Below are 288,358 nucleotides of genomic sequence, written 5' to 3'. Positions count from 1 at the left end.
ATAAAATTCCATCTATCTATGTAATGAATATGAAGTTCAGAAATCTAGGAATAGAAGTTTCTCAATCTAATAAAACTGTCTTTTTAAAAATATCCAACATCCGATACAATATTGATGATGAATTATTGAAAATGTTTTACCTGAGATTAGGAAGAAAACACAAATTCCTGTTTTCACTATGACTATTTATATTGTAGTAGAGGCCATAGCTTTTGCAAAACAGCAAGAAAAATGTAAAAATTTAGAAATAAGAAATGAAAATATCATCATTCCCACAACACGATCACAGCATAACCTCATATGTAAAACTCCTAAGAACTTGCAGTTAGACTATTGAATAAGTTTAGCAACATCATTGTTTATAAGATCAATGGAGAAAAATCAATAGTATTTCTTATGAGCAATTAGAAAGTGATTTTTTTAAAAAAACAGCATTCACAAACAAAAAAATAATATAGGAATAATCCCAAAGAAAATGTCTACACAGAAACTACAAAACATTGTTAATATTATTACTATTGTATTATTCACCTGAAATCATTAATAAGTAAAGAGAGATTTCAAATGCAAGGATGGAAAAAAAATCAATATTATATCGATGTCAATTATCTCCAGATTGATCTATACATTTAATCTAATCCCAATAAAAATCATAGTAACATTTTTATTCCTAGAAATCAAAGAATTATTCTAAAATTAATATAGAAAAACAGAGGGGAAAAAAACAAGACCTTTTTTGTAGAAGAAATCAGATAATTAAATGTTGTTTTTACATAGTCATTCTTTCCTTAGGTTTATTTACATGTTTAAGTTTTTAGTTTTTTCTCAGTTCATTTCTTCTCTTCCTGAATTATATCCTTTAAAATTACTGGTCAATGTCTACCTAGTAAACATCTCAAGCTAGTTCTATAATTCTTTAAAGCTATCTTAATGTTGTCTTTCTTTGGTTTTGAAAAATCAACTGTAAATCTCACTGTATTCCCTTATAGGTAAGTTATTTTTTTTTTTTCAAATCTTCTTTTTGTCTTGCACATGTGTGAGACAATACAAGAATGTTTCAATGGTGACAAGATAAGATTATGAGCGCTTTAACCTAATGGGTGGACTAATCACTGATATGGATTAACTGGGTGGTAACTGATATCAGACAGTGTGTGGCCAGTGGAGGTCAGTCACTGGAGGTAAGCGTTTGGGGTTTATGTATTGTCCCTGGTGAGCATTCTCTCTGCTTCCTGATTGACATGTTCTGAGTTGCTTTCAACCGCCACACCCTTCTGCCATAATGTTCTACCTCATCTGGGGCTCAGAACAGTGAAGCCAGCCGTCTGTGGACTGAAACCTCTGAAACTGTAGCCAAAAATAAACCCTTCCTCCTCTACATTGTTCTTGTCGGGGCTTTGATCACAGCTATGGAAATGCTGACTTAAACACTTGGAGTCCAAAGATAAGATATTTTTTCTTCATCCTGCCTGGAATACAGTGAGCTTGCTGAATCTGATAACTCACATCTTTCATCATTTGGGTAAAATAATTGCCTGTCAATCTCTCCAGTCTCTCCTTTTGATTAAACCCGTGTAAAGCCTTTTCAACTTCCCCTCTGAATCTCTTAATTCACCCCTTTCTCTCTCGGCAGTGCTCTCAGTAATGTTTCATCATCTGTTCCAGCTGCCTATTTAACCCAACCATTTGAGTTCCTAATCCCAATTCTTGCTTCTTTATATCCAGAATATAAAAAAGTCTGGTCCTTGGTGATAGTGTCTTGCTCCTTAGTTTTATTCTAATACTCTCTCTTATTTCATTAAATGTACAAAATACCTATTTCTCCTTGCTGATTCCAGCACCTGGAATACATATCCCAACGTGGTCACACTGGATCCAGATTCTAGACCCATATGAAGAGCAGGGTTGAAATTAGAAATCTAGAGTTTCTTTTCCCCTGTAGTCAGGGTCAAGATTAAGACAACTGAGATTCTCCATGTGTCACCTTTCTCTGGAGACAGGCTTCCTTCTTCGTTGCCTGCTGCTGAGGGTCTTGACTTTCTTTGGGGAAGGTCCCAGGTTTGGTGGGGGTACACACATATTGGCTGCAGCACCCATCTGCCCTTCCATATCCACGTTCAACCTTGAAGGGTTTCCATCATTTACTGCTAGGTCACCCATGCATTTATTTTTCTCCAAGTTTTCCAGTATTTTACAGAAAAAAAAATATTTTCTCTAGACAGCAAGGTCACCAATTTTCTAGATAAAGAAGTCAAGACTTACGGGTTTCTATTTGATAAATGAGGATTTGCCATTGTTGAGTTGGATGAATTCCTTAAGGTCAGACAATGTGACTTGCCAAGAAGTGGGTAATAAATAAATGCAAGAGGGCACGTGACTGGGTGGGGACATTCCTGTGAAACTGGGCATACACAGTCCTGGCAATGGAGTTAGGAATGAAATCAACACCTCCCGATTTCCAAGGATGGTCCTTAGTCTAGGCTTCCTGACAGCCCTTGCTTCAGAAAACAAAAGTAGAATACTGTTCACAAGAGAAGTCAACACTAGAGCCATCACAATCAAGAGCCTACTGAACAGGGAGGTGTTCAGAGAAACCCAGAACTGGGTTGTGTCAAGAATTCTCAAACCTCTGCATTCAGCAAAACAGGAAAATGTATGTGGGAAGTTAATCAGACACATATCCTCTTCCAGGAACTTCATTACCAGACTCAATTAAGTCGATTCTCTGCTTCCAGACAGGTGGCCCTACGGTGAAATACTGTGTGGTCTTCTTTGAGTCAATTTCTGCAATAAAGCCAACTGCTCCTACTGAAGTCAAAGCTCTCTCCATCTGCACGGCATGGCAGAAGCCCAGCTCCTAGGGCCTCTGCCACCAGACCCCAACTTGTCCCCCTGACTTCCCAGTGGTTCCTCTGCCTCACACCCTGCTCTCCATCCTTCCTTTCCTTTCTCCCCACCAAACTGCCCCTCAGACCTTCTCTCTCATAGCTTTCTTCTCCATGGTCTTGTGAACGTACTAGTTTGTTCCTGATTTTTCGCTGTCATAAAATGCTATAAATGTTCCTGTGCCCAGGAAACATGCCTGAGTGTGGAACCGGTGGGCCACAGGTTTCACATATTGTTCATTTTGCTAGATGTCTCCAGAGTAGCTGACTACCAATTGCAAGGTGTGAGCGAATCCCGGTGTTCCACATCCCCGCTGAAAGGTGGTATCTTCAGACTCCAATTCTTAAAGACCTTTTCTCTATAAGACAATCCAGTGAGTGCTGATGGATAATGGGTAACACATTTGTGTTGTTCTGGGTTCTTGTGGATATTAGATTTTAGAGCACTCTTGAAAAATAAATGGATGTCTCTTAATTCCTCCCAGCAGCTGATTGGTAGAACGGAAAGTGGAGACTAATTTTATGTGCCAACTTGCCCACATAGCTGGCTAACCATTATTTCTGGGTATGTGTATGAAGATGTTCTCAGAGATAATTTAGTATTTAAGTTAGTAGTCTGAGTAAAGGAGATGGCCTTCCCCAATTTGAATGGACATCATCCAACCTGTTGAGTGCCTGGCTAGAAGAAAAAGAGGAATGTTGAGTTAACCATGCCTGATCATTTGAGCTAAATGTCAATCATCTGCCCTCTGTGCTCCTGATTCTCATGCCTTGAGACTCGGGCTGGAATTGATACCTTTGTCTGTCTAGTCCTTGGGCTTTTGAGCTGCACCAACAGTTTTTCTGTGTCTCCAGCTTACAAATAGCTGATGGTGGGACTCCTCAGCCTCCGTTATCACGTAAGTCAATGCCTTATAACAAAAATATTCATAGATAGAGATATCGATAGATAGATGACAGAGATAGATGATTGATAGAGGTAGATATAGATAAATAATAGAGATGATACACAGAGATGATAGATGATGATAGATAAACATGATGATGGTGATGAAGATAGATAGATAGACAGACAGACAGACAGTACAAATACACCCTGGTGGTTCTGTTTCTCTGGAGAACCCTAACACTGGGTGGGGGGGAGTTTGACTCTATCTTACTTTGATAAGAGCCCAGGGCAGTGAGAGGGGAAGAAGACTGGGGCATAGAAGTCAGGGGGTCTGTAACCAGCCCCCTACACTGCCCACCTGAGTCGTAGAGCAGAGTCTGGCCATGGCCCTGACCTTGTGCCAGTGAAAAGAGCCCCCTGCTGCCCCTGGCATGTGTTCTAATAAACTAATGCCTGGATAAGGGGAATCTGGGACCTTGATGACGGATGGCAGTTCACGGCAGGTGTAGAAGCAGGAACGATGGAAGAGAATGTCCCAGAACTCTGGGCACACCTTCACCCGAGACAGTGCACTTGTTGGGGTCTAAAGGTGGCCCAGGCAGCCAGGTGATCAAGCAGGAGCCCACAGGGTGGCTAAGGTGGGTGCACAGTCCATGATCGTAGGCAGACTACTTAACCTCTCTGTGCCTCAGTTTCTGTAAAGTGAGAATATTCATATATATTTGTAAAGTTGCCATGAAAATAAAAGATGATATCAGTAAGCGTTTAGCAAGGGTCTCATGAACAGTGAGGCCTCAGCAAACCGTAGTTGTTCTTGTCACTATTGCTTTGCTTATGACCAGCTCCGTTGGAGAAAACTGTGATATCAGGTCCGGCACCTTGCACATCCACTCTGGTTGATTGCTTGGTTGGTTGATTGATAATGGCTGCTCATTAAAAAGAATTCTAAGATCAACCTTGGGCTCATCTCAAGGGAGCAGTGAGCTGTGATCATTTGGCCATGTCTGCCCTGGCTCCAGATGGGACGCGGTAGCAGACACACCGTGCACTCATCTCCCTGTGATCTGCATTTCACAACTTCCCTGGCAGGAAATACTGATTGGGGGATCTTGCCATTTTGACTTTGTATGAAAGCACCTATAAACAGACCCCCTCAAAGGTCTGTTTGTTAAATGAGATCGGCTGCATATGGCTCCTTTTAAAATATATTGAAATCAGGTACTGCCTCCTTTTTTGTTGAGATTTGCAGAGAATTAATATTTTCTCACTCCCGGCTGCTCCAATGCATGGAGGCTTGCAACGGCAGCCAATCCTCAGGTGAACTAACTCCTCACAAGCAGAGCTGACGCTCCGCTCTCCATGGCTGGCACTGCTAAAGCAAGGGTCCTGTGGTGCAAAGAGATTCACCGATTAGCATGGGCCGTGAAAAAGCCTGGGAGTCCACTGGCCTGGACTCCCAAAGCAGATTATGTGGGAAGGTGACTTCTCAGAGACTTAGTTTCCTCTCTTTAAGAAACAAGCAAACTGTCTGCAAGATCCTGCCAGCATCTCTTGTCATGACTGTATTTTTGAAGGAGGGAGAAATTTCCAAAGATGTATGCTTTAGTTGATCCTTGACCTTCTCAAAGGACTTGCTGGCAAATTCTTCTAGATAGTCAAAGGGTGAAATAGCAGTCCAATTGAAATTTCTCCTGGGATGAGTTTTTCACGATGGAAATAAAAACGGTTTATCAATACAACAGATGATGTTGTGTGAAAGTAATGATTAGGGAACAAGGTTCGGGGAGAGGATCTGCTTTTGTCCCCTCCCACCCCGCCACACACACACAAGCTTACATGTGCCAGCTTCTCGGCTCACTGAACCAACGTCAGACTTCAGCATCATTATAAATTAATACATGCTGTGGACCTCTGATACTGAAACTACACTGTTAAATTCACCACCATGAAGGGTCACCAAATACACATAGATGAAGAATCCAGACAACCACTGCTAGTACATTTTAGTAACACGGCACCAAGAAAAATTAAATAGTACAATGTGCAGATTCTTTTGCCAACAGCAAAATACTGAAAACATCATGATAATTCCCCAAAACCACAATTAAGTTACACCTGTCTTTTTCTCATATGCAATAACTATAGTATATAATAATATATTAGTACAAACTCATGAAAGTGACCTTTAAAATTTTTTTATTTGTTCTTTTTACTTATACATGACAGTAGAATGTGTTTTGACATGTCATATTTACATGGAGTATAACTTCCTATTTTTGTGGTTGTGTGTGAGATGGAGTTACTCTGGTCATGTATTCATATATGAACATAGGAATGTTGTGTCTAATTCATTCCACTGTCTTTCCCATTCCCATCCCCTCCTCCCTCTCCCACTCAGCCTACTGTGAGCCCACATCCTCATATCAGAGAGAACATTCAGCCTTTGATTTTGGGGGAATGGCTTATTTCACTTAGCAATGATATTCTCCAGTTTCATCCATTCCCAAGCAAATGCCATAATTTCATCTTCTTTATGGCTAATATTCAATCGTGTACGTACCACATTTTCTTTATCCATTCATCTGCTGAAAGGCACCTAGTCTGGTTCCAGAGCTTAGCTATTGTGCATTGATGTGGCTGTGTCCCTGTGGTATGCTGATTTTAAGTCCTTTGGATATATGCCAAGGAGTAGGATAACTGGGTCAAATGGTGATTCCACTCCAAGTTTTCTGAGAAACTTCCATACTGCTTTTTATAGTGATTGCACCAATTTGCAGCAACATATGAGTTCCACCTTTTCCCCCATAACCTCACCAAAATTTATTGTTACTTGTATTCTTGATAATTGCCATTCTGACTAGAGTGAGATGAAATCTCAGTGTAGTTTTAATTTGCGTTTCTCTAATTGCTAATGATGTTGAACATTTTTTTCATATATTTTCTGACTGATCATATGTCTTCTGTGAAATGTCTGTTCAGTTCCTTTGCCTATTTGTTGACTGGATTATTTGGTGCGTTTTTTTGTTTGTTTGTTTGTTTGTTTGTTTTTGGTGTTAAGCTTTTTGAGTTCTTTATATATTCTGGAGAATAATTCTCTATCTGAGGTGCGGGTTGCGGGTGGCAAAGATTTTCTCCCATTCTGTAGGCTCTCCCTTCATATTATTGATTGTTTCCTTTGCTGTGAAGAAGCCTTTTGATTTGAATCCATCCCATTTATTGATTCTTGATTTTACTTCTTTGATTTTCAGGAGTTTGGTTGGCTCCTAAGCCAACCTGATGGAGATCTGGGCCTACTTCTTCTTCTAGAAGGCTCAGGGTCTCTGGTCGAATGCCCAGGTTCTTGATCCACTTTGAGCTGAGTTTTATGCAGGGGAGAGCTAGGGATCTGATTTCATTTTGCTACATATGGATTTCCAGTTTTCACAGCACCATTGGTTGGAGAGGCTATCTTTTCTCCAAAGTATGTGTATGATGAAGTTCAGTGTGAGATAACTGTTTATGTGGGTTTGTCTCTGTGTCCTCTATTCTGTACCATTGGTCTTCATGCCTCTTTTGAAGTCAATGTGATACAGTTTTTGTAACTATAGCTCCACAGTATGATTTATGGTCTGGTATGGTGATGCCTCCTGCTTCGCGTTTCTCACTGAGGATTGCTTTGGCTATTCTGGGTCTCTTATTTATGAAAGTGACATTTAACGACTGTCCAGATCCTCTAAGGTGAGAAGTCCTTCTCCAAATGCCCTCTTTGGGCATGGCTGTCTTTGTGGTAGGTTAGTCACTCTGGGCCTTTCTCATTAGAACCCTGCCTTCAGAGCCAGTTGAGGGATCTCTGAAGGAAATGAGCCCCAACTGCTGGCACATCGTGTTTCAATGCAAAACAACATTTTCAGGTCCATGACAAGTACACAAGGTAAACGAGGTATGGAAACTTCCAAATTGCTTTTTGCTGCTTTCCCAAACCCCTCTCCACCACCTACAGCAGAACACTCACCACTATTACGGATCTTAGACAGAGTACACCCCAGGACCTGAAGGCAGCCCCCAGGAACAGCATCAAAATGTGTTGCCCTGGGGAAACAGACACAGAATAAGCCGGTAACACCCTTGAAAGGACTGCGGTTCCGGGGAAGAGTCTCATTTGGAGTTGCCAAACTACCAAGCCCTACGAACACCAGGCATTTCAGATTGGACCCCTGAACTCCCTCTCTGTCTACATTCCTTTAACCTCCCTTTCTCCCATACCCCTATCAAAATGGTTGGGGCACAATAGCCACTTCAGGAGGCCCCAGCATCACAGCTGCCACAAGGGAATGTCTGGGATTCCACCGGCTTTCATCATCCTGGCTCAAGACATTCTGCAGATTCTGAGATTGTCTCCAGACATGATCTGCTTGTTTAAACGCCTGCTCGCGGAACAAAACTGCGAGGCAGGATGCTTTCACAGGCATCATCAGGGGAAGCTAACAAACTGGAATTTTATTTCCATACTGAGAGGATAAAAGAGGAAATGACAAATAAAATACCCAAATGTCATCTTCTTACTCATAACTCTGAAACCAGGCCGAACAGAATTTGCCAAATCTAGGTTACATGGGCTCCTCTTTAGGAAATAGGACATTTGGAATCTTCTCTCCATCTCTGTTCTTGCCTTGACTGTGGAAAGATCACCAAAGACATCCCAATGACCACGCTGAATGGTTTCCAATCTGTCTCTATCCAGCCTGATAGCCATGGCAGAGGGACACCCACCAGCCTCCTTCTGGTAACTGGGTCCCTTTGGTCTACGTGATCCTTTCTCTCCCACCTCCCAGCCCATAGGACTATCGGGTGGGTGTCCCACTTTGACTGCAAATTCAATGACTATGAATACAAGCTTATCCTGGTCCCCTGACAGTGGGTGGCCTCCACTCGCCCTTCATTTGCTATTCCTGGAGCATCATCCTCCCAGTCCTCTGGGCACAAATGCTCCTCTTGGTTACTCCCTCTCCTTGTCCCCCACAAGCAGCCAGTAAGCCCCCTAAATTCCACCTCTTCCTGTGGCTCTCAGGTTTCCGCAGCTGAGTCCCAGCACCTGACACCTTTTTTCCTATGGCCTCTTCTTCTGGAAAATCCATTCTACACGCGAACGGTAGCCTCATGTCCCCCAGAAGATGCCCATAGGATATAACCAGTCCTCCCTTGTCAGTACAGGGACCCTTTATTTGGTTCCCCTTGAACCCGGCCAGTTCAGATAGGCCTATTTGGTATTCCCTGGACTCCTTATTGGAGGAGATCCTGGCTTCCTTACAAGTGGTTTCCAGTGGGGGCAGTTTCTCTAAGCATCCTGACCCCTCTGCCCTCACTCTTCCCCAGGAGTGCTCAGCTGACTGGTCGGCTGGGGAGAAGGTCAGCCCCCCGCCCAGTGCAGCATCTTTCTCTTTACAGTTCATCTTGGGGCCGGGTTGCCATGGGGATCCCTGTGTTCAGAGGTAGCTGGACCCACAGGGAGCCCGTGAAGGCATTAGGAAGCCCCTTACCCACACACTCCATGGGGAGGTGGGCTCCCATCTGCCCTATTCTTTTTTTTTTTTTTTTTTTACTTCTCAGTTAGTGCAGAACTCCAAGGAAAAAGGGAAATCTTGACTGGGTCCATTTTACCCCCAAAGTACTAGAACTTTGCTGCCTCTGGGTCTTTCTCCTATCACAGTCCCTTCTGGAACTCCTGCCACTCCTCCCCCTTCAAGACCCTCCTAGGGTCCCCCATCATCATGGACCCTTCAAACTCCCCTCCTTCTGACCTCATTGTTCCGTTTGTCTCTGTCATTGAGCCATGATATGTTGCCACGTCGGATTCCTGGTAACCCCGACGTGCATTCTGGTTGAAATGCTCAGCCGTACGTGTTTGGCCTTCCCGGTAAATCATACCTGAAGGCTGATCCATTCCCTTCAGCCTCACTGTCCTTCACGCGCCTACCCAGGGTCTTGCTGAAGGCAAGCCCTGGTGGCTGGGGTGTCTCATGCAGCCTCTAACAGTGTACAGACAGCTTCCCATCCCGTCTCCACTCCCAATGCTGTGGCCATCCAAGCCGTGGCTTCAAGGAAACACAGGCCAGGTTCTTTTACCTCGGACACTTTGACTGCAGTCTTGGACAGTCACTGCATCTGAATGAGGAAATGGTTACAATCACAGGAGATCCTCAGAGCCTCTTTTCTCTGACAACATGTCTACTCTGTATCAAATAACTTTGCCTTGAATACTGAGCACACTGCAAGATACCAAGCACAGAACACAGGCATCTTGCTTCACATCCCACGAACATACAGATATCTTACGGACAGCCCTGATGTTCCTTGGGTCTGCCTAGTAGTACTGGTTGTCAAAGGGAGGGACTCAGGAAAACCTTGTTAGCTCAATTTCTGTTTTAATAATGAGAACAATTTGCAAACACTGACTTTAGGGTTGTGCTTGTTTTTGTTTATGTAATACAGGTGTTCCTCAATTTATGGTGGGGATATATCCTAACAAACCCACCAAAGTTGAAAATGCTTTTTTTTAGGGGGTGGGTACTGAGGTTTGAACTCAGGCATTCAACCTCTGAGCCACATCCCCAGCCCTATTTTGCATTTTATTTAGAGACAGGTCTCTCTGAGTTGCTTAGCACTTCGCCATTGCTGAGCCTGGCTTTGAACTCGCCATCCTCCTGCCTCAGCCTCCTGAGCCACCAGGATTACAGGCTGCACCACCACACCCACCTGAAAATACTTTTAGTGTAGCTGACCTACCCAACATCATAGCTGAGCAACATGGGACACTGTAGAGTGTCAGTCATTTGTCATCATGATCTCATGGCTAACTTGGAACAGTGGCTCACTGCTGCTGCCCAACATCTAGAAAGAGAACCGTACTGCACAGTGTTATCCCCAGAGGAGATGAAAGTTCATCAGAGGTACATTTTCTATGGAAGACATATTGCTTTCAGGCCATTAAAACATCAAAATATTGTGAGTCAAACCATCGTAAGTCAGCTGGGGCAGTCTGTACAGTATATTGTCACTGGGGGTTGAACTTTATGCTTTATTTGCTGATAAAGAAGAAGAGTGGGGGGCTGGGGTTGTAGCTCAGCAGTAGAGTTCTTGCCTAGCTTATGTGAGGCACTGGGTTCAATTCTCAGCACCACATATAAAAAGGTAAATAAAATAAATGTTTATCAACAACTAAAAAATATTTAAAAAAAAAAGAAGGAAAAAGAAGAAGTGTGGTGCATATAAAACTAACTTGGGGCATGTATATATGGGTGGGAAGGAGAGAAAGAAAGAGAGATTGATTAAGGGCAATAAGGCCAGTCTTCAAACAAAATACCATTCACACGAGCAAATCAGTTCTCCCTTTGGTCCTTTTATAGCCCCCGAGCCTCTAGGAGGACTGAATGAACTGAAATACCTCTTTGATTCAAGGCAACCGTTGATGAAACAAACCATGCCTTCCTGCGTGGTGTTGGGGCTTCAGAGAAAGCCCATTCTAACCAAGAACAAAGGCTTTGAGGAAAGCAGTTCCATGCACAATGCAGTAGAATGATTGACAGGCTGGTTATCAGGCTGAGTTAGCCTCATCTGGCCTTTTTTAAGTGCAATATGGTATGCATAACATGACATATGAATTCTAAACTCCTGGCAGGTCCTGGGAAGGAGACAATGCAGCTGGCAGCCTGATACCACAGCAGCTGGGAGGGGAAGGCTTGGTTTCTGCACATGAACACATTTGACATTTGGTTTCTAAAGGGAAGAGCTAATAAATAACCCACCAATGATGACACTCTGTAATGACAGCTTTTGTTACCAGCCAGTTAATCCTCCACTCCAGCTCTGTCCTTTCAGGCCATCTGGGGTTGAATTTTTTTTATTTACTTATTTTTATTTTCCTGGGGCTTGAACTTGGAATATTGTCTCCCGCCAGTGTCATATTTTGAAGTTGATTCAAAGGCTGGGACCGTGGCAGGATGGTCGTAGGGGATTCAGCACAAAGGTCTGTAGAAAATGGGAGTGAGCAAAAATTTTAGCAAGTGATCTTTGGTTTGGGGTTCTTCTGCATGAAGCCAGTTAAGGTTCCCAAGGTGTTGGGTCTCAAGGAGTGGGGAAATCTGCCTATGATGGTTATCTCCTCTAAGAACCCATATGTGCAATTTCTGCCTCAACTGGATCCAACACACATTTATCGAGCATCATCCACTAAGCAATAAAACATATTCTGGGGACATAAATATAAGACTATTTATCTGTACCTTTAAGGTCAAAACTGACAGGTCAGAAGAGAAGGCCCTCATATACTAAATCTCAGTAATGGGATATGAGCTATAATACAAATAAGCATAAAGTTCTATGGGGTCAGAGGTGAAGAGTTAATTTCTTCTTGCCCTAAGGATTTCAATCATTTTTCCCAAACTATAAAAGATATGAGTTCTAACCCGATTTTTAAGCAGGTTAGACAGCATTGTGGACTAAATGTTTATTTCTTCCAGAATTCATATGTTGAAACCCCAACCCTAGTGTGATGATATTTGAAAATTGTGCCTTGGGAGGTAATAAGGTTTAGAACAGACCATGAGGGTGGGTCCCTATGATGGGATTAGTGTCCCTTATAATAAGAGACCAGAGAGTTTACTCTCCCTTTCCCCAATCATGTGAGGACAAAGCAAGAATGTGCCTGTCTGCAAGTCAGGAAGAGAGCCCTTACCAGAATCCAATCATGCTGGCACCTCCAAAACTGTGACAAATAAATGCCTGTTCTATAAGCCACATGCTCTATTGCATTGTGTTGTAGCAGCCCAAACTGATTAATACAGCTGGCCACAGTTTGATGGACACTGGCAGAAGAAACAAAATACTTTGATTGAAGACAAAGTGCCTTATTACTCACCCCAATAGTAGTAGGCAGAGTATCAGCTTTTGTGCAGCTTCTCCAAACCTAATTCCCAGATTGAGACATAAGTCATATGACACCTATATACAGAGTTAAATTACAAGAGTGGAATCTTGAGACTAGGGAAACCGAGTCTTTTACAGTAGGCAGTAAACTTGTCTCCCCTTGTCTCTGGAGGAAGACACTAACTCTACCTTCCAAAGCTGTTCATTGGGAAAAATAAAACAACAAAACAAAATGAAAACAGCCTTGAAACCGATTTTGGTAAAAGGAAGTAAGTGCCTCTATTCAGAGACGTATGCAAGAGACTCCTGTAGAATTCCCTCCCAACAAAGGTCACCAAACCATCAGATATGAACTCACCATCAAAGAATTGTCTACAACACAACACACACGCGGAGAAGGAAGCAGAAACGTCTTGGGGTCGTGTTCTCTGTTTGGACCATCTACAGAGAAATACAATCCATGGGGGTGCTTCCTGGATACACCCCCCAGCTGTGACCTCATGGAAGAGTGGAAAGGAAGCCCTGTGCAGAAAGCCTCCGTGGCTATGTGCACACTCCCAGCTCCGGGTCTGGCGACTCCCCGCGTCATGCTTCAGACTCCACCGTGGGCTCCTATCCACACCTTGCTCCTGATCTCATCCCTTTACCTCTTACCATTCAGTCCTCTGTCTTTCACACCCCAAAACTTGGTTCACTCAACTCCCCCTCATCTTTTAGACCTGATTTAAATACGGGGCTCCACAGGCAGCCCCCCTAGATCCTCTCAGCCCGAGTGAGGTGCCTTTCCCTGTGCTTCCTGGAATCTTCTCTGTCCACCTCCGTCACTGCCCTTCTGCACTGCCCTTAGTCACCTGCATGTGTTTTCCTCCCCACTGGGATGGCTGCAGCCATGACCCTTCCTCTGTGGGCTCCCATTATAGCATCCAGCTCTGAGAAGTCATCCAACGCTCACTCACTAGCTGGATGACTCTCACTTTCTGTGCCCTGGGCACCAGGAGTCTGAGTCTACAAAGCTTTAAAGACCCGTTGACAAAAATGAAAATTATAAGAAAACTCAGAGGTGTGCCACTGAACACACTGACATTGTCAAATAGCTCCCAGGGGACGAGGACGTAGTAAATCTTAGTTATTTTCCCCACTGTTTTTGTTCTGTTATTTCTGCCTTCTCCCTTTCCTGGGATGCGGTCAGCAGCTGCAGCATCACCTCACGCTCTCCGTCTCTCTTCTTCTCTTTTCCCTGTTTCCCTGCTGTGGTGTGATCCTGCCGGTTGCATGCAACAGTATTGTATAATCCTCCCAGTGCCTCCAACACCCACCTCTGTTCTACAGAGAGAAATGAGAAATGGAAGGTGTCCAGTTATCAGGGCTTCCAAACCTTTGTTTTCATTTTGAGAGTCAGTGGTGAGCATCCCTGATAGACATCTCCCCCATTTATAGACCCACTTACCACCCCCCCCAAATGTGCATACAGTTGCTAGGGGGGATAGAAGCCTCCAATCCCCAGCTCTAAATGTGAATTTAAAAATCACTAAACAAGGCACCCACACGGTGTCCCTTTACTGCTTTAATTTCCTGTGTCCTCAGCCTCCATAGTGACAGCGCACAGTCTCTCAGAAGTCAGCTCAGCTCCTGCAGCTCTTTGTCAAGTGAGCCGACCATAAGATATGACAAAGGGGACCGAGGAGCAGATGGTGTGTGACTATTTGGCGACTTTGGCCTCACTGCATGTGGGCGATAAATAGAGAAGCCATGAAAATAGTTTTCAACAACCCCTAGACCTGCAAAAGTTCAACTTGACCTAGAGAGTCTGTGTCCACTCATTGTCAATTCTCTGGCTCCTGGCTACTGCCAGCCTTATTAAACCTGCAAATTGAGTCACATGTGCCAAAGATATATTGCCTCTGTTGGGTCATCCTGAGGTAGATAGATTCCCCTGAAAACAAAAGTCACATAGAAAGAAGGAATAAGGAAGATTATACTTGGGATTCAGAATGTGAGTTCAACCACAGGTACCTGTAAACCCCATCAGGTTAGGTGCTCTTTGAGAGTAGAAACCATATCTCGTTCCTGACTGGCCGTCCACATCTAGCGTATAATAAGTGCTCAATGAACAAATGTGTGAATGGACATTTAGAACCTGAAGTTTACTATAAATATCTGGGGTCCCCACAAGGTCTTTACAAAGGTGCTGTAGTCTACTGTGTCTCACAGCCAAAAATCCACCTAAAAATTTAGCATGATATTCATGCTCACCCCTTTTCCTTTCCCCAACGCCCTCTTTCCTCTATCCAGGGTAATACAAATGTTTAGAGACCAGAACAAAATAAAGCTTATCCAGAGGAAGTATAGCTACTCCCCAAAAAGCTGATGCCCTGGGTCATGGTGTCAATTGAATGGAGTTTCTATCGCACTCTGGCTTTGGTGGACTCCTGAACTCAGACCCAACCCACTCATTGCCCGTGGACACCCTGTTCCTGGACACCCTCAGGACAGGATGGGCAATCTTGAACCCCTTACCCCGACGGGAGTCTTATGCAAATGCAGTCATTGTGATCCTGATTCTAAACCCCAGAGCCTGACTGCAGGACAGTATCTCCCACCCCAACGCCACCTAGGGTCCCCCCAGGGTGACTGCCCCTCTGCTCAGGAACATGTCTCCACCCTGGTCTCCACATTGGACCTCCTTTACGTCCAACCACAGGAGCTTGGCCAGTTCTGCTGAGGGTCTCAGACCCCAGGACACAACATCCATGCTGAAGTTGTAGGGGGAGGACAGAGACCAGCCCCTCCACCAATTCCGTCACCTCCTGTGCCAGACTCAAGTGATCCTCCATATGTTCACCACCCTCAGCCTCTTGCCCCGGCCTCACCCTCTAAGAAGTGTTTCTATCACCCATCAGCAGGCAGGGGATGCCTGCCCCGAATCCCCAGCCTTCCTCTCCTCCCCAGGCAGCTGCGAGCCCTCCTTCCTCTTTCAGTCCAGACACAGTTTCCACTGGATGACCCCCTGCAGGTCAGCCCCTGGGAGGTAGCAGCAGTCCCCCACTCTACCCACTTAAGGGCTCAGGGGTCTTGGTAGGGTCACTTGTAGGAGCTATGAGAACCACAGAGCTGAAATCCTCATCCTACTTCCTGATTAGCCCTGTCCCCTATCTCATCTGCCTGGTTAATACCAACAACAAAGGCTGCCTGTGGGCATGGGAGGAAATAACAAGGGTCACGTTATACTTTCATGACGTGAAAAATCAGGGAAGACAGCACAGGTTCCATGTCCCAAACCTGCCTCTGAATTCTGGTTTGTTTTATCTTGTTTTGTTTTCAGATGAGCTGAAGCAGTTTGCCCCTTGAGCCACTACCAATAAATACACAAGGAGAATACAGGACAGGGCCAGTCCTATGGCTCTGTGTACTCACCTTAAGAGCCGGGAGCGAAGGTCTTCCGAATCCTGAGGCGTTCATGGGCAAAGGCCTGTGTTAGTGATACTTCCCACCACAGCACGCTGGAGTCATAAGTCCTCAGCCAGGTGCTGCCCCAGTAACGTAAATAGGAACTCATGTTTGGGCACAGAGAGGAATTCTCGTTTCATTTTACCAAGGTTCAAGCAGTTGTTCTTGACATGACAGATTGATGATTGATGATAGGTAGACGATAGGGACAGAGAGAGCTGATAGTAAATGAGAGAGATGATCAAGGTAGATAATAGGTATATGACAGACAGGTGATTGTTTTAGTCAGCTTTTTTGCTGCTGTGACTAAAGGACCCAACCAGAACAACTGTAAAGGAGGAAAGGTTTATTTGTGGGCTTATGGTTTCAGAGGTTTTAGTCCATAGACGGCTGGCTCCATTCCTCAGGGCTCGAGGTGAGGCAGAACATTATGGCGGGAAAGTGAGGCAGAGGAAGTGGCTCACATGATGACCAGGAAGCAGAGAGAGAGTCCACTGGCCAGATGCAAATATATCCCCCAAAGCCACGACCCCAGTCCCCACCTCCTATGGCCACACCCCACCACTTCAGTTACCACTCAGTTAATCCCTATCAGGGGATTAAGTCACTGATTGGGTTAAGACCCTCACAATCCAATCATTTCTCCTCTGAACCTTCTTGCATTGTCTCACATGTGAGCTTTTGGGGGACACCTCACATCCAAACCATAACAATGATATATACATAGATGATAGATAGATAGACAGACAGACAGGGAAAGCCAACCTAAACAAGAACAGAGAGAATGGCTCTTGGGAAAAAAGAATTTATTCTGGAATGAGTGACAGGGAATTGCAATCCAGCATGAATGGGCTATAACAAGGCACAGGGACATCTGGACGTTTGAGGTAAAGGGAAGCTTTTAAAGGTAGAAAAGAGAAGTGCACATAATTTGTTCTGATACAAGAGAACATTGGTTGGCGGGCTTATCGTGGAAGTTGATGCAAGTTCACCCGTGGAGACAATATGTCGAACAATTGTTTCCCATAACCAGCCCGCAGTCCTGGTGTGACTCATGGAACAAGCTGCAGTTTGGAAAAAAAAAAAAAAAAAATCCTTTGACAGTTCCTGACCAGGCAAATCATGCTTGAGAGCCCTCCCTCCGTGGCCTCCCAGTTCTCACTCCCTGCCAGCTCCATTTTGTCAGAGTTTGACACAAGTGACTCCATTTTGATTCTGACAACTCACGATAGATAAATCAGATCGAGAGACCCCTGGTCAGGCTGGCACCCCGACAAGCCTGGAATTGGCTGCACTGCTTCAAGAACACAAATCAGGAGGAAAAAAATGGTCTCCGTTTCACTTTTGCCCTCAATCAGTGGTTATTCTTTCTCTAAGAAATGTATTTAGGAGGGCCACTACTTTCAACCATCACCTGTTAAACTGATCCTTTTTGGGGACAGCAGATTTGTCACTGCTGTGATTCTGTTTTTGTTTTTCTGATGTTCTAGCATGTGCTTATGCAAATGGCAAGGAACAAACTGAGAAAGACTTGGTGACGATTTTGACATCCAGCTTTGAATTGGCCTCTCAACATTGTCTCTATGGATATTTGGCATCTGCTGTGGGGGCTTGTCCTGTGCACTCTAGGTTGTTTATCAACAGCCCTCACCTCTACTCCTCGAGGCCAGTGGCACCTGATTGCCACTTGTGACGACCAAAAATGCCCCAGACCTTGTCAAATGTTGTCTGGGAGGCAAAAATCACTGGAGTTAGGGGCCATTATTCTGAAATGATAAGGCTATAGCAGAGGGAATCTCAGTCACCCACACTGGCACATGAGTATTTTTAAACTGTGTTAGTCATCTTTTCATTGCTGTGACCGAAATACCTGACACAAACAACTTAGAGGAGGAATGATTTATTGGAGCTCACAGTTTCAGAGGTTTCAGTCCATGGTTGTCTGGCGCCATTACTCTGGGCCTGAGTGAGGCAAAACATCATGGCGGAAGGGTGAGGTAGAGGAAAGCTGCTTATCTCATGGCGGCCAGAAAGAAGAGAGGAAGGGACCCAGGACAAGGACACGCACCCACTCACTTTTTTCCTCCAACCCTGCTCCATCTGCCTACAGTTCCCACCATCTCTTATAGTCCAGCTGCCAATGGATTAATCCACTGATGAGATCAGAGTCCTCATGATCCAATCGTTTCTCCCCAAGCCCCAGCTCTAAACTTCGGGGACAAAGCTTCAACACTTGAGCCGATAGTGGGCATACCACATCTGAGCCACAACAATATCCAGAGCAGATGTTGGAGGAGCACACCTGGCCTTCTCATTGCTAGTCCCTCTACCTGTGTAGGAGGAAATGGGAAACAACCATTTGTTTGTAAGTAGCTTCAAAATAAAGGAATCAAGAAGGAGAAACCTTTTAGGAAAATAAGAAATCAAAAATGTAAGTTCTTATGCCTTCAGTGTAGTGTATAAATCAGTGGAGAACTAACTGTGATCTTGAGTCTTAGGGTCTTAAGGTCTGGAGCCTTCTGCTCTCTACCCTGAGGTGAAGAGGAAGGCCATCCTCCCACACTTCTGCTGTTTTCCCTCCCCCAACAGCATCAATTCTTGGGAGGCACTTAAATGTCTTAAGGTAAAGTCCTCCCCTGCTGACAGTATTTGACTTTTCTGTCCACACCCAGAGTTTGAGGGAAGCTCATCCATTCAGCAACTGTAGGGATCTACCTCTGAACAGGTAGGGACAAACCAATGAGAAAGCACTGTGTCCTGGCCACAGGTGCAGAGGCAGCTCCTTTCCGGTGTGTCCACAAGTCCTCCTGGTAAGGGCTGAATTCCCCTCCATCCTGCATGACTCAGTCTCTGGCAGGGACCCCTCCGGTGCTATGACAAAGTCTAAAGACCTTCCTCAGTCCAGTGTTTTAAAATTCACATTGTAAAGTGTATAAGGTTAACAAGAGTTGAATCTGTGATATAGTCATACCCTATAAGTTCTTTGTGGAAGCATCAATTCACAAGGCCTGGGGGGCAGGCCTCATAATTATGTGTTTCAAAGGGGTGATGAGCACAAGTGATGTACTGAGATGTTTGTCTTATCTGTGACACAAAAAATGTGTCTTTGATTTCTATTAGTTTCAGAGTCACAGTCACTCTTCATACTACTGAAGTTTGTGGCCTTCATGTCACTAAAGAAAATACCCAATTCAGTCATAAGAGAGTTGAAATAGCAATGCAAGTTCTCCGACTAACTTCTCCGACCTCTTGAATTCAGAAATCTGTGGGTTCCATGTCCCAAGGCAGGAGCTCTGCCTCCCTCGCCACAGGAGCTGGCTGGTGTCCCAAGCTGGCCACTCACAAGTCCCCTTCCTAGAGACTCAGTGAGTTGTTCAGAAGTGGTCACTTGACCCACCCCAGGCCAATCACTATCCTTTCTGGAACTTCCTAACAAAGGTGTCGTGATTGATTCTGTCTTTACATAGAATATGTGTGAGAGTATTTGTTTATTTTGTTATGAACTCTGTGCTCCAGAGAAGCCTGGAGGGACAGAGGGGAGTGGGTATTTCAAAACTCCAGTTGGTCTGTGATGGTTACTCTCATGGGTCAACTTGAGTGGACCCCACACAGGTTGCTCAGGTGTTTGGTTAAACAGTGTCCTGGGTTCGTCTGTGAGGGTGTTTTACAGCATGATTGACCTCTGACTCATAGACTGAGGAAGGCCAGGAGTCCTCCCCGTGTTGGTGGGCCTCATCCGAACTCCTGAAGGACTGAAGGGAAAAGGCTTGAGTAGGACCATATTCTCTCTCTCTGCCCTGCTGTCTTTGTTATGGGCTTCAGTCTTCTCCTATCTGTGGACTTGGGCTCCGACTGGAACCCTTACCATTGGCGCTCCTGCTTCTCAGGTCTGTAGACTTGAATTGGAACTCAGCTCTCCTGGGATTCCAGCTTGATAACTCCAGATCTTGGGGCTTCTCAGCCTCCATAATTGCATGATCCAATGCCTTAATACCTTATGAGAGATAGATGATAGATAGATAGATAGATAGATAGATAGATAGATAGATTCATTCTGATCTGTTTCTCCAGAGAACATTAATTTACCATCTAAGCTTGAAAAGTTCATGGTGCACATGCATTTGCATAAGTGCAGTGCAGACGGAGCCTGCAGTTTCCACTTCCAACTGCAGAGATCTGTCATTAACCCCAGGGCAATGGGATTTTCAAAAATGACCCACTGAGAATAATCAAACCCACCCTATGGAACAGACTCAAATGGGTGTACTCTTATTTGGCACAACATACTCTTGCAAACTGAGAATAACCTATCAAGTGTTTCTGGGGTAAAGTTCTGCTCCTTCAGGATAGCTTTTGCAAAGAAGAATTTTGAAGCTTCACAATGTCTGTTCTTATTCGTCCAAAAAGACTTTACCCTATGGTGGTTCCTCATGTCACACTATCAAATTGATCCTTCTAGCTACGGCCCTCTGAGATTTGGCTGCCTCTTCCCTACCCTCCCAGTGTGGTTGACATTTAGGCATTGGCTGCCCATCTACAGGTCTTGCATGATTCATGGGTTTGAATTTCCACATCTGTCTATCAATTCCAGTCACTGCCAAACAGATAATAAGCCCAAGGACCCAAGGAAAAAAAAAAAAAAAGATTTTTAAATGGATTCAATACTTCAGGTTCACTTGAAGCATCCGGGAAAAGGTCTCAGGATCCCTAAGGCTGAAACTGAAGAGTTGGAGCAAGTTTGCACTAATGAAATAATCAAATCAAAATTAGAAATATTTAGATGATTTCTGTAGAGACTGCTATCTGATTAAAGCACGGCAGAGGGGAAGGTTCTTGTAACTTCCTCCCTTTTCATTCTGGGGGTGGGAAACACATTTCCTTGGAACTGTATGGAAATCAAGGAGAGGAATACAGCCCATGGCTGAACTCTGGAGGCAAATTCCAGACGCTGAGCTGTCCTCCCCACCAGCACCTCGGGCTTGGCCCAAACCAGCCTTCAGTTGTTTTTAGTCGGTGTTGTGCTTCTAATTCCAAAGAAACGACTATTTTATTTGGCTTTCAGTCTATTACTCATGCAGTGCAACATGTCTGTGCTGCCTCATGGCCAAGAAAGTGAAACAGAAGAGATTAAAAACAGAGCTGTCTAGTGAACAGGTGTCGCGCATTATCTAATAGCAAACTAAATATAAAAAGGGAGACTAATTAGAGTGCTGGCATCTTTCCTGCTCTTGGCCTCACAGCTCTTTAACTCTTGCGGTTGCCTGTCAGAAAACAAGAGCTCACTGAAAAGCGGAGACTGTGAGCGCCGGATGTGGTGGCGCACACCTATAATCCCTGCGACTCGGGAGGCTGAGGCCGGAGGATCACAAGTTTGAGACCAGCTTCTGCAATTTAGTGAGGGCCTCAATAACTTAGCAAGTTCATCTCTAAATGAAAAATAAAAAAGGGCTGGGGGTGTAGGTCAGTGGTGAAGCACCCCTGGGTGCAATCCCCAGTACCAAAGCAGAGGCTCTGATTCCAGCCTCTATGTTTAGGGGTGGTATAGCCGGGTGTATAAGGGAAGGCAGGGTCCAGAAGGGGCAGTTTTGCCTGGTAGTGCCAAACAATGAGCAACATTGATAAGGTTTCTTGTCCTCGTGATAAAAATCTAGCCTTCCAGAACCGTGTTCTTCAAAGTGGTCCTCAGACTGGCTGCCTCAGCATGCCCTGGCAGCTCCTTAAAAACACAGTCTTGGACCCCATCATGGAGGAAGTTAATCAGACTTGCATTTCTAACAATGGATTGTGAGTAATTCCTCGCAAAGCCAAATAAAATAGTCATTTCTTTGGAATTAGAAGCACAACACCAAAATCTCAGAAGTGCCACTCCAGGAATTGGATGGAAGGGAATGGAACTTCTAGTGAGGTGGAGATGGAACAGGAATGAAGGAGGCATTTCCTGAAGAGGCAGATTTGGATGGGATTTTCTTTTCTTTTATTATTATTATTTTTTTGTATGAAACATTGAATCCAGGGGTGCTTAACCACTGAGGCACATCCCCAGCCCATTTTTTGGTATTTTATTTAGAGACAGGGTCTTGCTGAGTTGCTTAGGGCCTTGCTAAGTGGCTGAGGCTGGCTTGGAACTAAGGATCCTCCTGCGTCAGCCTCCCGTGCCACTGGGATGCACACCATGCTTAGCCTTAGGGATATTTGGTAATTTCCTAAATCAGGGATCAGCATACTTTTCCAATAAAAGTCCAGACAGTAAATATTTAGGCTTTGCAGCCCATCCAACCTCAAATAGCCAACTCTATCACTGCAGTACAAAAGCAGCCATAGACATTATGTAAACAAATGGGCATGGCTGTGGTCTGGTAAAACTTCATTTATAAAAGCAGGTGTTTGCCCAACATGACTCATGAGCAATAGTTTGCTGACCACTGGTCCAAAGGAACAAGTATGTCTTCAAACAACTTGGAATATCCCAGACAACTCATGATTTGATTCCATCTGATTCCAACATTCAAGGACTCAGAAGCTTCTGAATCCAACCCTGTCAATAGACAGAATGCTTTAAATCAGAGACTTTTTTTTTTCTCTTAAAAATTAGGCATATGGGACTGAAGTTGTAGCTCAGCGGCAGAGCACCTACCTAGCTTGTATGAGGCACTGGGTTTAATCCTTAGCACCACATAAAAATGAAACAAATAAAATAAAGGCATGCTGTCCATCTATAACTACAAAAAAAAAATTTAAATTAGGCATAGGTGACTCAGCTCTATTCCTGAAGCACACTTCTTATTTTGAAAAATGTTTAAAGCCCAGGTTATTGCACATTTAGGTCATTCCTATTATTTACCACTTATCCTGATAACTCTCAGAAGATATGAGAACCCGAGGATAAAGAAGTCAACCCGTCCATGGTAAAGCACACACAGTCCACCAGAGACTAGAAACAGCAGACCGGGGCTCGCCATCCTCCCCTCTCAGTTTTCTATCTTGGCTTCTGTAATAGCCCCCATTGGCCTAGCCACCGATCTGGACCTTACACCAATGCCTCTTTCTCAATCTGTTACGTGGGGGATCAAGATCACAGAAAAGTTGTTGGGGAGTAAAAGAATCACACACACACACACACACACACACACACACACACAAGATTGACAGTCAGAAGTCTTGCAATGCTGGTTTAGCAGGAACCATTGCCTGAGATTGCAGAGACAGGCTCAGCAAAGGGCACCAAGTCCATCTGGTGCTACGTAGCTTTTGTGACCCCACAACAATGCTTGGTAACAGTCCATTATCTTTGTTCAGGTGCCCAGAAGCAAACCCTGAGACAGGTACTTTAGTGCAGAGGTGACTCCATAGCCCTGGTAAGATCATGGGGACGTGAGACAGAGACAAGGAAGAAAAGCAGTCAAGTACGTACTGTCAAAGCAGCTACTGGCATGTGAATGTGTGAATTCTGCCTCAGAATCATCTCGCCAGGGAGGCAAGGGAGCCGGGGTACTTTCATTCCCACTCCATCAGTCATGGGCTGAGGGATGTTCCCAGCTGGTGGAAGAGAGGGACACTAACTCCCTGGAACTTCTTTCTAGCTTGTCCCATCTATGTAGCAGAGCAGAAGCCAGCGGCTGACGGATGCCCCCAGCCAAGTTATAGGTGTGGGCAGAAGGAAGTCAGGCTGGCATCAGGGCCGTGCAAACACCGACGGATCGTGGTCAGGGCACCAGCAGCATCTGCGATGTCCTCAAAGACATAAGCCTCTACAGCCACCCCCTCCGAACATGTAATTGAGTAGACTCAGAACAGACCAAGGAAATCTGTGTCAGCGTGGGTTGCTTTCAGTTGCAAGAAATTGAAAATGTGACTAAATCGTGCTTTAAATACATTAAAGGTTTTGTTTTCTCATAGAAAAAAAAAAATCAGAGAGAAGCAGACAAGGTCTGACATGGTGGCCCCCAGTGCCAGCACAGAGCCCACCTCCTTCTGTCACAGCCGACTTTCTCCCATGGCCTTGGTCCTCAAGCTCATCCACCAATGGTCACGTCATGGCTACCCCAGCCCTGACGCCTCGTCCTTGGGCTAGGCAAGAATACAGTGAAGGGCAAAGTCCAAATTATTTGTGCCTGGGGAATGAGCCCGTCCAAAACAAGGCATTGTTGGGAGGTCACAAAAGCTCCACGGTGTACCCTCTGCGTCTGCCGAGCCAGTCTCTGCAGTGCAACCTCAGGCAAAGGTCCCTGTTAAACCAGCTTTCCCAGAAGTCCCACCCAGAACCTTCAGCTCCCATTTCATTGCTCAGGATTTTCTCACGGGGCTTATCTATAAAGAAAGCTGGAAAATGGAGATTTAATTTTAAATTTGGGCACATTGCTGCCCTTAACAGAATTAAGGTTCTGTTGGTAAAAAAAGAAAAAAGAAAAAAGAAAGAAATTGAGGACAGATGTTGGATAGGATGTGAACCCTTTCTGTTACATAATGTTTCCCAGACATACACTGCGATATTGACAAACTATCAACTTGAGCAAACGGTATAGTTGACTGTATCTTAGAAAACACTGGAGAACTACAGAAGTTTGGGACCGAGGAGAAAGAGAAGGGAACTTTATCTAAGCAAGACAACATTTTTTCAGGGCTGACCACAAACTAGGGGTGGGAGGCAGATGGGGAACTGGGTTGAAAATGAAAATCTATTTGAAATGGTGGAGTCCTTGCCCTCTCCCTCCACTCATTCCCAGACCCTTGGAAGACAGTTTAATTATTCCCTTCAGATTCTGAAAAGCCAGACAATTAAGTCCTCCAGATGGGGACATTTTGGAATCCCCAACAGAAAAGATCTTCTCACTGTCGCTCAACCCCGCATGACCTCTACCTATCAAGAAATCCTTCCCAGCACAGAGAATTCCTATGCAACTTCGTATCACTTTGCTCAACTGTGAATAGAAAGATGAGTAGTATCGGATATTTGAGGATAATCCTTAGTTAAACACAAATACCAAAATAAACAAACTAAGGAGAAAGAGACCCTGAGTTCTAGATACAGTATTGAAAACAGAAGAATGCATTTTTAAAAATAAACTTTAAAGGAAAAAAAATCATCCTTAAAAAAAAAAAGAGAGAAGATTTAAAATTCATTAAATAAGCACAAGAGGCTGAGAAAATGGAGAATAGGAAAGTGCTCTTGGAAATTTTTAAAAATTGTGTCTAAGTGTGTATGACAAAATTTACCACCTTGACCATTTCAAGCCGTAGTTCAGTGGTGTTAAGCACCTTCACAGGGCTGGCTGGCCATCACCACAGTCTGTCTCCAGAACTCTTTGTACCCATTAAATGACAATGCTGCCTTCCCTCCCCCCAGCAACCCCCATTCAACTCTCTGTGTCTGTGAATTCCATTGCTCTAGGAGCTTCATGTAAGTAGAATCAGAGAGCATTTGTCTTTTTGGGACTGGTTTAATACGCTTAGCAGTGTCCTACGCGTTGGAAGTTTCTTCCTTTTTCATGCTGAATGCTATTTCCTTGTATCTATATATCACATTTTGTCTACCCATTCATCTGTGGATGGACGTTCGGGTTGCTTCCACCTTTCAGCTACTGTGAATAATGCTGCTATGAACATGGGATACACATATGTCTCTGAGTCCTTGATCTTAATTCTTTGGGGCATCGACCCAGAAATGGAATTGCTGGATAATATGGTAGCTTATTTTCAATATTTGGAGAACTTGCTGTACTGTTTTCTTAGGTAAAAAAATATATCTATGTAATAGAAAGATTTAAAAGTATAGACTCTTTTTATAGACCAGATGGTAGCCATGGTAGGATGCAGTTATTAGATTTCAAGTCCTGCTCAGAGACCTCATGCCTCACCTTGGAATGTGCAACCCATCAGCATCTGTCTTAGAGTTTCAGCCTAAACGGAGGGGGGAAAAGAACTCCTATTTTAATATCCTATTACATGCAATACACACTTTGGCTCAGCACTAAACAGTTATACAGTCATAATCATGTGAGCTCTGAAGAACAATTTAATCACAATTAATTATGAGGTGGGGTGAAGGACAAGAGAGCCACAGCTTTGTCTACCAAATGTGAAGGGTAACATTCAAGTCACAAACAACCAACTGCACCTTGGCCTGTTAAAGCAGGAAATAAAGTTGCTAAAGTGTACCATGGAGCTCTCCAGAGTCTCAGGGAGCAATGCCAGTCACGCTGCAGGCTGCGCTGGTGCAGACCCCACCCTCTCTAGTGCCTACTGCAGCTGACACCACACCACTGACATCTGGACCGGGACTGGAGGCTTTGCCCCTTCATCCTCGCAGAGCCAGACCACACCCCAGCAAGGTCACCAGGACTCCCTGCTCAGCATGCCCCTTCCTCAGGAGCTCACTTTGGAATCAAAATCTCCAAATGTTGCTTCTGATTGGTGAGGCCTAAGTCACATTCCTGCACCACAGCCGTCAGGGAGAACAGGGAGGCAAATATCATGACTTCTGTCTTGGGAACTGCACAGGAAATGACCGAAATACGAGGCATGTTCAAAAACTATTGAGTTTCTACAAATAACAAAATGTCCACTGCAAGGAAGTCAACCCTAATGAAAATTGACAAATCCGAAAATTAGAGATTAGCATCTCATCTAGAAAGACCATAGAGACTCCTGGAGAGTTGAAAGAGCTGGAGGAAAGCAGGAAGGTGGTAGGTGAGGGCAGCTGCTTTTCCTATGAGTTGGTGGGAAATGCTCCTCTTTAACAACTCCATATAAAGGGATACATCTTTCTATGCCATCCAATCTTGTGGTGGTAGCTGACACATAAATCACAGCTGCATCAAGTGTTCATGGTGTGACAGAGCTGTGAGCTTGTGTTCCTCATCACCTAGTATCCCTTGCAATGGAGGAGACCATACCAAGCAATTAGCAAATATCTTTCATTAAAAGTGGTTAGGAGAGGCTGAGGCTGTGGCTCAGGGGTACAGCGCCCGCCTAGTGCATGTGAGGCCCTGGTTGGATCCTCAGCACCACAAAAAAATAAATAAGTAAAATAAAGGTATTGGTCCAATTACAACTAAAAAAATAAATATTTTTTAAAAAGTGGTTAGGAATGGCCCAGCTGCCAGTCAGATTCTCTTCTTAGACCAGAGAGTAGGTGTGCTAGGTCTCCATCTAGAAGGAGACATGTTTTTTATGTGGGCAATGCATCTAAAAGAAAACTAATTTAATTTAGTATCATTTTAAGGGCTACTTTCAGTAGAATCCTCTAGATGTTAATAAATTCTGAAAAATTAGACTTGCAGCATGTTAAAGCCAAATGCATTCTTAGAAATGGATGAAAATGGCGCACAAAAAAAGCTTAGTGTGTGTGTGTGTGTGTGTGTGTGTGTGAAAGCATTTTTAGGAACAATTTGCCAAAGTTTATTTATTCTTATAGTTTTGACAGGTTAAATGGACGCTTTGAGATCTTTTTGCTTCCAACACACAGGTTCACTTGCTTAAGGAACAGAGTCGCAGAAAAGCAAGGGACTGAGTCTCGGCTCCAGCAGGATGCCTAGGATGCTTAGGTTGAGTGTTAGTGGTGAGTTTCCATAGGCCCAGATTATTACATTTAATCTTTTCAGTTCTCTTCAAAATAAGTCACGTCATCCTCATTGTTCAGGTAAGAAATAATAAAATTTCAGAGTAGTTGCACGACATGCCCAAGGCCATAGGATGGGGAGGGAGGACACAGGGCTGTTGGACTTTAAATCTAATGCTGCTGTCACTACCTTCCCAAAATGGGTTCTCTACAAAGACTCAGCCAGGTGACTCTACGGGCTCTGTTAGAAAGCCATGTGATGTGGACAAGTCACCTGTTTCTTCACACTTACGGTAGGATCAGTGATAACGGAATAAATACCTTATAGAATTATGAGAATTTGGGCTGAGGTTGTGGCTCAGCGGTAAAGCACTCGTCTAGCACGTGCGAGGCCCTGGGTTCGATCCTCAGCACCACATAAAAATAAATAAATAAAGGTATTGTGTCCAACTACAACTAAAACAATAAATAAATACTTAGAAGAAATACATTCTGTACATATGTAAGCAAATATACATATATAAACACATTAAAAAAGAATTAGGAGAATTAAATGCATTGTTATGTGTAAGAATAACAAATTTTTAAAAAGACCTGCCGCATAGCATGCACGATAGTGCTCATTGTTATTATTCTTCATATCTCATCAATATTGGAAATTACTTAGCTTCTAATATATACGAGACAAAAAGGCCACACCTTGGTGGTGTTCAGTTTGCATGCTCCGATACCTAAAGAGCATAAACTCTTCTTCTCTTTTAGTCATTGATACTTATTCCGTCAGTTTCCTCACTGTGTCCTCATGCATTTGCACACTAGAGCCAAGAAAGGCTTCAGCCTGGCATTGCCCTTGGTTGGAATCCATATATATTAAAGGGCCCTGTTTACTTCCTGTTTACACAGCACAGAGGCCCCTTGAAAATTAAATTCACTGCTCATTTGGAGCAATGTGCAGGAAGCAGAGATGTTTGGGCTGATAACTCAGAGAATTAACAGCTTCATGACTGTTGGGAAGAACAATATGACCCACTCGTTCTTAATAGAAACATTGAAAGGTAGGTCTGTTGTTATTCTTCTAAATCTGACTTTTCAATTTATATGCAATCTGCTACCATCTTGCCACATCACCAATTCTGCCTCCCTTCTCTCCAGACCTTGAGTGTGGAAAGTATTCTCACCTCCTACTTGTCCTTCTTCCCTTCCAGTAATCAAAGGAATCCGAAGAGGAAAATCTTTCCTATGTCTTCCTCCCAAATAGCTCTCTGGGCATCTTGATACCTCTTTGTCCAGTCAGTCAGGAGGTCTGCCAGCCAACCAGTAGGTGGTATTTTTAACTGGAGAAATAGGGGAAAGGAAAAATGTAACTCTCCCACCAAGTCCCACATCTTTTCTCAGTCTCAATCAGGAAATCATATGCACTCCCCTCAGCTGACTTCTTTCACTGACACCTGAGATAATGGCAGGATCTGTTCCTGGCAATGAGTAGAAGCACCTCCTTATGACCCAGTATGCATGGTGCCCAAGAGACAGGTAAGCTCAGCATTCTCCCCACCACCTTTGAGTTACAAGCTACGGGAAACCCTAGGCAGGCAAGCCATAATGGAAGTCTGAGGACGGGCTCTGTTTTGGACTGGAGACTAGAAACATCTCATTGCTAGTTTCCAGTTCCTCTTGCTAACCACTAGGCCAGACATTTCTATGATGGGCTTCATAACATGCCAGATGCAACAGCCAAAAATAGAAGAAAAGAAAATGACCAGGACACTCTGGACTAAGGGCATAGCCCGATGACGTGATTTCATCCTCATATGTGTTGAGGCAATAGCTTTAAAATCTCTGGAGTCTAAATGTCTGATAAGACCCAACACTCCATTTCCCCTTCTCCCAGGCCTCTCCACCTCAACCCCCACAGGGAGACTCCCTGGGCTCACACTCCGTCTCTCCCCTCACGTGTTTATTTTAGCATAATGACTACATTTGAGGAACTACAGATCCTCCTGACTCAATCTGGGGTTATGTCCCAATAATTCAATCATAAATTGAAAATGCATTTAATCACATCATCTACTGCACATAGTCACTTAGCAGCACAGCACACTAGCACACGAGGTTACCCCTACGGTACGATTTCAACTGAATGATATCGCTTTGCACCATCACAAAGTTGAAAAATCACTAAGTCAAATTATCATAAATTAGGAACCATCAGCACAGACGGAGCAAATTGGTGTTTGAGAAATAAACCTGCTAGAAAGAGGCGGGACAGAGGCGAATTCAGTCAGAAAGGAAAGGCTAACGTCGAAACAGCCTAGTACATTTTTTATTTGAGTAACTGGATGACTTCCCCTTACATAAAGTTGTTATTCAGATTACCAGGAAAGATGTGATGAGTGTCAAGTGCACAGCGATCAAATGGTGTGACCGTAATGTGTCCTGAAAACGCAGTCATGCCTCCTTCCTCCTGCTTCTCGGGGTAGGCAGGTTCGTTTAGCAGCTCACGGCTGCTGTCCTCTCCCTGGATGCCCCGGACTTTGCCTTCTTCGTTGCAAGGCCCTGCGCTGCATCCAGCCATGAGGATGCTGTTAAAGAAGGAGCTGGAGAAGTCACACTGTCACCACTGACCCTCCAGGAGGGCGAGGGCCAAGGGAGAAGTCTCAGCTGCACAGTGGACAAGACAGAGGACAGGAGGCCTTCTGGGCATCATCTCCAGCCTGTGCTCTTAGAGAGGAGGTAGAGGAGATTGGGTCTGATAACTACGTAGCCAGAGACTGGGAAACAGACACCCCAACATTGCTGATGGAGTGTGAATTGGCACAATCTCTAAGGGGGCTACTCAATTACCTCAGAGGTCATAAAAAGACACACAGGCCCTTCTGCATAGCCATCTCCCTTCTAGAGTTTCATCTAGTAGATATGTGTGTGTGTGTGTGTGTGTGTGTGTGTGTGTGTATATATACACACACACATATATATACACAAATATATGTATATGCAAAAAATGTACATATTACTAGGATATAACTGAAATATTGTTTGAGAAAGAGAATGGAAACAACCCAATGTCCATCACTAAGTGAATGATTGTACAAATGATGACAGCTTCACTATTTAAAAAAAAGAATCAGCCTTGAGTATTCTGACATAAAATTGGTTCCCTGATAATACGAAGTTAAAAGAGGAAGTGCACAATACTATGTATAATGTTCTACTTTTTGCACAAAGTATATACTTATGTACAGGTATGCTTCTGAATGTACAGAATAGCTCTTGGGAATACCACAGGAAACTGGTTAACTGCAGCTCCTTCCAGGAAAAAAAAAAAAAGAAGAAGAAGATTGTGGCTGGGAAATGGGAAAAGAGAGTCTTTGAATTACAAAGACTTTTTGGGGTTAGTCATCTTCCTGTCACTGTGACAAAACATCTGAGGCAAATCAATACAGGGAAATGTTTATTTTGGCTTACTATTTCATGGGTTTCAGTCCATGGTTGGTTGGCCAGGTTGCTTTTGGGCCTGTGATGAGGCAGAACATGATGGCAGTGAGTTCATGGCAGAGGACATCTGTTCACTTCATGATGTCCAGGAGACAGAGAAGAAGAAGGGGCCGGGGTGCTAATATCCCCTTTGGAGGTGAGTTCCCAGTGACCTCACTTCCTCCCACTGAACCCACCACCAGGTTCTACTATCCTCCACCAGTATCACAGGCTGATGACCAAGACATGGCTTCTGGGGACATTTAAGATTTAAATCAAAACAATTTTCTATCTTTCAAAGTGTGGACCATATTCGAAGGTTAATTTTTTTTTTTTTAATGGGAAAAAAAGCTAGAAATAGCATCATGAAGATGATTAGGAATTCTTCTAATATTCCCAGGATCATAAGTCTAAACTTGGATACAGAAGAAATAAAAGTAATGACAGCAACAATATCATTTGGCCCCTCCGTGTCTGTGGGTTCCATGTTCTTGGATTCAGCCAACGATGGATTGAAGATATTCAGGGGAAAACAATCACATCTGTACTGAGCACATACAGACTTTTTTCCTTGTCATTATTTGCTAAACAACACAGCATAACAACTATTTATATAACATTTACAGTGTACTAGGTAGTATAAATCATCTAAAGATGATTTAAAGTATATAGGAGGATTTATGTGGGTTATATGCAAATATGATGCCATTGTACATAAAGGACAGAAGCATCTATGTGTTTTGATATCCCCTGTGGTTCTAGAACCAATCCCCCAAGATACCTAGGGACAGTGTCTTAGCCATATGCAGGAAGCACTGGGCTGAGTCAGAATGCCCACAGTCTAGTCCCTGCTCTGCCATTCACAGGCTGTGCCAAGCCAGGAAGCTGCTCACCTGACCAGGGACGCTGGTTCCTCCTCAGTAACACAGGCCCCTCCCAGAGCGAGATTCAGAACACAGTATTTTTAAAGTTTCCCAGGTGACTCTTATGGGAGGCCAGGGTTGAAACCACGGGTTGGACAGGGTCTAGCTTTCCCTGGGAACACCCCAGACCATGTCTGGTAGCTGAGTCCTGAGAGCCAGGGGGACACGCCTGGGATTCTTGAGAAGGGGGTAGCTGGGGATGGTGGGTGAAGCAGGCGGATGGGGAGGGCAAGGGAGATAACTAAGAGCTGTAAACAGCAACTCTCCAGGGGCTGGGGAGGCCAAGCAGAGGAGTCCTTGGCCCTTCTGGCATTGCTCATCAAGTCAGTGACAGCAGAGCCTAATGTGACTTGAAAGAGACATTGCAAATCAGGGTCACAGCAGGGGCCTGTCAGCAGTCTGCTGCCCAAGCTGGCCACCATGTCCCTCCCGCCCCTTTCTTTCCCCTGCATTCACCTTGCATGAGCCAAAACATTTTTTGCATCAAAACTTCCAGGAGCAACATTGTGGAACAATATTCAGTAGAAGGTAAAGAGACCTTCACATACACTGCTAATGAGAAAGGAAATTACTATGCATCTTTTGTAGTCTCTATCAGAATTCAAATGCTGCATCTACTTATCTGTAATTCCACTTATGGAAATACATCCTTTACAAACAGTCATATATGAGTGATGCAAAGTGATGCAGGTATGCCCATTTTGTAGCATTACTTACAATAAATATCAATTCAAACAATCAACAACAAAGAAAAAGGAGAAACAGCCTAGATATCCACATATAGGTAAATGAATAAACAATCTATAGCTCATTCTGATTACCCGGTAGCATGTAGTCAATATTTATTAACACTCAATATATTCCACACACTGAGTTAGGTGCTTTGCACATCTTTTAATGCTTTATTTCCTCCCAGATCCTAAGAAACAGGCACTCCTATCATTCCAAATTTACAGATAAAAACATTAAAGTTTAGCAAAGTTAACTAACTTACCAGATCCCACAGTTAGTAAGTGGTAGAGCTGGAATTTGAATCCAGCCATCTGATGGCAAAGCTGAAGCTATGGGTTGCTAACTGTGATCACCATTACAGTACTGACTGTGATATTTTGTTAAGTGAGTTGAAGAACAACGCATGTCCAATAATCCCATTTAGTGAAGAAGATTTGTTTTTATATGTGTGTTTGTTGTGGTGGTGTGTTTTATGTGGGTGTGGTTGTTTTATATTAACATGTTAGTTTTACATATTCATAGAGTTCAATGATGTATCCTGCATACACTGATCAAACGTGACTCAGAGCCTCTGCTGGGCAAATAGCCTTTTCTTCAGAGGACATTTGTCAAAAACAATCAGAGACTGTGGTTTAACATCATGACTGCCCGAGGCAGCAGATAACAGTGGAAGCAAACAATGGGCCAGCCAAAATGTTTAAAAGGAAATGCTGGGGAATGAGATGTTGATCCGGAACTCTGAAAAGCCCTGACATTTTCCTGGGAACCTAAAATGCCACACATGTACAGGACTGTGGGTATGCCCCACGTGAGTCATGGTCAGGGAAGATTCCCTGGTGGGTTCTTAACCCTCACCTTCAAAGATTTTAAGCTTATGGATAAGAAGTGAAGGCAAAAGTTCTAAAAACTGAGCAAACATCTCAAGCTGTTGACTCTCACTGCGTGTAGAAGGTATGTCCCAATACACATATGGAAGCCCTCAGCAGAGACTGAAAGACTTATTGGTTCCAGACACTTCAGAAATCTCTTCCTAATCACTAGCATACCTCTAAACCACGTGAGCAGAGGCATCATTGAACACCAAAGACAAAGAACACAGACTTTGCAGAACTAATTCAGAAAAGCCACTAGCCCAACAACAAAAATAATAGAGAGCAGCCACAAAAAAAATCCTAAAAAGGGATAAAAATATGATTTACAGGGTGGCCACGTTATATTATTTTAAAAGCTCAATTTTTTAATAACAAAAATTAGGAGACATGTGAAAAACAATAAATTATAATAAAGCATTCACTGAAGGGTGAATCAATCCACAAAAAAAGTCCCTAAGGAATACCAGATGTTGGACTTACTAGATAAGGAGTTTTTTTTTTTTTAAATAGCTATTTGAAGATGTTCTAAAAAATGGACAAACATCTCAAGAAGTACAGGAAAGTATAAAAATAATATCTTACCATATAGAGAATACCAACAAAGAAATAAAACGTATAAAAAAAGAACCAAAGAGAAATTCTGGAGCTGAAAAGAACAAAACTAAGATTTAAAAAATTCACTCAACATCAGATTTCAGCTGGCAGAAGAAATAACATAGTTGAAAATAGGCCAATTTAGATTACTCAGTCTGACAGAAAGAAAAGGTAATGAAGAAAAATAATAGAACATAGAGCCAACATACACATAATGGAAATTCGAGAATAAAGGAGAGAGAATGAATTAAAAATAATAGTTGAAAAAAAATGACTAAAATCTTCCCAAATCTGATAAAAGACATTAATCCACTCATCTAAGAAGCTCAACAAACTTCAAAGAGGATAAATTCAAGGAGACCCACATGTAAACTTATCAGAATCAAACTATCTAGAGAATTGAGATGTTAAATGAAATTCCCAGCTAAGGAAAAAAAGACAAAAAACAATCTGTCAAACCTGAAATAGGCAGTAATCGAAGAATAGAAAAACCAAAAAGATATACACAAAACAAATATCAAAATGGCAGACATAAAATTTACCCAAACAGTAATTTAATAAATTATTGTTAATAAATAAATTAACACTCCAATCAAAAGACACAGATTTGCAGAATGGATTTTTAAAAAACTATATTCTGTCTACAAAAGACACGACTTAGGCTCAAAGACATAACTACTTTGAAAATTATAGAATGGAGAAAGATATACTAGTAACATGAAAGACAGTACATCTATAATATATCAGATGAAATAGACTTTATGCAAAAATTGTTTCTAGAGACAGAGCCTTTTGTAAAATTTGTATCTTTTTTAAATATAAGAGTGTCAAATCCATTAAAAGACATAAAGACTACACATACAAATGCACCTAAAAACAAGACTCCAAAATTCATGAAATAAAAACTGATAAAATGAAAAAAATGAAAGAAAAAACACACAAGTCACCAATAACAACTCAAGACTTCAAATTCAACTTTCAATAATACATAGAACTAGATCAAAGGTCAACAAGGAAATAGAATACTGAACAGCACTATAAACCAACTACACCTAATAAACATCTGTAGAACATTCCACAATACACATTCTTCATGAGCACACATGAAAGATTCTCTAGAATAGACCATATGTTAAGTCATGAGACAAGTCTCAATAAATTTCAATTGGTAGAAACCATATGAATATGTTCTCCAACTACAATGAAGTGAAATTAGAAATTGATAACAGAAGGAAATTCAGAAAATACAAATACATAGGAATTGGATAACATAGTCTTAAAAAAAATTAACGAGTCAGAAATCCTCAGAAAGGGAAATGAAGAAAACTATCCCATTTACAATAGCCTCAAAAATAAAATAAAATAAAATACTTGGGAATCAACTTAACGAAAGAGGTGAAAAATCTATATAATGAAAACTACAGAACCCTAAAGAAAGAAATCAAAGAAGACCTTAGAAGATGGAAAGATCTCCCTTGTTCTTGGATTGGCAGAATTAATATTATCAAAATATCATACTACCAAAAGCACTATACAGATTTAATGTAATTTCAATCAAAGTCCCAATGGCATTCCTCATAGAAATAGAAAAAGCAATCATGAAATTCATCTGGAAAAATAAGAGACCCAGAATAGCTGAAGCAATCCTTAGCAGGAAGAGTGAGGCAGGTGGCATCACTGTACCAGACCTTAAACTATACTACAGAGCAATAGTAACCAAAACAGCATAGTGCTAGCACTGAAACAGACTGGTAAATCAGTGGTACAGAATAGAGAACACAGAGACTAATCCACAAAATTACAATTATCTTATATTAGACAAAGGTGTCAAAAACATGCATTGGAGAAAAGATAGTCTCTTCAACAAATGGTGCTGGGAAAACTGGAAATCCATATGCAACAAAATGAAATTAAACCCCTCTCTCTCACCATGCACAAAACTCAACTCAAAATGGATCAAGGACTTAGGAATAAAACCAGAGACCCTGTGTTTAATACAAGAAAAAGTAGGCCCTAATCTCCATCATGTGGGATTAGGCCCCAACTTCCTTAATAAGACTCCTTTGGCACAAGAATTAAAATCAAGAATCAATAAATGGTATGGACTCAAACTAAAAAGTCTCTTCTCAGCAAAAGGAACAAACTGTGAGGTGAATAGAGAGCCTACATCTTGGGAGCAAATCTTTACCCCTCACACATCAGATAGAGCACTAATCTCTAGGGTACATAAAGAACTCAAAAAGCTAAGCACCAAAAAAAAGCCAAATAACCCAATCAATAAATGGGCCAAGGACTTGAACAGATACTTTTCAGAAGATGATATACAATCAATCAACAAATACATGAAAAAATGTTTATAATCTCTAGCAATTAGAGAAATATAAATAAAAACCTCTCTAAGATTTCATCTCACTCCAGTCAGAATGGCAGCTATTATGAAGACAAACAAAAATAAGTGTTGGCAAGGATATGGGGGGAAAGGTGCATTCATACATTGCTGCAAACTGGTGCAGCCAATATGGAAAGCAGTATGGAAATTTCTTGGACAACTGGGAATAGAACCACCATTTGGCCCAGCTATCCCACCTGGGTCTATACCCAAAGGACTTAAAAACAGCATACTACAGGGACACAGTCACATCAATGTTTATAGCAGCACAATTCACAATAGCTAAACTGTGGAAGCAACCTAGATGTCCTTCAATAGATGAATGGATAAAAAAAAAAAAAAAAACCTGTGGCATATATACACACAATGGAATATTATTCAGCAATAAAAGAGAATAAAATCATGGCATTTGCAGGTATATGGATGGCGTTGGAGAAGATAATGCTAAGTGAAGTTAGCCAATCCCAAAAAACCAAATGCCAAATGTTTTCTCTGATATAAGGAGACTGATTCATGGTGGAGTAGGGAGAAATTGATAACTCTAGATAGGGCAGAGGGGTGGGAGGGGAAGGGAGGAGGCATGGGGTTAGAAGTGATGGTGGCATGTGACGATCATTATTATCCAAGTACGTGTATAAAAACATGAATTGGTATGAATATACTTTGAATACAACCAGAGAGACATGAAAAGCTGTGCTCTATATATGGAATAAAAATTATAATGCAAAAAAATTATAATGCATTCCACTGTCATATGTAAATTTTAAAAATTATTTAAAAGAATTAATGGGTCAGAACCAAAGTTACAAGTGAATTTGAAATGAGATGAATGAAAACAAAACCACAAACCATGTAAGCATTGCTTGTGTGGGAAATTATGATTATACATGCCTATATTAAAAATAAGAAAAATAAAATCTCGTAAGTTAAGTTCATGTAAGAGAATCTGGCTAACATAAAAAGTATTAATGCCTACTGTATGTGCAACAAAGTTCTGTTGAATTAATGAATTTTTTAAATCTCAAAATAATAACCATTTTCTACCTAAAGAAACTAGGAAAATAAAAGCAAGCTGAACCCAAAGCAAGAGGAGGAAATAAATAATATACTGACCAATGAAATAAGTAAAATAAAGAATAGACAGATAGTAGGAAAACTAGTAAAACCAAAAAGGTGGCATTTGAGAACAAAATGAGGAATGAAGCAGGAGACATTGCTACTTTCCTTAGAGAAACGAACATGATTAGAAGGGGAACACTGGACTATTTTATGTCAACATTAGATAACCCAGATGAAAAGGGCATCTTAGAAAAAAAAAAAAAAAAAACTACTCAAACTGACTCAAGAAGCAGCAGAAAACCTGAACAGAGTTTCAGTAACACAGAGATTAAATTAGTAAGCAAAAAACTTACCTTGAAGAAAAGGACAAGACCAGAGAGCTTTACTGGTGAATTCTGCAAAAGTTCTTTAAAGTTTTAACATCAGCCCTGAACAAATTCTTCGAAAAAAGAAGAAGAAAAAGAAAAACACTCCCTAAAGCTTCTATGAGGTCAGTATTACTCCCATACCAAAATCAAAGGCATCATAAGAAAATTATTTACCAATTCCTGTTATGCAGACAAATTCTAACTTCTCAACAGATTACTAGTAAAATAAATCCACAACGTATAAAAAGGTATGTGTATCATGATCCAATGAGATTTATTCCGGGCATGCACTATGAATTCAACATACAAAATTGATTGGTGCAACACAACTTATTAATAGAATAAAGGACAAAAATGATTTCATATCAAAAACAAAATATAAGGCCAGTATATCAGTCTGAGAAAGCATGGGTCCGGGGAAGAATAGCACCACTCGCTGCTCAAGAGGCTTGAGAACAACTGACGGTTGAAGCCGGGGAAGCCTGGTGAGGATATTTCTAGAACAAAATTGAAATTGATAGAATAACATCTTGTGAAAAAATGCTATTTGTATGGATCTTACAGATTCCTTGTTAAATTTAGAAAGGATGTAGAAAACAGCAAACATTTTCATTTTATAACTATTTCCTGATTTTCAGAAACATTATACAAATTTATATTCCCACCAATAGTATATTAGAGAACCTGTTTCTCTATCCTTTAAATAAAATAGTATATTAGAGAACCTGTTTCTCTATCCTTTAGTCAAAAATGTGATTAACAATTTTTGTCTTTTTCATTTTAAGCTGAATAGAATGTCATTATTATGTTAATCCCATTTGAAATTGAGGCAAAGAATCTTTTCTAATGCTTATAAGCTACAGTATTTCTTTTTTTATATTTAATGTATTCCCTTATTTTGTATTTGTTTATGAATCTTTTTTATGAAATTATAAGACTTCTCCATAGGTCACAAAATCAGTACCTTTTGTAAAAATAAAATAAAGAACAAAACCACATGTTCATCTCAATAGACATAGAAAGAAAGTAGCTGGCAGAATCGACACCCATTCATGATAACAACACTCAGCAAAATAGGAATCTAAGAGAACTTCTTCAACCCACTAAAGAAATAGTTAGCATCATCTGTAGTAGTAAAAGACAAACCAGCTTCTCCCTATGGTCAGGAATAAGACAAGCATGTGCCCCCTCCCCATTTCTATTCAACATTTTATTAGAAGCTTTAGTGAGGGCAATTAGGCAAGAAAAAGAAGCTGAAGACATACAGATTGGAAAGGAAGAAGTAGAACTATATTAACAAATGACATGATTTTGTGCATAGAAAATCCTAGGAATTTATACATAATGACAACCTATTAGCTCTAATAAATGAGATCAGTAAGATTGCAAGACACAATATCAATAAGCAAAAATCAATTATTTTAATGCACTTTAATTTCAATCTGAGAATGAAATAAAATATAATTCCCACTAGAAGAGAAAATACTCAAATGAGAAATAGAAAAAAAATCAAACATTATCAATAAGTAAAGCACTAAACCAGGAGGAGGAGGAGGAGAAGGAGGAGGAGGAGGAGGAGGAGGAGGAGGAGAGGGAGGGAGGGAGGGAGGGAGAGAGAGAGAGAGAGAAAGAAAGAAAGAAAGAAAGAAAGAAAGAAAGAAAGAAAGAAAGAAAGAATATTCAAAACAACTAGAAGAAAATCAACAAAATTACAGGTATAAATATACACCTTTCCATGGTAATTCTAAATGAAAATGAACTTAGTTCCCCAATAAAATAAAAAATAAATATTTTTTAAAAATACAGACTAGATAAATGCATTAAAAACAAGACCCAACAATATGCTGCCTACAAGAAACTCACCTCAACAATAAAAACACAGAGACTGAAATTGGAAGGATGGAAAATGGAATCCTAAAGCAAAAAGGAGAAGCTATACTTACATCTGACATAATAGAGTTAAAGACAAAAAATCAGTAAGAACAGACAAATAAGGTCAATATATAATGATCAAGGGATCAATTCATCAAGAAGATAAAATGACAGTAAATCTATGTCCCCAACATCAAAGTACATAATCTCATAAAACAAACACTATTAGACCTAAAGGGAGAGACAATCTCCAATACAATAATGGTAGGTGGTTTCAAATCCCACTCTTGCCAATGGAGAGATCATTCAGAATTTTTAAAAAATCAAAAAAGAAATGTAAAAGACAAACTATACTGCAGATCAAACGGACCTAGCAGACATTTATAAAATATTCCATGCCACAGCTACAGAATACAAATTCTTTTCATCAGCACATGGAACTTACTCTAGTATTGACCATATATTAGACACAAACAAGTGTGAACAAGTTCAAAAAATTGATATCATCTCTTGAATTTTTTCTGGTCACAATGGAATAAAACTATACATCAATAACCAGAGAAATTTTAGAAATTATAAATACATAAAGACTGAATGACACACTTGAGAAAGTCAGAAGGGAAATATCTAAATTCCTTGAAACAATTGAAAGTGGAAACATACCAAAACCCTTATGATTCAGCAGCAAATGGTGTATTAAAGGAAAGTTTATAGCAATGAATGCTATATTTTAAAAAAATTGAAAAAGAAAAAAAAAAGGAAGGCAAAAATGAAAAGAAAAAAAAACAGAAAGAAAAGGAAACAAACAAAGATTCAAATAAACAACCTAATGGTGCTTCTAAAGGCTCCATAAAAGCAAAAAAAATTAAAAAAAATAAAAAAATAAAAAACCAAACCCAAAATAAGTAGAAGGAAAGAAGTAATAAATATCAAAGCTGGAATAGAATACAGAAAACTCCTAAGATCACTGAAATAAAGAGTGGCTCTTCAAAAAGAGTTTTTTTAATTGACTAATTTAACTCGACTAATGAGAGAGAGAGAGGCCAAGTCGATAAAATTCGAGGTGAAAAGGAGACATGACAACTGACACCACAGAGACTTAAGTATAGATCATTTTGAAAAACTATATGCTAATAAATTGTAAAATGTGGAAGAAATGGACAAGTTTCTAGATACATATAACCTACCAAAGCTGAGCCAAGAGGATATAGAAAATTCGAAATTTTTATGAGATTGAATGAGAAATAAAAAGTCTCCCAACAAAGAAAAGCCCCAGTGCCAGTGGCTTCTCTGCTGAATTTCACCAAACTTCTAAAGAACTAACACTGATGCTCCTCCAACCATAGAATTGAAAGGGAAGGAACTCTCCAAGCTCATTCTAAGGGTCCAGCTTTACTCTGATACCAAAACCTGACAAGGACACAACAACAACAAAGAAAACTGTAGACTAATATCCCTGGTGATGAAAATTCCTTAATAAAATGCTAGCAAATTGAATTCCACAGAACATCAAGCACATCACATACCATTATTAAGTTGGTTTTGTTCCAGGGATGAAAGGATGCTTCAATATATGTCAATCAATCCATGTAATCATGCATCACAGAAATAGAACAAAGGAAAAAACGCATTCTCTCAATAAATGCAGGCAAGCCATTTAATATACTTCAACATCCCTTCCCGATACAAGCTCTAAACAAATTAGACATAGAAGGTTCATATTTCAACACAATGAAGGCTGTTCAGGACAAATCTATAGCCCACATCATACTGAATCAGTAAAGTTGAAATAATTTCCTCTAAGATCAGGAACAAGACAAGGGTGTCTGCTCTCACTACTGTTATCCAGTACAGTACTAGAAAATTCAGCCAGAACAATTAGGCAAGAAAAAGAAATAAAGGGCATACAAATAGGAAAGGAAGAAGTCAAACAAGCTCTGTTTGCAGATGACATGATTCTATGCATAGAAAAACCCGAGGACTCCATCAAAAGACTATTAGAAATAATAAACAAATTCAGTAAGTCTCAGGATACAAAATTACATGCAAAAAGCTGTAGCTTTTTACACACCAAAAATGAATTTGCAGAAAAAGAAATCGTGAAAGTGATCTCATCAAAACAGCTACACACATATGAAACAAAGCAAAACAAAACAAAACAAAAAAACAGAAGTAGGAATAAATTTAACTAAGGAAGTTAAAGACCTCTACAATGAAAATTATATAACACTGGTGAAAGAAGTTGAAGAACGCACTAAAAGGTGTAAACATCTCCATGTTCAAAGACTGGAAGAATTCATATTTTTACAATATGCATACTACCCAAAGCAATCTTCAGATTCAAGGTAAGGCCCATAAAAAAATTCCAACCCCAGTATTCATAATGGAAGTACAAAAGACCCCAAATAGCCAAATCAACCCCTAGGTAAAGAAAACAAAGCTGGAGGCATCACGACACTTGATTTCAAGACCTACAGCAGAGTCATAGTAACCAAAACAGCATGGCATTGGCATAACCACAGGTCAAGGGAACAGAAGAGAGAACTCAGACAAACCAACTCATCCACAGCCAACTGATTTTCAACAAAGGTGCCAAAAACATACATTGGGGAAAGGAGAGCCTCTTCAACAAATGCTGCTGGGAAAACTGAGTATCCACGTGCAGAAGATTGAAACATGACCCCAAATCTCACCTTATACAAAAATCAACTCAAAACTGATTGATGACTTCATTGTAATTACCTGAAACAGTTCAAGATATTGGTACAGGCAACAATTTTCTGTGTTAAGACTCCAAAAGCACAGGAAACAAAAGCAAAAATTGATGAACAAGATTCTATCAAACTAAAGAGATTGTACACAGCAAAGGAAGCAATCAACACAATGAAGAGACAATCTACGGAATGGGAGAATACATCTGCCAACAATTAATCTCACAGAGAATACAGAAAGAACTCAGAAGAGGGCTGGGGACGTGGCTCAAGTGGTAGCGCGCTCGCCTGGCATGCGTGCGGCCCGGGTTCGGTCCTCAGCACCACGTACAAACAAAGATGTTGTGTCCGCCAAGTACTAAAAAATAAATGTTAAAAAGTTCTCTCTCTCTCCCTCTCTCTCTCACTCTTTCTAAAAAAAAAAAAAAAAAAAAAAAAAAGAACTCAGAAGACCTCGCAATATAAAATAAGTAATTCAATTTTGAAATGAGTAATGATCTGAATAAGCACCTATCAAAATAAGAAATATGAGTATCCAATAAACATGGAAAAATGTCCCATATTATTAGCTATCAGGGAAATGCAAATCAAGACTACAACCTGTACCATCTCACCCAAGTTGGAACAGCTATTATCAAAAAACAAAATATAAACAAATACTGACGAGAATGTGGAGAAAAGAACTCTCATACATTGTTGGTAAAAATGTAAATTAATATAGCCACTATAGAAACAGTATGGAGAGGTAACTCAAAAAACTGAAATTAAAACCACCGTATGATCCAGCTATCCCACTCCTAGATGATGTCCAAAGATATATGTACCACTGACATGTGCTCCTAAAAATAGACATGAAGAAAGCAGAAGGACAAGTTTTGTGACTTTCGATCAGCAATAATTTCTTAGATGTGACATCAAGCATAAGCAACAAAATAAAAATAAATAAATACGAAACATTTTGTGCTCTAAAAGACTCCATGAAGAGTGAAACAATAATCCACAGAACAGGGCAAAGGTTTTGGCAATCAAATATCTCATAAGAGACGTGTATATAGACTATAAGAAGCATTCTTACAACTCAATGACGAAAAGACAAGATGGGAAAAGGATCTAAACAAATATACCAAGAAGATATACAAATGGCTATTGAGCGCTTGAAGAGATGCCCATCAGAAGTCATCTTAGAGAAGCAAATTAAAAGCACAGTGAGATTCCACTTCACCCCCACTGCATGGCCAGAATCCAAAAGGCAGGTAACAAGAATGTGAAGAGATTAGAACCCTCAGGCCCTGCTGGTGGGAATGTAAACTGGTGCAATCACTTTGGACAAGTCCAAAGTTGCTCAAAATGTTAAACAGAGTTGCCACTGGACTCGGGCACCCTCTGGTAGGGATATACCCAAAGGAACTGAAATCAGTACTTCACAGAGATCCCTGACTCCCCTATTCACACCTGGCCCGGTATGACCACAATCTGTCTGTCCACGGATGAACGGATGAAGAAATTGTGAAATGCAAAAGTGTTAGCCAGCTTTCCATCACTGGAAAATACCAGACAAGAACAACTTAGTGGAGGAGAAGTTTATATTTTGGCTCACAAATTCAAAGGTTCAGCCCACAGCTGGCTGAGTCCATGGCGCTGGACCAAGATGAAGCAGCAAGTCACAGTGGAAGGTCCTGGAAGAGCACTACTCCATACATGGTGACCAGGAAGCAGAGAGAGGGAGAAGAGGAAGGGGTCACAGGGAAGATGCACTCCTCCAGGGCACATCCCCACCCCCGGGACCACCTCCTCCAGCCAAGCCCCACCTGCCTGTAGTTACCACCCAGTCAGTCCATGCAAATTGGGATGGACTGATTAGGTTACAGCTCTCACAATCCTATCATTTCACCTCTGAACATTCCTGCGTTACACAGGAGTTCTGAGGGACACCTCATATCCAAATATAGTAAAATAATAATAATAATAATAATAATAATAATAATAATAAAATAAATAACAGCTTTAAAAAGAAGAAGAGTCTTGCCATTTGCAGCAACATGGATTAATCTGAAGGATATTTTGCTATGTGAAATAAATCAAGCAGAAAAAAACTGCTACACGATCTCATTTATATGTAAAACTTTTTCTTTTTTTAAAAAAAAGGTCAAATATATACAAACAGTGAATTTAAAGTGGTTTTAAAGATGGAGGTAGGAGGGAGAAAAAAGAGGAAATGTAAGTTAAAGGTACAAAGTTCTGGAAATGTAGTGTGAATCATTCTAGAGATCTAATGTGTGACATGAAAATGATAATTATTATATTGCATACTGGAAATCACCTAAGAGAGTAGGTTTCAGGTGTTTTTACTAATACACAAAATAAAGATAACTTAGTAAAATGATGGATAGGTTAATTTACTACAGTTATCATTTTACAATATGTGTCAAAACATGTCATACACCTTAAATATATACAATTTTAAAAAATCACGTTCAGGGATGGGGACATACCTCAGTTGGTAGAGTGCTTGCTTCATAGCACAAGGCCCTGGGTTCAATCCCCAGCACCACATACAAAAAAAAAAAAAAAAATCATGTTCAAAGAAAAAAAACATGTTCACACAAAAACACACACATTAATGTCCCTAATAGCATCATTCACTAAGGCCCAAAATTAGGAGGGGGTGGCAAATGTCCATTGTTGATGAAAGGATAAATAAAATGTAGTACCAGTAATACCCCCTCATCCATGGGGGATATATTTCTCTTTTTTATTTGTTATTTTTAGTCATACATGACAGTAGAGTATATTTTGACATATTTATATAAACATGGAGAACATCTTATTCTAATTGGGATCCCATTCTTGTGCTTGTATATGATGTAGAAATTCACTGTGGCATATTCAAAGATGTACATAGGACAGTTATGTCAGATTCAGTCCACTGACTTTCCTATTCCTGCCCTGCCTTCACTTCATTTCTCTTTGTCTAATCTACTGAACTTCTATTTTTCCGCTCTCACCTCCTCATTGTGTGTTAGTACCCACATATTAGAGAGAATATTCAACCTTTGGTTTGGGAGGATTCACTTATTTTATTTAGCATGATAGTCTCTCGTTCCATCCATTTGCCTACAAATGCCATAATTTCATTCTTTTTTTATGACCGAGTCATATTCCATTGTGTAAATATACCACATTTTTTCTATCCATTTATCTGTTGAAGGGCACCTAGGTTGGTTCCATAGCTTAGCTATTGTGAATTGAGCTGCTATAAAAGTTGATGTGGCTGCATCACTGCAGTATGCTGATTTTAACTCCTTTGGATATATACTGAGGAGTGGTATAACTGGGTCAAAGGGTGGTTCCATTCCTAGTTTTCTGAGGAATCTCTGTACTGCTTTTCAGAGTGGTTGCACCAATTTGCAGTCCCACCAGCAATGTGTGAGTGCTCCCTTTTCCCCACATCCTCACCAACATTTATTGTTACTTGTATTCTTGATTCTTGTCATTCTAATTGGAGTGAGATAAAATCCCAGTGTAGTTTTGATTTGTATTTCTCTAATTGCTAGTGATGTTGAACATCTTTTTCATATATTTGTTGACCATTCACATTTCTTCTTCGAAGTCATGTGCCCATCTTCGAATAATATCAAACCCTATATATATTATGTTTTTTCTTATTTGTTCTTATTATAAATATTACCAGTCTCAGCAATTTTTTTTTCTTACTAAGTTAAGAACTTTCCTCTTTTCACTTCAAGGAAGCACATTTTAGCTTCTCTTTGGCGTTTCTGAACTGATGGAATCACTACTCTTATGCTTAGGGGCCATTTTTAAATGAAATAAGAGAGACATGAACACAAGTCTCTAAATGACTAATGAGTGGGTAGCATATACACTACGGATACCCTGAACAAAGATAAGCTTACATCAGAGCAAGACAGAGCAGGATGGCATGAGATTTCATCACACTGCACAGAACAGTACAGTTCACCATTTAAACTGTATGAATTGTTTATTTCTGAAATTTTTCATTTAAATTTTTGGGATGTGGTTAACCACAAATAACTAAAACTGGGAACCTTAGACAGGGAGATCTACCATATTTGCCTGCCTTGACACAATATTTGGCAATAAGAAGGAATGAAGTTCTGAAACATGTTATAACACACAGATGAACCTCAAAATCATTGTGCTGAGTGAAAGAAGCTAGCATAGATGACCACATTTGCATGAAATGTCCAGAATAGGTGAATCTGCAGAAAGCAGATTGGTGGTGAGGGGCTGGGTTGAGCAGGGCTTGGGGAAGTGAAGAGTGACTGCTAAAGAGTGTGAGACTCTTGTCAAGCACGTGACAAGAATATTCTAAAATTGATTGTGGTGATGGTTTCACAACTCTGCCAACGAAGTCAAAACCACCAGATGAGCAAATTCTAAGGTTTGTGAGCTGTATTTCAATAACTCTATGACCAAAATAAAAATTGTGGCCTAAAATGTTTGCCTCTCTCCCGCCTTCTCTACAGGGTCTTAGAGCAGAGAGGTGAGGAATCACTGGGAACCTGATTTTTTATCTTGTCCAGCTTTGACACATCCAGTGAAATCATTTCTGATTGAAAATATGATGGGGCCACAGAGCGGCAGCAGTATAAGCTCACTTAACCTCTCTACCCTATGTAATGGTCCAGTTTACAAAAGAGTAACAGGTTACTGTCAGTAGGTCAGAGTTTAATTGCTTTCCTGGATGAATTCTTTGTTTTCTAAATAAAGGCATGAGTCAATGAGCTCACCGAGTTTAGCTCAGTTCAGTGAACACTCCAGTTCTCTGCTGTGTAAATGACCTATTTAGAAATGAATCAAGTATCTGAATTTCCCTCTGCAGTTGCTCTTCACCAAGGATCTTGCACATTAATTGTTCTATAATCTTCAGGGTGGAGGCAGGGGAAGATACAAAAGAAATAATTAATCATATCTTATAATTGGTAGGAAACCATAATTTGAGGCTGTGCCATTTTGTTAATGGGAAAAAAAAATTGCTACGCTCAGTGATACTGCAATCAAAATGACTAGGAATAGAGAAGGAGTTTCAGACACGTTGGTTTGTTTCAAGACTTGGCACAGAAAATAGTCTACAGCAGTGACATCTTTGACTCTGGCCAGAGCCACTTGGGTTTCTTCTCTCTAATTGCTTAACCTCAGCCATCAATTCTGTGCAGCTTCTTATTTTACCATTTGGGTCATATGGAATGATTCTCCTGGGATTTGTAACCCAGGTCACCTAATTTTGCAGAGAGGGGACCCTTATTTGATCGCCAAGGTGGCAGACACTAAATGGAAGGACTGGGGTTTGCAGTGACCTCTGGTGGATTTGTTTAGTCGGGACCTGGCCCCTGGCCATGGCCAATGGACCCAAGGAGAAACACGCCAAACTCAAACTGGGCCAAAATAGAAAGGCAACTCCAAGTTAGGGACATTCTACAGATGTCTACAATACTCCTTGAAACTGTCAAGGTCACGAAAAACACAGACAGTCCGAGATCCTCGGGCCAGAGAAGCCTAAAGACACACAATGAGGAAATGTAATGCAGGGACCAGGTAGGATCCCAGGACAGAAGGACATTAAGTAAAAACTAAGGAAATCTGAATACACTATGGCGTTTAATCCATAATAATGTGCCAACATGGATTTATTAGTTGTGATAAATGCAACATAGTAGTGTTAACAATGAGAGAAGCTCAGTGTAGGGAATCTTTCCAATATTCTTGCACCTTTTCAGTAATTCTGAAACTATTCTAAAATAAATGCTGGATTCAAAAGAGAGGGAGGGACAGAAACATAAGGACACACAGACAGCCGGAGCCGAGAGTTGGTTCTGCTGCCGAGATTTCTGCGGTAGCCCTGGTGATCTTCCTTTGATTCTGTGGGCTTTACCGACTTCCTTCCCATCACATTAATGTGCTGAAGCTACCCAGGGATGAATTCTGTTGCTTGCAACCAAAGGATCTTGCCATCAGATTCAGCTTCTGAGTGCTCAAGAAAGAGGTAATGCTAACTCTCAATTTATAAGGCCATGGTTGGGCCAGAGCACAGATCTTATTCTACAAATTGCAGACTCTTCCTAAGCAAATTTTTTACCGGTGCCATTGACATGGAGCAGTTATTTAGGAGCAGGACCTCCCTTGGCCCTCTTCTTCTCATAGCATGAGTCTCCAGAGTTGGCGCTCATGCCCAGGGCAGACCTTACCAATGGATCCCAACACTCACACCCTGAGCATGAATGCAGAGGAATCCATTGCAAGCTCAGGCTTGCAAAGCTCCATCCTTCTCAACACTGTGGCCCCTGCAGCCAGTACCAATATATAAGAGTTGACACATGATATGAAACCTCTTTGACATCTGTACTGGAAAAATACTAACAAATAGGAGACGTCATGTCAGCTCAGAAGGAAACATCAACAGAGAAGCTAGAAGCCTCAATGGCTGACCAATCTAACCAGCGGCCTCTGCAAAGACCAAAGAGTATGTACAGCTTGGCGGGTGAGCAGCCTGTGAGTTCCCTGTTGGGACACAGGGTCCAAGCATGGTGTTGAGACCCATCCTTCCACCAGCCACCACTGGGCTGCCCAGCCCTCAGCACCATTCAGAACACACTTTTTTATACGAATCATGAAACTGGAAATGGTCAAGTTAAAGGAGTGTAGCCCTGACTTCCAGAAGCGAGGATGTGTGATCCTGGAAGGTGTTTTCCCCTCTCTCTAGCCGAGTGTGTGGCTGAAGGAGCAGGTGCTCTATGTAAAGAGCAGCTGACAAGTGGCTTCAGGGAACAATCTCACAGTTGGGCATCTTTACTACTAAATATAGCCTCGCTTTTTCCCCCTGCTATTGTTCAATGCCACCTGAGTTTTTTATTTTTGTTTTTTAAAGAGTGTGTTTCAACAGGAAATGTGCAGGATTGATGAAGTAGAAACTCAAAATAACAGTGGCCAAAAAAATCAAAATCTATTGTTCAGGTTATCTCACAGCAGGGGGTGAGGCAGGTGGAGGGTCACACGCTGGCTCTCCTTTACTTCAGTCGGGAACTGACTTGCGTTCCTTCTATCCACTTTAATTATAAGTTGTCCCATGACCCTGCCTTGCCGCGAGCAAGTTAGAAGAGGTGCCGTCAGGTGAAGCCCCCAAATGTCTGCGACTCAGGCCCTCCCCTTAACCACCTCGTCTTCAGTCAACCCCCGAAACCAGCACTTGTGTGCCTGCTACAGTTTGAGTCTGAAATGTCCCCCCAAAACCTACATGTTGAAGACTTGGTCCTCAGCAAGCCCTCAAGGGAGATTTGGAGACCGGTGAGAGTCCCTCCCACCCGTCTCTCTCTCTCTCCTGGCTGCTATGAGGGGAACAATCCTCATGTGCCATGTGCCAGACTCACACCATGCTGTTCTGCCTCACCACAGTCCCAAAGCAACCAACAACCATGAAATAGAAACTTCTATTCTATTCTGTTGGCCAAACAACCATGGACTGATACTTCTAAAATGATGAGCCAAAATAAACCTTCCCCCTTGAAGTTCTGCCAGGTGTTCTGTCACAGTGGAAAGCTGACTGTTTTTCTAGCCCACGTCAGCAATCTGTGAATCCCAAGCCCTTCTTGCATCTCAGGGACTGCACCACCTCCAGTGCCTTCTGTGAATCGGGGGTCCTTTCCTGTGCAAGTGGATGCTGTAGAGAAGAGGGAGGGTTGGGTTTTGGGAAATGTGCATACAGCAAGGAAATGAGCGGTCCCTCATTTCAAGGTTTGGTTTGACTTTTCTCCGTGTCTCCGCATGATCATTCCAGCCTCACACTGTCAAGATTAGCCCTGGAGGTGGGGGCGGGGGCCAGTAGATTCCTCCTGTTAGTATGATGTCGACTTATGGGGGAAAGATCACAAATGTGCACCCGAAAGAAATCTTAGCAAAATATCAACAGTGCTTACAGCTGAGCCATGAGAGCATGAGTCGTTTCCATTTTCTTCATTCTGTATAAACATGATCCTTCAACAACAGAGCATGGGAGGGAGGGTCTCTTTCAAAGAAGTTAAACTTTTCCATCCCAAGGGATCACTGCTCTACACTCGCTTTCCAGCCAACCTTGAGAACTTAATTTCCAGCACAAATATCAAGTATTATTATTACTAGGGGTTTGTTTTCTGATGAGGAGGCAGGATCCTAGGACCAGGGAAAGGACCCTTTACCTGAACTCAAAGTTGAAACCATTTCTGGGGTTTTCCGTTCCCAAAAACTATGTTCTAGTTGGCCTAAAACTTCTTCAGAGGTTAGCTGATACTGATGAGGTCGAACGAAAAACAAAATCCCAATCATTTCCAGGCAGCAATGTTGAGAAGAAAGCCAAGGAGTCGGGGGCGGTGGGTGGGGGAGCATGGGAGGGATGGAGGAACTTTGGATAGGGTAAAGGGGAGGGAGGGGAAAGGAAGGGGCATGGGGGCAGGAAAGACAGTGGAATGGGATGGACACCATTACCCCAAGTGCATGTATGAAGACACGATCGGTGTGACTCTACTTTGTGCACAACCAGAGACATGGAAAATTGTGCTCTCTATGTGTGCTATGAATTGGAATGTATTCTGCTGTCATGTATAAAAATTAGAATAAATAAATATTTAAAAAAAAAAAAAAAAAGTCAAGGAGTCAGGCGCAGTGGCGCACACCTGTAGTCCCAGCCACTGGGGAGGCTGAGGTGGGAGGATCCCAAGAGGCCCCTGAGTTGCAGACCAGCCTGGGCAGCATGACCAGACCCCTGCTCAAAAACAAAACAAAACAAAAAATCTGCAGGAGGAAAAGATCTTCTTGAGCCCCTCTCTGTGTTATTTATGAGGCTCTGAGAATGAAAAGTTTCCCGGGGAAGGGGCTGTCCCAGCCGGAGCCTGTGGAGCAGTCTCCACAGAGAAATGAGACGTTTGACTGACAGAGCCAGGGCAGGATTTTAGAACGTTCTGGCCCCAGAAGAGTCACAACAAAGAAAACAGAACGGTGGAAGGACTCTGCTTGAGTCCTGCCCTTAGGTTTGGTATCTGCTGTGGCTGCTTTTGAACAAAGGAGGCTGGCACTCCATCCAGCCTTCTGTGGGGGGAAGGCTGTGGGATCGGCATGTTAATGACAGCCCAGGGCACTTTCCTAGGGGAAAATCCTCAGTGGTTTCAAAGAGAAATACAGTGATTTGACCAAAGGGCCTCCTGAGTCATTCCCAGTTATATTTTCTGAACCACAGACTTCTGGGTTTTTTTGGTTTTTTTTTTATTGGTACTGTGGAAACAAAGGAAGTTCTAACTAAAGAAATAGACATCTCTCTCTCTCTCTCTTTTTTTTTTTTTTTTTTTTTTGGTTAAGATTGTAATTTAGTTGCTGGGAATCACGTAGAAATGATAGGTCTCTGTCTGTGGGAAACACGTCGTGACATCAATGTCACCAAGCTGAAACAACACTGGCCACTTACATGACAGCATTGGACTGAAGTCTGTGTCCCCCAAAATTCATAGGCTGAAAACTAAACCCCCCAGCATGATGGTATGAAGAGGTGCGGCTGTGGGCAGTGATTGGGTCATGAAAGTGGAGCCCTCTGCAATGGATCAGTGCCCAAGAGGAGTAGAAGGGACAAGAGTTCAATCCTTCCACCATGTGGAGGACACAGGGACAAGGCACCTCTGTGAACCAGGAAGTGAGCCCTCCCAGACACCAAATCCATCAGCACCTTGACCTTGGACTTCTCAACCTTCAGTACTGTGAGAACTAGGTTTCTTTTGTGTATAAGCCACTCCATCGTGGCATTTTGTTATAGCAGCCTAAATGGACTGAGACAGTGACTTTGGACAAAATCACGGGATTGGTTTCTCCATCTGTAAGATGAGGATCATGATTGCCCACATCATTGTCAGGATGAAGGAAGATGCGAGTGTCCAATCAATGGTGGCCCCTGTCCCCTGGGCTTCACTACACACTCCCATCCATAGATGGGCAACTTGTCTCCATACACAAACCTGAGTGGAGGGAACCAACCTCCGCAAACTCTGATGCCTAAAAACTCTGGGTTTTCTCTTTGTTGGTTGCTTGCTCAAGAAATTCTGTCCAGCATTCACTTCTCAGGAAGCTGTTCCTATGGAGTGTATTTACATCCTTCCTCCCTGGATTCATTTATCTGCAGTTTATTTTTCTAACATCCAGTACAATCCCCATAAAATGGAAAATCTCATTCATGGCTCACTTCTGGGAGACTTGACAGATGCTGGTGAAATATTTAGAAGTTTTTATTTAAAGAAAAGAGCAGAAACTGAGGTCTGCCACGCTGCGAAAATGTGGTTCAGTCCCTCAAAATCACGCTTCACTGTCACCAGGTCTTATTTGGCTTTTGGTATTTTTCTAGAAAGACTGTAATGACTGTATTTTTATTCAACGTCAATGTAGATGGCACTTACCTTCCCATCGCTTTCATGCACAATTTCATGACTCTGAAAATTAAACATATAACTATTTGCTTTCAGGGTCAAGTCATTCATTTGGTGAGGTTATTTTAAAAGCAGATGTTCAAATTCTTCACCTTTCAGAGAAAACGCAATGAAAATGCAGGCAAGATTCCAGTGGCATGATGGTTTACTTGAAGGAGTAAACTGTCTAGTGGACAATCCAACACTCAAAGGGGTGGGAGGGCCAGCTGTCATAGATAGTCACCGAATAGCAACTTAATCATTTCTAATTCTCTGTCAGCGAAGAAGGTGTGCTCAGACATGAGCTGTGTCCTGAGTACAGTCTTGCACCAGGTAATGACATTTCCATCAAAGAGGGACTGCATGTGTGATGGGTGTCCAGTAAGATGACCTCAGCTGGTGATGTCATGACTGGCTTGTTGGTGAGCACACTCCGTGACGCTCACACCATGATGAAATTGCCTGTCAGCACATTTCTCAGAACAGGTCCCTGTTGTGGAGCAACACATCACTCCATTTTCCTTTCTTTAAAAGGAAGGAACATGGAGACCCTTGGGCCCTTAGTCTCAAAGCCAGCTTTGCCAGCCTTGCTGTCTGCCCACTACCCAGACCATCTGAAAAAGAGATGTGAGAAACAACATCAGAGAAGGGACTGGGGATTCTCAGGCTGGCTTCCTGACACTCTTCCCTGGCAGGGGTAGGAGAGACGCACGCACGTGTCAGCCCTCAACAGCTCAGTGGCATCACAGGTAAAATTTCATCATGAGGCCGGGGACATAGCTTGGCGGTCGAGTGCCTGCCTAGCAACGTGTGAGTCCCTGGCTTCAATCCCCAGCTCCATAAAGAAAAACAAATTCACTATAAACAGCACTATGATGAAGAACCGCCTTCTCAAGCCATGTCCAGGTGAAACTCTGCAGGACTCATCTCTTAACAATTAGTTCCTCACCAGAGAGACTCTCCACAGCAGCGAGAAGAGGCCTAAACTCACCGAGTTTCCAGCACAAGTCAGAATCCACCTCAGGATGGGGGATGATAAGGTTATCCTCTGGCCCGTCCCCTTCTCAGAGATGCCTGGAAACGGAAGCAATGCCGGTCGCGTCCTTCACTCTCTTTTATTGAATGAAATAGGCGATCTTGAGTGTGAAACTATATCATGTCTTCCTGTGGGACTCAACACATTATCTCCTGTTGATGGAGTGGGAAAATGTCAAAACCCAAAAGTATATTTTCTTCACCTGATTATACCTTGCTAAAAGAAAAGGAAATCTCCCCACCTCTGCAGCACAGCAAAGTCTCGCGGCTTCTCAGCTGTGAACCAGTCACTGTGAACCAAGAGCCTTCATCTTGTGGTCTGTTCTCCTGAATGTAGGCAGAATTCAGCAAGTGGATGACTGGCTCTTTCAGCCCACAAATCCTGAGCACCCCTACGTGGCAGGCCCCACTCTGCGATCACAAGAAGGAATGTCCCCTTCCCTCTGCTGTCCGACCAGGAGAGATGTACAGGGGCAGCAAAGAGCCAAAAGGGGGAGGCCAGCGTGGCCTGGTATTGCTTTAAAACACTTCCTCTGATAAAAGTGCGAGCTGAGGCCCAGGGCGGGAGCTCTTTATCCCGGACAGTATCAGCAGAGCAAAATGGGAACCCAGAAGCAGACCCTTGTGAGCATGATCAGCTGGTTTTTAACAAAGGTGCAAAAGCAATTCAACGGAAGAAGAGTGGTGTTTTCAACAAATGGTGCAGAGAACTGGACATCCGTGGGCGCTTCTACTAATAATAATGAATAATAAATTCCACAAAAACCTCACACCTTCTAGTAAGAGAAACTAAAGTAGACCATAAACCTAAATGAAAAATACAAGACTTTTTAAACGTTTTAGAAGAAAATCTTTGTGATCCGGGGCTAGGCAAAGCATTCTGAGATACAACACCAAAAGAGATTAAATTGTTAAACTGGACTTCATCATCATCATCAAAACGTTTTACTCTGTGAAAGTTAAGAAAATGAAAAGACAAGCTAAAGAGGGGGGGAAATGAAGGTTGGGCATCTGAATTCAAAACAACAAAGTCTGAAGGGTTCCAAAATCTGAAAACTTTTAAATGCCAACGTGACATCACAAATACAAAATTCCACACAAGACCTCCCATGATAGGTTACGTCAAAATGCAGGCGTACTAAGAATACGGTCAAACCCTTGCACAGACACTTTGTCAAAGATATGTCTAGGTAAAAGTCCAAGAAAAGAGGCTATCACTAGTCACTAAGCAATTGCAGATTAAAACGGCCATGAGATACCACCACGTAGCTAAAAGTCAAAGTCCCACAATAACAAGTGTTGCTGAGGATGCAGAGAAACTGGAACATCAAAATTATTTCTTATAAAGGTATAAACTTATCATATGTGCTCACAATACCAAGAGAAATGTAAGCCTATGTCCATGCAAAAATCTGTAAGCTAACGTTTGTTAGAAGTTTAAATGATAATGGTCAAAAACTGGAGACCACCCCAATGTCCATCACTGGGTGAATGAGTAAACAAATTGCAGTCTATCCACCCAGTGGACCACCACCAGCAATAAAAAGGAACAATGTTTATTCCTAAAACAACATGAATCACTTCAAAAACACTGAGCTAAGAAAAGTCAGGCAAAAAAAGACTATACACTGTGTGAGTTCCTTATAACATTCTAGAAAAGGAGAAAACCACAGCCACAGGAGAAAGAGCCGGTTTCCTGGGGCCAGGATTGGGAACTGGGTTAAGTCCAAAAGAGCAAGAAGGAATCTGGGGTGGGGTGGGGAGGTTGATATGGGCTATATTGTAATTATAAAGGTGGTGACATAACCACATTCTTGTGTCAAACTCAAAATTGTATACTACTTACATTCTTCGCTAATTTTATTGTATATAGATGAAGCCTCAAAAAAGGTTGACTTCTTTAAAAAAACAAAAAGGATGAGCAATAGAATTCCATATACAAAACTAAGAATGCTTTACAACGGACACAATAATAGACGTGTTTGCTCTAGGAGCTATCAAAACACACCATAGAGTCACCATGATTTTAAAAACATGCTGTTGGTGCATCAGTAGAAAAATAGATCCATGGACATAAAACAGAGCCCAGAACCAGAGCAAAGTACATATTTAGTGCAAAGTTAAATCAGCAACTTAAATGAGTGGAAAAAGAAGAGCCTATTCAATAATCAGACTTGAAATCTGGATTCCATTTAGAAAAAGAACCAAGTTCGTTCTTTCATGCACATTATTCTCAAAAGTGAAGTCTTAATAGATTGATTGACCTGTGAAGGCTCACACTACTAATTTCATGACCCTGTTCAATGCCTAGGAGGCCACTTTTTGCCCTATGGTGGAGTCTTGCTATAAATGAACATGGTGCTGAACACCCAGACTGAGCTCTGTCTACCTTCCGATGGAAAGTGGCGTCATTATCACCGTGGGAAGTTCCCTCCACCTACCCAGAGGAGAGAGATTGGGAACTCTGAAATGTCTGCATCCCTACTGGCTCTTCTGAGCTGCCAGGGGGTGAAACCCAAAGTAAAAGGATGAAGGTGTGTTGATCAGACTCCTCTATCGTCCCCCAGTCATCCAATGCAAGGGTGCAGGGTGGACGCTGACTCCTAAGAGGACTTGTTCAGGAGAAATCCATGCCAGAAGGAGAGCTCCATCAACACAAGAGGAAGCTGCAGCCTGGGAGGGAGGAGACCAGGGAGGAATTCGGGTGGCAGGTGGCCACAGAGGAATGACAAGATCAGATGGTGGCTCACCAGAGGTCATTGGTGTGAACTTCCCCTCTCTGACCACAGCTGCAGAAAAGATTTCTCACAACGGGATACCTTAGGTTTGTTTTTTTTTTTTCCTTTACTTATTTATTTATTTCAATTTTTTAATTTGTTCTAATTGGTTATACATGACAGTAGAATGCATGTTGACACATTGTACACAAATAGGGCACAACTTCTCATTCCTCTGGCTGTACGTGGTGCAGAGTCACTCCAGTGTGTAATCATCCATGTCTATAGGATAATAATGCTGTTTCATTCTATTGTCCTTCCCATCCCCACAACCCCACCCCTCCCTTCACTCCCCTCTGCACAATCCAAAGTTCCTTCATTCTTCCCTACCCCCAGTCCCAACTATGGATTTGCTCCACTTACCAGAGAAAACATTCAGCCTTTGGTATTTGGGGATTGGCTTATTTCACTTAGCATGATATTCTTTAGTTCCATCCATTTATCTACAAATGCCATAATTTCATTCTTCTTTAAGGCTGAGTAATATTCCATGGTGTATATGTACCACATTTTCTTTATCCATTCATCTGTTGAAGGGTATCTAGTTTGTTTCCATAGTTTAGCTATTGTGAATTGAGCTGCTATAAACATGGATGTGGCTGCATCATTCTGGAAGGCTGATTTTAAGTCCTTTGGGTACAAACTGAGGAATGGGATAGCTGGATCAAATGGTGGTTCCATTCCAGATTTTCTGAGGAATCTCCATGCTGCTTTCCAGAGTGGTTTCTCCAATTTGCAGTCCCACCATCAATGTTTTCTCACCAACACTTATTATTGTTGGTATTCTTGATAGTTACTGTTCTGAATGGAGTGACATAAAATCTTAGAGTAGTTTTGATTTGCATTTCTCTAATTGCTAGAGATGATGAACATTTTTTCATATGTTTGTTGATCAGTTATATTTCTTTTTCTATGAAGTGTCTGTTCGGTTCCTTAGCTCATTTATTCATTTGGGGTTTTTTTGTGTTACGTTTTTTGAGTTCTTTATATATCTTGGAGATTAGTGCTCTATCTGAGGTGCGTGTGATAAAGATGTTTTCCCATTCTGTAGGCTCTCTTTTTGCATTATTGTTGTTTCCTTTGCTGAGAAGAAGCTTTTTAGTTTCAATCCATCCCATTTATTGATTCTTAATTTTATTTCTTGCTCTTTAGGAGTCTTGTTAAGGAAGTCAGGTCTTAAGACAACAAGATGAAGATTTGGGCCTACTTTTCCTTTTATTAGGCACAGGGTCTGTTCTAGTGCTTAAGTCTTTGATCCACTTTGAGTTGAGTTGCAAGGTGAGAGATAGAGGTTTAATTTCATTTTGCTACATATAGATTCCCAGTTTTCCCAGCACCATTTGTTGAATAGGCTATCTTTTCTCCAATATATGTCTTTGGAAACTTTGTCTAGTATGAGATAACCGTATTTATGTGGGTTTGTCTCTGTGTCTTTATTCTGTACCATTGGTGCCAATACCATGCCGTTTTTGTTACTATTGCTCTGTAGTATAGTTTAAGGTCTGGTATTGTGAGGCCACCTGCTTAACTCTTCTTGCTAAGGATTGCTTTGGCTATTCTGGGTCTTTTATTTTTCCAAGTGAGTTTCATGATTGCTTTTTCTAGTTCTATGAAGAATGTCATTGGGATTTTAATAGGAATTGCATTAAACCCGTGTAAACACTTTTGGTAGCCTGGCCATTTTGACAATATTAATTCTGCCTATCCAAGAGCATGGGAGATTTTTCCATCTTCTAAGGTCTTCTTTAATCTTTTTCTTTAGTGTTCTATAGTTTTCATTGTAGAGGTCTTTCAACTCTTTTGTTAGATTGATTCTCAAGTTTTTTGTTTGTTTGTTTTTGTTTTGTTTTGTTTTGTTTTTTGAAGCTATTGTGAATGGGATAGTTTAACCTAATTTCTCTTTCAGTGGATTCATTGCTTATGTATAGAAACGAATTTGATATATGGGTATTGATTTTATATCCTGCTACTTTGCTGAATTCATTCATAAGTTCTAGAAGTTTTCTGGTAGAATTTTTTAGATTTTCTAAATATGGGATCATGTCATTGGCAAATAGTGATAGTTTGAGTTCTTCTTTTTCTATTCCTATCCTTTTAATTTTGTTCATCTGAGAATTCATTGGGTCCTAGGCTTTTCTTGGCTTTTGATACTGTCCTCTATTTTATTGCTTGATATTGATCTGTTTAATTGTGTATGACTTCCTGATTCAGTTTGTGTAGATCATATGTCTCTAGAAATTTGTGAATGCCTTTGAGACTTTCCATTTTATTGGAGTATAAATTTTCAAAATAGTTTCAATTATCTTCTGTATTTTAGTAGTGTTCATCGTGATATTTCCTTTTTCATCATGGATTTTTGTAATTTGAATTTTCTGTTTCTTTCTCTTCATTAGTGTAGCTAAGGGTTTATTAATTTAATTTATTCTTTCAAAGAACCAACCTTTTGTTTTATCAACTTTTTGAATTGTCTCTTTTGTTTCAATTTTATTGATTCAGCTCTGATTTTAATCATTTCCTGTTTCTACTGATTTGGTGTTGATTTGTTCTTCTTTTTCTAGGGCATTGAGATATAATGTCAGGTCATCTATTTGTTGACTTTTATTCTTTTAATGTATGAGCTCAATGCAATGAACTTCCTCTTAGCACCGCCTTCATAGTGTCCCAGAGATTTTGATATTCACAACTGAATATCTTGATGAATGGTTTTGAGGAAAAGAAGAGTGTAAAGGGGAACTTTTCTTCCCTATTCCTAACCTTTTCTTGATGGAGAAGAACATACATAAGCCTAACACTCAGGCCTCTATCTGCTCCTTTGCCACTATATTTTTCTATTTCCCATATCTATAACAAAACACCCGAGGACAGGAAAGGTTATTTTTAAGAAGCTTATTTTACTTAAGGTTCTAGAAGTCCAAGAACATGATACCAGCTTCTGTTTGGCTCTGGTGAGGGCCTTCTGATGGATAGATACGGTCACAATGATGGGATCAGGTGCAGAAGAGAACCCATGATAACACAGGAAGCCAGAAGGATTCAGGGATTAGTTCACTCTTCTCCAAACAGCCGATTATGGAAACTAACTCATTCCACAAGACCAGCCTTAAACTGTTCTGAAGGTGCATTAGTCAGGGTTCTCTAAAGGAATGGAACTGACAGGAAGTGTGACTATAAAAATAGGATTTATTAGATTGGCTTAGAAGACCAGAAGCTGGGTAGTCCACAGTGGCCATCTGCAAGCTGGAGAGCTGGAGGAACCAGTAGCTGCACAGTCCAAGAGGCTGAAGCCCCAGAACAAGGGGGATCAATGGTGCCACTCCAGTCTGAGGCCAAAGGCTTCTGGAAACTTCCTGGAGAATCACTGGCAGCGTCTGCTTTTGGAAGAGTGAAGGAGCTGTAGTCTGATGTCCTCAGGTGATCCCAACAGCAATCAAGAACCAGTTCGAGAAGAATAGAGCTGGGCCGGTGGCCCATGCCTGTAAACCCAGCATCTCCAGAGACTGAGGCAGGAGGATCTCAATTTTAAAGCCAGCCTCAGCAATGGTGAGGCACTAAGCAACTCAGTGAGACCCTGTCTCCAAATGAAATACTTTTATTCCATTCAAGCCTCCCAGTCTATTGGATGGTGCTGCCCACACTTAGGGAGGGTCTCCACTTCAATTCGCTATCCCACATGCCGATCATTAATAGACACATCCTCATCGACACTCCCAGAAGGCTATTCATCTTTGGCATCTCTTAATCCAATCAAGCCAGTAATTTAAATTGAACTAGTACAGAGAGGATGCGCCTGATGACCTAATGACTTCCCACCAGTCCCCACCTCTTAAAGGCTCACCAGCTCTTAGGACCAAGCCTCCACCACATGAACCTCTGGGGGACCAACCCCATTCCAGCCACAGCAGCCACCCCTTTCTCATTTGTTGGGAAGAGCAGCTGAGCCAACATAGCTTGGCCCCCTGTCCCCACACTTGCCTTTAAATCTAACCAGATCCAGATCTGAGACCATGCCCTCTGGATCGTCCCTTCTTACCACCAGTTTTACAAGCCTCTGTCCATCTATGGTTTCCATTAGGAAACTCCTGACTAGGCCCCTGCGGACAGTTTCGTTCCCTTTGGTCTTATCTTTCAGTTGGTTTAAATGCCGGCTAGGAGGAGAGGAGGTCACTTATTGAGCCTTTCATCCCACAATAAGATGTTCCATACATAAAATATGAGTCTCAAGATTCATCCACATAAACAGTGAACGAAGGGCCGTGTCCGCGTGGCTACTCCCAGAGAAACGTCCACGCCACAGCTCAGCTGAAGAGAGCTCCCTCCTCGACTCTCTGGCTCTGGTTCTAAGTCCTTCCCTCCATTACCAGAGTCCTCCTGGGCCCTTTCCTGTGACTTCTTTCCCAGAAACTGGCCTTCAGAATGCCAAGGGCCCCAGCAGGATCTGTGTGTCTTCTGGGGCTGGACCCAGGAAGGAGCAGGAAGTGCTTCCTCTGAGGCTTCCCCCCAGAAACGTGCTACTTTGGCTCCAAAGGGTAGAACTTTCTTTTTTTCTCCCCAGAAGAAAAAAAAAAAAGATGAGTTGCTTTTGACCATAACAAAAGCCAGTCAGTCATGGAAGATGACCGGCTCCAGACAGAGATTAGGGGAAACACTCCATCTGAGCAGACACAGAACCTCTCACAGTGACGCTATCCAACGCTGGTGACGTGCCCCTCACCCTGGTGCTCGGCCCTTAACAGATGCAGGCTTGCGATCCCAGACACCAGTTCCTCTCATCCCTTCCCGCATAGCCCACTTCACATGAGAAACGGCCTCAAGAGGTGGCCTTTCTTACTCCTTGGGAAGCCATGGTGACTCAGGCCAGAACCTCAAACTCCTGAGTCCTCAGTCTGCACCCTTCCCCTGGCTCAGGACTTGGTCCAGATCCTAGGCATCTTCTCCCTGGTAGGAGGCTGAGTTCCTGCAGGCAGAGAGCTGGCGTTCTACCAGTGAAGTGCCGCAGACTGGCTGGGCACAATTCAGGAGCCACTTGTCAAAAGTAACTAACTTTATTTTTAGAACCACACATGCCAAACAAAACAGCTCCTCAGGAAAAAACCCTCAGAGCCCAACTGCCACCACCGGCTTCCCACAAGCCACCTACCCCAACCCAGCCTCCTCCTCCCACAATCCTCCTGCTCTTGAGGCCGATTGGCTGGGTCGCATGGGCGGAGCCAAAAAAGTCCCCCAATGAGCAGCTCCGTGGCCTGAAAGGGCAGGGAAACAGCCCAAAGAGCATCACCGCAGAGGAGCCAATCAGCTAGATGTTGCTGGGGCCGCTGTGAGCCAATCATCAGCCGGCAGTCTGGAAGTTTGCTGGCAGCTGGAAGTTTGCTGGGGCCCCTTCGGCTGTGGCTCTCAACATGAAGAACCAAAGGGACCAACATTTGAAAAAAGCCAGCTATGTTTCTGTCACTGGGTTAGGGACATTACCGGAGTGGACGCCTTTGGGAAGGTCCTTCCAACAAAAGTCTTTGTCGGACGTTACTGTTACAGGCTGAACTGTGGGCTGTGAGGAATTGGTGGGTTGAAATCCTAGCCACTGGTGTCTCAGAAGGCAACCATATTGGGGGAGAGGGTCTTGAAACAGACAATTAAGTGAAAATGAGGTCTTTAAGGTAGGCCCTGATGGTCTATGAAGAAAAGCCAAGACACACCTGTACACGGAGGGAAGAAATGTGAGGAACCTGGAGAAGCTGCCATGCACGGGCCAAGGTGAGATCTTGGACGGCAGGCCTCCAGGGCTGTGAGTACAGGGGCTTCTGATGTGTAGGCCGCCCAGCGTGTGGCATCTGACATGTGGCTTCCAGACTGGGGCCTGGCCTGTGGTCAGAGAAAACCCACCCAAACAAGAGCTAGAACTGAGAGTCCCAGAGGCCAGCACCGAGAGTCGCCTTGTTATTGGGGACTTTGAGGCAAGGACACCCCCTGGTCCCTGCTCTCCATGTTTCCAGGCTAAACCTTTTAGTGAATCCCAAGAGAGATCCCCACATCCTTCCAAGAAATTCTCTTTCCTGGTTAAACTCGTTTGGAGTGAGTTTTTGTTTTTCTTTAGCCCAAAGAACTTTCACCGCAACAGTTATGTGTGTTATCTCATGCAGCTTAATTTTTCCCTACGAAATTACCGCTATGTATTGCAGACCAGAGAACTGAGAATCAACAGCAGTAGGCAACTGGCTGAAGGTTGCAGGGTGGTAGAACTATAGATTCGTATACATGCCCTTTCCTCTTTCCATACTATCCTTGATGCTGCACCTTTTGGTGTTCCCTGGCTAGAATCCAGCTAGAATCCAGGCATATAGTAGGTGTTCAATAAAAGCTTAGTAAATCAAACTTAGCACACGGATATATGTTCCATTTATAGACCAAAACATAGATAAATATGCCGCTGGTTCAAACTATTGCAGCAGAAAGGAAAGAAAAGCCGTGCTAGGAATCCCTTCATCCTGCTACCCTACTCCATTCCGCTCTAATGAGGCCAGAGACATTGACCCAGGCTTTCACACAACTCTAGTTCACACCGTTCTGCCCCCACTGGATTCCCAAGGCCTCTCTCACTCCTCCCGTCTGTGCGATATTGGTTTAACCCACAACCAGGGCAGCTGCTTGCCCACAGAACTTCCTATTCTCCAGAAAGGAAGGTCTGAACCCTGCACCTCTCTTCCTTCCTCTCCTGCCCCCTTGGCCCTGTGGTGAAAGAACATAAGAAGCCTTTGTCAGGAGCAGTGCCTTGGCCTTCTCCCACTGAGGAAGTGACAGGAGTCAAGAAACCAGAAAAATGATGGCAACGTGTTTCTGGGCATTTTTCTCTTCTTTGTAAAAATAAAATTACTTTTGTCCTCCTTGCTTTGGAAAGACCCCAAAATAAACCCAAGATCACTGATTCAGCTGTCATTAAGCCTCCCAGACTGACCAAGGCTCCGAGGTTCACTGGCTGCTACGACCTGCCATCTTGTATTTCAGCGTGGCTGCCCCCAGGGTGGGAGCAGAACCTCATCTCAGCCCAACCGCAGAGCCCGGAGGGAGCAGCGCGTTATTCTCTGACATTTTACAGACGAGGAGGGATGCCCAAGGAGGGACCCAGCCACACCGTCCTCTATCCAGGCGCTCAGTACAGAGACGTGGCCTCAGCCTCTGAGCTGGGATTTCAGGGGATGGAAGAGAGCGTGGGTGCAATAGGAAACGCCCACTGAGCAGCCTGGGCAGTATTTGTCTCTGTTCTACGCAAGTTGTGATTAGGGGTGAAGACCAGAGGAAGGAAGCGCAGATATCCCATGCACATTGGGGGGAATATCACACCAATTTTCTGCACAGTTCTCCAAACGTCTAACCACCAACCTTCACATGGCAATTCTCAAAGCAATTTTTATGGAGGGTTTTCATGGAAGCCTTTCAACTGCAAGGAGGAGATTCTTGGTACCGCAATTCACAGAGGAGAAAAGCCGAGAGTCAGGAGACAGCCTCCTCCTGACAGGTAGGAGCAGGACAGAGAGAGAAACCCCTCCTCTGGACTTGAGACTTGACCTTTCTTCCCTTGCATCGCGGCTGCCTGTGCGCTGGCCATCAGCATGTCTTTCCAGCCCCCAACACTCCAACCTAGGGAACCTTGAATCTGGCCCCAATTTTTTTTCCCAAAATAGAAATATCTGTATTGCATTAAAAAAAAAAAAAAGAAAAAGAAAACACATCCTTGTAAAAGAAAGCTTTTCATAATACAGAAATTCGAACCTTTTCTGTCCCCTTAACAAAGCCCTCGAGATCCCAGTTCTGTTTGTAGACACTAGACATAACAAGCACGTTCTGTTTTCCCTTTTGACCAGTTGGGATCCAAGCAAGGGCCCCTTTACCCGGGGATCCAAATGGCCGGGATCCTGAGCCCTCTCCCTCTTGAGGACAGGACCTCCATCTCGCGGTCCCCTAGTCGGTTCCCGCAGTTCCCCAGGTCGCTCACCCACAGGCCCCTCTGACCAGGGGCACCTCTTGTTTCTCCTCCAGCTCTGGTTCCCCGCAGCTTCCGGAGGAGCCTCACTCTACCGCTCCCAGGTGGACGGGACACACAGCTGTCAAGCCCACTGCTCTCCCCGTCCTGCCTCCTCTTCCTCAGTACGAGAAATCCCAACCCAACTCTGCGCCTTGTGATCAGGGGTGAAGACCAGAGGAAGGGAGCGCGGAGATCCCACCCACCGTAGGGGAATATCACAGCGATTTTCTGCTCGGTTCTCCAAACGTCTAACCACCCCATAAAGGGAAAGACGGGTTTTGAAGAGAGTCCTCGAAGGCTGTCAGCCCTCTGCCTGCTTGAAAAACGCCTTGAGAAAGCAGTGTGGCTCTAAGATGCACCAGTTCCACTCACACTCCTCCCCTCCTTTCCATTCCCCCCTTCCTTCTCTCTCCCTCCCCCTCTGGCCTCCTGTCTCCCCCACCAGCTGACCCCAAATCCTTAGACACTCAGCAACACTTCCCCTAAGGAACTGGTGTGCCCTTGCACACCCCCTACCCAGGGCCCCTAAAGCCAGAGTTTAGGAAGATCAAAGCAGAGGCATGCTCTCCCCCGGGCTCCAAATCACGATTTTGCAGACCTTTTCTTGAATTTGCCCGGTAAGAGAATAAAGTCAAATTAAACCTGCCCCTCCATCTGCACGGTCAACAAACAGAAAGACAAAACCAGGGAACAGAAGTAGGAAGTAGATATTTGATCTAGTGACTCCAAACTGGTCTCTTTTTCAGATCTGTTTACTAAGGTGGAAGACCGTTTCTGAGGGCGCGAGGGATTAATTACTCTCAGAAACGTTCATGTTTTTCTAGTTATGGTCCATCATAAGATACTGCCCTTTATAGTGATGAGACTCGATGGACCTTGTTTTGAACTTTAATTGCAACTGAAATAAAAATCAGTTCCACTAGGAGGACTCCCCATCAGGACTTTGGTCAGTGTGGTTTTAAAAATCTGCGGAAAGGTATTGGTGCATTACTTGGTCAGCGTTACACAGCACACTTAAAATAGTCCAAGATCTTTAAATAACCGCAAGGGCGACAGCTACAGCAAAGTAAAGAAAGATCTTTTATCAAGCCTAGCATTTGTCCCTCTCTGCTCCAGCAAAATGAGTGTCCTTTTGCCCCTTCACCATGAAATTCCAAAAATACCCTTTCCTTTCTCCCTAACTTAACTAAATTGATCTCCTATCACACTGAGCTCAAGTTTTGAGGACTATTCAGGAAAGAAAAATAAGTTAGCTGTCTAATGCTCCAAGGTGCTCCGTACGTTTGGACTTACCTATTTCCTTCTAACCCAAGATGTCCTCCTACATGGGCAGGAATAAAACTTAGTTTACTTAGGGACCCTGAGGGATGACTGTGAAATTCCTGCAAGCTGCGTGGCTGGTGGCCTTCCCTCCATGCTGGCCACCCATGCTGGTCACTCTTACCTTTGGTGGGAGAACAGTGAGCCTGGATCTCCCCTGGGCAGAGGGGCATCCTCAGGGTCCCTCGTGGGGAGGAAGGTGGCCATTCCAACAGAACCCCACCTGGTGCCCTGTCGCAGGACACGGCATGGGTCACCCATCTGACTGCCAGCACCCAAGTTGAGCACTGATGACCTGCGACTAGCTCTAGACTGCTCGGTGTGTGGTCCCTGGCGTCCCCACCCTGCTGCTGATGGGCAGGTACATGGAGTTTCCAACAGGGGGAGTGACCCTGTGTTAACCCAGGCTGCAAGTTCTTCATTCACCCCCTCAGGCCCTCTCCTAAGAGTGGCTGGAATTCCCAGGATTCTTTATTAAACTGTTTTCCCAGACTCCCCTTCCAACAGAGATTTTTATCTCTGACAGCAGGCTGGCCTCTGTCTCTGGAGCTGGACAGCTTCACACCCGAATCACACTCCAGTGTCTAAGCAGCCCTTCCCACAGACTCCCTGCTCCTGGGATCCCAGGGGAGGGGAGGGAGTGACGGGGTGAGTCGGGGAGCCCCTGGGCCCCACCAGCCTCTCACAGCAAGGGACACTGCCACCTCCCAGAAGGGGACCTTTGGCACGCCGGTTGCTCCCACTGCCTTTGACTCGTGACAATTCAGAGGGCAGGCAGGTGTCTGGCCCCAAGCACTTCTAGTAGCTTCTCCCTGGAAATGCCCATTTAAGCGTCTTAGCTTCCAAATCATCCAACATTTATTGGTGGGTTTCTAAAAATTAATTTTCCCCTGGAAAATGTCAAAAAGAAAATGGGAAAGCGTTTTAATTTTTAAGAGAAATTTTCAAAACAGCATTTTGAAAAGGAAATAATCAATCTATAGAAGTAAATTGCTTTATAACTTTAAATGACTTTTCCCACTCTCCCCTTCTCTAACCCTTTCAGTAATACAGTTCAAAGGGCAGGTTTCATTACTTTCCTCTGATTTTTGTAACGTGAGTACAAATAAGAAGAGGAGCACAGAGAGTTTCAGTGATGTGCTCGAGGCTACAAGACGGGGTGGCAACAAGAACCTGTTGGCTCTTTCAGCCTTATTATGTGTTCCTTCTGCCGGATCCCAGATATCCTGCCAAACTCACATGATCCATATTCGTCCATTCTGTGTGCACAAAGGTTTCACTAGAAGACGTCCACCACCACATTGTTTATATGGTACCAAAAGACTGGGAACAACCCCATACCCAGCCAGGAGTTGGGTTAAATGAACTATTCAATACTGCGGAATAGCATACAGTTATGAAAGTATATTTGCTGACCTGGAACATGGTTCATGACATGATATTTTAGAACAGGCACAGTCAGCTGTCGTTTTTGTAATTATGTACATGAATTAAAAGCCTAGGAAATGGTGTGGAAGGATATTTACCAAAATAGTTAATAGTGGTTGTTTATAGCTACCTGGATTACAGGGGATTCTATTGTTTTCTTTAGCTGTATCTTCTAGTTTTTCTACAGCAAAAGTACATCTCTTGTCTACTTTTTTAAGGTTTTAAGAATACTTCACCAGGAAACTTCATTCAGTCAGAGGACAAACACCGTGGCTACCTACACCTAGGCTCAGTGTATATCAGTGTGAAAAGACAGCTCTTGCCATTTATTTAATCCTACCCTTAACTGGCTATGGATGGTAAGCTCAGTTTATTAATAAACATGTCTCGCCAACTTACTGGTGTTTAATTTCAATGAATTTCTTATGGAAATACAAAGTGAATCATAAACACAAACATGTTTTCATGTTTACTGTATCAGGATTGTTTTTCCCAGAAACCTCTGAGGCAGTGCTAGCAAAATGACTGTATTCTTTCCCCAAGGGTTGTCTTCTTTAGATGAGGAAGTTGAAAACCGCTGACCAGGCCAGCCTCAGAGGCAGCATCCCTTTTGTTCCTCTCTGTTGGATTCCCCAGGCTCAGGAGTCTCTCTGGACCTCTATTCCCAGCCCACCTGATGGGCTGAATTGGACTCTGAGTGTCCAGTGGTTTTTAAACTCTGATTGCAAAAGAAGCCTTTGCCAGAAAGACTTACCATGAGGCTGGATGACCTGGGACAGCTTACGGCTCTCATTCCAGCTCCATTATGAAAAATTCCCTCTTCCACTCCTGCCGATTTGTACTTTATAGACATGCTAACGATGAGAAGAGCATTGGAGACGGGAGCTGTTCTGGTTGGGGACTATGCTTGTCTGTATCTTGGCTCACGCTAATCTTACATTTAGTGACAAATGTTTATTGTTTCTCTGAGAAACCTGACTTGGTGGTACTGGGGAGTGAAGCCAGGTGCATCCTATCTCTGAGTTATATTCTCAGCTCTTTTTATTTTGAGACAGGGTTTCACCAAGTTGCCCGGCTGGCCTCCAACCTGCCATCCTCTCAAGTAGCTGAGATGTCCGGCATGCGCCATGACACCCAACCTGACTCTGTTATTTCTTAATCAGGACGATCACCCAGGGCTTTTCAGACTGGTGGTCTGTGTATCTTTTGACGGTGCTTTTAACTGTCCATCTCAAACAGTTTAATCCAAATGTTCATTTCAGAGCGAAAGACAAAATAAATGTGAATGAGATTCATCCTCACCAAGAAAGAAACAAAACCAGGCTCGAAGCAAAGTCTCCTCATTCACAGATGGTTTCCCCCACACTGGCTCTCTTAAGAGCCACATCAGGACTGGATTCTCCTAGGTTTTCCTTCTGAGAGAAAGACGGCAGCCGTTGCCTTGGAAACCCTGCCCAGCGGGCTGGCATCACGGGACTTTGCTGGTCCTGCTCCGTGGCTGACATCCAACGCTGACTAATTCAAGTTTGGTTTGGTTGTGGCTTTGCTCAGGGGATACAGAGAGGGGGGAGAGAACAGAACTTGAGCGAGTGAACCGAGTACAGCAGGCCCGCATTCTCATTGAGAGCAACACAAGCGATGACAAAAGAAATTACCCGTGCATCTCCATAATGAAGATGCTTGTGAAATGCCGCTGACCAGAGATGCTGTTAAATAAAGTGCTCACGTGCCCATGTTTTCATTCTGTTCAGAATTCCATGAGCCAATGCAAGTATTGTCTTCAAGACATGCCACCTGCCTGCCACCCACGACTGTTAATCAGGCGGCAGCGGCAAGTGTGGGTGGAACTTCTATTCTAAGCCTCTTTTGTGGTCTTCATGCTCTAAAGGGCGAGGTTCTGCTGCTGTCCCTCGGGTTACACATGCTTCGTGTGATCAGCTACTGACCACGGTCTCCATTTCAGATCAGCACCGGTTGAGTATCCCTTAGCTGAAATGCTTGGAACTAGAAGTGTTTCAGATTTCAGATGTTTTCAGGTTTGGGGATATTTGCATACACATAATGAGGTATCTTCAGGATTGGACCCGAGTCTAAACATGAAATGCATTGATGTCCCATGTACATGTTAGACACCTAGCCTGGAGGTGATTTTATACAATATGTTGAGTGGCCAGCATCTTGACTGTGACTCCTCACATATAGTTGGGTGTGGAATTTTCCACTCATGATGTTACATCATTATGACTCTTGCAGATTTTGGAGCATTTCAGATTTGGGATTTTCAGATTCGAGATACCCAACATCGACTTAAGTAAAATGAACAAAATACTTCAGATTGCTTTTATAGATCGATTTGAAAACCTCCTCAATATATAGTTGAGGGGAATGAGACTGGGAAATGGGAAACCAAGGATTCAAAATGCCCCAACAGTGAGAGGCACAGCAGGATCCAGACCCCAAGGCTCCAGGCTTCCCAGTCCGGTGGGACTTCGCAGATCCACCTCTCAGCCTGTGCTACATTCTAATGAATATAATAATTTAATGCATGAGTAATCTAATACAGAAGTATTAAAAAAATCTATTTCAGCAAATGAAAGTCTGACATAAAATGTACAGTCATTCCCCAGGATCTACAGAGGATTGGATTCTGCACCCACAAGGATATAAAAATGGGTTCAAGTGCTTTGTATAAAATGACATTGTTTGCATATAATCTACACACATCCTCCCGTACATTACATCATTTTTTGATTACTTATAATATTTAATATAAGGTAAATGCTATGCAAAGTTCAGGGAATAGTGGCAAACAAAAAAGATGTTCACTCAGAGGCAATTTCTTAAAATATATTTGATTCATGACTGGTTGACTCTGTTAATGTGGAACCTATGGATAGGGAGGGCCAACTGTAATTTTCTTAATTTACTAAGTTTTGGAAAATGTTCTAATGTAAATAATGTGCTTTGGATGCCTTGTTCCGTAAGGAGATAAAGCTGCTCCTTGATCTTTCCAAAGGAGTTGATGGCCCTGATACAAGCCATGCAGGATTCCTGGGATGTCTCTTGAGTCAGACACATCAGCAAGGTGATCAAAAGTGTGTATGTTCTGGAAGTCTGACACTTTTCAGTTGGTAATTTCAAACCAAGCTGGAAAATACAGCATTAAAGGATTGAATTCAGAAAGCATGGGGGGCGCGGGAGGGTGGGGGGACGGGTTTGGTAATGAACCTGAGTCATGGAAACATAAGAAATGACTGAAAGAGAAACCATAATTAACTTCCTGTGTAAAATCTGAGTCTCTTGGGGGAAACACTGCAGGAGCGTAGGTGTCAACAATTTTAGGAATGAATAACCTAAACTGTTGGCAATCGGTTGGGGGGGGGCTGGCTATTAATTTAATTAAGGAGCTTGGTTACAAGAGTGGATGGATAAGCTCCCGGTTGCGATGAGGCACCTACCTATCGGAAGGGGCTCTTGCAGCCCTCAGTGTGGCTGTGGACAGGCTGGACAGGATGAATATTTATGTGGTGAAATGCGGCCCCTTGTGGTCTGAGTTAGGAAAAAAAAACCTCAGTCTTGGTCTAGGTCTGAGAGTAGCACCAACCTAGGGCACTAGCTGTCAGATGTGGTACTAGAAAAATGACTATGTATTGGGGCAAATTAACAGTGGTGCCAGAGTGGATGAGCCTACGGAAGGACATCTGACTCATGAAAGCGGGGCAGCACTGCCCCTCAGCTCACCCGTGTCACACTTGTAATGTGATGGGACACTTAGAGTCTGAACTCCCAAGTTCCAGTGCAGCAGCCTGGATGAGGCCTGAAGGTCTGCTGTCCACCTCGGACACCTTCCTGGCCACCCACAACCTTCCCATAGAGGAGCAGCTATTTCGGGTTGGCATCTGACTGCACTTAGGGATACTGCATTAATACACGCCATGTTCTTCTTTCCTGGTGTTTTTGGTCACTGAATGTGGTACACTCTAGGACAACTTATCTCCAAGTCTCATTTTGTGATTTGCACTTTGCAAGGGGCCCATGTGTGTATCTATCTGCTGGGCTTCTCGCTCCCTCAGCACACGCAGAGGCCCACTGTAAGCATCTTGTTTCAAATAGAGGAATCCCATTTGCACTTCCAATTCTAAGAATTTATTGTATTTGGTTAGAAAAAAATTTTTAAATAATAGTATTTTTATCTTGGTGTGGGAGTAGAAAGAAGGAATAGGCAGTAGACAGTAGAATGATCACAGGTGGGCAATTACACATGCAAATGAGTTCAATGTGGTAATCATCCTTTGAATTCTTATTTACAAGGTTAACGTTTCATGCTAACCCCACACAACCACTGCACTTAGGTGTGTGGGGTTTTTTTAAATTCTTATATGTCAATTCTGAAATATTAAAACCAATTTAGAACATTTTGATATAAACATTTTTCTCAGCTTAGTTTTTGCAGTTTGTTTCATTTACCATCACGACTGATCTTACAGGGAATAAATGGGATCAAAATTGCTCTCTTCATTTAAAAACTATTATTGTCTCCATCCAGCGTACAAAGTTCCACACTTTGGGGGAAAAGTCCCCACACTGGGGGGGAAAAATAACCCAGTCTTGAAGAAACCATTCCCACAAAAATAGAATACAAAACCAAAGTAATAAGGCAAGAAGAATATCCTGAAATGATACGGGAGCGATGAAGCAGGAGGGGCTCATTCTGGCAAAGGAATGGACAAGGACTTCGGAGAAAGTGGCATCCAAATAGGGCCTTGAAGGAGGACTAAGAACTACACAGAAAAGGGGCAGAGAGGCGACATGGGGTGTGTCTGATTGGCAACAAAAGATCAGAGGGCCAGCAGGATAGGGAAGATGGAGCCACAGAGCCACCTGGGGCCAGATCGAGGGAGCTCCGTATGGAACTCCGTATCGAGAAGTGTATTTTGTGTGCAATGGGGAAATGCAGAATGTGGAGGGCCTAATATAACTACAGGGTGTTCCCTGGATTTGAGGGTCGGGGCTTACAGTCATTAAGTGATGATTTCAGAAGGAGATAATGAAGCCTAAAAGGAAAATGGACAGGGTAGAGGGGAATGAGGAAATTCGGGAGAGAATCAAGCATCCCTGACAATTGACTGGAGGTGGAGGCAAGGCATGGCGAAGTGGATGTCACTCTAGGGTTTCAGGTCGAGGGCAGGATAGTCATTGAGAATTCAGAAAAAGCAGGAAAGGGAGAGGGCTGTGAGAGGAAATGACGGGCTCTGTCCGAGCAAACAGGCTCCGGGTGCACAGAGTGCCTTTGGTGGGCAGGGGTGTCTGCAGATCATCAGAGATTCAGATCCAGGGTCCAGAGACAGAACAGGATCATTGAAATCGGAAGTATTCAAGGGAAACTGGAGAGGCAGTAGCAAGGGCAGAGGCAGAATGCAGGGGAAATCAGGAGGAAGGGGAGAGCCAGCAGAGTCCCAGCAACAATTGCTTTTGCGCTTTCTCCTCTTGTTTACAAGCTACTCCCCAGTTCCGTACTCAGGGAGAACCCTAAAGATGTATATAATGCCATTTATGTAAAATCCCAAGTCATGTGCTTTTGGGAACTTTGCTCTTCCTCCAGAAGAGGTGAAGAACGTGACTAATCCCTCAAGTGGTAAGAAATAGCGCTTCATTTTAGATTACAGTATTAGGTCTTGGTCTTTGGGGTGTTTAAAGGTAAGTCTTTCTCTAAGTATGGAAGGAGCCTGAAAATATAAAGGACAGTGTGGGAAAACAGACCCAGGGGTCCAGGGGAAGCAGATTTTTTTTTTTTTTTAAAGCAGTTGCTGCTTTCTCTGGTGTTAACACCCCTGCCATGGCCAGTTACATACTACCGATGGCCTAACCACCAGCTCACACTACTCCTGAACACTTATCAATGGGCTCTCCAGAGCTGGCTCCTGAGTATCCCTGGAGCTTTCCGCATCCCATCGTACTTGATGATTAAACTCCACTGCCAATAAACCACTAAAAGTGTGGATGTCATACCAGGTGCTATTCTTTAGATCTGAAATGTCACCCAGAGGCCCAAAGGTTTGGTCCCCAGAATGGCCCTACTGGGAGGTGACGGTAACTTAAAAGGTGGGGCCAGTGGGAGTTCAGGCCATTGGGGTCTACCCTTGAAAGGGACTGTGGGACTCTGGTCTTGACCTTGTCTTCTGGCCGTGAGCTGAGAGACTTTGCTCTGCCACATGATCCTACCTCGAAGTGCTGCTCACCTCAGGCCCTTAAGTAACAAGCCACAACCACCTAAGCCAAATTAAACCTTTTCTCTTTCTAAGTTGATTATCTCAGATATTTGTGGTATTAACAGGAAACTGACACCCCACATAAACACATTTGAACAAGTTTTTAAATATGATGTTTCATTATAGGTAGACAAAACTCAGGGTGTAAGGGATTATAGGTTGAGTATTCATTATCCAAAGTGTTTAGGACCTCCAAGTGTTTTAGATTTTAAGTTTTTTTTTTTTAATTTTGGAGCAATTCAAATCTTGGATTTTCATATTAGGGCTGTTCAACCTCTATTTAATGATGTAGAAATATATCAGGAAATATTTTAAGTAAAAGTAATTAATGTCCAGTATGATCCCAAATTCCCATATTAAAATGGCCACACTCAAAAGTGTGAATCAGAATTATCTTTGTCAGACTTGTGGTTTTATTTTTTTCTTTCCACTATTTTCCTATTTTTTTTTTAATTTCCTCAATGTTCACATATTTGTAACTGGAAAAGAAACCAGATAATTGAGTGCATTTTTTTTTCTTTTATATCCACCAATCTTATGGGTAGGCCAATGTATTAGGGTTCTCTCTACAGGAACAAAATCAGCAGGAAGTATAATCATAAAAAGGGGATTTATTAGGTTGTCCTAAGATACCATGCTGGATAACCCACAGTGGCCATCTGCTGGCTAGAGAGCTGGAGGAATCAGTAGCCGCCAAGTCCAAGAGGCTAAAGCCCCAGAACAAGAAGGATCAACAGTGCTACCCTAGTACAAGATGGAAGGCTTCTGGAGAATCACTGGCAGAGTACACTTTGGAAGAGTGAAAAAGCAAGAGTCTGATATCCTCAGATGATCACAGCAGCAATCAAGAAGTTGTTCAAAAAGAATAGAGCTTGCATCTGCTTCCTTGTTCTTCTTTTATTCTATCCAAGCCATCATCCTATAGGATGGTGCTGTCCTTGCTTAGGGAGGTCTCCATTTCAGTTGGAGACCACATGCCAGTCATTCCTAGACACACCCTCACCCACACACCCATAAACTTCTTAATCCTTGGCATCTCTTAATCCAATCAAGTTGACAATTCAAACTGGCCTTTATAGCCAGCTAGAAGTTAAATCAAGTCAAGTCTCCTGAGGACTAAATCTTTATCATTTATTTTTATGATGCCTGTCTTCAAAGTACGATCACATACATCATCTAATTTGATCATCCTCGATGTAAGAAAGGTAGGTAATTATTTTACAGATGAGGAAAAGAGAATCAAATTGATGGGCCCCAAGCCACATGGCTAATAAAGCAGTTACACTAGGACTTTGAATGACAAGACAATATGACTTGGGACATTGACACAATAACTCTGTTATTCTCAGGAATATTAGAACTTCTAAGCAGAAGTTAAGAGAAGTGCTTGTACATATTTTTATGTGACTTCATTTGCATCCAGAAACAAAGAGAGCCCTGGGGAAATCTGGGGTCACCTTTACATTCCTGAGAGGCCTACCATGGTTCCATGCTCAGCGAGTATGCAAATTCCATGGCACCAGGATTTTTGACCTCAAATACCACGATTCAGCTCCTAAAAATCAATCTTAGAGCACTTTGTTTTAATCTTTATTTTCTTCTTGGTCATAAAAATAATATATGCTTACTATTAATAAACGTCTTACACTACAGAAAACCAAAAAAAACCCAAAAATTCTCCCAGAATCCTACCCCTAGAGATACTTATTACTCTCTGATAAATTTTATTAGCATACAGTAAGTAGTAAATAAGTAGCATAAAGTGGAACCCTTATATACATTTGTGCTACACTCTGTTCTTGTCTAAGTTTCCACATGGTTCTGACAAATAACTGAATAGACAGGTTTTCCAGAGAGCTTTAAGCATTAGTTTTTAAAGAAGATTCAATCAGGCAAGTTGCAGAAAAAACTCTTTAAGGGCCGGGGCTGTGGCTCAGTGGTAGAGCACTTGCCTAGCATGCATGAGGCACTGGATTCGATTCCCCTGCACCACAAAAAAATAATAATAATAAAATAAAATAAAGGTACTGTGTCCATCTACAACTAAATATATATAGAGAGAGAGAGAAAAAAAAAAGTCTTAAGATTTTTACCATTCACTATTTAATACTGTCCAAAGTATTTTTTTAAACATTTATTTTTTAGAAGTAGTTGGACATAATATCTTTATTCTATCTATTTATTTTTATGTGGTGCTGAGGATTGAACCCTGGGCCTCGCACGTGTTAAATGAGAACTCTACCGCTGAGCCACAATCCCAGCCCAATGTTCAAAGTATTAAAAGCAAAATTGTTCTTTAAAAAATAGAAAATCAATAATAATGAGTCTGACAGAGAGAAGAAAATAATTCTAAAAACTCAGCCCAGTTTCTTATAAAATACAAATTCCTAAATTTCAATTCCAGGAAGTATCACAAAATAGCTTAAAAATTCTAATGTGGGAAATAATCACCTCTTTGCCATAAAATACAGCTGCATAAATGATTCTACAATTCTTCTCATTTAAGACATAATGGATGGGAAAGAACAAGAGACACGCAACATGGAACAGAGTTCAGCTTTTGCAGCTCATAAAGGACAATTTTGATTCAACCTCCCACAGCTTCGTTTGCAATGCTTTCAAGACATCTTCCATCTAAAGAGTTGAAAAAACAAACATAAGCATGAATATGGCTAAAATTATACATGGTTAAATGCAATTAAAATATACACTGTTAATGCAATTTTCAAGTTATTCATTATACAAAATAGATATTCAGTATTTAACAAAAACTATTTAGGGCCTTAACTTTATTTAAATAAAATATAATTCAACTATTCACTCGCCACCATCTTGCCTGTTTGACCACAAGAAGACATTAACATTCAATATAAGTGTGTTTATACCAAGGAAACTGACTCCAATAAAATAGTGATTTGATTCAAAGCTATATTTCTAGTTTAATCATTTTAGAATACATACTGACTTGATTTTGGCATAAAATGTCCTCACTAGTTTGTTGATAAAGTCTCAGCTTAATTTACAGATCAGTTCCTCCCAAAATTCAACTCTACTGACAACTGAAATACGCACTCTCTTGCCATAAAGGGCTAAGATCAAAACAGATGGCATTCTGAGTCTCACTACGTAGAGAACTTTTTCACTGACAGGAAATTGTTTGTACAGACATAAAACATTCAGAATAAAATTACCTGTTTTAGAGACTTTTCTATTTCAACTCGGCTTTCAAGATTAAAAAGCTCTTTATCTTCTGGCATAATTTGTTTTTCAGAGGACCCTAAAGTATAACTGAAGTGTAACACAGTACAAAGTTAAAACATGTAAAAGAAACAAATGCTAAATTTATGACAGTTAATACTAAAACTCTAAGTACATTATATACCAAGTAAACAAACACAACAGCTATTTTTGGTAAAAGCTTATCTAGGAAGCTGTACTACACAAAATCATGTCTTTCTGCACAGCAGCTTTGTCCAGATACTTCTACATATTCACTGTCCACAAACATTTCATTACTGGAATAAACCTGCTCTTTATTGAGTGGCAAAATGTTAGAGTTCAAAACTCTAAAGACCAGTTTAAAGACCGTGAAGAAGATGGTGGTCCTGAAGAAGCCACTGCTTTCTGGTTTTACGTAAATTTTGGAAATGTATTTTCAAAGTTGACTTTTAATAAATAATAATTTGTAGGGTCAACTCACGCTTTCCAAAATTTGGGCAATTTCAACAGTTATGCTCCAAGTCACGTGTGGCTCAACTCTCCAAGGTCGTGAGATGCTATGGCTTGGAAAAATATTTATAGCAGAAAAAATGACCTGGTAACAGGTGGAAAACAGGCCCAAGTGTTGGCAACCAAATAAACCTAGACATGGAAGGAAATTTTTCTTTTGCATTTCTTTAGTAGAAGTCTTTTATTACATGTAACAATTTTGATGTTACTTCTTTTGCCAAATAAGAAGTCTGCCCTTGGAAACCCTATAAATTATATTCCTGAAAAAACAGCACTGTGGGCAAAACTGCAGAAGACAATTAACATGCTGTTTATAAAATCAAAAAAAAGGAGATGAGGTAGAAAAACTAAATGGCATTTAAGTAACTTCTAAAACCATAAATAAACATTACAGAAGGTATCTACTTCTCAAATAAAAACAGAATCCTTGGCATTCAAATCCTCTCCCAAAAGTAACTTGGATTCTAAATGCAACTGCTCAGGAAAAACAGCTTCAATATTATGATCTTCTGGGGTAAAACCTCCTACACATTTTCTTTTACACAGATAATATCACTTTTGAAAGTTTTGTACCAACTCTGCTGGATTCAAATTTCACGTCTTTTATACCTGTACTTTCACAGATGTGGTAAAATTCTCATGGATATTAAGGTAGCATTTGTCTGGGCCCACGTCTTCTATTCACATATTAAAACCAAAACAGACATCTCGCCAGACACTCCTACAGGCTTGGTAGCAAGGAACAGAACTTGTTATATTATCCTTTTGTCTAAGGCCTGTGAAAAGTTTGTGGATTATAAAATTTTGATCTAAAACTGTCTAGCTTCAAAAAGGGGGGGGGGAGTTCAAAACTGCAGTGATTTAACAAGGAGTAAATGAATTAGAAATTCATAAAAAGAATACTGTTCTAAATTTTTTAAAGAGAAAAATCTAAGAAATTCAACACAGGGAATGAAATGCCTCAAATAATGAAAGTAGAGGCACTTTCCTTTCTTATTTTGTTTCTCTTTCCTAATAGAATACAAGTTTTCTTAGGCATGCTTAAAAATCTCGAGGGCAACATCTTTACCGGGATGAGTGAAAATGCCCTGGGGTCAAAGATTTACTTAATTTTATGCTTCCCACTTAAAAAGGCCAATAAATTGGAAGACCATTTAGATACCTGAAAGTCCCTGATTCTGTCACTAGACCAGAACTGAATGCTTCCTAACAATTACTCTAAAGAAATCTTAAGTCTTATTACATGAACAATGTTACTTTTCCTTGTTCAAGACATTTCCTTGTGTATCTCAAAGAGAAGTAGACCATTCTTTACTATTGGAAACAGTTAAGTCTTTGTGCCTCTACCTTTCCAGAACACCAGAGACTTCTTTCCTAACTAATTTTGAAATTCCTATTTTTTCACGAAAGTCTAGGAAGCTAAAAACTGAGGGAGGGAAGGAATGGAAAACATACACTGATCCTCACAACTGCTTAAAAAAAATCTTACAAAGCTACATTCAATTTTTTAAAGTAATAATTTAATAATTAATAATAATTTAATGCTTGACTTTTCCAGTGCCAAAGCAGTCAGATCAAAGCAAAACAAAAATTAGTGATTTGACTGTCAGAAATTATTACTTGAAAATAAATTTTAACAAACAATGTTGATTTAGTTCTGATGTTTTCATATCATCTTCTCCGTAAACTTAACTGAGAAATCAGATGGAAACTTACCTTTCAATGGCTTCAACACTGAGGCAAAACAAGTCCCTCTTGTAATCTAGATTCTTGGGAGTGCACCTGAATACATAGCCAAGATGGAGGGAGCAACCCGCACAGTACAGGGTCTCAAGAATGCTGTCATAAAGAAATGCCACCACTTTAGCAAAACAGCAACTCACTATGACAAAAACCCCACTGTTAAATCCATAAATGCTAAGTACTTAAGCTCTAAACTGTGCCATTCTGATCATATTGATTCATATATGTGGAAGGAAAAAATGATGGTAAGATGCTTATAAGACATATTACACTGTATTCATCTCTAGGCACACTGCCTTGCACACCTAATGACACCGAAATACAAATGACAAGAAGAGAGGATACTGATACTTTCTAGAATGTAAACTCTTCTGTCCAGTATTTAGAAAATTAGATTGACTTTGGAAATATGACTAAAAGAGTCTAAATGTCCTTTTATTGTCACTGTCTAACCAATAAGCCCACCAAGGGTCACTAGCGCTCTAGGCAAAGGTACTAGGCAATTTTTTCCTTTAATAAACCAGAAAATATACAGTTGTTGAGACTTTCAGGCCACCTGTATCTGTGGTAACTATCAACTTTGCCACTGGACCATGGAAGCAGCCAGAGACAAGACGTAACTGAATAATCTGGGTTCCAACTAAAGTGTACTCGCAAAAAAGGGCCCAGTCCATGGGCCATAAGCTTGTCTAGCTTGCTCTAGTAGAAGGTGTTTGCTTACTTAAAAAGACTGCCTAAAGTTAATGATGAATCATAGAAGACTGATAAGTTGCAAATAATTTAAGTCTGGCAGAGATGCAAATGACTTCTGCTAGTAGAAAAGATAACTCCAAAGGTTGCTGCTGTGTTGCAGGACATTAACTAGATCTGAACTCTATGGCAGTACCCTCCCTCTCATCCAGCTCTCATGTTCTGGTTCCCTCGTTAACTGGTTAAATAAATATTTGACATGTGTTCAATATAAGTTTGTTAGAATTAACTTTCTTAAAATATTACACTTTGACACAGTACTTTTCTGTCAACCACAGATATCCTACATGAGTGGTTCACAAGTATTTTGCTTAATGATCCACCATTACTTCTCCACATAACTGTTCCTTCATATGGACACTTCCCAACTCAGTTTCCACACATGTGAACGTACCCCGCTGCTACCATACCAATTTCTGTCTTCTTTAAATGTGGCTTAAAATCCATTGTCTCACCAAAGCCTGTCACACTGGTCACTCCAAATTTATGATTCTATAAACAACTATACTAAAACTATAGTCCCAACACATAGATCTATTGATCACAGTCATGAAATATATATCCTAAAAGATTATTACTTCATAAACATTTTAACTCTTGCTCAGTATGTGAGCCAGTCATCATCCCTAAATACCTGTTCCTTCTATCAGCAAAAGGAGCTTCTAAGAACCAGACACCATATTATAGAGTGCATGAGTATTTACCTACAGATACCGGGAGATGTTTCTAATTATTGCAGCAACATATGGGAAAAAGATCAAAATGGATCACCACCTGATAAATTATGAGTTCTCACTGGTGATATAATTAGCTAAATAACATACCACTGATTCCATATTAAGCACCTAAGGGATTTTTTAAAGAAGGTTTTATGTAAGAAATATAAAAGCATCTACCTACAGTAAAATGGCAAATCTCATGCTACATACCAACCTTATAATAATTAAGAGGCCACCACTTAAAATTATCAACCTTGTGAACTAACACCTAATGTAAGTGTCATCAGCCAAGAAAGAACACTCAGAGAAATCTTGGGGTTGACCTCAAAACACAACGATCATTGGTTAAGACTGTTTTAACTTGAATTATCAAAAACAGTTTAGGCACCACCAGAGTACAAACAAACCCCTTCACATTTCAGTATGGTGTAAATATGGTTTGTTCAAATTCATGCTGAAATTTAATCCCCTTTCTGAGGTATTAAGAGGATGCAAACCAAGACTTCCTATGGTGTTCAAAGCTGGGACCTTTGAGAGCTGATTAGGATTAGATTAGATCACTAGGAGTTAGTCCCCATGATTGAATCCCGGTGGCTGTATCATAAGGGGGGCAAAGAGATCTACACATGCAAGCTGCCTGTCTCCTGCCAGTCTCCTGCCATGTGGTGCTCTGTACCACCTGGCAACTCAGCTAATAAGAAAGCCATCACCAAATATGGCCCCTAGATCTTGAATCTCCAGAACTACAAGCCAAAATAAACCTCTTTTGTTTATAAAGTACCTGCCTCCCGTATTTTCACTATAGTAACAAAAACAAGCTAAACCACACCTGTAGAATAATCCCGGGGGACAATGAAGGCTGAGAGCCACTATCACTACAGTGTCATCCTGCAGACACAGCTGATAAGTTTTTGTCAGAATTCACCCTTATCGTTGAACAACAATGTTGAAAAAGCAGTGCAGAAATCATGAGGTAATTTTAGACGAGGAATGAGTTAAGTTGAAAGATCTTTAACAAAGGGCAGAGTCAGAATGGACAGAGGAAACAGTATTGCCTCCTTCTAAAGTCCACAGTGCTTTTCTACCATCAGCACATTGGTTCAGACAGGTAGGGTGGCTCTATCAAAAAATGCACACGCATGCCAAAGCAACATGGTTTTTCCAAAAGTGGAGGTACATGGCCTCAGTGAAACTCAAGACAATTTAAGGCAGTGTGAACAATGGGTTTAGTAAACAACATTAAATAACTCTGGATCACAGAGTGAGAAAAATCAATTCCTTTTCAATTATCTACCAATCCTCATTATCAAAGAGAAGAAAGTCTGTTTGACTAGATTGTTTTTAACACGTGTCTCATACTTGCCAATCTTTTTAACAGTAAGAGAACAGACCTCAGGAACTGGTCAGCAATGATATTTTGGCCAGACCTAAAAATATTCATTTCATTGTCATTACCTTGAGATTTACTTTAAAGTTATGATCAATGATGAATTTATGGAAGTAATATAAAGATACCTTTAAAAAATAAATTTAAACTCCAGTTTTGAGTTAATGTAATGAAAACACACTAAGAATACAAGAGTGCAGCTGGTACACAGACATGGCAGAAAATGGAGAAGATGACATCAAATGACCAGACTTGGGAAGCAGAGACGACAGAACACTTCAGATAGACCCAAGCATCGTCCAAGCCCTTTCAGTCAATCAGCCCCAGCCTTAGTGAAGTTCCAACCTTCCTACCTTGTCCTCTTCATCCACAAAGTGAAAAATGATCTGAGTTTTCAAACTCTTAATCACCTGCTTGCCAATAGCACTATTTCTATCACATCTACCTATTACCTATATCATTATCAATTTAACTTTCCTTTGAGTAAGTTTTTAAAATTTAAAATACATTCCTTGTATAGGATACCCTAGTGTTACTAAAAATGAAATCAGTATTTTTAGTAATTAAAATATAATTATCAAAACAAATTTTAAAAATTAAATATATATATATGATTATCAATGTATGCTTCTTTGTGTACTACCACTTAAAATTATTTCATATACCTCAATAAGATACATTTCTCATTTTGGGCAACAGTTATATGAGACAGAGCTTCCCATTTAGTCACTTGAAGCTGATGGGTGGCAGATATGGCAAGATATCTGTCCCCTCAACCATTGCAATAGCCACACAGAGCCTGGGATTGCTGCAGCCCCAAGGGTTGGTTACTTATGGCCATGGGCAGCCTTATCTGTTTACCCCAATAAGCTGTGTATGTATGTATGTATGTGTACACACATAGGTTTTCTCTTTTTTTTTTTTTTTTTTGTGTGTGTGTGTGGTGCTAGGGATCGAACCCAGGGCCCTGTGAATGCAAGGCAAGCACTCTACCAACTAAGCTATATCCCCAGTCACACGTAGATTTTCTATATGTTCCATGACATATAGGTAGCACCTGTCTTGACTTTGAGATTTTATGATAGAGACATTTTTATTCTATATTTTGTTTCAATTCTCTTCAGCATCAAGCCAAAAGACCCATAAAGACAGTGTCAGAATATGCCCTCAGACGTTCAAAAACATCCATTTCACAATCTAAAGGGGACCAACCACCATCACTGAAGAAATGATATCTTTGAATGACCAATATTATTCTGATTCAATTACCATGAAAACAGTTTTAGCCTAAGTAATCACTTGGGATAATGGGATGATGGAAGAGTTTCATCTGAAAATAAGCATTTTCTCTAAAGTAATATCCACAAACATACAACCTTACTCACCAACCATTTTCATCTTTACGTTTGGAAAGCTTCTGCTCTTTATCCACAGAAACATTACAGGAAACACCTGGGAAGAGAGAAATTAAAAATGCTTTATTAATGTATTTTGGGATTTTACAGAGGACTTCCAGAACAAAATAAGAGACCAAAGTCACACACACAGGGATGGTTCAAAACTCAATGTACAGGGGTCTTCAGGAAAAGATGGTTAAAGAGGAGTTATTTTATTCCCTTCCTTTGGAAATCATTGACATTAACAAAATAAATAAAGTCAAAGGGAAGGATTTCAATCAGTAGTGGAACTTGGAACAATGAGAATCTAAAATCACAGACTACAAAGAACATCTGCCAGACAGAGTAAAATTGGGAGCAAAACCACAGAAGTTGCTAAAAGCCAACAGATACACCTCCAGACTGCAAATGCAGAGCTCATTTTTCTAAAAATAACTGAAAGGGTCCTTAGTATCCCAGCTAAGTATCTTTTACTTCAACCATGACTTGGACGAGGCTCACAGCTAGACCACAGGAGCGGCAGAAGACGTTCCCAGAGAATTGGAGAAAAGACATCAGATGTAAGAAGGACAAAAGAGATTCTTAATTCCATCTGCTTCTACAGTCTACCATAAGTCAGTACATCCCACTTCCACTTCCACCTGCCCAACTGCTCAACGCAGAAGCTGGGGAGTCATCCTTAGATGATGCAGTTCTGGGGAGTACACCCAGCCCTGGTCCTTGGTTCTCCACCTCCTCATCCTGCTCCCCAGTATCCCTGCACTGCTGTCATGTCAGCCCTACTTCACAAACCTTGCTCCAGCCCCCAAACCACCAGGACCGCCTATTGCACCAGCAGTACAGACCTGCAGTAGTGCTGACTGACCTACCCCATTTCCACTCCTTTTCCTCCTTCAATGCTTTCTTTTTGGAAGATGGGGGAAGACAACTTATGATGATTAACCAAACTCAGGGAGGGAAGACCTATGAGAAGTTTTCTTATAATAATAAAGCATTAGAGTTATCCAAGTGTTCTCACAGGGTTAGGGAGGTGGGTGTAAATCAACTTATCTAAAGCTAATAAACCAAGATATTTGTATATAGTTTTTAAAATTTAAAAACTACTGACATAAAAAACTAAATTATGAAAACAATAGCACTTTATATGTAAAATTAATATGGCAAAAAATAGAAAAGCTATAAAAATAAAACAAACAAAATGAAAGACTTAACATATTATTTCTTAAAAGGCATATATAAGATAAATCCATATGCCAAAAGTAAGGGCTCCTACTCTATCAAGATTCAACCTGAATATATGCCGTTCTAATCATATAGTACTGGAAACAACCTAAACCTCTATCAATAGCCAGATTGGGCAGATCGACAACACTCTCATTAGAGAAATCACTGAAATGGCACTTGGGTCTTACTCAAAACATATAGCACACATTAACTCACTCACTTCTCACCAATACCCATGTGAAATTTACCCCAGTTGTATAGAAGAGGAAAGGAAACTGAGGCACAGAGAGGTTAACTAGCCTGCCCAAGGACCCACAGCTAATCAATGGCAGACCAGAACTCAAGCACAATCTAGAGCTTTCATCACCAAGCCATACAGCCCCTCAACAAGGATACACTAAGCAGCTGCTAAAACGAAACATATCATGTTCAAATAACATGGAAAAATATTCAGAATATATGTATGTGGCAAAAAAGAGAACTGTGCCCATTTAGTCTTAATGATATGAATGTAATCTCAAGTCTTTTTGAAACTTTAACATGTTTCAGTGCCTGTGTATGGAGCGTATCTGGAAGTTTAAGAGAGAAATTAACAGCCTGCAGATTCCCGTGGGGAGCCATCAGTACTGGTCAGGCTACACCTCAAATGCTTGGTCACTTGTTTCTGAATAATGCTCAAGGCTGCTCATCCAACCGCTGCTCTTCTGGGCTGGGGACCCCATAAAAAGACCCATCACTCACGAACCCAACTGCTGGGGTTGAAGTGGCACCCCCTTTCTCCACAGAAAAGCCCGCTTCACCAAGGCTGATTTGGGGACTGTCAGCAAGAGTCCAATGTAGATAAACTTCCTAGTTTCCTGTCACCCTGTTTACTTGGCCACTGGCCAGAAAGATACCAGCACTTCAGGTGATGGACACCCCCTTACTAGTTTTCACAAACGTATCCAGTATAGTAGTTTGTAGAAATGTGCAAACAAGGCTTCTGGCCTTGAGCTGGGCCTCACAGAGATGTCTACATTTGTAAGATAAGTTACAATTGGGCTCCATGGTAACAGCTGGGATAGGGGAGGAAAGAGAGGGGAGAAGAAGCTCTCCCCTTCTCAGCTGTTGTCCTTGAAGAGTTAACTTGCCCAGAACAGTGAAAGAAAGAGCTGCTTTTATGTGAACTTCTGCAGACTGGGAACTTCTGAGCCCCTTCCCTTACACGCAGGGTATAAAATTCTGAAACTCCCTGAACTCGGGGTTCAGGGGATTGATTGACTACAGCAAAAGCTGTGCCCTCTAAACCTGGCTGCAGCCAAATAAAACTGTCTCCTGCTGTCTTGGGTGCCTTGCCTCCTTTGTCCCTACAACATGGTGAGCCTCCTCCTCCCCTTTTCCTGAGAAAGCTCACGCGGGCCTCTCCGCTTTCCAAGCCTCCCTGCAGGGAACCCCCCTCCCTCAGGACGCCCAGGTGTGGCACACCTGGGAACCAGGCCCAGCCCCCCAGCGCGCCCCGCCCGCACTGACAGCGCAGCAGGATGCAGTTGGTGTCCTCCTGGCTGGTGACCCAGCTCAGCGAGTCGCCCAGCGGACGCCGGCAGCCAGAGCACAGGAACACCAGCGGGGGCTCCGCCGGGGCCGCCTCCTCCGGAAACTTCTCGGTGCTGGCCTCGGACGCGTCGGTGCTCACGGAGCTCCACATGCTCGCCCACTTCTGCAGCAGCTGGTGGCGGCCCGAGTCCTCCGAGAGCCTCCTGCCCAACAGCGACGAGTCGTTCCTCTTATCCTTGAGGTCACCCGCGCAGCAAGTGGAGGTACACCCTCTGTGACGACCCAATGACCAAGAGCCCGCCATAATCTACAAATAGCCCGCGCCCCAGAGCTCCAAGGGAAAAACGCGTCTGCGCCTGCGCGGGGCGGGGCAGGAAGGCGTCGCCGGGAGGGGCCGTGGCCCAGGGGCGGGGCCTAAGGAAGGCGGCGCGAAGCCTCTAATGCGCATGCTCGCTGGCCGGCTGGGCCAGGCCGGCTAGTCCCTAAGCTTTGCGTCAGATCGTCGCTTCTAAAGAAATTAAAGCTGCTAAAATTGGCTGGATTATGAGCTTAAGAAGGGTCACTCACCCTTTACGTGGAAAGGACAGCATCACTGAGAAAGCCACGAGGCCCCCGCGGCAGCTTCAGTGTTTAGTAGCAGCGGATTCGCAGCCGCCCGGGCGGAGGATTTAGGAGCTTGTAGGTGCTTTCTATGGCCCAGCCCCTCGGCGAGATGCCTTGGTCCCCCTAAACTTTAGCGTGCCTGAAAAGCCACCAAGGAAATTGTTCAACAAGATTCCGAGTCCCACTCTCACAGACTCAGGGTCGGAGGCCGAGAATTCGCGTCCCCAGCAGCTCCGAGGGGCGGTCAGCATGAGCGTCCCACGACGGCACTGCCCTGTCTGCTCCTGAGGCCCCACTTGCTTCGAGGTGGGCAGGAGCCGCCTCATCACAAGCTCCTTTTGTGCATTGTTATTTCTGGAACAAGACCTTAGAAGAGCCCTGGGTCCCTCGGACTAGGGCAGCTTGCAAAAAGTTGGAGAAGCCGGCTGGGGCGGGGGAGGGGCCGGAGCGAACCGGGTGGAAAGCGAGGAAGTGCTCCACTGTGCGGATGGGGAAGCTGCGCGCCCTTGCAGGAGGCACAGACTTCCTCAGCTGCCCCAGAAAGCCAGCCTCTGACTTCAGAAGGCCCAGGTCTGGAGGGAAAGCTGGTGGGGAACTGAGGGACCACACCAAAGAGAGCGCATTTGGGAGGAAAGCTACCCCCAAGGACTCGCATCTGCTCCCACTGGGCTTTGGGTGTTCCTCTCAAGTCATTGCTCACTTTGCTCCATTAGATAAAACTTACTTCCAATTTTAAGGGCCATTAGCAATAGCAAAAAGCAAAAGCTTTGGAGTTGGAAGTCCTGGGTTGCCCTACCCTTGCCTCCATGAGGTTGGGAGTAACCGTGTAGGAAACAGGTGGAAAGGCTATCGGCCTTCTCCGGCCTTCTCCGAGTCTGATTCTTAATGGGTTAATGGGTCAGTACTGCACAGGGTTGTTAATGCGGATCGAGTGATAGAATATGTGCATAAGGTAGCCCTGTCACACCGTGCCATTGTTAAGTAGCCTCCAACCGAAAGAAAATGCTTCAAATAATTTAGACCTTTTTTTTTTCCCCACCGTGGAATTATCTTCCCTCCTGCTTATTTTTATAGAGAAAGACCTGGCCTTCCTAGACTGCGCTCTTCACGCACAATGTCACTGGTACAATATTGGCACATCCACATGAATTTTTTAAGTAAATGCATAGCAACTTGAGAATTCAAGAGATGAACTCTTTGGTTTCGTATTGTCAACAATTTCCCATATGGCATATCCCAGTAAAGCAACCCCTCTCCTGTATCCTCAGGGGATACTTTAAGACCTCAGTGGATGCTTGAAACCACAGATAGTAGCAACCCCGTGTTTTTTCCTGCACATACATACCCATGAGGAAGTGGAATTCATAGATTAGTCACCTGTAAGAAAATAACAATAACCAAAAATAGGACAATTTACTACAATATATAAGTATGTAAAAATACACTGTAATAAATGTTTTTTAAAACTCACAAATTGTTTGGTACTAGAATTTTCCATTTAATTTTGGACCAGGGATATTATGATTTCGATATAAGGTGTGTCACCCAAAAAACTCCTGTGTTGATGTAGGAATATTCGAAGGTGAAATGATTCGATTAAGAGGATATAACCTAATCGTTTTGTTCAAGTTTAAATGGACTGACTGGGTAGCAACCATGGGGGCGGGCTAGCAGAGGTGGGCCTCAAGGGTTCATTACCTGGAAGAGTTCATCTTTCCTGTGGCCCTTTCATCTCGCTCCCTCCTTCTCTCTGCTTTCTGGCCACCATGAGCTCCCACACCACACCCTTCTGCATGATGTTCTTCCTCCTCTTGGGCCCAGAGCAGTGACGTCAACCAACCATGGACCAAACCTCTGAAACCATGAGCCAAGATAAACTTCTCCTCTAAGTTGATGTTGTCAGGCATTTGATCACAGTGGTAGAAAACTGACTAACACAGGGACAAATGAAGCCAGTAAAAGAGAAACTGCAGAGAAGGGGGACTAATGAAGGCCAAAGCAGGGCTGCATGGTGACTTTCAGGGACCCAACACATTTCTGTCTTGATGGGCCCTTTCCTCCATAAAAACTAAATAAAAATTATACAATTTTGTACCTGTGTTACTCTAAAATAGAGATATATTAAAATTATATAGGAAAACATTTTCCTTGACATAAAAGTTATTTTTTTCTGGTTTTAAATGAAATTAAGCTACTCATGAGGGACCCTTAAAAGTATCATGAATTCTGGGCACTATCCCTAATGGAAGTATCATGGATCCCCTTGTGACTAATGGAAGTCAGTCCCAATGCAAAATAAATTCCTCTGTAGGCACATGTGTTTTTATGGTGTGATATATAAGAAGTCTCGAAATCAAAGGGACAAAATGAAATGCTTGAATATCGTGACCTTGGATTGGTTGGTGGTAGCATCTTTCTGAACCATCTTTCCTTCTAGTTACACAAGGAGGTAGGGCAATCACCACCAATCCCAGGAATGGGTTCCCATTTAAAGCAATCTGTATAACCCACCTCTCTTCCAGGCTTAAGCCAATCAGCACAGGGTTAACAACTTCACCTAAGATGTTAAATCTTGTCCAATCAGAAGTCTCAAGGCCCTTATTCAGTGGTTGAGGGAAGAGACGCCCTCTGTGTTCTCTGGATTTGGCCAAGACTGCTCACACTGAAGCCAGAATTAAAAGGTAGGTAGTCAGAATGGAGGCCAATTTGGGTCTGGGAAGTTGAAGAGGTTGATGTTAATGAAATGTCAATGCCTTCAGAGCCCTTCCTCCACCCTTATCAAGATAACCTGCCCCAGCTCCAACCTGTTGCTAAGGTAACCTGTCCCAGGGATTGTCCCTCCCTACAGGGAGTTTTAAAAGTTGTCAATCACACCCCTACCTGCCCAGATCACTCCACTTTAGCTGTAGCCCATCTGGTTCTCACCTTTTGCCCATCCCATGGAACATCTCCTGGGCCTAGTCATGTCTGCAGGAAGGAGAGAGATAAGGGGAAGAGAGCAGCGGAACAAGGAAGCCTAGGACATACAAAAAGGCAGAAGAAGGCTCTCACTTCTTGGGATACCAGGATACCAGCCATGGCCCCCTTCTCCCTCCCGGGAAAAGTCTGTGTTTCCCCTTTTTAAATAAGCCCTGCTATATCTGCTTGCCTCCGTGTGCTTCTCTGATGGTGTACTTCAACATGGAGGAAGCAGGACTGGTCACCAGAAACCTGTGGTATCAATACCCAGGTTGCTGCAGGAAGCCATTTTATACGCTTGGGGAAGAGCATCTAAGAGAATCAAGGAGAAACTGAGCACCATCCTGACTTCCAGCCACATGAGTTAGCCAATTCTCTTTACTGCAGAAGCCAGTTTGAAGGGTTGTTTGTTTTTCTTTGAGAGGTCTTGCTACTTGCCTAGACTGGAACACTTGGGCTCAAGCGATCCTCCTGCCTCAGCCCCCTAAGTACCTGGGACTACAGGTACCGGCCACTGACATTTTTATTTTTTATTTTTTGTTGTTGTCAGGTCATTCTAGAGACTAAGCTGAAGTCTTGCATGACTAGGCACTCACTCTCCCCTTGAGCCACACCTCCAGCCCCTGTTATATTTTTACTAGAAATTGAAAACATAAAACTACCTATTACAATATATTAAAACTGGAGTTTTAAGACTCCAACTTGAGGTGAAAATTAAATATCAAAATGTGTGTGAGACAGATTGCCCTCCTCCCCTGGAAAAATCTTGAGAGTCAATGTTGGTGAAGAATTCCCCCCTGCTCGTAAATCTCCCACACTTTGAGAACATAGGAGACTGGAGAAAATAGTGTCCCAGAGAACTTGTTAGAAGGATTCCTGTGGAGAGGGGCAGGGCTGTAAGCTCCACTCCTGCTCCCCGGTAGACAAGGTCCAGCGTGCCTGCCTTCTTGCCTCAGTTTGTCTGAGAGGAGACTTTGAGAAAGTGTTTATAGTCTGTGGGTTCCCAGGCATTTGGGGACACACTTGCCATGAGAGGCTCAGGATATGAGCTGTTTGGGTGGCCCAATAAAGGTTATCCACATAAACTGTCAACTCTGCGGTCTTAAATTCTGCCCAGAGAGATACCCTGGAAGGATGAAGGCCCTTGTGTTAGCTTTTCAGCACTGTGACAAAAATACCTGACATAAGCCACGTAAAGGAGGGAGGAAAGATTTATTTTGGCTCACAGAGTTTTCGTCCATGGCCATTGGCAAGCAGAGAGAGACAGACAGACCGACACCAGGGACAAGATATAGTCCCCAAGGGCATGCTCCCAATCACCTACTTCCCCTGACCATGCCCCACCTGCTGACAGTTTCCACCACTTACCAGTAGTCCATTCAAATTGCTGACCCATCTACTAATGAGATTAGAGCCTGTGGTGGTCAACTTTTTGTCTCTATGACCAAAATGCCTGGCAAAGACAACGTAGTGGAGGGAAGGTTTATCTGGGGCTTACAGTTTCAGAGGTTCAGTCCATGGCCGACTGACTCCATCAATCTGATCCTAGGGAGGTCACGTCACAGCAGAAGGGCATGGTGGAGATAGCTGCTCCACTCATGACAGACAGGAAGGAGGAGAGAGAGAGAGAGAGAGAGAGAGAGAGAGAGAGAGAGAGAGAGAGAGAACGCATAGGAGCGAGGGACAAAATATATAATTTCCAAGAGACAACCCCAATGACCTCTTCCTTCAACCATCCCCACCTACCTATAGTTACCACCCAGTTAAGTCATTCAAATTATTAATCCATCAAGTGGATTACAGCTCTCATAATCTATTCAATCCACTGCTAAACATTCCTGCATAACACAGGAGATTTGGGGAATATTTCATGTCCAAACCATAACAGAGTCCTCATGATGCAGTCATTTTCCAAACGCCCCACTTTGGGGACCCAGCCTTCAACATACGAACTTTTGGGGAACAATTCAGACGACAGCACTTTAGTAGTAAGTATCAGTATGAGAAGGGCCCTGGAGAGCCAGCCCAGGAGGAGAGCCTCCTGGGTTGTGGGCAGGCAGCTGGGGGTGGGTACCAGGAGAGAGGGTTGGTTCTAATAATGCCAGGCCATGGGCCTGAAACCAAGATATGATAGAGCAGATTCAGGTGAAAACTTCCGGCCTCTTTCTTACCCCATGTTAGTCCAGACAGGCAGGGAGCAGGGGAGGCGAGAGATGGTAGACCCAGCTACGCCCCCTTCCCCACCGTGGGCAGCTGGCCATATCTATCAGCACTATCATTTCTTCATTGAGTTTCTGTCTGCAGCTAAAGTAGCTGCAGAACTGACCACTTCCTCAGAGACCCTGGCAGAACATGGACTCCAATTCCCCCAATATGGGGGGTGTTTCTTTACAAAGTATGAAATGACAGTGATGTGGGCAGCACCTAAGAGAAAACCATGCGGGATAGTGCAAGAATCTGGGTTTTCAGGAATGAGTCTAGGTTAGCGGCCCAAACCACCTTTCACTGGACCCTCAGGGATACCAGGAGAGAAACTGCTAGAAGCCTGAAGGAGAGAGAGTCGTGAGAAGCAGTTTTGTGCTTTTCACTTGAAGTGACCAAGTGACCGTTCAGGAGAAAGGTAATATATTGAATCCCCTCACCTCGCCCTTCTTCCCTCCAGTTCCCTGCTGGAGCTCCCCATAGCCCGGATCCAGCCAGAGTCCAGCAGATGTGGAGCATGTTGATGTCACCCATCAGGTCAACCTCCCACAGTAGAGAGCAGGGTGCATCGGTGAACGAGGGGCCAGTCACTGACCTAACCAGCTCCATTTTGCCTATTTAACTTTTTTTCCTTCTGAGTTCTCCTGAGTCATTCTCTCCTGCAGTGACCTTGGGTTCCAGGAACAACAGGTCTCATCCATAAACATCTTTATGATAAGGAATGGAAGCTACTCCCAAGCAACAGTGAGCCTCACAGACAGACCACCCCATGATGAGATTGCCCCCGCTAAGCAGGAGCAGTTAACCCATGACAGGAACCAAGGCTGCTCCCCTGAGCAGGACCAACCATCTCCTAATGAGAACAGAATCTCCCCCTCAAGTGATGACAAATTCCCGGGAACTTTGCAGAACCAATTCTGAGATAATAATAATCAACCAGACCAAAGCCTGACCCAGATGACCTTCTTTGCCAGCTAGTCAAAGTCCCCAGCTATGTAAACCCTAGACCCTTGCCTTTGTTCTCTTTGCTATGAAATTTCAAAGTTCTTGTTACCCCCTTGGAGACAAATCTTAAGTCACTAAACCTCTTTTGCTCTTCCAAGCACGCTGTTTAAACTCCTTTCCTGCCTTCACACTGATTATCTCTTTGGTTGGCATCTTGGGAGAGGTGGCCAAACCTAGTCCTTTGGAACCCCAAGAGCCAGGACCTGTGTCTAAAATTCTGGTAACAGGGAATATCTGAAAGACGCCCAGAGACCGTCCTTGATTTAGTTCAGGGCAAGTAGAATAAGTTCTAAATATAGAGAGAGAAGCAAATGTTTTATTCCACTCTTTGGTCTTTCCTGTTCATCCTATCAGTTACTGAGACGACCTGATTCAAATCTCATTTCTGGCTTGGTTCAGAAGCCTTCCTGTAAATAACAAACAAATTCTAGTCCAACTCAATATCAAGTGCTAGCATTGGAGTGGGGAGTACTTATAACTAGGGAAGGGAAGGAATGGGAAAAAGGGAGACAAACTAGATGAGGTCTCGACAATTTTGCCAGAAGAATTATGGATTCTTAAAAGTGCTCTGATGATTGAGGAAAATCAGAAATTAATGGCTGCTGATTACAGTCCCAGAGTAGATTTCGATTGCGTGGACTTCCTTACACTTACACACCAGAATGACAATAAGGTGTGATTGCAGGTTGCTGGCATCAGACAGCTGGCTCTTGAGTACGTGGAGAATTGGTTGCAGCTGCGTTGGAGAACCATCCGATCCAACTTTTTCTACTAGAGATATGTCTAGAAGGCAAATGGCACCAGAGGCTGTTTTTCCTGACCAGCTGGCACCGAGAGACTGCCATACTGTGTGCTCAACCCCCAGGGACCTTCTGCCACCATGACAGCGCTCCGTAACAGGATAAAATGCACTGTGGGAAAGTGTGGTTAGGTATTTATGTCTGTGTTCCAGGAACGAAACAATGACTTACAGGAACATGCTTCACCTTCTTAAAAATTCTTGAAGGCAGGATGTTCTTTAAATAGTTGGTTTCCCTCTCCTATTTAATATGTGGAATCACAGCCATAACGTGATTTTTTAGCAAAATCACATATTTGAGCTGAGAAAAGGACACGTCTCACTCTACAGATGGAAAAGCTGAAGTCCAGGGTATTCAGGAGTCACAGATCTCGTGCGAAGCAGAGATTTGTGCACATCTGGGCTGATGTTTGTCAAGCACATTCCTCCTCTTCTAAGAAAACTGCTGCGTCTCCCCTCAACTCCAACAGTGTGGCTGGAGTGGGGCGCACGTCCTCAAAGCTTACCTTATTCCCACCCCATTCTAGAGGCGGGTTGTGCCCTAACTCTAATGGTCAGTCACAGCCACCAACTTGAACGTGGACACAGTGACTGGTTCAAAGTGAGCAGGTCACCAAACTAGCACCGAATCTGTGCCCACCCCTGGACTTGCCAGGTCCTCTGCTCACCTTTCCTCTTGATTCATGATCCAGCACTGTCATCAGCTGTGTCCCAACTGAGGTGGGGACACAGCCTGCCATGACATTGACATTCAGAGAGAAGCAAGATGCAAGGTGGAGACCCAGAGTCATTGCAATATCCATTTCCCACCGCTCACCCCCAGCTGCCCAGGCCACCTTCACAGCCTGTCCCCATCAAACCCCGCTGTGTTTAAGCTAGTTCAAACTGGGGTTCTCTCACTAAACACAGATTGCAGTATGGAACTGGAATCTCCAGATCCCAAGTACAGTGATCGCACCCCTAGATCAAATTGCTCAACTTTAATATCATACATTTGATGATGGCCTTGTCATTTTCAAACCATAGTCTTTCGAGAGTGTTGACTTTGAGGGGTTGCAATATCACGTTAGGGAAGAGGACACTTCCAATATAAAATTCTTAAGTCAGACTCTCACTTTCTTCCAAGCTTTCTTGGAAGAAAGAAGGAAAAATCCCAAGTTTTCTCCTAGTTCCTTTCATTTTTCTGGATATCAGAGGAAAGTCTCAAATAGGGAATGATGGTTTTTGACACCTGTGCCAAACACATACATTCCTGTTCACTAAAAGGTTGTTCTCCAAACAGACTGATGAAAGATGGGCATCATGACGGCAGAGTCGAGAACAACACCAGAGGTCCTTAAGTGTGACAAATTCAGTCTTCTTAAAGAGATTTGAGGAAATACTGTATCCTCAAAGATAGCAAGGTGGAGACCCAGAGTCTTTGCAATATCTATTTCCCACCACTGAAGAATTGAAAGATGAAGAAATTTTCAGAAAATAGAACTAAACAACTAAGAATTATAAAAAAGCAGGAGAGAAGAGTCGTAAGCATTCAGGCATTCAGTTCAGGAGTCCAACACCTGAAACAATACAAAAGAATTCCTTTCTTTCTTTCTTTCTTTCTTTTTTTTTTTTTTTTTTTTTTTTTGCGGGGAGGGGGGGTATCAGGAAGTGAACCCAGGAGCCTTCCTGAGCCACATCCCCAGCTCTTTTTAAATTTTTTCTTTTTTTTTTTTATTTTAAGACAGGTGTCTCTAAGTTGCTTGGGGTTTCACTAAGTTGCTGAGGCTGGCTTTGAACTCAAGAACTTCCTGCCTCAGCCTCCTGAGCTGCTGGGATCACAGGCATACTCCACTACACCCAGCGATACAATACAATTTCCCAGAGCTAAAATATACAAATCTTCAAACTGAAAGAGTAAACTAATTGACTACAGCAAATGAATGAAATAAATTCACATCACGACTTAGCATTCTAAAATATCATTGTAAGATTTTGGAGCCTTAAGAGAAGATTTGTTGCATTGAGAATAGGGTTTTAGGTTTTGAAAAAAAGTGATATGACTAAGATATGGTAAAATAAAAACTCTAAGCTGATTTTGAAGTGGAAATATGAGAATGAACTTGTATTTTTAACTTTAAAAATAAATGTTTCCTAGCTCTCTAGTTGAACAGACCTAAACTTGTAGCCAGCCCAGTAACAATAAGCAACCCCAGCACCCAGACAGTGATTATTAAATCCCTTTCTCACTAAGAGAAATGGTGGATTCCTTGAGAAATGACCAAAACCAAGGTTTAGGGCAAGAAATGTATACAATAAGGCTGAAATTTCCTGTCATTCCAGAAAGCAAGGCAGTTATTTTTTAAAATAATCAAATAAACAAACTACTAAAAGAATAACATGAAGAGACACTTTGCATATCAGCAAGGAATTCAAACACAAAATGTATTTAGATCCACAAATTCATAACAATGTTTTATAGCCATTCACTGTTCACCTTTGGAGGATGCTAGAAAACAATCATTTCTCTAAAACCTTAAAAAAAAAATAACAGCATCTATAAACTGGAACTTTGCTCTGATCCACACAGCTGAAATCGAGAAACCAGCAAGAGGCGATGGGGGATTAAGAAAAACACACACAGAGATATTGAGGAAAAGCTAGGATCATGTGGAACACACACTCTAGGAGAAACAGTGTCTGAAGAGCTGGCCCAGCAAATTCATTCATATAGGGTCTCATGATCAAGAAAGTTAAAGACTGTAGAGGCATTGTTCTTTGTGCACTGGAAAGTGACAGGGCTAGAAACGTTCTTGTAGCTATTTCACGGTTGCAATGCTTGGGGCTTCCTGTGGCACCCAGGAAACCCATTGTCCAAAGTTTCTACTAAGCAGGCTTGAAGGTTACAGCATAGGTCAAACATTGTAGTTATTTTGCTATGCTCAGATTCCTCTATCCCTGCGAGCTGGCATTTGAATTCAAAGCTATGAGGCAAAGAATTCTATGGCAAGCACAGAATTCTCTGGTTTAACAAAGGTCACCATTTACTGGGCAGTTTTCAATCAGTGGCTTCCCAGAGAAATACCCAGGAGCAGTGTCACCTCGTCCAGGTGCCAGTTCAAAGCAATGATTCATTCACTTCTCCTGACAGACCTTGGATAACAAAAGAGTTCATGAGGAAGTATTTGGTTTTTTTTGCAAAGATTGCAGCTAATAAATAAAGAAAGAATAGTAGAATAAGATTACCATCTTTACAGTCGATGAATAAAATGATCTCAGCAATGATCACCACTTTTTAAGACACAATTTTAAAAAAGAAAACAACCAGACATCTTGTGTCTTCCAAGGAGTGGACACCATGCCAATTAAACTCTTCTTGATCAAACAAGGGTTTACTTTTAGTCTGATTTCATTTTTCAGGAAATACAGGGATGGGAAAACAGGACTAACACTACTGTGATATCAATTGTCAAACTCTTCAGGAAAAATAACCCATTTCTTCAATAACAAATAGATGCCGATTCAATGAAAGAATAAAACCAAGTTTTCCTCCAAAGATCATGAAGAAGACAAAGATGTCCCCTCTCATCACTTCTTTTCTACAGTATACTGGAGGTCATAGCCAATGCAGTAAGATAAGAAAAGGAAATCAAAGGTAAACTGAACAAGAGGGAAGAAATAAATCTAAACCGATTAACAAAAACACTTCTAGAACCAATAGACAATTTTAGCAAGGTTACAGTTACAGGAATAATATGAAAGTCAGTCAATTTCCTACTTACTGGCAATGAATAAGTCGAATTTGAAATTAAAGCTAGATTGTCATTTCTGTTAGCATCCCACAAAATGAAATACTTAGAGCACTTGGGTGGACCATGGGGAATTTTAGGGCTGTCAGACTTTTCTGACTATAAATAATGGTGGATACATATTATCATACTTTTGTATAAACCCACAGAATAAGCTACTCTAAGAGTGAACCCTAATGTAAATTATAGTGTTTGAATAATAATGATTTGTCAATGTAATCTCGTCAGTTGTAAAAAAAAAAAAAAAAAGTGTGTGTGTATAACAATAATATGTGTTCCTATTTTTTCATTTTTATATATTATATATAGTTATTAGGATGTTTCTTATTCATTTATTGAACCCAGTTGTTCCAGATTTGGCTGCTGTGATCACTTTCATTTTGGTGTTGGACCTCAGTCAAGGAAATGAGCATTTATTTTTCTGTGTTGGGGAGGGAACCTGGGGCCTTGCCTCTGCTAGGTGAGTTCTCTCCCACTGGGCCACTTCCCCAGCTCCCAAGTGAAGTTCAGCAAGCAGACTTTGGGGTTTGCTTTTCTATGGCTCCTTTTCCTCCAGTATGCCCTGCACCTCCACTTTCCATCTACTCTGCCCCCCCGCCCCCAGGTCCCCTGACTCCTCAAGCCAAGCCCAAGGAATGCACTGAGGAAAACGCTCCACAGATACAAAGCTCACCCGGTACGGTTCCCCGGCTCAGTGTGGCCCTCCCTTCAGTTTCCGTCCCTCTTGGTGTCACTCTTCAGTGTCCCCATGTCATAGCTTGTCCACATTTTGCAGTTGTTATCTGCAGGCTGGTTTTTGGAATGTATACTATTTCACAACATCGCACACTGCTTGATTGGATTCTAATTTTGTGATTTTATATATGAATAACTGGGATGGTTGACATAGCATTCTTTGCAAACTTATGGTTTTTACAAATAAGGATTTTTTTTTTAAATCCCATGGAAAGTTTTTAATTTGATGGATACTATCAACAGATTCTGATATCACAGCTACCAGGCAGAGCACAATCTTTGTCTTCAAACACTTTAAAAAAAAACAGAAAACTTAAGGGTTACAGAAGTGAGTTTAAAAAAAATCATAGGAACTTACCAAAATAGATAAAGTTAAAAAGACTAAAAATAATAAATTTGATGAAGATGTAAAGCAACAGAAATTTTCACATTTTTTGGGTTACCTCTTACTGAGTGAGAAATCACCCCCATTTAGATCTAAGTCTCACAGTTCTGTGGATTAGCAATGCAGTCGGGCTCAGCTGGGTGTCTCTGGGTTGGGACTGGGCTACTCAAGGCTGTGTACCAGTTGCATGTTAGCTAGGCAGCTCTGCTCCTGGCTGCTGACCGCACAGCTGTCCCTGATCACCCAGAAGGCCAGCTCCTGCTTCTGCGCATAGTAACCGGGCAGGAGATGGAGAGTGTGGAAGACCTTTTAAGACCTTGGCCTAGAACTTACATGACTTCTTCCTCCCCTCTCCCCCTGTTCTGTGATTCAAACTGGGGATCCCGTGCATGCTGGGCAAGTGCTCCACCACTGAGCTGTATCCCCAGCCAACACAACTTCATAATATTTGTGTGAGTCAAAGCCAACACAAGTCCAAGTCCAACCCATGGGCAAGAGGTGCAGAAATACTCTTCATTGTTTTCTGAGGATATGGAAAGTCAGGATGAGGGGGGTGCGTAAGTGGTGAAAGGTTGGAACCCTCTTTGTAAAACACCATACAGAGTGCTTTAATTTGGATGCTAAGTTCATGTGTTAAAGGCGTGGTCCTCAGTATGGTGCTGTTAAGAGATGATGGAGCCTGTAGAAGGTCTTTAGGTCATTGCGGGGGGGGGGGGGGGGGCGGTGTCCTAAAGGGGCTCATAGAGCCCTGACCACTTCCCCTTCCTCTCTTTCACCTCCTGGCCCTAAGGACAGCAGCTTTGCTCAGCTCTCTGCTCCCACCGTGATGTGGTGGCACTGGTCTTAACCAACCATGGACTGACACCTCTAAAACAAACCTTTTCTCTCAGTACGTTGATCGCATCAGGTAGTTGTTACAGTGCTGTCATGGTTTGGGTTTGGAATGTTCGTCAAGAGCTCATGTGCTCATGTGTTGAAGCCTGGTCCCAATACAGCACTGTACAGGGGCGGTCTTTGGGGCAGTGACTGGATCCTGAGGGTTCTGTCCTCACCTGTGGTTAATCCATCTGATGGACTGACAACGTGAAAGGACCGCTGAGAGGAGGTGGAAACCACAGGCAGGTGGGGCGTGGTTGGAGGAAGTAGGTCTCCGAGGAAACGCCCTTGGGACTGCGTCTTGTCCTGGGACCCTCTTTCCTCTCTCCCCCCTCCCCCCACCCCTCTCTCTCTCCGTCCAGCTGCCATGTGCTGAGCAGCTGTCCTGCACCACTCCCTTCTGCCATGACGTCCTGCCTCACCCTAGTCCAAAGCAGTGGAGCAGCTGACCCTGGACTGAGACCCTCTGCAACCATGAGCCCCACAGTCTTCCCTCCTTTAAGTCACGTGTGTCAGGTCGGTTGGTGACAGCAAGGGAAAGCTGACCAACAGGGACAGAAAGCTGACTGACAGAAACAGTGGCTGGCAAGTCAGCTGCATCTTCCAACCAGCTGTTAACCAATCATCCACTTTTCTCAAACATCCTCATGTTTGACATCCACCCTGTCATCCATTCCCAAATCCTGCCCAAAGACAATTCCAACAAATTTCGTGTAAAGGCCTTAATTGGCTTTATTTGTTGCTCTCGAATTAGGCAACACTCTTTCGATACAGCAAGAGTTCTGATGAGCTGAGCAGCCCTGGCTTTATCCACAGGGTGGGGTTGGAGGGAACAGAAGCACCCCCAGTGGACTGATTCTTTCACAGTGACTTTCTGGTAAGGTGGAAGACAGGGAGAAAGAACAACGGAAAATCTCTTCCCCTTTAGCTGTTCCTTAGTATCTAGTATTCTTTTATGATACACAGGTAATCTTGTAAGTAACCCGTTTTCCAAAGTTTCCTGAGCCAGACAAGGCGTGATGACAGAATCACAGCGGAGGAGGGGGCTGTGGGGATTGCTGATGTGCATCTGGGGGGTTCAGAACAACAGTGACTATCTGGGACCTTGACTGGTGTTTCATGGGACTGGGCCTCTACCCTGGAGGGGGGGGGTGTCTCTGACATCTCTGGGCTTGTAAGTCAGGTGCATCTATCAACCTGCGTCAAAACTGAACTGAACTGAAACTTGGGAATTACTTGGCGTGAAAGGAACTCACCCCAGAAAACCAACCCAGACATCAGAAGTGCGCAGAGCAGAGGAAACGGGAGTTTTCTTTGACTTTTTCAAGGGATTTTTCCCCTGTTGGCTCTGGGAAGCCAAGAGCTCACCCCTCCCCTCCCCGTCAGCTGAGGGGACCAGCAGAGCTGCGGTTAACTGGGTGGACGGTCCACACTCTCAATGCCCAGCTTAACTCTGGCGGTGTAGACCTGAATCCATAACCCCGGCAAGCGGGGAGATCACAGGAAAGATCCCATAAAACTGCACTCCGACGTCCTAATTCCCAAAAGCAAAGTTCTGGGGCTCCTCTCACATTTCGGCCTTCTCATTCCAACACTCAGAGCGCAATGGTTTCATTAATGAGGTTCTTGGCATAAAAGTTAGCTAGCGAGATCGAAATAAACACACAGACTCAGTTACCTTTTTCTATGACCAGGTCCACGACGGCTCCCCTCTCTGGTTGTCTCCTCTAACCGCCCGGCAGGGCAGCAAGGATTACTCAGGGCTAGCAGGAGAGAGAGCGAGCACTAGCCTTTTATTGGGGAGCAAGAAATGCAGGGGAAAATTCCATCCAATGAAGGTTGAAGGGGGGCCGCACTCCAAGGTCAGGGTCAGTGATTGGGCCTCCGGGGTCAGTGGTCAGTTACACCCCCACACGGACAGGTTCTCTCAACAGGAGAGGGCCGGGAAAGCTCCGACACAGCCAGAGCGCCTCAGACCCTGACCGGGAGTCGCCCAGTCACGTGTGAGAATGGCTCCCGACACTCTCACATTTCGGCCTTCTCATTCCAACACTCAGAGTGTTCCCCTTAGTACCGTCTAAGGGTCTTCGACCAGCGAAGGAATCACTTTAGAGGGCGGCTCTCCAGAAACTCAGAACTCATCCCAGTGTGTTGGCCAAGAGCTGGATCCTGGGCGGTTTTTGTCCCTATAAACAGCCTCTTCACTTGGGACAAATGCAGCCGGCTGGCTGGTTCCTGGGGGTTTAGGAAAAGCAGAGAGCTGCACTCTGCTATTTTGGTTTTAAGGGATTGGTTATACGTGTGCAAGGAACAGTTCAGGGCTGGCATCTCTCAACTCCTGCTCTCAGACACTGAATCCAAGCCAGGGACTTGCTGATTGCTTAATAGCACCAAGAGCTCTCCATGCACGCCAAGGGCACCGTCAGGCTTCCGCTAATGGCTTTATTAACTTTTCAATTACTGAAGGCAAAAGGTGATTGTCCTCTCCAGCCCCTTGGGCATCTTCTCTTTCGAGAGGCCCCGGCGTCTGTCTTCTGCCCAGCTCCCCTGCTTCTGCTGTGGGGCCGTCTAGAGCTGCACTGGAAATCTGATCTCTGGCTGTTCTGCTCTGCTTGCTTTGGAGCTGTATCAAGTGGGGGCAGGATGGGAGGCCCTGCTTGTAGGCTGAACATGTCAGGCACACCCCCCTGACCTTTCATCCAGCACAGCGGCTCCGATAAGTGGGCAGGCCTTGTGCCTGGAGACCCACAGACACACTTGGATGATTCCTACAGAAATCAGTTAAGCAATCTCCTTCCAGAGGCCCAGAGCCCCATTCTGGATGTGAGCCACTGGCCGGACGCTGCCTCACCAGTGCCACAATCATGGCCAACGGGACAAACACATCCTCCCCGTACTACAGCTATGAATACTACCTGGACTACCTGGACCTCATTCCTGTAGACGAGAAGAAGCTGAAAGCCAACAAACGTGAGTCGAAACTGGGAAAGGAGGCCAGGCAGAGGCTGGGGGTCCACTGGGAACTCCTGCCTTTTTTCTTCTTATTTATTCTAGAAGATGTCAGGGTAAGCAGCAGTGGGACCAGTGCACACATAGACACAATGAATGGGAGTCAGATTGTGTTTGTAATCTTCTGTAACAAGTTTGTGTGTTAATCTGCCGCAAAATTAAGAGTATTCTTTTTGTGTGGGGCAAGGGATTGTACCAGGGATTGAACTCAGGGGCCCTGGACCACTGAGCCACATCCCCAGCCTTATCTTCTATTTTATTTAGAGACAGGGTCTCACTAAGTTGCTTAGCGCCTCACTTTTGCTGAGGCTGGCTTTGAACTCTCAGTCCTCCTGCCTCCCCTCAGCCTCCCGAGCTGCTGAGTTTGCAGGTATGCGCCACCGCACACAGCCACAATATTCGTTTAAGACAGATTCCTTGATCAAGTTTCATTTGACTGGGGTTTCTTCAAATTGCAGTTTGCTTTTTCCATTGTCTCTATTTAGATTTGGGAGAGGTCTTCTCTCTAAGATATATGATGTAATTCCTGGGGAAATGCAAACTGGTATATAATCTTCATGGTCTCAGGGAGGATAAACGTGAGTTCACATTCTTTGCTTTTCTCCTGGGTAACTTGGCACTTTGTGGACAATCTGATCTGTCCAGCTACTCAATCAAGATAGCAAAGTCAGCCAAGGAAATGAGAATAAGAAACAAAACCCAGGAACAGGGAGTCCACAGAAGGAAACCTGCCCCGTGCCTATCCAGTCAGAAATCTCGGGTTCCTTGGCTGTTTCCCACAGTACAATCCCGTGGTGTCTGTCTCAAGAAGTAAATTCAGTCACCAAGCTTATAGGAAAGCCAAACAAATTCGACTCCAAAGAAATCTTTCTTAAAATACAAAGCAGTTTTCTTCAGAAGTCTCAGTTTCTTAGATCAGTTCCAACTTGACCAGAGGATCACAGAGGCAGACCCCTAGGATGGAGGAGAGCTTTGAACCCACGGAGACTTGCTCCTCTAGGAATCTTGACTCCTGCGTAGGTCTCCGGCGCCTCAGTCTTGGTGTCTAATCTGAACTTAATTTCTATTTTTTTTTCTAGAAAAAGAAATGATGGGTTAGACACAAATACCCCCCCCAAAAAGAATGCTTAAACCCTGAGTAGGTCATTGCTGCATTTTTTCCTGGGGCCCAGGCCAGAGGACGGAAGTCCCCAGAAGGGGGTCACCTGGTCTCCAGGCCAGTTAGCTGGGATCTGCACCTTAGCCCCTGGCCAGCTGCGTGGCCTTGGGCGGGAACATGACTAAGGCTGGCCAGATTCCATCTGTCAAGGGAAGAAGTGTTGAAATTCTGAGACAACCTTAATTCCCTTGCGGTGGGGAGACAATGGCATAGGGCAGGCTTCCAACTCTCTCTGTAACGTTTTAATTCTGGGTTTTTTGTTTTTTTTTAAAGCATCTGGATCAAATGTGGCAACATGTTTAAGGGATACATAGATGTTGTCATTTTCTTCTGTATGTTGTCTATGTCTGAAATATTGGTATTATTCAATTTTTTGAGATGTATTTTTCAAGGTTAATAGGGCTCTTGGTAAAAGATTCATACAATAAAACACTTCACCCCAACATTGAGGGGGAAAAAACACAATGTTAACATTTCCATGCCAACCAGGGCATGACTGTGCCCATGTCCCCACGTGAACATGTGTGCACACACACTCGCTCGCTCACACACTCGCTCGCTCACACACTCCCGCTCTACACACTGTGTCTAATAGCTTCCTTCCAGACGCTCCCGAGGGAAAGCCCAGAACTTTCCCGCATCAGCCCTCTCCTCCCAGAGCCTGTCTGTGACTGCATCAGGCAGGGGCCCCGTGCATGGGCAGGGGCCGTCCTTGCCCTCAGCTGGGGAGGACAGGACCTTGAGTCTGTAGAAAGCTGTGCTGTCTGCTAGTGACGACAGCTTTATGCTCTGGGTGGTTTGAAAGAGTTTCAAGTATTTTGATGCAGTCCATTTTGACAGAAACCATTTTTTCTTTGGGTGGGGGGTGTTCAGGGATTGAACTCAGGGGCATTCAACCACTGAGCCACATCCCCAGCCCTATTTTGTATTTTATTTAGAGACAGCGTCTCACTGAGTTGCTTAGGGCCTCGCTTTTGCTGAGGCTGGCTTTGAACTCACAATCCTCCTGCCTCAGCCTCCCGAGCCTCTGGGACTGAGACCCTCTTCTTGACCCAGGGATTGCACATTAATACAAGACTTATCATCCAACCGCTCAGGAGTCCAGCTCAGCAGCAGCAGGTACGCTCACATTGGCGCACACCATGACCATCTCCAGAAAGCCATCCTTTCCCAAATTGAAACTTGGTACCTGTTAAACAATAACTTCCCACCCCCTGCCTCCCCTGTCCCTGACCACTGCCACCCTCTTTTGTCCCTGTGGATTTGACCATGCCAGGGAGCTGTGGTAATTACTGTTTGTGCGTCTCTGACTCACACTGACGCCCCACTCCCCAGTGCAGTGGGATTCGGAGTCAGTGTCCTTGGGAGTGGTTAGGTCATGAAGTGGAGCTCTCAAGAGGGGACTAGTGTCCTTGTAAAAGACGGGGGATCTCTCTCTCTCTCTCTCTCCTTCTCCCCCCCTGCCCCCACATACGGGGGGAACGTAACCAGAAGAGTCCTTACCAGGCACCGTTCACACTGACCTTGGACTCCCACCTTCTGGAACTATGAGAAGTGGATTTCTATCATTTAAGCCACCCAGACGGAGGCGTTTTAGTCCTAGCAGCCCACACTGACGGAGACAGGCCCTTATAGTGGGAACATAGGCTACTGTCCTTTGTGACTGGCTTTTCTCACCTGGCCTGATTCACGGTAACAAGGGCCGCCCTCGCGGCAGGCCATGTTTCCGGTTTGTAGAGGCCTGTGTCAAAAGGAAAGACATTCTGAAAATGAACCACTTGCAGCAGTCACCGCCACAAAGGTCACCTTGCGCTCAGTGGTCTGTGGACACCAGACACGCCCCCACAGCAGGGTGCCGTAAAGCAGGCTGGCTGGTCCTCAGCGGGGAATCCCCCAACCACAGGAACAGTGGCCACAGAGACTTGGCCACCAGAGTGATGAAGAACTGGCAGGGGAGCCCGCGTGGACCCCTCGGGCCGTCTTACCGCTGTCCTGCTCCCACAGTTCACCTGCTTAGCAGGGGCTGGAGCCTCCTCCCCCAGCGCCTTTCCTCCTCAGCCTCGTCCAAATGTACAGGACCCGAGCCCTTTGGCCTCTGGCCACCAGCCAGTCCCTCCACCCTGGTTGCCAAACGCCTGCCCCCTCCCCAGCTCTCCTTCTCTGGGTCCCTGTGGTCAGGCTGGGCACCGTCATCGCCTTCTGGAAATGTCTCAGAAAACGTCAACCCGCGACTCTCACAGGCTGTGTCCCTGTCCCCACCCCGGCCTGTGGCTCTCGTCTTCATTTCCATCTCCATCTTCTCTCCTCCGTTGTTGGGACCCAAAGGCTTGGGTCCTCCCCAGATCCCCAACGGGGTGTGATGGTGTCAGGAGGCAGGGCCTTTGGAAGGTGACTAGGTCATGAGGGAGGGGACATCGTGAGCGGGATTGTGTCTGCTTAAAGGGATGAAGAGTCAGGAGTTCCCCCTTCCACCAAAGGCACACTCTCCCCAACACCCTCCTCCCCCAGCCACACCCTGCCCACCTTCAGTTGCCGCTCACTGGATCCCTGAGGGTCAAGGCTCTCACAACCCGATCCCTTCACTCCAAACCTTCTTGCCCTGTCTCACACATGAGCTTTTGGGGGACAGCTCACGTCCAAGCCATGCAGCCCCCAGCTTGTGCATGTTGGTGTAGAAGCGCAAACAGACCACACCAGCCCACTGGCCCTCGAACGTTCGCTGGGCTGCCCGGGTCGCACCACAGCCGGTTCCTCCTCCTGGGCACCTGGGCACCTGGAAACTGTCTCCTGATTCTCCTCTTTCTCTCCAAGCTGCCCAAACACGATCAGCTGCCCAAACCTGCGTCTTGGAGAAGGTTAGAAAATGTCCTGACGCTGGGCACCTAGCTAATCACCACCACCCAGCTGGTGGCCCTCGAGCACGGCAGGCCCAGGTCCTCGGTGTCACTGTGTAGGCTCAGCTGGTGGCCCTCGGCCTTTCCCCGTCTCTGCCTTCCCCAGTGAGCCTAAGTCCCCTCTTACTTGGGGCGTTCCCTCTGAAACTTGGACTTATAACTTTAGTTTTCCATTCTCTCCAATGAAACCCACTTCCTCACCACATCAGAAACACATGGCAGTTTTTCCTACTTTTTTACCTTTGTTCACGTTTAATTCAACCATCAAAAAAAATCTGCGAGACATTGCACTGGGAGCTGGTGGTGCAAGAGAAAAATAAATTCATGCCCTGGATTTTTTTCATTAGCTTAATTTTATTACTCTCACTTGCTTTTTGATTACATATTTCCACGTAGATCATCATGACATTCCTCTGCCAAATGCTTCATTAGGAAATAAGAAAATAATATTAGTACACCTGCAGCAGTTCAGTGATTATTTCTTAGTGTCACTTACTACTCAGCTGTTACAGTTTGGATCTTGAATGTCACCCAAAGGCCCGTGTGTTGAAGGCTTGGTTTCCAGTCTGTGGCGTTAGTGGGAGGTGGTAGAATCGTTAGGAATTGGGGTCTAGTGGAAGAAAGTTAGGTTACTGGGGACATCCTCTTGAAAGAGATACTGGGAGCCTGGCCCTTTCCTGTCTTTATCTTTGCTTCTCAGCTGTTCCATCATGTGTTCCTGACACACTGCACTGTGCTGCCACAGGCCTACAGCAACAGAGCCAAGCAACCAAATATTAAAACGTCTGAAATTGTCAGCTAATACAAACCTTTTCTCTTTTTAAGTTGATTATCTCAGGTATTTTATCACAGTAATGGAAAGCTGACTAACACATCAGTCTAGATTCAACTTTCCCCATATGTGCTTATGAGCTATTTTTGACCAATCTACATGGATGGATAGCATCTGGTTGTTATGTCCCTTCAGTCTTTTTTTATTCTAGAGGAGGCCTTTTTTGTAAAGGTCACTGATTTGATGGAGGTATCAAAAAGGCTACTCTGTATTTATCTTCATCATTCCAGTCAAGAGGGAGATACCATTAATGGTGTTGCAACTGGAGATTTGTAAAGATTGTCTGTGGAGCACAGAGAAGGATTCCCACAAGGGAAAGTTAGAGGTCTGGGGATCGATGGTCCCAAGGGCAAAAGTTGTCTTCCTAGAGAAAGTGAGCCCCATGGGATTAACAAGGATGTGCCTGAATTTAAGTTAAACGGCTTTTCCAGGGTTGAGAACAGTTACACTCCCATGGACAAAGTAGGTGTGTCCAGGAGGATGACAAGTGAGTTCTTTTTGTATAACAGAGTTGAAAGCTATAGGCCACATGGGGGCTGGATGTCACAGGCCAGTCTCAAAGGACTTCCCATCAGCCATAGGTGTCATCTTACACTGTAGACAGGGAAGGGACAAGATCCAGTTGGCTTGCTATACATATTCCTCTGGTGAAAGTAGAAAGTTTGATGGTGGATAACACCTGGGCAGGTGACGTAGTGGGGCTGGAAATTTAAAGTTGATAATAGTCTTTCCCTTGGGAGTTGACTGTACAGGAAGCAGAGGCCAACTTACGTAAGTATGCTACAGTGTTCTGAATTGGAAATGAACATAGGGGAACCAGGGTCCAGAGAGGCGCAGCCAGGTACAGAGTGGAACTTAAAGCCGAGGTTCCACAGCCTCCAGGACTCTCCGCACGATTCTTGGAGTGAGAGTAGTAAATTCTCAACAGACTCCATGCTCCAGAATATAGGAACCCGGCCCACATCTGGAGCAAGGTCCGATACATATAAAGCATGCAATAAATCTTTGTTGGATACATAGAAACGTGTGTGTAGCAGGCAGCTCCTTTATGTGGTCTTAACTTTCACAATGAATGTCTGTGTCAACCATTGACCTACTGCTTCTCAGCTCTGAATCCTGGGGAGAGATACATTGATAATTGACACAGAAAATATGCCCCTGTGACAAATGACAGGATTCCTTTAAGCACCTCTCCTTAAAGGAAGCACAACGTGCTATTTCACAGGCCCAGGATCGGGAGGGGCAGTGCGGAGGGCAGGGCTGGGGCAGGAGCCAGCAGGGTGGGTAGGAATACATCTGGTGAAACCCCTGGCTGGACCTTGGACCCCTGACATCTTTCAGCCTCAGTGTGGCCATGACCACTGTGTGGCCCTCTCATCGTGGAAACCACAGCCCTGTGTGGCCCCCGCATAGCCACCTGTGGTCTGCCATGCACCATCACACAGACTCCCGCTGAACACCCAGGCTCCCCCCGTCACTGTCACTCTAGAAGGTTGTCTGTGGTTGGTCCCTCAGCTCCAGACTAGCTCAGGCCTGGCAAAGCCAACCGACATCTCTGCTATCCGGTGGCCAAACTACACCTTCTCTGAAGAGGTCTGAAGCCCCCCAAGGTTTGTCTCACATAGAATCTCCTTATCTATGTGTTTTGTACTCTTTTTTTTTTCTTTTTTGCCCTAGGCATCCGTCATCTTCATGTAACTATAACAAAATACCTGAAGCAATTAACTTATAAAGAGAAAAAATTTATTAGGTTCACGATTTTGGATGGTTCCATCCACCATCAGGTGGCACCGTTGCTTTGGGCCTCTGGTGAGGGAGCACCTGGTATGACAACCACTTACATACCATGAGCCAGGAAACAGAGAGACAGAGGAAGGGGTCAGAGTCCCACAGTCCTCTTTGAGGGAATGTCCCCCAATAACCTAAGGACCTCCCACTGGGCCCCACCTCCCACAGGCCCACAGCACCTCCTAAGAGCACCACCCTGAGGACCAACTTTTTAATGGGTGGGCCTTTGGGAGACACTACCCATATTCAAGCCCTAACAATACCGTGTTTTAAATGGCTTAACCTACCAATGTCATGTGTCCCCAGGTCATTCAATAGCCTCGCACAAAAGCTTTGTAAATGGCTTCATGGTGTTCTCCAAGTTGGGATATATGGGGTGTTTTTAAAACCATTCGTCCCGAGGAGGGAAAACTCGTACCATCGTTGGGTATCAGTGAAGATGTCCTATGAACTTCTGTTCTCGGTATTTGAAAACCCCAGTAGGTTCACTAAAAATACAAGACTGGGCATCTTTGTCATCCATACTCTGTGGTACTCTGTCCCTGTGTCACGAAAGCTGAACCAGGCAGTCTCGGGAAGGGCCGGGCTTCCACAGTCTCCTGTGGTGGCTTCAGAGGCAGGGTCAGGTGCACCCAGCAGGGGGCGACTCTCCTGCTGATACATTCAGCTTCCTCTCACTTGGGTCTCCTCCCCAGACTCAGAAAGCCCGGCCCCCCCCCCCCCCCCCCCCCCCCCCCCCCCGTTCTGCACATCAAAGACAGGAAGAAGCTGGGAAAGGAGTCCCAGACCCAGGAGGGCTTCAAGGTGGGGACCAAGAGGCAAAGCTCTGGCTCAGATCTTCTTATGAACGGTCACCTGCGTCAACTGGTTGAAACGTGGCAGACCAGGCTGGGTTTGACTCCTGCACTGGACAGAGAGGGAAACAGAATAGAGGGAAGATACCCAGGACTCATGAGACACGCAGGAAGGATTTTAAGGTTCTTGTGATCGTGCCCATACACTGGAGCATACCCCATCAGGGTTGGGACATATAAAGAACACAACATGCTTGGGCCAACCAGGGCTGGGTCCAAGGCCACGGCTGACCTCTCCCAGGGAACGCTCAAGACCTGGTGTGATTCTGTCCACAGGCACTTTCAGCCCTTGTGGTTTTCGACATGGCTTCTGGTTGTTTTGTGGAGAGAAAGAGGGTCTCCCCAGCTCTTAACAAGGTGGAACACACAGATTCGCTTACTGAGACCCTGCCTGAATTGACGAACTATAGGTTTGACTACCTGTGCCTCTTCCAGAGGCTAAGCTTCGAGGAAAACCGATCCCATATTCCAGTTTTATAGTGACAAAACAGATTTTTCTAACAAGATGTGCCTCCAGCTCCCGTTCTAAAGCTCCCTCAGAGAGAGCAGCGTGATGGCTGGGCTTCCCCTTTAGGAGTGTGGCTGTGTTGCTGGGCTCTCTACTCTTGGGTCCGTCCATATGGTGCCTCTCTTTCATTATGGGTTAGGAGGGACGTGTCATAGTTCACGTCGAGGCCTGTTGATGGGCTGCCTCTGGCAGCTTAGTAATGTGGCCTGCTCATCTGCTACTCCAAGAGCTGGGAGCAGCAGAAGAAAAACACACCAATAATCAATCTCTTCTGAACACAAAGAGTCTCTTCTGAGTGCAAAGAATTCAATGAACAGACTGAACCAAGTACTGCCTACAACCTTCCTCGCATTCAGAGTAATGTTTCGGGGCCCGACTTTACCATGGCCTCAATCTCTTCAGCCAATGGTGCATCCCCTGTGCATGACACAGTAGTGATTTTCAACCCAAGAAGACCCAAGTTTTTGCCAGGCGCAATGGCGCCCACCTGTAATCCCAAGAGGCTCAGAGGAGAGGATTGTGAGTTCAAAGCCAGCTTCAGCAACGGCGAGGTGCTAAGCAACTCAGTGAGACTCCAAATAAAATACAAAACAGGGCTGGGGATGTGGCTCAGTGGTTGAGTGCCCCTGAGTTCAATCCCTGGTACTCTCTACCCCTGGAAATCCTTTTTTTCTAAAGACAGCAAGAGAGAGAGAGAATTTTTTAAATATTTATTTATTTTTTTAGTTTTTGGCGGACACAACATCTTTGTTTGTATGTGGTGCTGAGGATTGAACCCGGGCTGCACGCATGCCAGGCGAGCGCGCTACCACTTGAGCCACATCCCCAGCCCCTGGAAAAATTTTTTAAAAAGAGACCCAAGTTTTCAGTTCTGCAAATATTTCAGTGAAACTAACGCAAGTTCATTAAAATGGAAATGGTTGGAAATCAATCTAAAGCTTATATATCCTTTACATATATGTGTGTGTGTGTGCTCTGTGTGCATGTGTGTGTGTGTGTGTGTGTGTGTGTGTGTTTATTTTGGGGGGTACCAGAGATTGAACTTGGTGGTACTCGGCCGCGGAGCCCCAGCCCCAGCCCAATTTTGTATTTTATTTAGAGACAGGGTCTCACTGAGTTGCTTAGTGACCCACCGTTGCTGAGGCTGGCTTTGAACTTGTGATCCTCCTGCCTCAACCTCCCAAGTCTCTGGGATTACAGGTGTGCACCATTGCACCCAGCCCTTTATATGTTTTTCACATAGAATAAAATATATATTTTCAAACACTATAATCACTCATCTATTACTTTCCTCAAAAGAATGGAAAACTCTAAAATAATAATATTTATTTCAAAGGGACCATAAGTAGTATATTTATTGATCAATTTAAGATTTTTATAGATGTCCTATACATAGGGCAGCAGGATATACTGGCTTAAAGAGATACCAGAATGTTTACCTCTGAATAAATTTGTGTTGAAGTGCCCTCTAGGAGGAGGTGCAGCTGCTGAATGATTCTGTTATTGCTCAAAACTTTTTTTAACCCTTTTTATGGAACCCACAGCACATTCCATGAAATAACGATGGTGGTAAATTTTTTATATCTTTTGAGGATGGATTGCTTCCTGGAAATAGTTCAGATATACTCAAAAGTAAATCAGATAAATGAAATGGGTGATTAAGCTGATCGATGTTTCTAGGAGTCAAAATACAATAAGATCTCATAATGTAGCAAATTGTGTGTTTGTGTGTGGGTGTGGGTGTGTGTGCAGTGATCTACAAACCAGCTCTTGAAAGTAATCTTAACAGAGGAGTCCTGTAAATTCTTGATCAATAAATGAATTTTAGGAAATTTCTCTCTCTGTGACAGAGGGAGGGTGCCTATTTTGAAGGTCAGCCTTCACTTGGGTTTTTCGGTCCCGGCGTTACCAACTCCGTTTTTTGACCGACTTGGAAAAGGACGTTGATGATGGCTGGCAGAGCAGCTGATGAAACAGAAGTTGATTTCTCTTTTATGTAAAAGTCTGCCAGACGGGGTTGGTGAATGAACTCCATGGAATCTTTGGGAACCAGCTTCTCCCCAGCTCATTACTCTGCCATCCAAGGCACATCCCCCAGGTCCCAAGCCAAGCTCCTACTCACATCCACGATAAGTAGCAAAATGGCGCGGAGGAAGAAGAAAGGACACAAGGGACCAGAAGTCCAGCAGTCTCTGGAGGAAGACTCCAGTAGGGTTCCTCTCACGTCTCCTTGGCCATAACCTTATCAATGGTCCTGTCTGGTTGAAAAAGAGGCTGTGAGATGTAGTCTCGCCCCAGGCAGCCATGTGCCCACTGGAAAGCCAGGGTCCATCACAATGGCGGCACACAGAAGCGGACAGCAGGACCAACAGCCATCAGTCTGGGCCATGATTACTATGGCTCATACCTTACACTTCAGTGAGCTTGAAGGAAGCAGTACTATCACTTGCAGCAAAACCCTCCAAACAGAAACAATAATTTTAGTTCTATTTATAAATCATTTCACATCATTGAACAAGAAACTGCGCCACGTGCATTATACCATACACATCACTCTGTTCAATCCTCCCAACACCTAATCGAATAGGTACTGTCATCCCCGCCTTCCAAGTGAACAGATTCAGAGATGGGAAAATCTCAGATGGCCTGAGGCGACCCAGCTAAGGAATGGCCCTCAGAACTGGAACTCAAAGTTCCACACCTCCAAAGTTGGGCTTTTGTCACACCGTCATTCCCCCAGCAAGAGAAAGATCTTGAAGTGGATCTCCTAGGCCTCCAGGACCCAAATGTTAGTAGCTAAAGCTGGAGATTGAGTGGTTTTCACGCAACAAAACTGAAGTGCCCACCGAGTAGGAAACTTAATGGGGGTCATTTGTTAGGACCAAGTTCGGAGGAGAAATCCCTCAAGGCGAAGCAAATGGAAGCCAGGCCATGTCACCCAGAGCCTTTTCTTGTCACTCCACTGTTGATGTCTAATGCTTCTCATTCCACCAGTGTTTACCAGGAGACCAAGGAGGGAAAAGAAAAGGGGGGAGAGGGGAGGGAGGAAAGGAGAAGAGGATGGGGGGGGTAGAGAGAAGGAGAAACGGAGAGGGACGAACAAGAGGGGACAGGGAGGTGGCGAGGACAGGAGGGGAGGAGAGAGAGGAAGTTTTCCATAAATGGGCCAGTTTCACCATCAAGCCAGCCTGGGACTCCTTGTGAAAACACCCCGTGGATGTTAGAACCCTCCCCAAACTGGGAAATGATCGTTTTTGCTCTTGGAACAAAATGTTCTCTCCCAGCCCTTGGAGAAAAGGGCTTGCATTTTTTTGGTTGCCTTTTTTTTTCAAAAGAACATGATGAAAACAAATTTAGTACAGAAAATAAGGAGTGGCTACTGATCATCTTTCGGTGTGGCAAAAATTTAAATCTCACTTGTCTGAACACACTGTGCTTTGAAAGGTGAAGCCTCATTTCCCCCCAGTATGTGGGGATAGTGACAAGAACTGAGGCAGATGAGGGTGAGCCTGAGAGAAGGGCGCGCTCGGCTGTTGAAATCTGTTTCCTAAGAGTCCTGGCAGAACTCATCTGGGGGTGAACGACTTCAAATCCTGCATTGTTTTGATGGAGGAGAAAAAAGCATTAGTGTCCGCAGAAATCTAAAATATCCTTACTGAATACAATCTCAAGCCAAATTTTCAGAAAAAAACATGCACTTTTGTCCTTGGAAAGCTATGAAGTACATGGCAGCTCTCTGGGAATGGAGAATAATGCACGGTGAGCTGGCAAGCCCTCGAGCTCTGGGCACGTGGTGTCATTTCTACTTTCCAGGAGTCCAGGGGTCCCCTAAGCAGCTTAATGTTCTTGGGTGCCACCATGGGCTTCTCAGCTCAAGGAGAGATAGGAAAGACATGAGAGCCAGCTCGGTGTTTGGCATCTGTCCTTTCTTGGAGTGTAGACCCCGAGTGCTGATGTCACCAGCCAGTAGGCTCCTGATTCCTATTGTAAGTGCGGCAGCTTTTCATGAGACCTTTTTTTCTTGTTTTTGTTGTTCTTTTGGTAATAGGGATTGAACCCAGGGGCGCTCAGCCACGGAGTCAGCCCTGTTTTGTATTTTATTTAGAGAAAGAGTTTCGCTGAGTTTCTTGGGGCCTTGCAGAATTGCTGCGGCTAGCTTTGAACTCGCGATTCTCCTGTCTCAGCCTCCTGAGCTGCTGGAATTACAGGAACGCACCCATTAGACCATTTTCAACGTTAATGGTTAGGGTCCAGGATCACTCATAATTACAAGTCCTCCATTTCTCCCTCTACCTTCTGAGTTGTGGAGGGCAGAGATGACCCCCTGTACTCAGGTACCCGCCCCCCATATTGGAGAGTTCTACATGCATAGATTCAACCAATCAAGACTGAAAATGCTTGAAAAAAATCCCATCTCTATTAAAAATGTGCAGACTTTCCTCTTGTGCTTATTACCTGAACAATATAATTATTTACTATATAATTTGATATAAATTTATTATATGGTAATATCTATTTATTATATAATTACTAAATGCTATTATAGGATTAAAATTGTACTGGGTATTGTAAGTAATCTGGAGATGATTCAAAGTGGACAGATAGCATGACGTGGGTTGATTATATACAAATACTGTGCTACTTCAGATAAAGGACTTGGGCATCCGAGGATTTCAGTATCTACGGGGGTCTGAAACCAGTCCCCCATGCATTTCAAGGAATGGTGATTCCATCTGTCACACCTAGAGCTCCACCTCCATGTCTGTTTGGCTCACAAATTTCTAACACTCCATTCATTCCTTGGGTTGCTTGTTCTTTCTCCCATTCATTTGTTCACCCATTAAATAATCATCCAGGAGAAAAGAAAACCCCCCCCCCTACTGGTAGCAAACGGTTCCCCAGCAACTTACAGCATCTTCTTGACCTGGAGCTCCAGAGAAAGGCACCACCTGCCCCGCCAGGTCCTGCCGGGTCCAGAAGAGCTAGGCCTGTTTCTGGGTCTCCCTTTGCTGGGGCACAGTGGCTGCAGAAGGGTTTCTTCTCCCCACACTGCCCAGAGGTGAGCTTTCCACCTGAAAAAGGAGACTACTTCCCTAGTCCCTGACCTGGGCAGGTTGCCCAGAGAAGGCCTCAGCTGACCACCTCAGAGCACCGAGGCCTTGGCCCCCCATGGACACCCCAGCCCAGGGCACATCATCCTCTAGGTCTCTGCCCCATGGGGCCTCTGACACCGCTCCCCATGAGGCTGGTCACCAAGGCCATGGAGCTGCCCACAGCCCTTTCTTCTCCCTTCCCAGGGAGAGAAGAAGAAAAACCAATCCTTGAGGACGGCTCCTCTGAGTAGCAGTATCTAAGCAGCAGATCTACAGGGTGCCACAGGGTTGTATTAACTGTTTTTCTTCAACCATCAGCTAATTACCCAGTGGCTAGTTGCCCTGGAAAAAAAAAATGCCTACTTCCCTGCTTTACTGTTCTTTCCCAAGGTCTTTCCTGGAAAACCTTCCGTAGGCCAGTGGCTGAGAGGTGAGACTAGAACAGTTCCACTCAGGGCCATAGTGCGGTACCTGGACTGACTCCCTGTTTCCCCTCACTGTTGGTTATGGTTGATGGCAAACTGACCTCAGGAACATCCTGTTCCTCTTGCAGATGCTATTGTCATCGCCTTTTGGGTGAGCCTGGCTGCCTTTGTGGTGCTCCTCTTCCTCATTCTGCTCTACATGTCCTGGTCGGGGTCCTCACAGATGAGGTAAGTGGGAGGGGGGGAGGGCATTCTGGGAACTCAGATGCTAAAGAGCAATGGCATAGAATATTGATGCAGCAGAAGAGGAACAGAGGGCCGAGTCCAACCACAACATGACGGACAGTTGTGCACTACATAACAAGATGTTCTTCAATAAAGAAAGGTGGTGGATCCATGAGAGTATATCTCCTGGTTATTGGTAGACAGTCTAGTGTGTGTTGAGTACTCTCTGAGGTTTGCATGACAATAAAACTGCCTAATGACCCACTTCTCCAAATGTGTCCCCATGGTTAAGCAACTTGACTATGCCTTAAAGACATCTAAGTAAAAGAAGGCAGACACAAAAGATGACGTATTGTGTGACTCCATTTATGTGAAATGTCCAGAATAGGCAAAATCCATAGAGATAGAAAGCAAATTGGTAGTTGTCTAGGGCTGGAGAAGGCAGGGGAAGTGGGGGACTGCTTATGGGTTCCTTTGTGGGGGATGATAAAACTGTTCTAAAATTAGATTATGGCCACAGATGCACAACCGTGAATTACACATTTAAGTGGGTGAACTTTACCACATGTAAAATATATCTCAATACAGTTTTAAAAGGTAACAAAATGATACCATGTTCCCCGTAAGTGTTGCCAACCAGATTAACAGGAAAATGCAACCTTAGATGAGGCACTCTGAGTACTATCTCCTATTGAATCCCGTATGTGTGCCTCAGTGCCTCAAAATCTAGGAGCTTCAAGCAGTAATTAGAACCCAGCTCATCTGAATCTTGCCTCATGCTAGTCAATTGGCCTGCAGGCTGATGGGATCAGGGTGGGCAATGGACCCAGTGAAAGCCCATCTAGAGGGGCTGGGGATGTGGCTCAAGCGGTAGCGCGCTCGCCTGGAATACATGCGGCCCGGGGGTTCGATCCTCAGCACCACATACAAACAAAGATGTTGTGTCCGCCGAAAACTGAAAAATAAATAATTTTAAAAAAAGGAAAGAAAGCCCATCTAGAAGCTGGCCGGTGGCTGCGTGGCCTGATACCCAGTTTCAAATTTGGAATCAGGAACCCAAGAGATGGACTAGGTACGATGGCTGCGGCACTGAGTGGTCCAGTTGGACGACTGGGCTGTGCACCTCTGTGGACCATGACAGCCATATGGGTAGTCCTTGAGGAGCAAGACCACTCAAAACTTCAGGAGCTAGCCAGCAGAGACAGGCAGAGCTGCTGCTGAGATAGGAAGAGAGGAGGAGTCTTGGTGCCCCTAAAAGAACCAACCCCTACACCTGATGGGGTCCCTGGTCAGCTCCTGTGAGGAACCTGTGGACTGATGCATTGTAAAAGGGCCTCTGTTTCTCTCCCGCCCCTCATTTTACCTCCCACCCTGCCCTCGGATGCTAATTCACCCTGTCTACACTCACCAGGTCATTTCTGGCTGGGAGGCAGGGACTAGTTTTGTGTGTGTGTGGTGCTGGGGATTGAACCCAAGACCTTGTGCATGTGGAGCAAGCACTCTACCAATTGAAGTACATCACCAGCCAAGGGACCAGCTTTTGAGCAGTGAAGAAATTCCTTCTTTTCTTTCAAAATTTAGAACTCATATTACATTTAAGCATATTTTACCCTGAGACACTTGGGGATAAACTAAGGAAATCACTTTTCTTTTCTGCTCCTCTGAGGTGTCTTGCAGCAAGCCCTCCCTACGCCTAGGACACTTTGCAAGGATTGCCTGTAATCCTCCTGGTGGAAAGTCCCCTGGTCTGGGGAGCACACCGGGGCCTCTACAGAGCCCAGTGCCAGTGGACAGCACAGTCTTTGGGCTATAGTTTTACAGGGGCGAATTCATGTTGTTTAGCCCTCTCGGCACCATGTAACAGACACGGAATACCCAGGGCAGCAAAGACGATCCTTAGTAAGAGTTAGGAAAGAGAGGTGCTCCCCGAGGAGTCACTCTTTCCATGTAGAAGAAAGGAATAAAGGGAGAGAGAGAGGAAGAAATGAAAGGCTGTCTTATGCTGAGGTTTCTGAAATGAAGGGCCTCTGCCTCCATGGGCTCCTGTCCTGTGTTCTTCATCTAAGTGAACCTAATAGCACATTGAAACTTGACCTCTAGCTTGGTCAGCGGCCCCCACATTTCTCACTTCACCCTGATGATACCTGTAGGGCACCTACTATCCCATTTTGTGAAAGAAACCCAAGCCAGGTGGGAAGTGGTGGCTGGGGCACATGCCAGGCAGCGCGTCCACTGCCCCTACACCTCTGGGCAGAATACAGGGAGGATGGACTTCTTATCTCAGATACAAGTTGGCTTGGGTATGGATCTAAGCAGAGCTTATTCATACCAGTGGCTGAATGGAAGGTGAATCTGCTCTAGGCCCCTGGAAATGAGAACAAGAGGAAGTAACCTTGAGGGAGAGACTGAGGCCTCCTTCCTGACAAAGCACTTCCTGTCTTCTCAGAAATCTGTAATGGATTCAGTGACCCCTCCCCTACTCCATGGGCCTTCCCTATGGCCCTGGGCAGGCACGATGACGGGTGATGGGAAGGCAGCACAGGTGAGAGATGCTTTCGGCCAGCTCCTTTGATGTTTCCCATTTGCTCTGTCCACAGGACCGGCCCCCAGCATCACCAAATGTGCCCATGGAATCACAGCCTCCACCTCCCCTCCTGCCTTAGGAGGGCCTCCCACGGGGCAGTAGAGACACCAGGAAGCAGAGCTGGGGCTGAGTAATGGCTACAGCATGAGAGTCCTTCTGCCTCACCCCCGTGGTTCCCACAGATCTCCTCTGGGAACAGGACCTGGATGGGTGTCCCCCTGACATCAGGATCAAGCACAGTGAGCCTGGAGACAGAACCTCTCAATCAGCCACAATCATGGTCGAGTGAACTGGTAATGCTGAACCAACCTGGACACACATGTTGCCTTTTCAAAGCTTGTTTACATGTAGCAGAAAGTGATCAGGTCAACGACTCTATCAGGAGGCACATCAGGAGCATCTGTCAAAGACTTGCATATGGCTCCTCTGGCATAGAGAAGTCATTACAGACATGGCTGATTTTATTTACCATACTTAATCTGCTCACTTCTTACTTTGGCTTTAAGAGGAGTAGGAAAATAAAATATGCATGAATTAAAAGTCCTTACTGACCCCTACCACTGTGCCAGCCCCTCTGTGAATACTGCCTGCGTGCACTTGATCCATCTGCACCTTTGTTAGGACACTGGGGAGGCCTGCAGAGTACTCGTGTGTCCTCCACTACTAAGATGTGGTGGCATCTCCTTTGCCAGCCAGCTGGCCAGGTCATGTTCTCCTCCTCCGCTTTTCAATACAGTGCCCAAGAGGTCTCCCCTGCAGGGAGGCAGTGCCTGTGCCCAAGGGGAGCAAAGCAGACTCCATGTTCACAGAGGGCCTCAGCCATGCTGAGGCTGACAGGTGGAGTCCCACTCAAGATGCCACTTGTGCCCATGGATCTGAGATCCACAAGCTTCTAGTCCTCTAGTACCCAGCATCACTGGCCTGGAGAAGAGACAGAATCATGCAACAAGGTCCTGAAAACCCACTTGTGCCACCCAGAACTTTTAGGTAACGAGTTGGTGAGTTTTAGTTTTAAAATAATTTTTTCTTTCACAGGAGTATTTAAAATACAGCTGTCCTTTGAAATCCTTGGGGGTTGGTTCTAGAACCCCTCAAGGAGGTCAAAATCTACAGAGGCTCAGGTTGCTTCTGTAAAATGTATTTGCATATAACTTACTTATATCCTCCCATACTTGTGATACCTAACAGTGCAAATGCTAGGAAACAGCTGTTCCACGGTGCTGTTCAGAGAATGACAGGAAGTCTGTCCATGATCAGTACAGATGCAATTCTTAGCTGAATTCGTGGCCTAGGAACCTGCAGATCCAGAGAACTGGCTGTACTTATGGTTCAGTGTTTTGAGTTGTAGGTCTTGGTGAAGACCTTGTACAATCTATTCTCTACAAGGGGAGACTCTCCTCCACCCTAGTGACTAGAAATTGGTTCCACAGGGTGAGGGCCAGGTATGGCCTTCCTAGACTTGGGCAATACATCCAGAAAGGAAGAATAGCCTGGTGAGTTGTGGAGATGAGGAAAAGGGGGACACTTGCTAAAAATGTGTCCCCAACTTACTGAGCTGAAACTCAGCACTAAAGTCCCTGTCATCACCTAACACATCTATTTCACTTGTTCTATCACGAATTAGCCACAGAAGGAAAGATCCGGGAGATAGCTCCTCGAAGAAAGCGCAGGGAAAGGAGCCACATCCCTAGTTGGCAGAGGGCGTTTGGGAAAGCACAGGTGTGCTCAGTAGCCCCAGGGCTGCCCGGCAACCCCACCTTCCCAGGGCTCATGTCAGAGGTGGGCAGGGGTCACCAGGTAAGCTGAGCCTGAGCTTGCCCCAGCAAAGCTGGGAAGTCAAATCCCACCCATGTTGGAACTTAAGAACCTAGGAGACAGCTGACAGCCTGAGGCCTGTGCTGGGGCCAAGGAAGTCCACTCTGTGAGTGGCCCCTCCTCACCTCCCCTAGACACCTGGGCTGCAGGGACACACCCCAGACCCTGCTCCTCATGAATCAGAAGAAAACTCAGTAAGCATGTGACAGAAGGGTAAGACAGGTTCAGAGGGAACCATGAAGAGAAGGCACAGAAAATGGGGCCTTAGCTGGAACAGTGCTTGCAGAGGCCAACCTGAATCCAAATGTGGAATTTCAACCTCAGAATGGTCTCCAAGAATCCTGCTGTGGCCTCTTTTGATGGAGGAGTGAACAGGAGAGATAAATGGCCCTTGCTTTGTAGACAGCGAACTCTATTTGTGGTAAAAGGACTAAACATAGTAGGCATTATTCTTACTTCAGTTAAAAACCTTAAGCCATTTAAAACTTACAAAACATTCTAAAAAGAATATCGGTAAGTGTGAATGTTTAAGGCAAAACCAAGCCGTTCTCTCAGTGCTATGTATATTATACCGGACAAATGAGGTAACTGCTTCCCAAGTAACATAACAGCCCCCCAGGGGCCCAGCATGTGTGGAAGAGTCTGAAAGGACCAGACTAGTATTTTGGCTGTGAAATCAATGAGATTTCACATTGACTCTTGTTATCTCCAATACCCACTAACATGTGAACCTTCAAAGTCAAACTCTGACCTATAAAATGCAGGTCTCTGGAATAAAATCATCAAAATCAAAGCAAAACACAAAAACATTACAAAAATAGACATTTAATATCAAGAAATTATAACACTCAAAAATCTCTTTGAAATATAACTTTAGAAACATAGGCTGTCATTCTGTCATTCTTGAGGATTTAATAATAAAATAATCAAAAACACTGCCGGAACTAAAGCATTCAGAAAATTTTGTCATGACTTCTTACAGACAGAAAACTTCAAATATCTATTTTCATGGTCATCAAAAAATATGACAGACTTTTCAACATCTTAGCTGATTCAATATCCACAAATCTGTTCTGCACTCACAAGCACCCTCGACTTGAGCAGTTTCCAGCAAAACACAAGGCACTCCACGAGGCACTCCCAGACACGAGGAAGGACCTGCCCACCTGGCCCTGATGAGCCTGGTGGCCCTAATGCACCTGAGTCACACGGCTCTGCCCATTTGGTACACATGGTCCCTTGAGCTTATTATTTATTGGTCAGTTAAGTGAAGTCCTTTCAACATTTTTCAGAAAACTGAGTTAATGTATTGAACCTGCCGGTTCATGTCTTTCCTGAAACTTGACCCAGCCAAACTTCAGAAGCTGGTGTTCATGCCTCTAAGACAGAGGCAGCAGTGTCCTTGCAGAGCACAATGATGGCCTCCTCTTCACCATCTGCCGTGTCCTTTGCAGCATCACAGACCATTCGAACATGGGCCAGAAGGTTGGCTGACTGCCGGGTGCCCAACCAGACATCCTTAACATACAGGGACACGAGGAATGCTGTGGAGGCAGAGAAGAGTCAGACAAGGCTGTGAGGACACGTGCCCACTGGGAGGGAAAGCCAGCCACCCGCCACAGGGCAGCAATGCCGGGTGAGCACCTATATGAAAAATTGCTTTTGGGATGGCTTAATTTTTGTGTTAATCATTTTTATTTTAAACCTTCTGATGAATATGAAAAATTTTTTAAATATTTATTTTCAGTTATAAATGGACACATATCTTTATTTTTATGTGGTGCTGAGGATCGAACCAGTGTTTCACACATGGTAGGTGAGCGCTCTACCTCTGAGCCACAATCCCAGCCCATGAGAATATTTTATAAATATAAATAATATAAAAAAGAAGTTACTACAACATAGGTTTCTTCTGCTTTTGAGCACCCACACCTGGAGCCAGCATTGGATTCTGAGAAGCACTTCCCAGAATCATCCAACATCATATCCTCAACCGCCTGAGCAGGGAGAGATGGTCTAATGGGCAGAAAGACTTACTTTTCTGGCTGCAGCCAGGTGAGAGGAAGAGAGTCATCACACTATTGGGTCAATTCACTTGCGTGGCCTGCTGGCTCCTCCCCTCCCAGCTCCCCTCCACATCCCCCAGTGAAAGGGAGCATCCTCCCAGATGGAGGAGGCCACACCTGCCTCCCAAGTCTTCTTACAAACATTAAGCTGGGAAATTCCTTCTTCACTCACTCCTGTGTCTCAAAGTGTGGGCACCTGCTAAGTGCAAGCACAAACCACGTGCATGCATTTGTGCACTTCTGCAGATGTCCACACATGTGTGCATGCACACGTACAAGCTTTGCTGTGACATGCAATGCAATTCCCCATTTGGGCGGTGGTCACACATGCTGTGCTATGCAGCATGGGAGAGTCTGAGGTTGCTCCTTTCTCTACCACAAACCTATCACTGGTGTCTCACCTGGGAGCCAAGGCAAAGGCTTCCTCTCCATTTACACTAGGGCCAAATGGCAAACTACTGGCAATCCCCAGAATTGTGGGAGGGGCCACTCAAATACTTTGTCAAAGCACCAAACTGGGAAGTTTCTGGCAGGGCCTAACTGACTCTAAGGGACACAAGCTTCTGCCCAGCCCACTCACACATTCCTTCAGCTTCCAACCAAAGAGCCAGTATTACCTTGTGGGGCTTTGTCTTTCTCATCCAGAGAAGATGTCCACAGAGCTTCCACTGCTTGGTGGAAGGGGCTCTGTACCTGGCCCTGAGCCGCCACCAACTGTAGCATGACCGTGGTGAATAGGTAGGCCACATCCTGTGCAGGACCCACCAGCTCCTCAGCACTGCAGAGGCGGCTGTAGAGCTTAAACATGCTGCTCCTCACAGCACTGTCCCCAAGAAGGTCAGCTACCACCTCTGCATGTGGCAAAATGTGGTTCTTGAGCCAGCCAAGGAGTCCCATAGCTTCTGCCCTGCTGAGCGGGCACTGGCCTACTGACCGCAGCACCCAGCTGACCACCAGGGAGGCAATGGCATACCCAGGACCTGGTGCTTCACTTTCCAGGGTGGTCTGGTCTGCAGGCTCCTGAGCAGGTTCAGATCCAGGGACCACAGGCCCCCAGTAGGTCAGTATGGACCGCAGGAGACCCTTGCATGTCTCCAAACTAGATGCCGTCAGTTCAGGGTTGACCGTAGCCTCTGCCTCTCCAGGCCTCCTTTTTCGGCTCCGCGGGCCTTTGGCTCGGGCTGGCACAATGGGCCTGTTCTTATCCTTGAGCACTTCTGTTAATCAAGGAGAAAAACAGCAGTGAGGCTGGGCACCTCCCTCCACACAGATCCTCCTCTAAGGAGAAGGGAGGGGGCAGCTCAGGGTCCCAGGCACGTGGCACAGCTCCTAGAGGCCTTCTCCTACATGACATCCACTGCCATTTCTGTCAATGACAACATTTTCATTAGTGGATGAGAAAGGCCAGGTGCAGTGGTGCACCTGTAGTCCTAGCTCCTTGGAGGCTAAGGCTAAGGTAAAGGAACACTAGAGTTTGAGGCCAGCCTGGGCAGCTCAGAGAGACCTCACCTCAAAAAAGAAAAAGAAATACACAGGAGGAAACATAGACCTGGACATGGCAGTGTCACAGCGTGGATCCAGGAAGTCTGGCCAATTTGTTCTCTCGACCCCACATCACAAGGCAAGGTGAGCAAGTAGCTCTTAGCTGCCTCCTACCTGCTCTACAGGTCAGCGTCCTTATACTTGGGGAGGTTAAGTGACTTACTCAAAGGCAAAAGCTACTTAGCAGCAAGGCTGGACTTAAACCCAGGTCTCCCCACTCGCTCTAGACCTTGAGGCTTTAGACATGCTGCTCACAGAGGGAGGGACACTGGGTGCTGTGAGAGCTGTCTGCAGCTTGAGAGCTGTCTTGGGTTCTGACACTTACTCATTAGGTCCCTGAGTTGGCACTTCTCAATAGCTGCTCTCAGGTCTTCCTGCAGCTTAGTGTTTCTTTCGATGATGCTCCACTTATGCAAGAGGACCAGGACATCTTGGGTGGAAAGTACCATCTCATTCACAGTGAATCGGCCCATGTCCTTAAAGGTCTGCAGAACGGTGGCCCGGTATCTCAGCACGGAGTCGAGTGTCTTAAAGAAGCTGATGAGCTGGGTAGAAGCCAAGGTAGGCCTGTTGGGGAGCCGACATTATAGACTGAGCATTATAGACAAGCTGCCTCCCTCTCCCGGAAGGACAGCACAGGGCTGGAGTGGCCTGTCAATGTCGGTTCACTCAGGAACCAGTGAAACCAGGTTTCCCTTTACAACAGATACCTAGCACGGCCCCCAGTACACAGAAGAGGAAAAAGTGAGCTGCTCCAGAGAAGGGGAAAAAGAAGACCCACAGTCTAACCCCTACTCCAGAGGAAGAAAGGTCTTCCTTAGCTAAATGAGTAGCTGGCAGAAAGCTGAGGAGTCAGGAGCTAGGAGATGTACACAAGTCCACACCAGGGCTGTGCCAATTCCTCTCCATCTCAGGACCATCAGACTCAAGTGAAGAAGGCCCAGGAAGGCTCCAGGACAGCATCACTCCATGGCTGATGCCTGAATGATACGCACTGGGAGGAGACACATCTCTCTAAACTCTAAGACATTTAAAACTAAGTAACATGTATCCCACACAACATTAAAAGTAAAACCATTATTTTAAAGAGCAATTTGTCCTCAGCAACAACTCCTGATGATCCCAAAATGAGAAGCATGGCCGTCTACCAGAGACTTCAATGAATTTGGAACATGAAACAGAATGTCCTGCTCCTTATCAAGCAATGCTTCATACTGAGCATAATCTGTCTGCTACTCATCTTCTAATTTGTTAGAAGAGTGAAGAAAGGGGCTGCAACAGATGTCCTTACACCATCAACACTTGGTACCAGAATTCTGGCCTGATTCAAACCAGGACATGGCCAGAACCCACCTGTGGCATCTTGGTGTCCTTAGTAACAGGAAAGAGTAGTAAGTGGCACTGGCCATTGCAACCTCAAATAGGCATGTTAGGGGTCACCTGGTAGGGCAGCTCACCTCAGATGCTTCATAAGTGCAACAAGGACATAAAGGAACTCGTTGACGAGGTGCAGGGCGAGCAGCTTGCGGGGCTCATGGGAGCCAGGCTGGCAGGGTGGCTGGCTGTTCCCCTCTACTCTTTTGTCTCCTAAGTTGGTCACCCACAGTGTATGCAGCAAGGAGATCACATTAGAGAGCAGCTGAGTCTCCAGAAATCTGAAACAAACACAGCAGTGGTCCAGCCCTGCCACATCCTCTCCTGTCAGTCTGTGGAGGTGGGAGGGCAGGATTGCAGAAGAGGATATGGTCCTATCTGCTCACCTTCTCAAAAAGCACATCCTCTAAATAAAAACAGGATGGCCCAGATGCCAATTCAGCTCCAACACAAGCCAGGGCCCCACACTCCTTTCTAACCAGAGGACTAAGTTCCGGAGAGCTGCACTACACTGTCCCATTTATGATAGCAACCTTCTAAAACTTCAAGGTACTAGCCAGGAACCAGGAATAATTGGCTAATTATGCCTTTTATTATTTGTGTAGTTTTTTTTGGGGGGGGGGAGGTTTGGGGGATTGAACTCAGGGTGCTCGACCACTGAGCCACATCCCCAGCCCAATTTTGTACTTTATTTAGAGACAGGGTCAAACTGAGTTGCTTAGTGCCTCACCATTGCTGAGGCTGGCTTTGAACTCAATCCTCCAACCTCGGCCTCCCAAGCAGCTGGAATTGTAGGCCTGCGCCACTGTCCAGCTAATTATGCCTTTTATAAATCCGAAACTATCTTAAAGTTGATGTTCAAAGACATAATATTTAGAATATTGTTTTCTTCTATGGAATTTTAGAAGATACTTTTAAAAAAAAAGTGCATGAAGAGCCTAGAGACCTCTGGGCTTCTCTGCCAGTGGTTAGTTCTTTGAGAGACAAAGTCTTCCAGTCACAAGCATCCTGTAACAGTCTGAAGGTCGTCAGGTATCACAGTGACTCTCCAACTCCAGCCCCCTGCACCACAGCAGTGCAGGCTCATCACTGAGCCCCCTGGACCCGCAATGGCAATGGGAGTACTGAACTGAGCCACTGTCACCCAGCAACTTCCAATAATCTACCCCGAAAGGGAGAGCTTCAGGGAAGGGGAGGGAAAGTCACCTGGGTATTACCAGGGGACTGTCAGGCACGCTGGGCATCAGAGGACACTGTTTCAGAGAGCATGGTGTCTACTAGACACTCCAACTGGTAGTAGATATCATGTCTCCATTCCACCTTCCTCTTACCTGATATACCTCTCATGCATAAAGCACTTACTTGTTCTCAAGGATGTGTAAAATCCACGTTAAAAGGCTATAGTCCCGTATGATTTCATAGGCAGATCTGGCAACTTGGGCAGCATTCTGTAGAATTTCCAGGATCCAATTCTGAAAATCCAAAACAAAATGATACTCCTTGGTGGAAGAACCAAACTTACTTATCAAAGGCATGCTCCAAATGAAGGCTGCTTTGCTAAATCTGTCATAGTATGGCTGTGAAGGAAAGTATCCTTCCCCACCAGTGACAGCCAGAGGAAAGGCTTCCAGCAACTGGTAGGCTGGGAAGAGCCCCACTTCAACAAACCCATCATAAGGAACCAACCACAAGCAAAGATGGAGCCAAGAAACCACACAGCCCAGATATGCAGCAGCCCAGTGGGGGAAGGAATGTGGGCCCATCTCTAGCCCAGCTCTGAGCCACTGGAGCCTACTCTGCCCTTCTGTTTCATTACCTGGTAAGGGGGCCATTAAGATGGGACTGCCCCTGAAATATTCAATAGTGCCTCAGAATTCTCATATGCCAAAAAAAAGTAAAAAGCCACTGTATTCAAATTCTGCTTATTCCAACATGCTTCTTAATCCTGACTTACTCCTATTCATCTACATTTCACAAAATACCAGAAACAAAAGCCAACTTGCTAGGAATTAATGGAAATGCCAAAGCCTTTTTCTACCTATTTCCTAAAAAACATGTTTGTCAGCTCTTGGTTCCAGGAAATGAAGTCTAAGGTCAGATTCCAAATTAGCTAGGGGAGGCAGGCAGTTAAGACTCCCAATTCTCCTTTCCTTACAAGTTTTGATGCTTCTGAGCACTAAGTGAAATCCTGGTGGCTTGAGGGCACCTCTGTCACTTATGTGGGGTAATTTGTTCCTAAGCTCTTGGCCAGCTCTACAGGCTCATGATTACTGATTGGTCCCTTTCTTATGAAAGCAAAATAAAAGGCATCCCTATCAGTCAAGAGCACAGTGAGAGGGAGGCAATGAAAAGCATTTCATCAGGGGAGAAATGATACTGGGCATCCCACCCTGCGCATGAGTGAATTAGCCTACACTACATGCAGGCAGAAGGACGGGCGTCAATGGAACCTCATTTTCCTCACTTCAAAGCCAGGCTCAGGGCGGTCACATCCACACTTGGGTTAGAATTCACAAGGACTTGGCTTCCAAATAAAACCACAAAACAGAGCAGACCTTTCTGTCTCAAATAATGCTACAGAATTAGCTCACCTGTGCCACTTCGTCACACAGCGGGCTGCTGAAGAAGGTCAGGATAATGTGGAAGACCCCTCGCCGGGCACAAAGCTCATAGCAGTTTTTGTCGCGAATTCCCTGCTGCAGAATCCCAAATACCCATTCCTGTTCGGTTTTTTGCTATAACCCAGGCAAATGAGAAAGCATCATTAACTAAATTAAAGTCCTTTTATCTGACAACTCTTCAAACACCACTGTTTTCAAGTGGTGGCGAAGACTGCCATAGAAGCCCTGGCCTCTGTTTCTGATTATATATTAAAACCCTTAGTCTCATCCCTGATTCCACTGCTTCAGGTCAGGAATAAAGGACCAGGTCAGTTCAAACACCAAGCTGTTTTTGGTCAGGCAGGGGGCTCCACATAAAGATACTTTTATTTAACCCAGGCATTCACCAAGGAAATCCCAGGAGAAGGTGGGAAGAGTCAGGACTGACAGAGAGTGTTAAGGGTTCAAGAAGCATGATCAGTGCGTGGGACAGGAGCCCCATCTATGCAGAAGCCCATGTGAACAGCTCCTTTTTGTGACCTTGTTTGTGCAACCATCTCAGCTGTGTGGGAAATGGTATTAATGAGGAAAACACCAGAAAAATAACAGTGACTGAGTGATACAGTTCAGGAGTCTCTGGGAGCTTTGAAAGCATTACCTCAAAGTCAGAGCTGTAGAAGAACTGGTAGAAGCCAGGCACTTTGTCCATGTTCAAGTACTCATGTGACAGCAGGAACTTGCTGATCTTCCAGTACATGTGTTCCTCTGAGAACAGGCAAGATAGTCACTGACTGCAGGTGTCAATAGGACACCTTGAGGCTGGCAGAGCACGGGAGGCAGGTGCTCTGGGTATTAGCCATGAGGCCCTGTCCCCAGGGAGCTTTTCTACTCTTGCCCAGAACACTGGTTCTTGAGAATTAGAATATAGCTGGACACCTGATGCTGCAACCGCACATGGGCTTTCCCTTGTGGTTCAGAACCACTGCTGGACCTGGCCACACAGACAGCAGCACAGGACTGACATCACACCCATCAGCCCACTCTCCTCTGCTTCCTACAGAGAAGACCTATCTCAAGAAGGGAGCCTCAGTTCAAGAACACAGGCAGAGGTGAGACCCTCCTCCCGCTACAGCCTGAGCCAGCTCAGCATCTGCTGCCTGCAGGTCCCACCTCAACCTGAGTACTGATGTGGGACAGCTACACCCGGGTGCCACACACTGGATGGGAGGTGGGGACTACAAACATCATGGTCTCTGCTATATTTTTCTCATAATAGGACCTTTAAAATCTACAAATTATTTTTAATTATATTTCTTCTTCCTCAAATTTGTAAGGCAGGGAAAAACCATGTCATAAAAATTACATAGGATTGAGGGCTGGGGTCGTAGCCCAGTAGAAAAGTGCTTGCCTAGCTTGTGTGAGGTACTGGCTTCAATTCTCAGTACCACATGCAAATAAAATAAAAGTCCATCAGCAACTAAAAAATATTTTAAAAAATTACTTAGGAGGAAATGAAAATCAGATCTGAATTCTAAGAGCAGCCTGACTACAAGCTAACTGTGGTCTTGGACACACTACTCAACCTTGGGGGCCTCAGCTGGTGTGAGGGTGGTGGCATCAGCTGGGGGGCTGTTTTCTCATCTGAGATACAACCATCTATGCTAAAAGCACCCTGCAGTCCTCAATCGTACCAGCATTCCACCATTTTTTCTCAATAATGGCAAAACAAAGACATATGATGAATTAAGGTTTCTTGCTCACACCACCTCAGTGGAGGAGCCCCGCGCTTCCCTGTGGGTAACACTGGAGCTGTGTTCTAATAACCCAGTGACACGCGCACAGTGACTCCATGCTTTCCAGCTAGGGACCCCTAAGCCACTCTGCGTTCTCCTAAGCAGGGACCAGTGAGGACCAAGAGCAGCAGCCAACCTGATGGGAGGCACTGTGCCAGGCAGCCTGTGAAGGCTCTGGGGTGTCACCTGCACAGTGATCCTAGAGGTGTGGCAGTGGTGCTACTATCATCCTGCTTCAGAGTGAAGACACCGAGGCAGGAAGGGGCCCAAGGCATCCTAGCTCAAGTCCAAGCTCTCAGCCCCCAGCTTAGTCCCTAATATGGTCACATTCAGGGATGCTGTGATTTCCTGGGTTTTATTTGCTTTTACCAGTTTTATATAACATGCAAAATGAGTCCAAACTCCTTGCCCCCATCATACACACTGTTCTGCATCTTTTTTTTTTTTCCATTTAGTTTTTTCTGGATCTAGTCCTACAGAGTTTCAACACTTATTTTCTGTCTACTACTGATGGGTGTTACGATGGCTCCCAGTTCTTCACTATTACAGTTCTTCACTATTACAGGCTCTGAATGACCTTGAACATGTCATTTCTCATAGATATGTGACTGATTACACCCGTGGGATAAATCCCAGATGCGAACTTGCTCAATCTTCAATTTTCAATTTCTCTCCAACCAGATTATATCAGGGATACCTGGTTTCAAAATCTGCAGGGCTGCCTTGGCAATGAAGAGAGCCAAGGTAAAAGTGAGTCTCATGTTCGGGGTTCGAATACCATTCCGGACCACATCCAACAGGTAAAGCAGCTGAAAGATAGGGTAGAGCGGGGTGGGGTGGGGGGAGCACTTTCAGAACTGTGACTCTGTAGCTGAACCACCACTGTGCAGGCGTGCCTGCTCCTCCCACCCCAGGGACACAAAGGATGCAGCTCACAGCACAGGACACCAGCTTGCTACCACTTTAGGGACATGTTTTGCTTTTCACCTTCTTTCAGGAGGCAAGCCCATGCCCAATGGCAGAGATAAGGCCAGGCACTGTATTCCGAGAGACCAATCTGCTCTTGGTCCTCTCCCAGCACAGGGCACAGATTTTTGAGGGTCAGAAATCTTCATCACTGAGTTTAGACCAAAGAAATGCTCAACAGAAACCAAGCATCTGTCTACCCACAGGAAGAGCCATTGTAAGGGGAAACCTTGCTCTTACTCTCCAGGAGATGAGGTTCAAAGGCAGCTTCCTGCATCACCTCCTAGAGGCAAAAGACTAGTTCCTCAGCAGATCTCCCAGCAACATACCTGTTCCAGTAAATATTCCTACCAGACCCAGCAGACAGCCAGCTAGTTCTCTGACATCTGCCAGGCCCATCCTCCTCCCATAGGCTTGTCCCCATTTCCTACTCACCTGGGACTGCTCCCGGAACCGGGCACCCTCCAGGTGTGAGTAGTAGGCCGCCAGGACGGAATAAGCTGCAGCTCGCATCTGGGGGTCATAGCTACTGAGGGCTGCCACAGTTAGGCCCAGAGCATTTGAATCCAAAAATTTTCGACAGTCCACCACAAATTCTACAGGAAAACAAAATACTACACTAAACATACAACAGGATTTTATGATTCTTATTCTTTTCTGTATCTTACCAATCTCAGCTACATGTGCTGAATGTAAGCAAGCAAGTCTTTCTCTGGCTCCCTAACAGCTGCAGAGTTGGATTAAAAAATATTTTCCTTTTTATGGCAATAACTGCCATGTCTTCAGTTTCTAAGAGCCTGCAAATCCTCACTGGGGTTATTTCACTTTCTCCCATGAACATCCCATGAGCTGGAGAGGAACAGAGGAATGCTGAGACCCAGGGCTAAGTGCTCAGCCAAGAGCCGGGGCCTTGACTGGGATCTGCAGCCAGCTCCCCATGTCTGCCTGTTCAGCCCACAGCCATGGTGTTACTAACTGCAAGCACCACCTAGGAAAATACAGAAGGGAAGGGAAGCTGGGAAATGTAGCCAGTATAAGCCAGTTGGACCTGACCCATCAGTTTTACAAAGGATTAAGCTAGATTCACTCTGCAACCCTTATTCATTCTTCAAACAAACTAAAAAAATCTCTCAGAAGACTGGTTCACCATACTTGAGTAACATCTATAGCCAGAAGAGCCTGGCTGGTATCTGTGAGGCCTGGAGATGCTCCTACTGCTCTAGACGAGGACAAGACTCAAAGTGGATCAGATATGCAGAGGACCTTACCACAATGTTCAGAATACTTGAATAAGAACCCAGGCCTTTTTACAAAACAAATTCTGTCAAGAAGGACTTGGAATAGAGATAGGTCACTTTGTTAAAAAATGATTTATCTGAGCTGGGTGCAGTGATGCATGCTTACAATCCCAGCAACTTGGGAGGCTAAGGCAGGAGAATTGCAAGTTCCAGACTAGCCTGAGCAACTTAGCAAGAACCTGTCTCAAGATAAAATGAAACAAAATAAAATAAAATAAAATAAAATAAAAGGTCTGGGGATGTAGCTCAGTGATATAGCACTTGCCTAGCATACTTGAGACCCTGGGTTCAAACCCCAGTGCCACAAACACATACATAAAATTAACCTAGCCATGATAATTATCCATAAAGATGTTATGATGTTCTTTAGAGTGAGTAACCAGTAACCTAGTTAGGAAATAAATGCAAGCCAAATGAAATGACTGCTCTAAGCTGGTAATCTTGTAATATACTACCAACAGAAGATACACCATTAATAGCATTTTTAAAAAATAGGGAGACTATTAGAGGGCAGATGGAACACGTTAAATATAGGATATAAAAACACAAACCATGTTTCTAGGGATGTAAACTATAATGTTTGAGATGAAAATGTACTGAATGCTCCACTGAATTAGATACTATGGAAAATAAAAAGGCTTGTGACTCAGAAGACAATAATAATAGAACTATCCAAACTAAATCACAGACAGAACAGCATTTTAAAAACCATGATGAAGAGAACATCCCTGAGCTGTGGGGCAATCTAAGCAGCCCAAGCTTCCATATTTGACAAGACCTATACCCACGTAGGGCCAAGAGGCTCAAGGAACCCCAAGCACAAGAAACAAACAAACAAAAAATCCTATCCAAGCATATCTTAATCAAATTGCTTGAGACCAGTGATGAAAAATGATCTTAAAAGCAGATAAACAACACACAGAAAAAAGGGAAGAAAAATGGCAGATGATTATTGTTAGCAACACTGTGTGACCCAGAAATCAGTGGAACAACATCTTTCAAGTACTGCACAAAAAAAGCCTATTAAACTAGAATTCTATTCCCTTTGAAAATCTTTCAAAAGTTTTTTTTTTTCAGATATAAAAAAGCTAAAAGACTTGATCACTAGCAGACTTGAACTACAAGAATTCTTAACTGAAGTATTTCAGACAGAAGTAGAATTATATCAAATAGAAATGTGGATCTACATCAAGGACTACAGAGAACAAAAAAATGGTAAAAATGGCACCTACAGGAAGGGAGACTATTAGAGAAGAGGAAGGAGCAGGGGGAGGAGGGAGGGCAGGAAAGTGACTGAAGTATGTCTACGCATGTATGAATATGCCACAATGAAACCCATTATTCTGTATAATTAATATGCACTAATAAAAGAACTGATGGCCATGTGGTGAATACAAACAAGTAAATCTCTTCAAAAAATAATGAGGCAAAAACAGTAATCTATTGTGAGGATTATAGATATTGAAATACAGTGTGTGATAAGAATAGCACAAAAGCCAAAAGGGAATAATGGGTTCATACCATTATAAGGATCTCACACCATGTCCAAAGTGGAATCATCTCCATAGCAGGTAAATGGCAATAAATTAAAGACGTGTAATATGAATCCTAAAGCAACCACTACATACATACACATACACACACACACACACAAACACACACACACAGGCTAAAACTCAACAAAGAAGATAAAACAGAGTCAGATCATAATCTCATTAAATATAACTGGTGAATATATTCCAATTAAAAGGCAGAGATGGACAGATCAGGAAAGCAGCAGAATTCCAGTGCAGATTAAAAACCGAAAGAATGGAAAAGGAAGAATCATATGACTTGTGGGTTCCAATGGCTGATGGATTCAATTTCTTAATTTCTCACAACTGATTACTTTTGATGGGGAAGGAAAGCCCAAAAGCTTTAAAAGCACCAAATTAGATTTAAATTGTTTTGGAAAAGAAGAGTTGTGTTTGAGAGATACCTACATACCTACATAACAATACTATACCCAGAATATATTTGGAAAAGAAGTCTAAATATTTAATGTTACATTCACTAAAATGAGCTGGTACTCAGCTGGCTGGGATATTTTTAGTAATTGCTGACATTCTGAGACAAATGAATTTTCCACATGTTCATAAGGAAAAATCAATTTCATATTTCATAATCATCTCTGCTACTTTATGGAAGCTTTGGCTTTGTAACACTTATGGAAAAGGGTTGCCCTTGGGATGCTGAAAATATAATAGGCTATTTAAAAACAGTTATAAATGTCACTCTGTTTGAAGAACTTCATGAATAGCAATTTGGCCTTCGGACCAACAGACCTTCAGAGAATGGCTTAATTGGAATGATTATCCAGGATTGAATCCGGAAGTCTCCCTCAAGCCTCTTCTTACAGGACTCCCCACCACGTGCACTGTGGGGTAGGACTCAGTATTGGTCGTCTGGTGACAAGGCTTAGAACAAGTGACCTTCCTGTGCTGGCTGTTTTGTGAACTATGAGCTAAAGATTTCAGATCTCTTCCGTTGAGGACCAGACTTAGCCATGGAGAAAGTGTTTGTCACTGCCATTACCAACAGCCTTGACTGGCTCCATTTCTTGGTCAAGGGCTTAAGGTTAAGAACATAGGTTCCCATTTGCAGCAAAGGGTTGAAAATGGAGCTGTGAGTTGTGGTTTCTCTCTGACTAACAGGACACGTGAAGACTCTCCATATACCCAAGTTGGGCCTATAAGAAGCTCAGCAATCCCTGGGCCAGTTGGGAAGTACAAACACATTGTGGGGGCCTTCTTCATACAGCTTGGTGATTCTCATGGATGTGATGGGGGATAAAGGAAGCCTGGCACCAGAGAATGTACCATGAATGATGCCATTTATGTAAAGTCCAAATATGGGCAAGAAGGGGCTTGAGGAGCTACCCACTATGCTTTATGTCTTTTTTTAAATTTTTTTTTTTTAGTTGTAGATGGACATTGTACTTTTATTTATTTATTTTTATGTGGTACTGAGATCAAACCCAATGCCTAGATAAGCGCTCTACCACTGAGCCACAACCCCAGCCCTAGGCTTTATTTCTTGATTTGGCTGGTGGCTTCACCAAAACAACTGTGTGTCACAGTTTAACTGATTTTAGTGCTGGAACTTTCCTCTCCCAATGAACTGTCTTGTTGTGGATGGTTTGTTTTTATTAGCAGCCAATGAAATCTGTTTAAGTCACCAGGCATCCATTTTTTGCTGAGGATATGGCGCCCAGTGCAACACCTGATAAACCTACCTTTGGAGGGTATCTGGTTTTCGTTGTATACATTTCCTTTTCCACCTCTATGCTTGTTGAAATGTTCTACTTCAAAGTGAATTTTAATACCACCAGTATTTTGAGTTACTGAAAATACTTTTCAGGATGAGGACTAATGTGCTTTGCAGTTTTTTAAGAACTATATTATACCAGTAAGATTTAAAATAGTCTGTATCAGGAGACTTAAAGGTAAGGAGATGGGTGACTGGTACATCTCCCCTCAAAAAAGGCTCCCAGGCTCCCAGGATCTGCCCCTTACCACGTAAAAAGGAAGTAAGTATTCAAGACTTAGGGAAAAACACCCAACTGATTTTACTGTTAAATATTTTCCTAAGAATTAAATATTCTCCTAAGAGTTCTATTGTGAAGCAGGGGAAGAGACCAAATGATTTGTTCTAATTTTCTCCAGTTACAATGGCCAGCAAACTCATATTTTTACACTGTGGAAAATTTACTTCCACGTATGATGAAGAACAGACCTGGATGGCACCATCAAGGCACAGAGAGACAGCGGATCTGCCTCGGTGAGCCTGCTGCCCGTGGCTACCCGGGCAATGAGGACACCCATCTGCTATCACCCTTTCTGACATTTGTACAAAATACCCGGTTCGCTTGCAAATAAAATCTACCTTCAGGAACAGGACTGTGCTCTTCAAGGGGAGCTAGTGCCAGCCACAAAGAGCCACTAATGGGGAATCTCAATGAAAAGCCAGCCTCCTTTGATCCCTTTAAAAGGGTTACAAAGGGCAATGGTAGAGGTTTAGCACAACTGTCCACAGGTAGGAGCTTTTGTGTATAAAAAGAAAACTTTCAAGTTTAAAAAAGGGGAAAGTACAACAGACAGTGGGGGCATGGTCTCCCTAGTCCACCCAATGTATACAGCTATGAGGCCCCCTTCAAGGAAGCCCTCCACATACCAGCAGGCCTCCAAGGCACCCCCATACTTCCCAGGTGCTGAGGGTCCCTGGAATGTTGTTCCGCCTCCTACATCGGAGGGATGAACTGAAAAGCACAACCAGAAGTGCCAACAGGCACTGACCACAAAAGCCTCCTCTCTGGAGCCAAGACTAGAAAGGGGCAGACAACACAGGACCTGACTTGCAGTCAGACACCTCACTGTGTTCTGAACCACACGAGCAAACTCAGAGTGCGGTGCCTGGACTTCAGCCCTGTTAGGCTATGAGGAGGGGCCCCAATTTCCCTCCTGAGACAGTATCCAAGAAGCCCTTGCATCCCTACTGGGGTGTCACAGGAAGCCCAGTGGAGAGCAAGGACCCCCCGCCTCCATTGCCAGCTTTGACAAGGCCCTGACCTGGTGTTAGTAATAGCCACCTCTCCCCGGCCTCTCAGGACAGTTCCCAGGAGGCCTCGTGGGCAGAGGGGCTCCCACTGCAGCCCAGCAGGAAATGGGAAAAGGAGACATTTTCAACAAATGGGGGCTGAACAACTGGACATCAGTGACAAACGAACCAACCTGGACCTCAACTTCATGCCTCAAACAGACCCTGGATTTAAAAAGAATAAATCTATCTAATTTAGAGAAAACTTCTGCTCTATCAAAGACCTTGTTTCGAGGATGAAGAGATAAGCTGACACATGTCCTTCTGTGGACTAACACTACATCAAAAATACATAAGAAACCTCAAAACTCAACCAACACACAATCTCATTACAAAATGGACAAAATAAATGGGTGCACATTTCAAAGAGAAACTCTTGGTGTTTTTTAACTTGGGAAGTTCAACTCATCTTTGCTAATAGGTGTTCAGCATTCTCAAGGTGTTCACAGTTTTTCAGTTATCTGTGGTCAACCACTGTCTATAAGTACGAAATGGAAAGTTCCAGAAATAAGCAATTCACAAGTCTTAAATTGCAGGCTGCTATCAGCAGCATGATAAAATTATAAGCATGTCAGGCCCAGAATGTGAATCATCCCTGCCTCCTGCAGGTCACTTAGTAATCATTTCTATTATCAGGACTGTCATTGTGTCATAGTGCTTGTGTTCAAGTAACCTTTATTTTATTTAATAATGATCCCAAAGAGCAAGAGAAGTGATGTTGGCAATTCAGACATGTCAGAGGCCACAAACTGGCAGTTTTTAACTTAAGGCAAGAAAACAAATTCTATGCTGAGGTTGCTAAAATCTATGGTAAGCTATTGTGGACTGCTTACTGCAAGTGATTTATCACAAACTTTCTGTATGCATTGGAAATAACAGAATATATAGGGTTTGCAACTATCTGTGGTTTCAGGCATTCACTGGGGGTCTTGGAAGATATCTCCCCAGTAAGGGGGACTATTATATACATACATATTTTCACTCCCCACCACCCACTTATCCATAAAGACTGTCCGCCTCAGGCTTCTAGGCATAAAATGCAACTCTCAAAATACTCTTAAGCCAAAACCAAGTCAACCTCAGCAGACTCTAACTCAAGCATAAAAACTCTAGTTTCTGTTGGCATTTGACCACTATCTAGTAAAAGTTCAGAAAATGCTCATTATTAGGAATTAGGAAAACATTAAGAAAGAAGAGACACTCTTGGTTTTAAAGATAAATATATATTTTTCTAAAAACCACTCTATATTCAAAACGTGAGAATTATGACTGTTATGGTTTAAACATGAAGTGTCCCCCCCCCCCCAAAATGAATATGTAAGAGCATCATTTTCAGGTGAAATGATTAGATTATGAAACTAAAGTAATCAGTGGACCAATCCACCAATATACATGAACTAGGCAGTAACTGGGTAACTGTAGGCAGGTAGAGGAAGCAGGTCACTGGCGGGTGTGCCTTTGGGTTTATATTTTGCTCCTGATGAGCAGAGCTCTCTCTCGGCTTCCTGGTTTCCATGTCCTGAGCTGATTTCCTCCACTATGCCGTCCCAACATGATGCTCTTCTCCAGAACTATGGAGTTGGCTAACCATGGACCTCTGAAATTGTGCGCCAAAAAAGATATTCCTCTTTTTAGTTATTATTGTCAGGTCTTTTGATCACAGCAATGAAAAGATGACTATAACAGTGACTTTGCTGAAAATCACTGGAATGAAAAGGTGAGAAGACAACGGAAGACCATGAAAGAACGATCAAGATCTCAAGATTCAGACTTAAACCTGGAATTATGGCAACGATCGACATTGTCATTTGACCCCAGGAGCCCACACAGCAGCCAGCATCCATGAGGGAGGCTGCATTTACCTGGCCTGGTCAGTTCACTGAAGAGATGAAGGAGAAAGCAGGGATCATAAAGGCCATTGAGATCCACCTTCACACTCTTGTCTTTAAACACCGATTCCTGTGAGTCCTGAAATAGCCAAAACCAATAAAAATGCATGACTCACCTCACAAATGTAACAGCATGTCAATGTTAACCCACTGTTATCAAAGCTCAAATTATTTTGAATATTTAAGAGCTTAAAGCAGAAGAGATTCCATAAAAAGCAATGCTTACATATGAAACATATTATGATCTTTAGAATTTGCTTCAAATAAGCTTGTGGGGGAGGGGAATAAATGATACAAGGTAGCCAGTCTGGGTGAGGGGTACCTGGGGCCCAGTCGGTTCTGTACACAGTTGGGCTTTTACTTAATAAAAAGTTAATAAGAAAGACAAAGCTGAGGGTGTAGAGAGAGCCCTGGGAGAGGAAGGGGCAGAAGGCAAAAGCCGAACCTCAGGAGGCAGCAGCCTTCGGTTCAAGGGGAAGTGCAGGATGGTCTGCATCATCCGGTCCTGATCCAGCAGGCGAAGAATATCCCCAACGCTGGGCTGCTGCCACAGCGACTTTCCCAGGCTCCGGCATGTCTTGTGATGTTCCACGGCTGCTGGGCCCCACAGCAGCACCCTAGAGCCAGAAAGGGGAGTGCAGACTGGTCACAGGGACTCAGTAGGAACAGCACTTTATGACACCATCCTAAGCACTTCACGTACATTAATTCACATAATCTACACGATGCCCCCATGGAAGGCAGTGCTATCACCCCCTTGTGAAAACAGGAAAAAGAGGCAGAAGATTAGGAAAGATGCTTGGTTGGTTACCTCCCAGCTGGCAAGTGGCAGAGCCAGGATTCAAACTTGGGGAGCCTGGCTGCAGAGCCCCAGTTACACCAAAGGCAGAATCCTGAACTCCTTCTGCCCACAGGCCACGAGTGAACAGGTCTGCCTGCATAAGACTTTTAGACTGCCCCACCTGGAGTGTCCATCACAGGTATGTCATGCACACCATGCATGCCACAAACCCCCACTGTAACTGCCCAGAGAGGGCCCCCAAGGCCTTCTGCCAAGAAAATGACAGGCCTCTCTCTCCTCACCCCCACCTCCCAATTTTCCTTCTTACCCTATCTACCTCCTGGATGGACCTACTACTGTCAGGATGCTCCTAAAGCCAGCTCTGAGGAGGGCCACTTCCCTGCTCTGAAATGTCAATCAGCTTTCTGCCATCTCCTCCCCATGAGCTCACTTCCTTCCTTCACATTCTCCTGAGAGCTGAAGGGAGGCTCTTATAACCTAAGCTAGCTGTCACTGTTGCACAGCCTCAGCCTTCTTGGCTCTCTGAGATCAAGGGTGATCTGAGACAACACGGACAGTTAGAAGGGCTCTTTCTTCATGGTAATGAGATTATGTCTGATTTGCCCTCCTCTCTCACTCAGGTACATAGGGACTGTTCCTGCTCCAGGAGAGGTACAAATGACAGAGTACCAACCCCAAGGTGAGAAGGGAAAAGGGGCCAGTGCACAAGGGGAAGAATGGGTCTCTACATAAGATCTGGGTATTCTTGACAGAATGTTTCTCTTTCTTTGGGGTGGTGGCAGCTTCTGAGCTAATACAGCTTTCAACTTTAAGCAAAGTGAAGCAGCTCCTGGGAGCCCAGGATATACAGACAGAGGAAGAGTGACAGATAGGGGTGGAGGGTACAGAGAGACACTTGCAGGAATGGGCAAACAGAACAGGCCTAATGTTCAGGCAGCCCTCTTCACTCTTCTCCCCAAACCCCATCATATGTCACTCTACTTAAAGAGAAGCATGAAGGGAAAGATTTCCATAAAAATTAAGCACATGAGACCTCTTAGTCAGGAGTGTGTCTAGGGGCGGGTCCTCCACTAACAGGCACCATCGGTCAGCGGGGGAGGCCCACCAGGAGACCCAAGGCAAGGCCAAGCCTTGCCTGAGTAGCTCATGCTGGAGTTGTGCATGAGCTAGAGGATCTGTCTCCGTCACTCTGAACTGAGAATTGAAAACCAATGAGAAAACTCTCAAGCCTGGGATTTGCTGTGTGGAGAGGCAGTTGCACCATCAAGGCAAATGCCCTCAGTGCCTTCTGGTCCCAGCACATGCGGGCTCCGTCACTCACCTGAAACTAATGAGGCTGAGCTTGTTCTGTTCATACGCCCGGAGGAGAAGTAAAATCTTCTGATCTGGAAGTCAATGAGGCTCCGTTTAGGAAGCTGAGCTCCTTAAACACACCATGGGATACACCCACCAGTTCTCAACCCTTACCCAAGATGCTGAGGGTGGCCCTGTAGGCCCCAAGAAGCACGGCAAAGTGGCTGCTCTCACAGACAGAGGGGCACATCCTCACCACGGTCGCCATCAGGTCCACCAGCGCTTCTGGAAGAGAAACACCAAAATGCTCAGCCCTGCAGAGAGACACACATTCAGCACAGGAGTAGGGGAGGGCACATTCCAGGGAACATCGAAATGCCTGAAACAGCCCCCGAACGATTCTGGGATTTGGACCACTGTCCAGTCCCTTTCCTGTTTTGTAAAATAAACATATCTTCATAGTAGCTGTATCCCTAGGTCTTTCACAAGGTTGAGGACCAGTCTCTGTTCATGCCCCCTAAACAATTTTAAGCCACCCAATATTTTTAAATCCAAGCATTTTCCCCTATGGTTTTTGATAAGGTTTGGCTATGAGGTGTCTCCCAAGAGCTCCTGTTAATGCAGGAATATTCAGGGGCAACCTGATTACATAATGAGAGTTGTGACCAAATCAGTCCATCCTAGTTTAAATGAACTGGCTGGGTGGTAACTGCAGGTGGAGAAGGTGGGTCACAGGGGCTATGCCCCAGAAAAGGTGGATTTTTTTTTTCTGTGGGTCCTTCTCTTTCAACTTGCACACCCTTCCTCCATGATATGCTACCTCAACTTGGGCTCAAAGCAATGGAGTCAGACCAGTATGGACTCAATCTCCAATGTCATGAGCCAAAATAAACTTATCCTCCTCTAAGTTGTTCTTGTTGGGTATTTTTGTCACAGAGATGAAAGGCTAAATGACACAATTATGTTACCAAAATCTATATTATTTCTATTCCTGCTTCAATAAAGGGCACAACCCTTTTTAATGTATCTATTACCTATCATTTGGGTGACAATTATCTTCCAACCTGCAGTTCATTACTGACTGCCCCTGTGGAGATTTCCAATGATCTGAGGTGTTGATTTTGCTTCTCTAAATATTCAGTGTGGCTTTGAGGGGACAGGGACTGTCAGACATCTTTTTGGACATCCTCCATAGCCAAAACCACTTGGGACTCATGGGCATAAAGTAGCTACTTAGTCAATGCTTCTAAAGCCTGGCTTTAGAAGAGCTTCACAATAGTAAACTGCCAAGGAGCAGATTTCAGCCCTTCTCCCTCGCTAAGTTTCAATCTTTCCATTAAGAAAATTCACACAACTAATCAATTTCTCTCAGGTTAGAGACCCACACCCCTCACTTTCCCTAACTCCCAGACTAACACTGGTGCATGATACAGTACACGACCCCTTAAGCCTGATGAGGCCTTTAAAACAGGTCTCACTGTTGTCTGAACTTATGGCAGCAGTATTTCTTTACTCTGGATTTGACAGAAACAAGATATTCTACTGCCATTTTTGTAATACTTGTTTAGCTTTGAAAACTAGTGGGAGAGAAGTTTTGATGACACAGGAAATAAAAGCTGCAACTGAACTGGGAAGGCTGTGTGAGAGTCACCTTTTACTTGACTGTCTGGGTTTCCTTCTTCCTCAGATGTCAGCAGTGTTGGCAAAAACAGAGAATGCTGGGTGAGCATCATGTGGACCACCGGGAGCTGGATGAGCTTGGTGTGCACAGCGCTCTCCGGGCCATACAGAAGCTGTGTGGCAGCACAGAGGGTCTGTAGGAAGGTGTGGTCCTGATAGCGAAACCTGGGAGGCCAGGGTAAAAGGGAAAGAGTTTCAAGTTAGGGAAGTGTATTCTACAGGAAACTTTTTTTTTTTTTTTCCTCAAAATTCTAGTAAGATTTTCAAACACAGCACAAAGTTGAGAATGTCACAGTGGATGTGCATATACCCATCACCTGAGTTCTACCTCTACCATGGTATCATCCTTGCTAGCCTTGTTTCTAACTGTCCACCACCACACAGAGACGCTTCGGAAAACAAGGTGGGACACAGTGCATTTGCAGCCTGCACCACTGATGACAGGGACACGCTCTGAGAACTGTTACTGTTCGACAGTTTTGTCATTGCACAAGCATCGCGAGTGTGCTTACTCAGACAGCTACTACATCACTAGGAGAAACAATCTCATATGGAACGCCATCGTATACAGGCCCATTAGTGACCAAAATGTCTTATGTGGCATAGAACCCAATTTTCTTTATGACATAAATACCAAACAAACTTCCTGTTTAGTTGAAACACCAGGAGGCAGTGGAAGAGCTGGACCTGAGTAGAGAAACCGAGTGCTGCCCAGCCCACCCTGCCAGCCAGGCCTCTCGCCTGCTTCCTTCCTGTTGGCTACTCAGGCTGGAAACTATGACTTAAATCCTTCAAAACCACTAGAGAGACAGAATATCCATAATCTAGAAAAAAGCTTTTTTAGTTCTAAATGAAGAATGTTAAGAATCAACTAATTGCCAGGCATGGTATAGCAGGCCTGTAATCCCAGCAGCTTAGGAGGCTGAAGCAGGAAGATTACAAGCTCAAGGCAGGTCTCAGCAATAAGTAAGCTAGGCCCTAAGGAACTCTGCCTCAAAATAAATAAACAGATAGATAGAGAGATAGATAGATAGGACCGTGGATGTGGCTCAGTGGTTAAGTACCCTGGGTTTAATCTCTAGTACCAAGCCCTGCCCCAAAAAACAAACAAAAAAACCAAAATAATCAACTAAGTTAAGGTAGGCACTCCATACTCACAAATTAACCAAAGTCAGAGAGAAAGCCATCACAACATAATGATCATCTATAGTTGTCATTAACCTGGACCCTCTTTCACTTCTTTCTCTCCTCTTGTGAGAGAGGTTTTCTCTGACCAAAGTTAAAGAATGATCAGGAAAATGAAAATTACAGGTATGGTACAGCATCATTTCACAACTACATGACTGCCAAAAACTAAGGAGTCTGACCATGTCAAGTGTCAACAAGGACATGAAAAATGGATTTACACCCACACTGCAGAGAGAGCAAATTCACTCAACTATGGAAAGCAGTCTGCACATGGAGGGACTCTGCGGGTGTGCCTACATTAACAGCCAGCGTGTCCTCCCACCCACAGCAACATAAGATACATGTGCTAGTCTAGTCAGGACTCTAAGGGAGAGACTTGGGGAAACAGCCTAATATCCGTTAGTAGAGAACGGGTTACATTAATGCAGCATCTAAAGACAGTATACTACATAACAATAAAAATGAATGACTTGGATCTACATGCATCAAGTTCAATAAATCAAAAACAACTGGGTGAAAGAAAAGAAAGAAAAAGAAAGACATCTGAGTAAGATACTAAACACATAAAACATTACTGATAAAACACACACTGACATGTAAAATGTGAAAATACAAAATATACACGAACAAGACAAAGCACAGCCAAGAACAGTGGGGGAAGGGGGAGAAAATGAATTAGGACAAATTTAGTACAGGCATAAAAAACTGTCATCATGGATCAAATTTGGATGCTATTACTCTTTGCACGTTTTGGTATTTTAAAAATATTTCATTTTTCAAAATGTTGCTTCTTTCCTCATCATTAGAGTCACCCTGCATGTCAACAGGCAAATCATTTCATTTCTCCAACCATCTTTACCTTTTAGCTCTAAAAATGAGGCAACACCTGCTCTTCCACTTGTATTATAAGCTATATAAGAGGTTTTTCATGATTAACGACATTCACACCTTTATAAATGATACCAAGTAAATAAAAAATCAACTTACTTGAGTCCCGTTTTCACAAATTTCTGCCAAGTACCAGGATCAACTTCATTAAGTGCACGCTATGAATAAAGCAAGCAAGTAATATTATGAAACATCAATGTGTTTTAAAAATACTGAGAGAGGTTCTAGCTGTACAAGTTTTAGGAAGGTAGCTACCTCTCTGAGTCTGATTTCCCTTCTATAAAATACCTGACCAAAGAGTTGAAAAAGAGGAGCCCCAACTGCTCCCTTGCAGTTTGATCCTTCCCAGCGGCTCCTGTTCCAGTCCCTTAAGATCACTCTTGATGAGCACAAGATAGTTTTAAGTTTGGGAGGGCAGAGAGGAGAACCTAAAATGCAGACTGTGGATTGAAGTTAGGGCTTTCCAGTCTATATGAAACAGTTATCCAAATAACCTCAAAAGCACACAGGCTTCTGGTGCCTGGTGGTGTTTTTTAACTTAAAAATAATAATAATAAAAAAAACTCGTTATTTCTGCTAGGAGTTCTGACATTTTATTAGCATACTCCTCCTCACTGAATGGGGAAAAAAAATTCCTGAGCATCCTGCTAAGTTTATCTTAGTCTACCATTTCAAACAGCACTAAAGGATTTGCAGTTAGTCTTTAATTAAATAGCCAAGGAGACCCACTTGTGAGACTGGGTACATGCTGGACAAAGGGAAGAGGGACATGGAATTGAAGGATAGATGCTGGATCCAGAGAGACCAGTTAACAGCAGTGCATGCTTAGGCTGTTGCCTCCCTCCACCAAGCTGGCCATGCTGTGGAGACCTTAGTGCCAGAACCTATGGAAGGAATCCCAGGGGCAGCTGGCACCTTGGTCAACTCCCACTCAGTACATAATAGACTTCACATTCCCACAAGGGATGAGTCCAGAAAGCAGAAAGCATCATTTAACTGAAAGAAGCTACTCTACTCATCCCATTCTAAAATATATGTTCTCTCTGCTCCAGCAGTTCCTCTTTCAGGTATTCAACTGGAGAAAAGTGATCAAATGTGCAAAGACATACCAAGCGAGATTCATCACGTATGCTTTATAATAACACACTATACTCTTCCTAACAGCAAAAACTGGAAAGCCACTCACAGGTGCAGCAATACATGTTGCTGTTCATCTACCTGGGAATGACCACTGTGCCATGACAAAGGTCAAGGCAGTGCTCAGTCACTGGCATGGGAAAGAAATTTCAAAATATGGTATTATGTTAAAAAACCAGACCAAGAGCTGGGGTTGTGGCTTAGTGGTAGATTTTGTGGGAACGAGCTGCCTAGCACAGGCAAGGCCCTGGGTTCAATCCTCAGCATCACATAAAAATAAATTAATTAAAGATATTGTGTCCAACTACAACTAAAAAATAAATATTAAAAAAAACCCAGACCAAACCAACAGCTAAAATACCAGGTTACATACAGTATGCACAATATGATTCTATGAAAACCTAAAATTACACTTAAGTTTTATCTCACGAGCACATACATGTGTACACATACATGCACGTAGATATATATAGCAAGATCTCTGGAAGGATGTACACCTAACCTATAGTAGGATGGCCTCTAGGTAATGGGAGACTATTGATTTTCTTCTTTGTATGTTTCACAATGTTTTATATTTGTAATGAGTGTGTTTTAACTTTAGTTTTATAGTCACAAAACCAGTAATTCCAAATTTTCATGTGACTAGGGAAGGGGATGTAGGCATCATACAATGGAGAAGTACTCAGCAACAAAACATAACAGACTACTCATTCCCACAACAGACGAGTCCAGAAGGCATCATTTAACTGAAAGAAGCCAGACACACAAAAGGGTTCATACTATGCTGTATGATTTCAAGTCTATGACCATCTAAAACAGGCAAAATAATCTAATGCTGACAGAAATCAAGAGTGGTTGTTTCCACCAGACGTGGTGGTGCATGCCTGTAATCCCAGCTACTCAGGAGGACAAAGCAAGAGGATCACAAGTTCAAGCCCATCCTGAGCAATTTAGTGAGATCCTGTCTCAAAATAAAAATAAATAAAGAAAAAGGGTTAGGGGTATATCTCAGTGGTAGAGTGCCCCTGTTTCCAACCCTAGTATTTGGGGTAAAAAAAGAGTGATGGCTTCAGAGGGAAGTAGGTTTGGGGAAAAAGCACAGGAATCATCCCCAAGATGAAAATCCTGGACAGGAGTGTGGGGTACACAGGTAATATGAACTATACTTAACAGTTGTGTATTTCATGACACATAAATAATATCTCAACTAAACAAGAGGGAAGGAAGGCCCAATCCAGTGCCTGTCCCATGGCTGGGCAGAGGGGAGGCCCATGAAGTTGGGCAGCACTCCCTGTGGCTCCATGGCCAGTAGGCACTTCCTGCCTCCACGGCTCAGCTCTCCCGGTCTCAGGCATGATCCTCCCCTCTCTCAGTTCTGCCATGTTTGAGTTCCTTAAATTCATAAACCTGTGGCATAAAAATTCATAGTTTCTTAAAGTAACTAAATAAGTACACAGCTTGATCTATGACCTAAAAATGTATTTACCACACACTTGTTCATTTTTACCGCTTTTCCTATAATTACTTCAAGTCTTAGATTCAGAGTTTAATCATGAGTCTAGGACTATTAATGCAATTTGATACTAAGCATCGAGAATAACTCATATACTTTTGCTAAACTTTGGGATGTTAATTATTTCTTTGCAAAATATAGTATTTTTCAGAAAGGACACTTTGATAAAAGGGAACAATGACCAAATATTTCCTATTGTAATGAAAAGTATCAACCCACAGACTCAACAGTTCACTGAACCCTAAGCACAAGAAACCTGAAGAAAACTGCATTAAGATGCATCATAATAAAATTGCTTTAAACCACATTTCAAAAAAATAAAAATAAAAATAAAGTCCTAGAGGGCTGCAAGTGCAGCTCTGTGGTAGAGTACCTGACTAGTGTGCATGAGGTCCTAGGTTCAACCCCCAACCTAGGAGTGGGGGTGGGGGGAATCAGCCAGAGGAAAAAAGATACAACAGGATGAAAAATAAAATTACAAACTAATATCCCTCATGTTCTCAGAAGCAAAAATACTTTATGGAATATATAAAACATTAAAATCAAATCACATGTATATAAAAAAGATCATGATCAAATATGTTTATCTCAGGAATGCCAGGTTGATTTAACATTCGATACACAATTAATATAATTTACCTTATTAACAGAAAAACTAAAACAAAGAACTTACCAAAAATCTCAGTAGATACAAAAAAGTACTTGACAACATACAGCAGTCGCTCCTGATGTAAGACATTTCATCAGTTCCAGGGCTGCCCATCTGCCACTCAGCCTGGACATGGCCCCTCTTACATCCTACCATGCTACCTGGCTGGAAATGTATCTGCAAAGCTTGGTTTATCTAGCTTACTGTCCCTTAAAGGTGTCATCAGGATTGTAAAAAATGACACCTACCAACAACTCGGTTAATCTGAGCAGCATCTGCCTCTCTTGCTCCTGGGTACTGGCATCACCTAGTTGGCTACCACTGAAGGACGCGACCAGCCACTGCATGCAGGACTCTAGCAGGGTCTTCCTCCAGGCACTCAGCTCTCCTGAGGACCCCTCCAGGGCTGTGGAGACCGCGTCTGCCATGAGCCAACTGCAGCAGGAGACCAGAGTTGCAGAGTTAGAGGATTCAATCCAACCTTGAAAAAACCTACACGGGAACAATGCCCTGAATCCTGTTCCCCATCCTAGGAACCACAGGCTCCCCACAACTCTTAAACATCAAAGATGCACCATAATGTTCACAACCAACAGTATCAGCAGAGAGAAGGATATGTTTATGTCTAGACTTTATCTAGATCAGGGTCCCTCCAAGTAGGCACTGAGACATTTAAGGCCGGATAATTCCTTCTTGTAGAGGGCTGTCCTGTGCATTACAGTATATTTAGCAGTATCCCAGTCCCCTCTGCCCTCTGGATGTCACACCCCTCACCCCAGCTGGGACAATAAACAAAGTCAGATATTGCCAACCAACCCCTGGGGGGAATCACCACCAGTTCAGAAGCTCTCGGAGATGTGCCTGCTCCAGCATGGACAGTCAGAAAGAGAGTTCTTGTCAGAACAGCTCCTCACCAACCAGCACAACAGGACAGCAGCTGTTTTTCACTAACTTACTTCATAAATACTAAAGGGAAAAGTGAAGCAGAGAGGAGACCAGCCATCTAACGACCCATACCCTCCTACCTCTTGTGACTGTTTGGAGTCTGAAGCAAGCTGGGCAAATGGTCCATGAGCATTCGGAGACCTTTGGCTCTTGCAAATGGGACCAGCTGGGCCAGAGTTTCCTGAAGCAGCCCAGACTCTGGGGGCCCATTAGTGCTGAGAAGCCTGTCCAGCAGTTGTTTCCACAGGGTCTTCCTCAAGACAGAAATGACAGCAGAGGACACTAGGACAAAGACACCATGCAGAGGTCATCACACAATGCTCAATTGAGCTAGCCTGGACAGCAGCCAGCTGCTGTTAGGTATCCTGTGATGTCACTCTGGTAGCCTGAAACAGGCCACAGCAATAGTACTGGCATCAAGGAAATCAGCAAATGCTATACATCTGCCTCCACCCAGGGCCAGCTGTTAAAGTTTCCGTCTCATCAGTCAACATTCTTGACAAATGCTAGAGCCCAGTGTGCCATGTATGCCCCAGATCTAAGTTCATAAGACCATGAGTACTGAAGTTCTGAACTACCACAGGACTCATTTTCTAAGGTGCAGGAGCAGGGAGGGTGCCCAAGGAAAGGTACATCAAGAACTACTGGAGGAAGGCTCCTGCCTGAGGGGCTGTCTTGGTTTCTAAAGCATCTTCACATTCAATACAAAGTTATACAAAACAGGCAAAGCATCAAGGGAAAAGGCATTTGAGCATTTAACAAAAAAGAAATTAACTGAATTGAGGTAATCAGAAAGTACATCAGAATTGAAACCAAGCGGGGTAAAGAAAAAAGAAAGCCAGAACCACATTGTCCCACATGACACCAACTCACCATCTCCCCTGGAGGTGGGGACAGTGCAATAGACAAGGCACGGTCTAGCCCTGAATGAGTCCTCAACTTGGCAAGACACAGCCCCAGACCCCGACTACGGCCCAACCCTGCCCCTTCACACAGGGTAATAAGGGGGCACCCCTTATTACTTTATTCCCTAGGTTAGGAGAGGTGGAAGGGTGTTGGGAATTTCTCAACCTTCCTCTATCTTCAGAGCTGGTCAGATGCTGGAAGAGCAAAAAGAACTAAAGCACTCAGACCAGGATGCTGAGGGATTTTAAAATGAACATGCACCTCTCCTCCTCAAGCCCCTGACCTGTAACATTCCAGTTGCCCAAAGCCAGCCTTCTCCATACCTCTTGCTGGGCGCAGGAAGAGCCCCTGAGTCCTGCACTGAAGGTACAGATGGATGAGGGGAAGGAAGCTGTCCAGATCCTCCTGCAGGCAGAGCCCCACACAGGCCTGCCCACACCACAGCTCAAACCTCAGCAGGTGGGTGCAGCTCTGCTGAAGGAGCAGGGCAGCGATGCCAAGGGCCGCCTGTGTCCGCCGGGCCAGGCAATAGTCAAGCAGGTCGGTTGTCACCACAGAGGCCAGCACAGGGTCTCTCTGTAGAGTGTGCAGGAACACAGAGTCCAGTTCATCCACAGCTAGGGTTGGGAGCAGAGGCCCCAGGCCTCTCACATACTCAGAAGACCAGAGGAACTTGTGGCTCTGCAGCTGGTCCTGAGGGCTGCTAGTCAACAGCTGCACCAAAGTCTTTCCGAGAGCGCTCAGGTGTTTCTCCTTCCCAGGGGACTTCGTGGGTCGCTGGGCCAGCAGGTGGGCCTCAGGTAGGTCCAGCAAGGCCAGGGTGACCTCTCGGAGCTGGGCACCTTCCATGTATGGATGCAGTTCCTGCAGGGCCTTCAGCTGTGGTAGGGTCTTGGGTAGAGATGTGGGTGGGCCTGCTCTCCTGGCTCGCAGCTCCCTCAACACACTTTGGGTGATGGCCTCTGAGTACCTGGCCAGGAGGCTGAGCCGACCCATGTTACGAAGGATTCGGGCGCTCACCACTAGCAGCTGAAGGGCCCCGGTACTGAAGTGGGTCGCCAGGAGCTTCACGAGGATGGGGCTGAGCGTGTGAGGGGGCAGTGCCTGCTGCTCCAGGGCAAGAAACCAGCCCTCCAGTGTCGGGTGTCTGAGGATGGCCATTAGCACCTCGTCCAGTGTCTGAAACAGAGACAGTGATATACTTCATATGAGGCACAGGGTCAAGGAGGAGTCACAGCTGCCAGGGAGCACTCACTGCCATGAGAGTGAGGAGGAGGCAGCGCTGTAGCCCTTCTGCTGACCCATGGTCGGGAGACAGATTACTCCTCCCTGCAAGGCATTGACCCAGGTTCACGAGCATGTCTGATGCAACCAGCCAGAGTGGACTTACTGTATGGCAAAGCTGCTCTCCCGGGCCACCCAATGCAGAGGGTGGGCCCCACACAAATGCAAAATGTGATTAAGATAAGCCACCTTCTGGTCTCCCAGAAGCCTTGCCCTGCAAAATCTGGTAGAGGGATGTGGTGTCTCCCGACAACTGGGATCAAGTGGTTACAGCTCAGACCATGTGTCTTGGGAAGGTGTCCTGACTGAAGTTAATCCTGCCTCCACCTCAGGACACTTGGCCTCAAGGGACTCTGAGAAACTAATTCTGGCCCAACCAAGTTTAAAGCACTGCCCAGAGAGCAGCTCTTGGCTAGTTGGAGAATGACTTGGTTCAGCTGTCCTGTGGAACCCTGCTGAACCGAACTTCTGGCCAGGAATTCCCGTAATCCACAGGGACAGGAATGCATTTTCTTACCTCATTTTTCTTAAGGGAGGAGCCTACCACCTTCCCAACAGAGCTTTGCCAGTTGGAAACAGGGAAGACACATCTCTCAGATGTCAAGATAGAGATCAAAATAAAAAAGTTGTCTCAACAAGACTATGAATAAGGAACTTGTTTGCCTTTGCAGCCCAGCAGAACAGCTACATGGCACACTGTAGAACACACACCCGAACCACCTCAACAGTCTGCTGCACGAGACTAAAGACAGGAGACACACGCTGCTTCTCAGAGCACTGTACTTCCTGTGCTCACAAAAGGGCTCCCACTGCCCATTCTGGTCAACACAGGCTTCCCAAGAGGCTCACAGCATGTGATGTGAGGGGGTGCTTACAGAGGGAGGGGGTGACTGTGCAGAGGACTAACTGGAAACCCCCCCTGGGTGGGGGTTATGAGGTCAACATCTCTGCTACAGTTTTCTGTATTTCACTACTGTTCTTTAGTAAACACATATATGTAATCAGAAGCACACACACAGAAAGCCACTATCTATCCCTCTCTGTGACCTTAGGGAAAAGGCTAACAGGCTGCCTATGAAAGAGGTGGTAGTACCTGGTCATCAGCCAACTCCAGTGAGGCCACAGACTCCATGTCCAGAAAAAGGTCAGACTCGGCCTGGGCGGCCTCACACTTCTGTCGGTTCTGGGCATCCAACTGTTCACAGTGGATAACCAAGAGCCTCAGGAGGTCCAGGAAGAGCTGCAGGAGGGGGGGGCCCGCACTTCTGCCCAGCTGTGAGGGTGAGAACGACATGAGTCTCAGAGAAAGGAGGGCTCCTGGTGACCCAGCAGTGACTTCCAGATCCCTGGGTAATCAGGAAAGAAAAGAAGACTCAAGGGAGCAGGCTGAGATGCCAAGGCCTTTTACACACAGTGTTTGTATTTGTGAACAACCACCCTGAGTCGTCTCTCAAATGAGAGACCTGTCTTCCTGATGTGGGGGAAACACAAAGGATTAGTTTGGTTAAGGGGGATGAGATAACCTCAACCTAACCTGGAACACTATATACCGCAACAGGGAAAAGCTCGATGGTCAGCTACTGGATTAATCAACTCAGGAAAGGAGGGAGCCTGCCATGCTGCTGACCCAGTCTACTCTAAGAGGAGCAGGGCCACCCCATGCCAAACTGTGCCCGCATCTGCTGCCAAGAAACATGCTGCTGCCTCTGCACGCCTGCTCCAGGAAGGAGCGGCCAGCATGGGGGAGACACAGCTGGGTGTCCAGATTCCTGAGTCACAGGCCTGCTCTGTGGCCCCAGAACATTAGAAATCCTGTCCGGTGGTGGGGACCAGCTCCAAGGCCATATTCCCTGCAGGTAGAGCGCTGGGAACACGAGGGCTGGAAGACAACACTGACCTGGCCGAAATTCTCCACAGTGGTCCTGAGGCAGAGCAGCACCTGCTTGGCTGAGCGCAGGACTTGGTGCTGGGCAAGGTGTGGGATGGCAGCCTGCAGCTGTGCCTGGATGTACTCTTCCAAAAGTGTCTGACTCTCATAGGCCGTCTGCAGCAGGGCAGAGAAACAGGAGGCCTCTGGAGGTGCGTGGGGTACAGGGCTGCTTAATGCCTGTAGGAGCTGGGGGAGACAGCAAGAGACAGCATAAAAGACAAATTACCATGACATAACGCAGTGCGTACAGGTGATGAACTTAAGGTGACACACGTAACAAAGGACACCTCATGAAAATCATGCTAAAGACTGAAAACTGTGTGGCATTTTAGTAGACTTAATTCCAACACTACCAGCCCCACATATTTTCCTAGAGTGTGTTTCTGCTGAAAAAGCATATGGCATCTAGAGGAAGGCACAAAGACCCTGCAGAGCAGAGCCCTGTGCCACACAGACAAGGCTTTAAAATAGGATAGATGATCTCCAAAAACAGAAAAGCCCAGTCTGTTGAGGGGCCCTTGGAGTTACTTGTCTCCCATGAGCCCAGGGACCCGTATTTTGTCAGAAGGACAGGAAAACAACAAACAAAATGAAGGGAAATTTCTGGAGCCAACCTGACTCAAACAGAAGCTGTTCATTTCTTCTGACAAAACTGCCTACTGCCCTCTTTATTTACTTCACATAACTTATGTTAGCATAACTCCAAACACTTAACTTCCTCAGGATAATAAACCCAATGTCACACATGCTCCCGAAACTCAGAGGTTTTCAAAGTGGGGTTCCCAGACCAGCACAGCAGTACCACCAGGACAGGCTGAGAAGCACTGATTCTCAGGCTCCACCTGGGACATGCTGGATCATGCTGTGCATGCCAGCCAAATCTGAACAAGCCCCAGGGAATTCCAATGCACCCTGAAAGTGGGAGCCTCTGCTGTACATACACAACTGAGCAGGGACGCCAACACCGAGTGTCCAGAAGAGACAGCACAGAGCATCCAGCAGCTCCACACTAGCAACCAACCACCTGGCCAGAAGCTTGGCCTCTGTGCAGAGCAAGGAGGCAGCAGCTATTACCAACACGGGCTCTAGAGCCAGAATGCTGGGACCAAATCCTGACTCTAACCTTGGCTGGTTGTGGACTCATTCTGCCTCAGTTTCTCCATGTATATAAAGGGTGGTAGTAGTCTTGACCTACTTCTCTAGAGTTGTTGTTAGGATTAAAGGGCTTAAAATACACACAGTGTGCTTAGTATGGGGCTGGGAATGCACTAATAAACAGAAAACATGCAATCAGTGTGGCTACTGTTCAGAAGAAAAGGGCCCTAACCTGTCTGCTTTCTCAGCTACAGTGAAATTTAATGAATCCACAAAAGAATGCATACAGCAAAGCTAACTCTGGCTCCACACGGCTTTCATAAATACTCTGCCCTGAAGCTAGAATCCCATTATAAGAACATAGCCTCCACCAAAAAAAAAAAAAAAAAAAAAAAAAAAAAAATCCCAGTTTAGCAGAATGAAACCTGCTGGGGACCTTGAGTGGGCAGGTCTGCCAGTGAGCATGGGAAATCTAGGAGAATGCTAAGGTTCACAGAAGACAGTGACAACAAGTCACACGCCAGTCAGTAAACAAAAAAAAGAAAGACAACCTACTGTCCTAAGCTGAAACAGTGATAAACCAACTGTCATCACTATGGAACCAGTGGGAAATGTAATCTTGCTGGACACCGAGTCCTCGGTGTTTCAGTAATATCAGCTGAGCAGCAGTGTCACCACTTAGCTTCCTCTCTTACATAGGGGAAACTTGAAGGTTAGCAACTTCTCCCTGCAAGCTGTACAGCAGTGGCACAGGCAGCTATGGCTCATAGGAAAAAACCCTCTGCAGGAGCAGCGATCACAGACATAGCTCACCCAGGGCTCTCGGGCCTGCTCTGGGATCCAAAGGCTGTAGTATCTGCTAAACCTGGAAAGCTGAGGGCAGCAAGGTGGAGGCTCAAACTTGTCATAAGCCTGGAGGAGAAGACACAGAGCCAGGGGGTCCCTCTGGATGTGGAGGAGGTCAGTCAGCACTGCAGTCAGATACGTCACGATGCTTTCCCCTGCAAAGGAGCAAGATGCATGTGGGAAAAGGCCTGCCACAAGTGCCTTCCTAAAGGGCACCAAGACTACCTTCTTCCACAACTATGCAAGACCCAGAAAAATTCAAGCAATTCTATCAGGAGTCATATGCCCACATGGGGAGGTAGGTGTTACAGCACAGACTGTTGTAAGCTCTACTTTATTAAACAGACAGTTCATGGTCAGATCTCAAGTCCTGAGGCAGGGAAGTGGCATATAAGAAGCAAGTCCAAGGACCTAGGACTTCCTAGGCCCTTCCCTCTGCCTCCGCACATGAGCTCCTCTTGTGGGTAGAATGGGGCTGGAAGGATTTGTCCCTTCCAGGCCACAACATCTCTTGCTTAATTGTCCACTCTCTCCCCTTTCCAGTGATCCTCAAAGGCACATGTTGAGAGGGCACAGCTCTAAATCAAGAGCAACCTGGATTCCTGATAATCAACTACTGGAAGACAACCATTGGGAACAGCCTGTACTAGATTATGACATTAGACCTCTGACTGTAGGGTCTGACCTATTACAGTAGCAAAGCCTGGGTTGTCCTGTCTAATTACACCAATGCGACCTGTGGATGCTTCCTTGGGTCTGAGTTGCCTGGAAAACCCAGCAAGTATGAAGGACTCATCCTCATCATCGGAATATCAAAAATAGTAAGCTAGGCACAGTGGCACATGACTGAGTCCCAGCAACTCAGGGTGGAGGCAGGAAGACCACAAGTCAAGGGCAGTCTCAGCACTTGCCTCAGGACCTATATGCTGCACTCTGAGCTCTGCCAGGCAGGCAAGCAGTTGTTAGTCTGGTGGGTCTGAACTCTTGCTGTCTGGGATTCTTAGAGACTGTTTCTAGAGCCTCTGCAATCCTACTCCTCAAGACCCAGCTGGCCCAATGCCACCAGAATAGCTGACTGTACACAGGTACAGGTACCTGCTTCATTTTCTGTCCCAAGGAGCAACTTATTCCTGGCTTCCAGGGCTGCAGGGACCACAGCACTGAATGGGAATGTGAGCAGGATCATGTCTTCATTTAATGAGAATCCAACTTCCTCATCCAAGCCTTCATTGCCCTCCACCAGGACGTCCACCATGTCCAACACATCTGAGACAGAAGAGAGGAGAAGGGAGTCCACCTGAGAGAAGAGCCACCAGAAGACCCCAGTCAAACAGTCCCACAGGGAGGGAGAAATATGAGGAAAAACAAATCTCAACTTCTCTTGGGGGAAAACACTTAATATAGTCAGATTCTAAACAAAGACATTGCCTAAGAAGTCTTTATAATCTCTGACAAAATGCAGAATATTCAGCCAAGTTGAGAACAGATTGAACTATTCTCAAGTATCACGAGAAACCCAGGGATTTTAAACTGGAAAACTAGCCAAATTTGAGATGCAAGAGTCTGAGGATTAAAGCACAGACCAGAGCCAGAGAGTCTGGGTTGAAATCCTGACTTTACTCCACTGTAATTGCATGAGCTTGAACAAGTTTCTAAACTCTATAGGTACCTCAGCTGCTTCATCTACATATTATGAAGACCAGGACCATAATACCTTCCTTTTAGTTAAGGTTTATCTGGATTAAGATCAGCAGTGTGGTCTTGCCCAAAAGTTATTTATGAGGTTTACATGATTAAGATTTGTAAAAAGCTTGCAAAAGCACCTGGCACAGAGTAAACAATCCAGCATGTAACCTCTGCACTTACTGCTCATTACATAAACAAATGCATCAAACTTCTGGAACAGGCAGATTTTTGACACCAAGAAACGGGTCATCAGCACTTTGCCTGAGGCGTTAGTGCAGCCCCATTCTCTGTGGCTAATATACCACTGTGGCTTGATCTTCAGAACACAAGCTGCACAGCACGGAGGGAGGGTTACTTCAGTACCTACCATCAATGTGGGACACAGGAATGCTGGCATCGTCGGCATCTTGCTTCGTCATGGTGGCCTGCAGTGTACTGGCCTCCTGGACAAAGTCAGATGCTTTGTCTGTGTATGAATAAGGATTTGCCACCAATGTCAGTAAAATCTGGGCAGTAAAAAGCCAAATGGAAAACATTTAGATAGTCATGAGTTTTGGGGAAAAAAAGGCCAAAAGCCAATAGTCAAAAATCAAGAACTAAAAATGTTAACAGTCCTTAGTGAGTAGTTTTATTGTAAAGTTCTTGTTTTTTTAACTTTTTATTAGATTTAAAACAAAACAAAACAAAACAAACCTCTGTTTTGTATACTGTTCCTCTAATACTGCATTTAGTCTATTCCTATTCCCCTGTGCAAAAACTCCTGAAAGGAAATGAAACAGCAAGCAGTGACTTACTCCTTTTTTCATAGATCCTACAACTGAGTGGATTCTGAGGTATCAGCAGAATTAAGAAGCCAGCTGAAACTAACACCAATACTCCTCAAACTATTTCATGAAATAGAAAAAGAAGGAACACTTCCAAACACGTTCTATAAGGCCAATATGACCCTGTTCCAAAACCAGTCAAAGACACATCAAAGAAAGAAAACTTCTGACCAATATCTCTAAAGAATATAGATACAAAAATTCTCAATAAAATTCTGGCAAACCAAATACAAAAACGTATTAAAAAGATAATGCATCATGATCAAGTTGGGTTCATCTCGAGGATGCAAGGTTAGTTCAACATCCGGAAATCAATAAATGTAATTCATCACATCAACAGACTCAAAGATAAAAATCATTTGATCAGCTCAACAGATGAAGAGAAAACATTTGACAAAACACAGCACCCCTTTCATGTTCAAAACACTAGAAAAACTAGGGAAAACAGGAATATATCTCAACATTGTAAAAGCTATCTGTGCTTAAGCCCCAGGCCAACATCATTTTAAATGGAGAAAAACTGAAAGCATTCCCTCTAAAAACTGGAACAAGACAGGGATGCCCTCTTTCACCACTTCTCTCTAACACAGTTCTTGAAACTCTAGCCAGAGCAATTAGACAAAAGAAATTAAAGGGATATGGATAGGAAAAGAAAAACTCAAATTATCACAATTCGCCGACAATATGACTCAATACTTAGAAGATCCAAAAAATTCTACCAGAAATCTTCTAGAACTAGTAAATTAATTCAGCAAAGTAGCAGGATATAAAATCAACACCCATAAATCATAGGCATTTCTGTACATCAGTGACAAATCCTCAGAAAGAGAAACTAGGAAAACCACCCCATTTACAATAGTCTCAAAAATAAATAAATAAATAAAATACTTGGGAATCAACTTAAGGAAAGAGGTGAAAGCCCTCTACAATGAAAATTACAGAACACTAAAGAATTAAAGAAGACCTTAGAAGATGGAAAGATCTAACTTGTTCTTGGATAGGCAGAATTAGTATTGTCAAAATGATCATACTACCAAAAGCACTATACAGATTCAACACAATCCCAATCAAAATTCAACACAATCCCAATCAAAATTCCAATGACATTCTTCATAGAAATAGAAAAAGCAACCATAAAATTCATCTGGATAAATAAGAGACCCAGAATAGCCAAAGCAATCCTTAGAAAGAAGAATAAAGGTGGTGGCATTACTATTCCAGATGTTAAACTATACTGCAGAGCAATAGTATCAAAACCAGTATGGTACTGGCACCAAAACAGACCTGTAGACCAATGGCACAGGAACAAACCCACATAATTACAGTTATCTCATATTAGACAAAGGTGTCAAAAACGTATATTAGAGAAAAGATAGCCTCTTCAACAAATGGTGCTAGGAAAACTGGAAATCCACATGTAACCAAATCAAATTAAACCTCTATCTCTCACCATGCACAAAACTCAACTCAAAGTGGATCAAGGACCTAGGAATTAAATCAGAGACCTTGTGCCTAATGGAAGAAAAAGTAGGCCCAAATGTCGGATTAGGCCCCAACTTCCAAATAAGACTCCTATAGTCCAAGAATTAAAACCAAGAATCAATAAATGGGATGGATTCAAACTAAAAAGCTTCTTCTCATCAAAACAAACAATTAGTGAGGTGAATAGAGAGTCTATAGAATGGGAGCAAATCTTTACCACAAGCACATCAGAGCACTAATCTCTAAGATATATAAAGCACTCAAAAACCTTAACACTAAAAAAACAAATGACCCAATCAATAAATGGGACAAGGAACTGACAGACACTTCTCAGAAAAGGATATACAATCTAATCAACCAACATATGAAAAAATGTTCATCATCACTAGCAATTAAGAGAAATGAAAATCAAAACTAAGATTTCATCTCACTCCAATCAGAATGGTAGCTATCAAGCATACAAACAACAATAAGTATTGGTGAGGATGTGGGAGAAAAGGCACACTCATATATTGCTGGTGGGACTACAAATTGGTGCAGCCAATATGGAAAGCAGTACGGAGATTCATTGGAAAACTTGGAATGGAACCACCATTTGACCCAGCTATCCCACTCCTTGGTTTATACCCAAAGGACTTAAAAATAGCATACTATAGTAACGCAGCCACATCAATGTTTATAGCAGTACAATTCACAATAGCTAAATTGTGAAACCAACCCAGATGCCCTTCAGTAGATGAATGGATAGGAAATCTTTGGTATATAAACACAATTGAATATTACTCAGCATTAAAAGAGAATAAATCATGGCATTTGCAGGTAAATGGACAGAACTGGAGAATATAATGCTAAGTGAAGTAAGCCAATTCCAAAAAACCAAAGGCCAAGTGTCTTCTTTGATATGAGGATGCAGACTCATAATCGTGAAGGGAAGGGAACATGGGAGGAATGAAGAAACTTTAGATAGAGCAAAGGGGAAGGAGTGGAAGGGAGGGGCATGGGTGTAGGAAAGACGGTGGAATGAGTTAGACATCATTACCCTAAGTGCATGGATGAAGACATGAATGGTATGAAAATACTTTGTGTACAACCACGGACTTGAAAATTGTGCTCTATATGTGTAATATGAAATGAATTGCATTCTGCCATCATATATAACAAATTAGAATAAATAATTTAATAATGATAATTAAAAAAAGAAGCCAGCTGAGATAAGGACCCTTCTGGTGCTGGCCCATCACAATCTCTGAGGGTGCCGAGAGAAAGCCACACATACTCCAGAACACGTCCCTCCTTGTAAGGATCTGGGCTTACCCGTTCCAGAAACTGAATCACAGTTTCCTTGCTCTCCTCTGCAGTGCTATCCAGGTGCTCCAGCCAGAGCTCCAGCTCCTTCCATGTGTGTTCGAACACGCCTGTGTCCCGAAGAATCTGTGAGCAAGTAATGCCACAGCATGGGTCAGAACAGAATCCACTTTCCATGGAAGCCATGGTAGTTTCATGCTTCCCCAGCATTAAGTGGAAACCAGGGAGCATGAATGTATTATCTAAAGGTTCAGTTTAAAAGTTGTTGCTTCCAAATAATCCCCATTATGGAAGGAACCTAAGAAAAGGAATCATTCCATGGTCTATCCAAGACAACGCGATTCCCCTCTCACTGCTGCTTAGTCCTTTCCCCCATTTCCTGAATTTGTAAGGGGAAAGAGTCGCTTGCCACTTAGGGGCTGGCATTCCACCTGGATTTTCACAAAGACCTAGGTAAACGTGGAATACCTGACCCCTCATAGCAACTCAACCTTTGGCCTATAGGAAACCCCCAAGGACACAGCCAGGCACACCATAACATTTTAATGTGGTACCTCAAGACCCAGACCTGAGCAAGAAGCACCACCACCAGAACAGAATCTGGTACCAGGCAGGATCTGAATCTATGAGGCTGAATAAATGACACCCCTAATGATCTGATGACAGAGACTTGAGGAGTTAAACAGTCATATAGCACAGAGCCCTATAACGAAGGGTGTGCACCCCAAACCCTGCAGTGTATCAATTCCACTCATCTGCCACTAGTGATGATAAAATGTGTCTGCCCTTGAGTTCACACCTGCACTACCTGAATGGAAAGGGCAACCTGCAGGAGCAAAGACTCAGCCATGGTCTTCAGTAAGCTCAGGTGAGATGAAGAAAGTAAAGTGAGATCATGAACCCTTCAAATAAAGTGAAAGGTCACATCTCTGTACCCTAAACACAGTGAGTGTGGTTCTTGTAGCACCCCCCAAGATATTTTTTGCAGAGCAAAAATGAGGCAATAGATTCCCTGCTATACTATAGCAAGTATAGTGTGTAATATGAAATGAATTGCATTCTGCTGTCATATATAACAAATTAGAATAAATTTGTTTATACTTGTTTATATTTGTTTATACTTGCTATACTATAGTAAGACCTGAGGCAATTGTGGAAAAGTGAGAACCACATATGAGAAAGAGAAGTAAACAAAGCCCTCATTCTCTCCCACTGACTTTGGTGACACCTGTGCTGAGGGTAACAGACAAGATCAAAAAGGTTGAAAGCTTCAGAGAAGGCAGAGTCCAGGGATGAGAGAGCAAGCATTGACTATTAAATGGTTCCCCAGAGCACATACAGTATTTACTGAGTCTACAATGTGCTAGGCTACTACTTTATTACATTTAATCTTTTCTAACACCCTATGGTTTTATTGTCTCCATTCACCATGGGAAAACAATTCAGAGAAGTTAACTAGTTTATCCAGGCAACCCAGGAAGATAAAGAACCAAACCAGAATTCAAATCCAGGAATCACACTTCAAAGCCCATGTTTTATCCCGTCACCATGCTGCTTCTCAAGAATGCAGCTAAGACACACTAAATTAAAACTACCTAAAACCCTCTGCTGTAAACTTTACAACAGCTCCCATACAGTTCCTGAATTCAACAATTGCTCACTAAGCACCTACTATAAGGAAGACCTATACAAATGCTTTCCAGAATTAAAACCTGGCACAAGATGCTCACCTTTATGATCAGAAGTTTGGTCAATGACTTGAGCTGTAAATGGCTACTGGTCACAAACATTTTCATCAATAAGTAAAACACTGATCGTTCTCCTCCAATAATTTCTATATCTGGGCCTTCCTAGAGATTGAATAATATATTTTCAATATGTGTAATTTTATATATATATATATATATATACGCATACACACAAATATACACATACATTAAATTTTAGTATGTAATTATATATCATAAAAATAACAAGGACCATTACTTGGTGAGGAAACAGGTAACTACATGTCCAGTATACTGCCAGATCCTGCACCTCATCTCATTTTAACTATCATTCAGCAAGAGTACAGTTATTCTACACATAAGGAACCACAACTTATTCAAAACCCCCCATTAGCACCCTTATAACAGCAAGTCAAACAGTAAGCACAGGCAGCCCTCTCCACATGCTGGCAAAGTTCTAGGCTCTTAACGTACACTGAACTCAACCCCTTTCTCCAACCCTGGAGGTGGTGAAATAGCTGCTATCCTATCTTACAGATGTGGGAACTAAAGCACCAGAAGGTAACTAGCTGTTTCCTGGGAACCAAGCTTAGGGAGCCCTGGAGTAGACACCTTATACTTGGTGGGTGGTGAGGAGGGAACTGAGGCCATCTGACCCTGTCTAAGGGTGCAATGGGTTTACTTTATCAGACTGCTTGTGCAAATATAATTGACTACTTATATGCAACTTATGCTCCTAAAAGGCTTTTGGGTTTAGAACACATGCCTATATATATAATTATATATCATAAAAATATCGAGGACCAAAAAGAAGTGCATGGAGCTCCAAATCCCCAGCTCATATTCTGTCGAATCTGCAAAACTCACCGTAGCCCTTGGCAATGAGGATGACACTAAACATGTAAAGTGCTGGGGTCTCAGCCTAGCAGACCACGTCAGCAGATGCATCTTACAAGCATAAGGTGGAGCACAGTATACAAATTAATGTCTTTAAACCAGTTGTCCCACAGCAAGAGGCCTCTGGTCAGTCTCCAACTAAATCATCAGCAAGAGTGAAAAACAGTCAACGACACTCCCCACTTACTGCCTCCCTGGGGTGGGGTCCAGTGCCACACAGCTCAGTAGGAAGCTGACAGAAGGATTCTGAGAGGTATGCCTGGGCCCCTCCTTGACCCCAACTCATAGCTGGGACCTTAAACTTGTGCTTATTGCCCCAGCACCTTGTCTCTAGGTGGTGGGAACAGAGCTTCCCTATAAAGCATTTGCACATAGCCTAGCACATGGGAAGTCCTCAGGAAGAGTGGGCTTCAACTGTGATGAAGGGAACCTTAGCAAGATGACTGCAGGGGGGGCATACATGTACCCCAGCAACACAGCATTCTTAGATCCTTCTGGAAATACCCCTTGTATAAAGTCCAACATGCCTTTCCATGGTATTAGTTCCTACAAAAATTTAACATAAGATCTAAGTCATTAAAAAAATGTGAGCTACTAAGAAGCAAGGCTTAGACAATGCTTAGTCTGGCTGGCCAGTTTTCCCTCACTGCACAGGAGTAACAAAAAAACACGGGGGTTGTTGTTTTGGTTTTTTTCTTCAGTACTGGTAATTGAACCCCATGATGCTCTACTACTGAGCTATATCCCCAGATCTTTTTACTTTTAAAACTTTGAGACAGGGTCTTACTAAGTTGTCCAGGCTGACCTTGACTCAGATCCTCCTGTTTTAGCCTCCCAAACAGTTAGTGTTTATCACTGCACCCAGCTGAACATCCACAGGAAAACACCTCCTTCCTGCATGCTTAACTTCCCTCCATGAGTCAACATCATGCTCTACAAAAGATCCTAGATGTTCCTGAGATACAAAGTGCTGTAAGCAGTGTTTGTTGACCTTCCCTTAATCCTTTGCTTGACCTGGCTTGGTGTCTATTCCCATGAGGACAAAGGAGAAGGAATGTATTTTATTTACATTTTTTTTTTTTTTAATGACAAGAAAAACAAGCACTGAGATAGAAGCTAACAAATCCAGCAAGTCTGGAGATCTCTACTTCCCACCTGTGCCTTCAACCACAGAAACTTGTTGGCAGGCAGCTCCAGGGCCACCTTTAGCATGTGATGCTGCAGGATGGGTGGCACCTCCTCTCTCAGGCCCTGCTCGGAGATGATGCCTGTAATGGAAGTGAAGAACACAGACAAGAAGTAAGCCAACCCCCCAAATCCAAATGCCATAGTAGGGTTAGGAGAGAAAGCATGGGAGGATTAGACGAACTTTAGATAGGGCAAAGGGATGGGAGGGGAAGGGAGGGGGCATGGGGGTAGAAAAGATGGTAGAATAAGATGAACATCATTACCCTAAGTACAAGCATGAAGACATGAATGGTGTGAATATACTTTGTGTACAACCAGAGATATGAAAAACTGTGCTGTATATGTGTAATAAGAATTGTAATGCATTCTGCTGTCATATGTAACAAATTAGAATTAAACACAGACAAAGAGTCATTCAGGTGTGGGTGCCTGGCAACTGCTACCCTGGCCAAAAGGACCAGATGAGGAACCCCATATCTAGAAAGAAAAAAGGATGTGGGTCTGTACCCATGTCCTATGCTCCTTCACACAGGTTATATGAGACATGCCTTACTACCAGACCTATCCAAATTCTTCAATAAAAAGCTCAAATTTCCCTTGCCCAAAATAGCCCTTACCCATCACTCAGCCCACGCTGGCCTTGGCCTATACCTGGAATCATGGCCTCTAAGTGTGGGCCCTCCCTGATGTTATTCCTTACATGGGATGCAGGCCTTACTGCCCACGGGGCAGGTGTTTTGTGGACAGAGACTGTACTGTGGTCGCTGAGCCTTATCCTTTAGCCTGGTCTTTGGGTTTGTCCTTTGCTTAGGAAGGATACCACTACTAAGTCCTAAATGGCAATATTCTAGTATATTCTCAAGGCAAAGAAAACATTTCACCTTCAAATAATTTAAAAAGCTAATTACAGCTCTTAAAAAGGACTATTTCAATAGCTTATATAAATGCCAAGAATAGTATTTTTGCAAGTCTTCCTCTGTAGGCCCAATAGCAAAGTCAACTTTATCAGGCAAACCTGACCATTAGGGAGCCATGACCAGACAAGCATAATGTTACTTTTATGAGAAATGTTTTGAACCCAACTCATTGAGGTAAAAATACGAGGTAACTACTTTCAAGTGCCTCTGCATGAATGGTATGGGATGTCCCTTCCATGGGGCTTTCTTTTCTGCAGCATGCTCTGCTCCCTTGAAAGTCAGTATTACAATTAATGTCACCTGATCTGGGCTGTGGATTCAGGCTGGCTGGCTTCTCCCCTCTTCACACTTACTGCCTATGCTAAGTGTTCAGTTAATATTTAATATGCCGGTAAACCACCCCCAACTTTCCTTATCCTCCATCTGAAGCTCTGCTCACGTTTATCAGTGCCTACTTCAGCCTCATGGTGGAAAGAGCAGCAGCTTTTCTGCAACCACTAATACAAACCTTTCAGGAGCTTGCTGAAGTCAAAGTTGTACTGCATGACCATGTGGGGGACCACCTTCTGGTAGAGGCATATGACCTGGAGCAGAATGGCTTTCAAAAGAATGGTTTCTGCATCGTCTGCACCAAAAGAAAACAGGCTGGATTAGGAAATGTCCTTGTTCTTGGATTTCGACTGGGAAGTGGCTGAGCCACCTGTGACACTGTATAGCGATCAATAGCATATTCAACACTAAGACTGCCGACATATCCCCATGACAAGATGTAAGGCCTCAACACAAAGAAAAAGGCTAAGATTATGGAAAGGGTGGCTGCTCTCTCTGTGCTTTTGTGTCCTCATCTGAGCACTGGAGATATACAGCAGGGCCCACGCCTATAGGACTTCTGTAAGGATTCAACAGGATCTAGATAGGAGAGACAAAGTTCATTACCTGGTCAACAAGATCAAGTTAATAAAATATGAGGGGGACCACGTAGCCCACCTCCATCTACAGAGCAAAAGAGCCCCCTAATCCACACACCTATCGAGTGAAAGCCCAGAGCATATGACACACAGAATTCAAGTTTTCAGAGAGTCAGTACTTGCCCTAAGCCAAAAAAGGACAAAAGATACATTCACCACCAGAGGGGCCCCTCTAGGTAGGAGCCACCCCAGGCTACTGTCAGCTCTTTCCTGGGCAAACAAGAGATTCCCCCCATCCAGAAGCCCTTACCACTCTGGTGAGTCACATCAGCAGCTGGGGTCCTGTCACCTCTTTTCTTCCCTTTCATATCATCCTGTTTTGTCTCTTGCTTTTTAAGTGACTGCCAGACCCACACGATAGTGTTCAGGTCTGGCAAAATCTAAATGGGAAAAAGCCAACAAATCATCATAGTAAACAATGAAGAGAAATAAATGAACCTAAGCATACTAACAGGAAGCAAGATGCAGAAGAGGAGGGGCACGTGTGCATGATTGTGAATATTAGTACATGAGTGTTAGTGCATAAGAAAAAGGTGAGAGGCTGGGTGAGAACAGGCCCACATTCTTTTAAGCTCTGTTCTGTGGTATAATTTCTGGAACTTTACACAGGCTTTGGTGAAAACAACAGAGCTAATAATGAGAACAAGCTCTGAAGACTCATTCAGCAGGCTAGACTATGGGCCTGAAGAGATGATTCCTGAGGACCAGCTCCAGGGCACTTGGCCCAAACGACCGGGTTATTCTCAGAGCAGCTGACCAGTTTACAAGAGTCTGTCCTTCCTTATTAGCAGAATCAGCCAAGGGTGGGGGCTTCCCTAGTCACCAAGCCCCTTCTCATGTGGGTTACAGTACACTCAGCAGATGTGTGCAGCAGTGGGCCACTGGGCAAGGGAAGGGGCACAACAATGACACCTGATGAGATACAAGGTCCCACCTGAACCAGAACTCCACTACCAGTTCTGTGGGAGACCAAGTGCATCTTCTGAATTCTTACCTTGCCCAAGCACTTGTGGACTGTGCTAACTGTGAAACACAAGTGGCACTTTTATCAGCTAATCCTCAGCACCTGTGCCACATTCTGCCTGCTGGCTCAAGGACACGTCACTTGGCTCCCACCCTCTGCACTTCCAGCTCGGCCCCTTCACCCTGCCCTACCCAATGGTGAGGTCTGTAGGGAAAGGCCAAACCTGGGCCCATGCCTACCTTGCTCAGGGCTTCTCTGAAGAGCAACACAAACTCTTCCATCATCACAGCTGTGTACACGCCTGATTCTTGCCATAACTCTTTATTCAGGCAGTGGTCAATGGTTTTTAATGCTCTTTTCAAAATGACAGAAACAAGGGATAAAGCTGTGTATCTCACCGATGTGCTGTCCAACTGGGAAGAAAAAAGGCACTGAATCCACAAATGTCTCTAGATTTCTACGCACTGGGTTGGCTGGCTCTTGCCCCTTCCTGGGCTACCACTAGGGAAAGCCATGTGAGATGGATGAACTCTACACTGTGAGACCTGGAGACCTTGTGCCCCCAACATATCCTCTGGGTCAAACTTCGGCAGCTGCCAGGAAAGTGGTTACTAATGGTTTCTGTGGTCTGTTTTCAGTAAGCCTTCTCTGACAACCAATCAGACAACACAGATTATCTGCATTAAAAGCACAAAATCTCACCAGAACCCACCCACTGCTACTAAAAGCATTTCACATCAGGGAGCGATGGCAGAAAAACATGTCAGATTCTTCATGAAGAAAAACTACCTCCAAGCTCAGTGAGCAAATGCTGTGATTCAGAAGGTAGCGTCTCTCAGAGGTTCAGGTGCTGGAAGCATAGCTCCAGTGTGACAGCACTAACCTACGGGAGGTGTCAGATCATGGGGTGCCATTCTTAGAAGGGCTACAGAGGCCCAGGCTCTGGCCCAGACCAACTCAAGTGAACTGTGCATTCTCACATAAACCTAGTGATGCCACATTTGTTGGTATGGCAGCTCTGGGTGGGACACTCAAGATCTGAAGTGAGGAGGAACCTCCTAACTAAATTTGAGTCTAATAACCACTACGACTTGGTGTCCCAGCATTACTATTAGCTGTGGATTTATTCCAAGTGGGCACACAGAATGTCTTGAGCCAGTACTGTCTGCAACCCCACAATTCCTTCAAAAGAAGGCCCCAAGCAAGGGCTCGCATGACACTAGAGGGTTGGGAACAAAGCCCAAGCCCCTTCTCACAAGTCCTTCTTATTTCCTGTTTCTAAAATAAACTAACTCTTCAGCAATTTTTGAGGCAACACCGTAAGGGAGAAAACAAAAACAACTGATAATTGTAGTCCTCAGATCCACTTATACCAGTGGATCCCACTCATATGAAAAAGGGTGTCTTGGGAAGGACACCTGGGAACACGGGCAAGACTGGGGCTCAATGGCCCTGGGCCTACACAGGATGGCACCGCCAGGAGAGGACTGTGTCCTCCCTCACTCCCTGAATCACTCCGTTGAGAGGATCTTGAGACAACACTGTAAGGAAAGGGAGGGAGGCCAGCCTTTCATCTTTCAGAATGCCAGGAGGAAGCAGGTGGGAGCACAAATGCAGCCCTCAAAAAAGCCATACCTGATCTATTCCTTTCAGTTCCATTTTCCTGTGAGCCCCTTGAGAAACATTAATGTTTCCCACAAAACATATGGACAAGCTAGATAGGCCCTCATTTTCTTATGAGGAAAGAACAAAAGACCTTTCTGCCTCATCCCACATGGGCGTCCTCTCTGTTCCTGACCCACTGCCCAAACTCAGCACAAACCTGGAGGAAACCAAAAGATTCAATTGCATTGTCTACACCACTTTATGGTGACCGTGCCATCATCACTGGACCAACTCATGTCTGTGTGACAAAGCTGACCCTGTTCCTACTGACATCATACATTCCAGCTTGCTTGAAAGGACAGAGGTGCCCTCTAGATGCCTACTCTCCCCAGGAAGAATTTAGTCGCTCAGGCCTAAAAGAGACTGGCAGAGCCCAGAACCCAGTTGTTCCAACGACTCACAGCCATTTACCTAAACCTACGATGCTGTGGTGAAACATATACAAGCCCTTTCAGCATGTGGCTCCTGATGGGACCTGGGGACCTCTTTAATAAATTAAAATGTAAAATATAAGTACCTATTTTTTTTTCACTAACGTGTCCTTCAAAAATGCCTGAAAATAAATGTTCCAATGAAATCTTAACACCAATCATCTGAATCAAAGAAGAAAAACTTTGCTGGCAAGTTTCAGCCCCATGGTGCTCAAAATTCTGAACTGATAATATTTTAATAAAGGAGCTTCCCTTTCTGATTCTAACATTTCTCCCACCCTAGGCAGGACTAGAGAGGCAAGAAGTATCCAGAGGTTCCTGCCATGTGCTGGAGAAGGACAGATATGGAACCCCAGTCACACCTAGAAGGAGTGGCTTCCACTCCAAGGTCCTTGCCCCACATATGTAGATTTGTCACTCATGGGCCATTTTAAGCTAAAGTCCCGTCCTAGAAGCCTCAGAGGCACTGTGACGAAATACAATCTAATAGTCAGGCTGGTATTCTCAGAACACTCAAGCACACAGCCAGAGAGTTTAGCAGGAAAAAGTTCCAGAAGTGGGGCAACCCATGACCTACATTTAATGCCTGAGTGAACATGATCTTATTGCACACCAGGGGCACTGTGGTCACCATCACCATCGCCAGGAGCCGTGGCAAGGGGATAAACTCCCTGGTCCAAAATGCTCGGGAAACCTCTGGTTGGGCCTCATAGATCTGGAGAAAAAGAAGAAAAGAAATTTGGCTGGTGCTAGAAATAAGTTTTAAACCTGAAGCTAATTTTATGAACCCAACACTGAAGCTATTCCAATCAAATAATTAGCAATAAAGGTCAGACTGGCCACTAGGAGCAAGGTTAGAATTAACCCCAAATCCACTTGTTAAAGAAAAATATGGTTACCACTTTAGCATCTCAGAGCAGTGACTTCCAAAGCAGAGCTTGGCCTGGTCTGGGGAGCCTCTGATGATGAATCGATCACTGCTGGAACTAACAGTGGTATCACTATCAACCACTGCACTTAACAAGGACCTGACAAATCACATCATCTTTTTAAAGTTTCACGATCCCTTTGGGGTAGGGACAACCAACATTAAAAATAAAATGTGCTTATGGATGGTAAAACTGGCCCTCAATGAGGTTAAGTGACTTCCCTTGAACCACATGTTTAATAAGCAGTCAAATTAAAGACTCAACTCAGGCTGCAGAGACCAAGCACTTGCCCCTCAGTGAGGCTGGGAGGACAGTACCAGAAGCAGCTGCCAGAAGACGTCCATCCTCCCCCATTAAGGGGCAAGGCACATCCTTCTCACCTGGATATACACATGGGAACTGCACATGTACCTAAATTCTCATACATGAAACAGATAATGCTGGGTCCAGACTGAAGCACAAGAAAATAATCCCAGGTACTTCATCACTAAGAAGGCCATAAATCAGAGCAAAAAAGCTTAACTGAGCCAGGCAATACTGCCAAAGAATGTATAATAAGTTCAGGTTGAGCATCCCTAATCTGAAAATTCAAAATCCAAAGCTTTTTGAATGCCAACATGTTTCTATGCAAATATTTCAAAATCCAAAAACTCTAAAATCAGAAACACCTTTAACCCCAAGCATTTTGAGTAGGGATATTCAACCTGTACCTCCAATGTTTGGTGAGGGGGATGCAAACACCCAATAGCTCATTTCAAGTTATTCTATGGACTTGAAACCAATCTTTAAAAACTGTCCTGCAATTCAGATATTTCACTAACTCTGGCTTCATTGTGCTCAGACTTAACAAGATTTCACCTAAAGCAATATCATAATGAGGAAGATAAATTGGATCAACAGATTCAAAAGAAATAAAGCTCAAAATTCAGCTCATTGAAAATCAACATGCTCTACTCAAAGAATAAGGTCAAGTTAACATCATCTAAAATAGCCCTTTAACCCTGGAGGGAGGTCTCCCCCCGGCCCCCCTTGCACACCTGACCAGACCAGAATGCTTGGCATTCCCCCAACTCCTCATGCTCTGCCCTGCCCCAGTCAACAGGTACTTTTTACCTTGTTTAGTAGTTTGATATTATTTAGCCAAGTGGACTTCACTCTTGGAAGAAAGGAAAACGTGACCTCCTTGAAATATTTGTTCAGCAAGTCCGGGCACACCTTAAGGATGTTCACCACAAGCTCAGCCACCAGCTCATCCTCAGCTGCTGTTTTCAAACCCAACAAGAAGTGCAAGAGTGTCAGGTTGCCTCCTCTATTAAGGACAGAGACAAGAGGCAAGAGTCAACAAGGACAATTCAAAATGTGCTAGGAGCTGGAGCAGCTCTCAGAGACAAAGGAGTAACAGGGCAGTGGGCAAATGTCCCCCAGGGTACAAAGTGGCATGTAGGGTTTCAGTGCCACAGGAGAGGGCTTCAATTCCACCCCCTACTCCTGAGTGGCTGAAAGGGTCCCTACCTTGTCCTACTCCCATCCCTGCTTTCCTCCTTCCCTCCCTCAAATTCAGTTTGACTTAAGATGAAGACATGGACCTCTCTATGCTGCCAGTCAGCTATAGTCTGACTAGTAGGTAGAGCTACTTTAAAAAAAAAAGGCAAAACCAGCAAGCAGGACTCCCTCCCCCAATTTCTTTCTTCCTTTCCTTTAGTAATCAATTCAATGGGCATTTATTGAATAATAATTATGTTCTTATAGTAATAACATCCCATGCCCCTTAATTTTTTAAGATTTATTTTTTAGCCAACACATAAAATCTTAAAAACTGTATCTACCAATGGAATGCCATGTAACATCGCAATACAAGGATGCACTGCATAACGTTTACAGCAGGTTAAACATGTTTATCTCTTCAAACATTTATCATTTCTTTATGGTGGAAACTTCCAAAACCCTTTGTTCTGCCCTCTCCAGATTTCCCCAACCATACAAAAAAGCATAAGATAAATATGTATACATTGTGTATATATGTGAGTATAAAAAATACAGATAGGAAAGGCATTTTTCTTCTGAAAGGATAGTCTTTTTTTCTTTTTCATATGAAGTCAGAGCTCATGCATTGCCACAGGTCCATAATGACATCAAATTAACTCTAAAATACTACAAGACAGTATAAAGCCTTTGTGTACATCTTCTGCCCTCTATTTCTGGTTTATTTAGTACAGGGAAAAATCCACTGTTGGAAAGTATTCAACATTTTTCCTTCTTCGAGAGTATGAAAAGATGATTTTCGAGAGCATGAAAAGATGATTCAAAGTAAAAGTAAGGAAAACTTGCAGACCCTGTATCACATAAAGAGAGCAATAACCCCAGGATCTACACAGCCAAAGCACAGACTCTAGGTTTTATTTATCTATCCTGAAGTCTTGGTGCTCTATGTCTTGAATCTCCTCATAAATTGACTGAAACTAAAATGCTAAATGATAGCTGCAAATATAAAATTTTCTCTAAAACTGAATTAGCATATAATTTTATTTGAAAAGTATTCTTTTTAAGAGAAAGGTGTAAAAAAATTTTAAAAGATGCAAAATTCTTTATATAAAAATTTCATGAACAAAAGAAATATAGTTTCTACTATCAAATGAACAGAACATTAAGTCTACCAATAGTGCCAAAAATACCACACATACTTATTATTTTAATAAACAGTGTAATAAAATGAATAGCACTTATACTGATATGGTTGCAATGCACACCAGAGGCTGCCCCTGGCAGTTGCCATGCTCCATCCCTCTGAGGCAGGCATTACTTTTACTTCCATTTGATAAATGAGTTAAATAAGGCAGAGAGGATATGTAATCTGCTAAGGTCTCAGGGCTGTTAGAATTAGAGTAGGTCTGCAGAGTTAAATTAGCTAGGCTAGCTGTCTAATTTGACCCACACACCAAGGGATGCCACACCACGGCCCACCGCCTAGCTTTATACATGTAAAGAGTTTTGGGGGAACTCAGTTACACCCATTTATCTACATCTATGGCCACGCCAGTGCTGCAATGGCACAGCTAAGCAATCACAACAAACTGTATGGCTTGCCAAGCCTAAAATACCATCTGGTTCTTTATAGAAAAAGCTTGCTAAACCTTGCTCCACTCTCTAATACCCACTATGTGCCTAAGCACTGAAAGCCAAAACAGATCAGCCCCTTTTCTCACTTCACACAATCAGATAATAAAGAGGCAAGAAGTCTCTATGCAAGGTACTAAGAAATCAGTGACAAGGCTGAGCCAGGCAAAAGACACTGACAGAGGAGGGAGTACTTCAGAGAGAGTGGCAAGGGCAGACCTCCCTGAAGAGGTGAGTTTTCTGCAGGAACCTGGATGAAAAGAGGGACGAGCCACACAACTGTCAGGGAAGCACGTGTTTCCATCTCCTCAAGGCCTCCCATCACTATCCACAAACATAGCTCCCCTCCTCTCCCTCAACACAACATTTGTTTTATGCTAGTGGCTTCAAAAATTCATGAAAACCACAGGTTATTCCAAAAAGACCCACACCCTCAATTTGACTCAATGTGCTCATTAAGTGATCATCTATTTCATGGGTCTTGTTATGGAGGTAAAAATGCTTTAAAAGGAGCTGGGGTTGTGGCTCAGTAGTAGAGCGCTCGCCTAGCATGTGCAAGGCCCTGGATTGGATCCTCAGCACCATATGAAAATAAATAAATAAAAATAAATGTGTTGTGTCCAACTACAACTAAAAAATAAATATTAAAAAAAACACTTTAAAGGTGTGTGGGGTGCGTATGTGTTTTAAGCATGGTTAAGATTTTTATTAGATTATAAAAATGCAGTTACAGTTGAGCAGAAATATGAACTCATTCACAATGATGAGATAAATACACTTCACTAAGAGAAAACTTAAAGAAGGAAAAAAATGATGTGGCAAGCTAAAATCAGAATAATCTCAGAATTGAAATGAGTGCAAAGTCACAAGCAGGCAGAATAATTCCCATCACGTTATCCCATTCTGAAAGAATCAGGCATTTTCTGATTGCCTGAAACTATAAGTAAATCACACTATATAAACCCTTAAAATAAAATGCTATGCAGTCAAAGGGGGATGAGGGATAAGTCATTCACAATAACCAGAAAATATATCCAACATTTTTATTGTCAAATGAGAAAAAAGTAGGTTTATTATTTTAGTAATTTAAAAAAATATGTATTGGAGTTATATGATTAACAACTACTGAGTAGTAGTTGTTAATCATATAAGGCAGTATGTAAAAAAGTGGATGTGTAACCGATGTGATTCTGCAATCTGTATACGGGGTAAAAATGGGAGTTCATAACACAGTTGAATCAAATGTATGAAATATGATATGTCAAGAACTATGTAATGTTTTGAACAATTAATAAAAAAAAAAACAGTTATACTAAGACAGTTATGGAACCAGATTTCCTGAGTTCAAATAAAACTTAAGTATCTTGACCTCTCTGTGACCATTTTTTTCCTCTAGGAAATTAGGATAATATGGTACCCCTATATTGGGACCATGTGAGGTCATGTCAGAGTTCCCCTTGAGGGAAAGCTGACTTAAGCGACTCACTCTTGGATCCAGCTGACCACCACCACCATCTCTAAGTAAACAACTGAACACTTCCCTCAGTGAAACATTTCATTACCCATGTGTCTAGAACAATTGCTACACTGAGGCCTCTGCCCCTGAGACCCCAGAAGCTCTCTGGGGCCCCAATTGCCCAGCCCTAAAATGAGTTCGATAATGTCCACAATTTCAGTCCTAACCTACCACAGTCGTAATGACTTGAGGAGCATACTCAATGGGGTTCATAAGAATGTTGTACTTTACCTGCCAAAGGTACCCAAAGATGCATCATAAAAATTAATGCCATGCTTGAGAGAACAGCAAAGATCCATCAGGAAGTTATGCACAAGCTCCCTCACCATGGCTTTCCCTGCTTCTTCAGCAGACACCTATAAGGGTTTAAAAAGCTTCAGTGATTCACAAGCTCATAAACCTTGATAATAGCTATAGAATAAAAAACAGGCAAGTATCACCTGCCTGATTTTAACAACTCAGAAAACATTTAAAATCAAACACTTGGATGTTATTCCAAAAAAAAACCAAGAAAGAAAACAAAAGAAAAACAACCGAAATATATTGATCAAGATGAAAGAATACTCTAAGGAAGGCAAGTTAAAACCTGTTTTGATAAATGCTTAAAAATGATTTAATTTTCTTTTATACTTCTGAATAAAATTCCACATTTGGGAGTGTTTTTTATTAAGCCTGTGGGGCTTCTGGTATCCTCAAAATAAGAGGATACCAGCAAGTCACTGAGATAAAAGGAAGCATAGCAGAATCTAGAGAGGCAATTACCATGTAGTTAACAGGAAGGCTACACCTTCAACTCCACTGGCCGAGTCCATTTCAGAAAAACCCAAGGAAAATAAAAACAAGGAAACTCAATACACATGGGGGTCAACAGTTGAGAGCAACTGTTTTAACACGTGAGTTAACTATCACAAATAAGCTACCCACGTCGGTAGGTGAGGAACTGTGAAGTCTCTTAGACAGCATCCTCAAGTAAAAGAAAGAAACTCTGAAACTCCAAAAACTAGATATGAAAAAAGAGAAAGAAAAAAAGAAGAGGCCGACTGAGAGGAGGAAGAGTGAGCCTGGAGGAGCCCTATAAATCTACAGCATGGGCACTGTATGTGGAGTTTAAGATGTCAATCAGCCACAGGGAGTCGTAGTTTTCTCATTAAAAAAATAAATACAGTGTACTATCACAATGACCCCAAGGTTAGGAAAAAATTCCTATTGTAAAAATTAAAAATTTTTAAAAATCATATTGTGTTTAATAAACAAATAATATAACCATATAGCCAAAAGAAAAGAGATCAAATGAGAGGACTATTTTTTGAGTATGGACTAGAGCACAGATGCTTCAGTCTCCTGAGGATCACATTTCAGCACTGGGGTCAACTGAGACTGCACCTTGTCTGCCTCAGGGTTTTCCAGCGACACGTCGACAATCCCATTCCAGCTGTAGAGAGACGCTATGTGGTTCAGCAACTGCCCAGTAAAGAAACGAACCTTCTGTGTTTTTGTGATACTTTTACTGTGAACTACCTGAAAATAATAGTAAAACAAATGAAGCTTAAAGAACTGCTTATCTTTTGCTTAACTAAATTTACATTTACATATGGTTTCGTGCCTCCCTTACTTAAGCAGCTAAGCTTTTTCCACATCATTAACAATTCCTTTAGAGGGCTGGGGGTGTAGCTCAGTGGTAGAGCACTTGGCTAGCACATGTGAGGCACTGGGTTTGATCCTCGGCACCACATAAAAATAAGTAAAGAAAATTTAAATTATTGTGTCCATCTACAACTAAAAAAATAAATAAATAAAAAATACTTAAAAAAGATTTCCTTTAAAGCATCATTTGAAAGCTGAATACCATTCTATGCCATGAGCAGACCACAACTTACTTAACCAATCCCCTGTGGTGACAATCAAGGTGCTTCCACATTCTACCTATTCCCCATGAAACCATGAACAGGTCCTCGCAGTCTTCACTACATCTCTGACTAGGAACCTGCTGTGGTTCTTATGAATGGAAATGTGACACAAGTCCTCAAACCCACCCCAAAATGTCTGGTAGTGTGACCCACATACACGTATTTCAACATATCCCTATGTGGTTTTGGGGATACTCCAGTTCAGAGTGACCTTAACTCAAGAGTCCACCAACACAAGACCTTTGACATACGGTAGCAGAACTGTCTTCCACAGGGCTACAACACCTTCTCTAGTGAAGTACCCGATTCAAAGCATCTTTGCTAGCATTATCGTTTACTTCTTTAAAATTGCTATTCTGGGAGATTAAAAAAAAAAACCTCTATGTCATTATTTGTATTACCTTGGGTAAGCTGATGGGGGGAGTGGGGACTGTCTTGTGCACTGTAAGATGTTCAACAGCATCCCTGATCCCCACCCACTGCTTTTCCCTAGCCTACATAACTGTAGCCTCCAGAGCCCTGAACATGCCAGGAACCATTTCTTCAATCACTAGGAGAAAACAAACAACACATACACCCATCACCAAACACATACCTTTGTTTTCAGGGTAGATAACAAAATGTTGATGGTAGAAATCCTATCTTCCTTTATGCCTGAGCTAAAAATGCAAGGAATAAATTCTGAAAGTAAAAGTTTCAAAACATTAAACTCAGAAAATGAGAACAGATGAGAGAATAATACTGTTTAAATGGTACAAAAAACAACACCATGTGCCTTTTAAAAAAGTTTTATCTTTCTTGATTATACAAATTCATTGTAAGAAAACCCAGTTATGTGACACAAGAAATTAAGAGTATCTAAAGTATTAAATAATTTTTAAGAAGTTCAGTCATTTTTAAAATCTCATTTTACTTTCATTTTCTTCCATTAAGTAAAATGATCTCAATACTGAATATTTGAAAGGGAGCGTATAGTATGATAAATCTAAAATTTATTTCTTGCTTAGACTTGCTCAGAAATGTTTAAAATGATAGTCATTAATTTATTGGCTGGTGGTGGGTAATTTGAGGGGAATTTTGTTTGCTATTTGCTTTGTGCTTTCTTTTCATATTTCTCTTTTTTTTTTTTTTAAGAGAGTGAGACAGGGAGAGAGAGAGAGAGAGAATTTTTAATATTTATTTATTTATTTATAGTTATCGGCGTACACAACATCTTTGTTTGTATGTGGTGCTGAGGATCGAACCCCTGCCACACGCATGCCAGGTGAGCGCGCTACCGCTTGAGCCACATCCCCAGCCCTCTTTTCATATTTCTCGATCACCAGGGAGACAGAGGCTATGTCATTACTAATGCACTGGTTCCACTGGATAGAAGCATTGACACAATTACAATTTTACTCATTTCATGCATGCTTCATGGGCACACATAACTTCTAAAAAATTCTTTTTTTTTTTTTGTCGTTGTATATGGACAGCATGACTTTATTTTATTTGCTTATTTTTGTATGTGGTGCTGAGGATCGAACCCAGTGCCTCACACATGCCAGGCAAGCACTCTGACACTGAGCCACGGCCCCAGCCCCAAATTCATTATTCTTACCAAAAAAAAAAATCAGAAAATACTAAGCAAACCAAAAGTATAAGATTTAAAATCAACCATAACCTTGACTCCCAAAGGTGACACCACTGACATCTGAATTAACTGTTAGCCTTCTGATGAATACAAACTACTTTATTTAACTGCCAGTAAAATGGGATCATATTTTACAACTTATGACTAAGTTTACACCTAATCATAAAACACTGAAAAATTTTGATGTCAGCATATTCCTATGGCATTTTTATTAGCTTATGACTAGAACTCCCTTTGTTCAACCAGTCTCTTCCTGATGATAGTTAGCAAGAGTCCAATTTCCAGTTTATATGATAAAAGTGTCTCTTAACCAAATCTCTACTAGCATCCTTAACTACTTAGGACAAATGACTACACATGAAATTGCTGAATCAAGCATCTTAAATGCTATGATACATAAGGCCAGTTGCCCTGCAGAAACCTATCCCTTTGGCCCCTTATTCTTCAGTTAAATGCCAATTGGCTGAGAGGACACAAGGGAATTATGAAGATACACCTTGCCCCAGCAGCAGCAGCAGCAGCAGGACATCCTGAACCTAGTTCCTGGCAAAGGGCAAAGCAAGGAAAGAATTGTCTGCAACATCATGCAAAGAGAGTGCATTTCCTCTTCCATGATGTTCTACCATGGCAGTGATGGAGCCCTGTCAGACTAGGCTTACAACATACAGGTTGACCTCTGCCCCACCCCATTCTGGAGGGAGCTCCCATCACCCACCCTGGGAGAGGCAGAAGAGCTCCCTCAGGAGACACCGGATCATACTCAGCTACAGCACCCTGGTCATCCACCAAGGATGACTCTCAAGAGTTCTACCCATGGACATGGGACATGGTTCCAAGAACTTACTGAGTAATTCCCAGATGCTGAACTATGTTGTATTTATCATCAAACCCAATCTCTTGATAAAACACAGTGGTCCTACTTAAAATCAGCATACTACAGTGATGCATCCATGTCAATGTTTATAGCAACTCAATGCACAATAGCTAAACTATGAAACCAACCTAGGCGTACTTCATTAGATGAATGGATATACATATTCAATGGAATATCACTCAGCTTTAAAGAATGAAATTATGGCATTTACTAAATGGATGAAGCTTGAAAACATCATGCTAAGCAAAATAAGCCAATCTCAAAAAACCAAAGGCCAAATGTTTTCTCTAGTATATGGATACTAATTCACAATAAGGGCGGGTGGGACACTAGAGAGGAGTGGAGTTACTTTGGATTGGGCAGAGGAAAGTGAAGGGAGGGGAAGGAATGTGGGGATGAGAAGGATGGTAGAATGGAACACACATTATTGCTTTATGTATATATATGACTGCATGACCAATGTGATTCTGCAACATGTACACTCAGAAAAATGAGAAATCATATCCCATCTATGAATGTCAAAGTATATAAATGCATTCTACTGTCATGTATAACTAATTAAAACAAATAAAAAAAAAAAAAAAAAAACCACAATGGTCCTAATAAACTATGCTAAGACTTGTTCTACAGAGACAGTCACCAAGTGGTCAAATGTGAGCTTTCCAGAGCCCTGTTACTAATGTTCTGGTAACTTGAAGCAAACTCACTAAGTTTTTATTTATTGGGGATCAAACCCAGGGTCTTGCACATGCTAAGCAAACACTCTACCACTAGGCTACTCCCCAATACTATAAACTATTTTTTTAAATGGAATTACTAAGAAAAGCCAGGAAGCAAGGGCTAGGAATCTGTGTATATTTTGGAGGCAAAGTCATAAAGCCTCCTTGTTTGCCTCTCGAGTCTGCACTGCTCCTTTGTTAGGGCACTGCCCAGCATTCCAGATGGCCTTACAGAAGGAATGCCTGGCTCAGTCATGCTGAGTAGCAATCAAGATGGCATTGCCCATAGATTTGCCCCTATACATGTCCTTCATGCCAGTGTACCTGGCAGCTGCAAAGGCGGCAGACTTCTTCTGGAAGAAACAGTTTGAGGCAAGCTTTTCAGAACCACAACAAATGGGCTCTCCTAAGGGACAAAGGGAACACCTACCTTTCAGCTCCAGCACTTGCCCTATAGTGCTGTCATCACCAGCAATTAAGAAAGAGAGGGCGAACTGGATGTAGGCCAGCCGGACGTCAGGCACTCCCTGGAGGACAAAAGAGACCCACATGTCACATGCACCTCTCACACAGAGCCACAGGAGGAGGAATGCAGCTGCATACACACATCTCTCAGCTCAGCATCACCAGCCTCCCAGTCTTGTCCCAGTTATTTGCGGATGGATGTCTAAGGCCAATTCCCACTCTTTATGGAAAGCACAGGATTTTGTTTTGGGTTTGTTTGTTTTTGTTTTTGCTTTCCCCCCTCCTTAGTCTTCTCTACTATCTCTTTTCAAATCCTATTTTCAAAAAAAAAAAAAAAAGCCTGGGTAACAAATTTTATTCCCTTGCCTGACTTAACATGTACATTTCTTTAGTTTATGGGACAGGCTGATGTAGGGCAAAAGACACCCTGCTAAGATCCATGTTTTCCCATTTGCCAATAAAAATAGCCCACCTATGTTTGTGAAAATCTAGTGCTTATAGAAAGACTGGTGCTGTTTCTGATGAGAAGCCAAGGTGATATCTGGTCTTTATCAGATATTATAAATAAGGTATGAACTCAGCACAAATCAAAGCACAGATGCTTCATGTTACAAACCCTGCATGGGCTTCCCAGGATCACAGCTCACTCTATCCCTCAGGTCTCAGCCATCACCTACGGCAGCAGACACCAAAGGATATGACTGGCAGCCAGAATTTCCAAGGAAGTCAGTAGGACCAGCTAAGCAGTTTCCCCTCCCAATGTCATTAATGCAAAGTCATATCTCATCAAGCCTGTTCTACATCCAAGCAGGCAAGGACACATTGCCATGCAGGTCTTTTGTTAGAATTGGTAAGTGTGCTTAAAGTAGAAATTTTCTCCCTCATCCATTACTCCAAAGTGCCTTAATTCACTAACAAGAAATAAGTTAATATTATAGAGAATTATTGCCCTCAATGCCTAGAAAGATTAAGTCCTCTCTCCAAATAGTTCTGTCTCACCTGGTGGCAACAGAAGCAGCAGCAGTTATATGAGGATGATGACGACACTTACTGAATATTTACTATATGCCAGTCACCAGGTCAGATACTGCATATCTATTATCTCAGTTATTTCTCTTAACAAGCTTAAGTGGAAATGTTTATCATCCTCATTTTACAGAAGGGGAAAATTCTCTGAATGTCAGACAGCTGCTAAGCAAGTACCAGAATTGGGGTAATAAGAAAAAACTGAACAACGTGCTGTGTTATGTTTGATATAAAGAAATCCTCCCTTCTTCTCAGGGCTCCCATGGCATTTGCATTTCATTTTTGCTCAGGGCATGGGGGCACACTTCATATCATTTCAGTTTCTATGCAAGTATTTAATCAATTTCTTCTTGCTTTGTTGGGTATATGCTTCTGCCAGGGAAAATAGGTGGATCAACACCTGGGTTCAACACCCGGATCAAGGTCTTGCACATTAGTTTTATTTACTGAATCTCTGTCCATGCACACGGCATTTCAGCAAGATTTTATTACACCAATGCTGATTCATTCCAGAGAACTTCAAATGATCCTTTCTGTTCTGGGTAACTGTCTGTGGGTCTTTTTACCTCATGGAGCCCAGGTACAATGATAACCAAGACTGCAAATGAGCTGCATTTCCTACCTCCTGTGCCTTCACTTGCCAACTCAAAGTTCAAAACCCCCACAACATTCAAGAAGCCTTCATGTCAGGCTGAAAGGATGCAAAGACAACTAAGTAACAATACTGGGAGACAGGGCCTTGGAATGCTGGTCCCAGTTTCAGCCATTCTAGAGCTTTCTGTCACAGCAGAGTTGTACTAGATCTTCCTGTGAATCCCTCTAGCAATGAATTTCTAAAAGAAAAGGAACTTATTTATTAACCAGGGCTCCCATCTTATGTATCCCAGACAACACAAAATCTCAGAGGCTAACCCTGAAGAGGAAGCAGAGAGATGAAAATGCCCACGATGCAGCACCTGCCCACTCCAGGCTGGCTGCCACCACACCCCCACATAGCCACCTGGGCCTGTCTCCATCCCCAGCACTTCTTCAAAGGCATTCCCCTCCCACCGAAAGAGGGCCATGTGCCTACTCTTCATTCCTACCCTGTGACCTCACAGGGCTGTTATTCCAGGAAGAAAACATCCTGGACCCTTCAGGGCTTGTTCTGTAAAACACTAAAATAGACTAAAACATATTTGGCAAAACTGCTCTCTGGCACAAGATTTTAACAATGCTTTTCTTGGCTGAAAGAATATACCCATGATCCTTTCTTCAGGAGACTTTAATAATTCCCTCCCAGGTGTTCAAATACACTCGTTAAAATACAGAAATTGCTACCAGCATCTTTAATAACTAAATGGCCTGAACAAAAAGGAGGGGAAATGCAAAGATTCAAAAGATGTTTAAAAGGACCTGAGGAACACATCAACCAAATACAACATGTGAATATTGTTTGAATCTCAATTTGAACTGCAAAGTATAAAAATATTTTTGAGATGGTCAGGAAAATTCTAAGACAAACTGGGTTTTAGACGATGGTGAGAAATAATTAATGATAATAGGTGCAATAATAGTACTGTGGTTTCGTTTTTTAAAATGTTTTTTTCTGTTAGAGTACATGCTGAAATATTCATGATGAACTATGATTCACGTCAGTATCTGCTATAATACACACAGCCAAGCAAACTGAAAAGCTGGCTGAGCAACAAATGGTACAAGGTGGATGACGCTGGCTGAAGCTGGAACACGGGGTTCCTTGTTCCTTTAATATCCCTCAGATTCCCTATATTGAGACAAAAATTAAATGTCTAGACACCATTTCCTACAGCATTCAAAATACTTAAGATACCTGATATAGAAAATTACACAAGAGGTAAAAACACTTTCAATTTGACATTAACTCCCATTTTTGAGATCCTGAAGAGGTAAAATGACCTGCCCTGAGACCCTGAGATGAAACAGCTGGATGCACCATCTTCAGGAAGGGAAGCCTTTGCTGATTTTCCCATATCATCTGGTCTTGGTAGGTGGCCTGGGTACTTAATTCTTTTTTACTCAGATGGCTGGGATTGCTAAGGCCAAGAGAGACAGGGAAAAGGGGAGGGGTACCTGATGGATAACTACTGCCAAGCTTCCTGCCAGCCAAGACCAAAGAACTGCGAAATCTACTCTGGTGTGCAAATAGCACACACATTCTTTTTATGACAAATGCATTTAAATGTCAGAAGCCATTACTCACGGAATGGAATTTGTCAACATGTTAATAAAGCACAGTATCCAAGAGACACTAAGACCTGGATGTTTTTCCCTCAGAGAATACCTTATTTGTAATTTCAGTAAAACCCTCAACACCAGGCCAATCCCACAGAGCCAAAAAATACTTGATATTATTATTAACCCTTCAGTCTATTTCCTAGCAATGCAGAAACTTTTTTCTTTCTTTCTTTTTTTTTTGTTTTGGTACCAGGGATTGAACCCTGGGGTGCTCAGCCACTAAGCCACATACACAGCCCTTTTTATATTTTGTTTTGAGGTGGGGGTCTCACTAAGATGCTTAGGGCCTCGCTAAGTTGCTGAGGCTGGCTCTGAACTCATGATCCTCCTGACTCAGCTTCCCAAGCCACTGATATTACAGGTGCATGCCATAGCACCCAGCTAGAATTCCCAGAAAAACTGAGAGCACAAGCTAGCATGTGGTTACAGAGGAGAATTGCCCTAATGTGGTTCTCACCTTGGCAGATAGGAATTGATACTTGTCTGCCTGCTCAGGAAGTGGAAGAAAGTCCCACGGGGCTGTGCACAGCACTGACCTCACCAGCAAGACAGCCCACATGGCAAATGGAAAGAGGCACTGCCACAACTACAGGTGGCACATCAGGAGGTATCACAGAAATCCCAATGTGCTTTCTCCCCAAGAGCCTGTCCAAACCAAGTGACACTGCTAGAGCTACCAGGGAACTCCTAAAGACCAAGCATTCACACTCCCATTCTCTCAGGCACATTCATCCCTTACCCATAACAAGATTAAAATTGGGAGGCACAAGTCACTTACTAAAGAAAAATAAGAGCCCTCTTTGAGGATGTCACTGGCTTAGAGTTCCAAGGGTACTCTCCCAAGTGGATAGAACAGGAACAGGGGACTGGGGTATTCAGAAACCTCATAGCCTTGATGGACTGGGAGGTTATCTCTTTTGCTTAGAACAGGAGACACTTGAGAACTAAGTCATCCTCACAGGCCACAAGCAAAGCATCACCAAGCCAACTTCCCCTCCCCCACAGCCCTGGAAGCTTCCTGAGATGTCCTACTTGTTTAGGCTCTGCTAAGGAGCTGGCCCCATCATCAGCAAGGGTGAGGTCTACCTTCCTCACAGACGGAGGCTGGCTGCTGCCAAAGGACACCCTTCTCTTAAGTGCTTGGGGACTGAGACAAGAGGAGGAAAAATAAACTACCATAGCCCTCCAAAGAGAAGGGAGCCACACAGTGGAGCACAACCCTTGGGTTCTCACCTTTGAATCCCGCTTAGTCACAAGGGTGTACAAGGTCTTTTTATTCAAATCAAAATGGCTGCAGACATCTCTGGCAGCTTCGGGCCCCTGGCTCACCATGGCAGCCATCAGGTTAAGACAGGCTCGAGCCAACCTGCACAGGGACAGAAAGCCAAGCATGTTAGGGAACAGAAACATAAGACAACTTCCTGAAGAAGCTAAGCACACAGCTGGCTGTGTGATTTGCTATCCCAAAACCAGAATAGAGGAAGATGTGCTCTTTCCTTTCTTCAAGTATAACAAAAACTTCAAAAGCTAAAAAACTGAGAATGAGTTAGATTAAGAAACAAAGATGTAGCCGTACGCAGTGGTGCACGCCTGTAATCCCAGTGGCTTGAGAGCCTGAGGCAGGAGGATAAAGAGTTCAGCAAAAGCGAGATGCTAAGCACTCTGTGAGACCCTGTCTCTAAATAAAATACAAAATTGGGCTGTGGAGGTGGCTCAGTGGTCGAGTTGCCCCTGAGTTCAATCCCCAGCACCAAAAAAAAAAAAAGAAACAAACAAACAAACAAAGAAACAAAGGTGCAAATTTATTTCTCAAGTAAACTATCATGTGACCAAGATACCACATTGCAGTCCACATCTGGAACACAGGACCTTTCTCTAAAAGTGAGCACCTGGCTGCCTTTCTGCTTACTTATCCAAAACTGGTGGCTCAGTGAACATCCACTATGTGCGATGCACTATTCTAGGAGGCGGGAAGGCAACGACATTTTATAAGATAGGCAAGGCCCTGCCCACATGCACCTTGCATTCCAGTGGAGGAAGGCAGTCAAGAGATAGATGTGGAATATTATGTCAACTGTACAGGTATTTATCATTATGCAGAAAACTAAAGCAGGCTGAAGGGGCAGGACAGCGGGCTTGCCACTGGACATAGGATGGTCAACAAAGGCCCCACTGAAGTAACATTTCCTCGAAGTGCTATAGACAGAGATAGCCTGAGACTACCTGGGAAAAGAGTCAGTGAAGAAGGAACAGACTACATAAGGCATGCTGGGCTGTGCCTGGGGCAGCAAGGAAGGCAGCGGGGCTGGAGGAGCAAGGGCACCACCTCAACAGCTCAGAAAGCTCAGCTCTCCTTAATGAGGGAAGGTAAAGATCAAATGCACTCATTGGGAGCAGAACACAGACCAAACCCAAAGGCTAGTTGTTTTTTTTTTTTTTTTTTTTAAATGAGTTTTTTTAAAGAGAGAGAGAGAGAGAGAGAGAGAGAGAGAGAGAATTTTAATATCGGCAGATACAACATCTTTGTTTTTTTTTTGTATGTGGTGCTGAGGATCGAACCCGGGCCGCATGCATGCCAGGCAAGCGCGCTACCGCTTGAGCCACATCCTCAGCCCCCAAAGGCTAGTTGTTTGCCTCACAGATATAGGCAACTTACCGATAACCTGAGGCATACAGGGACTCACAGATGAGCTTCATATGGTTGTTCATTAGCTTTTTCACAATGTTGGTGCCCACTATGTGAAAATGTGAAAGATCACTCGCTGTCCGCAATAATATGGCCTCAAAAACTTGAAATATTAACAGCACCTGCAAAGAGGAAATTACAACACTTATGAATCATCTCATCTCTTTTCCTATTATACACACATGCTCCTCTTGTCTTAGCCAGAATTACTTGCAGGCTTGAAACCTTCAATGTGCAGGGTCAGGCCTCCTCAGATCCTGAGCCAAAGATGGCAAAGGTAGCAGCTTAGCAGGCTCACCTGCTAAGACCCAGGTTCTGGACTGGAAATACAAAACGGCTTGCTTACAATTACATGAAAAGAAACAACTCTAGCTGGGTGCAGTGGCGCATGCCTATAATCCCAGCAGCTTGGGAGCCTGAGGCCAGAGGATTGCAAGTTCAAAGCCAGCCTCAGCAACTGTGAGGAGCTTTACTCAGTGAGACCCTTTCTCTAAATAAAATACAAAATAGGGTTGGGGATGTGGCTCAGTGGTAGAGTGCCCCCTGAGTTCAATCCCTGGTACCACTCCCACCCCTACCTCCCCAAAAGAGAGAAAACTCTAAAAAGGATTGGGCCTCATCACTTTGAGGACATTCTGTTCCGTCTTTATTATTGAAGTCTCAATAATTTTGAGACTTCGACAAATTCATAAATATCTCAAATTTTCAATCTCTTTGGAACCAAAAGATAATACCAATTCCACATGTCCTGAGACAGTGGTTAGCTGTTTCGCTTATATTAAAATAAGTCAGGTACATTCTGATTAAGAGTTTGTGATCCTACCTCTGAGAGTATTCACCAAATATTAATAATAAGTTAGTGATTCCGACTAAAATGCATTCAAAGGTCATGAAGGTACTAGTGAATGTATTCCTATAGCACCAAGACAAACCTGTAGAAACATCATTCTTGTAGAAACGTGGCACGTCTGAGATGTTTATATCATTATTTCATCAAATTTAACATCACAACATCATTAACTTTTTTTTTCTCTTCATCAAACCAGGTAAGAAACAACATACTTCATTTTCAGGCCGCTTCTCTCCACTCAGAAGCTGGAAAACTTCTGCACACTCAACAGATATCTTTATATACCCTTCCACGATATCATACTTGTCTTCTTGTGGTAGCTTCTTGGCAGCAGTGACAAATGCTTCCAAGGCTGAAATAAGAGTAATATTCAAAGGTCAGCGAGGACAGTCTCCTCTGAAACAATCATAGCCACTACTGCAACCCGCTTTCCCTGTCGTGATCCTCATGAGCTACCTACACGGCCAGAGAAGCCACTGGAAATGTTATGGACTGAACTGTTTCCCCCAAAATTCACATAATGTGGTCCTCCTACTAGATTGTATTTGAAGATGGAGCCTTTCAGGAGGTAATTAAGATTAAATGAGGTCATGCGATTGAGGCCTTCATCCCACAGGATTGGTGTCCTTGTAAGAAAAGTAAGAGATATCAGAAGGCTCTCTCTACATGTGATGACCACAGGAGGACCCAAGAAGAAGGCAACTGACTACAATCCAGGAGGAATCATCATCAGAAACAACCATCCTGGCACCTCAATCTCAGCTTTCAGGGTCCAGACTGTGAGAAAATAAATAATTGCAGTTTAAACCATGTACTTTATTTCAACTGCTCCAGTAGATGATCCATATGGACATTACAAAAACACCTGATGAATGAAGGCAGTACAAGAATAAACAAGCTGTGAGCTGACAGAACGCACAGGTTTCAATCCTGGCTCCAGCCAGCACTCTCACATGGGCCTCCTAGCTTTCATTTCCTCACCTAACAGATGGCAACCTATGAGTTCTATGTCATGTCACTTCATTCTCACCATGACCCTTCACCCCATGAACTAGAACCATTTTAGAGATGAGAAAACTGAGGCCCTGGCCAAGGGTACTTAACTAAGAAGTGGCAGAACAAGACCTCAAATCCAGGCAGTCTTGCTCCCAAAACCATGCTCTTCCTTCAAAAGCTAGAGCTGACCTGTGCTGCTTTATGTGGGATGGAGAATATAGTTTACAGAGCCTGGGCCACTGCCAGCACCAGGAACTGCAATGGACCTTGCTGCTCTTCAAAAGCCAAGAGGTATGACTCCTACTTGCATATTTCTCTATAAATTCACCCTAAAAATTCCCCTTAAGGGTCATATGAGCTCAATCCTCAGGTATCTGGAATTGCTCACAATACCCTATCCCTCTCCTTTAAGAAAATGCAAGAATGCAAGAGACAGCAAGGGCTGCTACTATATTCAGAAAGAACAGTAGTAATATTTATTCTTTTTTAAGGAATCATTTGCCAAACTCCAGACAGTTCAGGCTATTCAAGAGTTGAAATTGCTGTTCTATTACATCTGCCATCTCTGAGCTCACCTTTCTATTTACCATCTACTGAGCACCCACCACATGCACTGGGCATTACAGTGGGTGCCTGGGAAGTGCTGGTGAACAACCTGGAAATGGCCTCTACTCACATGTACATACAATGCAGTAGCAGAGACCAACTTTCATTCCATGAATGTTTATTAACTACCTACCACAATCACTTAAATAGTCACGTTATACTTAAGTGCAATGAAGCAAAAATCAAGGGTATAATGAGGTTATAACTGGGGAACATGATTTAGAGTTGAGGGCTGGGAAGGTTTTCCCTGAAGCAGTAATACTTAACCTGATAATGGCAAAAATGCATTGGAAGTTAGTGCTGCAGGATAAGGACATGCAAAGGTCCCGAGGCTGGAGAATACTGATGCTAGGCAAGTAGATGAGTAGGTGAGTCAGCGTGGCCTGAGATGAAGGCAGAGAAGAAAGCAAGGGTAGATGAGGTACCAGTAATGATTCTGGATTTTACCCTAAGAACAGTGAGAGGCCACAGAAGGAAGCCATGAGAGGAGTGACAACATCAGATTTGAAATTCTAAAACATCATTTACCTCCTGCATGTAGAAAGGGCTGTAGGGAAGCGAGGGTAGAAAAGACAGACCAACCCTGGGCAGCTTTAGCCACAGTCCCAATAGGTACTGAAGGTGCCTGGACTAGAATGATGGTGGAGAAAGAGGGGAGCTGATGGACTCCAGGGACACTCAGAAGGAGAGCTGCCAAGGCCAGAGGTTGGAATGAGGCACAAGGAGGGTTCGGCTAGGAACATCCAAATGATCAGAACTATCTTTAATGTATAGAGAACACAGAAGCAATGTGAGGCTAGAGAGCTCCAAAGTTTAATCTTTTGTGTACTCATATTTCAGTATGATCTTTTCTATCAGCAGTGAAATATGGGGCACAAACTTTCCAAGGAACTGGCTTGAAGTAGAACCCTTCTTGATCTAGGATCATCCCTGATGATCCACTGAGCACCCTTTACCAATCACCTGCAGCTTTTTCCTGTACCATGCGAAAGAAGTATAAATAGAAATTGTCCCTCAAGTCTATATGGAAAGAAAATCCTCCAATATGCATCCATCAATTCTACTTCCCTGATCTTCCAGAAATTCTCTCAGAGGAAGCTGAAAGCATATCAAAAAGGGGAGGAGAGAATCAAAGGAAGAGACTAGATTCAAACATAAATCTAAAGCAGTTTTGCACAAGGGATTCATGCTTTCATCCACTGATTTTCAGCTTTGCAGTATCTTTCAACTACTTCCTTTATAACCATCACCTGTCAATCCAGTTGTCTTCTGACACCTGCTCAATTGATGCAGCTCATGAATGACATGGTACTCTCTGAGCCAGACAATAAAATATGGATATAGTAGCTAAACACATCTTGTGCCAGAAGGGCTCTTGTTTCTGTCCCCTTCTATAGCCCTTTTGAAAAGCCATGTCCTTGGAGGAATCTTCTTCCATCTCACAAATTAGTTCCAAGGCCGTTAGGTACCCTCAGACACCATGCATGGCTCCTTTGGAATTATATATATGTGATTTTATTGATTATCTGCTTTCTCACTTGACTGTAAGACCCACAATGGCAAGGCCTATGGCAGATTTTTATTCACCACCATTTTATCTAAACCCTAACAAACACTAGACCCTAATAAAAACTGAAAGGCTAAATGAGTGAAATGTATTAGTATGTGTTCCTGGCAGGCATCAAAAGTTTAAAAACAGAATCCATAGGAGAAAAATTAGAAGTTGAGGATATGCTGACCATAGATTTAGTAATTTCTTTAATGTGGAAGAAATACGCCACTGTTTCCACTTGGCAACGCATTCAATTGTGTTTCTTTCTTCCTAACCTCCATACTTTCTAAAGAATTGCAAGTAGTTGTTAACTGTGGTTACACTTTACAAACAGTAAGATTAAATTACAGAATGTGCTCCATCTCAGTCACTGGCCCAATCCTGGCAACTGACAAGTAGTTGTGGTGGTTTCTCATAGCTTGCACATGTGTTATCAGGTCATCCTAAGTGTTGAAGGATCACAGCCATTGAAAATGGTGCTAACAGCCCAAGGAAATACCAAACTGTCTTACTGAACTGGCCTGAACCAAGTAGAAACCCTATAAACATTTTCTGTGTGTGAATGAGGATGCTTGATTTACTTTCCTGATAATTGCAACAAGGAGATTTTAGAGTTGGCTGATGGTTGTGCCCAGGCAAGGGAAATGAGCAACAGCATGAAACTGTCAAAACCAAGTGAGGCAGGGCCATTGTTGTCGCTGACAGCCCAGGGCAATGAAATGCAGCACTCAGTCCTGGAGCTGCTCCGGCCCGCCGGGGACCCTGGACGCACAGTCACAGGAGTCTCAGTGTCCTTCAAAAACCAGAAGCTTGGCTCTGACCCTCAGTGCCCCGCAGAAACGGCAGGCTGTGTCTGGCCGTGTCTAGACAGTGGCAGGAAGGCCACCTCGCAAGCGCGCGCTCGCTGCCCGGGGCCTGCCGCCCGGCACTCACCCGGCCCCGCGCCCTGAGGATCCCTCAGCCGAGTCTTGAACTGCACGCCCGTGAGCTCTTCAGTGCGGGCCCGCTTGGCTGCTCCCGCAGCGGAAGCTGCACCGCCCTGGCCGCCTGAGGCCTTCCTCTTGGAGACCCCCATGGCCGAGACGGTACCGGTGCGACGGAAACCACGCACCGCAGGCCTCCAGGCCAGAGGACTCCGGCAGAAAACAGACACGCTCCCGAACCCACACGTGAGAGCGACGGGGCGGGGCTAGCGGAAGAGGCGGGGCCTGGAATGGGAGATCAGCGGAAGGGGCGTGGTAAGGGGGAGAGCCGGGTCGGTGGGAGGGGCTTGCTGAGGGGCGGGGCTCGCTAAGGGGCCGGGCAGGCCGTTAGCCAGAGCCCGGGTTTCGCAGGTACCTGAGGTCGCAGTGGGCTGGCTTGGGACTGGAGGCAGCCCCGCAGGCCACGACACCCCGCCCGGCTGCGGCGGGTTAGGGCCCTCCTTTGGCCCCGGGCGGCGCTCTCCAGTTGCCTAACAGAAAGACCTCCCAGGTCCTTCGGGACCGCTGCGACACCTGCCCCCGCGCGTCCCAGCAGCACGAGTACAGTCAGCTCTTGACTTGAGGGCGCCCTAAAGATGTCGCTTAAAGCACTTGCCTCGCGCGCACTGGGATTCTATACTTTGCCTGTTGGGGGTCCCGCGGGTTCGCCAGGGTGGATTTTCCCGGGTTAGATGCCAGGGGGGCTTGCTGCTGGGAAATCCTTCCTCGGGAACCAGGGCCCAGGGATGTGTCCCTAACTCCGACCCCATCGTCTGTCCCCACCAGAACCAGACAGGCTTGTCTAGCAGGAAGTCGCCTTGATTAACCTCCACCCCACTCTTGCCCAGACTGATGGGAGTGTGCGCGCTCTTTCGGCTGTGTAAGATGCACGGGGAGGATCAAATGAAGTAATTTCTGTGAAAACCTTCAGTGGGCAGCGTCTAAGTTTCCCTCATTCAAATGAAGATAGTAAAGCCAGCCATACCAAGTCCTGCCTGCACAGCAAATGATGCAATGTTTGTAAAACTGCTTTGACAGGAATAAAGTGTGTTTTTGCAAAACGTTATTGACTTGTGTACTGCATTAAATATGCTGAAATAAAATTAAAGAAAAAATGCATAAGTAAAAATTGGCAAGTGTATTTTGTATAACATAACCTCATCAAAACTTGGGTACTATCTAAATAAATCATAATTATTAGGACAGTAATTCCTGAAATTCTCTGTCTTGTCTTCAGTGTGAAAAATACCATCTTGTTTTTTGTAAGCAAGTGTGTTGTAAGCTCCTGAGGATGTGGCTCTTTGTGACCTGCTAGAGAAAAAACACATGGTATTGCCTCTGACCCTAGGCCTAAGAAGACTAGGAAATGCACCTGTGGAAGTGCCAATGTCATACGGGGGAAGTCAGACAGAGGGAGACACCCCTGCACATTTGAGGAAAAAAAAAATGTAGCAATATTGAGAAATGTTCCAAGTTCAGATTATAAAGGGCAATACTTGCTAATAAAGACAGACTTCTAACTAATGGTCACACTAGTCCTCCTCTCTGGTTAATTGGCTGCCACAAAATTTGTTTTCTGCCAGTGTGAGCCCACCCAAAGAGGCAGCAGGAAGGTGCAGGACACAGGCAAAAGCTGAATTCAGTTTCCATCTCTGTGGGCCTGGGGCAAATTACTATCTCTTGGGGCTGGTTTGCTTTACAAAGAATTGGATAGAGTACGGAACTTGCCAGGATTTTCCAGTTCCTAAGTGGAACCAGGACTCATCTAGCATCAAATTAAAGAAATGGAATTTGGCAGTGCCTGTCCCATCTTTTGCCAGAGACATACCTAATGTCAGGTAATGGATCAGAAGTATAGATGGATGCTCAACTGACTCAGGCCAATACCGTAAGTCACTGGTGCCAGGTCACTAACCCCTTGTTCAGATACAGACTTCAACAACCAACCTTCAGATAGTGATTTAGCTTTCCATACAAAATACCTGCATTGTTTGTCCTCAAGTCTGTTCTGGCCTGTTGAACGTTGAGCATTACAGCTCCTAGGACCTTCAAAGCTGGCATCCTCCTCAGGGACATTCAAGTGTCTCACTTCATATGGGCTCTTCTTGTTCACCCCTCTGTCTATTCTCTTACTTTTTATTTTCCTTTGCTTCCCTTTTCACCTATTGGTGATATGGAATATTCTTTGCCAAACTCCTTCACCAAAATATGCACTAATGTGTCTAATGACACAAAACAAAGGTCAAGGCTCCATTCCCACTGTAGAAAATGCACATCATAGGGCACATCATAGGGTTCAATAACTGTTGAATAAATAAATGTCTATATAGATATGAATGTGAATGAATGCATAGACCTAAGTCTTGAGCTAGGTTAATGTCAGTCGATTCAAAAATAGCAGGTTGATTTATTGGAATGCTGTCAAAAGGCTCACAATGCAGGTTTGAGTCTGGAAGCTTTTGAACTGACCCCGGGACTATGGTGAATTAGGAAAGGAAGTGACCAACCTTTATTAGCCACTAGTGAAGATCATCTCCAGAGACCTTCCTTCTCATTTACACCTGTTAGGTGTGTGTGTTCATTTCTTACCCATTTCAATCTGACAAGGTTAAATTTAAGTTCTGGAAAGGAGCAAAAGAAGAAGTTCAATGAAAACCTACATAAAGTTCATAATATACTGTGTTCATCATAAATCCTCAGAATATGAGAGTTTTCATTCATTAGACGAAGTTATTTTTATAGTTTTATCCTGCATTATTTAATTTGGATCAAAGCTTATTAATACAATCACATTTTAGAGAGCAAAAGCATGGAATTCCTTTCTCTATTCTGGTACAAATTCTAATCTCATTACTGATAAATGTTTTAGTGTAACATTTTCTGAAATCAAGACGGTTTAATTATCTGCTTGTTTAGCAAAAAGAAATATAATGTATTGTTTCAAAGGCACTTGCTATAAATCCCAGTGAAGGACACAACATCCACAGGCTGGAAAAGAGAAATAAGCATCTTATTCTCCCAAATTTAGGTCAACAAAGTATCAATATCTGCCAACAGCTGCTATGTATATTGCTTTATATAGCTAATCATAATATACTCCAGAAAGTGTAACTCAGTATCTCTACCCACCAAGGACTTATTATATATTATATCATATATCTTTATTTATATCATAAAGGATTTATTATATATTATATCATTGAGGCTATGACATACCTAATACATTCCATGCAAATAAATAAGTTAACCAAGAATCCAAGATGATATAACTGTCACAAGGCCATGCAATAAATGAGTGACTTGAGCAATGGACACATTACACATTACATAACAATGGACACATAGTTACATTAGTGTAACTATGATTAGATTATTAGGGGCTTCCTTCTAAAATTATAGTGAAAAATAGAAAAAGCAGAAGCATTGTCTATCTTTTTCCTTCACTGAATCAATTAAGAATAAGGCTGGGGATATAGCTCAGTTGGTAGAGTGCTTGCCTTGCATGCACAAGGCCCTGGGTTCAAACCCCAGCACCACAAATAAAATAAAATAAAAATGTGAAAAATATTCCCCTTCTTCAATATGAAATAAAATAACAATAAAGGAGCTGTCTCTCTCAGGACTTCCTGGACCCCTATGCTAGGTCCTGTCTTCCTTCCCTATACTTCATAACCTGTTCCCTTGTAAAAGTGTTCTCAGGTAGTCATCAAAAAATAAGGAAACTTGATAAATTCACCATAAGGTGTTGGGGAAGAGTAACAGTTTGAAGCCTATTCAAAAATATTTTTACACTTTTTTTTATCATCTCTGGATGCAAGCAAAATTATTTTTTACATTTTAAAAGAGGACTCTTGGAGATCACAACCCCCCCCCCAAATGAATGTTTAGTACTGTGTTTCAGTTAGTGACTGTGTGGTTTCATTCATTCATTCATTCTTTCATTCATTTAAACTAGGGATTAAACTCAGTGGTGCTTTACCACTGAATCACATTCCCAGTCCTTTAAATTTTATTTTGAGAGAGGGTCTAAGTTGGTAAGTTGCTAGGGTCTTGATGAGCTGGCCTCAAACTTGTGATCTTCCTGCCTTAGTCTCCCAAGTAACTGGGATCACAGGCAAGCACCACTGCACCTGGCTTATCACTGTGGCTTTAAATGAGGGGAGAGGAGGGAATGAGAAGGCAGGTAGGTCATGGACAAAGAAGAAAACCAGCTTCTGAAGGTTGAAATCAATCTGCCTGAATTCCAACCATCATCCCACGTGTTATAGTTTTAAATCTGGGGACATGCCTCAATTTTCAAAAATAGATTTTAAAATGGTACACACAGATCCTTCTGGAATAATGCCTGAAAAGGCTATCTCCTCAATAAATACGTATTATGTTGATGACCAAGAACTCAGACTGGACTGACTACTCAAGAACACTAGGTTGTTGAGTTGAGGGCCTGAACAGCAACAGGTAGCAAAAACTATAGCCAACTTAGAGGTTAAGATATCAAATGTTAACTTTCAACATTATTATGTAGACTCGGCTGACACCTATATCATTAGAAATATTAAAAGTTCAAATAGCAATATTTTCAAATTAATTTATCAGAAGAGAATTTTCTGCCAACAAAGAAATAATACTTGTTCCTTATGATTTGGATCTGAAATGTCTTCCAAAGGCCACATGTTGAAGTTTTGTTCTCCAGCCTGTTGTGCTATTGGAAGGTGGTGGAACTTTTAGGAAGTGAGGCCTAATGGAAGAAATTTAGGTCACTGAGGGTGTGACCTTGCAGGGGATATTAGGAGCTGATCCCTCCTCTGTCTTTCTTTGCTTCCAAGCCACCATGAGGTGAGCATCTTTGCTCTACCATCCACTCCCCACCATGATGTTCTGCTTCAAAAAGACCCAAAGCCACAGAGCTGGCTGACCATAAACTAAAATCTTTGAAACTGTAAGCCACATGACTCTTTCCTCCTCAGGCAGTATATCTTAGGTTATTTTTTTCACAGCAGTGGAAAGCTGATGAACACAGAGATACATTCAAATCATACCGCTAATGATGATGAGTCATGCTACTGCTATGTATCTCTGATGTTATGGAACATAACATCCTTCACTTCTGTATGTCCTTCCCCAAATCCATAACTCCAGCCTAATCATGTGAAAAACATCAGACAAACCTAAATTGAGGCAAACTCTTAAAAAAACAAAAAAAAAAGACATGACCAATACTCTTTTAAAAAGACTGTCAAGGTCAGCTGGTCATGGTGATGCATGCCTGTAATCCCAGCAGCTTGGGAGTCTTAGGCAGGAGGATTGCAATTTCAAAGCCAGCCTCAGCAACTAAGCAAGGCCCTAAGCAACTTAGTGAGACCCTGTCTCTAAATAAAAAATAAAAATGACTGGAGATTTGACTCAGACCCTGGGTTCAATCCCTAGTACCAGAAAAAAGAAAAAAAGAAAAAAAAAAAAAAGACAGTCAAGGTCATTATAAACAAGGAAGGACAGAAAAATTAAAGACCAGATGAGACTGGAGACACATGGCAAATGCACTGTGGTACCTGGACTGGACACTGGAGCAGAAAGGACCTGTAAGGGAAATGCAAATCAAGTCCAGAGTTAAGAGTAACATGGTAAAGCGGGTTCCTTAGTTTTAATAAATGTACTACCTATTCATGGAAAATGTGAATACTAGATGGTTCTGTGTGAGAATATTCAGAATCACTCTTTTTCCAACTTTTCTGTGAAAAGTGTGATCAAAACAAAATAAAGACATGTGCATGGATAGAAACTTTTATTTTTATTCTCAAACACCTTTATTAAGATATAAATGATATGCAATAAGCTGCACATATTTACTGGGCGTGATTTGATGAGTGTCTACATGTGCATGCACCACGAAGTTATTACCACAATCAGGACAACAGACATATCCATCACCTCCCAAAATTTCTGTGTGTCCCTTCAGGGGTGTTTTTTAAGGGGTGTGTACATGTAGTAAGAACACCTAACATGAGCTCTACTCTGTTAATAAATTATAAACTCATTTAATAAATGATAAACTATTTCAATAAATGATAAATATAAACTTTATCATTTATTGAAGTCCTATAATATCCTCCAGTTTTCTTCATGTTTTCAAATGTGGCAGGAAATTTCAAAACATGTATAAAACTGGAGGATATTATAGGACTTCAATAAATGATAAAGAATAGTGCCTAAAATCAATCAGAAAAGTATGATGTAGTAGATTGCAAAACATGGTCATAAATTCCACCTTCCTGGTATTTGGGAGTCTCTTTGCAATTTGACTTTGAAGTTCTTCCCACCTGGATCTGGAGATGTTCCTTCACACAGTGGGGAGCAATTTGGATTTGCAGTCTGCAGAAGTAACTGAGCATCAATTAGACAATGTTGCCATCACCTCCCATTTCCATTCTCCCTCCAGTATGCCTGGCTTGTTGAATGTGTAACAATTTCAGGCATTTGGATTATTTTCTTTACTTTCTCAATCTTTACTATCCAGTTTGCTTCCCTTTTGTGCTTAACCATTTTATTTACATCAAACTGTTGTTTTGCTTTGTTACTATTGAAGTAACCCTCAACTGCTACCTTCAAAAGTCATTGTATTTTCAGAGAGGTTTGTTTTGGGCAAACCACCTCCTAAGGGGCAGAAAGACTGACAGAATGACAGTCAGGTCACTATGAACACTCTGAAGATGAATAAAGGGTGTGAGGGAAACTGGGGTGGGACAGGGAGTGGCAGACAACCTGACTGAGTTAGGGAGGAAATCCATGGCAACCCACAGAGAAAGAACTTTCCGAGTATAAGCTATAGCAAGTACAAAAGCCCTGAGATGGGAACATAATCACAGCAGTCAAGGAACACAAAAAGGCCAGAGTGTCTGTATATTATACATTTTTCCATTGCTATAAGAAAATATTTGAAGCTGGGCAATTTATAAGGAAAAGAGGTTTATTTCGCTTACACAGTAGAGGCTGAAATCCGAACAACATGGCAAGGTCGTCCTGACTTCATCCCATTATGGCGGATGGCATGGTAGTGGGAACGTAGGTAAGAAAGCACTCATGTGGTGAGACAGGAAGTCAGACCACAGGGAGAGGCCACTCTTGCTCTTTTGTAACAACCTTCTCAAGATAATTGCCATAGTTTGGCTCTGGAATATTCCCCCAAAGCCCTGGTTTTAAAGGCTACGTTCCCAGACCACGGTGCTATGGGGAGGTGGTGGAAACCTTTGAGAGGTGGGGCCTAGTGGTAGATTTTAGGTCTGGATTGGGGGGGGGGGTTCCCTTGAAGAAGATCATGGGACCCTGGTGTCCTTCTCTTTCCCGCTTTGCTTCCTGGCTGTCGTGAAGTGAATGGGCTTCCTCTGCCAGGTGCTCCTGCCACAGGGTACTGAGCTGCCACAGGTCCAAAGCCACAGGGCCAATTGTTCATGGATGGAAACCTGCAAAACTGTGAGTCAAGAAACCTTTTCCTCTATAAAGAGGAAAGTTGATTTATCTCAAGTATTTGTTACAGTATCAGAAAGATGAGTAACTAACCAAAGTCCCATAAGAACTATATCAATTCCTTTTGAGGGCACGGCCCTGAATGACCTAATCACATGCACTAGACCCTATTTGGAAACTCCGTTGCCTCCCACATCAACACACTGAAGACTAGCCTTCCAACCCATGAAACTGTGGAGGACACAATTTAACCACATCCAAACCGTAGCCGTGGAATGGAGGGAGAAGTTGGTTGGAGAGTCAGCCGGAGGATCATTTTCTTGTTGGACAAGATGAGATATGGATTTCCAGTTCCCAAACTAGGCACCCAAAGTATCCAGAATGCTGGAAGAAACTTACCGTTTGCCTTGAAATTTTTGTATGTTGAAGGAAATGAGCAATTCTTGACCAGGCAAACTACTAGTTCAAGTTCAAAATAGTTACTTTCTGTTCAATAATGTCACAGCTTCAGAAAGCTGTGTTTTCAGTGTTTACTTGACAAAAAACAAGGATTAAGCAAAAGTCAACATGGAACAGGAAATGAAGGTAGCTGTACCCAAACAGATTTCAAGGTTAGAAAAACAGCGACGTGCCCAACAAACGCACACACCCCATCAGCAAATAATTGTGGTTACTTAAGAATGAAATAAAAATCTTTTTTCTTTCAACTTCTTTGTACTGTAATTTTTTCAAACTACTGCTTAATTAATAGAACAAAATTATTTATTGTTTGGATCTTGCCAGTTAGGAAATGCAAAAGTCAAGCTCGTCATTGTTGAGTGTGTGTTTGTCTAGATGCACCGTGAAAAACTGTCAAGACACTGAGGGCACCAGGAACTGAGTCGGTTTGGCAGCCTCTGCTTTGTTTTCTTAACCAGAGCTCACTATTGTTTGATTCTGAATCCCCCTTGATGGACTATGGTCAACTTTCTTTTTGAGAGCTTTCAGTTCTCCTTTGAGAATGATCATGTACATTTTCTAATGTTTTGGACACCCACTTTCATCAGTGCCATTATTCATAATAGACAAAACATAGAAACAACCCAAGTGATAATTGGGGGATGATAGATACATGAAACGTGGCACATGCATATAGTAGACTATTTTTCAGATTATGCACGTAATAGATTATTTTTCATCCTTAAAGAGGAAGGAAATTCAGACATGTGCAAAACATGAATAAACTTTGAAGACATGATGTTAGTTGAAATAAGTGAGTCACAAAATGACAAGCATCACATTAGTCCACTAACATGAGGTCCTAAAGGAGTCAAATTCATAGAGACAGAAAGTAGCATGATGTTGCCGGGGACTGCGGATATGGGGACAGGGGGTTATTGTTTAATGGAGACAGAGTTTCAGTTTTGGAAGGTGAAGACGGGGTGGTGATTCTTGGGCAATAATGTCAATGTGCTTCATGCTACTGAATTGTACACTTAATTTGGTTATGATTGCTAATTTTATGTTGTGAATATTTTGCCACAAAAAATATTATTTTTTAAAATTCATGGATCACTGTCACCATTTCTGAGACAGAAGTGAAGATTCCCACCTATAGAGGGCGCCATTGGCGGTGCCTCATAGTATTCCCTGGTTCTGTCCAGGACTTGTCTAAAGCTTAGGCTTCTCCTCAGCCACCTGCCTGAGCCTCCCACCCTCACCTCCCACCCTCTCCTTCACCTCTGGCCAAGGCCTTTCACCACTGCTCACCAAGGGGAAACCGATTGGCATGTACGGTAGATGACTACCCTTCTCTTTTCCTCCTTTTGGAGACATGTCACCAGAGAGGCTAATGCGGTATATATTCATGCATACATTCACACATACTTGAGTGTTATGAATAATACCATAAATATTATTATATATTGCTATATTTACATAATCTAATAATATTTATAATATTAGAAAGAAAAGAAATTCTTAGGAAGGAAGGACATTCCGACACATGCTGTAACATGGGTGAATCCTGAGGACATTATGCTAAGGGAAATGAGCCAGTCATTTATTTATTCCACTGACGTGAGATCCTTAGAGCTGTCAAATGTAGAGACAGAGGATAAAATGGTGACTGAGAGAAGGGGAGGGTGGAACTGTTCATGGGTACAGAATTTCAGTTTTGTAAGATGAAGACAGTTCTGTGGACACATGGTGGTGATGGTTGCTGGGCAGTGTGAATCTACTTAATACCACTCGACTGTACACTAAAAATGTTTAAGATGCCCTCCAATTCCACCCATTTTCTTGCAAAGACAGGATTTTGTGCTTCTTTATGGTTGAATAATATCCATTGTGTATATTACAACACATTTTCTTTATCCATTCATTTTTTGTGGCACCTAGGCTAATATTGAATATTGTGAAGAGTGTTACAATAAACATGTCTATTGTGTTGAACAAAATAATACAGGCACAGAAAGATTAAATTAAATGTTTTCTCTCATGTGTAGAAACTAACACAAATAAAATAAAATCATCGAAAGGTAGAAGAGAGATTAATAGAGACTGGGAAGGGGACAGAGGTAGAGGAAGAAGGGGGAACAGACATGCATGTGTGTATGGAACAGTGAATCCCATTAATTTGCATAATTTATATGTGTTGATAATTATAATAAACATGGTTAAATGGCAAATTACATAAATTATATTTATATATATTATATATTTGCTACCACAATAAAAAATTATGTTTAAAAAGAAAGGTTAAATATCTATTTTATACATAAACAATTTTTTCAGGCCTTCGAAGAGAAGACCTCAGAACTGAAGCTAGATTCAGCAGGCTTCTCAGAGGAAAGGCAGGTTCCCCAAACTCACATATGTCACAGAGGGCTAGGGGACAGGGACGCTGCTGGGCAGAAGACGAGGGCGAGACTTGAGACAGGCTTGAGGTGACTGACAGGACGGGCCAGAGGTGGGAACAAAAGTGGGTATCCCAAAATCAGGATTGGGAAGAGTACAGGAAGAGGAAGACAACCCTCTCTGACGGCGAAGTCCCTTCCACTGTGCCACCAGAGACTGGGCTGCTATCACTCAGGGGAAACAGTTGGCAGCTGTTTCCATGGTTACCTAAGAGGGCAAAGTGTCATTTGAAGCAAAGACATTCCTAAGGGTTCAAGTTAAAACCAAAAATCATCTTCTGCTCAATGAACAATAAGGTACCAAGTCCATAAAATGAATGCCAATGTAAAGTGTAGATGACTGCGTTTTTCATCTGGCTACCCACATGTGATGCTTCCACGCTCAGTTGCTATGTTAACTTTGACCGACGCCACAGCTCTAACACCAGGACCAGTCTTGGCAGCGCTGGGACTTGGCAGAGCCTTTGTGCACTGACCACAGAACCTGCACCTTTTGCCACTGCCCTACGCTGTGTGGGCTTGCAGGGAGGCCTGGCTGCTAGAACCCGCATTGCTGCTTTCCAAAAAGCTAGGCAGCTTCCTTCCACCGCCACTCTTCCCTTTCTGACATCAGAGGAGGTAGGAAGAGAGTTGTTTGGTCAGCTTTTTCACTGCTGTGACCAAAAAACCTGACAAGAACAATTTTAGAGAAGGAAAAGTTTATCTAGGACTCATGGGTCTCAGTCCATAGACAAGTGGCTCCATATGTCTGGGCCCAAAGTGAGGGAGAACATCATGGTGGAAGAGTGTGATGGAGGAAGGTGGCTCAGGACATGGCTGCCGGGAAGCAGAGAGACTGCTCCACTCAACAAAGACAAAATATAAACCCCAAAGGCACAGCCCCAAGGACCCACCTCCTTCAGGCACACCTTTCCTGCCTACATTCCCCACCCAGTTAATCCCATCAGTGGATTAACACACTGATTAGGTTAAGGCTCTCATAACCCAATCGTTTCACCTCTAAACTTTCTTGCATTATCTCACTTAAGAGCTTTTGGGGGAGACCTCGTATCTAAACCATAACAAGTGCCCAGTCCCTAAATGAAAGGAAGGGGGGGAAGGGAGTAGGGGGTCTTTGGATATGAAAGATCCCTTGTTTTCATGTGGGGCTCAAGCTGGCTAGCTCCCTGCAGCATTCACTGAAGAGTGGCAAGCCTGGCAGGATCCTCAGGGATTCCTTGGGACACAGACTGTACTCTTCAGCCTTGGCCAGGAAATGGGAAAGAGGTGTCCACTCCCTCCAGGATGCAGTCTGTGCTCTCCTCCAGAAAGTGAGTTTTCCAGTGAATTCCCACACTGAAAAATCTCCATGAATCAGAATTCAATCATTGACCATGAGCCAGGAACCCCAAAAGTTTGCTGGTGGCATGTTCTTATTTCACACAAAGAAAATAGGACTCACATGTAATCACATGGACAGTGTATACAAAAATTAATGAAAAATATATATTTTAGAAAACATTAGCCAAGCGTGGTGATATATACCTGTAGTCCTAGTGAGGACTAATGAGCCAAAAGATCTGTTTCTTTGAGGCGGATAAATGGTGGCTTAAGGCAGGAGGATTACAAGTTTGAGGCCAGCCTCAGCAACGTAGTAAGACTCTGTATCAAAACAAACAAATAAATAAATAAATAAAAAGGGCTAGGGATGTAGCTCAGTGGTTAAGTAACCCTGGGTTAAATCCTCAGTACAAGAAACAAAAAAGAGAGACACTATTGGACTAGATGCCTTTGGCCTTGCCTGGGCTAAGAGTGCAGACATCAGTTGACAGCTGTGAACATATTCTTAAAGGCCTTCTTTAACTGCTTTTGGTCCAAGCCTTCCCCACACATCTTTTCTAGTGTATCTCAGCCTCTACAGAAACAGCAGGAAAGTTCTTTGCTATTGATGGGCTCTGTGGTGCCAATTCCATAAACAAACCCCCATTTGTTGCTTTCTAAAAATAAGTCTTTTAAGATCTGGACAACACTTAGCCTCCTGCTTCTGAGCCGAAAGGTCTGTTTCTTTGAGGTGGATAAATGGTAGCTTACGTCTTCTCAGAAAGGTTACAGCTCATCTTTGGTGGAAGCTAAAAGTCTCACCTTGATGGTTCAGGTGAAAGGATAAGAGATAAAGTTTGAGTGCCACGTACATAATTTCCAAAACAGGCTGGGATATATGCCGAAGAAAACAGCCAGGACCTCAAGGAAGAAGGAAAATAGGAACGTAACTTAGAAAAATGGGACAGACTGCCTTTAAAAGAAGAGAGAGAGAGGTGGGCGTGGGCCTGTAATCCCACCTCCCCCAGCTGAGGAGGCTGAGGCAGAAGGATCGCGAGTTCAGAAGTCAGCCACAGCAAAAGTGAGGTGCTAAGCAACTCAGGGAGACCCTGTCTCTAAAAAAAATACAAAAAATAGGGCTAGGGAAGTGGCTCAGTGGTCGAGTGCCCTTGAGTTCATTCCCAGATACCAAAAAAAAAAAAAAAAAAAAAGAGAGAGAGAGAGAGAGATGAAATAAGACATCTAATTTACAACGTCCTATAAGGATTCCTCTCATACACAGAAGCATTTTGCAGATACAGAGGCACATCTTAAAATCTTACAAGAGGAGACAAGAGTGCCTGATGGTGCCATCACATAAAAAGGAACACCTACTTCCCCCACAGAGAACTGTGGTACTGAGGATTGAACCAAGGGTCTCAGCCATGCTCCATGCTAGTCAGGTGCTCTACCACTGATCTATATCCCCAGTCCTTATTTTAGCATCCATCCCCTAATTGCTGTGTCCTTACAGCACAAGAGGGCTTCAAATTCTGGCTTGGATGGTCCAACTGAGTGTGGGTTCTCAGTTTTCTCATCTGAGAAATGGAGACACTGGTAACAGCAGGGCTGACTTCATGTGACCTGCGCAATCACTCAGGATCCTATGCTCAAATAGCCCAGGCTTGGTTCAGTGCTCTGCTATTGCTATCTTGGAATTCTGAACAATTTTTTTTTTTTTAAAGGCGGCCCTTCATTTTATGTTGTAATGAACCAGTAAATCATGTTGCTAACTGGTTACCATCATCTCAAACGGTTGGTGGGAGTATTAATTTTGGGGAACAGTTTGTTATTTGGATCACCTTTCACCAGACAGAATTCACCCTAATTCCAGTGTCCATAATCCTGCTGAATAATCAAATGGCTACAATTGCTTTTTATGTATCAAATTCCCATATAGAAGAAAGAGCTTAGGGGAAAATTGCCTTGGTAGGAAAGATTAGTCCTCCTCAGGGCTCAAATTGATTTTGCAAGGATTTTGCAAGGTTTTCCATCCTTCGAAGCTCACAGTCCTTCCCTGCCTTCCTTTCCTATGAATTTTTATAAAGCCCCAAAGTGGGGGTATTTGATTCTATAATATTTAGAAGGAGGGGAATAGGGCAGGGAATGGAAGTGCCATTTGATTGGGGAAATCAAGGTACTTGGAAATGCGGGAGGCAAAGAGGAAGATGACTGTAGTTATTTTGTTTTCTTAAAAGATTAAAACATCCTTGGGCTGGGATTGTAGCTCAGTGGCAGAGCGCTGGCCTCGCATACGCGAGGCATGGGTTCAATCCTCAGCACCACATAAATATGAATAAATAAAATAAAGGTATCGTGTCCATCTACAACTAAAAAAGAGAATTTAAAAAAAAAAACATTCTTGAAGGGGAGCAGAATAGAAGTAAACTCTTTCAATTTAACAGCTAATGATTGGAGGGCAATGCAGAGGGAAGCCGGGGTGCTGTCCTCACTCTCCTCTCCCTTCCTTATGTCCCACACCCTCCTGGTTACACTGTACTGTCCACCCTCCTCCTAGACTTCTTCCAAGTTGGCCCCTTCTCCCTCTCTGTGTGGGCCTGCAGCATACCAGGCTGGAGCAGAGCCATGCTCTCCTGACCACACTCCTTCCTGACCATCTCTTCAAACCCACCTTAGTCATCTTGTTTGACCTTTTTTTCTTTTTAGCAGTTTGAGATGTTTTTCACAAGTCATACAACTCATCCATTCAAAATGTACAATCCAATGAGTTTGGGCATATTACATTGTTTTTTTGTTGTTGTTGTTTTGATAAATTTATATGACATAAAATGTACCATTTTAATTATATAATTCAGTGGCTATAATTAACATCCCAGATATGCAACCATCACCACTACTTCCTGAATTTTGAAGATCAAACAGGAACTCAATACTCCTTAAACAATAACTCTCCACTCCTTCCCTCCAGCTCCTGGTAATCTCTAGTGCACATTCCATCTCCATGAATTTGCCTGTTGTAAATGTTTCATATAAGTGGACACGTGCATTATTTGTCCTTTTGTGCCTGGCTTATTTCTTAGGATAACATCTTCAAGGTGTCAGATTGTCATTCCTTATATGGGTGAATAATATTCTGCATTTTGTTGATCCACTCATCCATTGATGGACACTTGGGTTGCTTCCACCATTTGACTACTGTGAATATGCTGCAATGAATGTTACCCAAGCAACTGTTGGGTCTCTGTGGGGCATATGTTCCCTGGAGTCCCTTTTGACTCCTCTAGTCACTTTGCACTCAGCAACCACAATACTCTTATATGTATTTATTTATTTATTTTGGTGTTGTGGATTGAACTCATGTTAGGCAAATGCTGTACCACTGAGCTAAACCTCCAGCCATAAGCATGGTAATCTCTTACAGAGCACATCCAGTCACATCACTTCTCTGCTTATAACCTACTGCTAGCTTCACATAAAAATGTCCATTAAGCAATACCTTCAGATAAAGATGGAAGTGTTTGCTGAGGCCTCCAAGGTCCTCAGCTCCAGCCTGTTGGACTCTCCAGGTCACCCTGCCCTTTCCTCTGTCCCAACCACCCTAGACATCTCTTCATCCTTCTATGGAGCCACATTCTTTTTGGATTTCAACAGACTAGTGCCCTTTTCTAAAATGTTCACCCTCCCCTAATGCCTAGCTTGTGCCAACTCCTGCCATCTTTCTCATCCATCTTGCCTTGGAATTTCCCCTGGCATCTGCTCTCCCCTCTCTGTTCATTTCTTCTTGTTTCTCTCTTTTGCTCCAGTGGCCCCTGGTCTTTCACCAATCTCCATTTGCTGGGCAGTAACTGTTCAATGTGTCTCTCCCATGTTGTAACACAGCTAATATTGACTGAACACTTACTGTTTCAGGCTCTGTTTTATGCACATCACCTGTGTCCACTTATTAAATCCTCACAACTAGCCTGAGGACTTTACAGATAAGGAAGCCTGGTATGCAGTCACAGTAACAATGCCCACCCTGGCATCTGGAAGCTACTATAGAACCAGAGAACAGTGCAGCCAGCCCCTGCCCCCCGGGGAATGTGGTTGTCTCACCCTGCCAGTATGTCCAGTCCCTAGCATAGAACCTGGCACACACTGTACCCAATTCATATACAAACCTGAGGAATGAATGGATAGATTAGAAAATCCAAGAGGGACCGGAGTCCTGGGCAAACTTTACTGAGTAACTTCTGCGTCTTGAGCATTCTTATCTACACTCCCAGGCCCAGCGACTCCAACTAAGAAGTGCACATTAATACCTATGGCCCAGGATTATTGAGAAGGCTGAGTTTTTATTTTAATGTAGATTTTAAAAATCTTTGTGCCTAGTAGACTGGATCCAGCTCGACAAATCCTGATGCTTAGCATTGTCATCAGGGAAAAAGGGAATGAGAAATCCCAATTCCGCTGGTTTAGCCCCTGTGGGAGCACTGTGTGAAACTCAGTGTCATTTGCCCCTCTGCAATCTCTGTGGCCACCACCGAGAGTTTTCTCTTTCACGCCTCCCTGCAGTGCTCTGAGGCGCTGGCGGCTCTGGAGCCCAATGGGGCAGTGCTCCTGGCCCCGCCTTTGGGCCTCATTATCTACGTTTCCGCGTCAGGCGCGCCGGGAACTTGGCAGGGCCTGCGGGCGGCGATCAGGAACATTTTGTGCCTAGCGCTCGCCGGCCTGGCTCTTCTCCCTTTGACGGGCGCCACCGAGCGGGGATCGCTGGCGCGGACCGTAGGGCTGGGGTCTCTAGTCCCAGGTAGCTGCCCGTGGGCGCAGCTACGGAACTCCCAGGCACTTGTCCTGGGTTCCTCCGAGCTCTTCGCCTCCGGGCTGGGCTTCCAAACCAGAGTCACACCGCACGTAATCAAGATGTTCGTAAAGATGCTGTGGCCCATTTTAAAACAAAGCCCAATTATTAGCGCTCAGCAGCTCTTTATTCCGGCCCAGTGTAAGATGGCCAATTGCTGCTGAGAATCAGCAAGCAAAGGAAACACAGTGGAAGGGAAAAGAAATCGGTTCTGGGGCCCTTTGACTTCTTTTGAGACCCCCGATTGGTTCTTGTCCTGTCTGCCAGACCTTAGGCAAATTCTGGGGCTCGGTCTTCTATTATGTGAAATGGGAATATGAGTGCTTGGTGACTACACCAGGAGCGCAGCGGGTCGCTGGGATAGCAGTGCTGTTATCCTGTGCCTCCAGGACCCCACCTTCCCTTGGTCCTCGGCTGGGAAGCGCCCGGGCTGCAAACACCGAAATGCCTCTAAAGTGCGTCACGGGCACCGGTCGCGCTGCTCGGCTGACCAGGGTGAAGCTGGCACTCCGCCAGCGCGGGCTGGGCCAGGAGTGCCGGGCCGTCTCCCTGTTTGTGACCCAAGCGTGGAAGGCGCTCAAGTGGCGCAGATTGGGGAGCGCGGTTGGGGGCGCTCTCCCCTGCCTGCTACGCAGCAGCCACCGGCCTCCGCAGGGTGAAGGCTACGCTTTCTCTAGGCCCCCCACCCTCCCTGCTTCCTTACCAGCGGCGGCAGCGGAGATTTCTTCCCGGGGAAACTACGCGGATCCTTCCCGGGGCTCCTCGCCCCGCCCCAGTTCTCCGCCCCCTCCCCTTTGCTGGGGATCCCGGGCTTGGCTGCTTCTGGGAGGCGGCTCCGACAGCCAGGAGGCGGCGGGGGGCAGCGAGCTACAGGCCACCGACGCGCCCAGCCATGTGACGCCGCCCTCCTTTCGGCGATCCCCCGGCACTCTGGGCCCCTGCGGGCGCCCCACTGCGCAGCGCACCATGCGCCAGCCAGGACGCACGCGCCCACCGCCAGCGCCCCAGCCCGCGCAGCATCCCGCCCTCCGCAGGCAGGTAGAGCCTCCCGGGCAGCTCCTGCGCCTCTTCTACTGCACGGTCCTGGTCTGTTCCAAAGAAATCGCAGCACTCACGGACTTCTCCGGTAAGAGCGCCCTCCTTCGCCGTGCGTTCCGGGCGCCAGGTTGCGCCCAGGTGAGCCCTCCGCTGGGAGCAGCTGCCCGAGGGGCCACGATCTGGTTGGGTTAAAGTTGAGGAGTGCTCTTAGTTTTCTTGGCTTATAGATGGTTGCGTGTGGCAGCGGCGGCAGGGTAGCCCCCCACTCCAAGAAAGGATGTGTAATGTGTTTGGAGTTTCTTGCCGTCGCGTCAACTTCGTCAATTTTCCCACACCAGCGACCCAGCCCTGACAGTAGCACGTTCACTGGAGGCTCTCTAGGCTGAACCCTGTGCCGCGCCCAGCTCTAGAAGATACACGTGTTGTGGTGGAAGGAGTTGTACTTTCTTTGCCACCCACATAGTTAAGTTGCTCCCCAAGCAGACTCCCAGGTGCCCACGTAAGGAGATTAGCGCAGGAGACCCTAGACCCGAAGTCCTTGCCGGCAGGCAGCGAGCGAGCCTGCGGGCGACAGAGGTCTGGTGGAGATTCCATGAGAGATGGGGAGAAGCTCACAGAACAGGGAGGACACTCGGGGGGCATGACTTCACTTCCAATAGGTGCCCAACATTCCCGGTCTCCCTGGTTTCCTTCACACACATACAAATGTACTGACTTCCTCCTACTTAGTAAACTACAAGGCTTTTCTTTTTGGGAATTCCGACCCAACCTCCTGCAAAGGATGTTAGTTCCAAGGTGGCAGGTGTGGCCGCAAAGTCAATGAAGTTTCGAGGTTGGTGATGGCTATAGAAACATGTGCTTCTATTAGCGCGGCACTTGTTTAAGGTAACAAGAGCCCTTGTTACAGTTATGGCCCTGGGTCTCCAACTGGCAAGGCTGGAGGCCTGCAAACAGCCCCCACTCCCTCCGCCTAGCCCGGGAAGCAGCTCCGAGCCCCACACTCCCCCTTCTCAGGGATCTTCTGCCAAGTCCAGGCTTTGCACAGACCCTGTCTGGGGCCCCCTGGTGCAGGGTCTTTTGCAATATAATCATGGTAAATGGAGTCATTCCTCCGTGCTGTTTGTGCAGTAGACTAGTACATGGCAAAGAACACTGGCAAAGCAAAAGTTGAGTTGGGTTTCTGGTTTACTTACAGAGAATGCCATTGTTAGCTGAAAGCCCTTGGGTCAGAGGTTCTTTGCTTTGAATATTTAATATCAAGGCAGTGTTCCTGCCTGGCAAAGGAAGCCAAGATATGCCTATTTGGCAAGCAAACTATGGCCCTTAAAATCAAGCCCCAGAGAATCAAAACTCTGTGGTAAATGTGCTGGGGAAATGCATCGGGTTTTTCAAGTGCTATCGACTTTTTCTTTCGTTCTTTCTCCTCCTTCTTCCTTTTTCTTTATAATAGAACTTTCTTGGCTGCTACAAAAGCTTTGCATTTGCTGATTTAAGCTATAGGGAGCAGTTCTAAGTTCAGTACATCTAGCTCTGAATATTGTAAGGCAAGAATGAAAAGCTGACAAGCCCTTTTTTGGTGACATCATTGCAAATGAACAAATATTGCTTTAGGCAAACTGTACTGTAACCATTAGATTGTTTTCACAGATTATAGACACTTAGAGTTTGTTTCTTTAGGGAAGTAGTTGCAATACTTGTTACAGTCTATAGGTTACTGCCCCCCCCCCCCAGCTTAGAATTGTCTGTGTAGCAATAATTACACACTTGAATTTGACATATCAAACAGGGAGACTACATCCTGAGGGAAATGGATGCTCTGATGCAGATTCCTGTAAGTAATAAGAATAACAAAAGCCTTTTCCTTCTGTTATCCATGTGGACCCAAATTCTAGAGCTTTAAACTCCCTGCAACCAGCAGTAGGTGGTGTTGTTGCCAGGTCCATCCACAACCCGGCCCCATTTTTCAGTGCTACTTCCTGGGGACCTGTAAGTCAGCCTTTGGGGAAGAAGAGAAGAAACCACAGACACATTCAAGTTTAAACCCCAATTCTATACAGTATGGGATCAAGAAAACGTTAGAAAAGTTTCAGGAAGAAAGATGAAGTTTTGCAAAGTCAGCTGATTTTACTAGAAACTTTAGGAAACTTTAGGAACCCTACCCCAAGCCCTGTGTTAGAGGGCATGGAGGGAAACTCCTAAGCTCCAAACATGAGTCTTCGTGTCCACTTGAATGTGCTGGTTGAAGCAGTAGGTCCTGATCATGTGATTCCCTGTGGTCTCAAGGCCTGCTTTCCTGGGGACAGACAGTCCTGTTCCCCTTTTTATGAACTTGGCGGAGTATATAGAAATGAAACAGAGGCTCCACAGAGACAGGGGACCCTCCCCCGCAGAGCTTTACAACAATAGCAGAGGACCAGAGAGCACGTTTGACTATACAGATGCTGGCTTGTTTTCTAAATAAGGGAAACATCAAAAACTGGTGCAAGATGCAGGGAGACTCCTTTGCAGGAGGGTGGTTTATACATATGAAAGAAAGTGCCAAAATGTCAGGGGTCCCAGCCACAGTCTGTACACTATAGGGCCTCCCAGGAGGTCGGCTTTGCAGTTTGGGAAAGTTACTTAAGCCTTTCTCTTCTCTGCAACTCTTCCTTGAGCCTTTGCCTGAGGCTGTCAGCTGGTGTCATTTTCCTGGGTCATTGATTTTTTTGCCCTGGGGATTCCAGCATCAGATCTCTTAATAACACAGAGGCTGCATCTTGGCCCCGTGACTTGTGCTAATCACCTCCGAGCCTGCTGGGACACAGGCTCCCAAGCATTCCCTTCCCTCTCTTCCCTGAGGATTTTGAGATGCTGCCAGTGGCCACTAGAAGACTATCACCACTGCATTAAAAAAATGTGTCCTAGAGAAGGCAAGCATGGTGCATGCAAAATTAGTGCCTCTGATCCTTAAGCCCATCCTCAAATGTGCCTGGCTTCCATCCATTTTCTTCTTTGGGATGGGGCTCCATTCTATTGACTGCATTCTCAAATTGAGGATTTGGCCTGAGATAGCCAAATTGGTCATTGATTTTTGAGGGGTCGCTTTGAAGAAAGCAAAGGGAAGTATAAGAGATCAAGGCCAGGCACTGGAGTGTGGGGGTAAGAGCTGAGAGGAGGGTGCGGTATCCTTGGGACCCATCAATGAAAACCTTTGCCTTAAAGAGTGGGGCTTCAGTATGTCTTTTGGACTTGGTTTGCATGGCACCTCAGTACTTGTTGACTTTTTGTTGTTGCTGGTTTTATTCTGTGGTTTCTCTGATGAGGACACACTTAAATCTTCTCTTTCCACTCATTTCTTCCCTTTCTTCCTGGTTTTGCCCTACTTTTAGCATGTAATGGAAAAGTGTGAGAAGCAGGAGGGAGACGGGATGGGAGACAAAAATAATGGGGGCAGTCTGCAAGGTCTTCCTTGTCCTCAAATGTCCCTTGGCTTCAAAGAAAGGTCATTGTATGGTGGACGTGGTTCCTTGGCCACTGTTCTGCTCCCTGCCATCAGTAACCCAAGTAAGCAACAAGTGGCACTTAGTACCAGGTCGTATCAGTCTGCGTGGGCTGCCATAACAAAGTGCCACAGACTGGGTGGCTTAAACTGCAGAGATTTATTTTTCCATGGTTCTGGATAGTAGAAGTCCTAGATCAAGATCTTGGCAGGGTTGGTTCCTTCTGGGGCCTTTCTCCTTGACTTGAAGAAGGCTGTCTTCTCACTGTGACCTCACGGGCTCTTCCCTCTCTGTGTGTCTGTGTTCTAATCCCCCCTACAAGGACAACAGTCATATTGGATCAGAGCCCACATTAATGACCTTATTTTAACTCAACCACCTATTTAAAGGCCATAGCTCCAAATATAGTCACGTTCTAAGGTATTGGAAGTTTGGACCTCACCGTGTGAGTTTTAGTGGGATGTAATCAGCCTATAACATAGCTCATTGGCAGCCCAATAAATAAACCTGACTGGCAGCTCCTTATTTCATTGGCCAGGAATTTCATAATATTGAAATATGGCAGTTGAATACACTTTGGAAGCACACAGAATGACTTGAGGAGACTAAAAAATATTTGTTCAGCTGGACCCCAGGACTTCTGATTTCATTGACCCAGGAAGAGCCAGGCATTGTCTCTTTTCTAAAGCAGAGTTGGGAACAACTGCCCTGGTGTCAAGAGGAGGGCTTCCTCCTGCTCATGCATCAGTTCATCCAGGGGCACACAGGTGCGGCTGGCCGGGTGTCCCCTTCAGACTCCAGGGCTCACCCTCAGAGAGACCAGGACTGTGCATTTCCAGCTCCTCCCAGTCAACACCTCTCATTCCATTCCCACGGGCACACACACATGCGCACACACCCCTCCACATTTTATTATGCCTCCGTCACATCATGCGGTATTTCAGGAGTTATCTTCACTTTAAAACATTTTATGCAATGAAAAGCCAACTCGTAACCAAAGTAAAACAAACTGAGTGTCCGAAGGAGGTGTCTAGCTGTCACAGAAGAAGAGAGATGAAGAACAAGTGTCTGAAATTGCTTGTCTGTTTCCATGGAAAGTCACCATATGTGAATAATGTTCTGCCAGCTCTTTCTGCAGCAAGGAAGTGTCTCGGCTTGCGAGTGGTTCTGTAATTGATGGCTTTGGTCGCCCAGGTGCTTTATTTGATAGGGCAGCCCAGCAGCACTTTCAGGAGTGAAACAGAAAGGGAAGGAGCAACGATTAATTGAGCTCAGTGTTATTTGATTTCATCCTCTGAGCAACCCCATGAGGTAAGTATTAATCTCATTTACAGATGAGAAGTAGCCTCAGAGACCGTAACCAAGTTGCCTGGGACCACCCGGCTAGTAAGCAGGGCTGGGGCAGCCTCCAGCACTAAACCGAGGCCAAGCTGGGGACTTGGTCCTTGAGAGTGTCAAGGCAGCAAGATCAGGAAGAAAAAAGAAGTGACCACGATTTGCCTGACCTTTCTAGGTCGTTCATGGAGTGGACTCTGCCATTTCAGGTGCCTTCTGAGGAGACTGACCTTTTCCTACGCTTTCTTTAGCATCTTCCCATCGTCATTCCAAAGTGGGTGTAGTTGCAGGCTACGTATACACTAGAATGTAGGAGAAAAGTGTTAGAATTTCTGAGCTTGTCTGTAGTTGTCCCTTAGTATCTGCCGGGGAGAGTTACAGGACCCCCCTAGTTATGAAAGCCCTGTTATGCCTAAGTCATATGCAGATCCTATGTAAAATGGCATAGGATCTGCATATGACTTACATATACCTTACTGACGACTTTAAATCATCTCCCAATTGCTTATAATAACTAATGCAACATAAATGCTACGTAAATCATTGTTTAGGGGATAAGGGTAAAAAAATGTCTGCACATGTTCACAACAGACCCAGTTATTCATTTTTTCAAAAATCTGCACATGCTTACATCCATGGAGATAGAACTTGTGGGCACAGAAGGCCAACTGTATTTGTTGTTCTATCTTGGGGAGGGGGGGAAGTTTGGCTTATTGACATGTAAATTGACAGTTGAATACTATGTGTACACACACACACACACACACACACACACATACACATTGATCTCAGAGCTGTGTTCTCAAACAGTTTTTCTGATGGGGTTCAGGACTATGAAAATGTGGAAGTCACTTGTCTTCTCCTGTCAGCTTCGTGCCTTAGGCAATCTTGAAAAGGCACTAGTTTGGGACAAAACAAAAGAGATCAATTGAGAGAACAATTGTTTCTGTCTCAACCCCCAAATACCACTGGCCTCCTTTCCCAAGCTCCATGGCTGCCAGTAAAAGTTTGAGGCAGTATTTGGACCCAGTACTGATCCAGTTTCGAAGGTACCTAGACTCACCATCCGAGCTGAGGAAGGCAGGGCAAGAGCACACTGAAATTTTATAGATCTCTGCCACTCCTTTAAGGCGCTGATGTGTCTGTGCCTTTCTGTGAGAAAATACCTTCTCTGAAGAAGAGAAACCCCAAATCACCAGGATTTCAGAACTAGAAGGAGAATCTCAGGTTGGAAGGGTGTCTAAACAAGTGACTAATCTGAGTTTCCCACCCTCCCGGAAGGCAGGAACCACGTTCCACCCCTTCCCTGGCCCCATATGAATACCATCTCTGGTTAGAACTGTCCCAGCACAGTGGAGACATTGGTGAGTTAACAATAGTTTGGTTTATCTGGCACATACATCACCACATACCAAACACTGTTCTAGAAACTTCACATTCATTAACTACTTAAATCCTCACAACTGTCACAGAAAATTGCAGTGACAAGGTGAAATGAAGTTAAGTGACTTTTAGGGAGTTTTTCTAATAGCAAGGGAAGAAAATAAAATAGACATATTACAAGTAGTTCAAAGCAATGCCACTTCCATAATGTTCACTTAAACAGCCAGAGCCAGCTCTTATTCCACAGCCTGTCGAAGGAAACACCATCTAGCCCCAAAGACCTAAGTAGAGTAAGGGCTGCATTTATTCTGAGATTATTTTTCTAAGAAGATACCTGGAACTGCTAAATAAGATATAACAAATATCTTTTAAATGCATAAGTGAATGATTAAGTAGAAGAAGTGCTCAGGGAACAAAAATGAAGGAAGGGCAGGAAGGCCAGAGAGGTCTGCCAGAGCTGATTCTAGGGATGCGCTGGGGTTGTTTGATGGTTTTGACAATCAGGATTCAACAGGTGCACAAGGGCAGGAGACAGGCATTAGACTAGTGTAACAGGAGGAAATGGAGAAGAGATCTCTTTAGAAAGTTGTGACCTTGTAGGACTAAACCTTCCTTAAAAGGTGGATGAGAAGCAAATTAGTCCTTGCAAAGGAAAGTGACAAAGTGACAACAAGGAACCCGGTCTCAGTTTGGGCTCAGGATTGGTGAAAGAAGATAATCTCCTTTGAGAATGTGTAACCAGAGACCTGCTTTTTTGAGACTCTGGGTTTTGAATTCATTACCTTTACTGGGAAACACAAGCTGAAACTGATAAAAGATATCCCTGGTACTTGGCAAAAATGAACACACAGCTATACCCTGCATGGAAACATCAACCCAGGCTCCTCAAGATGCCTGTAGATATAATCCTGCTGATTATGAACACACAACTCAACATTTCATTACATAAGCAATATTCAACAGCAGCAGCAACAGAGTCCTTGAGAAAAAAGAAAGAAAATTCCTCAAATGAAAAAGAAACAAAAGACTATCAAGAAGGGACAAGAATATTTAAATTAAAAACAAATATATCGACTAACATGAAAAAATATATTGATCAAAATTAAAAGCTTGATAGATAAGTTAAAGAGCAGATTAGATATGGCTGAAGAGAGAAACGATGAGCTGGAAAATAAAACTAAAGAAATTATTTGGGATAAAACAAAAGAGATAAAGACATGGAAAATATGGAAGAAAATTTATAAGATGTGGAGGACAGAATGAAAGTTCAATATACATTGATAAATGTCTGAAAGAAAACTGGGAACAAGTAACACTCAAGGCCATAGTATCCTATCATAGATTTTCAAGAAAGATTCAAATTTGAGTATTCCAAGCAAAACAAATAAAATGAATTATTTGTAAATGTATCATATCAAAACTAAAATACTAAAAACAAAGTGACCATTTTAAAAACAAGCAGAGGAAAAAATGTTATCTGTAAAGTGTCTCTAACAACAGTGAGAACTGAAATAGTATTCTCTAGGTTTTAAGAAAAAAATCCCTCTGCTGTCAGCTCAGGATTACATATGCACTTAAACTAATTTCCAAGAGTGCATGTGAAATAATAAAAACAAATTTATCACTAATAAATCTTTACTGAAAGAACTACTAAAGGATACACTTCATGAAGAAAGACACTAAGTCTAGAGGGAATGTATGAGATAGAAAAGAAATTGTGAGCAAATAAGCGGTACAACTTCTAATACACTTGGCCTCATGCTTTGCTTTGTCTTCCTACTTAAAAGAGTAATATCTCTACCTTGAGAGAGAGAGGGTCTCTCAAATATTTTGTTCTCTGCCCCAGTTAAAATCACAAGACACTTTCTTGACCCACTGGGGGCACCCAAGCCTCAAGCAGTGGGGGTCTCAGTTCCAAGATGACTACCCAATGGTAGCTCCATAGGAAAGAACAGGGAACATGAAAGTGTCTCAGGTACCAGATGCTGTGCTATGTATTTTACAGGGCTACCCCAAAGAGTCATTCCTGTCCTGGGGGAGCCTGCTTTTAAATGGGTTCATGGACACACAAATAATCTCAAAGAAGTCTGAAATACAACAATAGATTTGGCAGGTCACGTTCTCTGATAAAAATAGTAATCAAATGCAGAGTTTGAAACCGTGGGTTTCTTAGTGTGTCCACACACCTGCCAGACAACTCTGTCTATGCATAGATTTACCTTTCCATGTGGTCATTTCTGACTTACATTCCGTCCAACCTGCACCCCCAGCTCATTGAAGCCCCTGAAGTAGAATTCCCCTTGCCCTAACAAATAAGAGGTTGAAACGATGCTAGGGCTAGTTTCAACCCTGAGAGCCAGGTTTTCCACATATAGAAATCAGGCAACATTAAAATTCAAAACTCAGGCTATTGAGCCTGAAACATATGTTTGCGAACAGTCTGATTTCATGTCTGCCTTCTATGTCCTGTGAATACAAATGGCCTCATTTGGAGTTGAGGAGCAGAAAGGAAGAAATCTAAGAATGATCTCCAAAACAAATCTTTAATTCGGATGAGTATAATAGAGTGTAATCCCATTTCAAGTCTGTCAGCATTCCTTTGATGATTACAAATGAGTCCCTTTTCCCTGGCAATGTGGGGGAATAATCTGGATAAAATAACCCTTTTTGTCTGCATGGGACCATGCAATGCTTACTTGTGACAGCTTTCAGAGTAGTGTTTCAGAGTCTGAGAAGCGCACACTATGCTACCAAGTCATCTCTTTTCTTTCTCTTGACTTAGAAGAATTTTCACTCTTTTCATGTTTGGTGGCTTCCGAAATTCTCAGACTTGGAAATCATAAATCATTGTGCTGTCTTGAGGAATGAAAGAGACTCAGGCGGCCGAACCCTTTTCCCTCTGTCTGTTGTACTTGCACGGGAGACAGGTGGAAAAGAGAGTGGGTGATCTTATCTGGAAAACCAATTTGTACCGCTTTTGAGGGATTTGCTTCAAGGAATGTGTACAAGTTTACAGTCTGTTTCCATGAAAAGAATGTCCCCTGAACCCAAGTTCAGGCTTATGTCTCTCTTTCTTGTCTATTTGGTGTGAAATTAAGGGACAATCATTTTTAAATGCCTTTTTCAGTTTTTTGAGACTTGAATAACTAAATGCTGCTTCCAAAATGAACAATGAGAGATGCTTTGTGGGTGGTTAGATGGATGCAAAGACTCAGTCCCATCCACAGCCTTGGAATGAGAAGAGGTCTCCAAGACCCTACTGCTGCAGGTCCTGCTGTGCAGAATTACAGATCTTATGGTTTTGCCTTTTCTGCCTTATCTAACCCTAAAGCCCAAGTTCAAAGGTCTCTCTCTTCTTTTTTTTAAGTTAAATTTTTTATTTGTTCTTTATAGATATATGTAATAGTAGAGTGTATTTTGACATATTATACTCTCTTCTGATTTCCCTCTCTTTCCTTTGAAATCGGAGGCCCCAGGATTATTTTAAAGTAGCCTTATGCCTCTTGGAAGTCATGAACCTTGGGCTTCTTTCTCTCTGGTTGCTCAGGACAGATCATTTGGTCTGTTAACCTTCACTCAAATGCCACATTGCCATAGAGTCAACAACCACCTGAATGAAATTTTACCCAATGAAAATTTAGCTTTTCTGAATGTATTGTCAAAACCAATGATTCTCAACCCAGGACGAATTTGTCCTTCTGGGACATTTAACAATATTTGGAGACAACTTTTTCTGTCATAACTTTGGGGTGTGGGGGTGCTATTGGAATCTAGTGGGTGACACCCAGCAGTGCTGTTGAACATCTTATAAAGCATGGGGCAGTCCCTATCACAAAGAAGTGTCTGGTCACTGGGTCAAGGCTGAGGAACACAGGGGCTAGATGGCAGAGACTTGTCCTTGTTTTGTTTTCTACACTTTTGGAACATGAAGCAAGTGAAACTTTTTCTTAAAGACCAATTACCAGCTTAGCAAGACCCTGTCTCAAAAAAAAAAAAAAAAAAATTAAAAACAGGCTGAGGATTTTTTGGTCAGGCACCCCTGGGTTCAATCCCCAGTATGGGGGAAGCAGGGTGGCAGGACTGGGAGATGCAGGGGAGGTAGAGTTGAGCCTGAGTCCTAAGACATGGCTGCATCGCTGCCAACCTCATGCCCAGCTTGCCTTCTGCAGCCCAAGGGAACCAATCTTCAGTCAGGAAAGAAAAACTCAGCTGCTGCTGCGCTTCCCACTTCCCACACTTGGCCCTTCTCATCTCAGGCTAGACCGTTTGCCCTCATGAATGTCAAACTAAAATACCGCCCTGGAGAGGTGTTCAGGCTTGAAGTGAGCCAGCATTTCCATTATTTCGAAATCGCAGAGAAACAATCACATGCGTGTGGGGGTGCCATTTGATTGGAATTCCAAAGAGACTGAAAGTCATGGAGACTGCAAAGATCCGCTCTCCCCTGGATCTCCCTACAGTCTTTCTTCCTGCTTCCCTTGCACTCACTCCTCCTGCCCCTCTATGTACCACCACCCCTGCTTCTGCACACCCACCCCTGGACAGACCGTCCCTGGCACACTCACATGTGTGGGTTAATTCTGTGCAACATTGTGTTCTCTCGGTGCTGCATATTGTACATTTTTTAGGACATATTTGGAGCTTGGGTGGACATGGGGCTGAGCACTAATGTAGGGTCCACCTGGAGTAGAAGGGGGATTCTGCAATTTCTCTGAAAAGGGAATCACCACCCCAGCCCTGGGGCCCATGAGACCCTGGACAGCTCCTCCTTTCAGAACGCCGCCCCCCTCCACCCCCCCACCCCCCCCACCCCGACAAGTTGCAACTCTACTTAAAATATTTTTTTCCTTCTGCCAAACACAGAGAAAATCTAGCATTGTTTCCAAGGGAGAGAGAGCAGGGGCACCAGCAGGAACTGGCGGGCAGTATTTGTACAGCTTCGTGAGTCAGGCTATCTGAATTTCCAAGCATTTTAAGAGCTTTGTCAAAAAAAAAAAAAAAAAAAAAAAAAAAAAGGTCTATTGTATGACTCTTGGCACTGAAGAAAAGAGCAGGCCTGTCAGAACTCTGTTTCAGATTTAATTTTCAAGTGGGTGATATGAGAATGCTGTCCAACAGGAGGGCTTTGCTCATTTTCTCGTCCCTGCTCATCTGGGGGCTGCAGAACTTCAGTTTTCAGAATTAGCTCATATTATGACACTGAAGCATCTTTTCTCTGACACCCTCTTCATTAAAAGATATTGTGTTCTTATGCAAAGATTAGGATGACCTTCAAATGAATGTGGCTTCCTACAATAAAAGGAAAAACATTCTTGCCTATGTACACAGTATATGTTCTATGTGTCATGTATATATACAGTTGTTCTCAACATCTGTAGGAGATTGACTCCAGGGCCCACCCTCTTAGGCACCCCAATTTGCAGATGCTCAAGTCCCCCATATTACATGGTGTAGTATTTGCATAGAACTTATGTACATCCTCCTGTATACTTTCTCATTTCTAGATTACTTACAGCAATGTACTACAGTATAACACAGTGTAATACCTAAAACAATGTAAGGCTATGCCAATAGTTGTCATAGTTTTTAGGGACAATGACAATAAGAAGAACCTGTACATGTTCTGTACACGCAGTTTTTTTTTTTTTTTTTTTTTTTCCTGAATGTTTTGACATGCAGTGGATTAGATGGTGGATGAGGAATCATGGATACAGGAGACTGTGAATATATTTTTTCAGAGCATGTTCTTCTAAGAGTTTACTATTCTTTTTGCTCCTTATGGTTTAGAAAATATAGGTCTGGAGACATTGTGCCTGACCCATGCATTCAGTACTTACTTCTAGGAATAGATGTCATGAAAATTAAGCAGGAAAAACTTCTTTATGAAGATGCTGTGTCTTAATTTTCCCCCTGGATGTGTGAGCAGCCATCTTTCCCATCATATGTGTGTATATATCATTGTATGTGACTATACATTTTTTAGGACATATTTGGAGCTTGGGTGAACATGGAGCTGAGCACTAATGTAGGGTCCACGTGGAGTAGAAGGGGGATCCTGCAATTATATGAATACATATATATCCTGCAATATATGTATTCACATACAAATATATATAGATTACATACTTTATCAAAAAGGGAAAGACAGAGGGAGCCAGCAGCTGAGCATTATACTCAGCCCCAGGATCCCTCTGAGCAATGAACAACTGATAAGGTTCTGGGCTGGGAAACCTTCGCACAGTGTCGCTAACCATCCATTCACCCGATGGAGATGGCTTTGCCCTCAAACCACTTGCTTGGGTCCTACATCCAGTGTCATCTATTTTGGGTAAAACAGCTCTATTTCCTTTTTCCTGCTTTCCAGGGTTCCCCTAATGCCCTGAAGAGGGTTTTTGTTTTGTTTTGTTTTTCCATAGTGGGAAATTTAACATGGAGACCACATACAAACTATGGATTGCGCCAGGCTGGTTCCAAGATGAAGCCAGACTGTGAACAAGAAGATCAGTCTCTAGAAATAGACACAGATTAACCCACCTGGCTCTCCACTACCCAGTTCACTGTGAGGAAGCCCTCTTAAAGGGAACGTCCTAGTTCATGGCTCCTGTGGATGCAGCTTAAGCACAAGTGGGAAGCCTTTATCCTTAGAAGGCAGTCCATGGTGACAGCAAACCAACCCCAAATGACAGCCTTCCTTGGAACCTTCTGGAACGTGACTCATTACCACCAAGGAGTCTTTGATGGAAGTCTGCTATGTATCATATATCTTCATTACCCCCATATTCTCTTTCTGTGGGAAGGTAAATTATAGGTAAGGTTTAGGCACTCTGATGTATTAATTGAGAGCTTTACTTTAAAGATTGTCAAATGTTTGTGATTCAGCCTCATAGACTGAGTTAAAATTGCAGTGCTGAGGGTGAGGTTTAAATTAGTGTAATTATCTCTGTTATTATTCAAGCAAGCAGTGAGAAATGAACATTATATGACTGTATCTGCACTTTAGTGGACTGTGGGGAAGAGTGAATTTGTTGGATTTACGGAAGTCCGAGAACCACAGGGGAATTCTGCAGAATATTCAGGGGCCAGGGCTGATTTCACTGCATACAAAATCCTTCCTGGACTTAATTCTTTTTTGGTGGTGGTGGGAGGTTACTGGGGGTTAAACTCGAGGCACTCGGCCACTAAGCCACATCCCCAGCCCTATTTTGTATTTTATTTAGAGCATCTTGCCATTGCTGGGGCTGGCTTTGAACTCACTATTCTCCTGTCTCAGCCTCCGGAGCCACCGGGTTACAGGCATGTGCCACTGCGCCTGGCCTTTTCTGGGTTTAAAAATAAGCCACCAAAGGACAACATGTAGACTTTGGAAAAGAGCTGTCCAGTGGAAATATAATGTAATTCCTATATGTAATATTAACGATCCTCTGGACCACACTAGGGAAGGTAAAAGAGGTGAAATGAATTTCCTTAGTAAATTTTATTTATCCCTATATGTCCAAAATATTATTTCAATGTTAATCAATATTTTAAAATTATTAATGAGATATTTTACATCTTTCTTGCTTGTGAATACTTGGAAATCTTATGCATATTTTAGCTTATAGCACATCTAAATTCAGACCAGCCACATCTCAGGAGCTCAATAGCCGTGTGTGGCCCGTGGCCACTATTCTGGCGCAGTTTTAGGTGAAGCCTGGGGTTAGGACAGAGCCTCCTGCCTTGTTTAGCATCTTTTGGTGAGGGCACTGTTTCCACAGAGCCAGGTGCTGTGCCTTGAATATGTTAGTCTCCTCCAAAACTCAGGTTGAAATGTAATCCCCAGTATGAGATATTAAGAAATAGGACCCGATGAAAACTTTAAGAAGTGATTAGGACTCTGCCCTCATGAATGGATTAATGGGTGATTTTGATAGTGGGTCTGCTATTAAGGCCCCTTTGGTTAGGTCTCTTGTGTAGTTCCTGTCTTTTGCTGCGTGATACCCTTGTGCTGTCCCAGGACTCTGCTAGCAAGAAGACATCACCACATGTGGGCCCTTGATCTTGGGCCAGAAGCTTGCGCCAAACAGACCTCTGATTTTTATGACTTACCCAGTCTGTGGCATTGTGAATATGGAATCAGATGCTAGGACTGACCTGTTTCATAAAGAGGCTAATGGTGGGTGTCTCAGCTTATCCATGGGGGCTTGGCTTCCCTGTGACTTAGAGGAAGATTGGTGTCTTTCTTCTGCCTCTTCCAGATTCTTTCCCAAGACCCCTCCCAGACTTCAGTTCTTGTGAGGGGAGGGAAGAAACTCAGGGAGTCACGCCAACTGATGGGACTTGCCCACGGTACCAGAAGCCAGCCAGCTGTGCTCACCCAAATCCCTTTCTGACACCCAGTCTTTGCAGGGGTTTGGGACTGTCTTTCTGTGTGATCCCCACCCTGGGCAGGGGGTATAAGAGTGAGATGCTGTGCAGGCTCCCCTGGGAGACTCCTCAGCCTCAGAAAACCTAGACATGGTGCAGGTGAGGACTTGGACCAGGTGTCTCCTGACTTCTTAGTGGCAGGACCAAGATTGGGCCTATGACTGTGTTTATGTTTGGGGTCACCTAGCTGCCCTCAGGGTCGGCTCTCAAAACAAGCAGGCGTGAGGGCTCTCCCACCTAGAGTTCTCTCACCTGAACATATCAGGCTCAGAAATGGCTGCTACTCTGGAGTCACAGCAGAGTCACCTTGGGTTCAGATATACTGTGTGTTTCAACTAGACTGACATCTGGGTTTTCACTCCTAGCTAATTGGAACTGAATCTCTGGGTTGGGACATGGATATTTTCTAAAAGCTGTTGAGGTGATTCTAATGTACAGACAAGATTGAGACTTCAGGAAAACATTGCACATTCTTAAATAATCTACTTATTCAATATTTAATATTTTTACTGTTTTTCAAACATGAGAAGTTGTAAAATTAGTACAAAGATGGCCTTTATACCTTTCATCTATATTCCCCAAAATGACCATTTTACCACATTTGACTTATTACTTTCTCTCTTAATTGCAACCAAGATCTCCTTTACTCCTAAATATCCCTGTGTGTACCTTAACAACAAGGACAGTTTCTTGCATAATGATCAAAATTAGGAAATTGTGTTGCAATATCATTTTCCAATCTACAGACCTTAATCAGATTCCGTGTGTGTGTGTGTGTGTATACCTCTCCATCCTTTCACATCTGAGGTCATTTGGTTCCAGGACTCCTCATGGGTATCAAAATCCTCTGATGCTCAAGTAGCTTATGTAAAATGGTGTAATATTTGCACATAAGTTATGAGCACCCTCCTGTCTACTTTAAATCACCTCTAGATGATGTTTATCACCTGATACAATGTAAATGCTATGTAAATAGCTGTTATACTTTATCACATAGGGAATAATGATAAGGGGAAAGGTCTATATATTCAATACAGATACAGTTTTACTCCAAAATATTTTTGTTCAGTGACTGGTTGAACCAATGGATGCAAAATCCATAGTTATGGAGAGCTGACTGTGGTTTCAGAGCAAGAGAAAATCTCAGATCACCTTTACTTGGAGATGTTGTGTACCTATAGGCTCCCTTTACCCTGGAGCACCTCCTCCGTCTTATCTTTCCTGATATTGGCTTTTGCTACAGTTCAGATATTGAATGTCTTCCAAAGACCCCCAAATCACCAGGTGTTAAAGGTTCCCTAGGGTGGGGCTATTGGGAGTTGGTGGAACCTGCAGAAGGTGGGTCCTTGAGGGAGGTCTTTAGTTCATTAGGGGCATGATCTTGAAGGGGACTGTGGGACCTTGGCCTGCCCTCTGTCTCTCTTTCCTGGCTCCTGGTGTTTGCTCCACCATGTGCTCCCTGACATTGCCATCCTGCACCCTCATAGGGGCTCAAAGCAGTGGTCTTGGACTGCAACCTCTAGATTCATGAGCTAAATAAATCTTTTTTCTTTATGGGGTTAATTGTCTCAGGTATTTTGTTGTAGTGATGAAATACAGGCTAAAACAGCATTCTTGAAAAATACTTGATGGTTATTTTATGGAATGCCCCTTGGTTTGTATTTGCCTGATGTTTCTTCCTGGTTGTATTGTTATATATTGGGGGGCAGGACTGTCACAGACATGGCAAGTTGTGGTCTTGGTGCATCACTTCAGGCAGAAGTGAACTTTTGGTTGAGGTATATCACGGGCCTCTTTTAGGTCAAAGGAGGCATCATCATCCCTATCTCTTGTGCTAACTGACCCTCTTACATAATCATTTATCTTGCAAGGCTGGAAATGTCTTGAACTCAGGACATGTAAGTCTTAGAGAAAAAGAAGGAAAGTTCCTGGATCCTGGTGGATTGGCAAGAGTCAAAGCTGTCTGGTGTTAGGATGAAGTGAGGAGAGCGTCCGGCCTGGACTGGCTCTGGGTTGGGTAGGAGGTGACTGCCCACCTGGGCTCTGCGGGGGCTGCCTGTGCCCATAGTTCCTATTGCGGCATCTCAGTGTTTCCTGTTCAGTTCTTCCTCAGAACAGACTCCCTCTTTCCAAGCTGTGGCTCACCCTGCAGCTCCATCTGAGTCTTCCCCTGGGATTAATGACATTCAGAGTAACTCCAGGAATCCTTTCCGTGAGGTGATGTCCCACTGAGCACTCCTGGTAGGTCACCTTGCTTGCTACCCACCGCTCACCTCCAGGTCAGATGTCATGCTTGTGCCTCTGACCATCTCCAAGGGCTCTGGAACTTGCCAGTTGCAAGCACACCCTTTGCTGCTGGTGAGGCTCTCATCCTGCAGATCAGACTTACCCCCTGACTTAATAAATGACCGAAACATGGCATTCCTTCTACCTGTGCATAGAGGCTGAGAAGTGGTGTGGTCTATTCTGTCCACCTGACGTCTCAGGCCTTCTGCTCACCCCTGCACAGAATCGGAGGAAGACAGGGAGATTTTCCCTCTGCACTGTTGTTGATTTTCCTGTCTTGGGCTTTATCAAAACCTGTTGTTCCCTTCTCTCTGTTCACTCTTCTTACTTTACCTGTGGGCTTTCACCTGGGCTTCCTGTGCTGCTGGAGGAACACGGTCTGTTGTGGAGACTGTGGCCACAACAGACAGGTTCCCCAGCCTTGGGGTGCCCTTTGCTGGGCCGCTTCCTACCTTTGAAGAAAACGGCAACTAACGGAGGTGATAAGAATAAAGGTGAATGTTTGCACAGAGCTGATGCTGGGCAGAGCGGTTGTTATGGGTGGGACTGTGTCCCCTCAACAACAGCAGATTGGAGTCCTAACCCTTGGTACCTCAGAATGTGACCTTATTTGGAGACAAGAGTCTTTCCAAAGGTATTCAAGTTAAAATGAGGTCATCTGGGTGGGCCCTCTTCCAACACGACTGGTGTCCTTACCAAAGGGAAACTTGGACAGAGACAGACGTGCACACAAGGAGAATGCCACGTGACACAGGAGCTGTGCTGCCAGGAGCCAAGAAACCACCAGCAGCCAGGAAAGAGGCTGGGAACTGAGTCTTAGAGTCTTCGAGGGAGCACGGCCCAAACCACACCTTCATCACAGACGTCTGGCCTCCAGGAGGGTGAAGCTACCATCTTCTAAGCCACCCAGTTTGTGGTACCTTGTTAAAACAACCTTAGGAATTGAATACTGCAAAGATCTGAGCGCTTCACTCTGGTTACTCATTTAATCTCCTCCCCGAGCCCGAGATGGGTGCTGTGACCGTGTTCCTATTACAGATGGCCATGTGTGGGCACAGAGAGGTTGAACGCCTTGCTCAGGGTTATGAGCTTATGAACCCCCACTCTAGTCAACCCCTAATACCTCCTCTGCTCTCATCCCAGTTACCCCCCCCCGTCCTCCTGTCATCCTTCCCTACCTTCTCCTTCATGGGGCTTTCTCTGTCACCATCTCTTAAATGTCCCTGCCCACTCTTCTCAGGTGGCCACTCCCTTGATCCCTCGCAGAACTGCTGACCTTGGGCACCACCGGGATGTCCCACTGGCAGGATCAGCCTACACAGGACAAAATCACAAAGCCTGCTCCTTGGTGCTGGCTTTCCCCTGAACAGCGTCACCCGCATAAAACCCGACAGCCATCCCTGAGTCCTCCCTGTCCCTTCTGCCTCCATTCCCCACCACCCACTCCTGCCCATTCTAGGGCTAAACCGCCATACTTACATCAGAACCGTCTGCATAATTTTCAAAGTCCAGTGCAAAATGAAGATGTGGAGCCCTTGTTTTAAAATCAAAGGAAAGACAACGTTAGAAACTTAAAAGTACCTTTCCCCTTTCCTCTGGGGTCTCAGTCTCTCACCTTGTCATGATGTTTTCCGAATTCACTTAACATGCTGAGTAAAGACCAATTAACTCTTAAAATTATCAGCATGACTGCCTGTCTTTATCTTGCGCAATGCCACTTTTTTTTTAAGAGAGAGAGAGAGAGGGAGAATTTTAATATTTATTTTTTAGTTTTCGGCGGACACAACATCTTTGTTTGTATGTGGTGCTGAGGATCGAACCCCGGGCTGCACGCATGCCAGGCGAGCGCGCTACCGCTTGAGCCATATCCCCAGCCCGCAATGCCACTTTCAAATGCAAGTTTCTGCAAGAGCATTAAACTCAGCCATGGAATCATAGAAATGACAAAATTTATATTTTGCACGTGTGGGGCTTTTTGTTTTCTCACTGGATCAATGAGAACATTGAAAGAAATGAATTCAAATGTTTTTATTTCTTTTTTCATCTCTGCACATTCTGCGGTGACTCTCTACTTTTGGCTTCCTGGTGTGTTGGGAAGGACCCAAAGGATATAACTATGGACTTTACCTTCTTCTCCTCTCCTCCTGTGTCATCATTTCTAGTATAAGGAAGGAAACACAAGAAAGAAGAGGGTGGGGGGCTCTTGGTGGTCCTTGGTACAGCGTGTCATTACCTTCTTTAATTAAACCACATCCTGAGTCTAGTGTCTGTGGGAGCTGTCAGCGTCTCTTGCAGTCTCTGTTGAGGACGTACGATGCTTGCCCTGTGCCCACTTTGATCTTGCTGGGCTCCAGGCGCTCTGGACCCTCTGGGATTCTATGCATCATGAACACTCCACCGGGAGGGAGGGGCCAGGAAGGGAGTAGCGCTCACGGCAGGCACCCCATCTGTCCACACGCGTGCTCCATTCCCCCTTGATTTCACTATAGAACAGAAGTTCAAAGATAAAATAAATAAAAATGTCAAAGATGACAATGATAATAATAAAATGGGAATTCCAAATCTTAAAAAAAGAAAAAGAAGAATGTCAAGAGAGTGACAGCAAGTGTTCAACCAAGCACAAAGTGCTTCGTGTGTGATACACCTCTGAATTTGACCTTGATCTCAGTCCCTCCCGCTCCTTTTCTCACTGTGTTGATCCAGTTGGCACCATCCTCTCTCCATCCCTGGAGGACTCCATCCACCTTGACTTCTTCATGGGTCTCTGCATCTACCCAACCCGGGCCACCCCAAGAGTTTTCTGTCTTGCAAATCCTGCTTGCCTCCCTTTCGTAGCAGCCGGCAGTAGTTCCCACCTACTATCAGGCGAAAGCTCAGACTCTTAGCAAGGTGCTGCTTACGTCCCAGCCTCTGCTCCAACCTCTCACCCTACAGTTTGACTGTGTTGAACCTTGAGAAGCTCCCCTGAGCCTTTGAAGAGCTCCCTTGAGCTCCTCTGCCCCTGCTGCCTGAGTATATGGTCTTCATATGGTTATCCCTGCTCTTTCCCCAGGTATCACCTCCCACTTGGAAACTCTCCTCACCTCTGGGCAGGTCAGATGCCCATTGTTTCTGCCTGCCCCCATACCCCCTGTGCTTCCTCTTACAGCACCCACCCACTGAGACACAATAAGCAATTGGCCTGGCTCGCCCTTAAGGCCAGGGCCACATACGGGTCTTCTTAGTGATAAATAAATGAGCCTTTTGCCTTCCAGTGGCATTAACAAATCTGGAGTCCTTAGGGCTGCAAGAGCCAAGTTACTCTAGTGCTAGAAATAATATCGTGCGGCCCCAGTCTTTCCTGTTTCCTCTTCAAGTCTAAGAGCAACTGGTTTTTAAGGCCCTGCTTTTCTTCCCATGGCTTTGCCGGCCTTCACCCTGCCAGACCTCCAAACTGAGAGACTTGCCTTCCCTCTAAATGCGATTTCTCTTCAGCTCAACTTTTTTCATCCATGTACACCCTCATCCCCCTTCCTTCCCTTTCTGTACATTCAAGATAACCCTGGACATAATGTAACAAACTGTAAAGGGAGTGGGAGGGAGTGGGCACCTACCTCCCTCTTTGGAAATCCTGCCCTGGAGGCTTAGGGCCCTTCAACTTGGGAAGATCCTGGACCTGGAGTCAGAGTTTGTTAGAACCTTGACTGAATGAAGCTTCCCGAACGTACATTCTGTGAGGTGCATCACTGTTTGGGGGGAGTTAAGAACACCAGGCAGCACTTCAGTGCTCTCCTTGGAGGCTGTTTTACCTAACCAAATCACCAGCACCAACGAAAAATGTGAAAGGATTCTCCTAAGTGGACCATGACACTTGTTTTTGGTATGAGAGTTTGAAGTGCTGAATCAGGAAGGCAGAGCATCCCCTGTGATCTCACTTGGGACTTTGTGCCTCAGGAGAACCACACTTTTCACCACTTTGCACATGTCCAGGACACCCCCAATGTATATCAGCAAGCAGGGGGGTTTGCAAGATGCAGAATTTACAAATGAGGGAGTCAACTGTGGGTCCACCAACACACTGGCAGTGGGGCATCAGGGGTGGCGAGTGTATGTGCACGATTTCAACTTATCCAGCCAAAAGATGGCCAGGAATCAAAAAGAAGATTCCTGGATGGTGGTGAATAAAGTAGATGTTAAGGGGGGATCACTGAGCTGTCACCCAACTGATGCTTAAAATAAGGCAACAGAGGAGAAAGCACAGGATGAGGGCAGCCACAGGGACAAGGGTCAGCAGAGAAAAGGACGAGGAAGAGTGAATACAGGGCCCATGGGAGAATGAAGACAGCAGGGCTCCGGGGCCACCCAGTGCAGCTCAGTCTGCTGGCGGCTCAACGCTGGCCCTGGGGTGAGCGAGCCAGCAGAGCAATTAGGAGGAACAGAGGGCTGGCCAGCCTGATGGCTGTGCAGGCGCCCATATTTCTTTACACTTGCCAACTCCCAAGCCAGGCTCCCTGCCTCTGTGAAATACACAGGAGAAATGAGATGGGGACACAGAAGGACCTGTCCAGAAGGCTCTGAGCCCGGGAGGAGGCGTAACAGGGACAGCCAGCGGGTCACCCAACCCTGGCTCAAAGCACAGCCTTTTCAAGAAAACTGTTACATCCGTTTGAAGCTCTAGGAACTTCCAGTCACTGATTGTGTCACCCGCTTAGGGAATGAAGCATGTTCTGTCAGGAGTACAGCAAACCTGTCCTGCCCCCACAGCTAATTGATTTCATCTCTCAAATAGCTTTGTGAGATTCCTAATGCTACTCTGGAACCATCAGCATCCCTAATGTGAAAGGTTAAAAAAAAAAAAAGATTTATGATTATGAACAGTGAAATTGCTATCTAATTTTCCAATTAAGTCAATTAAACATAGATTACATGCCCTAAAGTCTTTGTTTCTTCCTTGAACATTCCTGCCTTGCTCATCCTACACATCCTGAAAGTGGGCATGAGGGGGAATGAGCTGTCCAGAGCCAAAAGCTGTTTAGAGCAGTAGGTGTGGAGAGGCACCCTTCCACCCTGCCCCCATGTCTGGGTGTTGGGCTCTGCCGGTCCTTCTGGTTGGTTAGCACTTGAGTGTTTCTGAGAGCCTTTTGTTGTATGTGGGGAGGGAACCACTAATTTGGCCAATTCCAAGCAGAAAAGATCAAGTATAGATTTCATATCTGAGTTTTAAGTGCTGGTAAAAGTTGCATTAAGTTATCAAATGCACTGCAAACCCGGCTTCACCGCCAAGTGGCTCTGTAGTTTGGGGATCACTCTGCATCCCAAAGAAAAGAAAAGGTGTCTTGTTTTAGATGCTTGGGGAAAATGGGGATTGATACAGCTACTTTTACGCTAATCGAATCCAGATGATGTTCGCGGAACAACTTTCCGCAGTCAGTACCTGGTCACCAAACAAGGCGTTCATTTTTATAGGAATTTCTAACGTTTGATTGAAAAGGCACAGAGGGGCTCCTACCAGACCTGTTTGGAATAAAACAGGGGGTATAATTTAAAGATTGTAATTCAAGACCAACACAGAACATTTGGAGTAATTCTTTAATTGACTGATTTATATCCTTTTCTCTCTCTCCACACACACACACACACACACACACACACACACACACACACACACAGTCCTCCCTCTGTATCCATGGTTTCGTCATCTGAGGATTGAAAATATTCAGAAAATAAATTGTATTTTTAGTGAACACGTACAGACTTTATTTCTAGTATTTTTGAATCATAATACAGTATTATAGCTATTTACATAGCATTTACATTGCATTAGATGTACTTCATTTAGAGATGACTTAAAGTGAATGGGAGGATGTGTGTGGGTTGTATGCAGATATTAGGCCATTTTACAAAGGGACTTGAACATGTGAGAACTTGGTATGTGCAAATTTTGGTGTCTACCTAGGCAAGGCTGTAGGCATGCGTATATGTACATGTAGATGTACCACATTATGGAGAAATCTGGGGCTGGGGATGTGGCTCAAGTGGTAGCACGCTTGCTGGCATGAGCGGGGCGCTGGGTTTGATCCTCAGCACCACATACAAATAAAATAAAGATGTTGTGTCCACCGAAAACTAAAAAAAAAAATAAAAATAAAATTAAAAAAAAAAAGAGAAATCTGTAAGTACTGAGGTGCTGGCTGCTTCTGAGGGTTAATCAGATCAGAACCTGTACTTACTTAATTTCCATCAGCTCCTTCTTGGCTAACTTCCTCCCTCCCTCTCTCCCTCACTCAGAAATGACTTGTTGCCCTTCTGCTGAGGGTCATACTCTTTCTAGGGGCCAGGGATGTAGCTGTCAGTAAAACAAAGTCCCTGCTTACATTCCAAAGGGGAGAGCTGACCCTATGGCTCCACATGGTCAAGGGCAGCAGGGTCAGGCACAGGGTCTGCAGTCCACACACATAGTCACAAGCTGCATAATGACATTCAGCCAACAACAGACTAAGATCTTGATGTGACCTAGGTGTGTGCAAGGCACCCACCCTGTCCTGTTCACACAACCATGAAGCAGCCTGACAACGTAGCTCTCAGAACGTACTCCTGTTTTTAAGCAATGCCTGACTGGACGTGTGTGGGCAGCCACGCAGAAATAGGCCACTGAAAATATGTATGAACACACAGGCAAAGTACAGGGCTTGATGAGTCAGTGGTCAGTGCACCGAAAGAAGGAAATGAATGGAGAAAAATAGCAAGAAAAGGGACAGCTGGTCAAGTGGCTGTCAAAACCCAACATTGACCAACAAGAACTCTAAGGCCAGGGGGAAAGGAAAGAGGTCCCTGTCAGGGTGGAAAGGGCAGCCAGGTGCCTCTTGCGGTTTTCTTAAGGCAGAAAAGAACCAGGGTTTGTTGTCAAAGGTTGGCAGACAGGTTCCAGGGTTATTTTCTCCGTTACTGAGAAATGTGGGGATATTTTAATCCCGGGTCTTGTGGGATTCCTTTAAATGCTCTCAAACAATGGCATGTTTAGGGAGTTTATGGGCTTTATTTTGTTTTATACCTTTGGAAATAGAAGGGCTCCAAGACAACCCCGCAGTTCTATTGTCAAGGAGAGCAGCTGCGTTTGTCCAGGAAGAGTGCTTGGAAACTGGATTTCAGGGATTTGTACTCTCAAAAAGAGCCAGAGCAGAAGTCAGCAAATTCATCCCAATTAGCACTTAAATGGTTCTTTTCAGGGAGTGTTGTGCTCATTCCATAAAAAGTGCTTCTGCAGCACCTGAAACATGGAGGAAAATGTTTAACTCTCAGGACAAACTCAGGCTAAGCTGGGAAGCAGTGGGTTAGGGGTGCTTCTCATCCTTCCTTCTCTGGGGCTTTCACTTCCATAGACTGGCCCCTGATCTCTTCTCACAATATCATCGTGTTAGTTCATTTGTGTCATTATAACGAGAGTGCCCTAGGGCATGCAACTTTATAAAGAAAAGAGGTCTCATTTGGCTCACAGTTCTAGTCCAAGGCCATACCTGTTGACTGGCCTTCTCGTTACAGTCTCCCGTCCTCTCCTAGTACCACAGGATGAAAGACAAAGCACATGCGTGTGTGTCCTCGTCTTCTTATAAAGCGGTCACTATTTCAATCATGGGGCTCTACCTCGATGACCTTATCCAATCGTCATCAGCTTCCAAGGTCCCACCTCTCAACAGCAGCATCAGATTAAATTTCCCTCCTCTTAAAACCTCACTAAGGGGATCTCATTTCAACACATGAACCTGTGGCGGACACACTGAAACCACAGGCAGGCCACAGCCCCCCTGTTCTCTCCAGAGAAGGAAATGGACAGGCTCGGCCACTATGTGAGGTGCTCTGCTTCAAGGGTTTCTTATCAGCTGTAGATCAACTGGTGAGCAGGATGGACGTCCATTTTCCAGAGGAGGAAACCAAGGAGCACAGAGGTAACAGTGCCATCTGTTGAAGGCCAGCCTGAGCTTCCAGAGTCTGAACTCCCTCCACAGGGCACGTGGCCTCCGAATTGGCCCCCCTGGTGCAGGATTGGGAGTGCCCCGAGCATCATGCTGCTGCTTTGTGTAAATAACCAACATTTAAAATGTTTTCATTGATCTCATTCATGATGTAAATGTAAGCTCTAAGTGAAAATCCACTCTCCTATCTCAGGACTAATTCTACTCTCAATTTATATATTGATTGTCACTTTTCCACGTTTTATTGCTGCATTATAGTTGTGCATAATGGTGGGGTTTGTCGTTACCTATTTGTGCATGCACATAATGGAACAATATGAGTTGGCCAATATCGCTCCCCAGCATGTCCCCCTCCGTCCCTTCTTCCCACCCCTGGTTCCTTTCCTCTACTTTACAGATCTCCCTTTGAGTTTTATGACAATGTCCCTCCTCACCTTTTTTCCCTTTTTCCTCTCTAGCTTCCACATATGAGAGGAAACATACAGCCCTTGACCTTCTGAGTTTGGCTTATTTAACTTAACATGATGGTCTCTAGTGCCATCCATTTTCCTACAAATGACATAATTTCATTTTTCTTTTAAGGCTAAATAAAACTTCATTGTGTACACATGCCACATTTTCTTTATCCATTCAACTGTAGATGGGCATCCAGGCCGGTTCCACAGTTTGACTATTGTGAATTGTATAAACATGGGTACACACGTGTCACTACAGGATGACGATGATCTTAATTCCTTAGGATAAATACCAAGGAATGGCATAGTTGGGTCGTACGGTGGCTCCATGCCTGGTCTTCTGAGCAGCCTCCACACTGATTTCCACAGTGGTTGTCCTAATTGACATAATCCCACCAACAGTGTTCCTTTCCCTCCACATCCTCTCCAGCACTTATTACTATTTGTATTCTCGATGACGGCCTTTCTAACTGGTGTGAGATGAAATCTCAGTGGAATTTTGATTGGCATTTCCCTAATTGTTAACAATGTTAAACATTTTTTTTTCATGGATTTGTGAACCATTTGAATTTCTTCTTTTGAGAAGTGTCTGCTTAATTATCATTGGCCCACTTATTAATCAGGTTATTTCATTTTTTTGGTGTTAAGTTTTTTGAGTTCTTTATGCATTCTTCTGTCAGAAGAATAGTTAGCAAGAATTTTCTTCCATTCTGTAGGTTCTCTCTTCACATTCCTAATTGCTTCCTGGGCTGTTTAGAAGCTTTTTAATTTGATGTCATCTCATTTATAAACCCTTGGCATTATTTCCTGAGTTTTAGGGATCCTATTAAGAAAGTTGTGGGCTGGGAATGTGGCTCAAGTGGTAGCGCGCTCGCCTGGCAAGCGTGCAGCCGGGGTTCGATCCTCAGCACCACATACAAACAAAGATGTTGTGTCCGCCGAAAACTAAAAAATAAATATTAAAAAAATTCTCTCTCTGCCTCTCTCTCTCTGTCTCTCTCTCTCTTAAAAAATATCTCTCTCTCTTTAAAAAAAAATTCTCTGTCTCTCTCTCTCTCTCAATCCCCCCTCTGGCCTCTCTCTTAAAAAAAAAAAAAAAAAAAAAGAAAGTTGTTGCCTGTGCCTAAAAGCTGGAGAGTTCACCCTACATTTTCTTCTAGGAGTTGCATAGTTTCTGATCTAATTCTGAGATCTCTGGTTCATTTTGAGTTGATTTTTGTGAAGGGTGAGAAATAAAGGTCTAGTCTCATTCTTCGACATATGGATGACCAATTTTCCCAACATATTGGTTAAAACCTCTGTCTTTTTGTCAATGTATGTTTTGACACCTTTGTCAAGGATCAGATGACTATAGGCATGTAGTTTTGTTGCTGCATCTTCTGTTCTATATCATTGGTCTACGTGTCTGTTTTTATGCCAGCATCAGGCAGTTTTTTGTATGGTAGCTCCATAGTGTAGTTTGAAGTCAGGTGTTGTGATGCCTTCAGTATTTTTCTTTCCTTCCTTCCTTCCTTCCTTCCTTCCTTCCTTCCTTCCTTCCTTCCTTCCTTAGAATTGCTTTGGCTATTCTTGGTCTTTTACTCTTCCAAATGATTGTTCAGGCTTTTTTTTTCCTAGTTCTGTGAAGAATATCACTGATCCTTTGATGGGCATTGCATTGCATCTGCATGTTGTTTTTGGTAGTACGACCATTTTAACTATATTAATTCTGCCTATCCGTGAACTTGGGAGGCCTTTCCATCTTCTAGTGTCTTCTTCAATTTTTATCCCTTTTATTATAAATGGGATTGTTAAAGACTTTCTTTGCATTTATTGAGATGACAACATGATTTTTGTCCTTGATTCTATTTATGATTTGGGCATGTTTATTGATTTGGGCATGTTAAACCATCCTTGCATCTCTCAAATATAACCAATTTGCTGCTTCTCCTTGTTTTCAAGCTCCATTCTCATGGTATATCAAATTCCATCCTTTCCCTTTCAGACTGTGGCTGTCTTTAGAGTCCATTTGCTTCTGCTGTTCACTTTGTGATTGTGCAATTTTTGAGTCAGTACCACAGTGAAGAGTGTGACTGAGAGGCCAATTAATGAGACATCTAATCCCTTTCATCCCCTTAGTAATTTAACTCATAGTCTTAAAGAAATGATTCCACCAATGATGATTGCTGGTCATGTGGAATGGGTTCGGCAACAACATCCCCAAACAGTAAGCTGTTTTGGGTACTTCTCAAAGTCTTACCATCGTCCTATTTAACATAAACCCCAGCTGGCAGGATGCTGGAGTGTTAGCCAGGGTAGGCTAGGTGCTTGAAGCAAACAAACCCCAAGTCCCCATGTCATCACAGAATAAAGGATTTCTTCCTGCTGATGTCGTAGTTCACTGGGATTGGAAATGGGGGAGGCTCTGCTCCATGCAGTCATCTGGGGACCCAGTTCCCTCCATCTGGCCCCTCCCCTGACTTCTGGGGTTCTCTTCCTGTCCTTTGTCCACACATGATAGCAGCTAGGGGAAAGCAAGACATAGAGGACTGCACAGGGGTCTCAAGGGCTAGACCTACAAATGACAAACGTCCCTCTGCCCTCTTTCCATTGCCCAGAACCTTCCAGTGGCTCTCTCTACTGCAAAGTCGGGGGGCGGGGGCTGGAAAATATATTTTCCCATACAAAAAGAAAGTTTCCTCTCCACCCTATCTAGGCTCTCCGTTCACCATCTCTCCTCCCCTAGTTTGTTTTGGGGCCAGGATCTAAGTTCATCACTTAAGAGTAGTAATAACTACTCCATGTCACCCATATTTCTCATGATTCTATCACAATCCCTGCCCCATCTCAGGTATCTAGGAAATAGACTGATGATTCTAGTTCTCATCCTAATTACCTCCAGGTTCAGCTTCTTAGTCTGAACTTGGATTTAGAGAAAGGACTTAGACTCACATCTAGCTTCACCTTTTTGTTTTTTTTTGGTGCTGGGGATGAACCCAGGACCTTGTGCATGCTAGACAAATATTCTACCACTGAGCTACCCTGCAACCCTAAATCACTTTTTGATCTTTTTGCCTGCCACATGGAGCCCAATCCTACTCTTCACCTGCCATGGGGCCTTTCCTTTATTCTTAGAAATACTGACTCATTGCTTCTATGCATTCTCAACAACATACAAAAGAAAAAAGAACACTCTTTTCTGGAAAAGGACTTCAAACATGTAGAGACACCTCTGAATGTTTGTGAATAAAAGGGAGTGGTCTCTTATCTGCAGCATTTACAAGAGGAGGGTGCCACTTAATTTTTTTTTTTTTTTTTTTTTTTTTTAAGGGGAAGGAGTGGGAGGCAAAGTCTTAACAATTGAATTCCATTCTCTTCCCAGAAGCAAGGTTGTGAAATTGGCCCCTGGTGATTGGGGAACTTTATAGCACATGGATATGGTGTGCTCAGAGTGGCTCAGGCGGCGTTAGAGCCTGGGAAATGTGGACATCACTGTAACAGAAAAGAAAGAGGGGAAGAATTTGCAGCACATTTGATCTCCTCTAAATATTAGTAACTTTCTAGATCTTAATTATAAGGAAGAAAGAAGAGAGAGATGGAGAAGTTTCATTCCTTGCAAGCTCAACGGTGACATTTCTGGGTTGTGAGGGCAGCTGCTGAACTAAAAATACTTTTCTCTCGGTGGTCCAGAGCTGAGAGGGCACTGGGAGTGGAGTTTGATTGGTGCGGGGTTGTTCAGCACTTCACCAATGGGATCTCTATGTTAGTTAATTTTTTTTTTTTTTTTGAGATTTACAGTAGTAATATCTTAGAGTTGTGCAGTGGCTTATCATAGATAAAAGATGTATATGCCCATTGCATTATCTGATCCTCACACTGCTACCTGGGGACATCAGTTCCTCAAAGTGAGCACGACAGTCAGTCACCACGATCCCAGTTTGAACCTTAGTCTTGAGATTTGTAATCCCCACCCTCTATCACTGGCTTACTCATGATGATTCTGTGGCCACATGGCCCTCTGAAATCCTCCAGGTTAGATGCAGGCCTTGGCCTAGACACAGTGATGTGTTTAACCTAAAGCCTCAGAAGCCTGATGCAAAAAGGTGGGGGTTGGTCAAGACTTGGGCCTGCTCTGGTCTTCGGGCATCCCGGGGGACACTGGCATCGCTGGCTCTGAGAAGTCCTTCAGGGAAGAATGTGTTGACCTTGACTTATCCCAGCAAGCCCCAGGCTTTATTTTGCCATAGAAATGCCTTCCCTGACTCTGCAAAACACCCATTATCCCATGCAACACTTTGAAAATGAGTTGTTTCCACCTTTCTGGTCATTCTCTAGTCCCTGATTGCTTGTATGCAAATGAGTTTTCACCGTCAATGTGATGGGCATGGTCCCAAGAAGACTTGCCCAAATCTTTCTGAGGATGGAGGAGAGCTCCCACTGCTCTTTAGGGTCTCACTTCCCAGGAATTCTTCCTCTTTGTTTAAAAAAAGGAAAACCTAAAAACCCATATTAAACTACCCCAAGCCTTGCAGGATATTGCTTTGAGGAAGGTTCTAGCCATGGCCATAGCTTAAGGAGCTTCTCTGCCATGGGGTGTTCACCAGGAAAGGGTGTCTTGGAGCTTCCTAAACTGCATCAGCCACCTAAGCTTCATGAAGGTGAAGCCAATGAACAGTCCACACCCTCCCGTTTCCCTTGCCCACCAGTGTAAACAGGATCAACAGAGCTTGTCAGGCTCTACTGGATTCTAAGGACTGACTTTTTTAAGAACTTGCACTTTCATATTCTTTCCAGAGAGCAAAGACTTACCTATAAAATTAGAGTTAAGACTGAAGAAACTCTGGTAGAGAGTATGAAGAAATTAAACATTTTGGACTCATCCAATATGATAGAGAATCTGATCCAGAGTGAACCATTACCAAAAAAATAGCGTTAATAGATTTTTTTTTTTTAATGGTTCTCTTTTAAACCAGCCAAGAAACCCAGGTGTGGGGAAGCTAAGTAGTGTGTGGACTCTGCCCAGCACATTGCAAAGAATGGGCTTGCCCACTGAGCAGCGGATACGCTTTTGCAAAGCGCTCTAGACTGGGAGCAGCTCATCCGTCATCTGCCCTTTGTTCAAGAACTGCCTTGGCAGCAGGCTCCTGCTCCACCCTGCCTCCCACCTTCATCTTAGGATGTGCTCATTCCGGAGGTATCCTCACTCTCAGCCCTGGCATCCTCATTTCCAGAACCTTCTCTAGAAGGGGGTTCAGCCATAGAACCCCCTGCTACGGCTACTCTGGGACATCTCCATGATCTGCAATGACTCTACCTTCAAAGGACTTTTGACTGCAACCTGCCTCTCCAGCTTGTTGGTGTAGTTGCCTCAGTGTGACCTCGCTGGCCCAGCAGGACTCCTCCTCCCTTGGACCTCTCCCCTCTCCTGTGTCATTTCCTTCCCTGTATTTAGCATGGGGCTCATAATTTTAAGCAATCTCTTGCCAATAGTTACTTTCAAACTTGGACCACAGCCTACCTGGGACCTAGGACTCATTTGCATGTTCATTTACATACACACATACACATATGCATACACTTCCAAGTATAAACATTCCAGAGTCTCTCCCTAAACATCAATTCTTACAACCATCGCCCCATGTCTCTCCTCTTCATCAGGGTGTTGCAACAGTCACTTGTATAAACTGTTCGCTTCCTGTGACTATTGTAACAAATTACCACGATCTTAGTGGCTTAAGTCAGCACAAGTTTAATCGTACTGTATGAGGTCAGAAGTGTAAAATGAAGGTGTTGGCCAGGCTGCTTCATTCGGAGGCTCCAGGAAATCTCTTCCCTTGCCTTTTCCGCCTACCCTCTTGGCTCCAGGCTGTGTCACACCTGATTCCTTGTAACATTTCCTTTTTTGACCCTTGTGCTTCCCTCATTTTGAGAACGCTTGTGATTACCTTGGACCCTCCCAGATAATCCAGGGTAGTCTCTCCCTCTCAGGATCCTTGGCTTAATCATATCTACAGAGTCCCTTGTACAATGTAAGGTAACCTAATCCAAGTCCTGGGGGTTAAGAGAGGTGGACATCTTTGGAGCCATTTCTCTGCCTATCATGTGGGCCATTTGATTTTCCCAACCTACACTTACTTTTCAGCCTTTGCTAAACAGGATCCCCGCACTCACCTCCACCGTCACAAATGGCTTCAGCCTGGTCCCTCATGTCCTCCACGTTGCTTAAATCAATGGGTAGTTGTAAATGTCTTCCCTGACAAACAGAAGACGGTGAAGGAAGGAACCTTGTAGGACCATGAGTGTGTGGGACCATGGCTGGTCCTTGTGAGAGAGATTCTGGCTGTCACTCTGACTTCCTGTGTTCTTGTGTGAGTGTGGTTGGCTGCAGAGGGGTTCAGTGCCCCCCTTGCTCTGTAAACCCTCCAAGGCTCCACGGTGTCTCAGCTCGTATCACTAGTTTAAAATGGCTGGCCAGATAACTACAGATGAATTTTTTTAAACAAACCCTTTCATTTACCTACCTTCAAATGACAGTGCATAAATCCTGGATAGCAGGGTGAACTTTCCACCCAGTACAGCCTTTGTGTACCATTCAGACCAAGAACCAAGCATTGCCAGCTCCCCTGGACCCGCTCAGCCCCTCCCCACTGCTGAACCCTGTCTGCAGTTCTGCCCTGGGGGGCATAGGGATCTTTTTCGTTTGTTTTTCATTTCAAACAGACTTTATTTTTAAAGAAGCATTAGTTTCATAGCAAAACTGAACAGGAAGTAGTTTCCCTGTACCTGCCTCCCTCCACGGGCTCTTCTGCAATAGACATCCAACTGGAGTGTCTGTTACAACTGGTGGACATGGACCTCTACAGACACGTCTTTGCCACCCGGCATCCATAGCCTACACTAGAGTTCACTCTGGATGTTGTACATGCTAAAAGTTTGGACAATGGAAGTGGCATGTAGGCACCATTGCCGTGTCATACACAGTCATCCCACTGCCTAAATCTCCTGTGCACCACACACTCACCCTGCTTCCTCACTCACTCCTGTCAGCCTCCGATCGTTTTTTAACCGTCTCCATAGTTTTATCTTTCCCAGAATGTCATAGGGCTGGACATACACTCATGGTATGTAGGCTTTTCAGACTGGCTTCTTCCATTTCATAATATTAGTTTATTATTAATTTAATTTAATATTGATTTAAATTTCCTCCGTGTCTTTTGGTGGCTTGATGGTTCATTTTATTTTGACACCGACTCTTATCCACAGTCTGGATGTGGGCAAAGAGTTTGAAGAAGGCATTGAACTAAATTTAGTGCAAGTTTTATTGCTAACGTATCTTCTTTGTACTGCATAGGGTTAGGGCTGAGGTGGGGGCTCCCTCTGCCTCAGAGCACAAAAGGCCCAATTGAGCTCAAACTTGTTAGTTCTGCACATTGAGCCATTGAGGTTCTGCCCTCAGAATTCCATTTTCAGAGTGAGAATATGGTATGTTATGGTTTGGTTTGGTATGGTATGGTATGGTATGGTATGGTATGGTGTGGTATGGTATGGTGGGTATGGTATGGTGTGGTATGGTGGGTATGGTATGGTATGGTATGGTATGGTGTGGTATGGTATGGTATGGTGGGTATGGTATGGAGGGTGTGGTATGGTGGGTATGGTGTGGTATGGTGGGTATGGTATGGTGTGGTATGGTATGTTGTGGTATGGTATGGTGTGGTATGGTATGGTATGGTATGGTGGGTATGGTATGATATGGTATGGTATGGTGGGTATGGTGTGGTATGGTATGATATGGTATGGTGGATATGGTATGGTATGGTGGGTATGGTATGGTGGGTATGGTATGGTGGGTATGGTGTGGTTGGTATGATATGATATGGTGGGTATGGTATGGTGTGGTATGGTATGATATGGTATGGTATGGTATGGTATTATATGGTATGGTGGGTATGGTATGGTGGGTATAGTATGGTGGGTATGGTGTGGTATGGTATGTTGTGGTATGGTATGGTGGGTATGGTATGGAGGGTATGGTATGGTGGGTATGGTGTGGTATGGTTTGGTATGGTATGGTATGGTGGGTATGGTATGGTATGGTGGGTATGGAATAATGGGTATGGTATGGTGGGTATGGTATGGTATGGTATGGTATGATATGGTATGGTGGGTATGGTATGGTGGGTATGGTATGGTATGGTATGGTATGATATGGTATGGTGGGTATGGTATGGTATGGTGGGTATGGAATGGTGGGTATGGTATGGTGGGTATGGTGTGGTATGGTATGATATGGTATGGTGGGTATGGTATGGTGGGTATGGTATGGTATGATATGATATGATATGGTATGGTGGGTATGGTATGGTGGGTATGGTATGGTGGGTATGGTATGGTGGGTATGGTATGGTATGTTATGGTATGGTATGGTATGGTGGATATGGTATGGTGGGTATGGTATGGTATGTTATAGTATGGTATGGTATGGTGGGTATGGTATGGTGGGTATGGTATGGTGGGTATGGTATGGGGCCACTGAACTGCACACACGTGTTTTGATTCAGATGGTTCCACAGAGGTCAAGTTCTGTTTAGATGGGCTAGACTCTGTGACAAACAGAGTGAAGAAAGATAATGGCCCAACACAGCCAAAGCTTCTTTGTCACCCATTTGACAGTCTGTGGAGCAGGCACCCCTTCTGTCCAGGAATGTGGAGCAAGGTCCCTCCTGCGTTGTGGCTCCATAGCCCCCAGAGTCTTGTCATTTCTTTCATGTAGCTGGATAACACACAATTCCATTGGAAAGACCATGAACTTTAAGCCAAAGTCATGCTCTTAGAATCACTGGGTATGGTAGCCAGCTTTTCACTCATCAGGGTCCTGGGACTGATACAGTCATGGACAAGAAGCTTTTGATAAGAAGTCTGAAGAGAGAGAACTAAGTAGTGGGCTCGCAGTCTTGGGTGCTGGCCTAGAGGTAGCATCATTGTGACCCTGGGTCCCTGGAAGCAGCATGTGGCTCATAGTGAGATCCCACAAAGGAGACTGGAATGGCTAGTGTCCTTCACCTTGTCAGGTTCCACCTGGGTGCCCTTCAGGGAGACCCTGGCCCAGGGCTCAGGACCTTGGAGGGCCTCAGCATGGCCTCTGATGTGTCTGGCCAGGTGCACCATGATGGTGATGTTGGCTGTTTGTGCCGGACTCAGACACACTGGTGCCTGGTGCCCCTCAGGGTTAGGGTTAGGGTTGGGGTTAGGGTTAGGGTTAGACTTTGCTCCTCCAAGGGGATTCCCTCAGGGTAGTTGAATTTGTGGTCCTTCTCATGATGGTTTTCTTTCTTTTTTTATTTGTGCCTTATAGCTGTACATACTGGTGGGATTTTTTAAGGTTTCAAGGGTGGAAATAAAAGTTTAGAGGGAGCTCAAGGCCTGGGTTAAGTGTGCTTGTAGGTGTTCGCAGCCCTCTTCAGAACATTCTAGATGGGTGAATGGGATGACCCCAGGCCAGACTATCTCAATCCCTTTGACTGTGAGTTTCCAGGAAGTTCAGGGAACTGATTTGGCCAGAAACTACATTCCTGGGAGGATTTTGAAACCTGAATGGAGCAACGTAAGCAGGGGTCATCGGTGTGGGAACCGGGCCTTCTGAAGCTGTCCTTCACTCCTCCCTCTCAGAGGTCGAGGGCTGCCAACTGCATCTCCCACACACCTCACCAGAAAGTCCCTGGCTCTGCTCCCAGCAGCCTGGCTGTCGACCTCGTGAGGTGTGAGAAGGAGGAAGGGAATCTCCGTTTTGGATAAACCTTCCTTCCTCCTTTCTGAGAAATGGTCCGGGGCCTGTGCCGGCCAGCTATGGTCAGAGCTCCCCAGAGTTCCTGCCCAGGACAGCTCCTCCAACTGGCCCGAGAAGTAGCTGAGGAGGCCCAGACCGGGAGCCCGTCTTAGTTTCCTCTGACTGCTGCAATAAATTGCCCACACTTGGGTGGCCAGACACACCAGAAATTCATTCCCCCAACATTTTGGAGGCCAGAAGTCTGGAGTCCAGGCGTCAGCAGGGCCACGCTCTCTCCTAAGGCTCCAAGGACTGCTCCTTCCTTGCCTCTCCCAGCTTCCCGCGGTGGCCGGCAATCCTTGGCCTTCCTTGGCTTGTGGATGTCCCTTCAGTTTTCACTCAGCTGTCTTCTGTGTTTCTTCTCCTCTTATAAGGACATGTGGTAGTAAGGGACCTCCTTACCCCAGTATGACCTCATTTTAACTAATTATGTCTGTAGTGACCCTATGTCCAAATGAGGTCACGTTCCGAGGTTCCTGGAGAACATATGCCTTCAGGGGACCATATTCAACCCACAGCAAACCCCACCATCCTTTCCCCCGTCTCCTCCCACACTCTTCCCCGCATGCCCTGCACAGTGCAGAGGGCCACCTGGCTTTCCTCTCCAGCAGGGGTGGGGACAGGCCCTGGAGAAGTTTCCCGAAGTGAAACTGCATCCCCTCACTCCAGCAAGGCCTGGGGGAGCAGAGAGCGCTGGTCTCCCTCAGGACAGGCATCCACAGGCTGCGGGGGGCTCCCACTCAGCGTGTTTTCCTCCTTTATAGAGGTACTTCCAGACTCCGTGGCTCCTGGCCAGTCCCCTCTGCTTCCTGAGGGGAGGGAGCCCTCAGAGCCTCACAGTGGCCATCCCAGACCACGGTTTCTGGCCCAGACATGAAAACTGGCATCTGCTCCTGGAACTCCAACTTGGCCACATCTGGTGGCTTCTCTACGGGAGCAGCTACGGCGGCTGCACCCCACGTCTTCCTGACGGAGCAGCCCCTCCTTCCCCGGGGGAACCAATGTCTTCCTGCTCCAAAACTATGAAGGAGTGGTGGGTTCCTGGGCCTCTTATAACCCGGCTAAATATTTTCCAGGTTACCTAACCAAACTCCTGCAGAACCACACCGCCTATGCCTGTGACGGGGACCACTTGAATCTGCAGTGCCCTCGGCATTCTACAATAAGTGTCCAATCGGCATTTTATGGGCAAGATTACCAAATGTGTAGTTCCCAGCAGCCTGCCTCCCAGAGGGAAGACAGCTTAACCTGTGTGGCACCCACCACCTTGCAGGTATTACCTTTTGTAGATGTGTTAAGATGATAAAATGATTTCAGCGCTCTCTCTCTCTCTCTCTCTCTCTCTCTCTCTCTCTCTCTCTCTCTGTCTCTTTCTCTGTCTCTCCCTGAATATGTATTTGTGAAGCAAATCCAGTCCTTGAAAATCTCAATTTGTACAAATCACCTATTTCACTGGTGAGCTATTATTTGCTTCTCAAAGGCCTTTACCAGAGTCCAAATAATCCCTACCTGTTGGAGAGCTCCCTTAGTACATTTGCAATATGAATCTATTCATAGGCATCTTCCTTACTGCACAGTTGGGCTTCAACCACTGGGTCCACATCCCCCACAAATTCCAAAGTAGAAAAGGAATTCTTTGGTGGAAACCATGAGTGTTTCTGTGAAGCAGATGTACAAGGTCACAATCAACTTCTTAGAGAATGACACGAGGAAGAGGAATATCAAAAACTATGGCTTGCTTCTCCACAAGATAATCACATTATTCTGGTTATTCTCTGGAGCTATATTGAGCAGCCTCTGCTGAATTATTTTTTCTTCTAGATAGAACCAGGAATTGGGGGAGGGAACTCTAAGTCATTCTCTTTTTTTGGGGGGTGGGGTATATTTGAGGAAAGATGGTATAGAGGGAGGGCAAACTAACATTCACTAATGGTTTTACACTACCCGTGGTTTTCAGTTACCCAAGCGACTTCCATACACTAATCCTGGCATTTTAAGTAGTTGGTCAAGATTATGGAGACACTTGGCCTGGGATTTTTTTTTTTTAGACTCCCAAGCTCCAGATGAATACACTGAAAGCTGGGTGTTTAGGTTAGGTGGAAAGTTAGAAGCAGTTTGATTTTGTCAGCTATGGAAAACACAGATTGAGATAAATTTACTGAGATAACTAAAGAGAAGGAGAATGACCTTCAATACTGTGTCCCTCTTCCTAGGGCCCAAAGAGGAGAGGCAGAAGTACTATGATGAGATGGAGGTTCTTCTGTTTCACACACGTTTATTGCTCTCATTCCAAGAACCTTGGTGTCCAGGCAGAGTCACGTGGTTGGTGAAAATATTAACCCGGGGCCAGAAAGAGTGGGTTGGAATGAATTCCTTGACGCGGCTTCCACACGCTGATGAGTGACAACATGTTTCTATGGAGGAGAGCAGTTAGTTTCCTGGTTTGCCCAACCTACCCTAATTCTCCCCTCAGGGGCCCCGTATCCCTGTTGACCTGCTCCATTGCTCTGCCCACCCAACCCTGGTGTCCAGCTGTCTGCTGCCCTCTTAGGTGCATAAAAAGTACTTTGGCCAGTGCCCAAAGGCCGGAAGTGCCTCCTTTGAGAAAGTGTGAACTCCTGGCAGGCGGGAGCTCCTGCTCCGCCAGGTGCCCCTGAGGGAAGAGGATGTTCCATTAGGCTGACAAGTTAGTATTTGTGAACACTGTTCTGAGGCTGTTCGGAGGCTCGTTTGCCAGAAGCATCCCTGTGCCCTGCTCTTTTATCCAGAGATCAAGAGGTCCTTTCCTTTGTGACGTTTAAGCTTAGCTGGGAACAGAGGCAAGGTGCTTCCTCCAAGAGAGTTTGCTTATGGCAGAGAGAGAGAGAGGGGACAGGTTGACATCCACTCAGGTGACCACGACTGGCCCAACCCAAGACTAATGTCAACAGGAAGTCCCCTCTCTGTGTTTTCCAGCTGGGACACAGCTTGTCCTCGAGGCGCCGTCCTGTGACATCTGAGTCACTTTTGGTGACCCTTGACCAGGCCAACATGCATCTTCCTCTGAGAGCAACACCTCCTGGGGAGTTGGGGGCTTCCCTGGGCATCTTTCTGTTGATAGGTCCACACCTGCTGGGCCCATGAGGTGACAGGTGACACCTAGTAGAGCCAGCATCCTTCAAGTCCTCAAGTCTGGGACCTCTGAGTTTAATCACAGACAGGGTTTGTTCCTTTTGGAAACCAGGAACTGGAAAAATAGCAGTAAAACACTGGAACTTTCTATGGCCCAGGGTCGGGTGGTCCATTAGCTTCCACAGAGCAGATTCATGATCAAATGAAGGAGCTGCCTAGAAAAAAAAGGAAAATCAGGAGAGAGAGAGAGAGAGAGAGAGAGAGAGAGAGAGATAGATATGAAGGAAAGCTTTAGAATAAATACTCAGCACAGTGCCTGAGTGTCCCCCTGAGTAAATTGCTCCACAAGGGAGACCTGAGACATGGGCTCTACACCCTTGAGTTTGATCATGGTAGGAATTAGCGGTAATTTTCACTTGTTGGTCTCTTGCTGGGTCATGAGCTGGAAAGACTTGGGATGTCTGGGGCCTGTCCCACTGACCAGCTATCCCTGCCTGGGCCACTATAGAGCTTCTCCTAAGGGGAGGAGCTGTATGGATGATTCCTGATCATCATTGCTATTTGACACTTGATATTGCCCATGTCCCCTGGAGACTCAGGAAGTCAGCACTTTTGCCAAAGGAATCAGCCCGAGCATCATCTGGAGCTGGTTGGGTGTTGGTCCTAAGATAATGGGTTCTGGCTCTGCTGGATCGGGTCTCTTCCTTTGGGAAGGAGCAGGGAGCCAGCACCCTCACCCACATGTGGGTGCTTCTGTCCTGAACACAGTTAGGCCAGGTGGGGAGGCTTACCCGCTCCTCAGAGCCCGGAGCAGCACAGGTGTGGGGGCTGGCGGACACGGTGTGCATTTACAAGCCTGTGCCTTTTCTACCCCTCCTTCTAGAAGGTGCTGGACGAGTGCCAGAACCAGCGGGCCTGCCACCTCCTGGTCAATAGCCGTGTCTTTGGACCTGACCTTTGTCCAGGAAGCAGTAAATATCTCCTGGTCTCCTTTAAATGCCAACCTAGTAAGTAACTTCTGAGGGGGGAACAGTGCTTGTGGGGTTGGTTCCCGGTTTCATGGAATCTCCTGATGAAAATTCTCTGCCCCTGGTGTTTATCCAACTCTGAAACCTTGTTAACAGAAACGTTGGGAAGAAAGAGAGACAGAGACAGACAGGCAGAAAGAATGCGTGTGTGTTTTTATAAATCCATGAACTTAAAAATCCTTCCCAGTGCGTAAAACTCAGTTTGACTGACACTGAACTATCAGAGGTGACAAGGAACAGCCATTGATTTTCCTCAAAATGCAGAACTAATTCTGCTTTTTAGAGGCAGTCCTGGTAGGACGCTGGAATCCTTGAGGACGGAGACAAGGAAGTCACCAGAGAAGATTGCTTCAAATGTTTAGAAACTGCCTTCTCTGATTTTTATAGATGGCCAAGACTCTGTTGGGCATTTTCATTCCAAGGAGAATGAGAGAGGGAGAAATCTCTCCTATCTGATTCTCATGCTTTTCTCCACTGACTCTTGCTATTTCTAATGCAAATTGGTTTTGTGATTAACCCTTTATCAGCCAAAAAAAATCCCTGTTCAATGAGTTGGTCATTCTTCCACGCACACAGCATGTGCCTGAGAAACACCAAGAGGGATTGTGTCCCTAGACTTTCTTAAGTAATCCGTTGAAAAAACAAATGATAGCAATAGCATTTAACCAAAACATAAGGAGTGATAATTTTTATAATTATCCCCACACAATCATTTTCACTTTTTGCATTTTGTTCTCTGTTGGTTCTCTTTCTGGAGCCCAGAATTCCCCAAGACACTGTAGCCTGGATGCTGGAGGGGAGGAGGCGCAGAGCCACATGGGTGCCACATCTCTACTGCACATCTGGGGAGAACCCCTGGATCCTCTCTGCAGACATCCAAGCTTCTCCTAAACCCTCTCCCTGCTAGGACCTGGAAATCTTGGAACTGCTCCTGTGGCTCTGCCCGGGTACTATGCATGCAAATGCACTCACACATTCACTAATTCACACACATTCACACCCACAACACATCCATGCACGTGCACACACCCAATCACACACTCACCACATGATCCATTGACACACACATCTTGTTCTATACACCCCTGCAGCATACACAATGCGATCACACATGCTCACACATACACACTATCACGCACACCCTCACACACTCACATACACACAATCACAAATACCCACAAACAGGTCTGAGTATTGCAGAACAGCCAGACCCCGCCCTGTGCTGTGTGCTCCATTACTCGATGCCTTGGAGAACTACAAAAATGTGTGCAAGATCCCCAGCGAGGTCGTGTTCCCTCCATTCCCTATGTCTCGGGTCTACAGAGAGTTTTGGTTCTGGTGAGGTCTTAGATCTAGGCAATTCTGGATCTGTTTCCCTTTCTGCTGTGAGCTGCTGTGTCCTCTAGGGTCATGTTCAGGACTCTCTCTGAGGCTCCAGGACTCAATTGTAAAAGAAGATCCTGCCGCTTCCCCACAGGGCTGTCATAGAGACTGTGGTGCATGTAAAATGTTCAGCACCAGACTTGTCATGACAGTGAGTGCAGTCACCGGAAGCTCTCATCCAAGTAAGAAGATAGTCATTCTTGGGAAAGGTCTGAGTGACCGAGGGCAGTGAGGGGAATGGCCTGGCCTCTCCTGGGTGAGGGAAATGGCAGGGCACACTGTACAGAATTTAAAAATGCAAGTGACCAAATGCTTGTCTGCATTTTGATGTCACCATGTTCTGGCTATCGTAAGAAATGCCCGTAATAAGATACATTTATCATGGCAAATTGTTCCGCTGCCCATCTTTAAAAGGCTATTACTGATAAGCAACTGTACAGATGGTTCCAGACTTAGGATGTTTACGTGTAGCTTCATCATGGTGTGAGAGTGATACACATTCAGTAGAAACCAATTTTTTTTTTTTTCTTTTTGGTGCTGGGGATTGAGCCTAGCAAATTTCAAATTTTGATCTCTGCCCAGGCTAGCAGTATGCAGTACGATCCTCTCTTGCAATGCTGAACTATGGCTGCAAGCCACAGCTCCCAGCCAGTCATCCAGCCACCAGGGGAGATAACCAATACTTTACAGTGCGCTCTGCTGGTAAGCGATGAGGTTAGGTAGATTAGGCATATTAAATGAATTAAATTCTGATTAAAAAACATGATTTCTGTTTAAAAATGATATTATCAACTCATGATGGGTTTATGAGAACATAACCCCATTGCAAGCCGAGGAGCCCCTGTGTGAGTATTGTTAAAAAGAGATGGGGTGTCCCACACAGCCCTGTAATGGGTAGAATCAGGAGGGAGAATTTCATTCCGGGGTCCTCTACGCAGGGTCACGGTGCTACCTCCCAAGCTCCTGTGCAGCTCCTCACCTACGAGGCAGGAGTGTCGGTGAGTCACTTCTGGAGGGCAGCCCTTACCCCTCACTGCAGAGCAAATGAGCCCCAAAGCAAATCCTAGTCCTCTAAGAAAAGTAGTAACTATATTAGCAGTCCCATTGTCCCTTGGAGCCCAGAAAGGCCACTCTTAGGTGAGGTAGCACATTCCCAAAGAACCAAATGACTAAATACAATACAACAGTGACCCCCAGGACATATGTGACAGACACAGGCCCCTCCACTTCCAACGATGATTTACCTGTAACCTGGAGACAGAAATCTCTGGAGGCCTCACACGTGCAGGTGCTTTGTTACCTTGGGTGGGTTCTGCTGGCCTCCAGGCTACCTTCAAAGAAAGGCCTTTGGCAACTCAGAGATGTGGCTAATAGATACATTTCATGATGTGCCTTTAAAAAAAAATTCTAATTTTTCAACATTCTGACCAAATAAATGAAAATCTAGTCTTATTTAAAAAAATAAAAAAAAGTTTCCATTTTTGAGATGAAGCTTGGTTTTGTCTTGCCTTTTCCTGCCCTTTTTTGGTGGGACAAGCTCTGGCCCTGGCAGGCATTCTTCACATGTTCTGCTGTTCTCCTAGTTGGAAGTGGGTGCTTGGCCTCTGGTCTGCATTAAATTCACCCTGGGCCCTTGAAGTCAGAAAAAAATGTCAGTGTTGGTGGGACTTAGCATAATGCATGGAAATCCTCATGCGTTTGTGGAGATGACTCACCCCAAAGACTCAAAGCCTCCAAAGTCAGGGTCAGGGTCAATATGTTTTTTTTTTATTTAGAAAAAAGGAAATAAGTTTTCCCTGGCTCTAAGTTCAAACTGCTATGCTGTTTCCAGTGGGCAGGTAAAGGGCCTTCTACACATTTACCCAGCCGCTGGTGCCCGCTGCATGTGGTTCTTCCCAGTGTCAAACTAACAGGCGGGGTGGTGGTTTGGGAACTAGACAGGGTAGGAATTTTGTGCATCTGTAACATGAATTCTGCTCTGAGCCTTTGATTAATCCTGAATGCTCTCATTTTATGTACAGTAGTACTCCCTTATCCACAGAGAATGTATTCCAAGATCTCCAGTGGATGCCCAAAACCACAGAGAATACTCAACCTTGTGTGTACTGTATTTTTCCTATATATATGCACCTATGAGAAAGTTTGATTTATAAATTAGACACAGTAAGAGATTAACAACAATTAATAATAAAACAGAACAATTATACCAACATACTATAGTAAAATCACAAGCATCAATATAACCTTGTGCTTTGGGACCATTATCAAGTAAAATACAAATAATTTGAACACAAGTACTGCAATACAGTGACAGTCAATCTGGTAACCAAGACAGCTAGTAAATGACTATCAGGCAGGTAGCACATATCAAGTGGACACACTAAAAAAAGGGGTGATTCATGTCCTGGGTGGGATAGAGCCAGGTGGCCAAATATTTCAACATACTACTCACTACTCAGAATAGTACACAATTTAAGATTGATTGTATATCCTCTTCTGAGAAGTGTCTGTTCATGTCCTGGGCCTATTTATTGATTGGGGTATTTGTTTTTTGGGGGAGCCACTGTGAGACCCTGTTTCTAAATAAAATACAAAAAAAAAAAAAAAATAGGGCTGGGGATGTGGCTCAGTGGTCAAGGGCCCCTGAGTTCAATTCCTGGTATTCTCTCCCCCACACAAAAAAGGTGAGTATCAGTTATTATTAAGTTAGTATAGTTTTGTAGCATACAGATCATGCATTTGAGTGCACAGTTTGATGATCTTTAGTATATATCTACTGAGTTTTGCTTCCATGACCACAGTCCAGCTGTAGAACATTTCTACCATCTCAAAACGCTTCCCGTGTCCATTTTCTATTACTCTTTGTTGACATCCCCTCAGGAAACCACTCATCTACATCCTGCCTCTGAAGACTTCCCTTTTTGAATATATTGTATACAGACACATGTCACATAATTACGTTTTGGTCAGTGACGGGCCACCTATATGACAATGGTCCCATAAACTGACCGTGGGTCTGGAAAATTCCTATCAACTAGTATTTTTACAGTGCTTTTTCAGTGTGTAGATGTGTTTAGGTGCACTCATACTTACCATTGTGTTACGATTGCCTGTGGTGTTCAGGAGAGTAACACACTATTCCAGATAGCGTAGGTGTGTAGTAGACGGTACCATCTAGATATGGGGAATTAACTGTGATGCTCACCCAGTGATAAAATTCCCTCGTGACACATTTCTCAGAACTTATTCCCATTGTCAATTAACACACGGTGACTGCACCATAGTCCCCCTTTATCCATGGGGAATGTGTTACAAGACCCCCAGTGGGTGCCTGAAATATATGTGATTTTTTTCCTTATACATACTTACCTATGATAAAGTTTAATTTATAAACAAGGCACAGTAAGAGTTTAACAACAATGATAATAAAATATTTATAACAATTACTATAATAAAAATTATGGGAATGTAGTCAATCTTTCTGGAATTTTCCATTGGCTACTTTCAGACTGTGGGTAGCTGAAAACCTAGAAGGCAGGAGCTAGGATGATGTGGGGACAGCTGTAAATGGAACTATAGGATACGCAGTCTTTCGTGGCTGGAGTGTTAGCAAATACGTTAAAAATAAAATCATCATTAAAACCTTTCACTGATTGAAAGATTTGGGGATATGCTATTAAAAAATAAAGTGTTTTCTTTGACAGTGGACTTATAATGTCACTGTATAATATTCAAAGAATTTGTTATGGCAAACAGATAAGCAAACTTTGCCTACCTGGGTTCCTGGTTGTGGGGCAGCTCCTTACACTTCCACAAACAGGGATTCTTTACAGACTCAGCACCTTCTTTTGGCCCAGTTTCCTAGCAAAATAATAATGTCATAATAGTAGTAGTAATAGTAGTTTGCTTTTATAGCATCTCTGCTTCTCTTTCGTCTCTGGGGAAGCGGATGGTGGCATTGGCAGTGTGGTTTTCCTGGGTACTTCTCCAGGTGACTCCTGGTCTTTCCCTGTGAGAGTCCCAGGTCCACATTTAAAGGGTCCTGCAGTGAAGGAATCTGTCAGTGGGGAGGGAGCGGCTCCGGGGCGTCCGGGTCTCTGCCCCCTTCACCTGGCATCTGTTCCTTGCACCTTGGTATCACTCCTGGGGTCTCCCTGCTGTCGGCAGGTCACTTTCCACTGCTTCCTGCAGAGGACTTTGTTTCCCAGGGTCACAGATGCCCTTGGCAGACAGGTCCTGAGCACAGCTCAGGGGACAGGCCGCCAGGACTTGGACAGTGCTCACGGTTCCTGTTGCTTCCGGGGGAGCTGATGGTGCCGCTGGCTTTTGTTTCCTCTCCAGATGAACTGAAAAACAAAACCGTGTGTGAAGACCAGGAGCTGAAGCTGCACTGCCACCAATCCAAGTTCCTCAACATCTACTCCGCCACCTACGGCAGGAGGACCCAGGAGAGGGACACCTGCGCCTCCGAGGCCCAGCGGCTGCCCCCCTTCGGTGCGTGTTTTTGTTTGCTTATAGTTAGGTGCTGAGTGGATTAGGGCCCTGGGTCCCCTGGGGAAGACGTCACTGCAGTGGCCAGTATCTGGGTCAGAGGGAAAGTCGAGCAGTTATTGAGTACCTGCTGTATGCAGAGCCCTGTTCTAGGCACCGAGGAGGCATCAGCGACCAACACAGTCTATACACTGATGATCTGACCTTCCAGCAGTGGACGGGCAGGCATGAGAAGGCAGAAAAGAAGGAACTAGTACAGTGGGCTTCACGTCTGTGAGCTCTGCTTCTGCGGATTCATTCAATAGGATTGAGATTGAGGTTGAAAACATTTGGGGGGAAATTTTTGCCTAGACTGAACATGCACACCCCGCCCCATTCTTATTCTCTAAACAATGATGTAACACATATTGACATAGTTTTTACATTGCACCAGGTATTATGCATCATCTAGAGATGATCTAAAGCCATGAGAAGATGTGTCTAGGTTGTATGCAAGCACTACACCATTTTGATTAAGGGTCTTAAGCATGCATGGGGTTTGGCATCTGCAGGGAACCCTGGAACCAGTCCCTCATGGATACTGATGGACAATTTTATGTCATATGTCAGGTGCAGACAAGTCTAAAGAGGAAATCACACCAGAGAGGGGAGGTGGAGAAGCAGGGTGTGCTGTGAAGAGGCGAGAGTTTATGGAGTGAGGTTCACGTGGGGCAGAGAGTTAGAGAAGATGAAGGAGAGATCCTGCAGACATTTGGAAAGGAGTGTCCAGGTAGAAGGGGACAGTTCAAGACCTCAAGGCTGCACCCCATCTAGAGTGTTCCGAGTCACTTAGAGGCCTGCTATCTGGAGCCAAGAGATGATGCCCTAGTGCAGTCTGATAGCTCCACTCACCAGAGCCAGCCTGTATTGCTAGTCAGGGTCTCCAGAGAAACGGAACCAATTAAATGCGCACACATATTTGGAAAAAGGCGGGAGATTGTGAGCTGGCAAGTCTAAATCTGCAGGGCAGTTTCGCAGGCTGGAGAGACATGGGAGAGTTGATGCTGAGGTCGTGAATTTGAATTCCTGAAGTCTTGAGAATTCCTTTTTAGAGAAATCTGTCTTTGCCCTTAAGGACTTCAACTGATTCCATGAGACCCATCCACACTATGGAGGGCAATCTGTCTTACTCCAGTCTCATCTTAAAAAATACGTTTACTGCAGCACAACACTGATTTTTAACCAAACAACTGGATACTGAATATTGATGCATAAAATTAGCCATCAAATTCCAGCCTGTGGTAGTGAAAAAGCTTCATGTCTCTCTACTGCATTACTAGTGAGAGCAGGCCCAGCCACGAGACAGACGAAGAGTCACGCTTGTTGATCAGCTTCTAAAATGAGCCCTTGATGTATTAAATTGCTATGATTCATTCATGAATGGCATGTGAGATTAGGAATGAATTTTTGTCTAAGGAGTACCTTGGACCTAAAAATGAAAAGAAATTGGCCTGACTGTATGGGTGAACATGCAGGTGACTCAATAGAGAACCAGGTCACCAGGATCATGTGCCACGCCCATGGTGGCACGGGCGTGGTCAAGGTCCAGGAGCTGACATTTACTCCCCATCGGGAGCTATTAAGAGGGTGGTACCCTGATCTGACCCTGGTGCTTAAAGCTGGAGCCTTGAGGAGGTGATGAGGATTGGATTAGGTCCTCCCAGGAGAGTTCCCCTGGTAGAAAATTGGTGACTTTAAAAGAAGAGAATCCAGGAGAGACACACATATGCTCTCTGTTTGCTGCCCTGTCACGCCCTGCTCTACCTCAGGACTCTGCCAGTGGGAGGGCTTCACCAAGCCAGGTAGAGTAGCACACACCTGCAAGCCCAGCTGCTCAGGAGACTGAAGCAGGAGGATCATAAGTCCAAGGTCAGCCTCAACAACTTATTAAGACCCTGTCTCAAAAATTAAGAAAGGACCGGAAGTGCAATTCAGTGGTAGAGTACTTGTCCAGCATAGGCAAGACCCTGGGTTCTATCTATCCCCAGTACCACACACATAGAAAGAAGGCCATCGCCAGGTGCAGGTCCTTGACATTTAACCAGACCTCTTTCCTTTATAATGTTACCCAGCTCAGGTGTTTTATTGTAGTAAAAACATGCAAACAAACTAATGCAGGAAATTGGTACTAGGAGTGTCATTACTATAACTAGGAATGGGTCATTACATAACTAGACCCAAAAATGTGGAAGTGACTTTGGAGCTGAGTAACAGTCAGAGATTGGAAGAGGCTGAAGGAGCAAGCTAGAAATGTGCTACTGTAAGGAGAGAACTATGGGAAAGTCTAGTGAGGGCTCAGGAAAAGAGACTAGGGACCAGTCTGAGATGGAAAGAAGGATCTTCTTGGAGACTGAAGAAAAGGTCACCCTGGTTATGAAGGAATAAAGACCCTGACTTCATTGTGTGCATGCCCTAAGGCTTTGTGAAAGCCAATGGTGACAGACTAGTTCGCTTGCAGAGGAGATATCAAAACGACAAAGCACATTACATTGTGTCCTGGGCACTGTGAGCTGCTTTTGGTCAGATTGACTGTGAGACTCAAAAGCAAAAGGAAAGAGAATGGAAAGGGTTGGAATCAACACAGAGCTGGGCCAAGGAAGGAGCTAAGAAAAGCAGGTGAGGGCCGTGACCAAGAAACCCCTTGCTGGATTAGTGAGGACAAAAGCAAGCTAGGGCTTCACACCAGGATGGGAAACAGGAGCCTGGGCCATCCAGAGAGGCTGCCCTCCCCTCACAGGCCCAGAGACTTTCCAGGGCAGAAGTATGTCAGGAAAGGGGCTCAGACACCCTCCAGGGGCACAGCACAGGACAGCACTCTGCCAGCGTGGCCCAGGCTGGGGGCTGCTGGTGCTGAGTGTGCAGAATGCAAGAGCCGGTGAGATTTCAAAGGAGAGCCAGGAGGCCTGGAGGAAGTTAGCCATGGATGGGGGCCCTGCAGAGAGCCCCTGGTGGGAGCCATAGGACTGGAGCCTCAGTGGAGACCCCAGCCCCAGTAACGTGCAGCTCCCATTGCGGGAAAACTGCATGAGAGAGAAATCATGGCTGCGGTCTGCAAAGCCACACTAAAGCCTTGGGAACTCACCCCTCACTGTAGTGTGCGTGGGATGCTGAACTTGGAGCTTTGGGATTTAACATCTTACTCTTCCCTGGGGCAGCTTCCTCTTTCTACTTCCCTATTTCTCTCTTTAGGGATAGGAATGTTTCCCCACCCCCAGCCTGGCCTGCCGTGGTATCTTGGAAGGAGAAGACTTGTTTTTATCGACAGGCTTATAGCTGCAGGAGTCTGCCTTGAGTTTCAGATGAGGCTCTGGACTTTTGAAATAATCCTGGGATAAACGGAGACTATGAGACCGTTGGAGATGCAGCGATTGTCACTTAGGTTATGAAGACAGGAGGTTTAGAGGCCAGGGGGTAGAATGCTAGGGCCTGGGTGTGGTGTAAGTGAGTCCCCGTGGGTTCAGACGCTGGCATTTAATCCCTCCTGGAAGGTGTTAAAAGGAAATTTAATCTGATTATGGGTGTTTCCCAGTGGGGCCTCAGGCACCAGGCGTGGTGGTGCAGGCCTAATCCCAGCTGCTTGGGAGGCTGTGGCAGGAGGATCACAAGTCTGAGACCAGTCTGAGCAACTCTGGGAGTCCCTGTCTCAAAAAGCAGAAAGGGCGGGGAATGTAGCTCAGTGATAAAGTGCCCCTGGGTTTAATCCCCAATTCTATAAGAAAAAAAAGAAGGTGGGCCTTTGGGAGGTGATTAGGATTAGATAAATTCATCCCAGTGGACCAGTGGAGTCTCTATGATTGAGTACTGGTGGCCTTAAGAGACGAAAGTGAAAGTCCAGAAAACACACACACGTATGCTGTGCCCATCTCTGGCCTATTGATGCCCTCACCTGCCTCAGGACTCTGTCAGAAAGAGGACTATCACAAGATGTGGGCCCTTGACATTGGACAAGAACTGTGAGCCTCAAAAACCTCTTTTCTTTACAAGGTTATTCAGTCTCAGATAGTTTGTTATAGTAACTAAAAATGGACTAATATAGGCCCATATCCAGTGTTGGGAGAAAGCTGCTCTGTTGAGAGTGGTGGAGATCTGTTAAAAGGCCACTCTGGAAGATCCCCAAAGGCAGGCAGGCAGGCATGGTCATCCAGCTGCTCTTAAGTAGATCTGGGGGACAGGGCACCTGTCTTCACAGGTGTGACTGCCAAATGGTTAGAGAGGCACATGTGAGGGGGTTCTCCATTGGCTGCTAGCGGCACTGAGTTCCTGAAACTCCATTCTCCCTCTCGCGTTCGGACAGAAGCCGTTGGTTTCTTTGTGTTCAGGGTCCCCACACTTTCTGTCTTCTCCCTGCTATTGTCTTAGGTGAGGGGACCATTGCCTGGGCCATTGCAGGCCTCTCCCTACTCTGGGCTGGCCTTTCTCCCCAGGGAGGCCAGCGGCATCCTCCCATCTCCTTATGTGATCTGAATTCCTCGGTTAAATAAGAAGCTCTTGGATCTAACCTCTTTCTGCAGAACAGGACTTCACTCTTTTTTTTTTTTTTTTTTTTTTTTTTTAAGTGCTAACCTTTTTATTACTCAAGCGAGTTTCCTAAAGGGCACTTGTGGGGTCCTGTAGGGCACCACGGGCTCTGTTTCTTCTGTATTAGGGGCTCTGCATCCTTCAGTGCTCCCCCAACCCCACAGCAATATAGGGGTTGTACCGCTTCTCAGGCTCACTGGGTCTAACTTGGCGGCGTGTGTTTGGGGAAGCAGCAATAAGAGGTTGCCTCAGCTGCTCTTCTGAGAAAAGTTCCTTCAGCCAAGTAAGACCTGTCGGCTGAAGGATTTAAATTCAGTAGGTTGCTGCCTTATGTTCCTGGAAGGTGGATGGGACCTGGGTTCAATTTCACTGGAAACGTAATTAGTCCAGTGAAGTATTAACAGGCACCATGTCCAGGAGACAGGTTTCCGTGGAGACTGGCGGATTCCCCGGGTCTGGGAATGGAGTCTGCGCCCCTCGGTAGCTGGTCAAGGCATGGGGGACCTGTGGAGCCCCCCCCCAGCCCCTGACTCCCCATCAGGCGTGTCTGTCCCTCACTCTCGGGGCACACGGGCTGAGCAAGCTCTGCCCTGCCTTTGTGAGCCACAGGCCAGACGTTGGAGCCCCTCTGCCTGTGCTGGGCCGCGGGCAGGGGGCCCAAGGGAAAGCCGAGGGTGGCCTTTGAGGAGGCCCAGCTTGTCTCAGCCTCAGCCTTGTGTGCAAACCTCAGCCTCATTCTCACCTCCGAGGTGGATGCACCTCGGGGCGTGCCTGGGTGCCAGGCTCTGCCTGTGGGTACATTTTCTTCGTTCAACTGGATGCTGAGACCGTTCACTGGGCCCAGGTAAACCACGCCTCAAGGTTTTGACCTGTGCATGGCACACAAAGTCATCCCATTATCCCTCCTGTACAAAGAGGCTTTGATGTCACCCACCTGAAGAAGTACACTCTTGGGACCTCCGGCTCCCCCCAGGGACCTATCCACAAGTCCTGTGCACTCCCTCGGATGCCCGAGCCTCTGTAGTCTGGCCTCTCTGCTCCCGGCCCACTTGGCCCCCTTTGAGCTTTTCTCACCTGCATCATCAGGGCTGCAAACCTATATTTGTCAAGCAGAGGGATGTCATTAAGATTAAATAGATGACATTGCCCCCTCTGTGAAGCCCTGCACCCTGGGAATACATACCGTCCGGCTGACATCCTGCCACTCTGTCCCCTTTCCTCGAAATCTCAGGATCATCTTTTGTTCATTCAGACCCCCAGGTCTTTGCACAAGCTACTTCTTTGGTCTGGACTCTCTTTTTTAAATTTCTTTGGTGGCGCTGGGGATTGAACCCAGGGCCTTGTGCCTGCGAGGCAAGCTCACTCTACCAACTGAGCTAGATCCCCAGCCCATGGCTTGGGCTCTTATCCATACCTTTGTATAGCTGGCCTGGTCTCATGATCCCGGAATCCACTGGAACTTCCTCTCGGGGCAGTGCCCCAGCACCTGCCCGAGCAGCACCTTGTCACTGCCACCCTCCTCCAGCTATCCCAGGTTGATTTTCTTCCTCGGGTGGAAGGACTCCATGATGTTTGGGGGTGGCCCATCTCCCCAGAATCTGAGCTCTGCAGGTACCAGGTCTGTGGAATTCCCAGCAACAAGAGTGGTACCTGGCACAGAACAAGTGCCCCTGTGAACTTGGAGACGTGTAAATGAACCAGAGTCCCCCACCCCGACCCCAGCACACGGAGGTGCCCACGCAGCTCCTGCAGAGAGATGGTCGTCTGGGAATGTGGGCCTGCTGTTACAGCTTCTAACCACTCATGAGATGCTGTAAATCTGGGTTTTCAAAAAATGTGAAATGTTCCAGCTTTTAAAACACCAAGGGAGCCAAACAAAACATGCCTACGGGCGACATCCAGGCCACAGGCTGCCAGTGTGTGTGTGATCTCAGCTCTGCTTTCCCGGTAGGTTCTGCAGCTTTGAAGAAGGGGAAAGGGCTATTTATCCTCTACCCTAGACCCTGGCATGATTATGTAGACAGACTGGTTCTCATCATCCGCCTTTAGGAGGGTGTTCTCCAGTTTGCATCCCGGAACATCTGGTTTGAGAGGGTGTCTGGCATGCGTTTCCTCTCGCATGTAAATGAAAGTCTGGCAAACCCCGTGTGCTTCAGGCTCAGGGTGTCACACATCACCAAGAAGCCCCCGGTGGTCAGGGACGGCTTCGGTTTTCACAACAGTGAAGGGTGGCTTTAAGATTCAGACACTGAGGGAGAGAGCATTTCTAGGCCTCTCTAAAATGTCATCATCCTCATCCTCATCCTCATCACTATCATCATTTTCCCCTTCTGCACCAACACTGAAATAATACTTAACAGAAACAACAAAAAGATCCAACTGCACACTGTGTCCAGGTGATAACGTGTCTATTCTTCATTTCTTCAAAGTCCTGCGGTCTCAAGCATCATGGTAATTTGCATTCTGCTTTTTTTGTTTTCCTTTGTCCTGGGTGTTTTTCCAGGTGACCAACAAGGTCCTAACTCTGTCCATCCCTCCCTACCATCTTGTTCAAGGAATATGTTACACACTCATTTATTTAGAAAAAAAATTTTTTTTAGTTGTAGATGAACACAACACCTTTATTTTGTTTATTTATTTTTATGTGGTGCTGAGGATTGAGCCCAGGGCCTCGCATGTGCTAGGCGAGCGCTCCGCCACTGAGCCACAACCTCAGCCCCTACATTACACACTTATTTAACCATTGCCTGGTGGCTGGATAGACTTGTTGCTTCGGACTTTCAAAATATTCTGAGTAACGTATAATGACTTTGTGTTTGTAGCTTTTTCTTTCTCCTAGATTATTTTCTTGGGAGACATTCTCAGACATCTTCTATCGACAAGGGCATGGGCATGGTTACAGTTCTTCATGTGTATCATCAGAGTTCTTTCCAAAATCTTGTCCTACCACCTTTTGTGTGTAAACAGTGAGGCATAACTGCGGCTTTGCCTACAATTTTGGCAGCCATATGTACGATTTTCCTGGCTGTTTCCAATCTGAGAGGTGTAAAATGATCCTGCAACACCGTTTTCGTTTGTTTCTTGAATTATGAATGACCTTGAACATTTCCCCATGGTTTTGAGATTCTTGTGTTCATATTTGCACTCATGATCTCTGCAGCCTTTTTCTTTTTTCCTGTTGGGATTTTTATTGATTGTTGCATTGATTTTACACATTTTTATGGCCTCTTGGAAGAGTACAGAGAGCAGCCCTTCGTGTGCTTTTCCCGCAGTCTATTATTTCTGAGCTTGTAGTTCTGGTTTATTGTGCAGGGCTGGTACCTTTTTCTATTCCATGTATATTGTATGCAGAACAAATTTCAGAGGAAGGGACCAAGCGGCTGTGTAGAGGGGCCTCTGGTAGAAGTCAGGATGTGTGTGCATGTGATCACCAAGTTATGAATCAGATGCTATCATGCCCCTATAGGCATCCCCAGGGCTGCCTGGCTGTCGGGACCCTTCCAAGGGGACACATGCTCCTACTGAACGTTTCCAAGAATCTGAGGGTACTCACACCTGCCTCAAAACACCCTCTGTCCTGGGCAGAGGGGGGAGGGCAGGACCCCTGTGTTCTGGGCATGAGGTCTTCAGCTGCCCCCTCTGAAGTGCATCAAGACATCCAGGCTTGGGGCGGCAGGGTGAAGTGGTCACAATGGGTCACACACCACACCCTTGCCTTGAGCAGAGCTTCCCAACCTTCTCCCACCATCCCACACACAGATGGTTATATATTTGTGTGGCACAGTGGAGTAGAAGGTAAAGATACAGCTGCTTAAGACCAAAATCAGGGGCGAGGGCAGCCCAGGCCCCTCAGGGAACATCCCAGCATGTCCTGCCATTCCCCATAGAGACCAAGCTCTGCTCCAAGGCCACCCGCGGCCAAAGGGCCCAAAGACTACAGAGGCTGGGCTTCTCCTCAAGGCCCCCAGACTTACCCTAAACCCCCCTCAGGGTCCTCCCAGCTCAGCTCCGTCACCTAGTCCTGGGTCATTCCCGCAGTTTAGGATTCTGTTACCCCAGCCATCCATTTCCAGGTATCAAAATGCATGTTCATTTTCTATGACTATGTAACAAAATACTCCAAAACTTAATTGTTTAAAAGGAAACATGGCATCTGGCTTCTCCCAAGAAGGTTATGCAGGGAGCACTTAGAGCTTAGACCCTCTTAGGGTTTGTGGGAAGAGGCTACACGGGGAATCACCTTGGAGGCTGTTTTGGGTTACTTCTTCCCTTCCAAAACGCATACATTGAAGCCCTAACCCTGTCCCTCAGAATGTGGCCTTATTTGGGGATGGGGTCTTTAAAGAGGTGATTAAGGCAAAATGAGGTCATAAGGATGGGCCCTAATCCAAGATGACTGGCGTCCTTCTAAGAGGAGGTATGTCCAGAGCGATGGCTGTGTGAAGACGGCTATCGGCAGGCCAAGGAGCCAGGCCTCCGAGGAAACCAGCCGGCTGACATCTTGACCTCGCTCCCCGCCCCAGACACACCTTTCTGGTATTTAAGCCGCCCGGTCTGTGGCACAGGTCACAGCAGCTCTCCCAAACCAACACAAGAGGGACGACCACAGTCTAGAGTAAAAAGGAAGACCGAGCAAGCCAGCGTGAGACCTTCAAAAAGCGACATCGTCCTCTCCTGCGGGATCTGTCAAGAGACAGATCTGAGTTCCTTTAGATGGTGGCTTGCCCAGAGGCATTTATGAAAGGTCTTGGAGCGACTCGGGCCCATTGGAACTTAGGCCTTATCCGGTGGAAGGGAACCGGAAAGGAAGGCATGAAATCGGTGGCTCCTCGTCAGTCCCCAGTGAGCATGAGCCGTGAACATGAGCACATGGCATTCACATGAGAAAGCGTGAGCCTTCCCAAAGGAGGAGGCCATGGGATTCAGAACTGAGCCCGGTGGGCCGTCCACGACGGGGCGTCACTTCCTGCTGTGGTTACATTTTCTGGGAAGGATCCAGGGATTTTGCTATTTCCTTAAGGGCTCAGGCTGTCCCAAGGCCAAGTGTGGGCAGGTCTGGGCGTTTCAGCCAAAAATCAGGGGTGCCAGGAGCTCCCACTGCCAAGACGGGCCACTTAAGAGCAGCCAACCCAATTATTTAAATAAACACAGGCTGTACAGAGCGATTAACTGCAGACTCAGTGTTCAACAACTGCCAAAACTCAAAGCTGAAGTGGTGGAAGACCTTGTTATCACACGTATTGGGGATGGGAGGGGAGTCTAGTCAGCCAGCAGCACAGGGCACAAAGCAGATCAGCGCGGGAGGGAACTAACCCTGGACAGACACGGCAAAACCCTGCGAATGGGTCAGAGCTCAGTGCCAACAAGGACCTGGTCAAACCTGAGTCAGACCTTAATCACCTTGGGCCACTTCCTGAAACCACACTGTGGGTTCTTTCACTGAGATAAATTCTTTCACCCCCACGGAAACCTGTCCACTGCACCAATGGCCCCAAGACCTCCCATCGGCTTATTCCTGGGAGTCCTTATTTCTCCTACTGTGGATCGTGAATCAAACCCAAGAGTGCTTGACCACGGAGCCATATCCCCAGCCCTTTTGATTTTTATTTTGAGACAGGGTCGTCTTGCTGTGTTGCTTAGAGCCTTGCTCAATTGCTGAGGCTGGCCTCGAACTTGCAATCCTCTTGCCTCAGCCTCCCGAGTTGCTGGGATTGCAGGTGTGCACCACTGTGAGTCTTCCCCCCCGCCCTTCTTCTGTTAGCTTTAAAGAATATGGTCTGGCACATTTATCCACAAAGCTCTATGAAAGTACAGTGTGTCTAGGACACTTGTACAGTTCTGGCAGTGATATGTACCAGAGCCAGTTTTGGGGATTCTAGTTTGGAGTCTGTGTCTCAAGCCCTAATGTTTTTAATACCCCCTGACAAAGGAATCCAACACCAAGAACTCCTACAGAAGCTACCATGCTTACGCTTTAGGGATGTTGTCACATCCACAAAATAAAAAAAAATAAAAATTTAAAAGTGCAGTTCTTTTAAGATAATGCTTATGTTAAAACATTCACAAATATATTACTGCGTAGGAAGGAGTATCATCCATGGTGATATGATGTGCGGCCATTGATGGAGAAGGACTTTCACACACAGAAAAGGGAGGAATGTTCTTTAAAGGTCAATTTTTTTTTTTTTTCTTGATAGCAGGATTTATTGGAGATCTTTTTTTCTCCTGGTTTTGGCTTATCTGTGCTTTTTAATATGAAAAATTAACAGAAAAAAAAGAGGAAACAAGAAGAATTATGTTTTAAAACATCGACCTTCTAAGAGAGTGTTGGTAATTCCACCCCCCCACCCCCCCACCCCCGCAACGCCCGCTGCACTGGAACCCGCGCTGCACAGGGAGCGGCACTGCACGGTGCACCTCTTGACTGACTGTCATGGTCCAGTGGGGAGAGGCTTTGGGCTGCCTCAGGCTCCTGGACTGCAGTTGAGCTTATTTGAGGAGAAACAGAATCTTTTGTTTTTCTCAACTGGTAAATGTGTTCAGCCAAGAACCCCAAATAACAACCAGACTCCTAAAGACAACAAAAATATCCTTAATCAGCCCTGTGCGTCCACAAAGCAGTAAAAAAAATAAACCGCAGGAACATGCAGAGGATGTCTTTAGTCTAGAGAAACTTCTCATGGCTTCTGTGGCAAGTTAAGTTTTACAAAGAATAGTTTAATAGAATATGTACAGAAAATGTTACGCTATTTAAAAAATGCCTCCAAGACACTTGCTACTCAAAATCTGTCTTCTGTCCAGGCATGAATCTTATCCTATTTTTTGAGAAAGTTCATTTTATACTTTCTTATTTTAAAGCAATGTTAACTTACAAAAACTTGGAAAGTACCTTAAAATCAATAGGGGCGAGAGGGAATCTTGCATCATTCCCTCTAACAAACAATATCCTCTATGACCGTCTTTGTGAATCTCCTTCCATTTTTTTTTTTCTATATACAGGTCTTCTGCACAACAGACCATCTCATCTATGCTTGTTTTCACTTCACAGGTCCAAAGAAGGAGTATAATTTAGACTATCAGTTGTCAAAGTCCTCTAGGCCTATTTCAAAAGTCCCACTTTCCTGTCTGTTAGCAGTTTCCTGTTACTGTAACAAAATACCAGATATAATCAACTTGTAAAGGCAGAAAGGTTATTTGGGTTCATGTTTTCAGAGGTTTCAGTGCATGCTTGGTTGGCCCTGTTGCCTTTGAGGCTGTGGTAAGGCAGCACATCATGGTGGGGAGCACATGGGACTGCAAAGCTGCCTACCTCGTGGCCTGGGCACCAATGAGAGAAGAAGAGGAAGGGTCTGAAGTCCCACCAGCCCATGGAGGGCACACCACCAATGACCTGAAGACCTTCTACTGGGCCTGCCGTTTACAGGTTCCACGTCTCTCAATAGTGCCAGCCTGGGACCAAGCCTTTAGTACATGGCTCTTTAGGGGACGCTTAAAATCTGCACGTCAACACCATCTAAGTAAGGAGGCCTGATGAAGATGAAGGTGACCGGATACAGTGGGTCCCAGCATCAGACATTGTACCTGAAGGGTTTCACTTCCTGTCGCAACCTTGAATCATCTCCTAGAACCTTTACTGTCCGAGTGGGAAACTGAGGCTTCTGCTGGCCCGAGGCCATGCCCTTGGCCACTGCTCTGTTCTGCCCCTTGCAGCTGCTGCCGGTAGATGACATTCAGTCTAAACCACGGCAGTCTTCCAGGGACGCTTAGGGACAGCTGAAGAGAACACCAACATTATGTGGGCCTTCAGTTCACAGTCGCTTTGCACCAGCCTCACGGGACACCCAGCACTGGGTGGGCAGGGCGGAGCACACCCTCTCCTTCCCCCAGGGCTCTCGTCTGGCAGGACATCCCTCTCAACACCGCAGCGTCACCACGCTCGACCCAAGGCCCCAGCTCCATCCAGCCTCCCTTTCTGTGGAGCTTCCCCCTCTGTGCCCCGGCCCCTTGAGGAGATGTGACGATCTCTCTTCTCTGTTCCTTTCCTTGGGTCCTCCATGGTGCCCCGCATCCTCCTCCCAGCCCCACCTCTGCAAACAGTCTCTTTACTAAACCTTAACTTGAGCCTTGGGTGCCTCAAGGACCCCAGCGATGCACTTCCCCCTGCACTGCTGGCTGAGTGTCCCTTATCCAGGTGCTTGGGACACGGGGTCTTTTGCATTGGATTCTACGTTTTGGATTTTGGAACATTTGCATATGTATCATGAGATACCTTGGGAACAGAACCCGAGTCTGAACGTGAAGTTGATTTTTGTTTCATAGAAAGCTTCTACGCAGCGCCTGGAAGTGATTTCATACAATATTTCAAATAATTTTGTGGAGGAAACAAAATTTCACGGCATGAAATTTTCCACACGGTGGTCACATTGGCCTTCAGTAAGTTCAGATTTTGAGGCATTTTGGATCTCAGATTTGGGGATTGTGGATGCTCAGCCTGCAGTAGAGGTGAGCCTGCTCTTCCCAAGGATGTACTTGACATTTCTGGCACTTGGTGTAGACAGGCTCGTAAAACCGTCTGTTCCAGCTTTATCAACTTCTTGACTTGCTCTGGGTACTTGTCACTCAGAAGGAACCAAGAGAGGAGGCCTGGCAAGCTGCCTCCTTGAGGCCGGCAGGGAAGGATGGATTCACTCCAAGCCCAGGGTGGATTGCTGAGGAGAGCTGACCCACGCGCCACTCAGAAGAATGGCAGTTGAACAACTTCCCTGGAGACAGCTCTTCTCAGCCCAGATTCCAACATACAGATCAGGGGCTCCCCTTCCCCCAAACCCCACATTCTAGAGCCAGAGACATGGGATGTAAGCATTGCCTGATGGGCCAGGCTGTTTATTTCCGTGCACAACTTCATTTGTTAAATACCTATTGGTCAAGTTCCTGCTGTGTGACCAGCTCCCTAATTATCAGGCATATAGACCAGAACCTGCATGATTGTATCCAAATCCTTCCTTTTATAATAGCCCTCACCGTTAGTGGTGATGTGTACATAGTTATCCCTCCGTATCTGCTGGGGATGGCTCAGGACCCCTCGGACCCTTAAATGAAATGCATGTCCTCTGTAAACTTCAAATCATCTGAAGGTTACTTCTGTTACCTAGTATGCACCACTTCATTCTTGTGGACTCAGCATAGTACTCAGAGTGCGGCAAATTCAAGCTTTGCTTTTTGGAAGTCTCAGGAATTTAAAAAATATTGTCTATGTGTGATTGTTTGGATGTGAAACTTGGAGATACAGAGGGCCAAGTGTATATATCTGATTGTCTTTTCCTTAAGCTCATTGTCTTTCCAATGGTTAGTGTTTAGCCACTGGAGATTTTAGTGGTTAGCCATAGAGATTTCTTTTCCCAGACCCTTTGACAGCTCTTCAGCTGACCCAGAGATAAAAGCAGAGCGTCCATGAAACGTGCTCCTTCCTTTTACTTACCCTGTGTAGTCCCCAAGCTGCTTCCTGAGAATGCTGGGGCTCCTTGGAATGTAGTTTGATGCCAGCATCCTTGGCAAAGGAGCCGCCATTTATTGATTGAGTGTCTGTACTGGCCCGTTTGATCACATGCATTATTCTCTCTGTGGATCAGCCATTGAGGTTACCTGAGCCCTGAATTCCTCCATTACTGGCTTTTTTTCCTGAACCCTTTTTTTCTCGGCAGATGTATTTATTGATTTATGATTTTAGCTTCAGGTTGTTTTCTGTTACTATAACGAAATACCACAGACTGGCTAATTTACAAAGAATTTAGCTTACCATTCTGGAGGCCAGGAAGTCCAAGGACATGGCATCTGGTGAGGGTCTTATTGCTGTGTCATAACACAGTGAAGGGCATGGGGACAAGACAGAGCAATGCTGCTAGCTCAGGTCTATCTGCCTCTTCCTATAAAGCCATTAATGTCATCACGGGGGTCCCACCATGATGACCTCACCTGATCCTAGTCACCCCCCAAGGCCCGACCTCCACGTACCAATCGACATATGGATTTGGGGAGTGAGTATACAACACACAGACTCTGGGGGACACCTCCAGCCACAGCACAACCCCACCTGGCTTCTGCGCCGACACCGTGGCTTCTATAAGACCTAACCCATCACCACCCACAGCTGTGCCTCTGTGCACGCTCAGCCAGCCCCACCGGAGGAACTCACGTCCCCTGCCATCTCCAGTGCCATTCCATGCCCACTCACCCGCAGTGAGGGCTGGATCATGACAAACCGTCCACTTTCGTCCAGGGTCATTTGTTCACTCCACACACTTATGGGTAATGCTGCTCCCTCCCAGGCCCTCCCAGAGCCTGACCCACGTTTTCCGTGGCCCATTCTGAAAGCACCAGATGAGCAAATCCAGGGCACGCTTCTCCCCCCACCCACTGGCTCTCTGTTGGCCTGACTGTCCACCTCCTGCCCCGCTGCCCCTGGGCCCTGGCTTTCAGAAGCTGCAGCCACACCTCCCCTCCCTTCATCAGGTATCCTCTTCCGTTTCACTTTCTTCTCTCTAATCCTCCTGGCTCCTCAGGTCCTGCATCAGATGGGAGGGTGTGAGGAGGAGGGGGGGGGAGCAGAGCTTTCCATTGAGGCTCCTGTGAAAGTGTTTCTACCAGCCACAGAGACAGACAGGCAGCAGGAATCTGAGAAGGTAACCTGGAGAGCAGGCAGGGCAGGGTGGTGCTGCTTGGATGCTGGCGGGGGAACGGGCGAGATGGCACATTTGGTCCACACACCGGAGGGAGAGCTTCCCGCAGGTGCAGTCTGGGCAATCATTGCTCAAGGTCTTCTGAAGACAGGCCCCAACTGAAAGCTGAAGTCCAGTGGTTTGGCAGCCATAGGGATAGAATTGCAGCCCAGATGGAGGACATGGGAGAGAGAGCCCAGATCAGGGAGTGAGCTTGCTTTGGGTGGCAGCACTGCGGAGGCTCTGGGTAGAGGAATTGGAGACAAACTGGGGTAAAGGGCACCAGGGCACCAAGGTTGGGAAGAGATCCTCCAACAAGAGCTCAGGCACCAGAAGTTCCAGAGACAGAGAGAAACTGGGATTGGCTTCCACCTCTTGGATGTGACAATTGTTGGTTCCTGTGATCCTCGGAAAGGGATCAGTTTCAGGGCATGGGTGGGACAGAGGACACGGAGGAGTGGGGAGGTGCAGCAGAGGCAAGGGGCACAGTAGGCCCTTTCCAGCAGGAGAGAGACCAGGCTGGAGACAGCCCTGGGTAGGGAGGGCAGGGGGCCGTTAGAGAGGAGGACAGAGGAGCTTGTGCTGTAAGACGTGAGCAGACACACACACGACTCCCGCTTCTGTTCCCCTCACCACCAGCCCCTGAGCTCCCCAGCCTGAGCCTGACTTGGCCACCTCCACATCCACACATCCTCTTGAAAGCCCCCTTCCATCTTGAATGCAGGACGGTATTTTTTGTTTGCAGACTGCCCATTCCTACTGCTTCCTCGATCATGGTCAGCAGCACCACAGCGCCCCAGGCCCACAGTTCAAGATATGCCTTTGTCTGGAGAGCTCCCTCACCTGCGCTCCACCAGACACCTGGAGAACAGAGCTCAGAGCTCCGTCGCGCAGGTTCAGGAGCCTAGGCAATTTTCATGTCCATATCCCACTACTCTCTAGCTCTGTGAGGTTCTAGAACTTTCTCATCCCTAAAATGTGTGTGTGTGTGTGTGTGTGTGTGTGTGTGAGAGAGAGAGAGAGAGAGAGAGAGAGAGAGAGAGAGAGAGAGATATCAAAAGCCTATCTCATAGGGCCATTGGGAACATTAAATCAATTAACATAGGCTGTTAAGAACAGTACTGGCACAATGTCAACTGTCATCATAGCATTACAACTTGGTTGAATTTTGCAAGGTCTCTAAAATTCCCTCCTTTTCCGTTCCCTGCTCTTCAAACCCTCAGCTGCCCCCACTGTGTATATTTAAAATGGATTCCAGACTCTTGTCCCTGTCTTTATTTCCATTTCTCTCCAGGTCATCCTGTCCCCTGACCCCAGTGGCCTTTAGTGTCAGGCCATTTCTTTAGGCTACCAGTTGCTTGCAGAAGGAAGTTCAGATGCGTTAGCTGAGCAGTCAGAGGCGGTCTCGGTCCTGCCCCAGTTTACTTCATTCACTGTGGCTGCCCCCACCCACACACTCTTGCAGCTCACGGCCAGCGCCTGGTCCTCTCACCTCTGTTCATACATTTCTCTCTGGCCTGCCTCTGCCAACTCATGCTGTTTTTCCATGACCAAGCCCCTGCCCACCCCAAAGCCTGCCTTGACCACTCTGGTCCACAGTGATCCCTCTGGCTCTTAACCTAAGGACCTCTTTTCTGGACCACTCCTGGCTGACACTCATTCATGGGGTCCCTTGGTAATCTATTAGACACTGGTCTCACATACAGGTTTTGTCTCTCCAACTCCACTGCACATCCTGAGAAGGAAAGGGAGGGGTCTTCTTGGTTTTTTTTTTTTTTCCCAACAGTACATAGCACAGCACATCATCCTCTGTAGGTATATAGTCCATTTTCTGTTGCTATAATAAAGCACCTGAAACTGGGTAATTTGTAAAGAATAGAAGTGTATTTGGTTCAAGGTTTTAGAAGCTGAAAAGTCCAAGAATATGGCAGTAGCTTCTGAAAGAGTCTTCTTTCTGGTTCTAATGCAGAGGGTTCCACATGGGTGAGACAGAGTGATCCTGCTGGCTTGGGGTCTCTCTTCCTCTTCTTGTAAAAGCGTGAATGACATTACGGGCGTCGCCCCCTCATGACTTCATCTGATCCTAAAGAGCTAAAGAGTCCCACCTCTACACACCACTATCAGATGACTTTGAGGGTCAGGTTTCCAGCACATGATCTATGTATGGGGGACACATGGAAACCAGAGAAATCAGAATCCAATTAATACTAACTATGATGGCATTGTGTCGGGGGGGCTGGAGAACACACTTTTTTGTCTTTATTATTTCATTTCATTTATTCATTCATCAGTTATTTATTGGGCTCCTGCAGTGGGCCAGGCAGTAGTAGTTAGATGATAAACAAGAGAGAAGTATTCCTTCACGGAGCTTATGTTCATGTGGGGAGAGGGAGTCTTAGAATAAACAAATTAAATATTCCAAAGAGTGGGAAAGGTTGTAAAGGTTGAAAGGTTGGCTTATTGCACTAAGCATGATAGGGAAAATGTGGTATATATACACAACGGAATATTATTCAGCTATAAAGAAGAGTGATATTATGGCATTTGCCATGTTGGGTTCTTTAATGAGAATAAAGGATAAGCAGGGGAACTACCTTCATCTGATTTGAAGTCTGTTTATGTTCTTACAGAGATGCCATAGCTGGTGGCAGCCTAGTGTGGAATGAACCCTAAAGTTCATTTTCCCTTACAGACTGTGTGTCTTACTCCGCCTTACAAGTACTGTCCAGAAGGTGCTACGGGAAGCAGAGATGTAAAATCCCCGTCAACAATCACCATTTCGGAAGCCCCTGCCTGCCAGGAGTGAAGAAATACCTCACAGTTACCTACGCATGCGGTAAGAATGAACCCTGACCCAGCTACTCCAAGACGCTGCCTCTTTGGGAGGTGATGATTGTGTCAACCAAAGGAGTTTGCATGGAGCCAAAGGACTCCACTTCTGAGACAGTGTGGCCATCCAGACGTTCCAGACCCCCCTCTCTAGTCCTGATTCTTGTTTATGACATTCACATCAGATAAGTAATAGAATTTTCTTTGGTCAGAGTTTAAGGTCGTAGCAATCTGATTGGCAGGAGGTGGGGGTAGGAAAAGGACTAGCAAGGAGAGAGAAGGCGGAAGTCACCAGGAACAGCGATTGCAATCTGGGTTCTTACGCAGCTTGAAAATTTATTGGTGTGTCATACAAGTTCACCGAAGAATGGCCTGGCTCCTACTTAACCTTCTAGAGCTGCTCTGGGGCCCTAAATGACTAACTCTCTGTGCTTTTATCTGCGGACCCTCGGCACTGAGTCAACAGATCAAATGCTTACTCCGAATCAATTAAAAGGGTTGTATGACAGCATTACTTTGTTTTTCTAGTGTCTTTAAATAATAGAATGAAATGCTTGCTTTGTTTAGATTCTAATTCCATAAAACTACTTAAAAGCCAGCCGTTCGTTATTCTTCTGAGGGAACTGTAGATCTCTCCTTTGTAAGACTAATACGTTGATTTTTTTTTTTTTTTTAATGAGCACAAAGCAAAGAAAAGAGTTCTATAAAGAAGAGCTTGATACCTTTTTCCCCTGACAAATATCTCCAGCCTTGTGTGGTTGTTACTCTTGATACAGCTTTATTGAGATGTAATGCCCAAGCCACACGATTCACTGGCTCTCAGCACACAATAGGTACAATGACATGACTAGATAAATGTATTCCCCAAATCAATGGTTTTTAGCAGGTACATGGAATTGTGCAACCATCACCACAAACAATTTAAGAACATTCTGATCACCCTCAAAGAAATGCCATGCCCTTAATCAGTCAGCACCCCCCCAACCCCCCGAATCTACCCTTACACCCCTGAACCCCGGGCTGCCACCTGTCTGCTTTCTGTCTTCAAGGATTCGTCTCTTCGGCACATTTCCTATAACTCGAGTCATACGGTGTGTAACCTTTGGTGTGTATTTTCACAGTTTAAGCATGCTGGAGCATGTGGCAGTGCTGCATTCCTTTTTGTGGCTGGTAAAACCCCCTTGCATCTCCAGATTTCTATATGCTGAACTAAAAATATTTTTTTCTCTATTGTCAAGGCCACAATTGCTGCAGTCTGGCTGGGCACAAATCACGAGCCACTGAAGCAGGAACAAACTTTATTTTTGAACTGCAAGAAAAAACCTCACACACGCTCCTGGGGAATTCTCCCGAATGCCACTGAGGCTAGTCCAGGAACCCCCAGCCGGCAATATCTCTCCCGGAAATCCCTCCTCCTGCACTTCCCCAACCAATGGGAACTCTCGGGGAATCCCCGGAAATCCCCACGAGAACTCCAAAATACTGCGAGAACTCAAAAGTAGTGGCAGAGGCGGATAGTAATGTCTCGCCTGTCAATCAATACTGTTGGCAAAATGCCAGGGGCCAGACAGACTCGGTGGTGGCTCTCAGCACACAATAGGTACAATGACATGACTAGATAAATGTATTCCCCAAATAGGAGCACCCACATTTGCTACAGGAAGGCTGCTTTGGCTGGCTCAGTCTTTTTTCCTGCGCTATACCTTAAAAGCTCTGGGTGACCTGGAGCCCTTCCTGGCTGAGGTTCCCTGGAAGCTCAACATTCGTCACTCGGAGGTCCCAAACCTGAGGGCCTCCCCAGCTGGGTTTGAGTGGGGAGCGGGGCTTGAGCCTGCCAATGACGTGACTTTTCTAGTGTGTTTTTAAGCCCAGGAGCAGCAGGTTCTGCCGGCCTGTTCTGCTAGGGCTGTGGCTCCTCTTAGCTCCTACCAAAAAGATGAGCTGAACTTCAGGACCGGGGTGGGGGTGGGGGCGGCGTGTCCCGTGTCCCATTCTGCACATCCTGTGTGCCTTCTCTGTAGCCCAGAGCTGTGCCTGGTGCTAAGGGGTCAGCGGCAAAGCACGTGGTCCTCGTCCTCATGATATTGGCAGTCGGGGAAGAGGTAGGCATCAAGGGACTCACCAGACGATCTGCGGGTGTGAGCGTCTGTGCGTCCGATGGCTGGCCTTCATCGGGCATCAACCGCTGCTCTGTGGCTCAGCTCCGTGGCCGAGTTCTTGGGTCAGAGAGGGGCAGGAGAGTGCTGTTTCAGGCTCACCTTTATCCACGCCATGCTTGTTTACTGCGTGAGTGACACGCCGGGCATGGAGGTGGGGGCTAGAGTGGAAATGGGGGTTCTATGTTATGGTGCCATGAAGGGCACATAGGGAGACTTCAGGGGTCAGGAGGGCTTCCCAGGGGGTGTGGTATCTGAGGCAGGTGTGACCACGTGTCAGGGGGAGTCTGCAGAGTGAAAGGGGGAGAAGGGAAGGGAAGGGCAGGCAGAAGGCAGGGCGTAGACAAAGCCTGGGGGGTGAGCTCCAGCCTCCATAGGCGGGGGACGGGAAGTTCAAGTTTATTTGTACTTCAGGGCACTGAGAACCCCTGAAAGGTTTTCTCACAGAGCACAAGGAACTTGCGTTTTAGGAAGAATATTCCTACCCGTTTTATAGCATCATTTCCTCAAGGCTCCGCATTTCCGCCCTGCGTCTGGGCTGGGTGGTTGACATCAGCACTGTCACCTGCCCTGGGGGGAGCGCCTGGGCTGTGCAGCCTTCTGCCGTTCCCATTACAGCAGCACGTCTGGCTGACGTCAGGGCCCTCAGGGCTCAGAGCATGTGGCCACTGATTGGATCTGGAGGCACCTCATTCAAGTCCTCATCTTTAAAGTGCTGCAATATGAGGTCCTCACTCTCTATTTTTACCATTAGATAAACTGTATAGAGAAGCGGGATTTTTGGCTGTCCCAGTGGGAAGGCAGACCTGCATGGCTCGGCCAGCTCCCTGATCCCCGCTCCTCTCTGCACGGAGGGCTCCTTCCCATGCACACAGGCCCTGGGTCCTCTTGTGGTCCAAGGGTCACCAAGGCAGACACTGCCGGCATCCCACCCCCCCCCCCCGACAATTTTCTGGGGCCCCTCAGCTCCTCCTGGAGGACTGGGGAGAGGACAGTGGCCGCCGTTTAAAGGATCACATACCGACCATCTGGGCACCACATAGTCTACGGTTACATCAAACCATTTTTGTCTCTGATGTTAAGAATTATTTGAGGTCCTAAGTTCAACTTATGGAGATTTCTTTCTTAAAGTCTGCACTGATCCAAGTTTGACCCAGAAGGTTTATTTAGTCAGTCAATCAACCTATCAGTTGATCAAGATGAGGGTTTTGCCCAAATCTAGCAAACCATTCACGTTCCCTTAAAGTCTGGCTTCAGGCACACAGATTCGAGAGGGACTTCCTGAGGGGGAATCACTTTGCCATCTTTATAATCCTTTAAAATAATCTTTGATCCAATTCCCAAAGGCTGGATGTGCCAGGGACAGTCTAGCAAGGTGGAGAGAGTGAGGGTGTTGTGTGAACCACACCAGGAATGGAGGCTTTGCCCTTCCTGGAGGATGGTGCCTCTTTGAGCCTCCACTTTCTATCTTTAGAAAGGAAACAATACACATCTTTACCAGGCTACTAGAGGATTGTGCTAGATGCATCGTTTAACCTTTCCACAACAGGGCCCAGCCACATTAGGCGCTCCATAAGAGCACTTGGCTGGTGTTTTCATGAATCTATCTAAAGTGGAGAGGAGCAGGTTTGAGAGATGATAATAAATCACACCCCAGTGCCCGCTCCTGTCCTGAACTGGTTTGAAGAATCTGACAGGTGTGTTGACACCTGTTACTTTAAATGTCCTAAAATATTCTTTCAATACCAGAGCCATTTTTACATACTAAATGAGCAAGTTTCCTGCCATGACCTGTGTCAGACACAGGCGACGACATCCCTTGAATCTGGTTATCCTGCAGAGCTCTTTCTAGAATGCCCTTCCTCTCTGAGCTCCTCTATAAAATTCTTTTTTTATAATTGATTTTATTTTTTAAATATACAACAGTGGAATGCATTACAATTCTTATTACACATATAGAGCACAGTTTTTCATATTTTTGTATATAAAGTATGTTCAAGCCAATTCATGTCTTCATACGTGTACTTAATTTTTTTTTGCATTACAAATTCTTATTACACAAATATGCCACAATTTTTCATATCTCTGTATATCAAGTATGTTGACACCCAATTCGTGTCTTCATACATGTACTTTGGAAAATGATGTTCATCACATTCCACCATCCTTGCTAATCCCCTGCCCTATCTAGAATTCATCTATTCCTCCCATGCTCCCCCTCCCTACCCCACTGTGAGCCAGTCACCTTATATCAGAGAAAACATTTGGCATTTGGTTTTTTGGGATTGGCTAACTTCACTTAGCATTATCTCCTCCAATGCCGTCCATTTACCTGCAAATGCCATGATTTTATTCTCTTTTATTGCTAATATTCCATTGTGTATATATGCCACATTTTTTTTATCCATTCACCTATATTGAAGGGCATATAGGTTGGTTCCACAGTTTAGCTATTGTGAATTGTGCTGCTATAAACATTGAAGTGGCTGTGTCCCTGTAGTATGCTGTTTTTAAGTCCTTTGGGTATAGACCCAGGAGAGGGACAGCTAGGTCAAATGGTGGTTCCATTCCCAGATTTCCAAGGAATCTCCATACTGCTTTCCATATTGGCTGCACCAATTTGCAGTCCCACCAGCAGTGTATGAGTGTACCCTTTTCCCCACATCCTCGCTAACACTTATTATTGTTTGTCTTCATAATAGCTGCCACTCTGACTGGAGTGAGATGAGATCTTAGAGTAGTTTTAATTTGCATCCTCCATAAAATTCTTGATCTTTCACGCCTATAAAATCTCTGGCATTTGCAGAGAGCCAAGGGCCTCCTAGGGCCACATTTTGAGAATGAGCCGAGAGAAATGTGAGAAGGAAGTGCTACTCCTGGTAGGGAAAGATGACATGTCCTGACTTACTGGTGCCAGGGAACCAGGGACAGAATTCTCAGGACCTAGAAAGGAGTGAGAGGTGTTTGATTAGAAAGCTTCTTGTTCTGGGCGTGGTGGCCCACACTTGTAATCCCAGTGGCTCAGGATGCTGAGGCAGGAGTATCACGAGTTCAAAGGCGGCCTCAGCAAAATCGAGGCACTAAGCGACTCAGAGAGACCCTGTCCCTAAATAAAATACAAAATAGGGCTGGGGATGGGGCTCAGTAGTGGGTGCCCCTGAGTTCAAACCCCAGTACTGGAAAAAGAAAAAATGAAAGAGAGAGAAAGAGAGAGAGAGAGAGAGAGAGAGAGAGAGAGAGAGAGAGAGAAGGAAGAAGGAAAGAAGGAAGGAAGGAAAGAAAGAAAGAGAAAAGAAAAGAAAGCTCCCCTTGGCAGCCTAGCTCAGCACCCCGGGCACTGCCACGGTCCCAGGATGGGTAGTGTGCCCTGCATCTTCTCTGGGTCTCTTCAGAACTTGACCTCACTAGTGGGCACGACGGTGCCAGGGCCTCCTGCTCTTGGAGAGCTCCCAGTTTAGGAATGTTCTCTGGCTGGTGATCCTGGGACATCCCCAGAAGAATTTAATTAAGCTCGCCGAGAATGGAAATGAAGTTTTCTCACTGCCGAAGGTGTCTTATGCATTCTTTTTTTTTTTTTATTTTATGTTTCTTAAGATTTTTTTTATTGGTTGTTCAAAACATTACAGAGCTCTTGACATAGCATATTTCATACATTAGACTCAAGTGGGTTATGAACTCCCATTTTTACCCCAAATACAGATTGCAGAATCACATCGGTTACACATCCACATTTTAAAAAGCAACGCAGTTGAACTTGCAGTTTGTGTTGGCTTCACTTCTATTTCCTGTTAGCACTTTTCCCAGATATCAGCTGGGCGAAAGGACAAATAAAAAGAAGCAATTTTCTGCTGCAAGACTATTTGGTTTCCTCCGCCCTCTCTGGGCCTGTGGCAGGCAGTGCACTTGGCCTAAAAATAATCAGCGGTGATGTTCTTCCGTGTTCTTGAGTTCATGACTGCTTTCTGCCAGGCTCTGCATCTCTGACCCACTGATCCCATGAGCACCTGGTCGCCCTGCAGTGGGGACCTGAGAAATCCATGCTGTGCTCTGTTTCAGCCTCTGCTGTCATCCGCCAGCTGCCGTGCCTAGGGATCCTGACGTCTGACCACTTATTCTTAGGGTCAGTTCAGCAGAATCTTTAACCACCTCCAGAGGCGTGTATGGGGCTGCCTTCCTCAGTACCAGTCTCTCTATAATCCTCTCGTCCTACTTAGTGAATCACTTTGGCTTGGAGTCCTGGAATTCTCTTCACATTCATTGAGGATGCAGGGAACCACTGATCTAACTTCTATCACTAGATTTACTTTTTCTGAATATTTCATGTAAATGCAAGCACACAATACATGATCTTTTGTGAATGGCTTCTTCCACTGAGCCTGTTCTTGAGGTTCAAAACATGCATCACTACTTAATTCTTTTTATCATTAGGTTGTATTCCATGGAATGAATATATCATAGTCTTGTTATTTTCCACTTTTTTTATTAATGTAAAAATGGAACTAAAATTTTACCTTTCTGGAATATTTGGTGATTACTCAGGCACCATTGGGGTGTGTGTGTGTGTGTGTGTGTGTATGAGAGAGAGAATGGATGTGTGTCCATGTGTGCATCTGACTAGCAGTGATTCTTGAACCGATCTGAATAGTGGATTTTAAATATTATCTACCTTAAACATATATTAAGTGTATAAATTTTAAAAATATACAAGTATATAAATATTTCCTTTTGGCTTTTAGTTCCCAAGAACATCCTCACTGCGATCGATCCAGCCATTGTTAACCTCAAGCCTTCTTTGAAGCAGAAGGACGCTGAACATGGTAATGTTGGTAGCCCTGATCTTGAAGTGAAGGTAGGGAACCCCTGACCACCACCATGCATACATTGCCCAGAGGACAGGGGACATCAGGAGGTGTTTTGAGCTACTTGCTCTGGTAATGCCGGTACAGGAGTCTAATGGTTGCAGACGGCAGCCAGCATTTGGTTTGGTTTTGATTTTATAAAAGTATTAAGTAGAATAAACTTCCCCTCCATTCCCCTTTTGCTTCCTAAAAGAAAAGCCACTTTGAACAAGGATCTGCTCAAACGTACGTTAGATTACACAATGAGCCCATTGGTGGTCAGCAAAGATGATCCTGTTGGGAACTCAGGTGGCCAGGGCCAGGTAGGACCTACAGGCTCCACAACACACCACCTTCCTCCTTCAGTTTTCCCTGGATTTCTGTCAGTAAAGAGGGATGGAAATCTTGATTTTTGTGTCAAATCTAGAATGGATTTCAGACCCATGGGGTTCCTGAGAGAAGCTGCATAGAATAGGAAGCACTTCGGATGCTGGGTTTGGGGTAGTGAGTGTGTTATTTTATTATATTTATTAGGTATTTCCCCTTAATTATAAAAGTACCCATGTCCCTCTGTGTCTGTGGGGAACTGGTTCCAGAACGCTCCACAGATCATCAAAACCAGCAGGAGCTCAAGGTCCTTATACAAAATGGAGTAGTGTTGTGTGTGACCTACTCACATCCTCCTGCATATTTTAAAAGATCTCTAGGTTAATTATAATACCCAATAAGATGTCAGTGCTACGGAAATAGTTGCTATATTGTATTTTTTTTAGGGAAATGTGACAAGGAAAAAAATCTGTACATGTTCAGTATAGATGCAATTTTGGGGGGAATATTTTTGATCAGTGGTTGGATGAATCCACAGATGCAGACCCCCTCAGATAGAGAGGGCTAACTCTATAATTTGCTTTTTTAAATGCCTTTATTTTATTAATTTTTATGTGGTGCTGGGGATTGAACCCAGTGCCTCACACATGCTAGGCAAGTGCTTTGCCACTGAGCCACAACCCCAACCCTATAATTTGCCTTTATATAAACTTCTTGGTATGAAAAACACAGAAAAACACCAAGAAACAGAAATCACCCCTAGTTCAAAGCTTAAAAATAATCACTGGTGATGTTCTTCCGTGTTCTTTAGTTCACGACTCTGCTTCCTGCCAGGCTCTGCATCTCAGACCCACTGATCCCATGAATACTTGGTCCCCCTGCAGAGGGGACCTGAGAAATCCACGCCATGTTTCTCATAGACATCTGCCCTGTCTGATGTTCTCAGGGGTCCCCTGAGCCCCCAGACTGCCCAGCACCAGCTGGCTAACTCATCCAGGCAGTTTCCCCAGCATGTACACAGGCCACCCTCCCCCATTCTTCTGGGAGCTCCAAAAAAAGCAGACCTACAGTGCCTGCCCCCAGGATCCAAGGTTTGTCTTATCTCTGGTCCACAGAGCGGGCAGCAGGTCCATGGGAATGAAAGATGGATTTGTTCTCTTCTGCAGTGGAGTGGATGAGCCACACCTGAATTTGGCACTGACACATTTTAAAAGGGATTTGCTAATCCCTTTTATCGCTCAGTATTTTCAAGGACTGCTTCCTGCGCACTCTTAATGGCTTCACTGTCCATCATATAGCAAGAGGCTCATTTATTTGATTTTGGTGACTTTTAATTATTCTGGTAGTCCAGGACAAGGAATGGCAGAGGTACTATGAACAGCTCTGATGAACTTCTTTTGTACTTTTTTTTATTTGTAAAACAGGTATAAACTTCGACCCAAGTGAGTCAAAAGTTCTGTGGAAAGATGGAGTTATTGTTAGCAACTCTCTGGCAGCGTTTGCTTACATTAGAGGTAGGTCATCGACTCAAAGCCTCCTGGAATGCTAACAGATTTACTAAAGCCTTGTTAACAAATGCACCATTCAATTGAAAAACTCAGGTAAAATGACTTTTAGTTTGACATGGCAACTGCCGAGCTCTGAGGTCCAGAAACCCGAATTCAAGTACAGCTGCAACCAGGCAACGGGCAAGAGAACCACAGATAGAATTGTTCTGTTTAGGGGCTGGGCTCCTCAGGTGTTTTCCCCCCTGAAAAGTTGGAATGCATTTCCCAGGTCTAAAATTTGGGAAGGGCGTGGGATTATTGAATTCCACCCCAACTGGAAGAAAAAAGGATGGAACTTCTTAAGTAAACAAAACAAGCCATGCCCCGCGAGGACAGAGTCACTTTCCGAGCTGAGTGTCATTTCTCGTGGTTGCCACGTTTTCCCTGGTTAATCTTCCCCATAAGGAGCAATCAGACTCAGTCCTCCTGAATTAGCAGGGCCAGAAGGATGGCACCCAGCCTGGCAGATCCTCTTTGGGGAGGTACCAACAATCCTTGCCACCTTCCCTGCTTAGCTTACGACAGATACTAATTTGAAATGTTTTTTTTTTTTTTTAGATGCATGGACCTTTATTTTATTCATTTATTTATATGTGGTTCTGAGACTCGAACCCAGTGCCTCACACATGCTAGGCAAGTGCTCTACTACTGAGCCACAGCCTCAGCCCCTGAAATGTTGATCCAAGTTTCAACAGTGCCTGCCTGCCTGGTCAGGGGGTTGTATTAGTCAGCTTTCCATTGCTAAAACTGAATATCTGACACTTACTAAGTAAAGGGAGGTTTGGTTTGGCTTAGAGTTCTGGAGGCTTAAGTCCAAAACCAGGTAGCCCTATTGGTGGGGCCTCTGGCACATCATGATTATTGGGGGACCTGACAAACTCAGCAGTCACATCTTGAATTAGAGCAGAGAGGAAGAGACCAGGGTTCCACAGTCACCTCTAAGTGCATGCCCCGAGTGGCCTAAGGCCCTTCTGCTAGGTCCACAGCACTTTCACAGAGTACCACCCTGGGGACTTTTACATACGTACTTTAGAGGGACACTTATCCAGACCATATCAGAGGCCAAAGCCTGAGACCCTCAGTAAAATATACATTAATATAATGCATAATGTTCTTCCCATCAAGGCCAACGGGGCTGGGATTGGGTTTGGATCACCCTTCTTCAGAGGGAGATAAGGCTTGAGGAAGTATTTTGGTACAGGAAAGGGAGAGCTTGGTCCTGCCGCTCTTCCCCCACCGACTCTCCAGAGCACTCCTCCTCCTGTGGGTTTGTCATGTGGTTATTGGTTTCTTTCTTTTTTACAACCACCCTTCCGTTTCCACATCTTGCCATTCTGGCAAGAATGGAGTTGGGGAAGATGAGGCTGTGATTTGCACGAAGAGGGGGAAAAGATTTGTCAGTTGGCTCAGAGCCTCAGGTCCTGGCATCTTTTCTCCTACTGTGCAATGACTTCATCCCAAGTGCCAGTGTCTCCAAATTTCCATTGAGATGCACTGAGGAAATGCAGGAGGAACCAAAGTGTACCCCACAAGAAGCCCCCTGTTGAAGTTCTGGGTTCCAGTCTGAAGAGGCCACTGGCTTTTGACAGTAGCTTCCCCGCTGGGTCCCAGCTTTAGCATCTGCATCAGAGGTCAGCAAACTGTGGCCCACAGCCCAAATCTACTAATAAAGTTTTATTGGGATAGCAGTGCCTTCTACTTTACACACTATGGCTGCTTTTGCGCTACAACAACAGAGGTCGGTATGTGCAATGGAGATCATATGGCCCATGAAAACTAAAATATTTACTGTCTGATCATTTACTGGAAAAGTCTGCCGACTCCGGGTCCATAATATGAAGGAGTTTACTTGTATCCAGAATGGAAGTGCCCACACCCCAAGGGGTAGACACCATAGAGAGGGTGATAGTAAAATAAGTGAATTAGTCCTCCCTACACTGGCCTTATGCAAGGACTAAGCATCGTAAGGGTTTAGACCAAGATATATAGAACTTAGTTGCATTATTTTTTATTTCTATTACTACATGGAAGGTCCGTATGGATGCAGGAAAAATTACTAGAATTTCTTTTTTTTTTTTTTGACCTAAAAAGAAAGGAATTAAGTTTGGCAAACATCTATAATATTATTACTTAAGTTTCTATCTGAATGAACTTATGAAGTCATTTGAACTTCCGACAAAAATTAATTCTTCATAGTCTACCACTAATAATAGCTAACACTTTATTGAGCATTTGCTACACACCCGTGAGTATTTCTGGAGCTTCTTAGGAATGAACCTATTTCATCATAACAACGCTACAGTAAGAAAGTACTTGTTAGCCCCATTGTTCAGGTGAGGAAACTGAGGCCCAGAGAGGTTATTCAACTTCCTCAAAATCACATGTCTAATGAGTGACAGGTCCGTGTTTAAATTCAGGGGGATCTGGCTCCAGAAAGCTCCTGAGTCCCACTTCATGTATCCCCTCATGCACATACACATGTGCCGGTACTCAACGTTTTCTCTTTTTGACCACCGAGGGATAGGATCCCCGAGGTGGTGCCAAAGGTGCAGCCCGGGGTTGGTGTTCTTCACTAGCTGCCTGCCCCGGCAGACGTCGGGTTCTGTGGGGTTTGGGCTGGTGAGGACTGACATCTCCCAACTCCTCGCTTCTTCTCTCCTCCGCAGCCCACCCTGAGAGAGCCGCCCTTCTGTTTGTGTCCAGTGTCTGCATTGGCCTGACCCTCACCTTATGTGCCTTGGTCATCAGAGTGTCCTGCACCAAAGACTTTCAGGAGCTGCAGCTGGGGAGGGAGCGCCTGGTGCCAGGAGGCGACAAACCTGGGGCGGACAGCGAGGAGGAAGCAGAGGAGGAGGACTCCTCTGACTCGGAGTTCCCAGGGGAGCTGGCGGGGGTCTGCAGGACTTCGTACCCAGCCCACAGCTCCGTCGAGGCTGCAGAGCTGGCAGAGAGGATTGAGCGCCGGGAGCAGATCATTCAGGAAATATGGATGAACAGTGGCTTGGACACGTCCCTCCCGAGGAACATGAGCCACTTCTACTGGAAACCGTCTGCCTCTCAATGAGACCACACTTTCTGAAGAGGGAAGGATCCAAGATGCCCCTCCATTTGTACCTTCTATGAAGGAGAATTGTCCATGGCATCCAAGACTGGTGAAGCCAGAAAGCCATCAAAGGGACATTTCAAATTGTTTACAGCACCCCAAAATAAATTAGGAGGGGAGAAGTCTTTGTGTTCTGTACTTATTTGAGTTTGTGTCTATCATTAACAAGTCTGTATGTAAACAGAGCTCACATTTACTGAGCACTTACAATGACAGGTGCTGCCCTACTTGTTGTTCGTTGAATACGTATATTTACAATAACTTCACGAGATAGTAACATTATCCCCATTTTACATATGAATAAGCAGAAGATCCACAGATATCAGTTTAAAAATCTGTACTGATACTCAGGACAGCAAACGAGCTCATGAGTACTTTGATTTGCTAACATTATTTGGTTACAGCAGGGATTGGTAAAATTTTTCTTTAAGAGCAAGACAACAGATACCATGGGCATTGCCACAACTGCTCATCTTAGCTATTGTGGCTCAAAAGAAGCCATAGATAGCACCCAATGAATGAATGTGGCTCTGTTCCAATAGACACCAAAATCTGAATTTTATTTAATTCTCACATTACACATATTCTCCTACTTTTAACATCAGCTATTTAAGAATATAAAAACCATTCTTAGCTCAAGGGCTGCACAAGAACAGGCAGCAGGCTGGATGTGGATCGCAGTCTGTTTTTGTAAATATATTCTAGAAAGACTAAAATTATTCTTGTTCTGAACCAAAAGAGTTGTGGACTCCCGGCTTAGGGTTGAAAACTGCAGAGCTTCTAGGGTGAAAGCCAACAACCAGAGCACCCAGCAGCCCGTGGGGTAAGGGGCAAGTGGAGTCAGCTTTCAAAGCATTAATGAAGGAGCAGAAGAAAGAAGAGTTTAGGAAGGTGCTGGAAGGTGCTGGCAGCACCCTCAGATGTCCCCCTGTGAGCAGGAGACTATAGCTCTCAGTGCAGAGGATGTTTTCTTTTGATCCCAGTGGGATTGAAGTATAAAATATCTTGTCCATCTCATACACCGACCACCAGCAAGCCCCCCGGCCCGTCTCGCTTCGCCCTCGCATCGACTCTGCAAAAACACGTAGATGAATGTCATGGTTTGGATATGAGGTGTCCCCGAAAAGCTCCTGTGTTAGTGCAAGAATGTTCAGAGGGGAAATGATTATGAGAACTGTGATGTAACCGGTGGATTAACCCATTTGCTGGGTTCATAATTTGAATGGACTAACTGGGAGGGAACTCTAGGCAAGTGGGGGGTGGCTGGAGGAAGTAGCTCCCTGGGGGTGTGCCTGGTGCCTTGGCTGTGATCTCCCCCCACCCCCTTCCTCCCCTCCCTGGCTACCGTGGGGTGAGCTGCCTTTCTCCTCCGGGCTCTTCTGCCACGATGTTCTGCCTCAGCTCAGCCCAGAGCAATGGAGTCTCCGACCATGACGAAAACCCCAAATAAACCTTTCCTCCTCCTCTCCATTGTTCTCGTTGGGTATCTTGGCCACGACAATGAAAAGCTGACTAACTGTTACGTGTTGGAGTCCACTGCGCCTGGCCAGAATGTGCTGGAGTTGACTCCGTCCTGAGCTCCCTTGGGAACAGTCACAGGTGTGGAGCAGGCATCTTGATTTCCTGGGCTACAGACCACCAGGTGAAGGTGTGGAGTGAGGAGACCCAGACTCCCAGATGGAGAGAGAGGTCTTCAATAATTTTTTAAAAATAGGAGTTGAAAGTCAAGTCACCTAAATTAATCTTAAAGGGAAGAATTCAGTATAATTTTATCAACTCATTGTGTTATACCACCACCACCTCTATCTAGTTCTTAAATATGTTCACCGCCTAAAAAGAAAACTCCAACCCTGGGAAACCTAGACAAATGACCCCAAATCAAAATGGCTTAGAATTCCCTAAAGGTTCATCTTAGTCTTAAATTATGGACAAGATACAGAGATGACGAATAAAATGAGATGCACTTTGGAACAAGGCACTTGATTTGAGATTTTGATTTTTTATAAGCAGCTCTTCTCTATCATTTTCCATTTGAAAGTCAGAAGATCTCTGTGTCTTCTGTTTGAAAGCACAGACCTGTAATAGCAGAGTCACAGGAGGAATTTTGCAGACACAGTAAAAATTAAAGTGAGTTGCTCTTGCAGACTTAGCTTCTATGAATAATTACTCATGATCTTTTTTGATTTTCTGGTGTAGAACTTTTTTTTTCTTTTGATGGCAATGAAAGAGGTTCCTTTGTTGAGACCACAATGATCAAAATGAAACCTGAAAAATGATGGACTCATGCACTAAAGGGAAAAGTGTGAATATTTAAAATACTGAATAGCAGAAACAATAATTTTCTCATCTCAAGTTTTAAAAAATGCTATATGAAGGCGAATTCTGTGTGATTGGTTTTGATGAAAATAAGATGTTGATTTGGGAAAATTTTGACAAAGCTTTCATATTTTCTGGTATAGAAAGTCAAAAATTATATTCCATCTTCTAAAGAACTTCATGGCAATGCTGAACATTTTTCATATAAGTAAAAAATTATTTACTAATCTTAAAAAAAAATGCCCACCAAGACTCCATCCCCATTTTCCCTGACTCTTGAGCCACCAATCTGCTTTCTGTCTGTATAAATGGGACCACACAGTATGTAGTCTTCTATGATTTTCTTATTTCATTTCACATAATGTCTTCAATGTTTTTCTGTGTTATAGAATGCACCAGGACACCTTTTTATGACTCAGTAATATTCCATTTCTTGGATATACCACAACTCATTCAAGTAGTCATCAGTCATCAGTTGGTGGACATCTGGGTTGTTTCTTTGGGCTGTTGTGTATAGCGTTGCTGTGTGTACTCATGTGATATTTTACCAGAGTAAAACCGTGTATAGCACAACTATTGCAGATGGAGTTGGAGAGAAATCCTGTGGTTCCCCCTCAGCAGAGGAAAGGGGACAATCATGGTGAATCAGGGCAGCATCCCCTCTCCCACCCCTTCTCCTGCCAGTTTCAATGATGGCTTCTCTTGCACTGACCCTCTGCAAGTGGACGGCAGGGCTTCATGAAGAGGGTGTCATGCGGACAGGCAGGGTGAGACTGAGATTCCTTAGGATTTCTAGGTCCCTTCGGCCTCCATCCACAGTGCAGGGAATGAGAAGTCAAGGGGTGTGATGATGATAGCAGAAAGAAACCTAGATCATTACAGAGAACGAAGAGAATTCTGTTTCCAGCTTCTTTAACCTCTCTGATCAGAGAACCTTTGTCCTTTTAATTCCCTGAACCTAGCAGGAGCATTTCAATATTGTTCCAGTTCCCAGAGTGGCACCTCCTGCAGTAGCTGTTTCTGGTTCTCAAACAACTTCTTCTCTCGTTCTGTGAACGTAAACACTGTTCATTGGATGACCAAAGAGTACATGGCTGCAAAATGTGTTTGCCTGTTGGACGAAGAGCTGTGCCCAGCTGACCTTGGCCACAGATCTGTTTCAAGTCTATGTTGCTTTCCTCTTATCTCAGTCTCTCTGGCACCTGGAACCCCTTCTCACTCTCTCTCTCTCTCTCTTTCACACACACACACATACACACACACACACCTCCCAGGGCTCCTGAAGAGGCAGCTGGACATCAGGCCTGCCAACGCCAGGGTCAGTCTTTGACTTGTGCAAATAAAGCGAGTGATTTATTTGCATTTTCTGAGCCCCAAAGAAGAATGCCACATTCTTCCCATGGAAGGAGGCTGAGGGTCCTGCTGAGACTGTGTTTGGATAGGCACAAAGCCCAGGAGGAAAATGACCAAACCAGATTTGGATGAGAGGCTGCCCCTGGACCGTGGTGGTTGGGAGGAAGCCCCTGGGCGGAAGTCCCCAGGGAGCCCAGGGCACACATGGGCTGCTGCTTCCTGGTGCCTGTGTGCATCTCTGGGCAGCAGAGTCCAGGCTGTGGGACCTGGAGGTCCAGTGGAAAGAAGCCAGTCCTTGCTGGGAGGTTTGCTCCGGTCACCACCTCAGTCACTCGCCCACTGCTGACTTCCAAGACCTGAGCTGCCTGTGGTCAAGTTCTGCTCTTCTGGATTCGCCAGAGCTTTTTAGAGGTGCTTCTGGTGTTTTGTGACTGCTGTGGTATTTGCTGCTGCTCCAGCACCGCACACCCAGGATCAGGCAGACTTGGGGAGCTCTGGAGACAGTCCCACTGTTGACCCACGAA

The 288,358-nt window shown here is 44.4% G+C and overlaps 4 protein-coding genes across 9 annotated transcripts; 2 read left to right on the top strand and 2 right to left on the bottom strand.

Moving 5' to 3' along the window:
- Positions 1-73,636: 73,636 nt before the first annotated feature.
- On the bottom strand, positions 73,637-88,431 carry Mis18a (MIS18 kinetochore protein A). Of its 3 annotated transcripts, XM_076868537.2 has the most exons (7): positions 88,398-88,431; positions 87,017-87,191; positions 86,426-86,652; positions 83,681-83,747; positions 79,413-79,535; positions 77,159-77,255; positions 73,637-76,601 (listed from the first exon to the last, which is right to left on the bottom strand). In XM_076868537.2, the coding sequence occupies exons 2-7, from the start codon at positions 87,037-87,039 to the stop codon at positions 76,521-76,523; spliced, it is 618 nt and encodes a 205-aa protein (XP_076724652.1). In that variant the 5' UTR covers positions 87,040-87,191; positions 88,398-88,431; the 3' UTR covers positions 73,637-76,520. The 3 variants fall into 3 exon arrangements, with proteins under 3 accessions (XP_076724652.1, XP_076724651.1, XP_076724650.1); XM_076868536.2 differs by lacking the exon at positions 88,398-88,431 and having other exon boundaries at positions 87,017-88,168; XM_076868535.2 differs by lacking the exons at positions 87,017-87,191; positions 88,398-88,431 and having other exon boundaries at positions 86,426-86,800.
- Positions 88,432-102,579: 14,148 nt separating this feature from the next.
- Positions 102,580-119,711, top strand: Mrap (melanocortin 2 receptor accessory protein). Its single transcript, XM_076868518.2, has 3 exons — positions 102,580-102,770; positions 116,491-116,590; positions 119,185-119,711. The coding sequence occupies exons 1-3, from the start codon at positions 102,665-102,667 to the stop codon at positions 119,303-119,305; spliced, it is 327 nt and encodes a 108-aa protein (XP_076724633.1). The 5' UTR covers positions 102,580-102,664; the 3' UTR covers positions 119,306-119,711.
- A 2,113-nt stretch (positions 119,712-121,824) lies between these two features.
- On the bottom strand, positions 121,825-191,643 carry Urb1 (URB1 ribosome biogenesis factor). 3 transcript variants are annotated; one of them, XM_076867989.2, is made up of 39 exons: positions 191,422-191,643; positions 187,547-187,686; positions 186,455-186,606; positions 185,032-185,164; positions 180,482-180,578; positions 177,421-177,506; positions 176,302-176,436; positions 175,150-175,274; positions 171,402-171,597; positions 169,937-170,074; positions 167,503-167,676; positions 166,550-166,679; positions 165,840-165,956; positions 164,382-164,494; positions 162,333-162,452; positions 160,612-160,728; positions 157,359-157,497; positions 156,401-156,571; positions 155,273-155,460; positions 153,332-153,550; positions 152,528-152,707; positions 150,474-151,329; positions 149,325-149,526; positions 148,548-148,734; positions 145,100-145,158; positions 142,896-143,089; positions 141,419-141,529; positions 141,273-141,336; positions 139,595-139,766; positions 139,123-139,228; positions 131,763-131,923; positions 131,059-131,170; positions 129,227-129,333; positions 128,560-128,703; positions 127,331-127,440; positions 126,052-126,249; positions 124,920-125,161; positions 123,670-124,269; positions 121,825-122,530 (listed from the first exon to the last, which is right to left on the bottom strand). In XM_076867989.2, the coding sequence occupies exons 1-39, from the start codon at positions 191,561-191,563 to the stop codon at positions 122,358-122,360; spliced, it is 6,810 nt and encodes a 2,269-aa protein (XP_076724104.2). In that variant the 5' UTR covers positions 191,564-191,643; the 3' UTR covers positions 121,825-122,357. The 3 variants fall into 3 exon arrangements, with proteins under 3 accessions (XP_076724104.2, XP_076724105.2, XP_076724106.2); XM_076867990.2 differs by lacking the exon at positions 167,503-167,676; XM_076867991.2 differs by lacking the exons at positions 187,547-187,686; positions 191,422-191,643 and adding an exon at positions 187,417-187,441.
- A 17,030-nt stretch (positions 191,644-208,673) lies between these two features.
- Eva1c (eva-1 homolog C) lies at positions 208,674-284,253 on the top strand. Of its 2 annotated transcripts, XM_076868264.2 has the most exons (8): positions 208,674-209,073; positions 245,157-245,353; positions 248,075-248,198; positions 253,944-254,096; positions 272,058-272,201; positions 279,087-279,167; positions 280,940-281,029; positions 283,729-284,253. In XM_076868264.2, the coding sequence occupies exons 1-8, from the start codon at positions 208,914-208,916 to the stop codon at positions 284,124-284,126; spliced, it is 1,347 nt and encodes a 448-aa protein (XP_076724379.2). In that variant the 5' UTR covers positions 208,674-208,913; the 3' UTR covers positions 284,127-284,253. The 2 variants fall into 2 exon arrangements, with proteins under 2 accessions (XP_076724379.2, XP_076724380.2); XM_076868265.2 differs by lacking the exons at positions 245,157-245,353; positions 248,075-248,198.
- Positions 284,254-288,358: the final 4,105 nt, after the last annotated feature.

This window comes from Callospermophilus lateralis, chromosome 10, assembly GCF_048772815.1.
Source record: "Callospermophilus lateralis isolate mCalLat2 chromosome 10, mCalLat2.hap1, whole genome shotgun sequence".
NCBI lineage: Eukaryota > Metazoa > Chordata > Mammalia > Rodentia > Sciuridae > Callospermophilus > Callospermophilus lateralis.
Note: the sequence above shows the minus strand (reverse complement) of the source record. Positions and strands in the feature narration are given on the sequence as shown.

Coding starts and splice junctions, on each gene's coding strand:
- Mrap (XM_076868518.2), top strand. CDS start 102,665: ATGGCCAACGGGACAAACACATCCTCCCCGTACTACAGCTATGAATAC. Junction 102,771..116,490: donor GAAGCTGAAAGCCAACAAAC/GTGAGTCGAAAC, acceptor TTCCTCTTGCAG/ATGCTATTGTCATCGCCTTT. Junction 116,591..119,184: donor TCGGGGTCCTCACAGATGAG/GTAAGTGGGAGG, acceptor CTCTGTCCACAG/GACCGGCCCCCAGCATCACC.
- Eva1c (XM_076868264.2), top strand. CDS start 208,914: ATGCGCCAGCCAGGACGCACGCGCCCACCGCCAGCGCCCCAGCCCGCG. Junction 254,097..272,057: donor CCAGCGGCTGCCCCCCTTCG/GTGCGTGTTTTT, acceptor TTTCCCTTACAG/ACTGTGTGTCTTACTCCGCC. Junction 272,202..279,086: donor CACAGTTACCTACGCATGCG/GTAAGAATGAAC, acceptor TTTGGCTTTTAG/TTCCCAAGAACATCCTCACT.
- Mis18a (XM_076868535.2), bottom strand. CDS start 86,753: ATGGCGGGCTCTTGGTCATTGGGTCGTCACAGAGGGTGTACCTCCACT. Junction 83,748..86,425: donor CAACTGCATCCTGCTGCGCT/GTCAGTGCGGGC, acceptor CTCTCTTCCCAG/GTGTTTCCTGTAATGTTTCT. Junction 77,256..79,412: donor AGTGTTGAAGCCATTGAAAG/GTAAGTTTCCAT, acceptor GTTACACTTCAG/TTATACTTTAGGGTCCTCTG.
- Urb1 (XM_076867989.2), bottom strand. CDS start 191,563: ATGGGGGTCTCCAAGAGGAAGGCCTCAGGCGGCCAGGGCGGTGCAGCT. Junction 139,229..139,594: donor GAAGGCTGCTGCCTCCTGAG/GTTCGGCTTTTG, acceptor TGGCTATTTCAG/GACTCACAGGAATCGGTGTT. Junction 125,162..126,051: donor GCACTTATGAAGCATCTGAG/GTGAGCTGCCCT, acceptor GCTCCCCAACAG/GCCTACCTTGGCTTCTACCC.